This window comes from Festucalex cinctus, chromosome 10, assembly GCF_051991245.1.
Source record: "Festucalex cinctus isolate MCC-2025b chromosome 10, RoL_Fcin_1.0, whole genome shotgun sequence".
Classification (NCBI taxonomy): Eukaryota; Metazoa; Chordata; class Actinopteri; order Syngnathiformes; family Syngnathidae; genus Festucalex; species Festucalex cinctus.
The window spans coordinates 8,130,483-8,369,560 of record NC_135420.1 but is presented as its reverse complement, the minus strand read 5'-3'; the positions used below and the strand labels follow the sequence as shown (position 1 = coordinate 8,369,560).

The 239,078-nt window shown below is 39.0% G+C and overlaps 1 protein-coding gene and 1 long non-coding RNA gene across 4 annotated transcripts; both read right to left on the bottom strand.

The window, feature by feature from the left end:
• Nucleotides 1-13,767: 13,767 nt before the first annotated feature.
• On the bottom strand, nt 13,768-218,183 carry lrp8 (low density lipoprotein receptor-related protein 8, apolipoprotein e receptor). 3 transcript variants are annotated; one of them, XM_077533259.1, is made up of 19 exons: nt 217,989-218,183; nt 217,225-217,350; nt 122,531-122,653; nt 99,108-99,236; nt 85,787-86,161; nt 79,410-79,532; nt 79,137-79,259; nt 75,004-75,123; nt 73,754-73,879; nt 64,824-64,995; nt 58,097-58,321; nt 56,730-56,848; nt 54,235-54,374; nt 35,738-35,879; nt 32,878-33,030; nt 29,975-30,340; nt 26,364-26,432; nt 20,890-21,080; nt 13,768-18,856 (listed from the first exon to the last, which is right to left on the bottom strand). In XM_077533259.1, exons 1-19 carry the CDS (start codon nt 218,053-218,055, stop codon nt 18,818-18,820), a joined length of 2,928 nt encoding a protein of 975 aa, XP_077389385.1. In that variant the 5' UTR covers nt 218,056-218,183; the 3' UTR covers nt 13,768-18,817. The 3 variants fall into 3 exon arrangements, with proteins under 3 accessions (XP_077389385.1, XP_077389387.1, XP_077389384.1); XM_077533261.1 differs by having other exon boundaries at nt 20,890-21,062; XM_077533258.1 differs by lacking the exon at nt 13,768-18,856 and having other exon boundaries at nt 20,334-21,080.
• LOC144026553 (uncharacterized) lies at nt 133,919-138,944 on the bottom strand. The gene is made up of 8 exons (XR_013285214.1): nt 137,454-138,944; nt 136,717-136,858; nt 136,518-136,595; nt 136,374-136,444; nt 136,208-136,259; nt 136,031-136,093; nt 135,404-135,583; nt 133,919-134,220 (listed from the first exon to the last, which is right to left on the bottom strand). It is a non-coding gene; the product is annotated as an uncharacterized LOC144026553 (long non-coding RNA).
• Nucleotides 218,184-239,078: the final 20,895 nt, after the last annotated feature.

Here is a 239,078-nt window from a genome sequence, read left to right as displayed (position 1 = left end):
TTTCAAGTTTGTATTAGCACAACAAAGGCCAGCAAATCAATGTTAATGTAAATGTAGTAATTTTAATTGAATAATCCAGGCTTCCCCAATGCTGGTCCTCAAGGGCCAGTGTCCTGTAGGTTTTGGAGGTTTCCGTTCTGCAAACATACCTCAACAGCAAGCTCTGCAGAAGTCTGATAACATTTGTAATCTTTAGAATCAGGTGTGTTGGAAGACAGAAACATCTAAAACGCCCTCGTGGACCAGGATTGGGGGAGCCTGGATAGTCAATCACAAAACTTGTTTTTATGAATGACAAAAAAAAAAGAACCAGCAGATGGCAGTGTTACTACGTGATAAGAATGTAGCTAAACGATGCAGTTGGACCAATATACTGCAAAGATTTATACAGTTAAGTTAAAGTATATACTCAATCCATCCATCCATTTTCTTGACCGCTTATTCCTCACAAGGGTCAGCCTATTTCAGATGACTTTGGGCAGTAGGCAGGGTACACCCTGGACTGGTCGCCAGCCAATTGCAGGGCACACAGAGACGAACAACCATCCACACTCACAAGCACACCTACGGACAATTCGGAGCACCCAATTAACCTGCCATGCATGTCTTTGGAATGTGGGGGGAGACCGGAGTACCCGGAGAAGACCCACACAGGCACGGGGAGAACATGCAAACTCCACCCAGGAAGGCCGGAGCCTGGACTCAAACGCGAGTCCTCAGAACTGGGAGGCGCGCATGCTAACCAGTCTCCACCATGCCACGGTCTCAACAGGTTATTTCATTCCGCTTTTGATTGCTTGTATGATGATCAATATGAATCTGAAGATGCCTTCGTTGCTGTCAAACTTTATATTGTAAAGATTAGAGTATTTCGCGAGCAGAAATGTACTGTAATTTCCCCCAGTATGTTACTGCATCTCTACATCTGCAACTTGTATTTAGATTTTTTTTAATGAAAGTCACCCCCCCAAAAAATAAAATTCAAAATAAAATCCTGTAAGTAAGATTTTTTCCCCCGTTCTTTTCTCTTATTTCTAGAAAGAAAAAAAAATAATATATATATATATATATATATATATACATTTTTTTTGACAGATTGAAATGGTGCCGACTTTAAACTGTTAGCTCATCGTTAGCACAAAACAATATCAAAATAGGATCCAAAATTCCCTTAATGATCTCTAACTTCCACTTTTTTGAACAATTCAAAGTAATCAAGCCATAACTTTGTGTGACAATTTACGGTAACTAACGTTCCAAGTACCTCCCCTGCTCTGTGACCAATGAGCTGACAACACAATTCAATCAAATTTCATAACACTGATCTTACAAAACTGGATAGCTGATTGGCCAAGACATTTGACGCCGAGAAGCCTCTGCCACTCCAAACATTTATCTTTTTGAACATCTGTTTTGAAAATGTATTTATGCTCGCAAGCTATGTCAAGAAATTTGCACATTTATTTAGGACACTATCTTTTGTAATTTTGAGCTTTCCTTACTGAATGTTTTTTATTATTATTTTATTTTTGAACTATGACAATTCATTTGAAAAATAATTTTATTTGATTGATCTTTTAATTTGTCTTGTTAAGTTTTATATTCATACATGAAAATGTGTAATGTTGAAACCTTTTTTTCTGTTTTTGAAAGAGATGTATATTTACAGTCCATCTCTTCCAACAATAAGAGTTCCAAAAATAAGAAGGCTGTCAAGACCTTAAGAGATACTTTACTTATTTAGCCGTTTGTGGCAGTCAAAAATTAATACTTTTCCTATAATAAATTTGATATTTTCATTATTTTTCATGTACAATTAGTACCCTGAAAAACACATTTTGCAACTTGCTGTTGACTGAAAATGACATCACAGGGGTTCAGGTAACCAATCACAGCTCAGCTTGTGAATGTCACATGACCAAACCTAGAAAATAGGTGAGCTGTGATTGGTTACCTGAGCCCTTGTGATGTCATTTTCAGTCAACAGCAAGTTGAAAAATGTTTTTAAGCTTACATGAAGTAAGCTTGTGTGTGATTGAGTGAGTGGTTACAAAAAAAAAAAAAAAAATGTGTTTTTAAAGGTACTAATTGTACGTGAAAAATAATGAAAGTATCTAATTATCGACAAAATATTAACCTTTTATTGATATAATGGGCTAAATAAGTGAAGTATCCCTTTTTAATTTTGTGTTCTCATTTTGGTGTTTTTTAATATTTCTTAGTTTAAGACCCCTGGCATTTTTTCTCTCCTCCCTTTTCCTTTACTGTGTTATTGTGAGATTGTTGTGTACTGTGATGATGATTATTGTTTGCCACGTTTGGCTTTTGATTTCAATTTGTTCAATAAAGCAATTTAAAAAAAAAAAAACTTTTTGAACTGTACCGTTTCATATATTCCATCATCGAATCCGTCCTTACATTTGCAACATTACCAGCCGTAGTCATGTGTGTTTCGCTCCGTTTTTTCTTATACCCGTTTGAATAATGTTTTTATATTTAATCAAGTTTTTTTATATTTCATTTTAAGTCAAGTGCGCTTCTCCCCCGCAGGATTGCACCTAAATCAAATAAATTAATGAGCTACCATTCAACAGGTTTCCCCTTTAATATTATTGTGATTGCAAATTAAGGACTACATTTAAATTTACGCATTGACCCGAGCAGCAACATTCTCCCATGCCGCTTTTCTTTTTCTAAAAACATGTTCAAATTCGCCATATGATCGCATTAAGATTTCCAAATCGAGAGTGGTTAAAAAACGCGAAAGCACCCGTTGCCATGGTGACTCATCAAATCAGGGCTCCATTGATGCGGTCGTTTTAAGTGTGGTGGTAACTCCAGGTGAATCTACTCTAGTCTGCGTTAATAAAACGCACTTAAATCAGCTGTCCTAGACTGAAAATGCAGTTTCCTATCTCCGGTTATAGGTCAACTCGCTGTTCAGTGTTTGTTGAACCTGCTTTGTGAAATGAACTCCAGGTGTTTTTGAGGATAGAAACATCTAAAACCTACAGGACTCACTCCTTCGAGGACCAGGATTGGGGAAGCCTGGTCGTGGTATAGTCAATCACATATATATATATATATATATTTTTTAATTAATGACAAAAAAGAACCAACAGATGGCAGTGTTACTCCGTGATAAGTATATAGCTAAACGATGCAGTTGGACCAATATACTGCAAAGATTTATACAGTTAAGTTAAAGTATATACTGTATATCAAAAATAATATGAAGTGTACTTCATACCATTTAGTCTGTCATCCCTGTGTAACAAAATGCTAGACAAGAAATGTATGCAACATGTAAGGATTGTAGAAATGTATTGTATGCTAATTTATGTTATATTATTTCCCAACTGTCATACTCATCTCTTTAACATTGACTTGTTAACCACCCGAGTGCTTGAGGGACGACATGCTTGAAGCCAACTTTACATTCTTAATTTACTCAAATCATACATAGCACTTAGACATTCTTTTCAAGGTCATGGGAAACTTGAAGAGTATACCAGCTGTCTTAGTGCAAGAGGTGGGATTGAGACCCTGTGATGACTTGTCAATTACAAGACTGACACATATTCACAATCATTTTCACACCACCTGGCAATTGAACATTCAATAAATATACTGTACTGTGCTATTAGTTATTAGTTATTAGTCAGTTATTCTTTTAGTTTTGTCCATCCATCCATTTTCTTGACCGCTTATTCCTCACAAGGGTAGCGGGGGGTGCTGGCGCCTATCTCAGCTGGCTCTGGGCAGTAGCCGGGGTACACCCTGGACCGGTTGCCAGCCAATCGCAGGGCACTCTTTTAGTTTTGATTCTATTTAATTATTAGGTAAGTTATTATTATTATTATTATTATTATTATTATTATTATTTAGTAGTTAGTTTACTGCTTTCTTTAAAACAGATGGATGAAATTGAAAAATGCATGCTATCATTTTCATGATAAAATAAATATATACTGAGAATTTATGAGTGAAAAATTGTCCATCCCGGTCAGACGATTCCTTCAAATAGAATAAATACTGTATGTCATGCATTGAGTTATGGTCAGTTACAAATGGTAACTATAGCTACAGTGGTGCCTTGAGATAGAAATTTAATTTGGTCTGGCTACTGAAAACACTCTTATCTCAAATAAACTTTTACTATTGAAATAAACCGAAATGTCATTTTCGTAAAGTTTGACGAAATGGTGTGTTATATTGCGTCTGATATCCAGAACCAACACATGGGGCTCCGGTTGGCATCGGCTGGCGTGGCTCAAAGGCCGTGATGTTGCTCTGGTCAGTGTTGCCACAGTTACCTTGAAAAAGTAACTTAGTTACTTTACTGATTACTTGGTTTTAAAAGTAACTAAATTGCGTTACTGATTACTTCATTTTAAAACTAAGTTAGATTAAAAGTTACTTTTTTAGTTACTTTCAGCAGCTGCCGATAACACCATCTCAACATAAAAATAATGCGGTAGAAACGGAGTTCCAAATACTTTATTGAAAGTGCATTTTTAACATGAAAATAAAGGTTGTTTTTTTTTTATGAAAAACAAAATAGGCAGTCTCTCTTGACTTCTTGTAAATACTTTTTATAAAACAAAAAATAAAAATCTATCCAGGTTGAAAATGAAAATCCCCTTAATTCCTCTATTGTTTGTTCCGCTATTCCAGTGTGTACACTTGAGTCGACTCATGCATGCTGAACGTGACTTGTCTGACGTTATTCTGTCCTCAATGTGTGTGTCAAAGTGGAAAAATTAAGTGGCTGGAGTAAAGTTTTCGTTTTTACTGTTGTCTTCAATCTTTCTACTTTATCTTCTGTAAAACTGAAACAATATGAACATACAATACAATGTTATGTCACTCAAATATACATGCATAAACATGATAATACAAATAGCTGTGCATAAACTGCAACATAACTGGTATTAGTTATGCAAACAAACAATCAAATGCCTTTTATAAATGAAAGCAACATTAAAGGAAAAGGAAACTAACAAGCGATGGTTTTCTGTGGCACAAGCAACATAGGAAGTTAGCTAGCGAGTGATTTGCACACGGCCCACTATTAACTAAAGATGTCATGTGATCACCTACCGGAACGCGGCTGAAATCAACTGAAAAACAATTACGCGAAAACGCCTGTAGAGGGCGCCAAAGCAACACAAACTAGGCAGGTCCAACAGGTCATGACAGACGTCACTCCCCCTGGCGACAGGGCGGAGACGACCTCATCCCATAATGCTTCACGGACCAGTTGAGGATGGAAATAATTATTTTATTTTTTTTACCACTTTTATGGTCCATAATGTACACTTTTTTTTTGTTGCGTTGTGTGCCTGTTGGTTAATAAAACTAGTAGTAAAAGTATCATCACTTTTGTTTTGAATGTGCAAACCATTCACGACCAGACCATGGCTGAATTCAGTGTGGTGATCAATGACTTCCGCCTCATCGTCGTAGTTGAGTAGTTAGCGGCAGTTGTTTGTGACTGTTATAGCAGTGCGATATTTTGCCTGCTTCATGAAAATGTGGAGTAACGCATTGAATCTCTGGACAGTACCTTTAATCAGACTACTTTGTAGAATATAGTACGCGTTACCGGCAACACTGGCTCTGGTGTATGTGTGGTTTAGAAAATTGGTGGTAGAGGCGTCCGCATGGAGCCTTTATACACAGGGGCAAATGACAAATGTTCGTTTTTGACGGCTATAGGCTGTTGTATGTTGCTCAACGTATGCTTTGGCAACTGTTCAACGGACTCGGCCTGTCTCGTCCGGTTGGAGAGCAAGACCAGTAAGGCATTTTTCTTTGCTTGTTTACTCGAGAGAGCAAATAAATCATGAACTAGAAAATTGGACCATTCTTTTCTGTGTGTATGGTTCTCATCACGGACGCAGCAGCTGCTTGTTTCTAACCTAGCTTGTAAGCAAACTTAACTTGTGTGACGTCATGCATGTTGCGATCACGTCTCTGATCAGCTGCTGAAAGGAGACTCATTCTCTGCGGTTTCATCTAAACCTGCTTCAAACATCAAAGTGTATGTAGTAGGAAGGAAAAAAAATTGGTTTGTTGTGATTGTATTGAATTGCTGTTAATGTTTTAGGTTATGTTTGCTTTATGTTGTGTTTCTGTAAAGTGTTTTGTGACAGCAGTTTGAAAGCGCACTATAAGATGATTTGACTTGACATAATGGCCACCAGACATCAGTTTGTTATTGTCTAAAACAGGCTACAGTGTTCCCCACATGATTAGAACTCAGCTACCGGACTTAAAAGCTAAGTTATGTGGTTGTTTTAAATACACAACATTTAACTTTTTCTTTGTTCTGTTTAGTTTGACATTAGACTGTGAGTGGCAATAAACAGTTTGAAGACTCTTTTTTTTGAATATTTTTTTTGCTTGCTGTGAGGTGACTTGAACTCACTGCACCGTACAACACTACAACACTCATGTCTCAAATTTTGCCCATAAGTCAAAGCAAGAAATTGGCTGAATGTTAGCTCATATCTCAAATGAATCGATTTCAGGGTATAAGATATAGTATCATCAACTACTAGGGATGTCATGATAAGGGCAATATCGTGATATTAAAACTGCCACAATATCATCGTCGTCATGTTCACAATATTTAAAAGGAACACATCTGTGAAAAAAAAGTCAGGTTGATTTCCATTTGTGCAGTTCTAGCACCCTCTAGTGGCTAGTTTATGAGTGCAATTTAATTTTCTTTAGGGATGTTTTGGCCTGATGTTTTCGCTAATTGTCAGATGAATGGGAACCTAATTTGCTTGTGAAGCCATCAAGGTGTGCTTGCATTATTGTGCTTTTTTAGTATCTTTTTTTTTTTTTTTTTTTTTAAACAATATTGTGATCTTTTTTATATATCGCAAACGTCCCCACAATATCATGATAATTATCGTATCGTGACCTTCATATTGTGATAATATCGTATCGTGATGTTTGGATATCGTTGCATCCCTATCAACTACAGCATATTACTTCATTCTTTTTGAGTAACTGAATTTCTACACTTATTATTATTATTATTATTATTATTATTATTATTATTATTATTATTATTTCTTACATATTTGTTCTCTAAAGTAAGAAGGATACATAATGGCATTGATTTAAGCAGGAATTTATTTGCATAGTACAAATCTCACTGAGAGGCGAGTAATCTGCTTTTGACTAAAGTGGATGTTAGTGCCGCTAGTTGAAAAGCTCGTCTGATTTATAAAAGAGAAATACAAAAGAGACTGATGACTCAACATCGCAACATGGTGTAGATGTTTCCGCCTGTGCTTCATTCACTTCATGATGCTTTACTGCTGAAGAGGAAATGAATTTAGTAGTAATAATTTGATGTAATTGCAAATTACAAAAGGTGGCGATAACTGATACGTTATGAGGACGCCTACAAGGCCTTTTCAATCTGGGCTCTGGTGTCAAAAAAAATTACAGTGTTCATGTTTGATTCTTCTACGATTGATTCTAATTATGTACCCTGCTTTTCGTTCTCGCACCTGATCAGCTCAAACTGTATAGAAGAGGGATGGGTGGATGCAAGACAAACAAAACGAGAGGTGGGGAAATCAAATGTGTGAGTACAAATAGAAAAGTCACAAGTGGTCATAATCTGAATTGCAGATGTCGTCTTCGTGTTTCTCCATCTGCCAGCATCATGATGAGCCACTCTTGTCAAAGTGAAGAATTTTTGGTAATTATCCGCTAATAGCACTTGGCCTGTCAACTCCATCGCAAGTGCCTTTCAGTGCATATAAACATTTGCACACACGGCAACATGCCAGAGTACATCTCAAGAGGAGCAGGAAACAAACATGCAACAGTCACAAGGCAAGGCAAGGTTATTTGTATAGCACATTTCATACACAAGGCAACTCAATGTGCTTTACACAAGGAAAGACGACACATAAGCATCAAGAAACAGTAGTTAACATTCAGAGGAAGAAAAATAAATGAAAATAGGTTACAAAATTTACTAAAAAGAACATACAATAACAATCTTAAAACATTATTCAACAAACTTTAAAACATTTAACATAAGGAAGTTTAAAATAATAATAAAAAAAACACTTAATTAAAGCTGTTTAAAAGTCCCTAATCAAAGGTATCTGAAAAAAGCAAAGTTTTTAACCTGGATTTAAAAGCATTTACACTCGGGGCTGACTTCACTTCTGTTGGTAGCCTATTCCATCTGTGTGCAGCATAATAGCTAAATGCAGCTTCACCATGTTTGCTTCGAACTCTGGGTTCCACTAGTTGGCCCAAGTCTGTAGATCTCAGAGCCCTGCTGGGTTTGTACTCAATCAGCATTTCTTGGATATATTCAGGACCCAAACCATTTAGTGATTTATAGACGAGTAGCAGAATTTTGAAATCTATTCTACAGCTGACTGGGAGCCAGTGTAAATCCTTAAGTACTGGAGTAATATGTTCTCATCCCTTTGTTTTGGTCAGAATTCGAGCTGCAGCGTTCTGAATAAGCTGCAATTGTCTCATGTTCTTTTGAGAGAGTCCAGTCAGAAGACCGTTACAGTAATCTAGTCTGCTGGAGATAAAAGCATGGATAAGCTTCTCTTGGTCTGCCTGAAGCATGCAGTCCTTCAGTCTGGATATGTTTTTCAGCTGTTAAAAGGCTGTTTTAGTGATGAATTTAATATGATTGCTGAAGGTCAGGTCTGAGTCTATTAGTACCCCAAGATTTCGAACTTGGTCTTTAGTTTCTAAAGACAGTGACTCAAGCTGTTTTTTAACAGCAATCGTCTTTTCTTTATTGCCGAAAACAATGAGCTCCGTTTTGTTTTCGTTCAGCTGAAGGAAATTTTGGTTCATCCAGTTGTTAACTTGCTCTAGAGAATGACACAATGCGTTAATAGAACTGCTGTCATTTGGGGACATAGATAAATACAGTTGTGTGTCATCTGCATAACTATGATAGTCAACATCGGTGTTCTGAAGCATTTGACCCAAAGGTAACATATACAGACTGAACAACAGGGGTCCAAGGACTGACCCTTGAGGGACCCCACATGTCATGGCCTTTCGATCAGATTCAAAATTTCCAATGGTCACAAAGTAACTCCTTTCCTCCAAATAGGACCTGAACCATTTAAGGACTGTTCCATTTAACCCCACCCAAGTTTCCAGCCTGTCTAACAGTATATTATGATCAATCGTGTCAAATGCTGCACTGAGGTCCAACAAGACGAGCACTGATACCTTCTCTGCATCAGTGCTCAATCTTATATCATTCAGTACTTTAATCAGAGCTGTTTCTGTACTGTGATGAGGTCGGAAACCTGACTGGAATTTATCCAAAAGTCCGTTTAAGCTCAAAAAATTGCTGAGTTGATTAAAAACCACTTTTTCAACTATTTTAGTTACGAAGGGAAGGTTTGCGATTGGTCTATAATTTGCTAGCAGGGAGACATCCAGTGTTCTCTTTTTTAGAATGGGCTTGATGGCGGCTACTTTCAGACATTTAGGAAGTTCACCTGATTGAAGTGAGCAATTAATTATTTGTTGTAAATCGATCTGAACAGATTTCACAATGGTTTTGAAAAAGCCAGATGGTATTGAGTCAAGACAGCTCGTGGAAAGTTTCAATTGCTGAACCAAGTCTACTACAGTATTTTGATCCACTGAGTCAAATTCTGTCATGGTAATTAAATTATTCCGAGGTGATTTTAAGTGCAGCATCGTTTTGTTATTTTGCTGGTTTGTAACAATGTTTGACCTGATGGCTTGTACTTTTTCACAAAAGTAGCAGGCAAATTCATTGCATTTATCTGTTGAGAGGAGTTCTGGCGCAGTTTGACAAATAGACCAAGCACACATTGTTGCAAGACTTATCTATCAATACCGCACTGACAAACATATACAGGAAGACAAATCAGTTTCACATAGGTAAACAACAAGGAAAGCTGGTGACACACCATTATGCACAGAGAAGCACGTAAACACACACGGACAGGCAGCAACGCGTCTCTGCCACTCTGCCTGCTCCTGTGGCTAATCTGTGAAACTTATTATCCAGGAGATAATGGAAGTGTCATCCATGAGGTAGAGGAGGGTGGGTTGGGGGGCTGCGAATTAGAGACCCAGTCATGTGCTAACTGCATTTTAAAGCAGTGACTTTATTACAGAATTTTTTTATGAGACTACAAGAGGCGTAATAACAGCGTCACCTGAGCTGTGCAGCAAAGTGTCAAAGCAAGGCGTGTTACGAAAGAATAAAATGGTTCAGAAGACACTGTGAGCTAGAGAGAGATGAGGTGGAGGTTTAAATGAAAGGTGAAGGCAGGCTGAATGCGAAGTAAATATAGATAACATCAACGAAAAGATAAACAGACACGTTTGTTTTTTTTTTTTTTCATCTATCCATACACTTTGGTTTATCAGGGGTCGAGTCATTTGGGCAGCATTGGCGCAATCATGATGTAGTCAGTATTGAGTGGAGCCACTTCGAAATCCTCCTTGATGCACAATGTTCAGTCATGGCCTACCCTGCTCTGCCTCTAATTGGCTGGTACCCTCTGCCTACTCTGATCAGATTGACCAACTTTTGGCATGAGGACTGATGAACCAATCAGAGGTAGAGTAGGGTGGGTCATGTCGAAGAAAATAATCCTTGAAATAGCTCAGGTGAACTGATTTGCCTTCAGACATGGGATACTTGATTGTGATGTGGGTTTGATTCCCGGGGTGGACGTTGCTGGTTACACATAACTACATGCTCTAGTTAAGTTTTATAGGACCTATAGGCTGGTGCTTGATTTTTAAGTATTAGTAAGTTAAAACACAAGAATGGGAACAAATAGTTGAAGATTCAGCATAAAAGAATACTGAAGTCCAACCAGACTATTTTGCACTATTTAGTTCATGTTCACTAAATATTGTAATTTGTTTTTATAACATATACTTTGTTTGCCTCATGATAAATAATACATTATACATTATTTCAGGTAGTTTGTGAGCTTGTGTTTTTTTATTTTATTTTTTTCCTCTGAATGTTAACTATTGTTTCTTGATGCTTATGTGTCGTCTTTCCTTGTGCAAAGCACATTGATTTGCCTTGTGTATGAAATGTGCTATACAAATAAACTTGCCTTGCCTTGCCTTGTGTTATCGAACTGTTAACAAGTCATGATAATATTATTGTGAGCAAGTATAAATTTAATTTATTTTATTTTATTAATTTATTTATTTATTAACCCCCAAAATTAATAACCAAACTTTTTGGGTTATTTATTCCACACAAAAATAACCTAACATTTTGGGTTATTAAATACAAAATTAACCCAAAGTTTTTTGGGTTATGTGACCCAAATGAAATAACCCAACTTTTTAGGTTATTTATTTAACTCAAAAACTTGCTTTAAATGATGAAATCACACAACCCGATTTTTTGTGTTGGAAAAAAAGGGGGGAAAGGTCAAGTCATTTGTGTTGGGTGTGCAAAACAACCAGGGCAAGTTTCATGCGTTTTTCATTTGACCCAACTTTCTGAGTTAACTGAATAACCCAAAAAGTTGTGTCAGTCCATTTTTGACCCAATCTGGGTTATTTTTGACCTAACTGTTTTTAGAGTGTAACTTTATGATCAGAGCATGATTCCCCTTGAACGTACCTCTTACTTGATGATTGGTACTGTGGATGGCCAGTGTCACCACCCCCATTGTTCTGACCCTCTGCATGCCCCTGTGCCACGTCCGCCCTGGGCTGATGTCCGCTGTGCTGTTGGTCGGTCAAATTGAGCGTCATAGCGCTATTGAGCGTGTGCATGGCCACCACGCCCCCCCCCCCCCCCCCCCCCAAAGGGTTATCACAGGTCAAATGCCAATTGGTACACTTTGATTTGCAACCTTGCACGTGGTCATTTTTAATAATTTGGCAGTATTTAAAAAAAAAAAAAAAAAAAAAAAAAAAAGAATTTTTTTACATTTTACATTTTCATCCCCCCAAAAAAAAAAGATTTTTTTTTTTTTTTTTTGATGAAAATGTAAACTATCCAGTCGGTAGTTTTATTTTATTTTGAAAGTGGTGCATTTATGTGCACGTGTGTTGGCAGTACAAGACTAGTGTTGCCAAGTAAGCAACTGTGTTGCCATATGTCTGGAAAATGAATCGCACACCACTGATGCAGTGAGTAAGCGTTTACCCATCTATCCATTTTCTATACTGGTCCCTGTGAGGGCCAAGTGCAACCTGAAGTTTATCCCAGCTGACTTTGGGCGTGCCTTCAGGTTCACCCAGGGGGAAGGCAGACATAGCTATCATTTCAGAAATGGAAAATGTTCATTAGTAAGCCGGTGTTGTGTTGATTTGAGCTTCCCCTTGAAGTAAACTCCCCGTTGTTGACAGTAGCATAACTCGACGGCAGAGACTATTAATTCATGCTGCCTGTCAAACAATCCAAATCTAAATTCCAACTTGAATAATCAAAACACCATGAAAACCCAGGTGACCAACGTGAGTCATGCTTATGTCATACAATGTTAACCTCCTTATGCTATGATCTTGCTATTTGGTCAAAATTCTAATTCAATCTTTCGTGCACACGTTATTGCTTCCATGCTTTGTGGTCAAAAGCCACTATAATAATAAATATACTTTAAAATATTACTTACTTCCAGCAACAACAATGTTGGAGTCAAAATGGTAGCTCATATCGATGGGCATTTGACCTCTGGTAATTCTTGGGGGGTTTGGTGGCCATGCGTTTGCTCAATAGCATTTGGAAGCTCAATTCGACAGAACGGCACACTGGAGATTTGTCCAGTATGCCTGATTCCCACTCTAGCATGATAAAACAGTCTCATTTTTAAAAATTGTATAGTTTCTGTCTTGCCTAACTTTCCAGTCTTTGCAGTGAAATGTACAACTGACATGATGCCTAGTTCATGTTTTGAACAGCTACCAGTGAGATAAATAGTGAAGTTAAAGTGGCTTACCTGTCTTTGTTGGTTTTACAATGATGGAAGAAGTCAAATGTCAGAGTTCCAACCTTGTACATTGCCATTTTTATTTTTTATTATTATTTTTTTTACAAATTTTAATTAAAAAAAAGAAGTAAATAATATAATAATCTTGGCCATCAACCGCCATGATACTTTTTTCATGAGGTGGTGTCAGCACTCTGCGTCATGTACAGCGCACATAAAATAAAATATTTTATTTCAAAAAGGCACACTAGGTTGAAAATTCATATTTTCAAATGTAAACAGGATGATATGTTGAAATCAAATGGAATCTCATTAGTACAGACTCAGAGATATGACTACTGCAGTGTACATGATATATTGATGGTGAATTAAGTTGTCAGAGGCGAGATCCAAACTTCCGCTTGGCAAGCGGATCATGCTCATTATTGCTCAGAAATGAATTCCAACATTTTCATTTTTGGAACTCATGAAGAAACACTTGTTAAATATTTAGTATGCCATGATTATTTTCATCCATGAAATTCACTGCAAAATGTAGTTTAATCTAATCTCATCATCCTGCTCATTGAGGTTATAATGTCTAGTATTGATTTTGTGCTAAAATTGCTTCACAGAAACAACACTACACATTGGACAGTTTTTACGAATTTAATATATCAATATATAGAGATATTTATGAACAGCTTGATTTCATAGAAACGTGAGTGAGACCATTTTGGCGTACAGAACAGATAGTCAATGTAAGTACAGAAGTTGCTAAGGTTTAAACTCCCCCCCCCCCCCCCCCCCCCACCATCCCACCAGTTAATCCCCGTCTGTCCTCCTAGACACAGAACACAGAAAGACAGAGGGTAAAAGTATACAGGAGCACAAAACAAGGCACCAATAAATTAAAAATAACCCCCTTTCAAATATATACCCACACAACAACAAAATCTATTTAACAGAATTAAATACAGTATGAACATAAACACTGCAGTCCTGTTAAAAAGCAAACATATGGAACAGACAACAGGGAAAAGTCAAATAAAACAACTTTGGCAGATTATTAATTTTAGTTACAATCAAGTAGTAAAGAAATCCAGTGTTCTTGTGTACAAATAAATTCATATATTCTGCACTCGTCCCCCCAGAGGTTTATGTACATTTTTTTTTTACAGATACATTTAAAACACTATCAAAAAGTTGTATGAAAAATATTTACAAGTCATAATTCAAAACCATTGTACTGTATGTCTGGATTGCCTCACTTCCCGCCCCTCCCCTCCTAAGATCTTTTTACACAGTGCAGAAGGCTTTTTGAAAAGTTTTTTTGTGCAACAAACAGCATAAAAAATGTCCACTGTATGGCTGTGGAATGGATGGAGGCCCCTTTTTTTTCTGTAGACAATGAAATACTATTTCTCAACACAGCTGGAAGAGCTAGATGATTCATTAAGAATAATATCAATTACAACCATCCCATCAGTAACCCCCAATATTGTAATGTTGAAATCTATTAGTTATTTTCTATCGCGGTACCCCTTAGAAATGTACTTAATTCTGAGCAGCAACTTAGCTGAAAAAATGTCAAACAGGAACAATGACATCAGTGTCTGAAATGATGATAAAAACTAATACAACAGGAGTTAGAAGCTGACTGAGAAAAGTTAGCAAAGGAAAAGTAGAGAACATTTCCTGGTCCAAAATGCAGGCGAATGGTCAGCTTCTCTTGAAGTATCTTTGTGACACCTCTGGGTGGTTCTTGTAGTTTGGGAGGTCTTGTTTTTATCCAGCGTTTGTATTAGATTTTTTTCTAGTGTGCATCTATTTGATGGTAGTGATAGCCCTTGCAAAGAAAAGATGTTGATGCTAGGATGAAGATGGGATGGCAAGAGAGATTGGAGGACATTAAAAAACAGGAGCATCACAAGCACAGAAACTAGATATAGAAAAATATGTTACAACCTTGTAAATGGTGTTAATGATATGGAGCATGCAGTGAAGACGTGGAGAGATCTTTGTTTATGGAGAGATTTGGAAGACCCTGTTTAGACTAGAGAGATTACTTTTTAGTGCAAAGACAGGACAAACAACTGATCTATTTTGGACAGGCAGCAAAAATTAAGAGGAAAAAAAACAAAAACAAAAGTAGTTTCAGAGCCATGAAACTAGTTATTAACGAATAAGAAATAATATGGGAGTAGAATTCCTTCCTATCAGTTAATTGCGTCAGAGACTGATAACTAGCAGTGGCTAAAACAAACCCAAATTCACGTGCCAAGTGCACAACTATATGCATATAGTTCAGTCTGAATGCTAGTCCATGTCCAACATGTCCCCGTCTTATTTTGTTTGAATCCTTCCAACAAGTGGGTAACCAACCAAGAAAACCAAAAAAAAGTCATGGAAGTTACAACTGGAGCTACAGTTCTATGAGTTCCGAATGACCGCCAGAGCATCATCCTGTAACTCGGCATCCGGAAGATTCAGTAGGAAACAAACCTCTGGTGACACGAGAACTTATAATCGTCTCGGGTCCGTTAGCAATCCAGTGCAGTTTATAACTTGGTACGCTTCGTAGTCCGGAAAATAAGGTACTTAACATTGGCCAGCCATAACACTTGCACAATATAATTATATGGGATACAAGCGCTGCACCAATTAGTCTCCCTTTACAATGATAATATTACATTAGACTTCATTAGATTGTGCAAATTGTATGTTTTAGAGCACACATGCCGAGCCTACAATGAGGTAAGTCTTACAAGCGACTTTTGTTTCCGGACGAGGCCTATGTCACGCAAAAGACATCTTTGTGGCATACAACTGAAATTCAAACAATAACAATATTCTTCAGACCAATTCAGCAGTAGTTATTGTTGAATGCTCATTCATTCTGTGTAAATAAATGACATGATACATATACTTCAATGTGTCAACTCTGGTAGATATCCAGTAGATCCAGTTAGAAGAGTTAATTAGGCATACCAACAGCTATCATGTTTACTTGCTGGAGCAGCTTAAACTGAATGACCATTAGAAAGTCATCATCTGGGCAATTACAGAAATATTCACTGGGTAGTTCAACCGATCCAGTGGGTGTGAAATTTGATTTCTGCAGCAAGCAACAGGGAGAGATGTTATTGCCACATGTTCTTCCTTCTCACTTCTTCCTAGTATAAATCAAATAATTGCCCCTCTATGTCCATGAGGGCTAAATCACCTTTTCCAACAATAGTTTTTTTACACTCTCTGGGAGTAAATATCTGGCTATGAATTGATTTATACCTATCCAATAATAGTCTGATTTCTCTCATAGGATGCACAAAGAGGATCGGAGGGTGTGTTTGTGGTGTGGATCACACACCTCAGCCTCTCTGCGAGGTCTATTCGGGGGTGCTAGAGAGGAGGGTCCTTCAGGAAGTCGAAAATGAGACATCAGGAGGAACAGTGTGGTTTTCAGCCTTGAAACGTGGAATAGTGGACCAGCTCTCCACCCTCGGCAGGGTCCTCGAGGGTACATGGGAGTTCGCCCAACCAGTCTACATGTGCTTTGTAGCCTTGGAGGAGTTTGACTGTGTACCCTGGGGGAACCTTTTTGACAGAATTTCAAGGTGAAGCCAAGGGGTTGAGAGGGTCCAGTTGGCTGACCACACGATTGCATATTTGGATTTAGCAGGTGATGTGGTTCTGTTAGCTTTATCAAGTCACAATCTGAATCTCATGAAGTGGTTAGGATGAGAACCCATCCATCCATCCATCCATCCATCCATCCATCCATTCATCCATCCATCCATCCATTTTCTTGACCGCTTATTCCTCACAAGGGTCATGGGGGTTGCTGGAGCCTATCTCAGCTGGCTCTGAGCAGTAGGCAGGGTACACCCTGGACTGGTTGCCAGCCAATCACAGAGGATGAGAACCACCACCTCCAAATCTGGCACTGGAAAAGGATGGACTGTCCCCTCTGGTTTGGGAATGAGATCCTAGTTCAAGTATCTTGGGATCTTGTTCACAAGTGACACAAGAATAGATCCGGAGATCACCCTCACCTATGGTCACGACCTGTGGGTCGTGATCGAAAGAGCAAGATCCCAGATACAAGATGCTGAAATGAGTTTCCTCCGCAGGGAGTCCGGACTCTCCAAATGTGATAGGCTGAGAAGCGCAGTCATCCTGGAACGGCTCAGGGGCTGCTCCTCCATATTGCAAGAAGCAAGATGAGGTGGCTCAGACATCTTGTTAGAATGTCAACTAGACGCCTCTCTGATGAGGTGTTAAGTGCATGTCCAGTGCGGTATGACGAGGCCCCGGGGACAACCCAGGACACGCTGGAGATAGTATGTCACCCAGCTGGCTTGGGAACACATAGGAGGAGCTGGACGAAATGGCTCGGGAAGAGAGGGAAGATTTCCCTGCTAAAGCTGCTGCCCTCGTGACTCGATGTGGCATCATAAAGCAAATGGATCTTAAAATGACGAAGTTTAAAATGCTAAACATTTTTCTACATCATGCATGCTTCACCAATGCCCAGTTGAGTCAAGTCAAGTGAAGTCATCTTTATTTACGGTATATAGTTGAGCACAAAGAGCTCTGACTTTTTAACTGTGACTGCACCTATCAGCTTGTATCTTCCCTTTAGTGATGCGTTTTCTGGGCTAATACTCCAAAGTTTCTTGGCAGAGGGGAGGGAGGGGCGGAGTCGTGGAGGGTGATGTCATACTCTTCAGGACATGTAAGTGTTAGCATATGACACAATTGGGATGGAAACGATAAAAAACAAGAGGACTACTTCAAGCAGAGCCCACACTCCATCCCAGATTCTAATAATACTGAAAAAAAAAATGCGAACCATGCACAAGATTGACACAGAGGCTGCAGTTACGCTTGAGGCCAGAGGTGGCAGTCAAGTGTGTGGAAAAAAAAGTGACCTCTTTAAGGTTAACTTGTATACAGCTACTGAGCTAGATGCATCTTGAGGCTTTATAAAATACAGCATCTTTAACCCAACATTCATTTTAATAGAATGCTCTTCATTTATTCATTCTAGTTGTCATATTTGAAACTATGTGACCCCATGATATCAGAATTTCACATTATAATGTTTAGCCAAAATTGGCTCACACTATTGTCTGCCCTCAGGCTCTAACCACACATCTACAATAGAAGCAGCAGAGAGAAGCAAACAAAACATACTGAGAAGAAACAAACAACCTCAAGTTCATTGTAATCAGTGTACATTTCTCTGATGCCAACACAGAGGATTACTCATAATGCTCTTTTCTGCCTTGCTGCTTTTTGCCTTGAGGCTCAAACATCTGGTGGCACAAATCCTCGTAGTCACATTAAAAAAAAAGAAGCTAATTTCCTACTCTTTCACCCTCAAATCACTTCCAAGTGATCCCCAACTCCCACCTGAAGACCCCCCAACCAAACACAGACACACTCTCATCGTTCACGTTCATACACTAATTTTTCTGACTAAATTTAGATTTGCTTCCTCAGTGCAGCACACGAAGGGGCAGGTGTTGAGATTAGTTTCACAATCACAACAAATGAAAATAGCAGCATGTAAAGGGTCATTATAGGACTACCTGGAGGTGGTGAGAGAGAAGAAATGGGTAGAGCATAGACTACTACGCACTAAGAATTAGAAGTAGTATCAACTAATAGTGGTAGTATTGTTACTACAGTGAGAGCACTACAGTATTAGAGAAAGTAGGGATATACTGGTCGTATGAATCATCCCTGCTCTTTAAAAGAGAGGCAAAAGGAGTGTCTCCTCTGCGCTGAGTCAGGCCTCACTGTGGAGGTTTGGATGTGGAGGAAGGAATGAAGGGAGAGGCTGCATCCCTCCTTCAGGGATAGCCATCGTCCTCCAGACTGAGTGCCACTCGCTGAAAACAGCAGATACAAAATGTTACCAAAGCAAAACAACAACAGTAGAATGATGAACAAACACAACAACCCGAAATATGTAGTAAAAAAAATAATTTGTTTATAATCGTCACCTCCCCCCACTACACTTGACCTCCTTGTCTTTTCCCTTTTCTGGCTCTTTGAGGAATGCAGTCTGCTGCTCCTTTGGCTGCAAACATTTGGCCCACAAAACGCCATCCTGATCTCTCTCTGGCTCTCTGTGATGCCACATGAGAGTAGAACAATATCTGGCTGGACAACAAAAATATTACACACTGTTCCGCTTCCTCGCCAAAAAAGATTTTTAGCACATAAAAAAACAAAAATAAAAAACAAAAATAAAAAACAAAAAAAAACCTCATCTACACACTTATTTGTCATCATGACAGTATATTCCAAATGATCTGCCTCCTTTCTTTACTGGACCGACACAAAGAAATCAGCGTTGCCATGCCAACTGGTCAAAGCGCTTACCTCCCATCCCCCATATTCCTTTTTGGCTGCCCCTCACTGCTTGCTCTGCTGCTCTGACAACAACACATGATATAGAAGGAATGTCCTTACAGCGACTTGTGTCTCCACCTTTTAAGGGGTTTGAATGCAACTCACAGCTGCCCTGGACTCGTTCAGTTTAAGTCTGGCCTCAAGCCATAACATTGCACCTGCACCAATGACATCATTTAACTCCAAGGTGGATTAGTTTACAATTTGTGCTCCCATTTCATTAAATTACAAGCGATCACGTTCATATGAACGTAAATTAAAAATGTGAAATCCTGTGCCGTCCTGTCAGATGTCTTGGAAAACTAATTCAAATATTCTTACCAATAAATTCCAAAATGGACGCACTGCGTGGCAAAGGGGTCTTTAGTGACAATTGTCACCCAGTGCCGTATGATGGGGATCCCAATTTTCTCCTGAATAGGGTGACCAGACTTTCAAAGATAGAAACCGTCAGTCTACAATTTCGCTGAAAATCAAATATACAATCAATTCTCACCAGGTATTATTTAGCGATAATAAATTTAATCTCAAATCAATCTGTTTGTGTTATTACTTTTGCTAATGCTAAATGCTACCTTGGTTGAAAGTTCAATATTTGGAACAAGTCAATACACTCAACATTAATATCATTATTTATTCAGTCCCGCCAACTTGTGGAAGCTGGCTGTGCCTCTCACATTGTAACATTGGAAAAATGCCGCCATGAAAGCTTAGCTTGTGTTGGGTCTGACCGGCGACCACAGCATTAGGTTAGTAGGACTGCATTTATTTTCCATGATTCTTGGACTTGTAAACAGGAAGTAGTTCTAGTTCTGGTATGATCAAAACATGCCAGATATCATGCCGATTTAACAGTTAAATTCTTTTTTAATTGGTTTACCATCTGAATTTTATGGAAGTCCATTCCCGCCAGTAAAAAAAAAAAAAAAAAAAAAAAAAAAAGATGGGACACCAAGACAGGACCTGCATAAAAGTGAGGCTCAAAACCGGGACTGTCAAAGTAAAACCGTGACATCTGGTCACCCTACTATTGAATTAAATCTTAAAACAGGTGATATGTCAGTGTATGGTATTTTTAGGATAATGTAGGGCCTTGAAAAAAGCAGATAATGCTTTCTGAAAAGACACAAACAACTAGAAAAATCACAAAGTACAATAGTTGGAATACAGTATGATGTCAAATGATGCGTGGTTCATAAAATGTGAATATTATATGATCATGGTCACATGGTAGGGCTTCAAGTGTTTGGCGTTTTCAGTGACTACTGCAAAAATGTGTGCGTATGTTGGTATCAGTGTGTTATGTGCACGCCTGCTTTGTTTTCACCAACAAGTAGGCTTTTCCGACTCTCGCCTCTTTGAAAGAAAAAAAATCCCTCCTCTGAAGGTTCATTTCTCATTTGCCACTGGACAGCATCGGCGCCCCCGAGTACCAGTGAGAGTTGGTGTCGCTGACGCCGCTCCCGAGAGGAAGCGCTATGAATGGCTGACTGTGGCTGCCACTCACTGCTGGGTAGACGTGTCCGACGGACTCGCTGTGCCGGCCGATGTGGATTTCGTCGTCGTCGTCCTCGGTGGTCTTGCGGTAGACGGGGTTGTCGAAGTTCATGCTCTTGGTGTTCCTGCGTCGCCAGTTGCGCCACACCAGGTAGGCGCCGGTGCAAATTAGCCCGATGACCACTGTGGCAAGGATAGGGACTGCATGTGTTTAACACACACACAACAACAACACACAGCGGGAGCGTTAACACAGCCCAGGGGACACAGAGCGGCACTGTAAGCACTTACACATAAACACACTTTCTTGTACTGAGGGCTCATTATTTTCTTTCTCTTTTTAAGACCCAACTCATCTCTTTCCCTGAGAGAAGAAATTTTGATTTGGTTTTGAAATAAATATTTTATGACAATCAAAAAGTTTTTTGTTTTTCAATTTTTCAATGTAATATAGTACATCAATTTTAAAATGACAACACTATTCTTAATGGTTAAGAATATTCTCAAACTCCGAAAGCAACTGATTTGTATTATACACAAGTACGGAAGCATGCAGCTGCCAATGTGGAATAAACACGTTTGACTGGCAAATATGTTCGAACGTATTTGTAAGTGCACTGAAAATATATTTGCAAATATGTTTGAAGGTATTTGGAAAAATACGTTTAAATATATTTGTAAATACGTTTGAACACGTTTGCAAATATGTTTAAAGGGATAGTTTGGATTTTTGGACATGAAACTCTATTTCATCCTCACCTCCAGTGGTGTGCGATCAGTACTGACTTACCCCTGACAGCGTTCCGTGATACGAGTTCTGGTCCGGTTTTGGTCGAGAGGAAAGTAGTCCGGCAAGTTGGCTGGGATCACGGAAATAAAGCGTTTTTCTACTAAAAACAATTTGTGTTCAAAAGAGTGATACATTTGGATCACAAAACTTCACCCTAGAAAAAATGTCCGACTCCATTCACACCGGGCACTAATTTTCTGTTTGTTCGTATCACTACGCAGCGTACTGCATACAGCTGGTAGACGTGCTGCATACAGCCATAATTATAACTTTGAAAAAGACAACTTGTAGATTAGTGTGCGCCTATCAGCTGTATGCAGTGCAGGGCGCAGTGATACCAACGAACAGAAGAATAGTGCCTGGAGGTAATGGAGTCTGACTTTTTACTAGGGTGAAGTTTTGTGATGCAAATATATCACACTTTTGAACACATTGTTTTTAGAAGAAAAACGCTTTATTTCCGTGACCTCAGCCAACTTGCTGGACTATTTTCCTCTCGTCCAAAACCGGACCAGAACTCGTCACGGAACGCTGTCAGGGGTAAGTCAGTGCTGATCGCACACACTGGAGGTGAGGATGAAACAGAGATTCACGTCCAAAAATCCGAACTATCCCTTTAAGCATATTTTATTATGTACAAGTAGGTTTGGCTAAATGCTACAAACAGCAAATTTTTCCCATAATGCCACTCGGCATCGACTCATACCCATACCCACTGAAATTATGTTCAAACATATTTGCCAGCCAAAAATGTTGACTCCACATTGGCAATTTCACGCTTCCATACCAAAGCAATATACTTTAGAGCAGGGGGTCACCAACTCCGGTCCTCGAAGGCACCTATCCAGCATATTTTGGATGATTCCCTCCACCAATGCACCTGATTCAAAAGATCAGGATCTTTATCAGGCTTCAGCAGAGATTGTTGATGAGATGACAATATGAATCTGGCGTGGTCCATGACCAGAGTTGGTGACCCATGCTATAGAGAGAGGCTAGTTAGGATAGTCTTGGTTTTGTTTGAAAAAGTCTGTAAACAAATGAATAAGCTGACTAAACGTATGTTGAAAAGAAAACAATGAGCCGTCATTTTACATAACATTACATTCATCCTCAGGCTAAAGTTCAAATTAAAAACACAGACTTCGAGCATGAATGCACTTGCACCATTTGTAATAATGAGCACCTGCATGCATCACTATACAGGTATATACGATGCAGTGTCTCTCCGACATACACACACAAACAGCATGCATGCATACATGGGACTGAAAACCATCTTGGCTTTCTATTATTTTGAAAAGAATCTGTCTGAGCGTAAATTCAAGGATTGCACAACCCCCGCCCCACACCCAAAAAAACAATCAATGTAACCGTGCTACCTCTTTGTGGTTTACATTTGTCCGATAATAGTGTTTGGAAGTGTATTGGAAGCAGAGTGAATGGATGTTAGCTCTTTGAGGGGTTGCTGAGACTTTTCCCTAATTTTTACAATGACCCTACGGTACCTGCTAATGCATAAGTAAATCTCATATTGGTCAAAAAGGTGTTTCAAAGAGGGGGGGACAAAAAGCTAAGATGTGTTCAAAGATGAAAATGCACTTGACATCCCTCTTTGACTGAGCTGAAACTCCACACCCCTCATTGGGTTAAAAACATCCGCTTTTGTCTGAAGCAGAATATTTCATCCCAATTACAGAACACCATAAATGACAGAATTTAGCTAAGTACTGATTATAACAGTCGAGCTGATTCCCCTTGAGGAGATGTGGGTGGGCGTGGTTCATTAGTGAATGGAAGCACAGAATCTGGCCCTTGTAGACCTGTGACAATAATTAATGTTTCAAATCTGCCAAAAATGCAAAATGAGGGGATTTGCTGCCTCAATGAATACCATGAGGGGGAAATGAGCAACGGATGAGCAGGGGTTAATAATCTTGGGGGTTGTTATAATGAGCTGAGCTGATATCTCAATTGGAGACGGGGTGGGGGGAAATGGCAGTAGAGTACAATGTTTGAGTGCTGCCATTTGTGCTCAATATTAGAGATGAAAGAGATCTCAGGCATATTCTCATCCTTTAAGGCCATTTTGCACATTCAGCTGAAATTTCAGTTTGCCTTATTAAGTTAGATTTTCCTTTTAATCTCATTTTGTAGAATTGGGCTCATCCCTGGCTATTACTATCTATTAATAGTTTACTTAAAATCAACAAAATGCTTATTAAGATTTATTTTTATGTGATAGATTGTTGTCTTCCTTCAAACAAGGCAGTTTTCAGTTTCGAAAGAAACATATGCAAACATAAATAAACAGAAATGCAGATTCAGTATTGGTTAAATTGTATTCAAGACTTGAAGTCCAGAGGAACAGTGATTTTCAATTATTTTGTACATACAACGGAAGTAACAAAAAAAAAAAAAATCTTTACAACTACTTTTTTTTTTTATAATATGCTGTATGCAGGGTGGGGGATACCAGGTCCAGAAAGTAAAAACCCTGAAACAGTTTTGCTTTAGCCACAGGTGCTTCTACTTAACAGGTGGAGACGAGCTCGAAAACCTGCCAGTTTGAGTAGAAGCACCTGGGGCTAAAGCCAATCTGTTTCAGGGTTTTTATTTTCTGGACTTGGATGCCTCAACCCTGGTTGTATGCACCTCCACTAGTCTAAAAACTTTATTCTGATTCATGTTGCGTTTGTGGAATATCAATCAAGCAGAAAAATCATGGGGGCTTTGGGGATGGGGCATTTCAATCACAGCTCAGCTTGCAAATGTCACATGACAAAACTCAGATAACAGGTGAGCCGTAATTGGTCTACATTAAAAAAACAAAACAAAAACAAAACTATTACTCAATTCATTGTATAAAATTTTGGGAATTCTGTCCTGTTAGGATTCTTTTCAGCCCCAATGAACTCCTTTCCACCCTGTTAAGTATGTTTTTGGAGAACTTAAAAATATATTTAAAAAAAAAATAAAATAAAAAAAAATGCATGTTTTATTTATCAATCTGCAGAATTTGGAAAGGATTAAAAACATTTTTATGTTGTCTGTTATGTAATGTTTTGGTTTAATTGGCCAAAAACTTGGTATTTGCAATTGAGAACAGAACATAGTCTTGCATTTTGTGTCTGATATATGGTCAAATAATGTTACAATTTTCTGACGGACATTGGCTGTTTATTTCTAATAGCATCACGTTGCCCTGAATTTCATTAAGGCCATCACTTTCTTCTCTATTTTTCCCCTGCAGTCCTGCTCCTCAGTGAAATTACTTTTTCTGTATTTTACCTTTGGACAGAGAATTACTTTCTTAGGTGATCTGATGTTTTTTCCATTGATGCAACTTCTGTTTTTACACGAGTACGCCTTGACAATGATCATCATCCGAGACAAATTTCATGCTTTCAAATTCTGAACTTTTTACAGAGGAAGATTCTGTTACAGCGTTTGCCATCCCCACACACTATACAAGTGTCATCACCTTTGATTACTGTCGTAGATGTCTCTTTTGTTTTCGTTTCATTTTTCTGAGGATTCAAAACACATTTGACTAACCAACAAAAGTTTGAACTTTCATCTCTCGAAAACATGCCTGACAAAAGATGAGCTTGCAGCGGTTTGCTTTTGTGACATTTTTTGGCATTGCAAAGAACAGACTTACTGTGCACATGGATGGAGTTCTTTTTTTTTTGTTTTTTTTTTTATTTTGCTTAACTCGCGCAAATACAATAGTTTGTTTTGGCTTGTTGTGCGCTGTTGTGGGATGGAACGCACAAAAATAAATATAGCCTATTGTGCCTTTTTAATTTTTATTTTTTTTCATGTTGTGGCCCAATAGTATATTTTCACACCATAATGATAATGTGATTTACTCAATCAGAACCCTCTTCTAGCTCAGGGTTTCTCCACCCTGGTCCTCGGGGCCCACTATCCAGCCTGTTTTCCATGGCCAACCCAGATGATTCCAATGATAGCTCATCAGCAACCTCTGGAGAAGCATGATAATGATCCTCACCTGCGTTGGAATTGGGAGATATGGCAAACAGGCTGGATAGTGTGCCCCGAGGACCAGAGTTGAGAAACACTACTCTAGCTAGACACTTTACCCAACCAGTTTTTTGTCAGCCTTTTGCTGTTTTATGTACTGTACTTCCACAATTGCTTCAGGAAAATATGTATCATGGGTTTCAATGGATGATGGCAGTTAGATTGCAGTGGGAGCACACTGCATGCTTAAAGTGGACACTTAATGCTATTTTGCAGCTAAACGTGATGGCAAAACATGGACAGAATTCCCCACTTGCTCTTAATACTGCCAGGCTGTAATGTGCACATTACAAAGGCCACCGCTGACTAATGAGCTTACTGTCTCATAATGGCTTCCTCTAGCCATGGAGTCAGGAGACTGTGGTTGACTAATAGCCAAGAATTTTATAAAATGACGAAACCATTGGGTATTTTCTGCAGGAGCACCACTGGGCCAGCCAAAGTTGTTGACTGTTTAAACCCGCAAATTAAGTCAGTTAAATTAGGCAGGTGGGAGAAAAACACTTTATTCATGCATCCACGTACACACGGGCACACGCACACACGCATGTGGTGCCTAAACACAATCACAGAGGGAAAAGCCAGGAGGGAAAAGCGAGCGAGCAAAAAAGCCAAAACACAGCTAGAAAGTCAAGAGAACTCACCGATAGGAATGACTATCCCCAAGACAGCTACTGTGATGTTGTTGCCAATGAGGTAGTGATCACCCGCGGCTGAGATGAAAGGAGGAGAGAGAGAGAGAGAGAAAGAGAGAGAGAGAGAGAGAGAGAGAGAGAGAGAGAGAGAGAGAGAGAGAGAGAGAGAGAAAGAGAGAGATACAACAGTCCAAAGTTATTTTCAAAACCTTCCCCAAATACCTTGCTAGAGGGGGAAAAAGTTTGCTGCAGCAAGGAAGCATCATGTTTGAAATGTATTTGCAAAACATTGGAAAAGAGTACACATTCATTCTTATTTTACCATATACTCTCGTATACATTAGATTTATATATATTTCTTTAACAAATAGCATAAAATAGCAGTACAGTATGATGCCGTAACTTGTGAAAAACAGGAACAAGGAAAAACTGAGGAATACAACAGTCTAAATAATCAATGTCACATAGGTACTGTAAAATCATGTGTACAATAGCCCCACCCACCCAAGTCACACTTAGGAAGCATTTTTGTTTTTCTCTCTACTTGTGTATAATACGGTCCCCGGATTTGATGGCATCCTTTTATTACACTGGCCAACATTTTTTTTTTTTTCCGAGTGCCAAGGACATTCTAATGATTTGAGTAATTATGGGCTGCTGAGTCCTAAAAATGACATCCATTTCTTTGAATTGGCTCTAGTTTTAGAGAGATTAATATTTTTGACAATTAACTGATCCTTTGGTGATATCAAATAAGCTTGTCATTTATTCTGTAATAAAAGTGAAACAAGCTTGTTGTTTACTGCTAATATTGCCTAATTTTCAGATTTTATTTCCCGAGATTTTAGATAAATCTTTCCCCACACATTTTGATTGATTTTGACGCTCCTCAGGCCTGGTGGACTGGGGGTCCATTCACCCTGAGTGGGACCAACCATGGTCAATCTGGGCCTGCCCGGGGGTCTCTGGGAAGGCACCTCTTCCTGTGCCCTTGGGTGCTTTTCCTCACATGGTTTCTCTGTGCCATGTTTTTTTTATTTTTGTTTTTGTTTTTTTTAATATAGTTCATAGTTGTGTTTGTGAGTGTGGGCGTGCTTATGGGGATGTTGGGGGGGGGGGGGGGGTCTTTTTATATTGTACTATGGATGTTGTTAATTACTCAGCATGTTGCGTTGCATTTAACGTATGAAAGGTGCTATATAAATAAAGTTTGATTTGATGTAAACTTTTATTTTCCTCATAATGGTAAACTATTCATAAAGTATTTGTGATTACTGATTAGCAATATTGGAACCTTATCTAACTTCACAAAAAACGTTTGGACCAAATGTACCATACTGCCAGCCTCAGTTGGAATGAATACAAATGAAACTGTATTTGAATGAATCTGCTCTGTTACAAGAGCAATTAACTGGTGTCCCAAACCAAAATGTCTCCTATAGAAAATCTATCTCATAACATTTACGGGCATATTCACTAAAGGTTTGCGTCGCCTTTGCACGGCTCTAACCGGAAAAAATGGAGCAACTGGGAGCGCATAATCTACTAAACACGCGCAGATGGGGAAATCCGTGCTGCCAACCAGATTGCGTCACGGTGCGCTGGTGTTATTTGAGGGCATGTAAAGTGTCAGTGTGTCAGTGTCAGTGTCTAATTCACGAACGCCAGCGTAAATAGCCACAGTTTGTGTGACGCAAATAACGTTTATGGAAAGCATGTATTAACCTGCCACAACCTCGATCCCGGGATCATGACAGCAGTGCATGCCATTTGCGGCACAACATGATCACGCAGAGGGAAGAGAGAGAGAGAGAGAGAGTGAGAGAGAGCAAGAGCGAGAGAGAGAGAGAGAGAGAGAGAGAGAGAGAGCAAGAGCGAGAGAGAGAGAGAGAGAGAGAGAGAGAGAGAGGGACTTATCTTTGTTGGTTTAGGACACATAACCTCTGAAAATATATATTTTTAAAAACGATCGCACCAATAATTTGTACTTTATGAATGAATGACGTTGTTGTCGTTCTTTCTGCTCTGTACAGCTTAATGGCGCTATAAACTCTTGCTTTTTCTTTTCTTTCTCGCAACTGTTACTATAACAACCATGTTCTTGGCGCAAATCCATTGCCATGTGTGGTAAATCAGGTGCAAATTTGCACCAAGCTCTCTGTGTTTGTGCCGGTATATGATTAGAGCAATATCCTTGTTGAATAGGTGGGTAACTGGGCGCAGACTGCGGGTGCAGTTGTGGTGCAATATTTCGCGCTATTACCAGACGCAGCGCATTCTTCGTGAATATACCCCTTAGAGTGTAAAAACTAGGACTTTTTGTCAGTTTTGAAGTGCATTCGAGCTGTGTGTAACAGCTGCTGTTTACCCCCACTCTTTCTCTCACCCCCAACAGTCCCTTGGCTTTATCCTCCAACAAAACGCCTGCCGCTGCTCAGCACATGTGTAGCAGCTGACTTGACAGTGCATGCCGAGTTAAAAATTAAAATACACGGCCCGTGGGTATGGAGACATGCCTTGTTCATGCTCCATGTTCTACTCTGTCTGCTTGAGCTCATCTAGTGCTTTTGGTGTGGTGAGGAGGCGACAGCCTTTGAGACGAGAGGAATTACGATTTTTGCTTAAAAAAAAAAAAACACAGGCCCCAAAAGTGATGAGGCAAGCCTTTCTCTGTAATCCTCCCTCGCCACCCTCAAACAACTTTGCACTTTTGCCTTATTTACCATACCTCTTAGTCATCACTGCTTTACCTTCCAATACTGTGGTTTTTGTTTGCATGTAGTTCCCTTTTTGGTTCACATGCACATTTTGATTGTCTTCCCAGTGTCCCAATTTTGCCTTTTCTTCAACCAGTCACACAAGCAACACTTTTCAGTGATGTTCTACAATTTCTATTATCTATCCATCTTGGTCTGTATTAAACATTTGTTCATCTATTGACTTATTGTTGTTGGCTTTTTGTTGTATGAAATTTTCTTTGCAGTGCGCTTTATCAATTTGTGATGCTATCAAGGATTGTTCGCCTCCTTTCAGGCACAAAAACGCTGAGTCCTTTGTCAAGCATTGTTTAAGCTATTATTAAACGCTGTTATTGTTTGACTAGGAAACAAACAAACTACAGAGCAGTATTGTTTTTTTTTACAGAAAGTAGTGGTAAAATTTGCAATTTGCATTTGAACCAGTTGTAGAGAGTGTGAGTGAGGGGTGGATGAGAGGATTGGGGCAGGGAGAGAAAGAGATGCTGTCAAAAACGTGAGTGAGGACAAAGTGGTGGGAGGTGAACGGAGGCAGCAGTGGGGACTGTCGTTCGTTAGTTCTGACAGCTCTGTTAGCTCTCGTGAGGGACCCACTGCAAGCAGACCGAGCAACAGCCTTGTGACTGTGTGTGTGATACAAAGAAAAACAACTGGTGAAAGAAAATAGCGATAACGACAACACTAAAGGGAAAGAATTTCTAGACAGAGAATGAAAGACTTTTTTTTTCTTAAGGAGGCAGTTCAGCTTCCTGCTGTGATGACAGCAGGGAACAGTCGCAGCACTAGTGGCTGCAGAGCATCTCACACATCACACAACACAACACACATCCGCATTGCATTGACCCTGCTTAGGGTGATCCTTACCTCTGTGCGACAGGTTGCCGTTGCTCCCTTTATGAATGCTGCTGGGGGCCACTGGGCCCAGGAGGGGTGTGTGACTGGATGTCGATGTCTGGCTGGTGCTGGCGGAACTGGTCCGTGTACTCGTGGAAGCAAGGGTTCGAGGGTGCTCGGTGGAGGCCGCCTTGGGGTTCTGGTGGGGTTTGGCTGTTGCCAGATGTCTGGTTGTGGTTATGAGTGTGGTAGACACAGCAGTAGTAGTAGTGGTTGTGGCTGGTACTGTTGTGGTGGGAACAGGTGTGGCTTTTGTAGTTGTGCTTGTAGTAGATGTTGTAGTGGTGGTTGTGGTGGTGGTGGTAGGAACTGCTGTTGTGGTCGTTCTTGCTCGCACTGTGCAGTAGAATCAGAAAAATAAAGATAGATAAGAAAGATAGGGATGTAACGATATCCAAACATCACGATACGATATCACGATATGAAGGTCACGATACTATTTTTTCCCCTCAACCTGAAAAAGCTGTTCTGCCATTGGTTCAGAGCATTCAAGGGCCAATAGGATATCTTAGATCAGCATGCAGTGAACATGTCTCATATGCCACTAAACTGATTACTTCCTTCAATAATGAGCAATCTAACACGTTTATTTTTTCCAAACCAGTAATCTGATTAAAGTTACTTTCCTAAGTGACTATACGTTACTATTTTTTGTATTACCTCCTAATGTATGTAGAATGCAGAATTTTGTTGACCATTTCATAGATAATTTCGAGGAGAATTGCATTTGTGAGTGACGTCACATTGCATGTCATGTTTTTTCAGCGGAAGACGCGACACTGGTCACGTGTAGCAACATGTGTGAGCGGCTAGGCTAGCGATAGACTCTAGCAGTCTGGCCAAAACAATAGACACTGCCTACCTCGTCATAACGTAAATCATGGAAGAAGCAGGAGGACCTTCACAAACGGGTGCATTTGCCCATTGGAAATACAGCCATTACTTCGCATTTTGGTCCAGTAAAACCAAAACCCTGTCAAACTTTGCGGATAAAAACTCCACATCCAATTTGAGGAATTACAGCACAGCGCGATACAACTCGAAGCAAAGTTGACAGGTAAGGAGAAAGCCAGAAGTTCTACATTTCCTTCCTCCGCTCGCAAATATCTTTCATCTAATAACGCCACAAATATACAGAGCAGTATTTCAGCACGTTGGAATTTCATGTTGTCCTCTATTTCCTGGTTTCGTTATGAGTTCAGCCCTCGTCATTTTTGAGTACTGTTGACTCGCCCCTTTCCGTGCAGTAATAGAAAAGATCCCTACCAGCAAAAATGCTGAGCTGCCCCAAATAGTGTCTCGTCATACTTCGAGATATGCCAGAGCAAAAAAAAAAAAATCTTATATGTTGAGGCAGTAAAGGGCGGAAATTGGAAATAAAAAGTAACTGATAAGTTACTTTTTGAGTAACTTGTTACTTTGACAATAAAGTAATCAGTAAAGTAACTAGATTACTTTTTAAGGAGTAATCAGTAATCAGATTACTTTTTGAAGTAATCTGTGACAACACAGGTCACGAGGTTTCACTTTCTCCTACCACGCCCAGTGCAATAAAGCCCAAATTGAAACTAACCCTACCTGGTTAATTGAAAGTCAAGGCAAACATTTTACAATATGTTCTATGCGTTCCCACAAGTCTGACCATGGTATTGATTACTGTTGACTGTGGAATATAATTGAAGCTTTATCCATTTCAGAAGGCGGCCATTTTGCCACTTGCTGTCGTTTGAAAATTACATCACAGTTGCTCAGGGCTCAGGTAACACATCAGAGCTCACCTGTTTTCTGGGTTTAGTAAGCTGAGCCCTTTGACAATGATGTCATTTTCAGTCAGCAGCAAGTGGCAAAATGGCCGCCCCCTGAGATGGATCAAAAACGGTGGATATATCTGCTTCAATCATATTTCCTGTTTAGAATACTGTTTAGTAATATTGTCATGATTCGATCAACATTATCAAAAAACGGGGCCAATCACATGATTTTCAGTTGGTCAGTATAGGCTGAAAAAGATCAGATTTGTAAGTTTCTTAATTTCTAAAGTCAAGAATAACATATTTTAGTTGTTCAATTGATTTGAAAGAGTCCTGATTTACAGCCATATAAAAAGGCATCTTGACATACCTTCATTCAAAGATGAATTAAAAAAAATAAATACATAAATCACAACAATTTGTGGTCTTTTTCTTCTTCACTGCATTGCATTGCCTTGCACAGGTTTTGGATCGTGACTCGGTATCAGCAGATACACAAAATCAAGTGACTTGGACTCGGGACATCCCTCGTGTTTCGACTCATGTTGATGCAGAGACCATATCAGAATTTTTTTTCACATGGCTTCCCTTTTAAAGTGAATTGTGAATGTTTTTTTCTGGGTGGAAATGAAATTTGAAAGTTGCAGAACAATAAAAAGCTGAACTGGAGATGTTAATTCAAAATATTCACATTGCTTGTCCTATATACAGTAAAACTATTATTACAAAGAAATGAATTACTGGCGTATTGGGTAATTTTTTAAGACGTAATATTTTGCATGCGGAACGGTGTCATCGTGGATAGCATACCAGCCTCACAGTGGTTTTGGGTTTGAATAATGGCTTAGCACCACCTTGTTTAACTTTTCTGCAGGCACTCTGGCTGCCTTCCACATTCCAAAAACATTCATGTTATTTTAACTTAAGACTCTAAATTATCCATTGGACTGAATGTGACTACTAATTTTTTTTGGTCTATATTTGCCCTGTGATTGACTGGTGACTGGTCTACCCTACTATAAAAAAATGGACGAATAACCTTTTGCACTGTGCTAAATGATAGCATGGTACAGCAGGGTGTCTCTAAAAGTATCCATTTTGTTTGATCATGTCTAGACTTACCTGTGACACATCGCCTCATATCTGGTCCCAGCTCCATTCCATCAGGACAGGCACATGTATATTTGGGGGAGTGGTCTGTAATCTGGGGTGCCTTTAAACAAAGGTACTCACAGCCACCGTTGGGAAGACTGCCAATATTACAGGTGTCAGGTGCTTGAAAAAACACATACAATAGGTTTGCTTTTAAATATGTTCAATATACATATACATATAATTCCAGTAAAAAAAAAAAAAAAAGACTGGCTAAATGTTGTTTTTAAATACATTGCATTTCAAAAGTGGATCCCTGTGTTTGATAAAGGAAGACATGACTGTAAAAACCCAGTAGAGCAGAACTGCTATGTACAAGTATGAAGAAAAAAGGAAACACGTATGAAAAATTGATGAGCAGCCCTACTTTTGAGTTTAGGTCAGTCAGTGCCATCAGCATTAAAGCACAAGTGGAATCAACAATAACTTAAAGTGCGTGAAGGAATGTGAAGGAAACTTTCGCATGTGGTCATTGAAAGCATACTGTTGATGATTAACCATAAATATTAGAAACTGATGAAAGATCAAATGAGAACACCGTCTAAATCAATCAACATGCAATTTGCACATATAACGTAATCACTTCATAACCTGAACTTCAGTGGTGTCATTTAAATAGCTACTGTAATAGAGATCATGATCTATGCTCAAGCTCTGCTTAGGTATCCAATCCATGCTGATGAATATGAGTCACATTTACATTTCCTGATTGCGGTCGGCAATTTTCATTTAACAAACTATACGGATCAGTGGATTAATGTTAATGAATAGCTGCTGTTGTGTTGACAATTTTTTTGATGATTTGATGTCAGTCGAGCTAAAAGAGTTTGCATGGATGAGACTGTCAGTACTTGACAGTTTCCAGCTGTGTGTTCTATGACTTTACTCCTAATAACAGTGAGCTGAATAAACAGTTGATATAAATAGTAGGGATGTCACGTTAATGGCAATATCGTGATATTGTGATATTAAAACTGCCACAATATCGTCGTCGTCATGTTCACAATATTTAAAAGGAACACATCTGTTAAAAAAAAAGTCAGGCTGATTTCCATTTGTGCAGTTCTAGCACCCTCTAGTGGCTATTTTATTAGTGCAATTTAATTTTTATTAGGGATGTTTTGGCCTTCTATGTTTAAAATCTATGCTAATTGTCAGATGAAGGGGAACCTAATTTGCTTGTGAAGCGATCACTGTGTGCTTGCATTAGCAAGTAAGAGCCTCACTGTTGTTATATTGTTATTAGAGATTGTAGGTGGTTTATATGCATTGCTGTTATGTACAAAAGCACAATATTGTGCTTTTTTTTTTTTTAGTATGAGCTTTTTTTTTTTTTTTTTTTTTTTTTTTTACAATATTGTGATCTTTTTTTAAATATCGCCAACGTCCCCACAATATCGTGATAATTATCGTATCGTGATCTTCATATCGTGATAATATCGTATCGTGATGTTTGGATATCGTTACATCCCTAATAAATAGCCTACATATGCCTGTTCAAATGTCAGTTTTTTTTTTCACTTCAAAACTTTTTTTTTTCTTTTCACCATTGATGTAATCTGTAACCTGATAACTCAACTGAAACCAAAAAATAAATATTATTGAGAGGGGTAGTGAAAATGAAAGACTGATATAATAGAGTTTCCAAAATATTGAAAATGCACAACCTGGAATTTGAAAAAATGAACAAAGTTGAGATCCAGTCCCTCAGTCTTAGTTTGGCTGACGAATGCAAAATGGGAAGAACTCAATGGGCCAGTGTAAAGTTGAAAGTAGGCTATTAAAACTTTTTACACTCAAATCTTGAAATATTCACATTGCCAACCCAAGACTCAAAGTAAAGTTCCTCATGCCATGTGGAGAGACACCAGAAATAGGTCAGGTTGTGGTCGTTGCTGCCTCTTACGTGTTGTTTTAGGAAGTGGTACATCAGAGAATTCATGTGAAGTCCTGGGAGGAAGTAACATCAGTCACGCAAGAATAAAGCTTTGCGCACATCCCATGTACACTATTTCAGCAATGCGGTCATTCACATTTTTGAGACATGCCCAACAAACTCTGCATGTATGATGTGCAGGAAAATGTTGAGATGGAGCTTAGTAAAATATTCAAATAATATTGCCACAAGGAAAGCTGTGATGGCTTCCGTGTCCTTACACCTCTCCTTGTTGACTCCTAAAATGTTAAAGCCAAGTTGGATGGAGAAAAACAAAACAAAACAAAACTACATACATTTTTAAAAAGTCATAAAGAGCACATTGAAAGCTGAAGCCAAATGACTTATCTTTATGTGCATATGGAGAGTAAAAACAGTATGTGGTGCTGTTTTAACTGTGATTTTTGCAAATGATAGAATGAATTAGTGATATACAGTAAGTGGAAAAAATGAAGGGATTGGGTTGATGTAGAAATATTGTATCTTCACAGCAATTCAGCAGCTCAGTCAGACTTGTTGAACAAAATCGTTGTTTCTCAGGCTTTTGTTGTCATGTCTGAGCAGAAATGTCTGACTTATAACAAGACAATGCAATTAATTGCCTACTGACAAGGGTAGGAAATGAGGCATGAAAATATAAACTTGTCTTGACTTGCCCAAATGCAAAGGACCATGTTGATGCTCAAACACAAGGATTCACAGTGCATTAGCATAACAGTAACATTAGCCAAAGAATAAATTATTCAATGCTGTTTACATCATTTAATGTTAAGCAATGCTGTAATGCCATCATAAAATAAGTAACTTAATACATGGCAAGTTATACTTGCTGGGTAAAGGTAAAGACACCACATCAAATATTCATTAATTGTATTAATGTGTGCAGTGGCCTACCTTTTGGCTGCCTCTGCTCATGGAACACGACCAAATCCAGTGGATTGTTGAGGTGCTCCGCTATCTTGGCTACATCATTCCCCGTCAGGCGGTTGGCGCTGTATATTGCTTCATCCTCCAAATCGGTCCAATATATGCGGTCCTGGACACAACAATTCCCAAATTCAACCAAACAATTATGTATCTCCAAACAAAGAGGCATGCGAAGCTTTCTGATATTTGACTGCAATATTTTGCACTTCATTGTCATAGAAACCACAGATACACGACACACCTCAAGTAACAACAGACTCCCAACTGTGGAGTTTCAATGCATTTTCCCAAATGCCTGCAGTGAAGATTTTCAAAACAGTGACTCAGACTTCCATGCGGTACGTTGCGCCTTCCATTGGCGAGCAAAGTTGAAAAAGTTAAGAAGACCACGTCACACTCAACGAGCATCTAAAAGTCGACTTTATTAAATTATTGTACATGTGTACTTGGCAACATGTATTATAATGATGTGATTTGTGTTGTTATAGACCTATATGCGATAATAGCCCATCACGTTGAAGCAAGGTTGCACAAACTGGACGGGTGACCAACGGTTTCTTCAGATTGCCATTACGCTCATTTTGGTTGATGCGCCTGCATCGGCAGCAGGTAAAAATGGCCTGAAATTTGAATCCGCGCATGGTTGAATCCGATGGAGGGCTTAATTGCACTTGCCGCATGGTATGGAAACCCATTCCCGCTTTAATAAAGACGATTTTTAGATTCTCGTTGAGTGTGACTTGGTCTTCATTACTGTTTCAAACTTTGCTCGCCACTGGAGAGCGTAACGTGCAGCATGGAAGTCTGATAGATTTATTTTTTATTCCCCCCCCCCCCACTGCCGGATTCTCGTTCGAACATGTTTAAAAAAAAATCAAATAATAATCAACTGGCGGTTTCTGACGGTGTAAATAAAAAAAATAAAATTAAATTTAAAAAAAAAAAAAAAAAAAGATCCCCCCCCCCCACTGGCGGATTCTCGTTCTAACGTGTAAAAATAAATAAATAAATAAAATAATCCACTGGCGGTTTTTCCGTAGTTTCTGACGGTGAAAAACAAAACAACAACAAAAACACACACACAAAAAAAAAACATCTCCCTTTTTTTTTTTTTTTTTTTTTTTTTTACTGGCGGGAATGGGCTTCCATAGTATATTCAATCATAATTATGAGAAGAAAATCAATGTTTAAAAGCCTTGTGATGATGAAATACTGTTTGGTATTGGTACTGTCAATGAAATTTAAAGGTTAGTGTCTGGCTAACTTTTATTTGCATTGCACCAGCCATATCACATAAATCTCTCCCTCTGTATTTAATCTTTTACTATATAACCCCCAGCAAACAAATGGTTTGTGTATCAAATGGTATGCTAGCAGAGTACATCACAGAGGGATGCTCATGGCTCTGTTTGCTCTAGATATTGGTGGACTTAACCTTTCTGAGTTGCATCTAAATTCTACCCTTTTCAGATAACCTTTACTCACATGACAGCAGTGCTGACACACAAAGAAATAAATATCAGCCATGTTGTTATGAAGACTCAGATTTATTCAATCAATGGTTTTGTCTCTCAGGACAACTTTCTTTGCCTGGCAGCTGGATGTTCTCCTCTTTCTCATTTATCAATAGGAGCAACTGTCACAATCCCTTACCTTGAAAGTGGCATGCGTCAATACAACACTGTGCAGGTCAAAGCATCTCACCAGATCAAATACAACATTTCATGCGTTAAACGGCAGGTCATGTGTTTTACACATGAACGAGCACCGATTCATCTGAGACAGCATCCTATCAGTTAAGCTCTGTTTGCACTTGAGGCAGGGATGAGAGTTCAACTGGATAATGCGAACATTCCAAACAACCTGAATGATTGTCCTGGATGTGAGGTTTTCCACGTATTTGAAATATTGGGATCAACCAGTACATTAAAATTATTCTTTTGATTTAAGTGATTTTAAACAAACAAACAAACAAACAAACAAACAAAACTAGAATGTTGAGCTGATCCACCACTATCTGAATGTTTGAATGTATGGCTTAATATCTTTTATCCAATTATCTAACAAGTGATTTAAACCTACCCTAATTATATTTAGAATCCCTTTCACTTTGAAATGATTTACATTTCTCAGGTGCAAAAAATATTTGGTACAGCTTGTTAAGGGGCTTTTAAGCAAATATTAGTCGGGTAATGTATGTACTGTACATATGTGAGATTGCAAGTACACTATGTTGACCCTGTGTGCACTTCTTTTAAACACATAACCCACCCTGGAAAAATGTTATAAATCATAAATTTAAAAAAATCACAAAACATTCCAAATTAATGTAACCTTCTTGCCCATGATTGTATGTAAACTTCTGACTGAAACTGTACTGACTCCCCAACATGCTGATTTGAGCATATACCCTAATTTATATATTAAACACAGTTTGTATGACACAAGGACGCTGTTCAGATTTTTGATGTTACTTAATGGATAGGAGAGTTCGCCATCCCTGCTGCACATATCCCCAAACCTCCTCTTTCCATCACATGACCCACATCTGCCAGGCACTTCACTGGCTCTTGGTCAAACAGAAGATTCAATTCAAACTCCCTCTTTACTCCTCCAGGGCCATTCACACAGCATCACGCCACCATACTCATATTTCATATTCTGACTTTACCCCACATCGTCACTCTAGTCCACATTTCAAGTCCACCACATACATGTACGTACACCTGATTGTTCCCCCAGCCAGCCTCAGCACCATGGACAGCAACTGTGGAATCCTCTGCCAGCTGACGAGTGGAATTTAGACTCTCTAAAACATAAATGGTCAGTATCACTTACTTTCAGTTCACTGTCTTGTGTGGTTGTTTGTTTTCTTTGTAAATGCTGTTATCATTTGATTAATGTACAGTGTCCTTTATAGCCTTTGATAGGTGCTTGCAAACTGTATTATTCTTCATTTTTCACCTTTTCAGAATTTGGAAATTGCTATTTATCATTTATTTAAAGGGAGCGCAACATGAAAAATTAACTTTTGGGAGCTTTTAGCCATATTAAAATGCTAATTCCTCACCAAAAACAGTTTCCGCTCGATGAGAAATGAGGGTAGATGCCACAAGTTCCGACTTCCGGGTTTCAACTGCTGGCGAGTTCCAATAGTTGCGCCCCAACACCTGCGGCCCCAACTGCATGAGGGCGCAGGGGTCTCTGAAGTGCTTCAGACAACTGAGATAGACACACTACTACTTGCACATGTCGACGGGAACGCGTAACCGAGGGACACAAAATCGGAAAGTATTGGGACGTGGCCCACACGTCGCAAACCGGAACCGGACTCAAAGTTGATGTGCAAAAACCCTTCCTCTGTGGCATATACCCCATTCTGCTCTCCAAGCACCAACCCCTCCCAACCTGAGAAAACGAGCTAGTGCTCACTTTATGACATCATAAGGTGCGGACACACCTCCACACCGCCTCTGCGGACTAAACGCACGCCCACTTTCTCTGAGACCTCCATGAGAGAGTGACAAAAGTAGCCTTTAACAATAAACATTCTGTCCAAATGAATTCAAAGCAATCAATTATCCTTTTACATTTGTATAGTGTATAGTATAGTGGTTACTGTGCTTGCGCTGTGAGCAGTGAGTCACTGGTTTGAAACCAGCCAAGGTTTTTTCCCCCCTCCTCCTTTCCTCTTTCTTCTTCTCTCCCCTCCCCTCCTCCTCCACGATTTCTTGCGGAAAGGAGCCGATTTGTTTCAAAGAATTGGCTTGCATTAAGTTGCGTGGCGTACTCAGAGGAGTGCTCAAACGCAGAGCTACAACAACAGATTTTAGTCGGCTTGCTGGCGGCACGGCAATCATATGGAGAGAGGCGGGGTCTTACTGAACCAGGCATTTTAATTCCGCGTTACAAAAATAACCAGTAAAACACCTAATATTTCATTAAAGAAAATACTTCACCATGGTGTCAAAGGTAAGATTTCATCATTATATGCCTATAGTTAACTTTTGGGAAGGCTTAAAATACCGTGCCGTAAAAATGAGGTCTGCAAAGTATTGCAGATTCTAAATCTAGTGATCTTTGCTAATCGTACACGTTTTCCTGCACTGGACATATTAATAAATTAATCTTAACAGTCAAAAATTGATTGATGAATCCACCCATCCATTTTTTTAACTGCTTACTCCTCACAAGGGTCGCGGGGGGTGCTGGAGCCTATCCCAGCTGGCTCTGGGCAGTAGGCGGGGTACACCCTGAACTGGTTGCCAGCCAATTAAGGGTCACACAAAGACAAATAACCATCCACACTCACAATCACACCTATAGGGACAATTCAATTCAGTGTTCAATTAACCAAGCATGTCTTTGGAGTGTGGGAGTACCCGGAGAAGACCCACACAGACACGCCGAGAACATGCAAACTCCATGCCGAAGCCCTGACTCGATCTTGCGTCCTCAGTACTGGGAGGCGGACGTGCTAGCCAGTCATCCACCTTGCCGCCCTGAACTGATTAAATTAAATTAATTGTTTAATAAAAACAAACTTTCGCTAAATGAATAGAAAACAAAATTGATGTGCTTTGGATTTAAGAAGGTACGTACCAATGACATTAAATGAAGTTGAAACTGAACAATTGTCTAAAATTAGGTTCTTGGGGTTGAACACCATGAGCTTTGTTGGAAGCCACAAAGAGAATACATAAAAAAAAAATATATGTATATATATATATACACTAGTATTGCCTGCTTGTAAAGCTTTTAGATCAATCAACTAAACTGCAAAAGGGGGCAATAACAATAATGCATATTGTGAGATTGTTGGACCCCACAAATCTAAATAAAAAAAATACAACTGTTAGAGTTAAAAAATGTTAGAAATAGCCAACTATTTTGTGCAAAGAACAAGAACAGTCCTTTGAAAATAAAATTCAGTCCTCTCTCTCTCTCTCTCTCTCTCTCTCTCTCTCTCTCTCTCTCTCTCTCTCTCTCTCTCTCTCTCTGTCTCTCTCTCTCTCTCTCTCTCTCTCTCTCAAAACTAAGAGAGGTAAGTATAATTTCACAGGAGTTATTATTTTGGGACTTAATAAGTTGTCTGTCAATATTTAAAAAGTCTTCAAGACAGAAAGTCATTTGCAAGGGCGCTCAAACAGGGGCATCGCCATGGAGGTGAATTAAAAAAAAAAATAGAGTAAGACTGAAAACCAGCTGTGGACCGGGGCTCTGGTGTCACCATGGAGGCGGACTCAGAAAAAGAGGAGGATAATTTTGCTCCAGGGGTAACGGGGTGTCATGCTACCGTGGATGCCTCAGAGCACGCCGTGGTCGGCCACATTTCCACCGATGCCACGTGAATTTCAACAGAGCCATTACAATAATGAAGGGACATGGCGGCCACCCAACAGTCAGAGGAAAGCTGGTTTCCATATCAAATTAAGGAACAGTGATCCAATCAGAGCAAAGCTCATTTACATACTGAATATTAATGAGAAATTCAACTCTCGTACATGCCAGGTGTTTAAGAACAACATCAAATAGCTTGAAAATGGTATTGTGGGCATTTCCAGCTAATCTATCTTAATTAAATAAATAAATAATAATAATAATCATGAAAAACAGCAGCCTGCAAAGGTGTGGCATGGGATCTTTAAAATCATTCCTTTGCAGACTACGACTAAATTAGTGCCTTTATTTCCCCCACTTTTTTAGTGTTTATTTCTTTTATCTACTCTCCCCCTGTTCTCCTTCCATTTCCCCCCTCTCTTCTTTGCCTGTACCCCCTTTAGTATACTAGACTGAAAGTAATTCAAAGACATTAAAGATGACACGGGAAACAGGACATTATGGCCTGCTACCATCTGTATTTCCTTAGGGTTTGGTGTGGTGGAAGGAGGTGGACACAAAGGCTTAATATCATTGTGCCCTTGTGTGTTTTTAAAGGAATGGCAAATGTATGAATGCACTGTATTCTTTGTATAGTCAGTACAATAAATACAGTACCGATGACATGTTTCGAGATGTTTGTCTCATGAGGAATGAGGAACATTTAGTGGCGTGTAGTCAATATTAGGGATGTAACAATATCCAAATATCATGATACGATATTATCACGATATGAAGCTCACGATACGATAATTATCACGATATTGTGGGGAGGTTGGCAATATTTAAAAAAGGTCACAATACTGTAAAAAAAAAAAAAAAAAGAGCTCATACTAAAAAAAAAAAAAAAAAAACCCACTATTGTGCTTTTGTACATAACAGCAATACAAATAAACAACCTCCAATCTCTAATAACACTTAATATTGAGGCACTTACTTGCTAATGCAAGCCCACATTGAGTTCCTCCACGTATTGACTGGCTTCACAAGCATATTACAATCTCCTTAATATGACAATTAGTGTAATTTAAACATAGAAGGGCCAAAACATACCTAATGAAAATTAATCTGCAATAAAAAACGAGCCACCAGAGAGAAATCAACCTGACATTTTTAACAGATGTGTTGCATTTAAATATTGCGAACATGACGACGATGATATTGTGGCAGTTTTAATATCGCGATATCACGATATTGCGGGTATCGTTACATCCCTAGTCAATATGTTCATATGCTCATAACTATATCAAGGTTATGCAAAAGCTGTACACTGTATATAATGCCAGCAACATTTGTAAAATACTCGAAAACATTGCTGCACTATTGTATCTATACATTGTTCGTATCTGGTACTGTATGTAAAACGGCTTTTCCACTTTAACATTGTTTAGTTTCAGTGATAGCAGTAACACGTTACCACTCCAAAATGTACACATTTTGTGTTACCAATTTCAGGTAAATAATCAGACTATCGCTACTCTTTTGATATCAATTTACTATTATGAATAGATTTGCTTCTGTATGCAAGAAGCATCAGTATTTGAGAGACTGGCACCTTTCAGTAACACATTTATTAACTTAGACACCTGCAAAAGGCACCAGTAAGAAAGCATTGACAAGACCTTCTTCAATAAACTCCACACTCTTCTCATCCATGGTGCAATGTGCAAATGATACATAATAAAATACAGAAAAAAAAGAACCTAATTCCTAACACTAGTACTCACTAACATCACTCAACAAATAACGATAAATTATACAACACCTAAGAAAGGGATTTGTGGGAGTATTCAAATTAACATTAACGTCTGATGGAGTGACATCATTTCTTCCAGCATATTGAGACTCACGTGTCCATAAACAGTCGTGAAATGAGAGCGATTCACCTCAGCTAAAACCAAAAATATTAAGGTTTGTTCCACAGTTAACAGATAACCATTGAAGTAACTTTTAATCTAACTAGTTACTTTGAAGTAATCAGTACAGTAACTAAGTTACTTTTAAAAGCAAGTAATCAATATTACTTTTTCAAGGTAACTGTGGGGCACCACTGTTTATTTCTCCAATAATCATTCTTTATTGTAAATTATATTAAAGAAGTAGGCAACATGAGACAAACATTGCTGAATTTACAATACAAATAAGACCATGAAATAATGGATTCATATACCGTATTCATAGACAAGAGTGGGTGTCAACATGGGTTTTTCTCCACACACCTTTGGAAAATGCCATTCTGCAATCAAACAGATGAGACTTTACAGATGTACTTTAAAAAAAAAAAGGTCCACAAGTTGAACCAATATCTAGAATCTGAATAAAACCAATTCTTTCCCGACTGCGTACCTGTTATCTGAGACGGCCAAAACCGTATTGTGTGCAGAGACATAAACATCTGACGCTGCCTCATATCTATCGTAACACTCCTTTCACAACGTCTATCACATGACAAGCACATCTTTCATCTTGTTCCTGTCTCACAGCGAGAGGGACGACAAACGTTTTAGAGTCACAATGGCTGATTCTTCTCATGATTTTGCTTCTTTTATCTGAGACGGACATAATTCACAAGAATGAAGCAGCTGACTTGGATTCCAGCTTCCACTGCAACCCAGAATATGCTAAGCGGCAGAAAAAATGGATGCTTAAGATCTTTGCAGTAAATAAATTTAACATTCCATGTGCTATTCTTAGAAATTAGCATAATTCACAACCTTTTTTTTTTTCTTTACCTCAAGGTAAAATGTTTAAAAACTCAGACGAGGGAAAAAGGCCCAACAAAACAGGCCACTTCTGGCTTCGGTCTATTGGAACAGGAAATGCTTGCTGTGTGAACTTAAATTTAGTTTATATGTTAAGCAGAACGGATGACAGGGGGAAAAACAGGCACTGAGGGTGATCAATCTTCAGACATGAACTTGCTTGCCTGCAACAAACCCGTACCCGCACACTGGCACCGACAAACACGCCCACACACACAGCTGGACATGATGAATGCCACCTCTTTTCTTCTCATCTTCACAGTGTGCGCAGCAAAACGAGGAATGAAGAAAGTGCTTCCCACTGATCACATTACACCCCTTCCATCTTCACTCTGCTCTCCTCTGGATCTCGTCCACACTTCCCAAGTATAATACTTGATTGGCTCTTTTAGAACGACTCATTGCTGCCTAATAAATTATTCCAAATTAGTTTCATTGATTCCTCTGCTAAGGCTCTCCTCTTGTCAAGGCTTAAAGAGTTTTTTTTTCTTTTTTTTTTTGTCAGATTTTATCTTGGACTATCAAAGGTCCCCATCAGTACTATACTGACTCATCATCCCGACTTCTTGAGGAGATAGAATCATTCAATTTTCCATTTCATTTACAGGTTAGCCTGATATCAAAACATGCTGTATACTACTACTTCCACTACTACTATTACTACTGTATATTTGTGGAGACTGGGGTCAAGTTGTATTGTACAATTTAAAAAATGTGCAGAATTTCACAAATTACTTCATGTTAAAGATTAGATAGCTCTTAATATGAAAAGAAAAATGCACTGAGTTGTCATCAACTTCTTACAAATTTAATTATGCCATCTAGTGGCAGCAAAATTACCTCAACACGAATCAATATTACACTCTTTACTTATTTTATTTTATTTTTTTAACCGTTCGGTACATCTTTTCAATTTTAACTCAATTTTATGAACTATTATGAAATAACTGTATCAATAATTAAAAGAGGCAGTCATATTTCTATTAATCTAACATTTTTTCCACTTTTATGTTAACAAGAGTATGAAAATTTAGGAAAAAATATTTTATTGTACATTTTATTATTTATTATTATTTATCTTTAATATCCAATGTGTTTATTGGTGCGGTCATTGATAAGCCAGTGCTTTGTATAACCAGGAATTAACCTCACATTCCTTATCTGTGTCTAAGGTATGAAAATGTGTGCAAATCACTGTGTGTAATATTTTGCAAAAAGTGTGAAGCTGAGTCTGTGCTTATTGTTGTGCAACTCTGGTTTGCTCCTTGTGTGTAAACATCGGCAAATGTGTGAAAATGTTCATTTTAGTATGTAAACGACAAACTGTAATACAAGTATGAAAAGAAAAATGCACTGAGCTGTTACCGTCTTACAAATGCAATTATGCCATCTAGTGGCAGAAAAAATGAATGACTGAATAAATATCACTCGTTTTTACAATACAGCACATATTTTTAATTTTAACTCAATTTTATGAATTATTATAAAATTAGTGTATCAATGATGCAGCCATATAGATATACTAGCTGTAGACATTGGAATAGGGGGCACATTTCCCATCGCGAGATGCTGTGACTATCGCGTGACCGGTAGCGAGACTGGGAAAATCTAACATGGCGGCGCTCTGCTGCTAAAATAGAATTAGCTTTATATTTCTAATTAAACCCGAATTTAATGATTAGATAAATTCGATTTTTTTCTTTTCTAAGAAAGATCGGAAATATTATCCAGTGTGGACGACCTCGAACGTTTTATTGACGATTATTTTTATAGCTGCGCGATGGATGATCTGGCGGCTAGTCGGGATAATCCTTCGAAAAAAAAAAGGAAAAATGACTCGTCAACAGACACGGACGATTTAGCAACCGCCGACGTATCGGTGAGTATGCTGGATTCCATAAATAAAAAACTTGACGTCCTCTGTCTTATCCGCGAGGACGTCAAAGAATTAAAGGCAAGTTTGGAATTCGTTAGCCAACAGGTAAGCGATCTCCAATGCGATAACTCCGAGCTACGCTCCTCTCTCGTCGCTGTCACAGCCGAGTTGGAGACGATTAAAAAGGAAAATAAAATGCTAAAGGAAACGGTCTTAGATGTTCAATCCCGTAGTATGCGGGAAAATCTAATATTCTCAGGTATATCCGAAAATTCTCCAGATAATCCAGAGGGTGAGATAAAAAAATTCATGACATCATCGCTAAAGATCCCACAGGAGACGGTAAATAATATCTCTTTTCACCGTGTACACCGGCTCGGAGCTCGTAAGGGCAATAAGCCCCGTCCTATTATTGCTAAGTTCGAACATTTTAAACATAAAGAATTGGTAAAAAGTAAAGGACGGGAGCTCAAAGGGACATCTTTCGGGATGAATGATCAATTCCCAAGAGAGATAAACGAGCGGCGAAAAGTACTGTTTCCTATAATGAAACAAAATAGACAGGAGGGTAAACGGACTTCGATGGTCGTTGATAAATTATATATCGACGGCCAGCTATTCCGAAACCCAACCTCGACCCCTTGGCTGTTCTAACTGACAATTGGTAGAGCCGAGCATTGTGTGATTATTTGACGTATGTATATGTATATGTATATGTATGTGTATGTATATGTGTATATATGTATATATATGTATATGTATATGTATGTATATGTATATGTATGGATAATGGGTTACGAAATAGAATATGAATTTATATTATGCATAGGCTATATAGTAATAATAATAATAATAATATAAAAATATATTCTTAAAAAAAATAAATTAATAATAATAATAATAATCTCGCTTAGGTCACCATTTACTGGTGTATTGTTATGTTGAATCCCCCACAGATTTCCTTCACACTCACTTCCCCCCACGTTTCTTCACTATTATACTTATCTACTTGCTATCTCTCTCTTTATATAAATTATATAAATTGCCTAATTACTCTTTTGCTATCCTACAATATGTTAATATTAATAAGCAGCTTATATAGATGTATACATAAGACTGAGTCTATATTGCTTGTATGCAGAAATTAGTTCTGGTCTCCTGGAATGTGTGTGGCGCTCGCTCCCAGGCAAAAAGAATAAAAATTTTAGACCATCTCTCAAAATTTAAGGCAGATATTTGTCTCCTACAAGAAACCCACTTACAAAAATCAGAAGAAAAATTATTTATAGATAAAAATTTTAGTCAAGTTTACTCTGCCTCCTATAATAGTAGACAAAGAGGTGTCTCTATACTTATACATAAGAATTTATTCTTTACTCTAAATAATATAGTAACAGATTTAGAGGGCCGATATATTATTATCCAGGTAACTATATTTAATAAAGTATATACAATTGGTAATTTATATGCCCCAAATAATGATGACCCTGATTTTTTCCATGAATTTTTTTCTCGGTTACTCGATTTAGCAACAAATTCTACTATTATTATTGGAGGTGATTTTAACACGGTCTTGAACCCGTTAATAGATCGTTCTAATAATACGATATATACAAGGCGATTACGATCCGCTAAAGTAATAGATGAATATATGGAGGATTTTGGCCTCAGCGATGGCTGGAGACTTCAAAACCCAACTAAGAAGGAATTTACTTTCTTCTCTGCTGTGCACCGATCATTCTCAAGAATTGATTTTTTCCTTACAAATAATTCTATTGTTGATAAAACTGCTATAAAAATACATTCTATAATTATAAGTGATCATGCACCAGTCTCCCTCACTCTACAAATTGACTCTACCTTTAAACCTCCCCCGATATGGCGTTTTAACATCTCATTACTGAAAGACGTAGAGTTTGATAAAATTATTAGAAGGGAGTGGGCAGATTTTTTGGAAATAAATGACTCTCCAAATATATCTCCATCTCTTCTCTGGGAAGCAGGGAAAGCGGTAATTAGAGGGAAAATTATATCATATTCAACTTATAAAAAGAAACAGGATCAAAAATTAGAAAAATACCTGGAAGACAAAATTAAACAACTAACTGATGAATATGTATTAAACCCAAATAATCAAATATGGATAGAACTACAGAATATAAAAATACAGTTAGATAACATGTTATCTAAAAAGACAGAGTTTATAATACAACAGTTGAGATATAATAATTTTGAACATAATAATAAATCAGGTAAATTCCTGGCAAATCAACTTCAACGGAATCGGGAAAAATCTCTTATAACGGCTATTAAAGATATAAATGGTGAATGCACACAATCACCAGAAGAAATTAACCATATTTTTTATAACTATTATCGAAATCTATACACAGAAATTAATAGACCTAACCCTGAATATATTGAGGAATTCCTAAACAGCTTAAATATACCTCAGTTATCTATTGAACATAAAGATATTCTTGATACCCCGCTTACTATAGATGAGTTGTATCGTGCTTTAGACAGTATGCCTAATGGCAGAGCACCTGGTCCAGACGGCTTTCCGGCTATATTTTTTAAACATTTCTGGTTAATGTTTGCTCCATTATTTCTAAGAGTAGTAACTGAAATTAAAAGTAAAGGTGATATACGTCAAGATATGAATATAGCAGCAATTAAACTTTTATTAAAGCCAGAAAAAGACCCTACCCTCCCGTCAAGTTACCGACCGATATCACTAATTAATACCGATATTAAAATTATCGCTAAGGCCTTGGCATCTCGATTAGAGACGGTAATCTCGACAATTATTCATAGTGATCAAACAGGTTTTATTAAAGGTCGTCATTCTACTAATAATATTAGGAGACTCTTTAACTTGATTAGTATGTCACAGCGGTATGATAAAAAGGCAGTTGTTATTTCGCTGGATGCAGAAAAAGCATTCGATAAAGTTAACTGGTCCTTCCTCTTTGCTGTCTTAAATAAATTCGGCTTCGGGGAGTCATTCATTCAATGGGTCTCAATATTATATGATTCTCCGAAAGCTACAGTTACTACTAATGGGATTACATCACAGAGTTTTACTTTACAAAGGGGAACAAGACAAGGGTGCCCAATTTCTCCTTTATTATTTGCTATATTTATTGAGCCGCTTGCATTAGCTATACGTCAGGATGGACGGATCCAAGGAATCCACTCCGGGACAATAGAACATAAAATTAATCTATATGCCGATGATATATTACTCTATTTAGAAGAACCTGCTATCTCACTAGGGGAAGCATTTAAATTAATAACTAAATTCTCTCACTTATCAGATTACTCTATTAACTGGACAAAATCAACATTATTACCTATTACAGAAAATTCATGGAATCCTACAAGTCAGGATCCACACTACTCCTTTCCTACAGGTAATTTAAAATACTTAGGTGTTAAAATTTCACCTAAGTTAACTGAATTAACTTCTTTAAATTTTTCACCATTATTGGATAGTATCCGTAGTGACCTGGAGCGCTGGAATAATCTTCCGATCTCTTTAATAGGACGGATAGCTACTATAAAAATGAAAGTTTTACCAAAGATTAATTATTTATTTTCAATGATTCCATTTAAACCTACGTCTAACTGGTTCCAATCGCTGGACTCTGCTATCATAAAATTCTATTGGAATAAAAAAAAAGCCAAAATTAGTCTATCTACTCTTCAGAAAAGTAAATCTAAAGGAGGTTTAGAGGCACCAAACTTTATGTACTATTATTTAGCTAATCAACTACAATATCTTGTGCTATGGACACAACCCAACAGAGATACTAACTGTTGGTTGGAATTGGAGCAGAAGGATTGTAATAATCTTAGACTGTCAGATTTACTCTTTATTACAAAATCAATAAGACGACATAATTGTTTTAAAAACCCAATGATAGCCGCCACCCTGACTGCCTGGTGGAAGGCATTAGAAATTACAAACTCCCAATTGGCGCCCTGTGGGCTCTCTCCCATTTGGCATAACCCCGACTTTCAACTTAATAATCAGTCGTTCCATTTAAGCCTATGGGAGCAGAAAGGAATTACACACCTTCATCATCTTTTCTCAGATAATAAGTTTATATCGTATACAAACTTGGTCCAGAAATATGAAATAAAAAAGGGAAATTTCTTACATTATCTGCAAGTTAAAAATATGGTTAAGAAACAAATCCCAACACTTCAGGATACGCTCCAACTGCCTGTCTTAGCTAAAGATATTATAAAGCTTTCTCCAACAACAATAAAGAAAATATCAAAAATATATAAGTTATTTTTATACACAAATAAAACGTATTTACCGACTTTAAAATGGGAAAAAGACTTGTCTATAGTTCCGGAACCAGACTTTTGGACCCAAATCTGTGAAAATGTATTTAAAATGACCAAACAGACAAATTTGCAACTTATCCAATATAAGATACTTCATAGAACATATATTACACAATATATGATGAAAAAAATGGGACTCTCTGACTCCGACATTTGTCTCCAGTGCTCACAAAACACTGCCGATACTTATCTTCATGCTTTATGGTCATGTACTCCAGTGCTGCATTTCTGGACTAAAATCTTGGAAAAGCTCGCTGATATATTAAACTGTAGGCTTCCTGTATCTCCAAGATTGTGTTTACTAGGTGACTTAACAATAACTGAGCTACCATGTAAACAATCTCAATCTATATTTATAGCCCTTACTATTGCTAAAAAAATAATCCTTGTCAATTGGAAAAATAAACAATCTCTAAATATCGACCACTGGTTAAACTTACTAATAAATTATATCTCAATGGAAAAAATCTCTGCCTTAAATAAAAATCAAGTATCAAGATTTAAACAAATATGGTCTATGTACATAGAATATTTTAATCTCAATTTGGCAATTTAATCCTGCCAAGATTCTGCCTGTTAACGAGAGCCACCACATCGTTACAACTTCTGTTTTCGCTGCTTCTGTATTTGGTATTTTGTATCTGATTGTTTTTATTTTTATATAGTCAGGAACCTAGTTGCTGCTAGTGGGCTCGAGCATACCACACTATACGACACTATACTCAATAACTCCTTAAGATCTATTTCTAGTGGGCACTAAGCATCAACACTTGGTTAATTAGTTTGCTAATTATTATTATTGCTAATTAGTCAACTTTCTTGACGCCGTCCCCTGTGGTCGGGCGGGGGTGGTTCTGCCCCCCCCCGTTGTCTGCTCGGTGGCGGTTGCGTCTTGGCCGCTCCCTGGGCCCCCTGTGGGGTGCGGTGTTGGGGTGCTTCCCCTGGTGCCCGGGGCGGTGCCGTCCCGGCGCGGTCCGCTGCTCCGTGCCCGGCGGCGCGGTTCGGGGTGGGTGGGCCTCCGGTGTGCCCCGTGGTTCCCTCTCCCCTCCCCCTTCCTCCCCCCCATCGCCTCTCCCTCCTCGCCTCCTCCCGCCCATCCTCCTCTGCCTCCCGGTCCCTTTTCCCTTGTCGCCCTCCCTCCTCCCCCCCCCCCCCCCTTCCCTGTCTGCCCTGCGGCCCCTCCCCCTCCCTCTCCCTGGGCCTGGGGCTCCCTCCCCGGCCCGGGCGTCGGGCTCCGGGCGTCGGGCTCCGGGGGCCGGGCGAGGGTTTGGGGCCTGCCCCACTCCGGTATAACTCCTGGCGCCCCGGGCGGGCTCCGGTGGCCGGTGGGCTGTCCGGTAGCCCTGCTGCGCTGGCTGTCCGCCCATTGGGGGCCGGGTGGATGAGGTGGGGGGCGGGTGGGGGTGGGGGTGCTGGGGGGCGGGCGTGCCACCTACACCCGCCGGGTTGGGTGAGGCCCCGCTGGTCGCTCCTCTTACTCACTTCACTAGCTTGCACTATACACTTTGTAAATATACACATAGGGCACACAACACATTTCTTGGTGGGGTGGGGAAGGGTGGAAACACCGTCTTCACCCTTCAACTCCCCTCCAATTTTAATGCACCTCACGTCCAAGGGGAGGGGTGAGTTGGGGCGGGGAGCCATCAGAGGGGATGGACTGCAGTGCCTGGCAGCGCTGTGGTCCCCCCCATTTGTGTCCCTGCCCCACCACTTTGTCCCTCCATTCCCTTTTTTAATGCACCACACATATACATATTCATTTTTTTGGGGGAGATACGGGTGTGTCGGAGAAGGGCAAATTTTTTTCCCTCTGCTCCGACTCACCTGCTCCCAATTTTAATGCACCACACGCACACACTTGTATATACACTGGGTGGGGCCACATTCACGGTGTAAGGGTAGAGCTCGCCAGTCGGCGAGCTGGCGGACTCAGTAACAGGGTTAGGTGTCACTAGTACTCTGGCGTGACGACCGGGGCCTCTCCCCACCGGGCTCGGTGTTCTGGTGTTCCGCCTTCTCCCCTGGTGCTTCCTCCTCTGCTTCCCCCCTCCCGCCGCTGTGCAAATCTCGCGCGGCTGGAGGTGGGGTGGGCACATCTTCCCTCTCTGCGCTGCTGCCCGGTGCCGGTTTCCGGGGGGGGGGTTCTCGCGGGGGGCCGGGTTCGCGGGGGGGGGTGGCGGCCGTCGGGGGGGGGGGCGGCTTGTTTGGGGGGGGGTGGAGGTATGGGTGGGTGGGGGGTTGGGTGCTGGGGGTCGGGGTGTGTTCGGGGGTTTGGGGGTCGGGGGTGGTGGGGCCTGGGTCGTGGTGGATGGCGGGTTTGGGTGGGGTGCGGGGGGGTCGTGGGGGGATGGGGGCTGGGGACCGGTGGGGCGCTGTGGGGGCCCGCTGGGCCTCGTTCTGCGGCCTTGGGCTCGGGGGTGTGGGCCGGGGCTGGGGCGGGGGTGTTCCGGGTGTCTGGGTCGGCTCGCTGACCGGTGTCCGCTCGGGTGGCTTGGGGGTGGCCTTGGTGCTGCCGCGGCCTGGGGATTCCGGGGGGGGGGGCTCGCTTTGCTGGACCGCGGTTGACGGCTTCTTTCTTTGGTGGTGGTCCTTATGCATGCCAGATCCGTCGCACCAGCATCTACTGAAACTCAACAGAAGTACCCTCTCCCTCCCACAGCCCCTTGAATCAGTTGGTGCTGGTGTCTGTGGTTCTCACTTTGCTTTATCTATCCTTCCCTCCTTCCTCTCTTTAGTTTTTCCTCTGGTCACTTGAGATCTTAATTTATTAGAAGTATGAGGTTTCTGGGGTTGGCATAAGACTCTGGTTTTGTAACCACGCAGGAGGGGTCTTGTTGGTGCTGGACTTCACCTTGATGGATTGGATGTACTGGCTTCTATGGATCTCACTCTGCCTTATCGATCCTTCCCTCCTTCCTCTCTTTAGTTTTTCCTCTGGGCTCTTGAGATCTCGCTAAATTTGCTGGAATTTAGAGGCTTCCGGGGTTGGCGTAAGACTTTGATTTTGTAATCATGGGGAAGGCAGGAAGTGTTTGGTCGGTGCTGGATTTCACTTTGATTTACCTTTCTTTTCTCTTTATTTCTTTTTTTTTCTGACCTTTTCTCTGGTCTCCTGACCACTTAAACCTCACGACTCTGGCAAGATTCTGAAGTACCTGGTTAAGGCGAAGGGTAATGGGATATTTATAAGGTTTTAGGTGAATGAATGAGTATAAATTTATACGTATTTGCACGCACGCACACGCACGCACGCGCACGCACGCAAACGCACACACGCAAACGCACGCACGCACGCAAACGCACGCACGCAAACGCACGCACGCAAACGCACGCACACATACACACAAAAAAAAAAAAAAAAAAAAAAAAAAAAAGAGCAATGATGACAAGACGTTGAATCGGTAAGACTACCGAATGAACAATTCTGAGCTCTTAAAAAAAAAAAAAAAAAAAAAAAATGATGCAGCCATATTTGTATTAAACATTTTTTCCACTTTTATGTTAACTCATTCACTCGCGGTGACAAGTATACTTGTCAATTATAATTTTTCAGAGTGGGGATAGATGGGGAAGAATCTGATTATGCTGCACTGTAAATGTCAAACTTGGAAACAACTTTACTGATGCCCAACCACCGGTAGATGACATCATTGCCCCATTTTATACAAAATAAACACAGTTTCAGAGTCCATGGGAGAAATGGCTGTATTTTGGCAAACCTACCTTTTTCTACTGTCAATTATAAAAGAACAGGACGTGGCAAAAACGATTTATTCTATTCTGTCATTTGGTACATTCGGCTTATATATAATTATTGAACGTAATATCGCGTGGGTATTGAAAATGTTTACATTTTCTAAAATGGCTGGTAGTGAAAGAGTTAACAAGAGTATGAAATCTTGTAAATATTTTATAGTACATTTTATTGTACATTTAGAACGGATACAATTTGTGATTAATCGTGAGTTAACTATTGAAGTGTGATTAATTACAATTAAAAATTTTAATCGCCTGACACCCCTCATGGAATCTGTATTTATTTTTTTTACAATTTAATACGTATATTTGTGATTGTCTTGTACCTGAAAAACAGTGAGGGCAAATGGGTGTCCCAAGTGGTGATGGGAGGACAGCAACACTCTGCGGTTGTCTCCATTAAAGTCCACACTGGACAGCAGGTGCAGCTTCGAATCCACCCAGTAGAGACGCCTATTGGACAAGTCTGGACATGGAACAAGGGGGGGAAAATGGAGCGGTTATCCAAGGAGAAAAGGACAAAGCGGAACAGTGAGAAAGGGGAGAGGTCATTCCCAAAGAAAAAAAAAGAGGTTTATGAATGCTGAGGCCAAGTAGCTGCACCATCAATCTTGTGTGACTTGAGAGCTGAGGGCCGTGCGCTGAGAAAACACTGATGTGATCGTAATAATGCAGCTTCACCTCTCTACGAGGGGGGATATACGTGCACTATACAAGCAAACTGATTAGGTCTGCTGCATTTATGTTTACCCTTCACTTTTCAATTTTCAGACCTGTTTACTTTGGGAGCAATTTCTATGTGGACACTGTAGGGCTTTGGTAAACTTGATATTTAAGAGAATTGTTTCTACTTGACAGAATAATCTCAGTGGCTGCACTTGTTCAACAGGATTTAAGAGGCAATTTACGCGCCCATATTTGCCACATACTTCAGGTGACGTAGACAAACATTTTCTCAAACAAAATATTGCTACCACTTGCATTTCTCTGTAACAGTGCAAGGCAGGCAATCAGTACATCAGTTTAAAATGAATGGCTATTATGTTTCTTAAAATTATAATAACAAAAATAAATAAATAAATAAACCTTAATGGAATGGAACATCAATTTGATGTCAGTGGATGCCATTATGGAACATCAATTCTTCTTAAATATCAAAGACATGATCAAAATTCCACAAACATTAAATTCCAAATAAAATTTTGCGGAGGCAGTGACTGGTTAAACGAGTTAGTTTATTAATGAAAATAACATGTTATAATCACTTAAGTGTTACACTAACATTAAAATCAGCAAGGATGAGATGAAAATATTTTCATAATTCTAATTCAATGGTTGTAAATATAAATTAAAGAGATTCTGAATTGTCTTAAATAAGTCAGGTCTGTTATAAATATAAGAAAATACTTTAAAATTCAGGTGAACACTACATTTCAAGAAAACAGTAGGTAATACAAAAAAATGGCCTTTACAATTCTATTTTCTTATACATTTATGGGAAAAAAGACATAATTCACTAGATGATATTGATATTTATGAAATAATCTTTATACAAACTTAATATTTTTCATTTGTAAACAATATCAACATAAATGTGAAAATATTGACTAACTTTAAAAAAAAAATCACTCTATTAATTGTAGATTTTAGTACACAGGGATGGTATAGTGGAGTACTGCCAATCCAAAGATTGTAGGTTTGATCCCAGCTCAGTACCCTCGATCACATACTTCTAAATTGTTGCTGCGTTTATTTATTTATTTCGAGGAAGGTAAAACATTTCAAACACTTTTCAGTTTGGGATGGGCGAGTACCGAAACCAGGTACTTGCGACGGTGGCCCATACTAGTATCGGCCGCCCACTTTACGATCAGGAACTATAAATTAGAAATTAGAAGAATTTAAAATTGTCATTAATTTCATACAATTTTAAGGAGAAATGACATATTGGGATATACTAGTATAAGTTTTTTCTTTAAAATGATCTGCCATTGATTGTTTTTGTGTACTGTATTTTGCATATCAAAAGTACAAGTCATATCATGGTACTGGTATGTGTGACCACTCAAGAAATGAGTACTCATACTGGTATCAGTCTGAAAATAAATGGTACCAAATCACTACTTGTCAATATGATGGACTTCATGACACTGTAAAATTACCATAGCAATATATGTTTAAATTAATATCTAATTGAGAGTATTGAACAAAAGTGAGCATTATTATCATTATCAAGGCAGAATTTTTAACAGACTTACTCTTATTGGCATTTGTGTAAGTGTACCTAATGTTGTGGGTGGGAATGCGCTGGACGTTAACCTGATGTGTTCACCGAGTGTAAAAAAATCTAAACATCTCCCTTCCCCGAGCTGCATAGTACACATCACCAACTCTTCTGTTCTGGTCCGAAAAATAATTACTTTTTATCCGTGACCTTACAATTCCACAGAGTGTGGCAACCTTATGTCTCTGTTTCTCCACAGGCAAGAGCAGCGGCAAAAAATTGGCTGCTGTTGCAAAGGGAGTTGAAAGCGATAATGGGAGGTATCGACAGAACAGAGCGCATGGCTTATTAATTCAACAGCCCATATTTGTCGGCTTGATAGATGAGAGGCAGACACAAAGTGAGCTACAGCAATAACAGTGGCTCAGGGGTTGCAGCGCCGCTATTGTTTTCTTCTCCTGCTTCCACTGAACCCTCTCGTGGTGCTGACAGCACTTCAACTATTTTAACTCTGCTTCCTGAGCTGATTGATTATCATTCCCTGATCCCAATTTTCAAACCTCTCCGATGAGCTTTCCTGTTCACATTTTCTGTTACCTAGAGTTATTCCGTTGGGCCATTCGATATGCTCAGATACTAGAACCTGTCGATCCACTCCATTCATTCCAGCTTTCTCAATCTTGGCCTGATCTCCCCAGTCTGACCAGTACATAAACCTGTGAAAAGAAACAAAAATGCATTCAATATTTGTTTTATGGGAGCTCACCAAATATAGATGGTGTCCCTTGTAAACTTTCATTGTGTACAGAAAGAACCATGATATTCAAAAACATTTTTTAAAGGGGAAGTAGTCCCATTTTTTTAATTTTTTTTTTTGGGGGGGGTGGGGGGGGGGATTCATTCTATGCAGCCCCACGAGTCTAAATATGGTATAATATTGCATTAGTGGAATATGAGTTAAGCAGCTAAATTAAGCCCTTTTTATCCATTTCAGGGGCGGCCATTTTGCCACTTGCTGTTGACTGAAGATGACATCAATGTTGCTCAGGTCACAGGTAACAACCAATCATAGCGCAGCTTCAGAAAAGAGGTGAACTGTGATTGGTCGTTGCCTGAGACCTGAGCAACTGTGATATCATCTTCAGTCGACAGCAAGTAGCAAAATGGCCGCCTCCAGAGATGGATTAAAAACTGCTGGATTTTGCTGCATAACTCATATTCCACAAATGTAACATTAATCAGAATGTCATGTTTAGACTAGTGAGGTCACACATAACATATTACTGTCAAGAAATGTTTAAGGTTGACTTCCACTTTAAGATGGCTTTTCATGCCACGCACAAAATATATCCATATTAGCATTGTTGTTCACTGAACTAACTAACTAACTAACTAACTGACTAACTAACTAACTAATGATATATCCACTAACTCAATAAGTCATGGAGTAAAAGAGTGCCATGTTCAGTTCCATGGAAATGGGGTCGCCGAGGTGGCAAAATAGCAAGTGACCAGCATTGATGCACAATTGTATATCATGAGGACCTTCCCTTTACATTTATGCTTGTAATGAAGAAGTATAAAACTTTCAGGTAAAGAGTAAACTTGAAAGCACTGATTTATTACTTTTATTTGTCTGAATCGATTGCTCCCTTCAGTGAATGTTGCTGTGTGTGCCACTAAGAGAACAGAACTTGTTTTCATTTCATGGTAGTGTAGGGAAAGAGTAAAATCTATTTTTGCAAGCATTTTGTGAAATAGTCAATGCAAGTAAATTGTGGTTATTAAGCGAGAGAATGTAAGTACTTTTGTTTTCAGGTAGTATGAACTAGTATGCTTTCTTCGAATGAATAATTGTAGTACTGTAAAGATAACCCCTTCTCATAAAAAGTGAAATACAGTTCTTACTTATTTCACATCATTTCTCCAGCCCCTTCAATGCACTCCACCTCCACCTTCCTTACCCTTGGTGTGGGTCAACTGCGATAGCCCGTGGCTCGCTCAGCTCTGTGACTATGAGCATTTTTCTCTTGCTGCCATCCCCCGTGGCCACGGAGATGCTCTTGTTGCCAGAGTCGGTCCAGTAGATGTTTTTGTGAACCCAGTCAACAGCCAGACCCTCGGGGGAATGGAGCGCCTCGATGAGCGTGAGCTGCTGCGAAGAGTCATTGGCTTTGTTGATGTAAGCACTGGTGGAAGAGAAATGGAGGTGCTGGTAAGTCTCTAGCAAGTGCGACTGTAATTAACTTGGCGGAAAAAAAAAAAAAAAACAACACACTAAATCCTAAAACTTGACTGGCAAGACTTGTTAAGATGGTCTTTCAGTAGAACATAACTCAGTGTGGGTAACAGATGACAGGGAATGTGTATTCTTTGCAGATAGTGTCAAGGGCACCCAAACCTGACACTTCTATCACAACCTCATTCTACCCACCAAACAGTCGCTCAGAGAGAGAGAATGAATGTGTCTACTTCCATCCGCACCTGACAAATCAACCAGACTCCTCCTCTGTTATTTTCACTCTCCGCTTTGCGTCTTTTCAATTTATTTTAATCTTGCTTCTTGCCTTCTACCTGGTCTACGCCTAATACTTTTGCCTTGCCTTCTCTAGCCTTTCACTCCCGACAAGTCATCAGACAACATGTGTTATTTTCCTCTCCGCGTCTGGGCTATCAAACAAGACAATACAAGACATCCTAGCAAATGCAACATTAACATCTTCTATTTGCAGGCACATCCTCAATGTGCCTGCCTGCAAAGAGAAGAATTAAAAAGCACGCATGTGTGGTTAAATTTAATGGAAATATATATATATATATATATATATATATATATATATATATATATATATATATATATATATATATATATATATATATATATATATATATATATATTAGGGCTGTCAAAATTAAAGCGTTACCTCTGGAGATTAATTTAAATTCATTAAAGCGTTATTTTTTTTTTTAACTCAGTGTGCAACTAGACTTGGAAGAGTCAGTGATGGGAAGATGAAAGATGAATAAACATGGACTATATATAGTTTTACTTTCTGATTTACATGCTTGGTGCTTGTTAGAGAACTCCAAAGTGATTTGCACACTTGACAGAGCCAAATTCAGATAGTCTATTCGCAGGGTTGTGGAATCCAGGTCCCGAAAGTAAAAATCCTGCCACATAGTGGCTTTAGCCACAGGTGCATCTACTTAACTGGCAGGTAAACGAATTCATCGAAGCACCTGTGACTAAAGTCAAACTGTTTCAGGGTTTGTTATCTCAGGACCTGAATTCCCCAACACTGCTTATTAGTTGTATGCCTTTGGCGTATCTTCTCTGAGCACAATTCCCTGCTCGAGTTACCTCTACGGGGCCACACCAATGCTCATGAGCAGAACTAAACCTGTAAGCGAGAAGTTCTGAGAATTGGTTGAGTCCATTTTGACTTTACAAAAGTAAATATCTGTTATAAGCTTTGAAGGAAAAAGTAGAAGCAGAAGTAGAAAATTAATAGCGATTAATCGTGATTAATTACCGAAAAATGTGTGATTAGTTAGTTAAAATATTTTAATCGTTTGACAGTACTAATGTGTATATATATATATATATATATATATATATATATATATAATGCTCGAGCAGAAAAGGTAAGAGACAGGTGGAATATATGTTTTGAGGAAGACGCAAGTTTAATGTGACTTGGCGCTTTGTGTATGAATAAAATGAGCATGAACAGACCCTCATCATGGAAAATACAAGAAGTCTCAGTGACTTTTAGCGGTATGTTATTTTTAACCAGCCCTGTTAGTTACTACCGTATTGCTGCTGTGTTACTGCCGCATCAGACACTGTTTGGAAAGGAAAGCTAAGGTATATTATTAAACCTTTGAAAACTCTTTCTGTGTACCGTCGTTCTTTGTAAATATCTCATGTTTCAATGTGGACATATCCGGCTTATAGTCAGGTGCGGCTTATGTATGGACAAAATGCTTTTTCCTTTAGAAATGTACTGAGTGCGGCTTATAATCAGGTGCATTACTGGTACTAAACAGGTCTGTATCTTTGTCAATTTCCAATGGTCTGCTGATGCATAAACAGTCTGACCTCACTCTTTAGCACACCAAAAAAAAAAAAAAAAGTAGGTTAATCTAACGTTATAAACAAAGCTTTTTTTATTTTATTTTTTATTTTTTTTATGTTTTAGATTCTAAGTAATATAAACCAGATAGCGCTTACATTAATGAATCACGTTTTTGCCCTTATTTTCATTGCTGCTTCATTTTGGCTATTGTGTATTTTAAGTGTGTGCCACTGTGTGGTGTGGAACCATGCACGTGCATGCGTGCAAGTATATGTGTGAGAAGCCGGGTGAAAGTAATGGGAAGGGCCTCTAAGCGTCGCAAATGAACCATATGGTCTTCCTCTAATTTTACTGCCTCAATAATCATGATCATTATTCATAGGCATGCACACAGGAACGCTCAGGCACACGCACACACAGACAACAGAGTACAGTAAAAATACTCATTTGCAAGTGTGTGCGTGTGTGTGAAGGACAAACAGCTCCACCTTGACGTGTCATTAGGTGACAAAATCCCCCAGGTGTGAGTACACACACCAAAGCATACCGGTACACGCAGGTGAAGACAGTCAGTACTCATGGGAGTAGAAATAAATGAACAGCATACAGTATAAATAAAAACAGCATTGACACTGTTAAGGTTGCCAAACAGAGAGCAACGTGACCAAATGCACCTGACTTTGTCGTACAGTGTAACTAGTTTACATGATTGTGAAGGTGAAAGGCAATGTGACATCGCATATGTAATAGCCGATTATATAAGTTAAGGCACGGGGCTTCGTTCTGCTGATTTTTTGCTGTGATTGAGGGAAAAAAAACAAAAAAAAACCTTGATACGATAGGGGCAAGTGCAGTCAGTCACAACAAGCAGCAGCTTGGCATGATGAACAAATATTAAAAATAGCGGCTTCAAGATGTTTAATGCCAATTCCACTTAAAGTTTACTGTCAAACTACACATAAAACAAAAGATTTATAGATGGTGTATTTAAAACAATCACTGAATTTTGCTTTGACATTATGTAGTTAGAATCATGCCTACGTACACAAAACGTGATCTATGTACACAAAACCTGATCTACGTACACAAAGAACAAAAAATGTTTTGTGTACGTAAAAAGCAATTCTAGAACTACAAATACAACTCACGTGACTTTTGGCAGTGATATTCTGCCGAGCAGTTCTATGTGCTTAAAACCCAAGATCCACACGCGCAAAGCCAGTAAATTTTACATCAGGGGGCCTTGTCGAGTCAGCGCCGTATTGAGAGAGTGTTTGGCCAACTCGTTGAAGAACTACTACGCTGTGATTGCTGGTCACATAACATATGGACGCCTTGTCGTTACCATGGTGCTGGTACAATTGCCGTTTCCAGAGCCATGTGTGTTTCTATTGTTGTTATCACTTACATATTGCAATTATGCCGTGTTGCTCAGCATGGCGTTGTTCACAATTACGACCAGGCATTGGCGTTATGATGCAGGATTAGATTTAGGGTTAAATAAAGTAAGTAAAATACCACAATTTGATGTAGGTGAGACTGGACTCTTCAGCTTTCTACCTCATCAAATGAGCGGTGTGCCCTGTTGCATTTTTTTTTTTTTTTTTTAAGAATTTAGAATAATGAAGTGTTTGTGATTGTGAATGCCATGGGTCTGGAAACGCCTATTGCAATACATTACGTAATCGCAGCACCATGGTAACGACAAGGCGTCCATATGTCATGTGACCAGCAGTTGACCAATCACAGTGTAGTAGTTCTTCAACGAGTTGGCTGAACGCTCTCTCAATACGGCGCAAATTTAACAGCGCCCCCTGCTGTAAAGTTTACTGGCTTTGCGCGTGTGGATCATGGCTTTTCTGCACGTAGAACTGCTCGGCAGAATATCACTGCCAAAAGTCACGTGACTTGTATCCGTAGTTGTAGAATTGCTTTTTACGTACACAAAATTTTTTTTTGTTCTTTGTGTACGTAGTTCAAGTTTTGTGGACGTAGATCAGGTTTTGTATACGTAGAACACAGGTTTTGTGTACGTAGAACACAGGTTTTGTGTATGTAGAACACACATTTTGTGTATGTAGAACACACATTTTGTGTATGTAGATCAGGTTTTGTGTACGTAGATCAGGTTTTGTGTATGTAGAACACAGGTTTTGTGTCCGTAGATCAGGTTTTGTGTATGTAGAACACAGGTTTCGTGTACGTAGATCAGGTTTTGTGTACGGAGAACACAGGTTTTGTGTACGTAGATCAGGTTTTGTGTACGTAGATCAGGTTTTGTGTACATTTGTGTACATTTTTTGTGTTTACGGGGTTTTGGCATGATTCTAACTCCATGTGATATCCACTTAATGTTAAATACTATGACATGTTTGTTATGTGGTGGTGTTATAACACTCACAGGAAAAAAAATAAAAAATCATTCCGTCTACATTTCACCTACAAACTGATGAGTACTTCCTACTTCAATAGGTGTGTGAACAGATGCAATGCTGCCGCCTAAAATGGCTCCTACATTGTTGTTTCCTGATAACAAGGAGTCACAATTCTTTCATGTGAACTGTGCGGAGTCACTGACTGTAATTGGTTTGCAAATGTTTGGTTCAGTCGCCTTCAGTTGCATTGCTCGTTGTGACAGCCTTACACATCTCTACAGGAGACCAAAGTGATTTATTTGTTTTGTACTGCTTCTTGGAACAATTATGATGGGATATCAAGTCAAGTCATTTGCAATTTTTTGGCAACCAAGTCCTAAAAACTAGAGTCTTTCTTGTTTCTCATCTCTGTCAATTGGTATTATTTTCTTACTGTGTTACGCTCCACCTCTTGGTCAAATTCATTAGGAAAGTTATACTACTTCACTCTGCCATCACACCCCACAGTGCAAACTCATGGCAGAGTCGGGTTTATTGAACTTTATCACTTGATGGCTTAAAGTTCTAAAAAGTAATGCTCTGCATCATTAAATTCAGCTGTTGTGCTGCATCCAATTGTATTTATTTATTTATTTTACAAACTTCACAAAGTGTGCTCATTATTCTCATTCTGAGAAAGAACCAATTAGTTTTTTTGCACATTTTATAAGCTAACTATGTGTCGAACAAATCCCACTATTTTACTTACTTTACGAATCGGAAAAAAACAAAACAAAAAACAAACAAACAAAGAGAAGCACTTGAAGAAGAGAAAGCAGATATATAGTTTCAGAAAGCTGAAGGCATGTTGACTTTTAATACCCCACGTTGTACCACCCCAAGAAGTGTAAGATCCGTTCGAGTCAGTTTGTATTACATAGTGCAACACAGCCAAGTGAAATTTGTTTTCATTAGAAATACAAACCCCATTTTCAATGACGTTGGGACGTAGTTTAAAACAAAAACAGATCACATTAATTTGCAAATCCATGTTAACCTATATTCAAGTGAACACACTACAAATAATAAATATGTAATGTTCAAACTGATGAACATACTGGTAATTGTGTTCTTGAAAAAAAGAATGTCTCATTTTGAATTTGATTCATGCAAAACGTTTAAAAAAGAATATCTGTGACCGGTGAGGAAAATTCTGAGACAATAGAGTAATGCTCAAAAAACATCTGTTTGGAAAATTCTACAGTTGAGCAGGTTAATTGGAAACAGGTATGTATCATAAATGGTTGGAAAAGGAGCATTCCATAAGGCTCAGTTGTTAAAACTCGACCATGCAAAGTGAAGGTCATACGCATATCAACAACACGCAAAAATATGATAGGGTTCGTGGGCTGATGAGTCCACAATTCGAATGGTTTTTAGAAATCATGGATATTGCGTATTGGTTGGCAAGCAGCTCAGGGTTTACTGTCCGAAGCCGACTGGGATAGGCTTCAGCACCCCCACGACCCTTGTGAGGAATAAGTGGTAAAGGAAATGAATGGATGGATGGATGGATGGATGGATGGATGGATGGATGGATGGAAGGAAGGATGGATGGATGGATGGATGGATGGATGGATGCATGGATGGATGGATGCATGGATGGATGGATGGATGGTTGGATGCATGGATGGATGGATGGATGGTTGGAAGGATGGATGGATGGATGCATGGAAGGATGGATGGATGGATGGATGGATGCATGGATGGATGCATGGATGGATGCATGGATGGATGGATGGATGGATGGATGAATGGATGGATGGATGGATGGATGCATGGACGGATGGATGAATGCATGGATATTGTGTCGTACACGTCAAACAGGAAAATGACCATCCAGATTGTTATCAGTGCAAAATTCAAACGCCAACATCTGAATTAATTCATTCTGAAAGGTACATAGAGGTGTTACAGAAATCTATGCTGCCTTCCAAGCAACATCATTTTAGGAACGTCCCTACTTATTTCAGCAAGACAATGGCAAACATCATTCTGCATGTGTTACAAGTTTGTGGCTTTATCGTCAAAGAGTGCAAATACTAGACGAGCCTGCCAGCAGTCCAGTCCTGTCTCCCAATGAAAATGTGTGGCACATTATGAAGCACAAAATACGACAACAGAGATCCAGGACTGTTGAGCAACTGGATGTATGTGATGTACAAGCATGATGAGATTATATGAGTGAGCGCGTATACCTGTATATTTTGTGATGATATAAATCACTCCAGAACATCTTATTGGTGGCCACATCGACATCTAGTGCCACAGCATTCTTCAGTGTAGGAACTACTTGAGTGTATTCACTTTTCAGCAGATCAATACGACGGATCTCATGCCGGTTGGTGAACATCAAGTAGGGACTCTTTCCTGACAAAATACAAAGAGGATGAACAGACAGTCATTGACTTTGTAAATGAGGAGAGACCTGTGATAGCAACATAAAGCAAAATTGAAGACAAAAATGTATACTACCAGACACCCGTATTTCTAATTGTTGTATTAGCAGTGATTTATAGAGGCACATGGTAAACAATTTCATCAACATGACCACAAATAGGAAAAAAATGTCATATGAACATTTCTCCTCCCATTTTCACTGTATTAAATACACAAATATGCATAATTTTCAAATGTTCTGCACACATACGAAAAGTCTTCAGACAAGAAATGGGCAGTACTATGAGCAATCCTCAGTATTGTTTCAATTTCATTCAGTTTATGCTGATGCTCTCATTACAGACCTTGATCATAAAATATTAATTCAATCAAATCTAACATCTTTAGTTACTTAAAAGAAAAGAAAGAAACAGTCTTTAAGTAACGTTCTATGTTTTCAAAATGATTTCTTCAAACCTGTACTAGCGAGTTTTGTTGCTATATTTAGACCTTAAACAACATACAACATGTAAATTTAATGTCGTGACTATCAATAAATAATCTTAATATACTTTTAAAAGATTTATTTTTTGCTTGAGGCTTTTGGCACCACCAAAAGCTACACACTTAATTATTAATGCAATTACAATGTGCTTGAGTAAATACATATATATATATATATATATATATATATATATATATATATATATATATATATATATATATATATATATATATATATATATATATATATATATATATATATGTATATATAATGTTAATTAAAGCACAGACGTTATGAAAATATATATATTAAGTGAGAGTTTCATATTCATGTACCGAAATACATTGAGTTGGGAGATAAAAGCCAACATAACATAACCGTGTTCTATTTTTAGTGTGTAAAAAGTGGGCTCCTGAGTTGCTCTCCTCTAGTTCATACATCATGTGTTGGCCACGAGCACATTAGTTACCTGGGGGATTTTGGTCAGCAGCGTAAAGCTCAGCAGGATTCAAGCCAAGAATAATTTCCATGCAATGTGCAAGGTCAAGAGTCGAAACACAGCTCTTATTAGATTGTGTAAGCGTACCTAGTGATTCAGCTGGTGAGTGTTACTCTTCAATACGATACATGTTACAACTAAGAGACAAATGGGTCCTGAATATCAACAGAAAATCGTGAGCTACATTAGATGCCAATGACGCTCCCATGCTTAAAGCCTCAATACTGTTCTTTTGTGAGGAGGATTCAAATAAAATGTAGCATGCATTTAGCAATGCATTGACTGAAAAGATAACTTACAATAAAATGTGTACTACGTATTTTAGTGACTTTTTTCCGACCGATACCAGTACGACTACTAAACTCTTGAGTAATCACCGTTACCAAGTACAGTAACCACTTGTACTTTTGATTCATACAATCAGCCCCCCCCACAAAAAAAAAAAAAAGACAGATAATTTTAAAAGTAAACCCTATCTACCCCAATATAGCATTTGTCAAGTCAAGTCAAGTCAAGTCAAGTCATCCTTAAAACGGCATACAATTCAAGGCAACTCTCTATTCTTCTTAATTCAAATTTCTTGTTCCTGATCGTAAAATAGCCACAAGATGGCAGCTTGAAATAAGGTGTGGTATCGGCTCAATACAATACCTGATATTGGCACTTGTCCATAGGAGTGAAATAGAATTGAAAAATTGCAAATGAGAAAGTCTGACTGTGTGTCATTATGTAACTGATATGCATATTTTCAACACACCTGGCTGACATAAACCATGTATACTCATTGGGGCATATTCACTAAGAATGCGCTGCGTCCAGTAATAGCACGAAATATTGAACCACAACTGCACCCGCAGTCTGCACCCAGTTACCCACCTATTCACTAAGGATATTGCTCTAATCATATACCGGCGCAAACACGCCACAAAACGGACAGCTTGGAGCAAATTTGCACCTGATTTACCACACATGGCAATGGATTTGCGCCAAGAACATGGTTGTTATAGTAACAGTTGTGAGAAAGATGACATTACCAGAAAGCGAGGTTGGACCGAGAGTAAGCGTTTAGAGCGCCATTAAGCTGTACAGAGCAGAGAGGACGACAACGACGTCATTCATTCATAAAGTACAAATTATTGGTGCGATCGTGCTTCAAAAATATATTTTCAGAGGTTGCCGTGGCCGTACAGTATGCATCTGGCATGTAAAAATGATCGTAAAATGCCTCCCCGCTATTGCCGATCAGCCCGGGTTACGCGATGTGTCTTAAACTAACACGGAAATATTTCCCCCTCGCTCTCTCTTTCTCTCTCTCTTTCTCTCCTCTCTGCTTGATCAGCCGCGCATGTTGTGCAGCAAATGGCATGCACTGCCGGAGATCGAGGTGCGTCAGGTTAATACATGCTTTCCAAAAACGTTATTTGCGTCACACAAACGCGGTGTTGCTATTTGCGCTGGCGTTAGTGAATTAGACGCTGCATATCAATGAGTCTCATTTGCATTGGGGTGGGCATATTTTGCGTCAAATGTATGCAAATTACCTCATTTACATACACGCAAATAACACCGGCGCACCGTGACGCAATCTGTTCGGCAGAGCACTTAGTGACGGATTTCTCCATCTGCACGTGTTTAGTGAATTTGGTGCTCCCTAAATGCTCCATTTTTGCCGGTTAGCGCGGTGCAAAGGCGACGCAAACCTTTAGTGAATAGGCCCCTGTGTGTCTAATTGCAGTAGTATTGGAGGATTCATACCAATTCAGATTTAGATTGTTACTAATACTTGAGAGTATGCAAGCCAATGTGTTTTCTCTTTAGGTTGCAATGACACATTTAGAACTGGCTGACATGGAAACCAGATGACCACCAATGGAGAAAATATTTTAATCTTACCAATATTTATAAACTCACCTAACGTCTGAGTTTAAGGGATACTTGACTCATTGAGACCCATTTTCAGCAACAAGAAGAAGATATTCTGTCTATAAGTAATTTATCAACCAATCACGGCTAACGGCTGTTTTCTGGGTTTGGTCAGTAAACTATCAAATCAATCTATCGTTAGCGTCGCAAATGTTTGCGCCTCAGTGGGATACGGGCTACATTGTATAAACCTACAAGTTGCCTTGGTCAGTTTTTGCAAGTGGATGTTAGGCAAAATTATTTATTGTGTGGCCATAGGCTGTTCCGCTCATCATACACAAAATGTGTGGACGCACCATTTCCCCCGCTTAAAAACCCACAAAGATGACACCTGCCTGGCGGTCGCTGTCCTGACTTTCCTCTATTCAACTGGATTGATTACCAGCCAATCGCAGAGCACATATAGCCAAATTAGCATTCACATCCATGGCCTGTAGAACTCTTGGAATTCCTTATCAGTGACTCAAGTTTGAAAGTGTCATTGTATTTCCGCTCAGGCAGATGAAATTAAAAATGAAAAGTTACAAGTAAAAACTTGTGGATGTTAGGATATTCATGACCACTTATTTGAAACCACTTTTTGGAAAGTGTGCACTCAAACTGTCAATACTGTGCCACAGATTGCTCTTGGCATTGTGGTTCTGCCTGGAGCTCTGAGTAGATGAGAGAGTGAAAACAAGGCACATGGGAGAGAAAAAGGGGGGGGAAAATCTGGTCTATGCTGAGTTTTTAAACTTCCTATGTATTATTTTGACAGCATGCCCTGCTTGTGTCAAAAATGAAATCCTGCCATTCTTTACAGAAAGTGATACAGGTGCAAAAAACAAAAATGGATGCAGGGCTTCATTTACAACCAGCATACACTTGGACCAACACTAATCTGATCTGATCAAAAAGAGAAGCTCAGGCTCTCAACTGTGAGGGAGATGTGTTAACGACGAGTCTACTGTTCTGCTTCTTATCAATGAATTTATCTTAAAAAAAAAAAAAAACTCAAATGGGTAACTGTCACAGAGACATTACTTTTGATTAGATTTGCCTGTGTAACAGCTTAACAGTACTAAAGCTCATCTGCAGAGCTGGGGATGCTGCCCTTTAATGAGCATGTAATGTACTAAACATAATTGAAAAACTGGTATTACTTTTAAGGACTAAAACAACAGCCTCATTAGCTCAAGCAAAATGCTGATCATGATTACGTTCAGTCCTAACTGAAAGCTTTATGCTTTTTGCGAAAGTAAAAAAAAAAAAAGTTTCCATTCATTTGTGCAATGGCATGCATCTTGTCACACAACAAAGATGCAGTGTAAGAAGAAATTCCACCTGCAGAAATGTTTTAATTGAATGTTAAACACGAAGACATATTCTTATATTTAAACTAGTATTGTTCCGATACCGATACTCGTATCGGGAGAGGCCCAGATACTGCATTAAAACAGTGGTATTGGTATCGGCAAGTATTAACAAGTAACATGCTGATACTAATGTTGTTCCGATACTGATACTGGTATCGGCAGAGGCGCAGATACTGCTTTCAAACAGTGGTATCGGTATCGTTGACTACTCACAAGTAACATGGCATTACCATTAATTCCAATGCTAATATAGGACTTTGGATGGAGCATCTTGTGTCTTGCTCGTGCACTCCATTCACTGATATGTGACATGCTCACTGCATGCCGATCTATTATATCCTATTGGCCCTTGAATGCTCTGAACCAATGACAGGACAGCTTTTTCATTTTGAGGAAAAAAAACCTTAGGTATCGGTATGGTCTCGGTAGCATCCGATACTGCAAAGCTGGGTATCGGAATCAGTATCGGGGGCCAAAAAACGGTATCGGAACAACACTAGCCGATACCATTATTTCCAACACTAATGTAGGACTTTTTGATGCAGCATCTTGTGCCTTGCTGTGCACGACATTCACTGATGTGTGACATGTTCATTGCCTGCCGAGCCAAGATATCCTATTGGCCCTTGAATGCTCTGAACCAAAGGCAGGGCAGCGTTTTCATGTTGAGAACCCCCCCCCCCCAAAAAAAAAAAACATAGGTATCGGTACGGTATCGGCATCGGCCGATACTGCAAAACTGGGTATTGGAATCGGTATCGGGGACCAAAAAACGGTATCGGAACAACACTAATTTCAACTACTGTAAAGTTGTACAAAGTACATACAGTCTATGGGCAGGAATTCATCCATCACCACATAACACAGACTGACAATAGTTTTTTTTCATTTGTCTTTGTTTTCTTTTTTCTTTCTTATTACTTTTTTTGTTGCTCAGAGTGCCTTTTACTGTCAATTTCCTTTATTTCTCAATGAATAAAATGCATGAGCAACTGATCAAGATGTTAATATTCATATTCCTAGTTTGCATCCTCTATGCTGACTGATGTCTGCTTTGCGAGCAGGGACAAAATCTTACTGTTATCATATGTGAGTTCTCATATCTATAACGAATTAACGCTTACATAAACATTGCGATCTTGCTGTCATCTTTACAAGACGACCACTTCCAGGGAGATGAGCAACACTATTTTCTCCTTTTACTGACAAACTGTTTTAACTTGGACTGGTGAACGCCAAAGCTTTTAGAGATACTTGTGAATATTCCTCATTCATCCAGGTCATTTCATTCTCTGGGAATGAATTGGCCTCTTCTGTTTGTGTTAGAAGTTTTGTCCCTCATCTGATAGTAGGTTTCATCAGTTTATGCAACAAGTTTTGGTTAGGACAGCATCAGCTTCAAGAGACAGTAGTGTAGAATTTCGTGAACTAGTATATGTCATTTCTCCCCGATATCTTAGAAGGACCATTATTGTGCCTCATACTTCACAGACATTTGGCAATCAATGTTGTTTGTATGCCTCTTAAAACAAGAGCGAGAGATTGCTTTTGCTGTTAAGCTTTTTCATTACCACAGCACTTCATTCAGTAATGACTTAGCCTTTGACCCATGGCCACCTTAATCAGCGCTAACACAATTGGTTTCTCTTTGCACAAAGTTGAATTTGTAACTAAACTAGTTAAAGAATCCAATCCCAGAATAAGATTAAGAGGTCATCGCAAACATTGCCAGAATGTGGATGCCTATGTGGAGCGCAAAAGAAGATAGATGTTTACCAACAAAAAGCCTACCAAGGCCAAAGGGGCTGCACTATTGATGAAGAGGTTAGTCAGTGTAAGGGCACCATTCTTGAGTGCCGGGCTCCGTTAATATAAATCACACGCTAAACTACAATGACCTCAGCCACAACAATGTCAAAGCAATTTGGAGAAGAGGAATGTTTTGAGCCCACATACTGGAGACACATCCTGAATTAGTATGGTCAAGATACTAAATTTTTGAGATTGATATGAAACTTGCATACAATATATTGATACTGGCACCGAAACGTTACCATTAACAAAAACTTTCAACATACAGAAAAAGCATTTGAATAATAATTGACAGCTATATAACTTTAAAATTGTTTTATTTGTGGTAATTTCAACAAATATTATAAAGATACTAATTAGAATAATTTTGATTTAAAAAAGAACATTTTTAAACACTTTAGAACAAAACATTCGAAACCTCATAAGTCATAATTTGAAAAATTTCCTATTTTTCTATTGGTCCATTTACCATTCACCAGTGTACTCATCTGGGTGTTATTTTTAGAAATTATTGACCAATCTTTAGAGTTGCAATTGGCTTTCTCTCTCTGATGATGCAATGTTAATAGTTCAACAAACATGATGTTTTGCAGGTCTCCTGAAAAATGACTATTTTGGAGGTACTGTACAAGGTTTCGGCCCAACACTAGCGATATCCAGGACTGTGCAAAAATCTTAAGACAGCAAAAGATTTGGCCGTATATAATTTATTTGAATAGTAAACGTTTGGAAGCCTAGTTATTTGATTACTTATTGTACCATTGATTGTAATTAAGTACAATTGCAAAGTGATTTCACCTCCACGGATTAAGTTGTGCATGTAGATGACGGACTGTGATGTGAAACATTACCGCTCAATCAGGTAACTGTGCGGAAATGCAAGCATATTTACGCGGTCTGATAACATTCTCGTGAAGAATATTTAAATCCCTGCGCAATATTGCGGCACCTTCATCAATAGGTTCATTGTCAAAATGACATGCCATGTTCGTGGCAAAAGTGGACTTTACGCTATAAACTACAGGCGTATTTATACAAAAAGTCGCCACAGTACACTGAATGAATGAGGAAATGAATTGTTGTGTGTGGCTGAAAGGAGGCGGGTACGAGGAAAAACCTGAGGTTCATTGTGATAACCGACCAGGTTAGGTTCATGGACCATGTTTAGTACGGAAACTGAGCGAGACCTTAAATGACCTCTTTTCATGAAACAGGCAGTTCCCTCTTATCCTCTGGTTTCAGTTACCTCCCTTTCTGAAATGAGCTTCCCACTTTTCAGGGTTTCTTTACTCAGGATTCTCACTAAACCTGCTTTGTGAAATACACCCCCTGAACTGGAAAAGAAATTGACAAAAAGGCGTTGCTTTTGTGAACATTAGTTTGTCCAATGACTGAGTATTTCTTGTTAAATGTTTTGTTTAATGCCTGTTTAAAGGGGACTCCTATTTTTTGATAGTAAATATAAGAATTAGATACATATAAAACAGCAGGTTTAATCTTTATTTTGATTCATTGATGGAAGCCGATAGTAGATGATTAGGTATTGTAAACAGAAATCACTAGTTGATTGACAGATTGATTGATTGTAAAAAAAACAAAACAAAAAACAAAAATGATTTCACACCGATTATTCTTCTTAATGCATGCCCGCTTTTATAGATTCATAGAAAGCCTACATTGTTCATATAATTGTAATTATTAACGGTTAATACATTGACATACTTTTTTCTGTCTGAGTTTGACAATACATGTTCTCGAAAGAAGCTGCAGTTCGGGTTGCCGAACGCTGTCAATGTTTAAGCTCCCTTTCCTTTAGTGGCTAGTTGCTAACACTGGAGACTTGTGCCAATCATACAGTGACAGACTAATTAACAGACTAATTCAATTTCTTAGCGTCCTTAACTCATTCACTCCCAGTCGTTTTCACTGAAGCAACCCCATTAGTTCCCGGCTGTTTTACTGGATTTTGACTGATTTTGCAAGGCCCACAGAATATTGTGTTCTATTGCTATAAAAACATCGAACCTACCAAAAGAACAGTTGGTGCAACAGTATCCTGAGTACGCCTGAATTCTGTCATCAATGCATGTACTGTGTGAAAAACATCAGTTCACTCTTTATTTCCAAATTTTCTTTTGTTGCAAATGTGGGGTTGAAAAAAAAAAAAAAAGCTCAGTTAGTGTTAGTCGCAGTAAGAAGGCAACAATGTCGTTGTTACTTCAGGAATCACACTCCTCTTTAATTACAGTGTGCAAAGAGTGTTTACCCAGGCCAATAGAGGTGACAAACCCAGCCTGTGCCCTTTAGCAAACAGGCATTGGCCTCCACCAACATCCTACGCTTCACACCCCAGGGAGAGCCTGGCTGCTGGCTGAAAACCTTTCATTTGTAAGGACAGTATTAAAAAAAAGGCAAATATTTATCTCTGCACAGACTGCTGAGGATGGCCTGCATACAAAGCAACACTCTCTTTCCAGGGGATCCCACAGAGAGATAACAGCGAAGGATATAAGCGAGCAGTAGTCAAGATTGCCGGAAGGGTAAATGCCATCTGTAAAAGCCCAGGCTTCAATGTGATTGCGTTTGTACGTGTGACCATTCATGTGTGTATTCTGCTCATGAACTTCCATTCAATATGTGTGATGAATGACTGACCCACAGCTTTGCAGGTCTTGGAGGCAGGATCCATCTCGAAACCTTCATAGCATTCACACTTGTAATCCCCTTTGTAGTTTATGCAGATCTGACTGCAGGCATCTGGGTTCTCACATTCATCTATGTCTGCAGACAGAAAAAAAGAGAACAGAGCGAAATTCACATTTTGGAGTGTGCATTTTAAGGCGCACTCACACTAGGGCCCCCTTCCCCTCTCCCCCTCCGGCCCGCACTCACATTATTCTAACCAAACTGTGCCCGGTCCCAGTTGCCTCCGAAATATACGCCATCAGGTTCTGGCTAACACTTGCTGAACCTAACTTAATGGTGGATTCAAGGATTTTTTTTTTTTTTTGTTGCTACGTCTTCCGGGTGGATCATCTTAATGATTGTTTCTCAATCCTATCAATCAATCTGCGTAACGCCGTGTGTGCTCGTTCCTAGCTGCGCATGAGCACTTCGAGTGTTTGTAGCATGTAGACGCTGAGCTTCGGATTCTGCTGTTCATCGTTGTAGCTCCACCGAGCTGACAGCATACTTTGAAAATAGCTGAGAGCCGCAAGAGGACATCCGTATGAAGCGAGGCTGGCTGCAGACTGATGAAGATGATGATGAAGATGAGCTCGCACGTTAGCAACATTTGAGAGGCGTTTCCCCCGGGCGAACAGGAGACAGGAGAGCTGGTAGGATGGTCTTTCCCATGTGCAGTTTTTGTATGCGTGACAGATGTTTGGCTTCCACTTTTCGAGAAAATCCTTGAATCCAACTTTAACGAATAGGATAGTGGTTAGTGTACTCGCTCTATAAGCAGCAAGTCCCCGGTTCGAGACCTGCTCACGTTCTTCTTTTTCCTCCTTCTTTCCTCTCTTCTTCACTCTCCTCCCCTCCTCCATGGGTTTCTTGCGGCATGGAGCCATTTAGTTTCAAATGTTTATTGAAGAATTGGCTTGCGTCAAGTTGCGTGGCCATTCAAAGGAGCGCTCAAACGCAGAGCTACAACAGCCGACTGCAGTCGGCTCGTCGGGGGCGTGGCAATCACATTGGGAGTTTTACTGAACCGGGCGTTTTACTTCTACATTAGAAAGGTAACCAGCAAAACACCTAATATTTCATAACAAAAAATTACATCGCCAGGGTGTCCAAGGTAAGATTTAATTCATGTAAAATGCTGTATGTTCCAATAAAGCAAGCAAGCAGCATGAATGTGACAGATTGTGAAAAAAGCCCGTAAATTGTTTTTGTTTCTTTACCGCCACAAGTCTTTTTGTCCAGAAGTTTGAACCCAGAAGGGCAGTCGCACGTAAAGCCGATCCTCTGGTCCCTGCATATGTGGGAGCAGCCACCATTGTTGTCTGAGCACTCATTCAGGCCTGCACAGATAATAGTCAAAGGAATTTGTCAGATATAATTGACACAAAAGGAATGATGAATAAAACAACAGCCATTCCACTTGTGTGTGTTTGTCACATGTATTTGTGTGTATACTTGTAGATCGTCTAGCATTGTTTTGGAGGACAGAAACCATGGAGAGCTTTTTATTTATTTTATGTGGGTATTTATTATCCTGGAAACCAGACTCATTGCTGTACCAGTGAGTGAGTCTGGACACAGTCACCATCAAGCACATTTCTAAGGTGGGGCAAACGAAGGAACCAATCAGTGAGGAGTGGAAGCGTTGGGATTTCCGATGTATTTTAATCAAGTGTTGTTTTGTATTTGGCAAAAAAATAATAAAATATATATATGTATATATATATATATATATATATATATATATATATACATATATATATATATATATATATATATATATATATATATATATATATATAATCGACACGTAATCACATTCTTCCCGATGAAATGTGCATGTAGCGCTTAATTCTCCCAGCATTATTGGTGGCATTTGCATCATAGACAGAAACTAACGTGAAAACTCCATGGAGAAATGAATGTATTCAAATTATGTGGCGTGAGTGAGTGGCAACATAAAATGGCCGCCATTAGCTTCACTTCTCGTGACAGCGAGTAAGCGTCATTCTTCTTTCAACTGAGTTTAGTGTTCAAGGAAACACACTATCGTCTCTCTGATGCGCCATTTTGAAATGTTTGCACTGCTGAAGATTGACGTTGCTCATGAAGAATATGCCACAGCAAATAAACCAATTTGATCACACGGTTCGTTTTGAACCGGGACAACAGTGGTCAATGGAAGCCTTCCAGACCCTCGTTCTGTCTTTTAAGAAAGTGGGTGTGGCTAACCAGGCTAGGTATTTGTGTTCATGTTCGTGATCCACGCCTTGATCCAATAACTCCTTCAAAATGAAATTGAGACACATGCATGAAGTACTCGCCCATAAATTTTACACATTCTGCTCTCTCCATGTGCTCCTCTTCATCCTCCCATTTAATTCTTACCGCCTTCCTCCTCTGCATCCCCTTTCTCTATTGTATCAGTTTTAAAGTCAGCGTTTATCCCCTTGTCTTTCTGCCCCCTGGGAGTGTGGAGAGATCACTTCAGAAAGCTAAAGCTGGCGCTTCATTACCGGTTTACATTAAAGATTTAAGCTTCAAGGCTACAGGTACTGCAGAGAGACACTTGGGCTGGGAGAGGCTGCACCAACAGAAATAGAAATGAGAAAATTAAGATTTGTAGATATTTGAATGTGCTAGAATTTTATAGGATATTACAGTACAGCAATATGACGAGATATATTAAAAACAAGCAAAAATATTATGCACATGTTGTGGTACTTTGAGACCTCCTTGTTATATTGCATGTCAAAATGTACCAGAGATAGGTACAAGTCTCGAAGGTCAAGTTCAAGTCAATTTGCAAGTCTTTGACCCACAAGTCCAAGCCAAGTCTTTCGGTTCCAAGTACAAGTCAAGAATCAAGTCTCTGGCCATGAGTCAGACTCGCTGAATAAAGTCTTTAAAAGCTAAAAAAAAGAACAAAAATAACAAAAACAAAACAACATTTGTCTACTCTACGTCATTATCATTGGACGTTGGTCGGGCGCATAGAAAAGAAAGGAGAAAGAGAGACAATTCTCAAGCAGGCACATTAGCCGCATGCGCACACAGAGGAAGGAACGAAAATGAGAGCAAGTCGAGTTGCAAGTCTCAAAAAATAGCGACACGAGTCTGAGTTGCAAATCCCATTCCTGAAATGTACTGCTATAAAGTTTAAAAATTGAGAAAAAAATATCAAAAAGGTAAATAACTAAAATACATACATACATACATACATACATACCGTATTTTCTGCACTATAAGGCACACCGAAAAGCAGCATTTCATCACTTTTTGTGCCAGATTTGCTCAAGGTTTGCAATTGCAAAAACGGGCGCAAAATTGATTGCTCATGCAAACAGATGTGGAAGCTGATCTTATCGCCAGCACGCCCCGAATTGTGTCTGCCAAATGCACCACAGTAGAGTGCACTACACAGAGTTCAATTTGTATGCTGTGGTAGGACTGCATGAAAATAGATTAAATTAGCACCCACAATGTTACTTATCACAAGTGAGATGAATTGCAGTTGACTGATTTTGAATCTTTGAATAACATGTCTGAGAGGCAGGCAATGTAACGTAGGCAAAATCAAAGGTGGCTGTGAGAACGTTTGCACTCAAGTAAACATTTCCTCTCCTGTCTACTCAAAATCAGGTGTGATGTAAAATCTCAAGTGATGCTATCTACTGATGTCAGTTTGGCATCACAGTTGTTTACAAGTGTGAAATTCACAAAGGAGCAGTGCCAGACCGCTCTCCCATGCCACCCCATTGAATAATGTATTTGATGAATAGATCGCTGGTGTCAGACGGAATCCTTGTACTACACTTTTTAGGAGACCCCAAAAACATTTGTTCTAATTAGCATTGCATCATCAAAAAGAGCAAGCAATTTTAAGATTTTATATTGGTTAATAATGTTCCAAAAGCCACATATTTGTGAGAAAAAATAAGAAATTTACCAAATTTTGACATAGGAGTTTCGGCAATCAAGTTTAAAGTTAGGGTTTTGGAGCTTCTGAATGACCTAAGGTCTAACTTAAAGCTAGTCGCCAGCTCGAGTTATGGCACAAACATGTCAACACTATATTTCCAATGGTCATTTCAGTGCATAGTGATAATTGGTGTTTGGCCTTTCCCCGGTGTGCTGCCCAAAGATTTAAACACAATATTACACAAGATAAATCCACCCAGTTGCCATGAACTGCGGATGATTAAATTAAACAAAACATGGCTTTCACATGGTTGCTGGCCTCTCTAAAATTATATGAGTGATGATTTTATTGTCTGTTTCTCAGTAATACATTTGTTGGTTCTGTTCCACGGAAACTTCAAATATAATCAATTCTATTGCTTTAAAGTTTATTTTGCGCTTTGTGGTGCTCTCCCAAATGTTCCAAGGTAAAAAACAAAAAACAAACATGAAGGTACAAATCCCGCTTTTAAATAAAGGGGTCTTGAAATTGTTACCAACAGTGTGCACAGTCTGCTCGAGTTAGTCAACACACAAATTAGCATGCCCTATTTGTTATCTTACCAAAAGATTGCAATCTTAGAAGATCATATAAAATATGCCCACCAACCGTGTGCACAATCTGATAGCGTGAACATGGTATTTAGTGCCCACAATTTTGGTTCTGAGTAAATCAGGCCCTTTATATTGTAAATAATAGCAGATGTAACCCAGAATATTGTATTGGAAGTAATTATATGATTTCAGGACACATTTTTATTTTGGCATAGTCTCAAGATGTGAGGTGAGAGAAGAAATGGACTGTATGATGTCGTAATATACAACTCACTCATGACTAGCATAAAATAATACGGTACAAATGTATGCACAAAGTACAGTTTGTAATTTTTACTCAAAACACGCACAAATTTGCACATGAAATTAGCCGAAAAAGAACGCCGCTCATCCTTAATAAATATCAACAACCTGTTTGCTTTATCTCAACTGCAACATTCTGTTTACTTTGCGATGAGAGTCAAGTGAAATCTGTGACTGAAGCTAGCTAAGGGGTAATTATCTGTGGTGTGCGGATAATCTGTGTGGTTCCTAATGGGCAATGTAGTCTGATCACATTTTCCTGTCTAAGATAGCACTAGAGGGCAGAGGCGCCGGGGTCTTTGATCATAACAAGGCAGTTGAGAAATGTCCTGATTTAGTTTGCCTTGATCAAATTAAGCTCCTCTCTTATCAGGGAGAGTGACCGCCCACATTAGACGATGAACTGTACTGGAGTTGACGATGTCTAGAAATGAATGTGTAAAGCAGTAGCAGTAGTTATGATGCACTGGATGTCGTGATGCTTTCACTAAAATGAGTATTTGTATGTGTGTGATACAGGGAGACATGACCTTACCACATTCTTTCACAGGTTCATCAGACCAGTCTTTGCAGTCTTTTACGTTGTCACACACCTTGCTGCTGTCAATGCATTCTCCATTCTTACAGCGGAAATGTCGAGCCCCGTCACACTTTGTAACTGTGAACACAGACACATAATTGCATTTTCAAAAATAACGTACATATACTGTACTAATGCAGATGTACATAAGAATGATTTACAGAATTTATGGAAATGATGCTTCACTTCTCGCTGTTCGTTTCATTATTATCTGCAAATGCTTCTTACCATTTACACAACCAGCTTCATCACTGTAGTCTGGGCAGTCATGGACTTTATTACACTGTTTGGTGCCGTGGATACAGGAGCCATCGCCACACTGGAACTCATCTGGTCGACATGTAAGCAGGGCTGGGGAACATAATACAGGCAAGTGAAGGTTACAATCTGTAACACATTGAATATTTTTTTAAACAAGTAAAAATACAAAGTACTGTATAAGATTCCCTGGTTTGAGAACAATTTATTCCATCCAGAATTTACCCTCACTGGGTACCACAAATTCACAGATCAAGAGTGCCATCTAGAAGAGTCAACAAATATCGCAAGTGCTTCAAGAAGCCTCATTTGTCCATCACTACTTGAAATCAGTGTGCATTTATAACTATAGAATTAATATCATTGTATGACGCCATTCTCACAATCAACCCATATGTAGTGAAGTTATTCAAGTTCACTGACCGAGATTAAAAAGAAAATCCAATTTCATGGAGAAAAAGTGAGAATTCAGCAGAATGTGCAAATGGCCTTAAAGGATCAGCATGTGCCTGAGATCTCTTTCATCTAATATTGACCACAATGGCAGCGTTCAGACATTGTAGGCTAAAGCTATTTTATCCCTCTCTAAAATGGAGATATCAGCTCAGCTCATTATATCAACTCCAAAGATTATTAACTCTTGCTCATGTTCCTCATTCTACCTTTCTCGTATTCATAGATCTGTCATGTGGCAGCTTTCAATTCATTTTATCTTTATTTGAATAGGGACAGACGTCACAACATAGATTAATGATAAACAATCACTATGCACAGCATCACCACATTTGTAGCTAATGCTAACTTCCCATGCCTGTCCCTAGAATTCAGCTGCACGTGTGCTGATGGGGACCGGAACGCTGCATTGGCTCTCCGTGCACTTCAGGATTGATTTTAAGGTAGTTTTCTTAGTTTTTAAAATCTCTTAATGGTCTTGGCCCATCTTATTTATCTGACTTGTGTATTACCCCTCGCGGCTCCTGAGGTCTTCTGGCAGTGGCCTTTTAACTGTTCCTAAGGTGAGAACCAAGACACATGGTGAAGCTGCCTTGAGCCACTATGGTCCTCACCTATGGAATAGCCTGCCGGAGGGCATCATGTCTGCAGAGAATATTGGTGTTTTTAAGAGGAGGCTCAAGACTCACATTTTTAGTTTGGCATTTGATTGATCTCTTTTCTTTTTATCCCCTTTGATTTATTTAACTATTTTAATCTATATTGTTTTGTAGTTTTTATTTATTTTTATTGTGTTTAACTGTTTTATTTTAGCGTTTAAATGTTTTTATTTGGTAGTTAAGTTTTTAGCTCCAGTGTTTCCTCATGGGGGAGCCTCCACACTGGGAGGGATGGCTGGTCTTCTCCTGCAGGTGGGCAGTTGTCCCAGGGGCCCCTTGGCCCCGAGGAGCTGTGGCTCGCTTCAGCCTGCATGGAGCGGGCTGCGGTCACTGTGGGCCGGCGGTCTCTGGTATGGCATTTCTCCCTGTGGTGATTGATCGTCAGCCCTCTCAGTGTGGATGGACTCCTCCTGGGTGCCTTTCCTAACAGGGTACTTCTGTGCCCCTGCATGTTGTGGTTTCCGTGTGTCTGTTGTGTTTTGGGTGTGTCTGTGGGTATGATCTTGGGGATGTGGTGGGGAGGGGTGACTTTCTCTTTTTATTGTATTATGGATGTTCAGCACTTTGAGTTGCATTTGAATGTATGAAAGGTGCTATATAAATAAAGTTTGATTGATTGATTGATAGAAGGGCTTTTAGACACACACACAAATAAAATCATTGAAACCCTGATTATTGTTACAGGTTTGGAATGGATTTGCCCATTGTATCAGTGTTGTTGGAATGTGCTGTTTGCTTATTCAGAGTGCCCCAATCAAGGGGTGCACGGCGGGTGCTCTGGACATTCTGACTGGGACGCAGAGCATCAGAAGATAAGGCTACGGCATGGAAGGTATACAAGTAAGACGTGCGGGTTGTGGGCTGGTGGGAATTTTACAACAACATGTTCATGAATTCAAAGAAAGGAAGCCTACCCTGCCTCTCGGAACACACACACTCTCAGAGTAGAGTCAGCGCATCTGGATTTCGAATGCACCCAAATCAATTAATGAAAAAAAGTGCATTTGTCACATCCATCCATCCATCCATCCATCCATCCATCCATCCATCCATCCATTTTCTTCCACTTATCAAAGTTCGGGTCACAGTGGCAGCAACTTTAGCAGTGAAGTCCAGACTTCCACCTTCCCTGCCACTTCGTCCAGCTCTTCAAGGGAAATCCCAGGCCATCAAGGCGATATAGCATCTCCAGCGTGTCCTGGTTCGTTTCCATGGCATCCTCCTGGTCAGACGTGCCTGGAATACCTCACCAAGGAGGCGTCCAGGAGGCATCCTGATCAGATGCCCGAGCCACCTCACCTGACTGTTCAATCCAAGTGTTCTATCTCCATTGTACACAGTGTTAATGGTGCAATGCTTCCACCTCCCAAGACGTCGGGTGGTCGACCAAAATTTCCTCAAAGCCGTCCAGAAGTTGTTTTCCATGGCCTCACAAAACTCCTCCCACACCCAAGTTTTTGCAAAAGATGCGTTTTCTGCTTGGTCAGCTCATACCCATGAGTTCCCTCCGGAGTCCAACAGGCCAAATAGGCATAGCAGGACTCCTTTAGCGTCACTCTATTCTGATGTTCAAGTAAAGTTCAAGTATGCTTTATGAGATTTTCTCTTTCAGATCTTCATTAAAAAAATAGGTATGTGATTTTTTTGTAAATCACTCGTAAGTTATGAACAAAACACACAACACATTTACATTGCTAAAGGTGTATTCAAGGATCTTTTGTCGCTGCGTCTTCCAGATATATCATCTCAACGATTGGTTCCCGATCCCGTCAATCAATCTGCCGTAACGTCGTCGTCGTGCTTGTTCTTAGATGCGCATGCACATTTCGAGTGTTTGTAGCATGTAGTTGCTGACCTTCGGATTCAGCCATTCATCAACAAAAAAAAGTATTGTATTCAATCCAAATTGTCTCTTATTGCTAATCAGCAATCACGGGTAAAATATGCTGCCCCTATACTAGGATAGTCACTGTTTACTCTTGTGAATGTTTATAAACATAAATAAACTAATTAACGCTCTACTCACATTTAATGTTAGTCGACAAGTGAATCGAGCCAAAATCCTTGAGTTATGAAATAAAGTGAACAAGTGCATCAATACTTTTGTCCCTGTACAGAAAATAAACATAGCACAAAAAGAAAGGACATTTGTATTTGGTAGATCATTTCTTTGTTGTAACAATGCTTGTTGGCAATAAATACTGTTGTGAATGCCTGTTTTTACAAATGCAGACATATTTTCAGAAATGGGCAGCGAATAAAATGTTTACTTGGTTGTTTAATTTCACACTTCATGGGTGGGAAGGCACACCAAAGACCCAACTAAACTTGAACAAGCTATTTAAAAAGTCCTTTTAAAATGAGCCCTTTAAGTGAAGGAGGCATTTCAAGTAGTAGATAAAACACTGAATCTGTTTTATGACTCGACTTTGCTCCTGCATGGTGCGAGTATGTATTGTACAAAGCCTCTTTTGATTGCGTAATTAGTGTGCCACACGGATGCCAGCGACCAAGCAAGCGCAGGCAATAGGCATGTTTGCCACATTTATTAGATATGACACTCAGATATCACACAAAGCCCCTGCGTCAGCCTTAGTCTTTGGAAAATGTGTTTGTGTGTGTGGCTGTGTAGTGTGCATCTTTCACGTTGCAAGCGCGAGTCTGCTGTCATGTCCCCGAGTGGTGTGAAGAGCAGACCAGATGGGCTTTACGCTTCATGAAGGACCTTCACCTCCCACACATGCACATGCAACAAACACACACAGCCACACAAGCGCAATCAGCGTCTCCTGCTCTTACAGATCCCACAGTTGCGTGGCAACCCATTCTTGGATCATTATGACAAAGTTAGTATTGATCAGCCTTCAGTCATTTTGAAACTCATTCATTAAAAGGATACAACATGTACTGTAATCATTTACAATTTCAGCACCAAGGAAAACATGATCCGTAGTGACCAAAATAATGCATTCATCAGTCTCAACAGTCATTTTAAGTGAGATAATTGTGTGAATGCTGTGTTTTTGTAATTAATTAGTAACTGTTTTAATTGAAGACCTTACTATCATTCTTAGCTCTCAATAACTGGAATGGAATGACAAACTGTCATACTCATTTCAAGATGGTGAAATCGTGGATTGAAAACCAATGTTGGAATTGTCAGAAATATCACACTTAATAATTATCCAATTAGATTCATCTCATGTCATTCCATTTAAAATTCAAAGCATGGGGCTGCGAGTCTCGGCACGATTTGCATCGGCCGTGGAGTAGCTGTGATAAAACCAGTGCTGTAGTCATCAATGGATGACTTTGTAATTATAGCATACGTCTAAGAGTAATATTGTAATTGAACAAATAGCCACTAGTTTAGACAGAACACTATTAATCATTCAATCTGATTGGAAATGTTGGGTAAGGCTGCCATGGCATCACCTGGGGTGGGGGTGGGGGTGGGGGGTGGTGGGGGTCAGTGTTGGAACCTAAGCTTTTCATTTTATTAAAAAAAAAAAGTTTGACATAAATGAACTCTTTTAAAGTTGCCCTCATATGAAATGTACACTTTTTGGGGGTGTTTGCACATAAATATGCCTTAATACAGCCTGACAAAGTCCCCAAGTTGTAAGATAAACGACGCATGTTTCCCTTTCCAATGGGCGTTTGTATCACATTAGCTCAAACAGCACTCTCAAATGGGCTGTTTTAGCAGGTCGGTTTTACACGTCACTAACCCCACCTTTTTCGGTTTTACACGTCACTAGCTCAACGCGAACTCCACCCTCACAATTTTCAACCCCTCCCGCCGCTCGAGATTTCCAACCCACGAACAAACAGCAGCAGCAGCAGAAGGACAACATGGCAGCAAAACAACCCCATAGGAATTGCTCTGAACAAAATTGTACAGAGGACAACAAAAATATTTTTCTTCTGCCAAGGAAAGGCTTGTGGTTGGACTGTATTTATACATTAAATATGCCCAAGCAACTCCCAAAACGTGTTAGTTCCCGCAAGTGGGGTGGCCGATTTCGCGGTCCTGTATCTCCGGCCCGGAGGGTCGTGGAGGGCCGGCACCGATACCAATGAAAAGTCGAAGTCGACCCGGTTCCGGGGATGTGTTCATTTCCCCGTAGAACTTATGGTTCGACCGGTACGGGGGTGTCAATCCCAGTAGCTGTACCCGGAAAATGTGCCAACCCCCTCCCAACCCCACACATATGTAAATAAAACTATAAGAAAGAGAGGAGGATAAGCTAAAATGCTTCTTTCTTTCAGTTTCAATTTTACTGGTGAACTTATTTTAATGACCTGTACGTTCACAACTGTATGTCACGCCGCCACCGGCGTGACGGCCCATGCTTTTATTTTGTTATCCATGTTTCCTGTCATGCTTTGAAAATCCTAACTCTCCTCTCACCCCAGGTCACTTACCCTTCCTGCCGCTCCATTATTACCGGTCCCCGCCCATGATTACAAACACCTGCCATCAATCAAGACTCTCAATAAAAGCCAGCTGCATTCTACACTCAGTGCCGAAGTGTCACAGTCAGTGCATGGAAGCGTCCCACAGTCCTCATGACCTCGTTCACGGTGCCTTGTATTTTTGCCTTGTATTTTTGCCTTGTATTTTTGCCTTGTATTTTTGCCTTGTATTTTTGCCTTGTATTTTTGCCTTGTATTTTTGCCTTGTATTTTTGCCTTGTATTTTTGCCTTGTTTTTGTGCCTTTTCCTCCCCAGTGGAGCGCCTTTAGTTACCCCTTTTGCCTTGTGCCCTTTTTCCTCCCTAGCGGAGCGCTTTCTGTTGTCCCCAGTACCTTTTGCCTGTTTTTTCCTCCCTAGTGGAGCGCTTTTTGTTGTCCCCAGTACCTTTTGCCTGTTTTTTCCTCCCTAGTGGAGCGCTTTTTGTTCTCCACTTTTTTGATTCCCCGTTCTCCTCTCAGTTTGAGAGGAGACAGCTGTTGGCCGGTAATAAACCTGTTGCCTTGGTGGCCCCCCTTACTCCTGCGTCTGAGTCCTACCTTACCTCGTCTTGTCACTGTACATTATTTTGAGCTTGAGATGAATAATAAATCAATCAAACAAACACATAATGGATATTTTTCATCTCCCTTGTCCAAAATAAAACGTTAAAAATACACTCCAATTCTAATCCATATCAACTACATGGGAAAAAAAAAAGTGTAACTAATGATGTGTCCAATGAGTGTGCATGAATTGATGAACGATAGTTTACTCACGACAATTTGTCTCATCGGATTTGTCCTTGCAGTCGGCATCTCCATCACATTTCCAATTGATGCGGACACACTCTCCACTCCCACACTGGAACTCGCTCACCATGCATCGTGGTTTCTGGGGCTCAGTCCTCCTACTGCAGCGCTCCATAGATTCATCGGACTTATCTTTGCAGTCAGGGTCGCCGTCACAGCTCCACAATGCCGGGATGCACTCAGAGTCATTGCAGCGGAACTCGTGTTGGCCGCAGGTGGGATTCGAGCACTTCTCTTCATCACTGGCATCGCCACAGTCGTCGTCACCGTCACACACGAATATGGGTGCTATGCACTTGCCGTTATGGCAATGAAAATCCTTGGATGGGCAGGCGTTGGCATCTGCAGGTGATATGGAGCATGCAAGTAGCGATTATTACATTAAGTTTTGTTATTCATGAAATACAAAGTGCAAATGAACAAACGTGCCCTGCGATTGTCTGGCAACCAGTTCAGGGTGTCCCCCGCCTGCTGCCCATAGCCAGCTGGGATAGGCTCCAGCACCCCCCGCGACCCTTGTGAGGAGCAAGTGGTTCAGAAGATGGATGGATGGATGGATGGAAATGAACAAACATTCTCCACTTAATTCTGAACTACACAGACAGTTCACGACATACGGGACATTGTAGAATTTGATATCCCTGATCCAAAACCCATCAAAAACCTTTGGGAAAACGCAATTTCTTGAATTTTGGCCAAACTTTGACTGAAAAAATATTTAAAAATTGGATCAAAATTTGCATAGGCACAAAAGGTAGGCAAAGCTCCTTGAGGTGTCATAGCCATGTGTCCTAATACTTCTGACCATAAAATAACTCTCAAGATTTTTTTTTTAAACTTTATCCAACTGAACTTAAATTAAGTTTGCACTCATTCTCCTCTTAAAGCATGTAGATAAGAGAAAATGTGAGGATAGATAGTTAACTTATCAGAGAATACATTAGAAGTGAAGGGGGAGTTCAGAATTTAACGAGTTTAACGCTTCCTTTATATCTTTGGGTTAGGAGCCTATCTCAGTTGGCTCTGGGCAGTAGGCGGGGTACACCCTGGACTGGTTGCCAGCCAATCACAGGCTTTTTAATATTCTTTTGTACAATTACAATGGCGTATACAGCCAGTCTGTGTTTTTCTTTACCTAGCTACAGTGTGCCAAAGGGACTCATTATGATAATGGCTATTGAATTTCCTGTTTGCTATTACAGTGGCTCTCAGCATTTGCATTACACCATTTGCAAATTCACCTACTCACAGATTTTTTTTTTTTTTTTTTTTTAACCAATGCTCCATTATTGGCAGAAAAACTGGCCTGCTGTTAGATTTGTGATCGGATGAGCGAGTTGGCAGGAGAGGATGAGTTTCGCCAAACTAGGACTAAACAAGGCATAAAAATCTAGTTGAATCTGCAACAACAGCTCAGCAGGACATCGCTCAACCTATCTATAATCACCAGTTCATCCTGTCACCCTGTTGAGTCAGCAGGTACAGAATAGTTTTCATGTTTGCCATATAGATATGTTCAATTTTTTTGACACGTACTGTATTTGTTATTGTATTCCAGCAATTAAAACAACCTACATTTGAAATTCAGGGCTGATCTTTGAAAATAAAACAGATTGCCAAACAATTTAAAAATATATCTATACTTTATGCTGCCATATTCATTGACACATGAACTGATAATCTGGATAGAGATGTCACGTGCATAACACACCCAATTTGTATTGAAAATGCCGATGCTAATGCTCCCAGCGTTGATCCTGAAAAGATTATGACACATTGTTTGGCAACAACACAACTAAATAGGCCTTGTGAGAGATACAGTATCATCCTTCAGATGAAATTGCAGTGCTGTATAGCTTTTTCAGGTATGATATAAACCAAAGGTAAGCTGTCCAGCAGGACAATCATTCGCAAAACACAACCAGTAATAACATGTATATCAATGGTTTGTTATGCTTTTATTTTGAAGTTGACCTTGCAGCGTGTCACCAAAATACACTGGATGAAATTTCGCTGTAGCGGAAAGCTTGACTCCCGGCTTTTTGAGTTAAATTGCTTAATCAAATACTATATATTAGGGGTGTCAGGTGATTACATTTTTTAAACGGAATTAATCGGATGATTTCAAATTTAACTCACGATTAGTCGCAAATTTTAAATCTGTTCTAAATGTACCCTAAAATGTACAATAACATATTTTTCCAAAGTTTTCATACACTTGTTAACATAAAAGGGGAAAAATGATAAACTAATAGAAATAGTGATATATTAGTTCCATAACAATTCATAAAATTTAGTTAAAATTAAAATTTAGTGCAAATTAAATTGTAAAATACTTGACTCCAGTCTCCACAGATATATGCATTTCTATTAACTTTATTACTGTAAAATTTTGATCTGAATGTGTCTGCTGCGTTGTGACTGGAATTCCCCCAGAACAGGCTTTCTGAGGAGCGGTCATTAGTCGTGCGTTAAAAATAATTAGTGTTGATAATTAACTCAAAATTGATGCACTAATTTTGACACCCCTCTTCTAATCCTAACACTAACCCTTCTTCATTTTGCTATCGTCAACAAATGCTTGGAATAAAATGTCAGTGCTAAAATCTTTTTGTGCAAGGTGACAACTTGGAATGTCACCTTTGTGATTAGTGGGCAATATGGATGTCTGCATTTGAAAATTTTGCCATAGAAGTAAAATAAATTAATATAGAGGTATATTATTCAGCTTTGAGGGGCTTTTCCCAGCTAAACTAATTATTTTTTATCTTATCTTATCTTATGTTATCAAGCCATACATGTTATTTTAGCCAGGATTTCTTTCAGATGTGAAGCTGAAACTCACGTCCTAAAACTCATTTTGGTGCATTTTTGCATTAATACTGTCTGAATTTGAATTGCATTTAAGTATATAAGGTATAGCGTCAAAGACTGTTTTATAACTAGCACCCCCCCTCCAGAAACTGTGAAATTTTGTGATCACCATCTTCTTCATCTCAGATAATGAATATGCAAGAAAACATATTAGTTTTGCTTCCTCCAAAGTGATCTTCAAGGCACTAAAAGTGTTAGTGAGCCCTTATCACGTACACTGGCTCATATATGTCTCACTTCGTCTGCAGATCAAAAACTATCCTCGATGCAAGCATGTGCGGGGGAGCACTCGAGAAGACAGGTTCTCAGAGGAGCACATGCAGGTTGATCCACTTAGTGGTCCTCAGTAGAACACGCACCATCTCCCAAAAATGACACCCAGGCAGCAAGCATGTAGGTTTAGCAGATTAAAAAAAACAGTCATGATAAGTGATCAGATGGACAAAGGATTAGTTACAGTATAAAGGGATTGCAATGATTACTGAAATTGTGTGTATGTGGGGAGAAACGTATTAGTGTCCTGAAAATAAATCATATAAGATGCCTGATATGTCCTCCATCTACCTATCAATGAAGCTATCAAATCAGATATACATAGGCAAAATGATTTACAATTGGAAAAGTTTGGCTTTTATTTATTTATTTATTTTAAATGATTTAACAAATGTGTGAATTCTCACGAAAAACGTAATCATCTCCTAGCGAAGAGTGAAATCAAACTGGGACTGGCTGGGGTACTTTAAATTCCATCTGCTCACCTGGTTCCTCAGGCGGAATACAATTAGTTATGTGAGGTTGTAAGCACCCTGCCCAACATGGAGGTTATATAACTTTCCATACATCCCATGTCGACCGAACAATGGAGAGCGAGATGAATCAAGAGGATCGGGCTAAAGCTCATTAACCTTTCTTTCAAGGACAGCTGACGCGACCACTGGCGTAAAATGTATATTCAGCAGGTCCGTGTGGGACACGCGTTTGAAAGGACAACATCTCTGTAACAACACACTTGAACAGAGACTAATACAGGACTCAAAACATGTTCTATTATTTTCGCACTCATGCAGGTGTGCATGCATGCACATGTTGTTTCATGTTTTTGGAGCATAAAATTCATCAAACCGTTTAACATGTTGTTAAATGAACCACGCACTGGTCCTGTGTTTTCCTTCAGTTATCATCTGTGCTTGCAGAAAATCAAACAAACAGATGAGCTCCACCACAAAATCAGTTTCATGCATACAATTCATCTATATAAGTAAAACGCAAAAACAAAATGAACAGCACCTGGGGTTGTTTTAGTGGCTTAATGGCCCATGCACTAGACTAGACAAGCATGAAGTTCAACTGTTTGATTCAATATGTATGCCTTTTCCTGCATACAAATTCATCCATAGAAGGAACGGCCTGTTTCATTGTGGCTTCCTACGCATCAGAGGCAGACTAGAATGAATGGATGTGGCAACTTCAAGTCAAGTCAAGTCATCTTTATTTATATAGCGCTTTCAAACTGCCTTAGCTGTCACACTTCAGTGTGACTTACTTTTTACACAAAGGGCATGGCATGGACATTTCACGTCTGATACTACCACGGAAGATGGCAAATTTGTGGGGGGACTGCTTTGAAGTTACACATGGCCAGTCGTGGAAAAAGTACAGTGGTACCTCTACTTACGAGCGTCCCTTCATACGAAATTTTCAAGTTACGAAACTCCTCAACAGGAAAATATTGCCCCTTGTTACGAAAGAAGTTTCAGGATACGAAAGGTAAAACTACAGTATGGGCTGCTACTCGCAGCTCCCAGAGTTGCCTGAACGCAACATACTTACAGCTGCTCTGCCATTGGCTATTACTTGCATCTTCCTGGCATCCCATTGGCTAAGACGGATCTCTACCATAGATACATAATAGAAATGTGTCTACGTAGCGTCCTCGTCATTCGCCGCTCGGGACATGAGGTGTTTCGATTATTAACTAACGGCCGACAAATTTCTGCAAAAATTCAAACAATTGGTGATTGATAAAGGCTACGTTGCACGGTAAGTTTTTAATAATTGCGACGAGACGGGCCTTTTTTGGAAAAAGATGCCTCGCTGTACCTGAAGTTTCCATCAAGTTTCAGAATTTATTGAAAAGAATCACCCAGAAAAGGTGTTCACCATTCGGGCGATTGCTCACTATGATGATGTTTGCCTTGGACATTTTCGAAGGATTGTTAAAAAAAAAAAAAAAAGGGCTCAGGTGGAGGAGTGGAACCGTCACTTGCCTTCTATGCCGGATGGCGTGGGTTCATTTCGCCTGAGAAATCATGTGTGGCTTACATGATGTTAGCGTGAGTGAGTGAGTGAGTGAGTGAGTGAGTGAGTGAGTTAAAAAAAGAAAAAGATTGTTAAAAAAAAAAACATCCTTGGATCATTTCTTTACAAAACACCAGGGAAAAACACTTCTGAGAGAGAACATGAACCAAAGAGGGCAAAAAACGAAGGACAGCAGTTAAAAAGGTAAATGACCATCATTTTTATCTTTACTCTGTTCTTTGTTTCCTACATTATGCACAACTCTCATTTATTGTGCAATAACCCAATTGTAACATGTATTTGTTACATGTTTTGATGCATTTTTATGCTTTATAAAACATTTATGTCTAAATTTTGGGAGGCTTGGAACAGATTAGGGCATTTACATGGAAAATGCGTCTTGACTTACAAAATTTTCTACTTAACTTTCTTCCAGAACCAATTAATTTTGTAAGTAGAGGTACCATTGTACATAACTCCTTGAGTCAAAATATAGTTCCTCAGGGTCAAATGCTAAGTTGACAAAAGCAAAATTATGACTTGAATAGAAGAACACATGCCCTTGCTTTTAATTAAATTATTGAATAAGAAGCCAATTTGTATAACAAACTGACAAAGGGCCAACAATAATTTTCTCGTTGGTGTTGCTTTTTCATTAATTAAAGAAATCCCACTGTCCAATATAAAATAATTAATAAAGCAAGTTCATTATAAATAAGGCTTTTAGTTCAGTGATATAACTTTTGTAAAATTTAAAGAACTTCAATTGGAAGGCAGAAAGTTTGAGGTGAACAGACCAAAAGTGCAATTGTCCCATGGGTCCTCTTCTCCTTCTTCTCCTCGCCATTCCCATCTATCCTCCACTCATTTCACTCTCCTCTCCCAGTATTTTGGTCAAGCTTATTGCTGCATTTTCATGTCCTTCCATTGTGTTCATGATTGTCCATGGTAATGTTGTTTATCCTGATTAATTTATGCATTAATTGTCAATTTACGTGATTATTCTCATGATTGTTTGCTGACTTTTGCACATTTTCTTGATACCTATTTTTCATTTTGTTTATTTTCTTTTTGGTTTTTGTAGATTTTCTACATTGCTATTTTCTACATTGCTCCAGTGACACCAAAGAAAGAAAAAAAAATACAGTAACATTTCCAAACAACAACTTGGATATTGATTTGGCTCAAAGTCTCAAACGCTTAATTAAACTAATATTACAACAGATCAGCTATGTGGCTTTCCACAAAAACAAAAGAAAAAATAAACCAAATTATTTGAAGTTGAAAATGTGTGCGCTGTAAACAGAGCACTTATTTAAAACTGTATGAATCATTGTTTTGATCTGTGGGTTCAAACACTGAGTTTTAGGTATGACCACAACAGATGATGAGGGAGAGCAGAGCAGCCTCAGCTTCAATGTCTGCCTGCCAAATCCATGAATGGCGCTTTCACAGCTACTGCACATCCCCTTTCCTTTTTGACTTCTAACTGACCCGTGAAATCACTGTGTAACCTGACGGCCGGATGCTACGACAACACCACTTAAACACAAGAGTTGTGTACAAACAGATTGTGGAACTCGCCAACGCAAATGTAAAACATACTTTAGAAATGTATTGAAATTGAAAGTGCAATATTTAGTTTTTATGTAGCGGAGTAAATCAATCAATCAATCAATAACTATAGTGGAGTACACATCTTCAAAAACTGCAGTACAGCACTAAAGTAAACTTACTCTGTCTCCCACTGTACATGAAACTTGTGTTATCAATCATATGGGTCATCTGAATAGGGCAACTATGCCCGTCACGCTAAGAAATTTTGCTTGGCGATGAATTGCCCCAGAAATGATTGCGATAAATGATCATATTTCGGCTTTTATATAATTTTTCAACTGATATAATAATAATGGTATAATAAATAGATCCAAAGGCTTCCCACACATAAGCAGTTGTGTTCGGCTTTGATACCAGCTCCATTTGTCTGCAATATTTCCAAATAATGGCTGTCCCTACTGGTCAGGGGCTCTCACACTGAATCTGATGCACCAAATGCGCAAAGTCGTTACCCCCGAAAAAAATGGTATCCCCTGCCGCAGGATCTTATTACTTTTACCACATAAAAGTGGCAATTTTTCAAAAAATTTTCTTGTTCCTAACCCTAATCATAACCTTAACTTCAAGCATATAGAAGAAACTGAAAAAACATCAGTCGTTTGAGCTTTTTCTATGTATGCTGAGATTTCCTACTACGTGCGTGGTCATTGAACGCACGAGTCCATTTTCTTTTGTTTATCTGTGATAAATATTTTTCTTGTTACAAAACCTTGTTTCTAAAACTCTAAAACACACGTGTCTTCTTCATGTATTTATTGAAAAACATGGCCGCGGAAGGGGAATTTTTTCAGGGGTAACTACTTAGACACAACACCGCCACCCAGAGTGTGTGGCAAGATGATTCACTCCTCAATATGCTAAGCACGGATTACGTTAGTTAGCTGTGACAGTTATCTTCAACCCAGTGTCAAGCCCATCTCTCACTGAGCAGCACAGGATTGCGACGGTTTGTGCACGTAATGTGTGTTGCTTTTTCGGCAGGCTTCGAAGCACAAGCAATAAATAAAAACAACACCGATAGCTGTGGTGAGCTGCTAGCAATAATGCTACATGGCTATTAGCAGCGCTACTGCTGCGGCTCACAAATGAGAGAGAGAATTTCGTGTGCTTATGAAGATCCGATGGGACACATGCGAACCAGAATGTTTAAACTGGTTTTAAAAGCCGCTTTACAGGTTCCAGGTGTCGGAGTGGTGCCGTCGGTGCAGGCGGTGTGAGTTCGCTTCCCCGCACAGGAGACCATGTTTGTGTGTGAGCCTGCGTGAGTAAATAGAAAGAAAAAAAAGCCGCTTTACTAATGACCAGTTAAATGTTGACGACGTATGTAAACAAGCACGAACGTACATAGCTGAGAATTATCACGCCCGTCAAACTTATCGAGCTCATTTTTTATTATCGTGCAATTAATTGATTTATTGCTTATCGCGGCAGCACTAAGGGCACCACATATTTGGTCTTAGACTATCTGTCAAGGAAATAATCCACCTGTCCATTTTCAAACACTTCGCTTTGCATGACCACCAAACAGACAACCAATCAGACTCACATTCACAACTAATAACCATGAGTGGTAAGTTAAGCTAGCGCCCATGTTTTTGTAATGTGGAAGAAATCCCGAGCAACCCAAGAAAAGTCAAGCACAGGAAGACCATTCTCCACATAGGAAAGTTTGGAGATGTAAACCCTGAACCGTTGAAGCCCTTTTCACACTGCACTTTCTCAGTGTGAATGAGGTGTGGCAACCAGCATGCTCATATTTGGAAGTGCTGACATAGCACAGAAGTAAAAACTGAAGTAAAGGATTTTGGTTAGGCCACACATGGACAAGATTTATATTTCATTGTTGCAAACGAAAACCCTGATTTTTTCATTTTAAGGAGGAGGATTACACGAGCAGTACAGACAAATGAATGGCTCAGCGGAAACTTGGATAGTTTAATCATGCTGTTATTTGCAAATAAATCTGACAAAATAACATTATATCACAACTCCTCTCCAATTGGAGGTGCTTGTCTGACATCACAACGCTGCCAATCTTGAATAGATTTTGTTTTTCAATTTGAGGCAGATTCGGTGCTCCCAGCCCCTCACCACATTCAAAATGAATGGGGTTACTAATGGCATGCTTTTCTTTGCTAAATGTAGTGTGAAAAGGGCTTAACTGTGAGGCAGACATAGTCTGTGTCGCTCTGTCAGGAAAACAGCAAAGATAATGCTTGTCCTATATTTTATATCTTCTATTTTGCCTTACCTAGAAGGAGCAAATGTTATGTCATCCCGACTTTCATCTCCAGGTGAAACAGACTAATGTATATGAAACTATTGATTTGCCATCATCGGGCAGATTGACGCTGTTTGAACCTAAAACAAAAGTGCATGTGCCTTTGGGTGCATATGAGCTTGCTTGTGATCCCTGCCGCATTACATTCCACCTACGCACACAGTGAGAGCAGTCAAAGGATTGGAAATGAAGGAGGGTGTAATAGGAAAAAACACATCAACATAAGAGGCTACAGACACCTCTGAAGAATAAAGAAGCTAAATCCTGCACCAGTAATTTTTCACGTGGGTGGACTCTTCTTGCTTCTCTTTGGTCTGCTATTAAATGATAGAGTAGGGGATTCATTTATTGTGCACCAAGGGGCATTATTTTCATGTGAGTATAGTTTGCATCATTTTATTCTCTGCCCACCCGGTGCTTATTCCTAGAATGACACACACACACACACACACACCCCTACACATACAGAGTTCTTCACTACCCAGCCATAAAACACCAACATATCCCCAGTGGGCATTGATCCTGCTGTAGCGGCTTGCTGTATGTAACATCGCAACACAAGTGATGTTAAAAGAGCAACAGGTCCCCAGGGCCCACGGGAGTTTCTCACATTACAGTCTTCTCTCTCCGTCTGGCTGTCTCTACGTTTCTGTTTAGCCCACTTTCTCACAGAGCCAAACCTACTTCCAAGCACATAGTCACTGCAGACAAATACATAATTCAAAGTGAAGCAAACAAAAAAAACCGTGGACATACAGCAAAAAAAATTCAAAGAAAAAACAGTCCATCTCTATCTTAAACTGATGTTTGTTTGAATGTGGTTTGTTAGCATGCAGTTGATCAAACATCCATCATCCATTTAAAAAAATATATATAAATAAGATAGGGAGACATTTTCAGTCATGATACTATCTAATCAGCACACAGATCTCGAACCTTCACATCACCATGGTGCAAAAATAACAAGAAAAAAAGATATTGGAAGTCATGCATCAGTAAAGTAGATGTGCCTTTGAGCATGGTACTGAAAATAAGTGCTTTTGCAACTTTCAAAACTTTCCCCACTTCTAATCACCGATTAATGAGACACATAACAGACGTTTTCTCCATAAAATAAAGAGAGTGTGAAATGCGGATAAACAAATAGTGATTACAAAAGACTCAACTGACAATTATCAGTTTCTTTCACAGTGGAAGAACACAAAGCACACACAAACAATTAACATTTAGGGCAATTCACTGCCAAGCCTGTGGACAAATGCAATTAAATTAACTTCTTAATTGAATCGCTGGTTTGGATTTGGAGACAATTAGAAATCGTTTAATCCCGCAACAGTCTGTTTTTATTTAAGAACGCTTGATTTTATAAGGTTAAATTTGACTTAACGTTCAGAATAACCAACAACCAAAAAAGAAAAAAAGCCAAAAGCATTCCCATTAGCCAAAATACTAGTAGATTTTATCAACACTCGCACTGAAGCAGAATGAATGAAAGCAAATCAATATGAACATACATTAAAAGGGTACAACATTTTGTTTATGAATATAAAGTGATGTGATGTGAAGTAGTTTTATTTTATTTATAACGGAATGCTTGTAATCTGGAACATGGAAGAACATTAATGTAGGAATAATTGTACATTATATTATACATGTACTGCAAAAAAGAACTGCTTCTGCTTGCAATGAAGAATGCTTTGCTCTGTTCCCACTCACATTCACATAGCCTGGCTGTTTTGAAGATGACGCAAAAAGCTGAAAAACCACAACATACTGGTTCGAGCCAGTCTGCTGAGGTCGCCTTTTCTCTGTTAAGAAATGATTGCAAACTTGACCACACGTACACAGCAATCTTCCACTCACATTCACAACACATAGACAAACAAGTACACTGTGTTCCAACTATGCCTTGCATTTGCATTATTAGGGTTGGAACACCTCCATGTAACTAGGGGCGTGGAAAGGGCGTGGAAAACCAAATAAATAGAGAGGGTGAGGAGAGGAATCTTCAGAGAGTGCAGGAGTGAATTGTATCAGTCAGTTCCTCTCCTCTCTCCTCACAAGCCCTGAGCTGAGTGTCTTCTCTCCTTTTTGTGTCGTGTTTAATACATGTCAAACAGGTAACCCTGACAATGGGGTATATGCCACGGAAGAGGCGGGACTGTTTTTTGTACAACAGTTTGTTTCCGGTTCGGTTTGCGACGTGTGGGGTGTGTCAAAAATGCCTGTGCTTCCGACTTTGTGCCCCTGGGTTGCGTGTTCGCAACCCGGACCGGAAATAAACTGATGTGCAAAATCATGTCCTGCCTCTTTCGTGGCATATACCCCATTAAGAACCATGACTTTTACATACTGTGTAGTGCAGCGTATTGTAGTAGGAATGTGGAACATGACGGAAATGCATCAATGTGCAACTTGAATATTAAGCAATTTTGGACATGCCACTTTTTGTTTAAATGTATATAAAAGCTAAGAAGTATTTTTTCCCACAGTGATGGCATTTGTACAGACACCATTTCCAATCCAGGAAAATATGAGATGTTCTCTGAGGGCACCTTACACATGACTTGCTTATGTAGCTTCATTGATGATTGATTGATGATGCCTTTTTTTTATTTTTTTTATTAAAATAAAGCTAATATTCTGTGATACGTGAAAGATTAAAATTTCAAATACAATGTTATTATGTAAAACTTTATTTACTAAATTTAAAACTTGAGGGCACTATTTATATTTTGTTATCATTAACTGTATAAGGCATGCTGCTGAGCCTGCAACCTGCACTTGTTAAAATTTTTAAACAAAGATGTCTATTTTTTTTCAGATTGAAAAATGAAAAAATAAAATAAAACTGAATAAATGAATGAATGAATTAATTAATTAATTAATTATTAAATAATAAAAATAACATGGTGCAAATTTGAAAAGCTTGTTAATAAACGTCCTTTAAAAACGAAATAAATAAATAAATAAATACATAAATAAATTACATGTTGCAAATCTGAAAATAAAGATGCCCTTTTGACCAAATAACGGCTCGGGAGTTTGTATTATTACTCAAAAACTATACACTCATTTTTTCACTTTTACCACAAACAAATATCGATCAGTTTTCAGCCTCATTAACTGCTAATAATCAGTATTGGCTCTGAAAAAAAAAATTAAAAATACATAATCATTCATACAAATACATATTTTTTTTTACATGTTGTGGCTGCACTGGGCTTTGCTCAACATACAATATACTCCATAAAACAACTTCCCTTCTTTTAAAAGTTGCATTGTGTTAGAACTGTCAATTCTCTGTAGTTTTGATATGACAAAAACTTTAACATGAAAGAAATAATTATACTTTCTGACTTTTATGTGTGAGCGTTGAGGTACTGTCCCCTAAATGTTAAATTGCCTTTCATCACTTTTTCCTTTAAATGATAGATGAAACGATCATCCTCTCAGGTTTTTAGTCACTCACGTACACATTCAAAACTGGGCAAAAAAAAAAAAAAAATCAATCATCATCCAGACATTCATGAATTATTTTACAGCTTGATTTTCTCCTATTCACACAGGTCATGTAGAAGAGCGGCAATAAAATGATCATATCATCTCCCATTACCCTTTGTGGCTACAGATGAGGGTAAATGGAAAATAAAAAGGGGTTTTAAAATAGGAATATGTCTGTGATGGGAAGAGTTGCAGGAAAAACAAAATGTTCTATTCAGTTTTTCTTAGTGAAGATAAGTAATTTGATGCATGTGCTAACCAGTTAACATTGTGCACCGTGGCCCACTATGTTGTATTTATTTTAATTCTTTGCACTTTCCTACATTCCTTGAAAAGTGGTGAAACTGCCAGGTATTTTCAATTGTATTTATTTAGCCACTGGATATTTGTGTTTTATTTCTATTAACTCATTCACTGCCATTGACGGAAAAAAGACGTCAAATGATGCATTTTTGCTGGGCTGGCAGTGAATGTGCTAATCTTATAATAATGTTATTGTGTGGTCTATAAAAAATGTCTTTTATAAATCACTGTGAAAAGATCACTGAAAATTGCCATTCATGTAATGTAATTTTAATGAAAAATACTACATCAGAATTAACTATCGGGAAATACATTTGTGTCCACTGCCATATCATACATCTCTATGAACGACTACCTTCCTCTCTGGCTGGTTGCACTACCAGCAGCCATTGCTTATTTGTACAAACTCACCTGCGGCACAGTGCTCTTCATCTGCCCCATTCTCACAGTCTCGTTCGCCATCACATCGCCATGACAATGAGACACACTTGGTGGCTGTCCCACCGCAGTCAAATTTCTCTGGTGGACAGTTCTGCCGGCCTGTTGTAAGAGAGGAGGAGGGAGAAGGAAAGGAGAGAGCAAGTGAGTCAATCAAATGGTTGGGTAAATCGGTTAACTTGCCGCTGAAATTGATTCCACTCAAATGTATCTGCGACACGCACCAATCAGCACACTGACAAGTGTAATCCGATGGTTTGATGACAAAATGTGAAAACGCCTCTTGATTTGATGTGAATACAGCTTTCCACTTGGATGCAAGTGATCACACTACATTGCTTAATTAACCTATCAGTACTAATGACAATTTGGTTTTTCGACTTGTGGCTGTTGTGATGGTACATCGTGTGATTTCTTTATAATTGCAATCCGTTCGTACTATGTTGAGGAAAAAGATATGGTTGACGAATATGTTCAATATGAATTCACATGTATAGCGGAACGTCAGGTGTTCCACAGGGTTCAATTCTTGGGACTCTGCTGTTTTCATTGTATCTGCTGCCCCTGGGTTCCATGTTAAAATATAACTATATAGTTGGGTTAAGTGATGAGAGTCAGTGTCCTAACTACATGATTTGCAATGCCATGTCCAGTCCAGCACAGCTAGCTACCTCGCGGAACTGAATGGACACTTGGTTAAACTGCATGGAGAAGGGGAATACAAGAACACGACACTTTCTTAATTCAAGGTGAAGAGAGCCAGATTTGATGAAAAGGTCACTTTCTCTAATTATTTTGTTCACTAATAAACCCTTTACCGACGTTTTGAATTAAAAAGAAAAAGGAAAAAAGGGAAGTCATAGTTTATTTTTCAATGAAAAGGGTTCAGTGAATATGCATCGGAAACTGGTGGGGTTCAGTATACCTCCAACAAGGTTAAAAACCACTGCACTATACATTTAAATAAAAATTCACAACGTAAAATTTAAATCACGACATTGGTGTAAAACAGAGAAAGCCAATACCCCACACATAAAAAATAATGACATAAACAATAGAGGCAAGGCAACATAGGCGATGCAGTTTGATGTCACTCTAAGATACTGTAATATTGCACAGCAATAACTGAATCACTTAAAAGGGTTTCAGGGTGTGGGGGATTTTTGAATTGGACCAATCTATCAATCTCTCTGCTGGATGCTCCTTCATATTGTTTGATGCCGATCGTTGACAGGTGGGGGGTGGAATGTGTTTCCTCAATAGTGACATGTGACATTTGGTCGATGCACATTCAAGACATTTGAGATGCTGATATATATATATATATATATATATATATATATATATATATATATATATATATATATATATATATATATATATATATATATATATATATATATATAATTTATTTATTTATATAATTTACCGTACTTTATAGGCATCGAAGCACTACAAATTTTGTGTAATAATTGCTCCTCTTTTTGAGATGTCTCCCCCTGACTACAGCTTCTTATTCTCTGCAAGGCAAGACACAATGGGAGGCGGTGTTGCAGTCATTTATTCCAACTTATATTCATGCACAGTGTGTTCACTAGGTACTTTTCACATCTTTTGAATACCTGGACCTCCAAGACATAACCCTGTTTTTCTCTCTGAGTTCTCTGAATTTCAATCGATTGCTCTGATTAAATAGGAAAAATAATCCTGCTGGGTGATATAAACTTCCATATTAATATCGCAGATTCCAAAGCAAAGGAATTCTTAGATTTCCTTTCTCGTCTTGATTTTATCCAACATGTCAACGTTGCCACTTACTCACATGGCAACACATTGGAGCTTGTTTTCACAAAAGGTATCAATGGTGGCAATGCTCTCATCCATCCCACAGGTCCATGTGTACGACCACTTTTATGTTTTTTTTTTAATCTATCCACGGACAAAGACAAATCTCACTGTTATCATTATATTGATGTCCCTTTTTGCTGACCATCTGCTTGATAAACTTGACTCCATCACCACTGTGGATATGTCTCCAAACACACTTACTGATAACTTAATGCATTGTCAGGCACGCTCAAGTCTCTCACCCCTCTTAAAACCAGTAATGGTACAACGACTAAATTGGTGCCCTGGTTTTGTAAACATGTTTGCTTAATAAAAGAATCTGGAGTCAACTTGATAACAGGTGGCGGGCCACAAAATTAGACTCTCTTTGCTTTGCCTGGAATCAAGGTTTTAAACGGTATAAGCATGCACTTTCTGCCGCCAATACTGCATAATTGTGGGAATGCTTCAGCTATGTTATTGTGATTTTTATTCTCCACACTTTTTTGCCGCGTAACAACTCCGACATAATACTTGCGATTTAGTTTCAACTTGCTTATAAAATTCACACCTCCTGGGGTATTTATTGTCTGAATCCATATTACTGACAGTATTTGCTAAATTTAATGTTTAATATCAACTTGTTCCCATTCATTTTCAATTGGACAGACATTGAACTTTTTTTAAGTATCACTTTCCACTCCCATTTCCATACATATAACTTATCATCATTACCAGGTGTCTGATACTGCTCTGTGACACAGTTGGTAAAGTGCATTGTCCAGTGACCAGGAGGTTATAATTTCATAATCTATCTTAATTTAATTCATAAGCATTCCACATGCATTCAAATCTTAGCATTCAGGTATTAGCATTCAGCTTTCAGCATTCCCATGCAATTTCGCCAAGAAATTGCACTTTTCTAATATGATTGAATCCAATAAGAATTTGATACTGTGACCGAACTTACCCAGACCACTCCTGTTCCTATTTTTTTCCTATTAAACTGATGATTTTCTTCAGGTTTACAAGATCTCTCAAACTAGATTTAAAGAATTATTAACCAGCAGTTCTCTAGCAATATGACAGATCAGGGATCAGCATCCTTGTCCACCAGTTCCCTCTCAAAGTGTGAAACCAATCTCATCTGAGGATTTGGCCTCTTTGGTAGCTGCTTCAACGCCTACAACGTGCGCATTATCCACCTATGCCATCTGACCTCTAAGGATTTTTTTTCTCATAGTGAATGGCATAACACAGCATTTGCAACACTTCTCTCGCTGAAGGGTCTGTGCCCTTAATCACGTCAGTCTGCAATTACTAAACCCCTGCTAAACAAACAAACATTTATTTATTTATTTATTTTTTTTTTTAAATCAAATAGTCACCCACTGGTCTTTCCAACTACCGTCTTGTTTCTATCCTGCCTTCTTTGTCTTATCTAAAACACTTAAGAGAATTGTCGCTGATCAATTGACTGTCCATCTATATACCAATAATCTCTTTAACAACTTTCAATTTGGCTCCCACTCCTTTCATTCCACTGAAAATACCCCAATTAGAGTTGTCAATGACTTGCTGATGACTGCAGACTCTGGATCAGCATCCTTCGTCCTACTTCTTGATTTTAGTGCAGCTTTTGATACTGTGGATCACAGTATGATTTGAGACTGTTTAGTAAAATGTGTTATGGTTCATGGCCAGGCACTCTCTTAGTCTTATCTTTCTAACAGAACCCAGCATGTTGGTTTTAATAATTGCCGAAATATTCTGCATTCATCTCGGGTGTGCCACAGGGATTGGTTCATAGCCCCGTGTTGTTTTGCATTTACATGCTCCCTTTGCGTAAGATTATTTCTCATACAGTTTTAATGTTATGCTGATGATATGCAGCTTTGCATGCCTCTGCATTTTTATTAGTAGCCCCAAATCCATCTAACCAGTGTGTGTCCAGATTGCAACAATGACCCTAAAATAAAAAAGGCATTAAAGCTTTACAGCAATAATTGTGTTTTGAGTGTTTACTACATTTATTTGTTCCTCTACAGTCAGGTAGAAGACAATGATTGCAATTTTGCAATCTTTGGGTGTGATATGGTATCCACACAGCAGATTTTAAATAAGTTTTGTTGGTCCTGAGGTCAAAAAAGTAATTTAGCACTTCAAGGCCAATGCAGTCTATTTTACTCCAACAAATTCCCAATGAAAAGTGATTGGGATTTGTTATTACCCTCACAAGGTCTGCCTAAGTGAGTATAATGTGCAGGGTGTCGGGGTGGACTGAGCTTGGCGCTGTATGCTAATGAACTTTTGATTAACTACCTTCTTAATTTCCCTTCACAAGGAAGGAGGGAATTGGAGCATTTCAGCATGACACCGCAACTGCTCCACTGCAGCCACCCTGGCATCTGAGCTAACCTCACTCTTGATTGATTTAGACAGTCCATAGCCTCACAGGCTAATGCAGAGATAATTTATTTAACATGAGGCGTGTGTTTGAGGCTGGCAGGTGATATACGTTGCCCTTGACTCACTGTCACAGTAAGACACATTGTCAAAACAATGGCACATGGGAGGAATATACTGTGCTAATTTAACACATGATACATAAGCAAGGTTTACATTTACTTGACTCTAGTGCTATCAACAGCAACAATTCTACTATTGCTTGATTTAGCTATTTTACCATCTCAAATTATTGAGAAGGATATGGAAACCTACAGAATTATATCAAAGATATGAACTACAACAAACATTTATGCAGCGGTGGGCATTCCATCAAGATTGACGGAAAGGTCCGTCAATCTGTATTGATGGATGCCCATTTTGTTGACGATTGCTGATTGATAGGGAACTTAAAAAAAAACAAAAAAACATGACGAACCAAGCATTGCCAGAATTCGTCCGTGAATGTAATCGTCAATCAGTCAATAAATTCATCGGATTGACGAATGACGGAGCATTAACGGATGCTCGCTTCGAATGACGGAAAAATTGACGGATGCTCATTTTGCTGAGCAATGACGAATGACGGATTGATGATTAGAATGCAGTTCAGTTTGAAGACGGATTGACAATCATTGAAGGGTTTCTCAATTGTTAGTGATTGATCAATGACGGATGCTCAAAATTCATTGATGCACCCACCTCTGCATTTATGTAATGAAGTGTGAGTATTTATTGTACATACTTTAAAAGAACATTAACAAGTGTTGTTGTTTTTTTACTCTGGTCATCGGTCTTAAATACAATATTAAGAATTATTCAGAGGTGGGTGCGTCAATGCGTTTTGAGCAATCATCAACAGACATCGTCTTCTGTCATGCTAGATTACATTTTGTCACCATTATTTTACACTTGACATTGTTACTATACTTCACAAATATTGCCAAATATATTATGTGCACAAGGTCATATCTGATGGGGTATTCAATACCCTGCCTGATGTAAAATGGGGGCACTGAAGCACCCCTTAGCTGTCTAGCAAAGTGCCTGACATAAAATAAACAGAGCACTACACTAATGCTTGCATAAATGTAGCAATAACAAGAAAGTTACAACAGGAGGAAAACATTCTCATCAGCTCTATCAGTTTGGGACTAAGCCAGAAGAGAAAAGGTTTGGAGAATAGTGTATGAGGATGTTAGCATACATGGTAAGTGTATATTTACTTGTTTATTGCAGGACAAAAAGAGTGCCTTGACCGCAGTACCAGGAAAGAAGTGTAAGTACTCTGCGGTACGCCAGCAAAATGGGCATCCGTCATTGATGGATTGAGAAGATCCGATGGCACTGACCCGGTTATTAGTGATTACATTGATGGACAAAAACCTACTCCCGACAATGCTTAGTCTGCCAAGTTTTTTAAGTTTCTTGTTATTTGTTGATTGTCAACAAAACGGGCATCCTCAATTGACGGGTTGATGGAGCTTCCATCAATATTGACAAAATGCCCACCGCTGGAATTATTCATACTGTGAAAAGAGGATTAATGTTGTTGCAGCCATAAAATTCTAATGTGAAAAATATTAATAGTAGTATCCAAGGAAGAATGAGCTCCACTCCAATTTGCAGCGGAAAAGGGAAAGAAACACTTCATGTGGGCACTTTGTTGACGTTGCTTGTTAATATAGCACATGGATCAGAAATTGATTTTATGGTCATTAAAATGCAGATATTATTCATAAGAGGTTGTTGAATATTAGTTAAGCATTTGAAAATATGATGGTTGCAAGAGTTGTTTGGTTGATGGAAGTGGGGTTTGCTATCAAATGGCATTTAGGTGTTTTATCAAATAGGTCCAACACTTTTTGGTAAACATTTTAAGGTATGGTTGTTCAATTTTACATTGGTTTTGGCAGCCTAAAAGTGAATACATTTCACAACAGTTCGCAGACAGCAACGTGTTTATCATATCCAATATAAAGAATATAGGACTACGGACAAGCGCTTCAAACTAAAGTTGCTGTCTTCTTTGCATAATAGGAAGCTCAGATTTCTTTTCTCCAGGAATTGCTGTGAATGCAGTTTGAACAAAGATTTTCATTTTGAGAGTCATCTTTACGAAGAAGAAAGAAAACAAAAAACAGAAGACGGGCCATGGGATCTTGGGGCTTGCAGAGTGCCAGCGAGTGAGCATCAATGATTCATGCAAGACTACAGATGTATGGATCAGCCAATTATTCACCTGCTAAAGACTCAGCAAGTCGAAGGATTTGATGTGCTGGAGTGGGTCGTATTGTCAGGTGGATGCATGTTAACCTCTTTATGAGCTGTGGTCTTGCTTTCAAAGTCTTGTTAAGGTGGGTTGAGTGTTATAAATTTAGCTATTTGTTACAACTGTGAACCTTTCAGTAAATGTCACTTTTCATTTCAACTGTGTGGCCTCTTCTTATATTGTACAGATACACTTCACTTTCTAATCAGTCATCCATCTATTTCTACCTCGTGTTTCATTTAAAGTCACCGGTGAGATTGAGCGACTCCCAACTGACTTTGGGAAAAATGCGGCAAATACACGTGTTTGGTCAACAGGCATTTTAAAGCCTCCCATCAACCTACCATGCACGTTTTTCGATGTGGGAGGAAACAAGAGCACCTAAAGCCACTCAAGCAAAGCAAACATGCCTTTTCAAAACAAAAAGGCCAGAGTATATTTTAATCCAGAACAAAACTGTGACTGAAAGTATGGTCTTGAATGTTGATATTTCACAAGCTTCATCCTCCCTTTGTCCTTCAAATGTGAAATCCAATTTACCGAAAGCGCATATAGCTAATATCAGATTACATTTTAAATTAAGGTTAGTGTTGATTAGTGGCTTTCATCGGAACACTGATCTGCAATTATTACTGCTCTGTTTTGAGGAGATGGAGAGTGTGTGCCTGAGTGTGCCATGATCAAAGTCACGGGAAATGAGAGAAAAGAAAAATGGCTCAAGTAGACGTACATGGAAGAAAAAGGATGGAGGAAAACTGACAAGTAGAGGTTATCAGTAGGGAGAAAAAAAAAACACCGTCATGAATCACAAGTAGCCATGACAATAGGCAAAATAGTATATGTCACTATAGCCATGTTTCCACCATAAGCCCTGTTTGTAGCTCAAGGCTGTGGTGATGAAGGCAAGGTGGAGTTGGGTAATTTGTAGTGTTTACACCATGGGCCAGGGGGGAGTCGGGGTGAGAACAAGACAGCAGTGCCACAGTTTCATAGAAAATGTTGCTGCTTCTCAACTAATTACAGAGGACAAGAGCAACTTGCCAGGCGAAATCTAAGCGTATTTCCTCTGTGGATTCTTTTCAAAGGAAGCATTGTAAGTCATGAATCACAAGACAAATTACATTGAATACAGAAACAAAACAATACCTCTGGCTCAAACAGTCCCGTCTTCAATTGAGCTTTCTAAAATTTGAAGCAAACAAGCAACTATACCGTACATACACAGACCTTTTTTTGTGCAAAAGATCATGAGGTGGCATGGCATTTTTGATTGGATATCACATTTGCCTGCCCTGCGATTGGCTGGCAACCAGTCCAGGGTGTACCCCGCCTACTGCCCAAAGCCAGCTGAGATAGGCTCCAGCACCTCCCGCGACCCTTGTGAGGAATAAGCGGTCAAGAAGATGGATGGATGTCATTGTGATAACATTCGCTTGCCGCTCAAATTTAGGATCATGACAAAGAGGTTGCTCGCTTTGGTGTGCAGCAGCCAGTACAGTGACTACAAATATTGATAATTAACAATGAATAATTAATTGACTTTTTTTTTGTAAGATTGAGGATAAGTGGTTCAGAATGGATGGATAACAGGACGAGGGGGTGCTTTTCAATAATCTCTAATCAGAATTACCAACAATTGACAGTTCCTATATTGGATTTAAGCAGAACACAAACGCACGGCTCTGCATGGTGGGAATTTGTGATGTTTGCAAATAATTATGACCCGCGTTGTGTACGGTGGAGTAATTCCGCAGTCTCCTTCTGCTTCGATAATGTGGGCTCAAAAATGGTTCCGAAACCTGCTTGAGCCTGTCTTTTTTCCTCTTTCTCACCAGTTTCTTTGCACATTCAGAAGTAGACCACGATTCAATCAAATTAAGTCGACCAAGTTCATTCAGTGCAAACATCTGCTGCGGCAAGTAGCAAAGACATTTGATTAGCCAGGCTCTAAACTTCATGGTGGGGTATTTGATTTGTCTTTACAACCAATAATCAGTGGATAAAACTGTTCGAACATCAGACTTTAGTATTCCTGAAGCACCTGTAAATGGGTTTCACCGTGTGAGATTGCAATACTGCAAACCTATGAAGGACAGGACAGCAGGCAGATTCAAATACTGAAAAAAATGAATACGGCTTTTTAACTGCTGCTCTCTTAAAGGCACAGTGTGTTATAAGTAACCACTAGATGTCGATATAGCATAGAATGCAGCCGAAGCGCGTGCATTTTGAAACACGCACACTACAGTGGCTCAGAGAGACCCTAGTCCGCAAGCCAGTTCCTATTTACGTGAGTGAACGAGCATCTCGGCGAGTGATGGCGACTTGGCAGCCGGTGTGAAGCCCAGCGAGCAACGCCGAAAGACCGAACAAGCTGGATTGAGCTGTAGTGGCTAACAAGAGCAGCTAGCGAGTTAGTCGACGCCATTTGCTGGAGTGGCTTACAAGAGAGACTAGTGGGAGAATCTAGTAAAAGTGTTAGTGTGTGTAGTGTAGTAAAAGTGTAGTGCTCCTGCTCGCACCCCTATCCACAGCCGCGCGCTGGATAAGTCATAGGCCGAGAGTTTTGAAGCCGTGGTGCGCCGTCTTGGTACTCCCAAGAAAGCTTATCTGAGCATTTGGCTGCATGTGTAGCGGTAAACTGCACAAATCGCCAGTTTAAAGGCTTTAAGACGAACATTTCACCTGTAAGTATGATTGAAATGAAAAGAAACTGACAAATTTTTTTTTTCACTTATGTAATGTTGTTAAAAATACAAATTTGCTGATGCAATTTTTTTTATGTCTATAAAAAAATAACAGCAAAACCGTGTTTTTTTGTTTTGTTTTGTTTTTGTTTTGTTTTTTTTGCTCAGACTATAATCGTACACCAAAATCTGAAACTGTTGCAACCCTCATGCCAGGTGGTTGGAATTACATCCATGAGCAACCACAACATACGTCAACAGTCTAGCAACCTTTAATATCCACTTGTGCTTCATGATTCTATGCATTACTTGATGTTTGGAGGGCGAGTCATGCAGTAAAGTGGATAAATCAGTCCTATGACAGAGCAGATGCTGAAATTTAAAAAAAATAAAAATAAAATAAAAAACTGCAGACAAACTCACTTGAGCTACTGTAAAATTACTAATAAGTGACCATGACAATTACATTTCTGTTTAAGTAATTGATTACTATGACTGGTGAATATTTTTTATATTACAAATAGTTTAACTGTAATAATCATTCTGCTGATTCTTAGTAAGTACTTTATGACGAAATACAAAATCGCATTGGGCATATGCACTGCAAATGATCCCTATTACCCAAGAGAGGAATCTGATAAATGCAGAAAAGTGTAGATGAAAGCTTGAAATTATGAGTTCACAAGATTGCATGAGAGCTCGAGAAGGAGAGTGAGAGAATGAGAGAGAGAGGGGCAAGGAGAGAGACCTTTATTGTCTGTCTTGATAGTGACAAAAATCATTACTGTATCATCCATAATTTATGAGTTGGATATCACATGCGCAGGCACGTCCAAATGCAATAACTGTCAGGAATCACTCACTTTAAATGAGAATGATCACTCACAGTTGCTGGCCCAAGTTTAAGTGGAGAGTCTTAATAACTGTGTACATTTGGTATATTGCCCTGCAAACCAAGACATCTCATTAAATTGTGGATGTTTATTCGTTTTTCACTCAATGTAAAACTATAGTTTGATTCTGCAATTTTGCTTTGTCGGTGATCTTGGGAGTCATGACAATGCTGAGACAGATCGAGTGAGGGAGGGAGTGAGTGAGTGTGAGAGAGAGAAAGGCCACCTGGGAAATTATACTTGCCACGGTCTCATGCATGAAATTGAAACCATCAGACAATACAACTTACTGGTTCCTTCCCATTTATATTTAAAAAATAATTAAGCAGCACAACCTTGTGCCTCCATGCTTTAAAGGCTGACCATCTTATTGTTTCTGTCATGTGGACAAGAGGAACCTTTAAGCAGATTAGGGTTGAGTAAAAAAGTGTGTTCAATTAATTTTTTACCAAACACCAGCTATACCAGTGTTTCTCAACCCTGGTCCTCGGGGCACATTATCCAGCCTGTTTTCCATGTCTCCCTATTCAAACGCAGGTGAGGATCGTTATCAGGCTTCTCCAGAGCTTGCTGACGAGGTGTCATTGGAATCAGGTGCGCTGGAATAGGAATATACAACAAATCTCATTTGGTATGTTGAAATTGGAGAGCATCTAGATCAGGGGTGTCAAACTCATGTTAGCTCATGGGCCGCATGGAGGAAAATATATTATCAAGTGGGCCACATCGGGAAAATAACGGTATATAACTTAAAAACAATTGCTGTCATTTATACGCAGATTTTCGTGGACTAGCCCGAAATTACGGAACTCAACTGTAATCATATTGTTCCGAAAAATAACACGAATGCAAATGGATGCGGCAACACTTTGCCGTTATACGTTCCGGACGCGTTAAATCGACCTGTTTTGCATATATATTGTTCCCAGAATGCATTGCGTGGCGCAGTTAATGTTGTTATAGGGATGTTAATCCTTGTCATATATATTTGTGTTACCAGTAATAGAATTTGTTTCGTACTTAAAACACGTTTATGTCAGTGTATGATTACAAAAAAATAATAATAATTAAACAAGCCGTAGTTTTAGTTGTGTGTAAAATAATGACATCCAGGACGACGATTCCCCGTACAAGTTGCATTACTTATCTGAGGACTGCTTGTGAAATTACAAATTTATATGTTTTGATTGTGGCCGGCTGATTAATCAGACTGACATTACATTTTTATTTTTATTTTTTTTTTAACTTCACAAAATCATCTCGCGGGCCCACAGGCTGTATGTTTGATACACCTGATCTAGATGATTCTGTTCTTGAATTCATTTAATATGCATATAATTGTGGAAAATACATATATGCATTACCCTGCCAGTGAACCTACAGAATGTGACTGCAGCAAACAGCTTCTAACTATGAACACATGCATTGAGTTACTCATGTTTTAATTATGGGATTGCAACACTGTGAAAGGTCTTTAGAAAGACATTACCAATTTAGCAAATAAGCAAATGATCAAAAGAAGAAGTTTAATAAATCTAAAGCCCTCACATGATAGGAATGGAGTCATAATCAATTTAATTATTTTATTATAATTATTTATTTATTATAAATTATATTTTCTAAAGGAGGTCTACAAATCGGGGTGTTATGATTAACATCAGATGGATTCTGAATTGAAAAATGAAGATAATATTGTGTTATTGTGTTTTAGGTAATTAGCAATGCATGCAACAATGTAAAATTGATTTTTAAAATGCTGATATGTGCTGCTTTAAACACACACATGGTGCATAACTACATTTTTACCTAGTGGGCGTTGCAGTTCAGTTCTACAACATTTTATTGTCAATACATATTAAAGAAGGTTGTTCAGTGGTGGAGAACTTCACTCCACTGTCATGTAGCTAAATAAGATATGTAACATATCAAAGTAACGTTGCAGTGTAGTTCTACAACACTGTGGACAACAACAACCATAACACCGTGTTATTTTTTTGCTGTACATCTTTGACAGTGTCAATTTGGAGTAATTTGGACGCTGACAAGGTCATCAAATTGTAACGAACATATGCAAGTTTTAACCTAACGGATGCAAGACATAATTGATTTTATGAAGACTCAACAGAATCCAAAACCAAATAGTAAACTGTGAGCATAAAACCGATCCGAACCTTGGATTTTGTGAACTGTTCGACCCTGAGCATCTATGGATGAAGCTTGTGGTAAAAAAAATTTGTGAACCCGGTTCACGTCAATATAGACCCTGTCCCAATACTCGCTCTGCCATCTTTGTTAATGGGTGCCATTGTGGAGTCTCAGTTCTCAGAAACACTGAGACACATTCGGAGAACTGAGACTCCCGCCACACACGCACCCATTAACAGGAAAACGCAATTGAGGGGCACAAGGACGGCAGTGTGAGTATTGAGACACGGCCTATATGTCGCAACAGTAACCGGAAACATTGTTAAATGTGTGACTTACGAAAGTAGGAAGTCCCGCCTCCTGCACTTACCCCATTGTGACACAGCGCCAGTAAACAATAGCAGCCAAGAGACATTGACAACTACTGCATGAAAGGGTGTTTTGATTGGACACTATTTTCTGTACATCCGGATTCCGTTCAAGGCTCCACTACAGCTATGCCCATTTCCTAAAAAGTTCCAAAACATTCTGAAAATCACAATGTCAGAAGAAGTCAACAGTTTTCATCCATCCATCCATCCATCTTCTTGACCGCTTATTCCTCACAAGGGTCGCGGGGGCTGCTGGCGCCTATCTCAGCTGGCTCTGGGCAGTAGGCGGGGGACACCCTGGACTGGTTGCCGACCAATCGCAGGGCACACAGAGACGAACAACCATCCACACTCGCACGCACACCTAGGGACAATTCGGAGCGCCCAATTAACCTGCCATGCATGTCTTTGGAATGTGGGAGGAGACCGGAGTACCCTGAGAAGACCCACGCGGGCACGGGGAGAACATGCAAACTCCTCAACAGTTTTCAGTCCACAACAAAAGTTTCGAACAGTAATTGGAAAATCTCAAGGGTGTGTTGTACCAGCTCAATCTGTAGGTGAAGGTCAGCTGAGTGTATGGTGGTGCAATTCAATAATCTTGAACCTGTTTATCGAGACACTTGCTTGGCAAGAAGAGCTCAGGTTAATCCCCTTGTAGAGTCGAACAGAGCCAAATGTGGGTGTTTGTGTGTGTGCACGCATGCACACACACAAGTTTGGCTGAGTACCACTCCAATCAGCGCTGATTGTCACAATACAGATTCTTGCTAATGCCACTGAGATAGAACGGAAGCTGACTTAACATTTGTTGTTTTGTTTTGTGAACAACAGAACACAGTGGTACATTGAGATATGACTTTAATTCATTCCTTGACTACACTCGCAACTCAAAACAATTTGAAATCATCTTTCCCTATTAAAATGAAGTGTTTTTTTGTTTTGTTTTTTAATGAGAAACATAACTTTCAATAATATTATATGTAATAAAAATATTAAGTCCTGTAATGGCATATTGAAATAGAAATTATTAAGCAATTTTGTCATACAATGCAATGTAAATTGTGCAACTTGGCCACCAAGGGACATTATAAGACAGGCAGATGGAATAGTATTTGTCATTCTTCGCAGAGGATAAAGATTATATGCATGAGACCATTTCTATATTGACTTCCCATTGCTTAAGTGTACCAACACCACCAGTTAGATGCTAATTTTTATCCTGTGTGGCTATGGTGTTTCCCATTGTATGCTTGATGGAGGCAATGTGGTCATTTCAAATAAACAACTGTATCTTTGTTTATGTTTAGTTTGACAGTAACCCTCAGCTGAGCATGACAATAAACAGTTCAAAGATTTAAAAAAACAAAAAACAAAAAACAAAAAAAACAAAAAAAATTGCAGTGTTTGTTCCTGTAAGTTTGGCAGTGTTTGTGTCTACGTTGTTTTCAAAGGCATCACTGGAGGTCCAGAGTTAATCAGTAGTCACCAGATGTTGCAAGGATCAGCACATCGACCCCTTCGCTGGCAAATCAATTCGATAAAATGCCTTACTTAAGCTGAACTCAAATCACCAAGTGTTGATCCAACAGTGATACAGAGAGGACCAAGAGGAGAGATGCTTAAATACTACCGTACATGCTGAGGTGATGAAGGGATGTTTACCTGTCCCTGTGTTAAAGATAAGAACGATTCAAGAAATGGAATAATACAATAGGACTGACTATGGTATTTTAGCCCAAACTATTTATAGGTCAAATTGGTCAATTATGCTAGATAAATGAGTACAGAATTAAACTTGAAAGATACATTCATCCATTCATCCATCCATCCATTTTATTGACTGCTTATTCCTCACGTGTTGCGGGGGGTGCTGGAGCCTATCCCAGCTGACTCTGGGCAGTAGGCGGGGTACACCCCAAACAGGTTGCCTGCCAATCGCAGGGCACACAACCATTCACACTCACAAGATACATATGCACATTTGGATGGTGAACAAAAGGATGGACTCTGATCAAACATGCAGCCATATCAATGTGATATGTTTTTAAAGTTAAAATATGATTAAATTATTTACTATATAAAATTCAGGGATGCAAACACATTTAATTAATTTGTCATAATTTCATCACACTTTAAGTTTGATGGATAATAATGACTAAATTACTCATAAATGAGTAAAATTACAATCATGTGAATTGCAGTGAAATTGTAAGGTCAAATGTGTCTTCGTATAAGACCCATTTTCAGCGTCAAACCTTGAGAAGACAGAATGGGACGCAAGTCAACTAATTTAATGAAATGACATGGAAAAATATCAAATACAAGTGATAAGCGCTTGTCAATCAATCTAAATGTAATCGTGATATCAATATTGGCTCTTATGATCATATTGGCATTAAAACTGTAGATATACGATTAATGTGGTAAATGATGTGCCATGTATGTGATTATGCACTCACGGAGCGTGCGTTGAGCTTTTGACTAACACCCTAGTTAGATTTTACATCCATCCATCCATCCATTTTCTTGACCGCTTATTCCTCACAAGGGTCGCGGGGGCTGCTGGCGCCTATCTCAGCTGGCTCTGGGCAGTAGGCAGGGGACACCCTGGACTGGTTGCCAGCCAATCGCAGGGCACACAGAGACAAACAACCATCCACACTCACACGCACACCTAGGGACAATTCGGAGCGCCCAATTAACCTGCCATGCATGTCTTTGGAATGTGGGAGGAGACCGGAGTACCCGGAGAAGACCCTCGCGGGCACGGGGAGAACATGCAAACTCCACCCAGGAAGGTCCGAGCCTGGACTCGAACCGGAGACCTCAGAACTGGGAAGCGGACGTGCTAACCACTCGACTACCGTGCCGCCCTTAGATTTTACAATAAAACTAAAATACAATAAAAACAATTACACATATTGTATATTTAAATATAAGCTTCATTTAAAAAAAAATGCTAAATCAATGTAAAATCCTATTAACATGCTAACAGAAAATTAGCATTGACTTAGGGAGTTAAAGGCTAATGCTACGCTCCGGGCGTCTCGTGTGTGTATGATTGCTGGGGCAGAAACATATGCCAACTTGTTTGCTCCCTATTATTATCACGCCCTTTTTCATTTAGTTTTTTTTATTGAGGTCTCGGACAATAAAGAAGCTGTATTGTATAGATAGTTTTTGTCTATACAGTTTTAATTTCATTCTATTTAATTTGATGCAACTCAACTTACAAAGAATTCGACTTATGAACAGCCTCCATTGTTTTCGGAAGTTGACGACTATCTGTATTCTTCATAATCCGTGAAAAATGGGTCATATTAAGTGAACTCAGTCTTCGTTACCTCTTATCTCATTGTGTGTACACTCCATGCATGCACCGTACCACACTGCCCTTAAGACCACAGCACGCACACAGTAGGAACAGCCAGTATTTTTAATAGTAGTTATTCATTTTTTCTTGCCATTATTTTAGTATACTTTTTCTACTTTTCCTTTTTCGTTTGTTATTTCAAGTTCTGTTTAAAGTTGACTTTTCAAGGATTCAAGGAATTTTTATTGTCGGACCAACACACATTTCCACATGATAGGGCACAAAATGTGATAACCGACGTTCCATGTTAGCCAAGTAAGTCCAAAGACTTTGTTTAAAAAAGAACAAAAACAAAAAAAAACAATAGAACAATAAAATAATATATAATAAATATGATATGGAGATACTTGATAATTATTCACAGTTAAAATGTGTGCAAATATGCAAAGCCATAACGGTGTGGTTGCAGCAAAATGAAAATGCAAGAGGCTTGTATTTCAAATGATATTTACAAGGTCATTTTGTACTTGACAAAAAGAATAGTGTTCAAGAAGAATTAAGTGTTTAATGTGCAGAAATTAATAGCCACATGGTTATGATATTAGTTTTACAGTAGTTGAATAGATACACTGCAAATTTAAGCTATCTAACCTAGACTTAAACACTTATATCAAGCCATAAAGTCTTATTGATCTTGTTATGAGAATTATTTACTATACAAGAGCAGAAAGAATTTCTAAGATTATTAATCTTATTTTAAGATTATATGTCTTTTATTTCTTACTTCGTTTGTAAATCCTAAAATTAGTTAATTTTCACGTATAATAAGAGTCTATGTTCACTAAAAAAAAAAAAATCAGCCATCTAACCTAGACTTAAACACTTATATCAAGCCATAGTTTTCTTTGTCTTGTTTTGAGAATTATATACTTTGAAAGAGCAGAATTTCCAAGATTATTAATCTTGTTTTAAGATTATTTGTCTCATTTCTCAGTTTGTAAATCTTAAAATTGGTTAATTTTTATGCATAATAAGCTAAAACAACCCTACAACATACTGTTGCATTTTGTTGTAAGCAAAATCCTGGTCATATTTACTAAACTCATTTGCCCTCTTTCCAGTGAACAGGTAAACAGCTCCGTGGTCTAGTGGTAGAGTGTCTACCCTCAGATGTGGAGGTTGTGGATTCGATCCCAGGCTGAGTCAAACCAAATGCATTTAAAAATGGTCCAATCTCCCTGCTTGACAGTCAATTTGAAGTACAAATAAAGAGTGACACTTGATACTCAGTTGTGATTCACAATTTTAAAAACAAAAAGGATTAAGTGTTTATGGCTTATTTTAAGATTTAATTGCTTGTTTTGTTACTTAGAATAAGTGCAGCCAGCTTATTTTAAGATTTAATTTCCTTGATTTGTTGCTTAGAATAAGTGTTTTAAGTACATTTTAAGATTAATATAGAGCTACACATTTTTATCGATCCTTCCCTCCTTCCTCTCTTTAGTTTTTCCTCTGGTCTCTTGAGATCTCGCTAAATGTGCTGGAATTTAGAGGCTTCCGGGGTTGGCGTAAGACTTTGATTTTGTAATCATGGGGAAGGCAGGAAGTGTTTGGTCGGTGCTGGATTTCACTTTGATTTATCTTTCTTTTCTCTTTATTTTTTTCTGACCTTTTCTCTGGTCTCCTGACCATTTAAACTTCACGACTCTGGCAAGATTCTGAAGTACCTGGTTAAGGCGAAGGGTAATGGGATATTTATAAGGCTTTAGGTGAATTAATGAGTATAAATTTATACGTATTTGCACGCACACGCACGCACGCACGCACGCAAACGCACGCACGCAAACGCACACACGCAAACGCACGCACACACACGCACACACACACACAAAAAAAAAAAGAGCAATGATGATAAGACGTTGAATCGGTAAGACTACCGAATGAACAATTCTGAGCTCTTAAAAAAAATAAAAAAAATAAAAAATAAAAAACATAAAAAAAAAATTAAAAAAAAGAGCTACACATTTTTCTTATTTCAAGAAATCTAAGTAAGTTAAATTATCTTACTGCAATAATTTCACTTGTTTCTAGTAAATTTACACTAAGAACAAGTGTATTTTATCTCATATTAAGCAGACGTGTCTTTGCAGTGTAAAATGTTTTGAAATCAATGAATTGTTTTTCTTAATCATGATTTCAATATCAATCGAAATAATGGTGTTTATGTTTTTCTATCATCACTAGTGTTGTTCCGATATCAATACTGGTATCGGCAGAGGTGCCGATACTGCATTAAAACAGTGGTATCAGTATCGGTGACTACTCACAAGTAACATGCCGATACCATTAATTCCAACGCTAATATAGGCTTTTGGATGCAGCATCTTGTGTCTTGCTCGTGCACGACATTCACTGATATTTGACATGCTCACTGCATGCTGATCTAAGATATCCTATTGGCCCTTGAATGCTCTGAACCAATAGCAGGACAGCTTTTTCATGTTGAGGAAAAAAAAAAACTTAGGTATCGGTATGGTATCGGTATCGGCCGATACTGCAAAGCTGGGTATCGGAATCGGTATCGGGGGCCAAAAAACGGTATCGGAACACTAATCATCACCCAGGCCTACAAGTGACGACTGTATCCGTCACACGCATGCACTCAGACAGACAACCCACACCCCACATGCACTTGCACGTACACAGTCTTTGATCCCCATTTTGAGAGTCACGCTAATAAAAAGTGAAAATAAGAGAGATGGCTTGGGGGTCACAGCAGCATGAAGTTCTGTGATAAGACTGACACGTTCAGCTCAGTTCGAGGCTTATCGTTGGAGAAAACACTTGTTATTGTTGATTAACATGAGCAAGATAGAAATGCCAACGGAATGTTTGTCCAACTTCCATCACCCCTTAAACATATACTCAACAAAAATGTTTGAGTATAGATCCACAGCCAACATTCAAACGAAATAAATGCCATTAGTTTGTCTTAATTGAATCATCTATTAATACGAACCAGCCATTGCATATTTGACATTGCACTCACTGTATTAAAGGCAACATATTACGGAAAACTGACTTTGTGCCTATTTCTGAAAATACAGTCATTGCGCACTACCACCCCATTGTTATAGAAACACTCACAGGTGAGATTCAGCCCTGCTTTAATGCACACACTTGCTGGCAAGATGAGTGGCAGTCCAACAAGCCTCTGAGTTGCAAAGCGCAAGCTCAGCCCCCTGGTTGTCATGGTAACGAAAGACTGACTCTCCATTGGCCCAGCAGTATATAGAGTGGGTTGAGGGCTGGCACTTGTGGATGTATCAGCGCCCCGCGAGGAACGGGCTGATTTCAGCAAGACAAAAATAGGGTGTGTAAAGTGGAACACAATTCTTGATCCTTGTAGTATTTTGATGAAGGCGTGTCAAGTAAGACACCTGGCATCTGTTTGAACTTGAGAAAAAACTGAATATTATTCTCATGCTTTACAAAAAAGGGGCTGATTTTTCTACATAAATATGACAGAGTGGGGAAAAAGGCCATTAGCAATCGACCATTACAACACACGTGGTCAGAATGTAGTCTTTTGTATCACAGTGGTTTTACTGCCCTTTAATGTGCCATCTATAAAATGTAACGGCTGACAATGCAGTGCAAACACACACTATAACCTAATTGTTCTCACACTCTGCACACTGCTTTGTTATTAATGCTGACTAACCTCTGACCAACGCTGAGGGGACGGTTTAAATTCACAGAGACCGACCTTCATTTTTTTTAATTGCAGCACTGAGCGGCTACCTTTTCAATGAGACCATAAGGGGTGGAATGTGCTTGAAGACCTTTAATTACATTAACGCCCTATTACAAAGGCCATCATCACTGGCTACAATTGACTTAGAACAGAACAAAGACAGACACGCTTTATGAGCTGCAGTTATTTATACTGAGAAATCCCCAGACTACAACCATGATTCTTTCTCATCTCCTACCATTATCTTCCCTGCTTGCTGACTTGGTCTTGTCTTTTGTCTAATCCTAATAGGATTACCAATAGGACTATTGACGGCAGTCATGGACTGACGGACGGTCCGTCAATACTGACGGAACCCCATTGTTGTTCGTTCCTAAAATAATGATAAAGTGACGAAGGAAGCGTCTGTAAAAAAACCAGCGGACCGACAATTACAGGTTGGTTCGGCTTGAAAAAAAATGGCGGACTGACGATTTCGTAAGGGACTGGGCCCTTCCGAAAGATGAATGACGGAGCAGCAACATATGTAAAATGCACGCTTCAGGGAAGATGCACACCTTATTTGAATTCTGATAACAAGTGTTCTGCTGTTTGGAGCTGGTAGTTTCCTTATTTATCGCAAAGTTCAGAAGAAGCGGGCAACTTGATTGGATATGGGCTCACTGCCGGTAATGTTTCATAGGTTGTGGTGGCGGGTGGTCAACTCTCAGGCGATGAGTGAACTCATCAGCAGGTTGAATGTGATTTCTGAGACATTCTTTCAATTGGATACCAACGTGGAGAAGTTGACAGTTTGCCTCGAAGAACTGATCACCAATTCAGCCATTGAGAACTCTTGTGAAAGACTCAAGGCTGATGAAAATTAATGCTCCCAAAACAACCGTTATATTGGACTCTTACCTCTAATATCCTGGATTTTGATACTACTGAACACTGGAACACCCTTTTCTCCCTTACCCTCTCATTCTCTTGTGCTTCATTGCATTCCTGCCCAGCGAGGTTCTCTCCAAGGCAACAAGACAATGTCCTTTGGCTTGTCGGCTGAGACCGAGGACACAGACTTATGCACACGCACTCATGATCACACAACATAATACACAACTTTATCATCAACGTCTTTAGTAATACTGTGGTCACTGGCCACTAAACCAGACACCCTTCAAGACCTTTCCGTGCCTAGAAATTCTGTCCATAAATGTTATGAACAGGATCGGTGACATATAGTGGTCTTGGTAGAGCCAAAGTCTCACTGGAAAGAAATTTGACTTACTGCCGGCAATGCAGACCAAAGCCTGAGACTGGTCGTAAAGGGATTGAACAGCCCGTCCAAGGGCATCCGGTACCCAGTGCTCTGCCTTCTGCTTTGTGATACAACCAGAGCAAATAAATCGTTTCGTAATCATTGTGTTAACTTGGTGAGATTGGAGCCAACATTTCTTTCACTCACTGTTGTCATGAGCAAACCGTGTGTGGTGGTTGAGCAACAAGCACAACATACAGTAATGTTCTAAAGTAGTATGAACGGTGTATGGATGATATGATTGTAGGAAAATGGTCCACAAACCCCAAACTGTTGTGTGCTGAAGGTTTGGATCCCAATGCGAGACACAAATAAGGTTTTAACTATTTATTCACATAACTTGACTAAACAAAAAACAACGAGAATGCATCGAGAATCACGAGACGCCAAGCCCCCTTGGGCTGCAGAGAAGCACAGAGAACAGCGAGAAATAATCTGGCGACCACACACATTTCTCAGACCCGTATCTAGACAGTCAATCAATCTCATTGGTTGTGGCTAGACGTGTAGTACTGACATGGAATTCTCTGATGAGATGTTGACCCAGCAACGCGATTAAATTCCTGACATCACAAAGTACTAACAGATAGTTCCTGACATCACCAAACATCATATAGCATTAAAGATCCCTGACATCACATAGCCTAAAACTAACTGAAACTAGATGATTGTTACATCAGTACAAAACGGACACTTGACCTCAACTTAACAGGTCATGAACTCAAACCTATCCCAGGTGTGACCCCAGACATGAGACAAGACCCAAACATTACTCCTGCATGACTCGAGACAAAACCCAAACATACCTCCTGCATGACTCGAGTCATGACACAACCAACCATCTCGAGGTGTCGGAGGGACAGCATCTGTGTCTGTGTGGACACATTTCTGCCCATTGAAACTCACAATGCAGTAAAATCACAGATGACACAGAGAAAGTAACTTAATTGGAATGGGTGTTGTGAGAAGTAAATTATTATTGTTCCTCTACAACAATAATGCTCAGTTTGAATCGACTCAGAGAGGTATTAGGTTTTATTGTATTACCATTGTAGTTTGTAAAGAAGATGCCTTGATCCATCCCTTATATTAGATGTAATTGAATTGTGTAGATTTGCCCAATTGTGTTTCTTTGTTCAATATTCATTTAAATCCCTCCAAAAACCTCCACATCCGAGACGATGGTCCTCAGTCGGAAAAGGGTGGCGTGTCCTCTCCGGGTCGTGGATGAGATCCTGCCCCAAGTGGAGGAGTTCAAGTATCTTGGGGTCTTGTTCATGAGTGAGGGTAGGATGGAGCGGGAGATCAACAGGCGGGTCGGTGCAGCGTCTGCAGTGTTTCCGACTCTGTATCGGTCAATTGTGGTGAAGAAAGAGCTGAGCCAAAAGGCAAAGCTCTCGATTTACCGGTCGATTTTCCAACCCTCACCTATGGTCACGAGCTGTGGGTCGTGACCGAAAGAACGAGATCCCGGATACAAGCGGCTGAAATGAGTTTCCTCCGCAGGCTGTCCGGGCTCTCCCTTAGAGATAGGGTGAGAAGGTCGGTCATCCGGGAGGGACTCAGGGTCGAGCCGCTGCTCCTCCACGTTGAGAGGAGCCAGCTGAGGTGGCTCGGGCATCTGGTTCAGATGCCTCCTGGACGCCTCCCTGGAGAGGTGTTCCGGACATGTCCCACCGGCGGGAGGCCCCGGGGACGACCCAGGACACGCTGGAGAGACTATGTCTCTTGGCTGGCCTGGGAACGCCTTGGAATCCCGCCGGAGGAGCTGGTTGAAGTGGCTGGGGAGAGGGACGTCTGGGTTTCCCTCCTAAAGCTGCTGCCCCCGCGACCCGACCTCAGATAAGCGCTAGAAGATGGATGGCTGGATGAATGGATGGATGTTCCTTTAAAATATTCTACATACAAGGTGTAGGGAGATTCCGATGGTGCCAAAATATGTTTTGAGGTTACGAATGCCAAACAATAACCTATCTTGCACAGCACTGTTGGCACATGCTGTCATGTGACATGACACAGGGAGGCATGCTCAGCAACTACTCACCGCATTTCATTTGACTGTATTATATTTATGGCTTAGAAGTGTTTTACATTTAAATATTTACTTTAAATATAACTTTACTGCTGTGTTAGCATTGGTCAGTGATAAACTATATTGCACATTCTGACTACATAATAATAAATGTGGAGAAAACACAATATGTAAACACTTCTTAATGACACATTAAGTCATGACAATCATCATGCGTGTCTGAGTAGGGCTACTTGCAGCTCGAGCCCAGTGTTTGTGTGTGTGACATGACCACTCAGATCATGTGCCTGGCCACATGCCATCTATGTAGAATTGTTCTTTTACAGGCGTTGGTTCTGGTCAGCTACTTACTGCAGATTGCATCAGCCTCATCCGAACCATCTGCACACTCCTGCTCCCCATCACAGCGCCACCTAGCAGGAACACACTGTCCATTCTTGCAGGCAAAATCTGTGGTTGCACATGTCTTCTTTGCTGTAGAGAGGAATCAAACATACAGTAATTAAAATTAGTTCATTGTACTCTGAATATATTTATGAATTTACAGCAACTGTAAAATCAGTTGAAGCCAATAATAGCACATGCTATAAACGAACCTTGTGCAAATGTTGGGTACATCAACTTTAGAGCTGGGTATTGCCAACAACCTCACGATACAATGCATATCACGAAACAGGTGTCACGATACGCATCGTGATGCACTTGTATTCCAATGCTTGGCTTTCAAGGCGATACATACCCCGATGTTTTAAATTACTTGACATACATTTTTTATAAATGTGCATACACAAATGACATTTTTGATATGCTAGATGTTAAAAATGTTTGTTTCTTCTAATGTTAGCAATGTCTCCAGTTTTAGCCAGCAGTGACAAGCGACAGCGAATTACGTATCACGTCGCCTCCCATGTCAAACTGGACACACGGGAGGTGAGGAGGTACTTGTCGCCACACACGGGAAGCGACAAGCAGTTGCGATGGCGGCAGCAACTGACGTCACCCTCTAGCGCAGCTTGTTGACAATGGATCTGATTGGTTATTAAATTGGAGGGAATCATAGTAAACAGACGGTCCACTACATAGTTCGACGAAGATTCACAATATATTACTGGACTTAACTGAACTATTGTTGCTAAGTGTCCTGTCCACGTCACGGAAATCATTGCGTGAAGTATCATATAAAACTGGATGGTCGGACACTGCCAAAATTAGATCCTCCCATTTTGCCGTGTATCGCACTGTTTAGCATGCCCTGCGTTCATTGGCTCACGAATGAAACCTTCGCTGATTGGTTGACGCTTCGGTGACAGCCTCAGTGATGCAACAAAAGTTGAACATGTTTCAACTTTCTAGTATCGCGTCACGGACCTACGCGTGCACGTCTACGTGTATGCGCACGATTTTTCACATGCGCAAATGTCGCGTGTCGCCGAGGGGGAGGGGGGGAAGGCGTTTTTCGCCTTGCTTCCTTAGGAAATGAATGGAGAGCCAGTGATGTCATCTCCCATGTGGCGAGCCCCTAAGACAAAATGGTGCATAAGAAATTTGGGCTGGAATGGATTTAACAATTTGGAGGACCTAACACAACACAATGTGAAAGTATTTTGAATTATTGTCAGCAGATAAACAAATGAACCTTTTTCCGACATAAAAGCCAATCAGTACCTCTAATTTCCTGATTTAACTATTGTATTTGACAGGAATGTTGCAATCTGACAAAAACTTGGCTGCATAAATGTTGTGTTTCTGTTACAATTAAGCAATGACTAAAAATGTAGTTAGTGATAAAAATGCATTCCATGCTTAAAGTTGCCAAAAAGCAAGATACAATACAAAGTGTTTTACTTTTTCCACATTTTATGTTGCCATATTCTGAAATGAAATAATTGCATTTCCCTCCTCAAAATTCAACATGCAGCATCTCATAAAGATGACATAAAAAAAAATATAAATAATTTGTCTTTATATTTCTTGGAATAAGAAAGGCTGTAAGGTTGTGAAAGCTTGGCAACCAGTCCATTGTAGAGCCTCCTGCCCAAAGTCATCTGGGATAGGTTCCAGCTTTCCCACGACTCTAATACAGACAAGTGCTATAGAAAATGGATAGATGTTCTGTAATGCAAAGTGCGTCACAGCTGGACAAAACCTTGAAGCAAAGCAATGCCTGCTTGAGTGACACAACAGAAGACTGTGTTGGTTCTTTGTTGACATTAATGTGCCGACTTGTGAACGATAACCTTTTTTTTCCACACTTACACTCATCCATGCAAACAGCAAGTGCTCACCACATTTTTATGATTTAGGAGTAGGACACTGCTTTGTGACCATTAAGTCCAGGTGAAGGTCAGTGCTTTCATCCATGTCATTAAATTTACTCACTCTGTCACACACACAAAGTGAAAGTGAAAAGGAAATAAAATATGTGGCCTAATAATAATAGCTAAAGGAAAACCATCACTTTTGATTAAGATATCTCTATTGACTTTAGGTCCTTTATACCTTTTAAAAGCAGTGATAAAATTTCCTGTCTACTAACCAGAACTAGAACAGCACTATAATAAAGACCTCTGCCCGTTGAACTGTTAACAAAAAAATTGCAGAGTGGCAGTTTGTGCAGTCATCACGATGTTCTCTGACAAGGAGGAAAGCAATGAAGGGCCATTTTTGCAAAGCCAAACACCATCATAAAAGACAGTCGTCACCTTCCTAAGAAAAATGGTTAACTCCTGGTTCAACATAAAATATTGTAATCAAAACAAAGCATAAGTTAACATTAAAGCTAGACTCAGTTAATATCAAAGCTTTATGGACAATGACTTTCCTCTAGCAAAAGTGTATTAGTCTTGTTACAAAGCAGTCTGCTTTCTAGCTGAAGGAGAATGATGCAAGGTGATGCAAATATTTGACCATTTGCATTTTGCAAAAAACGGGACCATTTGCATTCTGGACAGCAAATTGAGAAGAAAAAAAAAAAAGATTTGTCCCAATATAATAAAAATGTGATTTTGCGAAAACATTGTGAGTTTTTGTTCATCACCATCTCCGGAAAGGTTAAACCTGTTGATTAAGAAACACACTTTTGACCAGTCACTTTAGTTTTTGATAGCTGCAATAAAAATACAGGTGAATATCTAATAGTTGGGGCTGATGTTAATGGTGCACTCTCCATTTGGGAACAAGCATTAGATACACCATTCCTGTACCAGAGCTTCAATGGGCTCTTTACACTTCATGTGAATGATGAAATATCGCTTGGGCTTTTCCGGTTTTGAAAAATTGGATTATTCTAGACGACGTGTTTACAGGAGCTGCCCAAACTAACCATCACATACATAAGTCCTCCTTCAAAGCACCAAGCAGCTAATTTGAGAAGGGCTTTAAAATATATGCCTCTTCTTACATCCACGGATGTGAAGGTGTAAGGCAATATTCATCGTAAATAGTGGCGTGCACAGACAGTTTGGGGGGCAAGTACTCCCGTGCTTTTGCGCAGATGGAATAACTTATTGACAATTCGAGATGACCCAAGTCAAGATGGCGGTCAATTTGGTGAACGAAATCTATCCGCTAATTGGAAAAGCATTGGACTTTAGATCGTTGTAATTTGATTTGTGAGGATTATTGTGGTTTCAAAATGTCATGAGAGGCGCCGTGGGGGCCTGCCGGGTCTCGTTCTGCGGCGTTGGGCTCAGGGTGCGGGCCGGGTTGGGAGCGCTCTGGACGTCTGGGTTGGCTCGCCGGCCGGTATCTGCCCGGGGGGCGTTGGAGGTTGTGCCTCGGTGCTGCCGCGGCTTAGGGGATTCTGGGGGGGGGTTAGGGGGGTCGTGCTCGCTTTGCTGGGCCACGCTCCCCTCTTTGGTGGCGGTCCTTATACATGCCAGATCCATCACACCAGCATCTACTGAAATTCAAACAGAATTCGCCTCTCCCTCCCATTGCTCGTTGAATCAGTGGGTGCTGGTGTATGTGGATCTCACTCTGCTTCATCTATCCTTCCCTCATTCCTCTCTTTAGTTTTTCCTCTGGTCTCTTGAGATTTCCTTAATTTGTTGGAATTTAGATGTTTCTGGGGTTGGCGTACAACTCTGGTTTTGTAACCATGTGGATGTCAGGAGGTGTTTAGTTGGTGCTGGATTTCACTTTGATTTATCTTTCTTTTCTTTGACCTTTCCTCTGGTCTCCTGACCTTCTGAACTTCACGACTCTGCCGAGACTCTGAAGTATCCGGTTAAGGTGAAGGGTAATGGGATTTTTATTAGGGTTTAGGTGAATTAATGAGTACAAATTTCCACGTATTCATACACGCACACATGCACATACGCGCACACACGCACACATACGCACACACAAAAAAAGAGAGCAATGATGATAAGATGTTGAATCGGTAAGACTGCCGAATGAACAATTCTGAGCTCTCTCTTAAAAAAAATGAAAAATCTTTTAAATCCAAACATGGTGGGAAAGGGTCTGAGACAGAACACCAAATCATGAGCGAGCTCAACGTTGCTGGGAAATCCGTCGTTGCTTGAACTGTAGTTGATCTTGGGTGGCAATGTGCACATTAGAACATAACGTCCATGCTATTCGTTGGATTGCTATGGTAAAAAATATTCTCTTACTCGGCCATTTCTCAAGACTATAAATACATGGCTGATAAAGTAAAATGTGCAAAATTGGAAAAGTGTAAACTGTATTACCCGCAGCGGATATGTCACTTAGTGCAAAGATCCCATGTATGGATAGCAAAGTTTAATTTATTTCTAAATGTATGAATTTGGTATCTGTACTGAATACAGTACTACTACAGTCTTGAAACTTGACGGTAAATAGCAGGAATGACCAGTACATTTCCTTTTGAATAGGATATGACATCCAAGGTAGCCCAATTAAAACAATATACCAAACAAAATGTGTTAGAACAGTCAAAACACAAGAACACACTTCTGAATCATCAGCCATTACAAATTCAATTCCGATCTGACTTCAGTTTCCAAAGACAGCAAAGATAGAATCATAACTGACCAAACAATTTCAGGGCAAACGGTTGACTAAGAAAATGATCTTTAGTTCAATCATTTCAGATAAAGACTTTATGAATGCATAGGCCTGATAGGTCTGCTACACTTATAGGACCTATTATTTTTCAGGGGGTGTGAACACGCACACACATCATTCTCTAATTTCAATCAGCAGAGAGGACCACGTAAGAACACATCGACAGGATATACCAAAAAGACAGAGAAAAATGATAAACTGGAAGAATTGAGGAGATAGAACAAATGTAGGCGAAATAAGACAGGAAACAGATTACCCTCTGCATTGTTGTGATCCGCTAAAAAGCTAAAGAACGCTACATGTCAGTTGAGGGACAGAGACCGTTAATCATTGAGCTGAGGTTGTACAACAGCCATGAGTGAGTGGAGAATACTTCAAATTATGTGTGTGTGTGTGTGTGTGTGTGTGTGAGAGAGAGAGAGAGAGCGAGAGAGAGAGAGAGAGAGATCCAATATTGGTCCTGTGAAGAGATTAAAAGCCCATCGAGTTTCTCAATAGTCAGTAGAAATTGTGGGGAGAGAAGACCAGAATACAACAGAATCTACTCAATATGGAGCTACTAGTTGGGGACTGTTAGATGCAAAGGGATACCAGTTTGATACACACTTAGGGAATAGCACATTTGCTCAAATGAATTGTAATATGTTATCGTTAATAAGTAATGATATTTATTTATGCAAATATTTAATGATTTCTCACAACAACGATTAAACAATGTAGGACACAGATCAATATGAATATGCAACACTTTCTTTCAATATGTCTCTGTCTTGTGTAGGTTAACGTTTGTTTTCCTTGCTAGTTTTGTATCTTCTTCCTGTGGCTGTCCTTCCACCTTGCTAAAAGTACCTTTTGTTATTTTGTTTCTCACGTCAACCTTCTGTCGTGTTGCTTTTCGTTAATGTTTTCTCTTTCACGTTAGTGTGCTCCTTTTACATTGTTAATGCGTGCATTTAACCCAGCCTTGACAATTGTTCCTGTATGAGAGCTGATGTCAACAACATGCTAGTTAAAGAATCGTCTGTACAGTTAATGTAGTTTGAATGATGGTGACAGTTAAAAAAAAATATTAAGAAACAAATTAGGGCTCTCGCCACTTGACTGTGATTGAATTATGGCTCAGATCTGTGATTTGTTCTGACTAATTACTGATGCATTTCAAATTGATGAATTTGAAATGATTCAAGGCAATATTTATTTTTACTTGATGTGTTACAGAAGTATTTACTTCCCTCCTATTTTATTAAAAACAAATGCCAAAAAAGTGATTTTTCAATTTATGTTCATGTTACTCACAAAAAATACATAATTTCTTTGTAGGGGTGTGAACTGCCTCGTACCTGGCGATTCGATCCGAATCACTATTCATAGGTCACGATTCGATTTGATACTGATTAATCCCAATACGAATCTAAGTCGATTATTGCAATTTTTTTAAACTCAAATTTAGAAAATACTAATCAGTAAACTTGTACATGTACAATGTAAGATTTGTATGATAATGTATGATAAGGTATGTAACTGAAACTTCAACACTGTATTTAACAAACAGGTTACAATCTGTTTATGTTTGAACAACAATAAAATAAAAATGTTACGGCTTAATGTGCCATTAATATAACATTGTTCCATGCTTAACCCTAACCCTAAGTAAGATTTCCATCACAAATTGATATTTAAATATTGATTCGGCCATATATTGAATCGGTCGCATACAGTGCACTGTAATATCTCAATATATTGCAGAACCCCTAATGCTTTCATTTATTTTATTTTTTTCTGACATGGCATAATTTGGATACCTAATATTGAACACAAACAGGACCACATAAAAAATCTCCCAAATCCATAATATGGTTTATACTTTACTAACTTTTGTATCATCCAGGCAAAAAAGAAAGCAATTTATCACTGATGAAATCTATTTTCTCAGCTCTTGAGAGAAAAATAGCAGTAAGCTTTTGCAGTATTTCAGAGAAATGCTTCCTGTCATTCTGACAAAAAAGGATAGGCTAAAAACAAAACAGAGCACAAAACAAAAGGATCCTACAGACTTGATAGTGGCCCTTGAAAAATATTGTGGTTCAAAGTGTAAATAAAACTGATTTTGGTATGCAACGCTTGGCAGCCCATACTTATTGCATATATAACATGTGGGGTTTCAGTCACCCTTATGTGCATATGTACGTGCTCATGAATCTGTTTACACCTAACCTTTTTAGAAAACAGACTCGTGTCTTTTTTTCTGATTTGTAATCCCTCAGTCTTTATTTTACTCACTTTAATTTGCCAGTGATGAATGTTAAGAATTGATGAAAGCATATGAGGTATAGAAACATGAACCATTTTGCAGTGAATTTAAGAAAGTACAATGAAAACAACGTTACACAGAGGGTCCTCCCTCAGTTTACAATAACAACCTACAATCGTTAATGGTGATGAACAGTGTGCAATGAACCAGTTCACCAAGGCTGCAAACTTGGAACAAGAGTGAAGGTCAGGATTTTTTTTTTTTTTTTTTTTTACTCATTTTTTGTTCCTGTTTTTTTTTTTTTCATTTCACTATTCTATATTTATGGCCTGTAAGCAAATCTTTACTATATTGTTTACTGCAACGTCAGAGTTAGGGTTGTGTACAAACTATGGAATGGAACACCATTATAAAGTTTGTACCCCTGTAAATGTTGATGATTATCTCTTTCACTCCCAGCCATTTTCACAGAAACAATCCCGTTCGCTCCCGGCTGTTTTACTGGATTTTGACTGATTTTGCAAGGCCCACAGAATATTGTGTTCTATTGCTATAAAACATGGAACCTATCAAAAGAAACATTAAAGTCTCTTCTTTCATCAGTAAAAAAATAGTATGTTTATATGTTTGCAATGTTTCTGTTTTATTATTATCATTATTATTATTATTATTATTATTATTATTATTATTATTATTATTTATTTATTCTGTTTTATTTTTTCTCTTCTGTTTTATGTTTATCTGTTTCCGTTTTGCAGCAATTAGCATTAGAAGAGAGCTAAGTCATCAGTTTTCACAAATCTATTCAAAATTGTAAGTAATTTTGCTTTTTTTTTCTACATAGCTCTGGTTGATCTCATTTGCTCTGCTGCCACCTGCTGGCCGTTTGTGTAATAACTACCATTTCTGCAACCGTTGTTTGCAGTTGAGAGGCTGTATCAAAGCCTTCTGTATGCTCTAGCATTAAAAATAATAATAATAAATAAATAAATAAATAAATACATAAATAAATAAAATAAACAGAAATACATCTTTGGGACACTTAAAACAAAAAAAACAACATATTTACACGTTATTGGGAGCAAATGAGTTAAATGCATTCAATGTTCAAAGAATAGACTATTTATTTATGTTTGATTATTTAGGCTAGTTAAACAAATGATTTTAGACATTGTGGGAAGAAAGAAGGAAAAGTAGTAAAGTAAAAGAAGTAAGTTAGACTTTATTATTTCCACAGTTGAGTTCTAAAGCAAGTAATAATTTTCAAATAAGTGCCAGAGGTCCAGCAATACATTTTAATAGCTATATTCTTATGACCACCCAACCACTCCTATGTCTCAGAAAAGAAAAAAAAAAAACACTGTTTGAAGAATGTCACATACTGCACATACACGCATACAGTACACTGTAAGCACATACCCATACACCCCTCCCCTCACTTCAATCTTTAATCAGACACTTACATCTGGACTGGGTGATCACGTCAATGATGACCCATACCCATACATGGGAATGAATCCACAGCGCGTCTGCACATTGACTGCAAAGCTGCACATTATTGAGAGGATATGCAGGGAGTCATTCTCTCCACAATTCTCCCAGTGTTATAGTAATAAATATGCTATGACCGGGATTCAGTGGAGAACGTGCACAACCGCAAAAAATGTGTCAGATGTAAATAATGAAAATTACTAACAGTTGCAAGGATATGAATTCATTAATGCCCCCAAATCCACACTTGATATACGCTTGTTTTATTGAAAATGAAAAATGTCTTAGTCAGGGACTTCTGTTGCCATTGTACAATTTATGATTCAAATAACATCAAAAGCTTTTAGACCGGCGAGGTCATAAGACCCTTGTCATTGTAGTGTGAACTCCACTCTCATTGGCTTACAAGTACAGGTTCTCCTACATCCTCTTAACAGCAAAATATCATGTACGCAACACAAATGTCCCACTGGTGCCATAGAATCAAGGACTCATAAGGAGGGCAGGTGTTCCGAGTGCTTCCATGTCTCACAATGCAGAAAAGGTTTTCCGACCGTTTCAGAGCACGTTTTATGGAGATGGCATTTCAAGTACGCCCGTCAATATACCGTAATTGCTGGACTATAAGGCACAGCTGATTATTAGCCGCACCCACTACATTTCTAAAGGAAAAAGCATTTTGTCCATACATAAGCCGCACCTGAATATAAGCTGCATGTGCCCACATTGAAAATGATATATTTACAAAGAAAGACGGTACTATGTAAGTGAGGACCAGTGACCACTTTCATTATTGTAAGCAGAAGCTCTCGCTTACCCACTTTCAACTCGCAGAATGCAGGCAAGTCATTCTTCCCCATGTCATGTACAATCACGGACGGTGTCACGGCAAAATTAAATCATCATGTAGCAACAAACTAGAAAGCACTACCAAAACCAATACAACAACTAGACCACTAACTAGCAGAATAATTAACACAGACCATGCATTTTAAACACCCTTTCGATCGCCAGTGCCACAAAGCATGCTGGGAGCCTCCAAGCTCCCAGAGACGCTACACATGGTAGCATGCCATTAGCAGTATGCTAAAACATACGCTAACTTAACATGTTAATGCTAATGCTAAGTTATCATGCTAATGCTAGGCTAGCATGCTAATGCTAAGTTATCATGATAATGCTACGTTAGCTTAGCATGCTAATGCTAGATTGCTGACTAATTGAAAGTACACCAACATTTGGCAAACAGTTCAGTGCATTCGGCTTTCCACCTTGCAAGAGTCAGCAGTCACATCCAAAATTTCCGCGGAAATTTTTCTAGTTAATTTTATGACTACAAATGCTTGCTACGGTTCAGGATGAAAAATTCATATATTAGCCGCATCATTGTATAAGCCGCAGGATTGAAAGCGTGTGAAAAAAGTCGCGGCTTATAGTCAAGCAATTACGGTACTCATTTGAGAACAATTAGCCAAGTGCATTTTATGAAAGATTCATAAGAAAATGTTAGATAACCATGATGAGAGCAATTTTATTTTCACATCCAAAACCAAGGGGCAGTTACATATATTAAACCATCTACGCTTGACGATGTGTTCTTGCTGCTCTCAGAGTAAATCAAAAATTCAATAATCACGTATTCTCAATTCATTCTTTGTGCAACAAATGAGGTTTTAGCACACCCAGCCGGAAACACAAAGAAGACATCTCTTTTAACAAGCAAACAAATGTTCCTGCTGGATGTATGAATCGACACTCGCTGTGAGCTTTGCAAGTCCTCTTTTCTGTCCCGCCGCCATTCATGTCCCAAACTGCACACATGCAGCGCACTGCTGGTCAACCCACATGACAAATTACCACTGGGCTTATTATCAAAATTCATGCACCCGCTGAATTCAGTTATTGAAAATGTGGAGGTGGGGGGTGCACAGGGTTTTAATGAGTTGGGGCATTTGGACCCTGCTGAGCATCCGAAGACAAAAAAACAGAAGGAATTCTCTTCCTACTGACCAGGAAAAAATAAAATAAAATTCAAAATGGCTGCCATTTGAAGGCAACAACCCAGATAGCAAAATGTGGTTGAATCAACGTTGAAATATAGTTCGGCTTAAGTGTTGAATCTACGTTGAGATCTAAAGTTTAAATTATACAGAAAGCGCAAGGTTGATAAAATGTTGAGTCAACGTTTGCTTTCCAACCATATATCACTCAATATTAATGTCGTTTCAACCATAATCTAAATGAGAATCTACATGCATCTTTGGTTGATTTTACATTGAATTCTAACGTTTAAATTAAACAGAAAGCGCAGGGTTGATAAAATGTTGAGTCAACGTTTGCTTTTCAACCATAAAACACACAATATCAATGTCGTTTCAACCATCATCTAAATCAGAATCTACATGTATCTTTGGTTGATTTTACATTGAATTCTAACATTTAAATTATACAGAAAGTGCAAGGTTGATAAAATGTTGAGTCAACGTTTGCTTTGTAACCATATATCACACAATATCAATGTCGTTTCAACTATCATCTAAATCAGAACCTACATGCATTTTTATAGTGAATTAATGTGAGGAATAAATGTTTTAAGTTAATCATCATTTACATTGGAATTTACATCTAAATGTACATTATTATTATTACTATTATCATGCACATTAATATAGAACTACTTTTTTAAACTAACAAAAAATATTGGGCTAGTCCACTAGAAGAAAAAAAGTTACCGTATGTTTTTCACCTAGTGTTTCTGCAGATGTCTTACAACTTACTTGGATGTATTATTAGCTTGTTGATTTCCTTAACCATACTTCCCCATATGTATGAAAATCTTAGGACAGAAAATACGTTTAATATTCAAACATTTATTAGAAATCAAAACACAGTACTTTGTAACTGAATTCTGGGGAGAATGGAGGCAAAGAAAATAACAGCCGTTTGGTTTCTGCCTCAAATAATGTTTGTTTTTATTGTATTATTCTTTTTCTTGACAAAGGAATGAAATAAACATGAAATGAACTGTAGGAACATCAGTGTATAAAGCGGTAACCATTTCACTTTGACTGTACGTCAGTCCATAAAAAGACACACTAAATTTGACTTGCGTTCGCAGTTGCGTCCAAGGCACTAGCATTGCTTGGGATGCCACCGTTACGCTCATGAGCAAAACGCAGCCAATGCTTGACAGTAACACCAAAGTCCTGCTGAGTCAGTGTACGGTCAAGCTGTCGAGCAGCAACTGAAAGACAAGATTACAAAAGAGAAGAGAGTTAGTATCCAATACAATTTATTGTTTTAGAAAAAAAGCTGTTCTGTTGTTACAGTAACTATCAGTAAGTATTAAGTAACACTTTTTTGTTGAATTTGACAATGTTGGTAAATACATGCGATGTCAATATAAAAACCACTGTAGATTTATTTTAGTTAATTAGGACAATTACAGAATGTTGAATGTGCAATGTAACTAGCTACTAGCATGAAAGTGTGTCGTGTATAGTTAGGTACATTGTTTATTTTATTTTCTAGTTTTACGACGACTTAAAGAGGGTAATGGTCAGAGGCCATTGTTCAAATTAATAGCACAAAAGGAAAATGAAGTCTGGTTATTTGGAACGTCGTTAACTCGCTGTCTAGCTGGTGAAATTTAGAAGCTTCGGAGCGAGGACAGCATAAAGATGAAAAGGTAAGGGGAGTAGCGGTGAAGAAAAAAAAATACTGATTTTTACTGAGCTAAAGAAAATAATGTTGACATAATTTATTAGAAATGATTGACTTGTTTTGATAGCCACTGCTGTTGCAGGCAAACCTCGTGTTCCAATAAAATATTTTGCAAATATATCGAGTTGCGTATGCCTAAGCCAGGTCATGCTGCACCTCCACAAATAATGGTGCGACTAAATCCTGTGCTGTGCGAGCAACCAAAAATGTTACTCGCACCAGTGCTAGTAGTGGAAAAGTTAGTGTAGAGCCCTGGCCTGATGGAGTGTATCTTGACTGCAATATATTAATGAAAAGACAAAGATACATATACTAATTGCTGTTTTTGTGAAGTATCAATGATGTTTTTTTTGTGTTTTTTTTCATTGATTTCGGAATTGACCATTCTCTAATTAATAGATAAATAATGTCTATGTGGAGCCGCACTTTTAAAATGTGTCTTTTCTTAGTGTTTTTTTTTAAAGCTTTTTCTGGGAATTTTCAGTCATTCAAAAATATTTTTGGACAATTCAAAACAATTTTTCAGTTATACAAAAATGTTTTCGGAGAGTCAAACCCTTATTACGAGGTTTCGGGTATTGGAAGGATTCTGACTCCATACCCCAGGTGGAGTGATTTTACACAACAAAAGAAAGCAGCTCAGAACATTCTGCTCAAAAACAACTCTGTGTTGTAATAAGTAGTTTACATAGACGATAACTCACCAAACATACAGTCTTGCATCACTGTCTCCTTGAATGCCTTCTTGCCAATGCAACACTTGTCTTGCTTCCCTGCCCAGTTGTATTCATTTAACAGCCCAGGGCATTTGTCATCACAGTTGCCATCATCCGTCTGATTAGGTTGTCCGAATTGGTGCCTTCAACGACAGCCAGGTGATTAATCTATGAGAGACGACATTATTATTATTATTAATTTAATTTTTGCACTCAACTTTTGTTGATAGAATTCTCCCGATGCCTGAAGATTTTACTTTTAAGTAAATTACATAACCTTTACTAAATTTTGCAATATTCATATACATCACCCCCTCTCCACCCCCCAGATGACTAACTAAATAACTAAATGACTAAAACTGAAAATAAAAATAATACATTTGTATTTCATTTTTGAATTGTATATTTTTCATCCGTTTTTACTTTCACTTTTAGTAATTTACTTATTTATTTAGTCATTTATTTATTTAGGCATTTATTTATTTTGAATTTTGGCAGTTTTGGTCCTCCATAATTATGCCTTACAAATTGGTAAAAAAATAAAAATAAAATAAAAAAAGTGTGCTAAGATTTATGATGATTTGATTCTACAACAGTGACCTTTGAAAAACTTACCAACTACGAATACAGTATTTCCCTTTCTTCCGGTTGGTCCCCAAGCACCGCAAAAAGGGTTGCCTGAAACAAACAGAAGACCCTGTTCAAGATTTTTTTTCACAATGTGATTGTGTTCTTTCATAATCATAGTAGTTATTATTACTCACAAGTTAAATTAACAATGGGTCTAGGTACCTGTTGTAGAGCTGTAATTGTGTTTGTAGTCTTGAAAAAGTGAGTTGTGCACCTAAACAATATCAACAACACAGCATGTAAGTTTCAAACTTACTGTACAAGTCAGCAATGTGTTACCGCAATAATATCATCACAATCATGTAGTACAGTGCGCAGAATCATTTACCTGTCTTGCGCTACTCCTCAGAATGGATTTTGTGGACAGAACATTTTGAAGAAACACTCAGAGCCTGAAACCTGAGCACAACCGATATTCTATTAATTATTATGTTATCTTATATTATGAATTCTGAAAACATACCAACATTACCTTAAAAAAATTTGCACTTTGCCCTCTTCCTCCTTATAGGTAAGACAGACCTCTGCATGTTCTCCTTCCCCATTAAACCTGTGCCAAGTTATATTCTCTGTCACTAATTTCAACATTTGGATGTGGTGAAAGGTAGTTCACCTAAGCTTTCTTCAGATTCTTAGAAATGAATATTTTGAGTGTTCACTTGTTTACTTACCAAAGAGGTTCACCAAGCTCTGGCCAAGGTACAACATGCCTTCTTAGTTTGAATAAGTAGTAAATTACTAATTAGCCATCTGGTTTCGAAGACGCTGGCACCACCTGTACGCCATGTGACTCGTCAAAACAGCACAAGTAACCTGTACATCAACAGACAACAAATGATATTAAAAGCAACAAAGTACAACATTTACACCTTTGTTTTATTACAGTGTGAAAAAAATGTGTTCATTATAGGCTCAATAATTAGTAATTACTAAAAAATACTTTTACTTCCCTCAACAAATAAATATCCTGAAGCATGATTCGACTAGATTTCGTGATGAATTAAGTTATATACAGAAGTTAAACAAATTACAGATAAACCTTACATTACTATACAAGTGGACTTAATTTACTTTAAAAACTAAACCTAAAAGAAAACGCTATTCAATGTTCTATCTTCAACTGTTAAACCAGCCTGTTAAAAACGACTGAAAAAAGATACATTCTTCATGTAAACGCTCCTGTAGCGCTTCAGTGCAGTTCGTTAGCTTACTAGCATATCAGCAACATAGCACACAGTAACTCATTGTTAAGAGGCCGTCGGAATTAGCAACTTAGCTTCAACGTTTAGGATCATTCGAAACAATTTCTTCACTAAAACCACCTCTAAAGACCAAATATGCTTAGCGACCCAACTGACAATAGACATGGTGATACATATTTGTTTTATTTAATGTAACTTTTACCGACCTGAAACACAGAACGTCGACGTTTGGATTCCCGCTCTTAGCACGGCTGTCGGCAATTTGAAATTCTTCTTCTTCTACGCTGTGTATGACTGTGTGTGTCAGTCTGGTTAGTAGCATGTCCCGCCATCTAGTGGCGTACTGTGGAACAGCGATCCAATAACGTTAGAAAGTACAGTAGATATTTAAATCAACTCGATGAAATAAAAATTGTATGAGATATATAATAGATTTTTAAAACATAACCTGGGAAATGTGTGTAACGCATAAGTCATTCCTCTTTTGTATTTTTTTAATATAATATTATGCACACAATGTACATATCACACAGCACTATAAAAAATACATAATTCAAGCTCTGCATATTTTACAATACAAGCTGAATATTATCCCAGAACAATGTAATATTTGGTGCTAGTGATAATTTGGTACCTTTTTATATGATTATACTCGCAGAGTTGCGTCTCAATAAAATAGCTTCATTACAATATTGCCCCCTAAAAGCTTTACCTCTGAATCAGATTTCCACTAAATGTAAATAATTATCTCTTTCATATGAATATTCATAGTTGTTTTTATTTTAGAATTGTTAGACTTAAAGTTTATGCGTTGCAGGTTGAAACAAAACTGGTCAGATAAAATGAGATTTTCTCTGATCAGCCAGTGAGTGCACCTAACTAAATATTATGGCATTGAAACTATTAACGGGAAAATTTAGATAACCACAAACGCACGCACGCACACACCAATGTCTGTGAAGTCAATTCAGTAGTTGTGTCAATATGAAGCCATAAAATATCAAATGTAAAACATAGGAAAATTAAATACTTACCCTTGAATCGCTACAAAGAAATGGTGAACGTACGTTCGAAGAACTTCTCTCTGGAAGCTTCATGAAAGTTCGTTCACAGAATTCACACACAAACTTTGATTGTTTGACCAGAAACATATTGAAATGTCTGTGTGATGATGTATTAAAATTCTTCTTAACATCTGTTATGCAAATAAGTATGTGTAAAAAAATGTGTGTAGAAAAAATAAATAAATCTGAAACTGCATTTAAGAGTGGGACAAGACTGGCTATACATATGTGGCCCAGAGTTGTAAATTGATAGCTGGGCCAGATGCGTCACACAGCAACTGGCCCACATCCTGTTTGCCAGAGTCAAGCCAGTGCCACCTTTGCTGCTCCTGGGCCATGTTCGGCCCACATGCCTTATGCCAGTGTCGACTGAATGCCACCTGTGCCGGACTTATGCCGGATGTGGGCACATATTTTTGATGACTGGGCTGAAATGCACAAACTAGAAACTCTAAAGTGTACAGTTTATTTGGTGGAAATGCCAGGTGTTTCGAGTACATTCAAATAATTTACAAGTTTTGCAAATACAGTGTTCCCTCGTTTTCCGCTGGGGTTAGGTACCAAAAAATACCCGCAATAAATGAAATCCGCAAAGTAGTTAGCTTTATGTTTTATATTTATTATAAATGTTTAAAGACTCTAACACCCCCCACCCACACACCTGTCCCCAGAATACTTCCCCTCCCCCTCTCCTAGTCAATTTCTCAGCTGAAGGAAAAAAAAAACGAGAAGGGCAAACATAGATTCAACGTTAATTAAACATTGACCTTTCAAACGTTTTAATTCAACCAAAATACAACGTTGATTCAATGTTATCTTTTAAACACAAACTTCAATGTTAACATAATGCTGTTGAATCAATGTTGATTGACCAATCAATCTTCAACCGTAACCAAAAATCATCCATTTTAACCCTAATTCAACGTTGAATAAACATCTTTTGCTATCTGGGAAAGAACCTTAAAAAGGTCACAAGCTGTTAATCAGAGCATTTGTGAATTTGTATTTCCCAGAGACCAACTGCATCCCTTGTGCATTCCTGTTTGATATCGGTTCAAAGGATGATCGAGGATTGAAGATGTTTTTTTTTAGTCAAGGTGAAAAACACAAAGGAAATCCCAAAGTGCTACTTTGCATAACAGATTTGCCAGAGGTGAATGTGGACGTGGAATTGGTGTTTGTGGGAAAAACTGTAGACACATCTGTCTTTGCTCTCAGCTCAACTAAGCACTTTGTACTCAGACTCCTTATGTTCCTTATCATCTCCTCTTCTCATGTTGTACTCCTTGGCACACTCACTTTTTCTCACTACTTGTCTCCCTCCCTCTCCTTCTTTCTTTGGCAAAAAGCCAGGTGACCTTCTACGTTCTCATTGTGATTATCGTGATTTTATAAATATAGACCCTTTCATGACCTACGTAACGATAACATCACGGTGTTTACTGGAGGCAAAAACAACTAGCCACTGGAAGCAAGGGAAGTGCAGCTAAAAGTAAACAACGCTGGTTGTCTGTAAAAAAAAATGTCATCTTGTTGTGTTTTTGGTTGCCAGAACCGTAAAAGCACCAACAAAAAAAAAAAATTCTATCGCATCCCAGCCTCTGCCAGTAATCGCAGACGACTGTGGTTAAACGTGATTCGGCGAAAGGACTGGACTGAGGCTATCATCAACAATGCTCGTGTTTGAAGCGCACACTTCATATCAGGTAACTCAACTCAACTCAACATTATTTATAAAGTGCTTTAAGAACAGGCGTTGCTGTATACAAAGTGCTGTACATAAACATCAGTTTGCAGTAAACAAGAACAAAGAAAACATTTTGAAGTGTGAATACAGTTTTGTTTTTTGTTTTTTTTAACAAGTAAATACATTTTACATCAGTGAATAAATAAGAAGTAGTGAATAAAGAGATAAATAAGTACATAAATAAGTAGACTAAACATCAAACTCACACACCACAAAACACCAAGAACATGTCTAATGGTGCGCCAAAAGCCAAAGAATACAGATGGTAAGATTAAACTGATACTCAGATTCAGCCTGGACAATAATATGGGCTAGACTTAGTTGTGATTGAAATTACTTAAATTAGTCATTATTTGTGGGATTATTTTTACATGCACGGACTTACAAAAAGTCCGTGTTTACATGCTACATGCGCAAATGCTAACCGCTAGCTAACCAAACGATAGCTGTATGTTTCAGTTTGGTCGAGGCAAAAGCCCCCACAATGGTTCCGATAACTTCTTGTAAAATTTTTGTTGGAGAGGTACATGCCTCGTATATCCTCGTCTTCTGTCCCTGTCGTTGACTGAGCAGCACTTGCGACCGCACGACACAAAAGTCCTCGCTCAAGGTGTTATATTCTAAATTCTGAACATGTCCATTCAAGATGTAGTTATAGACATGTAATGATTTATAGGCCTTCAGATTATCTTTAGTAGAAACGTTCAGTTTTTCTATAAGGTAGATTTAAATGTCCTTCCATTGCACGGTGGGTAGTCCCGTTAAATCATCTATCCAGTCCCTGAGTGCGTAGGGGTCAGTAAATTTCATCCCATCAGTCAGTTAACTTTTTAAAGTAACATTCACGGTCGTGGTGAGTCAGTTTACTCACATATTAACTCAAATGGCCGTTTTCCACGTCCTTTCCGTCCATATGCTGACCGGTGTTAGAACCACACGCCACTGAGGTGTTTTTGCCTCCAGTTCAGCCTCACCCTATAAATTGCGTCAAATTGTTTACAAACTCTAAAGGGCTCTATATTACAGCCATTAGTTGAGTTTAGCGTTAATGTGTTAAAAAAATACAAATAAATCCAGTCCACTCAGAATATACTCAGCATAACAAAACATCAATGTTACTCACACTCCCATTACCTTTCGTTATTTTATTTTTATTTTTTCAGGACTTCATAACTAATTGTTGAAAACAATGGATTCGATGACATTACACCTTTCAGACTCATCAAAGAAGGCTGCTGTATTTTTGGAACATAAGGCACATTTAAAATTCTTTCATTTGATCAAAAATCAATAGGGCGCCTTGTAATCCTAAGCGCCTTGTGTGTATGGATGGGTGTCGGTGTTTTAGTTCGTCGACTTCAATTCAAATTCATTTCTATTATCTTTGTGTTCTCATTCTCAACTCAACTCAACTTTATTTATAAAGCGCTTTAAGAACAGGCATTGCTCTATACAAAGTGCTGTACATAAACACAAATATTGCTTGTGCAGTAAAGAATAAGGTAACAAAACAAGAATAAAGCAAACATTTTGAAGTGCGTATACAAGTTTGATAGGAGGTATCTGTTGTCATCATTCCAGAACTAGAACTACTTCCTGTTTTTGTGTCTAAGAATCATGGCAAATGTAGTCCTACTAGCTTAATGCTGCGGCCGCCGGTTAGACCCAACGCAAACTGAAGTTTTCTGGCGACATATTTCAAATGTTACAATGTGGGACTGGACCAGTGAGAGTGAACAACATCCTAACTAAATTGAATTAATGTTGCATGATGTTATGAGCAATTTGTAGAAAAGCATGCCCGCTATTAAATTGGATTAGTTTCCCAAACCATGAGTACAACTCTGATGCTTGTGGCAGCACACCACATGCTTTGAAGCAATTTAAATTCATCAGAAACCAGAATTTTCAATATTTTTATGGAAATTCAAGTCATCTTTATATATCATTGTGCACCAGTTGCTTCTGATATCCTTTAAAGTTAACTAAAGTTTCTGATATCCTTTTTATCGGTTGAGTGACAAACTGATTACAAAGATTGCACAAACAAAACCACGTAGCTGTCATAAAAAAATAAATATAAAAAAATGTGCATTTCAAAAAGTATGTGTTCTGATTGTTTTGTTTTGTTTTCCCTCACACATTTACAAAACCGAGCCCATTGCTTTCCTCCATCTGTCATAAATAAATAAATAGATAGATAAATAAATAAATAAATAAATAAATAAATAAATAAAGGAAGAATACTCAAATAAATAATAAAACAGAATTAATGTACTGTATTCTGCTTGACAATTTGAGTTAACCGGGTAACTGGTTTCTGCTGTTCAAGCTCGGCTGGAGAAGCTTCATAAAGCTCATTATCTTTACGACACATATAGCATCCATCAGACCTGTCTCCCGCTATTCATAAAGGAAAGTGCCACACTTTTGCATGCACATATTTAGCGTTTTGAAGAAATACATTTCAGTGTTGAGACAGTACTAATAATACTCTAGCGTTGTGGGTTTCCAAAACACCATTGTCGTGTAAACAAGCAGCCACAATAACAGAGTCTCCAGTTAAACATGAACCAAAGCAAATTTCCTTAAAAGTTGTTTGCTTTTTCTCTGTCAGCAGAAGTAACTGTGGTATTTAAAATTGTAATTAATCCAAGGTTTGTTTAACATTTTCTGTTGTATTATGTAAAGAATAACCACACTGAAGTCAAGCAATCAATCATCTACAGACGTTAATCAAAAAGTGACTTGTAAGTAGCTATAGATGAGCGTTTTGGTCCCGAATGACCTGAAGTTACCTCTCAATGTGTAGCTCCTTTTAATGATTGTGGCTATCAAGGGCACGTTTGTGATATAACCACTCTCCCACTTCTTCCCTTGCATGTTTCCCAGTCACCTAGGTGTATCCACGGTTACCCTGGACCACTGGAATACAAATACACACACACGCACCAACTACCCTGTCTTCTCTCCTGATCCAGTGTCACACACCATCACCCTTCATTAACAGATTCTCTGTTTTTACCCATCACAGGACTTGTTTTGTTTATTTTTAATCAGGAAGACCATTCTGCACATTCAGAATGAAGGCTGCTAACAGGACAAGCCTAACCTTACAAGCTCTGTACATTTTTTAAGAATGTGTGCATGTGTGTTGCTTGTGGGTGTCCAGATATTGTGTCAAGAAAAAGCCCATGTAGGGAGTGTCAATGACAGGACTCCCAGCAGGTACTTTTGGCTGCACAACACAATGGTGCAATAAGCTGTTGGCAGAGGCAAGCAAAAGTGACGCCAGGAGGGTGGAGGGTGAAGGGCAGAGGGTGGCTGCCGGTCGGTGATGAGGTTGGCAGGTTTTTGAAGACGGCAGCTTTTTTTTTGGGTGGCAAGCGACAAAGCCGACCTCTTCATAGCCATCCAGAGATGCAAATCGCTCTTCATCAAAGTTTCACACTCGGCTTGCAGTGAACAAAATGCGAATGGCTGCTACTTGGCCAGCTCTCTCTGCACATCCTCATCCTCTCTTCACTTCGACTGTTGTAACTGGCAGCAAGGTGAGCACACTCATTCACTTGCATAATAGTCAAATTTTCACACATATTTGGCATGTGCTTCCACAGAAGCACTCTCTCATTTACTCCCTCAGGCCTATCTTTTATTTGGAAAAAAAGGATAAGTGGTATAGAGGATGGGTGGATGTGGGGGAAAAGCATCCAGTGTCCCACAGTGGAGGCAACATTGAGCCCAGCTTTCCGAATCAGACATCACTGCCAGAGGGGCATTTCGGCTTGATCAGCTTCATCCCAAAGGACAATATTCTGTTGCACAGCGGTTTGCGCTCATGTTGATGCACAAAAATGTGGACAACGGCAAGTAATAGTTTTACAAAGTGTGCATAATAGGGATGTAACGAAAAGGGCAATATCCTGATATCGTGATATTAAAACTGCCACAATATCGTCGTCGTCATGTTCACAGTATTTGAAAGGAACACATCTGTTGAAAAAGTCAGGTTGATTTCCATTTTGCAGTTCTAGCACCCTCTGGTGGCTAATTTTTTAGTGCAATTTAATTTTCATTAGGGATGTTCTGGCCCTTCTATGTTTAAAATCTACGCTAATTGTCAGATGAAGGGGAACGTAGTATGCTTTGAAACGAGTCAATATGTGGAGGAACTCAATGTATGCGTGCATTAACAAGTAAGCGCCTCAATATTGTTATTAGAAATTGTAGGTGGTTTATATGCATTGCTGTTATGTACAAAAGCACAATGTTGTGCTTTTTATGGTACAAGTTTTTTTTTTTAACAATATTGTGACCGTTGTTAAATATTGCCAACCTCCCCACAATATCGTGATAATTATCGTATCGTGAGCTTCTTATCGTTATGATATCATATCGGGATGTTTGGATATCGTTACATCCCTAGTGCATAATGATGTTACATGGAATGCATCTAATCTTGGTTTTTATAAAATAAATTTCCCACTCGGGAGTGACCTATAATCCAAAAAGTATGGTAACTTATTTTTTCCCTTTCTTTCCATTCCATCATCTCCTTTACTTTGCTGCAAGCACAAAAGAGGAGACGGACTGAATGCTCTGGCTTAGCGTGATAACAGTTTGGCTTTAACCTTACTCAAGATTCTCTGAATATTCTGAGGAGGTCTGTGCATTTTTAACGCTGAGCCAACAGGTCAAACAGCCTACACCACATTTGCATTTCTGGAGAGCATCCCTGGTTGGAGAAGTTTTTTTTTTTTTTTTTCCTCCGTTCCTTTGAGTCTTTGTGAGATTACGGGAGTGCTTTTTGTGCAAAATTGGACACCTTTGAAAAGCAAAAGTCCTGGGTAACTTTAACTTGAAATTACTACATTTGATTCTATTTATCCTGCTTAACATATCTTTTGCCCATGAGCAAAATTTGACGATTTTACTACCAGCACAACTCATAACATATCTGACAGTGCAGGTGTGTCAGTTCAAATGTGAAAAACAACTTCTCTTCTGAAAAGTAAAAAATGTGGTGTACAAAGGAGCAAGCTTCTTAGGGGCCTGCAAAAAAAAAAAAAAAAAAGCCTCATGTCTATTGGCAGGTCACGTGTGTGTAACTAATAGATCCTTTGAACCAAAAGGATCCCGGAACTTCGGGCCCCTCAGTGGAAAAAAATGGAAGTCAAAGTTCCTCTTTTTGATTTTGTGTTTCAGCTATTTTGCAAAAACTATAAGGATTATTCAAATTAGGAAGATAAGTGCCATTTGGCCTTGTAATCGGACATAAACACATGCTTTCGATTAAGAAGGCTAACACAACAGCAAATGGGGATTGTTTTGTTTATTTGGGGTCACTTTTTGGTACTTAGCAGATACAAATCTCCCTGACTGCTTATCAGAGCAAATACAATCTTTTTTGTGTTGTGTTGATTAAATATTACTCGACTTGCTTATAATCTGCACAAATCATGTAAAATAATAGACATGTTTTCAAACAGCTTTTTGTTTGGGTGGTTTGGATAGAAAAAAAAAAAAAAAGAGCTATTGGTTACATTCCAAATGACTATAGTCATTATGAGGCATGGCAACTTGCAGGTGAACCCATCTAGATGGTTTTTACTGAAGGAACACTAATCTTCAATTAAAATCAATTAAGAGTTTACAAACTCTTAATTGATTTAAAAGTTACATTTTAGAGGGGAATGTTGCAGTCCGGTTGACTAATCAGGAGAAACATTTTTGGTGGTGTTTATGTAGCTACCTGAATTGTGGCTTCAGCTCTGATACTCACTTCTACTCTTCTACTCTTTCTATCACCAGATAATTACTAAGAGCAATATGGGACTAGTCATTTATCATGTGCCCCTACTTACTGTCTGCCATCCGTGACTGAATGGAGTCTGAATGAGGCAAAGGCCTTGATGATTAGTATTCTTTAGAGACGGGCCCGCTATCAAAATGCAAGGAAGTCCTCATTCAGGCAGTGAGGGTGTGTGGGTGAGGGATGAGACAGCAGAGATCTGTCTAACATGCAAACAAAGTTTTAAAGATCACACTTATAATGCTGCACTGTCTTGTATGCCCTGTATTGGAGGGTTGATTATTGTATGAATGTCTTTTTTGATATAACTAGTTTTGTGAGGAAGAAAAAATTCGGATAATGATGGATGGATGTTTTACTGATGACTGCAATAAACCTGGTTCAACACAAGGACGAGCACCCAATAATTTCACAATTGCAAGCTGACTTTGTTTTAGCCGCAAACATATTCAACAGATTATCTCTAATATCCCCGCAGGATGCCCATTAATTTAATTAATGGGCATCCTGTGGCATAATTAGCAAGTAAAAATCAATTAATTAATACCCCTCCAGCTTCTATTTTTGTCTTTTTCTCTAGCCTTTCTATCCCTTTTTGTGGTTCATGTCATTGGTAATGCTTGGCTATGGTTTTTGATGTTCGATACCACCTTTAACAGACTGATGCCAGTATGAGTGCTCAGGTCTTGAGTAATCACCAATACCGATACCAAGTACCGATACAACTAATACATTTGATACATAATATTTCCCCACCATAAAATGACCACCAGTGCTTTTGAGTGTGGATGGTTGTTCGTCTCTGTGTGCCCTGAGATTGGCTGGCAACCGGTCCAGGGTGTCCCCCGCCTACAAAACCAGCTGAGATAGGCTCCAGCACCCCCCGCGATCCTTGTGAGGAATAAGCGGTCAAGAAAATGGATGGATGGATGGAAAATGACCACCATAATTTTAAACAAAGACCTGTATATACAACATAAAATTGTATGAAATTAATAGCAATTTTCTATTCTTTTAATTCCTAAGTTCTAATTCATGATGGGAAAACGGCCACACATATCAGCCACTGTCATGAGTACTGATACCTTGAAATAAAGCCTAGTATCGGGAAAGTACCAATACCTGGTATCAGTACTCGCCCATCCATATTTAAAATAAAATAATCAAACAAATATTAACTGCTGTTTGGTGATTATGAGTGACATCTCAAATGCTTTTTTTTGCTGATGTTGAGCAATCAAATCTCATTAGATACAATGAATCACTAACCATTAGAAATTAAGTGAATTGGTACAGATATTTTTTTTTTCATTTTTTTTAATGCCCCGTACAGCTTTCAACTGTCAACAGGTAAACAATCAGTTCAACATACATGGTCGCTTTTCTTCATATAAAACTTGAAACACAACTGAAATTTGGATTTTTAGAATCCATCCTGATTTTCCCCAACCACACATAATGAACACTGAAATGCCCAGAATTTTCTGACACCCTCAGCCCTTTAGATCAGTGCTAAGCCAAAATGGCTGCTTGGTTTGAAAGGGTAAACAATAGAGGACAATATTGGACTTGGATTTAGTATAACATTAACTAATATATAACAAGTACTTAACACATTCACTGCCAGCCCAGCAAAAATGCATTATTTGACGTTTTTTTTCCGTCAATGGCAGTCAATGACTTAAGATGAGATGTAACCAAAATTGATGGATTTTTAAACATTTGCCTTAAAAAAAAAAAAAAAAAAAAAAGGAAAAAAGGATGCTGCAATATAATCACAAAATATATTGGCACATTGTGTTTAACACATTCACTGCCAGCCCAGCAAAAATGCATTATTTGACGTCTTTTTCCGTCAATGGCAGTCAATGAGTTAAATGCTGCTTAACTTGAAATAAATAACATTTTATTAAGAAAGTCATGACAAAAATAATATTGGGGCATTGTATTTCTTGAAAGTAGCATTTTGATCCAATTAAATGAGTTATCAATGCTTTACCTTCTAAGACCATTGACCATGTGACCATTGGAAATTTTGAATCTGATCGAAAGGCCATGACATGTGGGGTCCCTCAAGGGTCAGTGCTTGGACCCCTGTTGTTCAGTCTGTATATGTTACCTTTGGGTCAAATGCTTCAGAACACCGATGTTGACTATCATAGTTATGCAGATGACACACAACTGTATTTATCAATGTCCCCAAATGACAGCAGTTCTATTAACGCATTGTGTCATTCTCTAGAGCAAATTAACAACTGGATGAACCAAAATTTCCTTCAGCTGAACGAAAACAAAACGGAGCTCATTGTTTTCGGCAATAAAGAAAAGAGGATTGCTGTTAAAAAACAGCTTGAGTCACTGTCTTTAGAAACTAAAGACCAAGCTCGAAATCTTGGGGTACTAATAGACTCAGATCTGACCTTCAGCAATCATATTAAATTCATCACTAAAACAGCCTTTTAACAGCTGAAAAACATATCCAGACTGAAGGACTGCATGCTTCAAGCAGACCAAGAGAAGCTTATCCATGCTTTTATCTCCAGCAGACTAGATTACTGTAACGGTCTTCTGACTGGACTCTCTCAAAAGAACATGAGACAATTGCAGCTCATTCAGAACGCTGCAGCTCGAGTTCTGACCAAAACAAAAAGATCAGAACATATTACTCCAGTACTTAAGGATTTATACTGGCTCCCTGTCAGCTGTAGAATCGATTTTAAAGTTCTGCTACTCGTCTATAAATCACTAAATGGTTTGGGTCCTGAATATATCCAAGAAATGCTGATTGAGTACAAACCCAGCAGGGCTCTGAGATCTACAGACTTGGGCCAACTAGTGGAACCCAGAGTTCGAAGCAAACATGGTGAAGCTGCATTTAGCTATTATGCTGCACACAGATGGAATAGGCTACCAACAGAAGTGAAGTCAGCCCCGAGTGTAAATGCTTTTAAATCCAGGTTAAAAACTTTGCTTTTTTCTTATACCTTTGATTAGGGACTTTTAAACAGCTTTAATTAAGTGTTTTGTTTTTTTTTTAGTAAATTTTGTAACCTATTTTTATTTATTTATTTTTCTTCCTCTGAATGTTAACTACTGTTTCTTGATGCTTATGTGTTGTCTTTCCTCGTGTAAAGCACATTGAGTTGCCTTGTGTATGAAATGTGCTATACAAATAAACTTGCCTTGCCTTGCCTAAGAATAGGATATTTTCCAATTTTTTTGTTGTTTTTCCTTAAGATTTCTTTGATTTCAATGATGTGACAAAAAACAGCTATGCCATACAGACACATGCACAAATACACACACATGCACTTAAGTACACGCACGTGCACGGCAAGACTTTTTAAGAAGAGATTGGCTATGACTCCCTCAGTGTGCAATGTCCTAAACCTCATTTGTATGGAGGCTAATGTCAGCCTAACCTTTACACTGTACACCTTGGTTCGATAGCATCAGCATAAAACAGTTTCAGTGAAAAGCCAATTATCCCCTCAAATACACAACACTGACTTGTACTCTCCTCAAACAGCAATGCGGCGTAAAACTTCCACAGCTGAAAAACTTATTTCTGCCACTTTGATGCTGCTATGGGTTTAGCGTATTGTTGCTTTGCCTTAAAGGTGCACTCAAACTTGAGTGTTAAAATAACCATATTTTTCACCCGCACATGTTTTAAGAATTGTATAATGGACAGGAGGCAAGACTGTGGCACAATGACTGTTGGCCCTATTTTTCTGTAAAAGGAAAAAATGTTGGAGCGTTCAGGCCGGAATCTTTAACTGTGGCTCTGAGCATGATGTCATGCGCGTGCACGCTATTGTCCCTGTTAGCTCTCGCGATTGTTCACCCAACTTCACGGACGGGACAGCTAATTCAAACTGGATTTAAAGAGACCTGCACCCGATACGTCTCAATCCCTTATGGAGACTCCACGGAAGACAAAGAGAAGTAAAAAAAAAAACTTTCAGACCAGCGTCACGGGAGGACGCGGATAAATATAGGAGCAGCATTCGTCAGGTGGAGAGAGCTAAGAGCTATCCTGGGGATGAAACGGGACTTACTAATGCTTACTAATGTCTCCGCACTTGGGCATATATGATATTAGCAACATATTTCTATCCTCAATATCATCGGATTCACGGGATGCACTATTTACGTTTGGAAGGTTGTAATTACGTAAGCTTTTGTCACTCAAAATTAGTTTAACATACAAAGTAACTTGAAGATTAATACATTTCTTACCTCTGTAGACATGATTAAGCCTATGAAAAAGAAGTTGTGCTCCGTGTTTACGTTTCTTCGATTAACTTGGAGGTTTGCTCGTGCCCGAAAAGTCGCACACGCTCCTGGCCGTGTGCACGTCGCTTTCCACGTTTCGCCAGAGGGGTTGCAAATGTGCAAAAACTCGGAATTTTGCATCGTGCCCCTTTAAGAATTACGATTAATTTATTCAATTTTACAATCACATTACATCATAAGCACATTAAAAGTATAACAGTTCATTTTCCCACCCAAAACTTTATTTGCTTCTATGATTAGTGTTAAACTCAAACATGATAGAAATATGACACAATTATCGGATTGTCAGACTGAAAGTAATAAGAGGTTTCCTTTCAAGTTTGGTGATGCCGTTTGGCGGTACAACTCAGATTAACACTTCAGTTTAAAAAAACAATAAGGTGAAGAAATGTGACGTGGATGTGAACGTCCTTTGCTCCACCTAACTCAATTGCTCGCATGCATATAGACACACTTTCCCCAGCTTCATTGAAGCATGGAACAATCCCTCTTTCAGCCATTGTGCTCATGAGAAAAGATTCTGGAATCTAATTGCATTACCGGGAGGCGTCAGGAAGCAGAGTGAGAAGCAAACCTGGTGAGCGAACACCAGAAATGGGATTCTGATCTGACAGACGAGAGAATAATCCCTCGCTGACACTGAAGCTGATCCGTCTTTCCTCCCCCATATCTTTCACATGTCTCTTCTCATTCACACACACAATTTCCATCACAGTACCAGCATGGAGAATTGTCCACATTAGAGCAGTTAGATTCAAACAGTAAATTTGATGACACTGTTTCCACGCTGACATGTTTGCATTGGTGAAGTAGAAATTCCTCAGTTGCTGTGATAATTGTGTAATAAACAGAAGTCAGTCATGCACCTGATGAATTACTCATGAGGGGAATAGTGCATGTCGCCCGAACATTAAATTTGTTTAAGGCGGTTAAACACAATGTGAAATTGCAGTCTCAAATGTTGACTAGACTTTGTATCGAATAATGTGTATAAGGTGAAGTGTTTGAATTATTTCATTTATATTTCAGCAAAAAAAAAAAAAAAAAAAAAAAAAAAAAAAAAAAAACTGAACCTACCAGAACACTGCTTAGTTTCAATAAGCAATTGATTGCGCAACATGTACTTTTTTTTTCACACAAACTCAATTAATTATCCTGTGCAGTTGCTTATAATACAGTAATACATAAAACACTACACATTCAAATATTTTTCTTAATGCTGAATACTAGGGATGGGCTAGTACTGATACCAGGTATTGATATTGAGTCGATGCTCAGCCGTATTTCAGTGTATCGGTACTCACAACAGCAGCTGATACCAGTATCGGCAAGTCTCTCTGACAATCAGGAATTATACAGTAAAAAAAACAGAAGAAATGAAAATGTCCATTACGTGCATGCAATTTTAAGGGAAATGCTATATTGGGATATATAAGTCGTTCTTGAAAATGATCTGACATTGTTTTTTGGGGGGAAATGTTATGTATCAAAAGTACTAGAGGCATCTGTACTTTTTTTTATCAGCATCAGTTACTACTAGCTTGAATCGAGGACTCGTATCGGTCTTAAAAAAAGGGTATTGAACATCCCTACTGATTACAATGCCATCTGCTGAGATAATTTTTTAAGATTTTTGCTGTAAAAGCACCAAACCTCATATGTTTGCATGTTTTATATATGTTGTCAAAGGTAATAGCGAATTTTAAGAGAAAACATCTCATACTGCACAATCAAAAGAGCATTACTACCAGGAGTATGAAAGAGCCACGTTGAGCTGATGGTCATATGTGAGTGAAGGGGCAATACATCTTCAGACACCCTCAAACATCTTCAAAAGTAGACACAAATGAATACAATATTAGGAGAAAAAATTTGAATAAATAGAGTAAAGCACAACTTGTGCCTTTTCTTTTTGTAAAGAAAAGAGCAATTGGTTTCATTTGCCAAGGGCACCATTCTAACATTCTACTTTCCACTTAGATTCTCTGAAACTTATACCCAAGCATTGAAACGAGAAAAAAAAACGGAGTCAGTTCAAAAAAGACAAAATAAATAGGGCACAATGAGAAAGGCGTGAGAGAAATGTTTCAGAGGGTTCAGCTGTGAACTCTGTGCCTTTCTCCCCAAAACAACAAAACAAAGGGCAACCATTGTTCTGACCAAAGGCCTTTAAGTCAGTGTCAGGCCCCTTACCCTCCCCATCCCAAACAGGGTGACAACTATAGGATTGAACTCTTAGATTAATGTTGGTGCTCTTTCTGTCCCTAACACTGGCCCGAGACTTTATAAATGCCTCCTCCCCATCACTTAGAGAAGAAACACACACACCAAGTGCTTGTGTGCAAGCAGGCACAAACAAGGGGTAAAGGATGGAACTTCACATGCTAGACAAGTCATGGAATACAAATAAAAAGGAAGATGACAAACAATATAAAGAAAAAGGTCTTTGAAGTGAAAATTGTAAAACCTCTCATTTAAAGAGTCAACAAACTATACCCTATTTTGATAATATACAGTATTGAAAAGCACATTACCAGCAATGTCGTTAGATACGCTAGCACAAACGCAATCCAATACAGCATTGAGCAGTTGTTCCAATATCAAGTCATTTCTCTCAATTTTGTTTTTGAGTAAGTTTTACTATAAACTGAATCAATTTGGTCTCTCTCCAAATTGAGTAAAATTTATACTTGGAAGAGAGTTTAAAAAAAAAAAAAAGTCACTCAAGGGTTGAGGAACAAACCCACAACTTCAGGTTGGGAGACAGTGTGTGTTAGTATATCTCGTAACTCCAAGAGACCAAAAACAATGGTCTCTTTTTGGATATAGGTGGTAGTGTGGCAGTCTCACAATCTGAATGGTCAAAGTTTTTTTTCTCAACCCTATAGTGACTTTTATTTATTTACTTTCATTTTTTATTTTACCCTCATCCAAGTGTAAATTTTACTCTAAGACTGAGTCCATTTGGTCCCACTCTAAATAGAATAAAAAATTACTTTACAGAATTTACTGTGTTGAGTAAAACACAAATTAAAATGTAATAATAGAATATAAATATTTAAAAAAATGTATGTGGTATCTATTCATTTATAAATTTACAGTTGAAGCTGAATAAAGTTGTTTCTGTCACAGTGGGTGGTATGAGTGGTTGACTTGACTTGACTTGACTTGACTTGACTTGACTTGACTTGACTTGACTTGACTTGACTTGACTTGACTACAGCAATGCTCCCCCATCGCGTGAACAAACACCACTGACTAAATACACCAACACTAACAAGACACACCTGGGAAACGAAATAGGGTGAGGGCACTGATTGGTCACATATACTGGGAAGGGAAGACACACACAGGTGGACGAGGTTAACCATGATGAGAACAGGGGAGAACTCAGAACAAAACACTACAAAAACACCCAAAACTTAGAAAACCCAACTACACACCAAAAACATGACAGTTTCACTTCTGTGTTGCCTCGTAATTAGTGACGCATTTCCAGTCTTTATCCATTATGCCTCTTTGGAGAAGTACTAATTCTGGTTTAGAAAGGTGCTACAATGCAAATTCTTTCCCAAATTTAGCATAATATACTACTGACCAACCTTTGCAATGGAAAATAAGATACTATACGTTAGCCATAATCCCTTACAGCAGTAATATATAAAACAACAGGCCAGTGACAAAGTGTACCGCAGTTTTATGCGAGAGACCTATTTCAGTAATACATTGCGTTATTTTTAAAAGTTGAATTGAATTCATTTTAAGCAATGCTGCCTTATCATATGAAAGAAAGGAAGCACAGTTCATGAAGTGCATAACACCTACTGCAGGTATAACGTTAATAGAAGTGCAAAGGAATTCTTTTGAAATCCGGAATAAAATATTGAAGGCCTTCTCACTGAACTGAAGACATTAAAAATGAAAAAGAAGATGAGAGTAAAAGAACAAAAAAATATATATCAGGGTATGATACTGTGCCCTTTGATCATCCTGACTTACAATTCATTGGCAAGTGCAGTCAGGGAGTAGAGAGCCATTCGTTAAAACTTTATATAGTTGTGTGACAGGTAATAATGAAAGTGGGCAATATGCTACTCTAATGGTAAAAGGAGATAAACGCGTTTCTTACGCAGCACTGTGAGACAAATGGTCTCATTACTTCTGATTGAAACTGAGAAAGTTTATTACTGAGAAAAGCCAGCAAGATCCATCCTGAAAAGTGTCTCAGTCAACATCTCCGCAGCTGGCATTTTCTAATTTGGTTTCTCTGATACAAATAATTCATCATTCATGCAGACTCACTGTACATATTCCATTGCTGTCTTTTGCAGTGAAGGATACAGTATTTCCAGCAAAAAAAAAAAAAAATTGTATTGTATTGCTTAAAACTCCTTAAAATTCCATAATAGTATACTATATAAATTAAGTTCTTATAAAAAGTCAAATCTTGTAGTACTGTCATGTCGCAGCTTGATCTTGAAAAACCTCCAGAATCGCCAACATGGCTTCTGGTGACTTTAAGGCATCTCATGGCTGCCTTTCAAGAAAAAAATCAATTCAACAATATGGTCTATATCATTGAAATTAGATGAAACAAGCCTGATTGTAAAAGTGTGAAGTCCCAGGAGACTCATGATAATTACCATGTAAGGCATTTTCTTGCATCTCCCTCCAGCATGTTTCTCTTTAAATGCATTCAAATTACGGGTGCATGTTTACAAAGAAGCTTGTGGCTCGAGGTTGAAACAGTACATATTTGTGTAATTGCTAGTTGTTTTAAGGCAACAATTAAATTCATTTGGGGAGACAACAAGCACTGCCATCAGTATACAGCAGCAGTTTCCAACCATGACTTACCAGAAGATATTATTAACAAATTGAAGAGTAGCACGATAACTGTATGCTCAAAAATGACAACTGAAATATTTCAAGCCTTTGTGTATTTTTGTACATGAGAAATTTCCATTTGGTTTATTTTTTTTTCGATAATTTCAACACAAACCTACCAAATATATCTGATATGGTGCATATTCATTACTCTAACAAAGCCTATTTATTTGAAATGCATAATCCTCAGGTTTATGTATTTAGTATTAATTATAATTACTCTAAATTAATAATAATGAGATTATTTATTTAAAATACATAAAGTTTATGTGCCCTGCGATTGGTTGGCAACCAGTCCAGGGTGTCCCCCGCCTACTGCCCAGAGCCAGCTGAGATAGGCGCCAGCAGCCCCCGCGACCCTTGTGAGGAATAAGCGGTCAAGAAAATGGATGGATGGATGGACATAAAGTTTATTTTTGAATTGCATAATAATCAAGTTACCTATACATGATAAATGTACTGCTATGTGAAAAGCACTTATGTCTTTTTTTTTTTTTTTTTTTTTTTCATGTTTATGTTTTGGGGATGAAACAGAATGCAGGCATACGAAAAGTGTAAAAAAAAAAAAAAAAAAAAAAAAAAGACAGAAATGTTAATAGAGGGCAGAGTATGGCATATGCTGGCTGGCATGGCACCATGATGTGATCTTCAGAAAAAGCAGCAGGCAGCATCTGGCACAGCATGCAAACGCTATCCACATCTCACAAAGATGAAAACTATTAAAATGCAAACATCTTGAGAGAGTAAAGTTTTTAAAAAATATTTGCAGAAGTACACACAGTGCCAGACTCCTGAAATATGTTTGAGTCAATGTTTGTTTTGAATTCACATGTATAAACAATAAGAAACAATAAAAGAACAATAAAGGACGTACAATCTTTTAAAGGGCATAACCGAGCAAACTTTGATAGCATGTCCCAAATTGTCTACAATTGTTAGTCAACCTTTGTTCCAGTTTTGGACATCAGTCCCACTTGCAGTTATTTGCCATCACTATAAAACCGCCTCAAGGCAAAAAGCAGAAACTTTCATGTCAAATAACGCCCTTTGGAGAAAGAAAAAAAAGGGGGATGGGGAGGAATCATTGGTCAAAAAAATTGTTTTTTTTCTTTCATGCCCTTTCATCCTAAAAAATAAAAAAAGAAGGTGGGGAAAGCTACAAAATGAGAATCATATGTGCAAAGATGTCATGTTCTAATGTGAGATTGATCGGGATTTGGCTTCAAAAGACTTTCTACCCCAAGCAAAAACTTCTTTAAAATCGTTTCATGTGGGATCCAACGGAATTGTTTATAAAGATTTCAAAGATGCGTGTCGAGCAAACTTTGACCGCCATGGCACCCGGCGCTCACTAACTGGGGTTCAAATCTCCCCCCCCCCAAAAAAAAAAACAACAGGAACGATAGCGTTGCATGCTGTTAATTGATTTAGTTGTTCAATTGAAGGAGGGTTGTTTGAGAGCAAAGTATCAATGACATGGCAAGGAAAAAAGTAGGCCTACGATCAATATTTTACAGGTGTCAAATCAGTAGAAAATTCATTTTAAAAGGACATTTCACAGAAGTGAAAGACTCTGAAACAACTCCCCATAAAAAAAGCTTTTTTTTCCCTCCATTTTTATTTACTTTCCACTACCTAGCTAATACTCTTTAACTGCTTAATATCACAGCAGCCTTATCACAGCACACAACATTTCCTGTATTGACAGCAGGCAGCTTACAGAGATCGGCTCCATCGATCCATTTTAGTGATGCTTAGGCATGACTGCGCTGAGGTTGGAGGGTAAAACGCGGCGAGGCGTTCACTCTGAGTGAGATGTGACTTTCTTAGCTGGCAATGTAGCGACAGCAGCAAAATCTCATTTCATGACTCGATGCCATGCAGGCTCAAGCACTTGGCTGAGAGCACATCGCCGGCAAAGCTCGAAGAGACTGCGCTGCTAAATTCGACTTGTCTGGATTGAGGGTGCTGGAGGTGAGAGAGTTAACAAAATGAAAACCTGTAGAGTGGCGTTAAGGTCGAGGGGATGGGGGCAAATATCTGACAGCGTCAGCTTCAGCGGTCACTAATGGCTTATTGATTGAAAAAAAAAAAGCTTTATCCTTTTTTATATCCTGAGCATGTGTGAAAATAAAATTTCAGTTTTAAGCCCATTGGTTATTAGGAGATGTTTTTTTTGTTTTTTTTTAAAACGACTCCAATATCTGGTTCATAAAGGGGCCGATCGGAACTGGGGTCAATTTAACCCTACAGTTTCTGGGTTGTTGTGTACAAAATTAACTTTTTTTGCACACAACCCAGAAAGTTGGGCAAACTTTTTTTTTCCCTTTTTTCCCCTCTGACTCAACTGAACACTAAATACACAATGTTTTGTGTATGTTCATGTTGTATTACAATTGAGTAGATCTTATGTTGATGTGCAAAAGACAAAAAAAAAGTTTCAGTTGTTTGCTTAAAATACCAGACATGAGCTTGTAAAGTAAATAGGAATAATGCTGATAGGGATGGGAGAGTACCGATTCCAGGTATCGAGGGTGTGACAATACCCGGCCTTCATTCGTGGTATTGGTACTTGTGACGGCTGTTATACAATAGGCATTAGAAATTAGAAGAGTAGAAAATGTAAATGTACATTTATTTCATGCAATTTCAAGGGATAAATGGTACATATAGGTCTTTCTTTAAAAAATAAATGAATGAATAAATAAATAAAAAAATCATTGTTTTTTTTTGGGGGGGGGGGCGGATTTTTTTTTTTTTTTTTTTTAATCCCAACTCAACTTAAGTTTATTTATATGGCGCCTTCAAACAGCCTGAGCTGTCATAAAGAGCTTTACAGAAACACACACACACAAAAAAAGCCATAACATAAAACATTAACACCAATACAATACAATCACAACAAAACAACATTCTTCCATTCCTACATACGCTTTGATGTTTGAAGCAGTTATAGTTATCATCAAAAGTACTAGAGGAATCGAACTTGGTATCGGTATCGTACTGGTATCGGTTTGAAAAAAAAAAAGGTATCAAATAGGGGTGGGGAAAATAATCGATATCGCAATATATTGTTGTGCTCTCTGTTGCAATAAATTATCGATACACTGACAGTAGATATCGATGTCATGTGTCCAGTTGTGCAGTGTTATGTTATAAATGTTTATGCACTTTAATTTGTCTCACTTTACAATGTTTATAGTTAAAAGTCTAAGAGGCAGTGAGGCACAATGCAGAACTTTGTACATTGTAAAAAACAATGGCAGTCAGGTTGAGCATAGCAGTGGTTATCTTTAACATTGGGCTTCATTTATGATATCATGCTATATGTACTTGCTTGATGTAGATTCAATCCTTTTATCTAAAAAAAAAAAAAAACTAAAGGGATTCCCTGATAATATTGTGGAATTGCAAAATCCACATTTAAATAAACAAATGAATAAAAAAAGCAGCAACAACAGTTTCCTGTTTCCTTACGTATTGGGCACTAGAGGCTGAACCCTTGAGGTACAGCTCATTATCATTTAAATTCAATTTATAATGAGCACTCAGTATGTGCCTGAACCTGTGCAGACACCAGGACACTCCAGCGGCATCTCTACACAGCAGCAACACCCTTCCCTTCCCCTGCGGAGGCTTAATAGCTTCTGCTAAGTGCCCTGTGCTTGCTTGCTTGGTGTGCCATGCAGCCAAATTTAATGTGCTCATGGCGGATTTGTTGAGATGTATCTTAATGTGAAACATAACATCTTCATATCCATATCTAACAGTTTGGACTGCTTCACACACTCACATACAGTATTGAGTAACAATAACTATAGGCATGAATCTTTTCCCATTCAGTTTTCATCCTCTTTAATAATATGCACACGTTTTGAAAATGAAGCAATTGCCTCTACCTGATAAAGCAAAATAAAACAAAAATACACTTAATTTTTGTTTCATTTTGCTTTGTCAGCGACTAAGATGCTTTGATATCACTTCCAGTCTGCAGCTAATATCGCCTAAAATTGAATATTTATTCTGTTTCATTCTTATTCCATCAGTACAATCACATTGTTGTATTTTGACTAGTGCTAGCATACATAATAGGGATGTAACCATATCCAAATATCACTATACAATATTATCACGATATGAAGCTCACAATACGATAATTATCACTATATCGCCCGAACATTTAAAAAAGGTCACAATATTGAGGGGAAAAAAATGAGCTCATACTAAAAAAGCACAATATTGTGCTTTTGTACTTAACAGCAATACATATAAACTACCTTCAGTCTCTAATAACACTTAATATTAAGGCACTTAACTCATTTGCTCCCAATAACGTGTAAATACGTTTTTTTTAATGTTGTAAGTGTCCCAAAGACGTATTTATACGTTTTTTTTGTTTGTTTGTTTGTTTTATGCTAGAGCATACAGAAGGCTTTGATGCAGCCTCTCAACTGCAAAGAACGGTTGCAGAAATGGTAGTTATTACACAAACGGCCAGCAGGTGGCAGCAGAGCAAAGGAGATCAACCAGGGCCCGCTAGACAAAAAGCTAAATTACTGAGAATTTTAAATAGATTTGTGAAAACTGATGAAACTTAGCTCTCTTCTAATGCTAATTGCTGCAAAACGGAAACAGATAGAAACATACTTTTTTTTTTCTCCTGATGAAAGAAGAGACTCTAATCTTTCTTTTGGTAGGTTCCATGCTTTTATAGCAATTGAACACAATATTCTGTGGGTCTTGCAAAATCAGTCAAAATCCAGTAAAACAGCCGGGAGCAAACGGGATTGCTTCTGTCAAAATGGCTGGGAGTGAATGAGGTTGCTAATTCAAGTCCACATTGAGTTCCTCCACATATTGACTCGCTTCAAAGTAGTGATGTGCTTCTCGGGTCGAATCCCTGAAGCGTGTGCCAAGTAATGTAGATGAGTGGTTCATGAACGGCGTGTCAGTGTGTGTGTTGATGACGTACATGGTGACGTTTGAAGCCCCACGAAGCAGGTGTACCACGTGACTGATTCAGGAAATGATTCGCTAGGTTTGAGTGTAGTTCGAAATAAAAGCGGCAAAGAAACGCTATGGGTTCCCCTTCACTTTCTCTGTTTTCCGGTCCCTTATTGCGCTACTTTTTTTGCTTTTGGCATTCGATTTGACGAGCTTATTTTTGCGATGGAACCAGCAAGAAAGAGATTTTCCCTTGTTTGGGACTGGAGCACTTTGAGGAGATCTCACCTCAGAAGGTAATGCACTGCAATTACGGTACTATTTTAACAGATTCCAATAATAATATAAAATAAAATGTGACAACACAAAAAATTCACATGTTTCTGTTCACAGTTGAAAGTCCCCTTCAGTACTGGGAATCACAGAAATATACGCGTCCAATTCTATACAAACTTGCTATCTCATATCGATGCACCCCTGCTTCATCAGTAACATGTGAAAGAGTTTTTTTTTTCCAAACAGGTGAAATTCTCTGCAAAAACAAACAAACCGCCTGAGTCCAAAAACTTCGGAAAAAATATTGTTTTTAAATAAAAATGAATAAGCACTTTATTTTACCTCCTTATTTCACATTTTCACTTGTTGCATAAGCACAAACATAGACAAAGTAACACAGAACAATTCATGCCAAAACACTCTTCAAATATATATTCTTTTGTATTTAGAGCATGATTTACACCCCACCATTTTATTGCATGCACCAAGCATGTTATACATTTTTCTGTCCACATGATGGCGTAGTCGAGGAAATGAATCATCTTGAAGCCCCTACGTGTGTGTGAAGCATTTCACTGCAGGGCTTCATTGCTTTACGGGGCTTCATTTTGCCATCACTACTTCAAAGCATTTTACAATCCCCTTCATCTGACAATTAGTGTATTTTAAACATAGAAGGGCCAAAACATACCTAATGAAAATTAAACTGCACTAAAAACTAGCCACCAGAGGGTGCTATAACTGCACAAATGCAAATCAACCTGACTTTTTTTAACAGATGTGTAGCTTTTAAATATCGTGAACACGACGACGACGATATTGTGGCAGTTTTAATATCACAACATCACGATATTGCCAGTACCCTTACATCCCTAATATATAATGTATTCTTGCTTTAAAAAAAAAAAAAAAAAAAAGGTTTAATTCCCGGTTAATGCAGGACTGAGTTAAAGTTAGCCTTCTTCCAAATGTTGATTCACTGATGAATTCTGCATCTCAGTACACACTTAACTTCAGGATTAAATATACCAAACAACCTTTAAAAAAAAGAGCATCTTTCAAATCACAAAAGAAAGACAGTATAAATTGATACTTGTTTTTGCCCACGGCAGCGCGTATCAAGAGGCTGTATAAAAAGCATTCAGGAGTGAAACACATCACCCTTTTATAGACACGAACAATCAAACCTCATCATGATGTGGAATGCTTTAATGTCTTTTTCAGTCCCCATATATTTTTACTAACTTCTGTCTGAAAGGTTAAAAAGTCATTCTACAACAACTTGCTGTTGTTTTTCTCCTTTAAAACTTTCGGACTGAAATATATTTTGTGTTGACGTTTGGATGACAAATGCAGATATTTTACAGCGCTGGTGAGTGTTTTGAGTGAGATGTTAAAAGGGAAAAAAAAACAAGATGATCTCTGCAGCTGAGGACATATATTGTTCACCAATGTGCACTACCTTCTTGAAGAAATGCGCTGTTGTTTCAGTCCCTCACTTACCTTTCATGGCTCCAGTTATATCCTCTAACATTGTTGATGGTATGCACTCAATGTGGAAGTCTACGTTTTTTCAGAGTGCAAAAGATTACATATATTAAGAAAATTCCCTTAGCATTCCTACACCAACTAATTTAATGTTGTGGTTTGGGGAAGTTTTTAGAAGTGTGACATGTAGCCTATTTAAAATACACAAAAATAAATTCATTTAAACAAGTTTTTTTTTTTTTTTGTATAAATCATGATTGATGAAAAACAAATTGTATAAAATTGTGTTTTGTGTATACAAAAATAGGTATGACACACTTGCATATTAAGGTCAGTGCATCTGTACGAGAGAGATTATTTCTTCACGACTGTTCTTGGATATGAAACATTTAAATGTGTGTATGGGTGTGCTTATGTGAGGGGTGGGTAAATATTTTAAATTGTAGGTTGCAATAATCCCCCTCACAATTCAATAATGATTCAGCAAATCCTCTGAATCGATTCACCATACTGGCCAGTGGGGGACACTTTGCACATCATTCGCTTATATGAACAGAAGATTCTGAAACAAGCGCCTTCTACTTTTCAATCTGAAGTTTGGGGTAATTTTTGGATTTCCCATTAAGTTTGCCTGTAGTGCAAACAGCCAACAACCTCTGTTCTCACACAGAAGATAACGGAGTCTCTAGCTCCATTCATATGCTAGGACCTTCAAATGTACATTGTTGTGGAAAATCAGCAGTTTAACTCTTTGACCGCCAAAAGCGTTTAATAACAATTAATAAATTCGCAAGGTATGCTGCCATGAATGTTAAATGACGTGTCGTCAACTACATGTTTTTTAATCAGTGGCCATTGCAATATCTAAGTGCAGCGTTGCCGGGTCAATGAGTTGTTAAAACAAAAACACCCACTAACTATGGCCAGCAGATGGCAGCATTGTATCTCTTTTCTGTGGGCTGCCGGTATATGGAATTAAAATGAAACATGATGGACTCTGATGAAATCTAATGAAATAGAACGTTTTCAAGGATGTCGTGAATGATCAAAGCCTTTGTCACATTAAACCTAATTCACAGAGAGTCACTAAACAAAAAATATTAGTGTCAAAGTCACTGTTGTTTATCTTTTCGCAAAAAGCTTGTTTTCTCCTTATCTTTTCAATTTCCGCTCAATGTCACTCAAATTACCTATTTTCAAACGGTGATTACTAAAGAATGGAATAAAATAGAGACATACTTTTTTTTTCTACTGAAAGAATGGAGTGTAATCTTTCATGCGGTACCCACCTTGAATATGTTGTAAAAGCACACAATATTCTGTTTGCCTTGTAAGATGAGTTAAAATGCTCGAAATTGGTACAGGCACCAGAGCTAATCTACACTACACCAACATGAAAACGCATGTACGAAGTTACCATACCGAAGCTGTACACAGAGTTGATGTCAGCACTTTTGGAGTCATTTGGTTGGACTTGCAGCACGAGTGACCCCCCTATATCATTTCTCATTTCACTGAGAGGAAAGAAATAATAGGGTTTATGCATTCTGGCCTGTGAGGTGCAGATCTTAGGACTCGCACGCAGACACGAATTGGAGTCAGGAAATAGAGAGTCTTTATATGGAAAAATACAAAGTAAGCGAGTAGGGCTGGATTCAGATGGCCTCAAAGAAAACGATGGAGAAACCATGACCCAGAACTTTGAGTGGGCTGGATGCAGTACTCAAAAGTACAAAGAGGCATGGAAAAATTGACCTGTTGAGAGCACCTCGGCTGAGAGAACTCACAGTCGACATACACTGACATAAGTGTCACTCAGAAACTAAAGCCTATATGACAAAACATGAGTGCCAAGACAAAATGAGATGTGACTAATAGCATAGCAACTGACAACATTATCATCATTTGCATAAGACTAGTCAAACTATGAGTGGCTAACACATCTAAAATTATCATAATAAAGGACAGCAAATATATAGCAACTAGGGGTAGGCGATATGTCGATCTTAAATAGTGTGGTAATATGCTGGGCTGACGATCTGTCATTTCTGTGAAAGCGTCTGAGCGCGACTGATAGTCGATAGAGGACCGATAGTCAACGTCGCCGATGACGTAAATATACGTCGATGACGTAATCTCGTAGACACGTACAAATTGTCAATTGTAAAGAAGTCAATTTGTAAAGGCGGAGACGGCAGACCACAATGTTCCCGACAAGGAAGAGGAGAGCGGCACCATTAAACAGTTGAAAAAGCGACAAAGAAAGTCCAAAGTATGGATATATTTCAACTTCGACAAAAAGTAAAATGAGTTGGTCGTCTGCAGCCTTTGCAAAGCTCAGTTGGCGTATCACAGCAGCACAGTCGGCGATGAATGAGCACCTGAAGCGGCGTAACCCGGGTGTATTGCCGGAAGACAAAAGAAAATAAAATGCTGGAGGATCGTAAGTCCATTTAACTAACTAACTAACTAAATGAGTCTGACACGGTTTTACCTAAGTTGCTGTTATGTGCGAGTTTTTAACGTGCATCGTTGCGTTTAATTTCTCGAAGTAGTGGGTTGCAGTCAGTTAAACAGTATTGTGTTTGTTGCTTTGTGCATTATGTAGTTAAAATTAGTGGAGCTATTTCAATCCAGTCAAATTGTGTTGGTGCTTGTAGGTAATGATACTGGGTCCGCTGTCTATAAACAGTAACACGTGACATCTGTTTATATATCTACTCTGGCTGCTGCTTCGGAAAACTCTCGGTCTTTAGAACACTGTCTCTTTGCAGACCTCGGGAAGCATGCAGATTGCAGATATTATTACGACAATACAATACGATACAACTTTATTTATATAGTGCATTTCGAAACAGCCGGAGCAGTAACAAAGCGCTTTACATTTGACGTAAATGATAAAAACAATAGTATAACAGCAAAGACAGCAAAGAAGTATAATGTGTGCCTTTTCAAAATGGTTGTGATAATCTTTCAGTATGCACACTGCTTTATCTGTCTATTTTTTCAGGTTAAAGCAAACTGATGTTGCACAGTTTTCCCCTCCATAAAAAAGAGGAATGCACACCAGAAAGAGCATCTGAACTCACACAAAGTATCATTAAAATGATTGTCCAGGACATGAGGACCATTGCAATTGTGGAGAGTGCTGGATTCAGGGAGATGATTAAAACCTTTCACCTAGGGCACCTGTCACCTTCCAGACACTACTTGACCGATTTTAATGAAGGAGAAGTATAAGGCTACTCTTGAAAAAGTAAGAGCTGAAATAAAAAAAAACGCAAAATCAAAAATCACACCACTGACTGCTTGACAAGTGTCGCCACAGAGGCATACTTGGGCATAACTTGCCAATTTCTTCATGAGAAATGGACATTTACTTCATACATCCTTACCATCATGCCACTGGAGAAGCGCCACAAGGCCGAAAACATTGCTGCTTGGTTAGAAAAGGTAGTGGAAAAGATGGGCATCTTCCTATATCCTAGCTGTTGTTAATGACAATGCTGCCAATCCTGTGGTAGCTCTGAGGATCCTCAAATGAGAGGTATGGAGTTTCCTCACACTGGCAACACACTTCAGTTGGTGATAGGACATTACCGAAAGAAAGATCCCAAATAAACAAGACAATTTTGGCTGCAAGGTCACTTGTAGAGGACTTCAAGAAGAGTGAGCTGGCGAGCAGCAAACTAAAAAGCAAAAAAAAAGTCCATGGGTGTTGATGAAACAAATTAATTCAGGATCCACCCGCTGGAACAGTACGTACTACATGGTGAGTCGCCTTCTGGAGCCGCGGTGGCCAGTGACTGCAGTCCTGTCAGACCCAGACATCACAAAAATGGGAAAGCACGACCTGGATTTGAAAATTGGCCAGTGGGCCCTATAGAGGAACTTGAGGTAGGTCTCAAACCGTTTGAAGAAGCCACAATCTTCCTAAGTGCAGAGAACTGTGTCACAGTCTGCACACGACCTCGCCTGGTAAAGGGTCTACAAAAATCATCAACACAGAACTGTGCCTCTATCAGTTCAAAATCATGATTTTATTATTAAAAAATCGGGATATTGAATTTTTTGCAAGATCGCCCACCCCTAATAGCAACTACAAAATAACTTGCCCTCTCATGGCAAACAAATTACCCCATGACCCAACCCAAAACACCCTTAGTAACAAAGTCAGGCAGTCAGTGCTATATAACGGCCTGTAAGGATGTTTGGAGTTACAGTTGATTGACAATGAGACAATCAACATAAGATGATGTGAAAACTCTTTATTCATGGGATGATTATGTGTGGGCTGCTGCTTGCGCAAATTTGAAACGTGTGGGCTCCAATTCGCGGGCCCCTATAGGACGGCCCATCAGGAATTGTCCCGCCCCTCCAGATGGCCCAGTCCGGGCCTGTACCTGGGCAAGACACAAGTGGCAGAAGGTGCTGATTGGTTGACACATGAAGAAGGGCATGATGCTTGACAAGACTAGGGAGGCACTCAAGGACAACATAACAAAACACAGATCATGAATGAAACTAAAGTAACATAAATTCAAACAAAACCCAAAACATGACAGAAAAGTAATAAAACCAACCCTAACCCATGACACATGGCAGGCTTAGATATGGCAAAATTGTCAACATTTACTGCTATTTGTGTATTTTTACTTCCTACTGAATCAACATTGCCACATTTAAATCCACACAAAATCGAATCACAACCTGAAGAATCAAAATAGAATTGAATCGCAATTGCATCAAAATTGAAGAGGTTCTTAAAAATGCCCTAGTATGTGTATGTAGGTGACTTTAAAAAGACTACCTGGAAAAAGATTGAGAAGAACAAGCAACTGCCATATGTTTGTGATGCGGCTTAATCAGTGCGAATCATTAACTTGCTTTTCTGCTGCAGGCTGTTACAGAGCCAGCACGGAATCACAAAAGCATCACTTGCTTTCAAATTGATACACGGAAGCAATGTATTAAATATTAAAAACAAGCTTCATACGGATTGGGAGAGACGGAAAGTTAAGCCAATCAAAGGGAAACTGGCAAGTGTGGAAGTCTTTCAACTCTGCATGCCCACCAGGCTCATGACAGCAGGGAAGACTGCCGTGACCTTGTCTGAGCATGATGGTGCCCATCAGCAGAGATCAGTGTTAGTTTATTTATGTAGAGGCATCCTGTTCTAAAGCTTCCCAACACAGTAAAATTCTCACACTTGGATCAATGTGATATAAATGTGTCAAGCTGCTGTGACAGCAATCACCTATTTGCAATTTTAGTGGGACTTATATGCAGTGATATATTTGGGATCATGTTTCATAGTAGTTTTAGTCGTAAAAGTATTCTCTCTAGTTCATGGGTCAGATCATAGGCGGGCTCCATATCCACACACAGACGTATCATTACATTATTATTTATGAATGCATGGTGTACTTATTTTAACCTGTACAGTCATTGAGTGTGAGGCAAGTAGCGAAGCACAGCCAAACAGTGACAACAGAGACAAAAGTCAAATGAAGCAGGGTCAAAGTAAAATGATAATGATATGTTTAAATACGAATGAAAGCAGCAGGAAAAGAGGATGTTGCAGTAAAGAAAAATGACCATTAAAATGGCTGGCATCATCACCAATACGCATTGCTTTCTAGAATTAATAAAAGAAGTGAACATGAATGCCATTCTCAATGGAAAATAGTGTCAACAAGGCTAGTTTATTAGTGCAATTTAATTTTTATTAGGGATGTTTTGGCCTTCTTTGTTTAAAATCTGTGCTAATTGTCAGATGAAGGGGAACCGAATTTGCTTGTGAAGCGATCAATGTGTGCTTGCATTAACACGTAAGTGCCTCAATATTGTTATTAGAGATTGTAGGTGGTTTATATGCATTGCTGTTATGTACAAAAGAACAATATTGTGCTTTTTTAGTATGAGCTTTTTTTTTTTTTTTACAACATTGTGATCTTTTTTAAATATCGCCAACCCCCCCACAATATCGTGATAATTATCGTATCGTGACCTTCATATCGTGATATCGTATCGTGATGTCTGGAGATCGTTACATCCCTAATTGCTATGAGATGGTCTGTCTACAAATTAAAGTATAAAGTACCAACGGCAAAAATGTAAATTTGAATTTTGTCTGCTCTTCCGCAATCAGTCTTCCAAACTTACAATTTCGAATGGAAACTTTCAAATCAAAACTTTAGCCACTGTTTTCGTCAAAACACACCTGTGTGAAGTACACTGTTACAATGATAACATGACTGTCTGGACACACACAAATTAACCAAAAAAATAAATAAAAAAATAAATAAATTAAAAAAACAGACGAACTACATCTATTGCTTTGCAAATGTGGACGGTGAAACCAGAAATGTAACACAGCAACTGAGAACAATTGAGAAGTGTGAACTGGTTTTAACTACCTGAACTGGTGTTCAACTACCATTTAACATGTCCACATTTGACTGAACACACAATGCACTTTTGTTTTTATGTGTTATTGAATTTAATATTGACCAGGGTTCGGGTACTTTTAGTTTGATTAAATTGAATTCAGAGAAAATATTAAATAACAATAAAAGCCAGCGGAGGCTCCACGTTCAGTTGGTTAGAATTGTACGACCTCTGCCTCAATTTGGGCCAGAAAAAAAATATTCAATGAGAACATATTGCTAATTAATATTGTCATATAGACAAGGTGACCTAGAATCCACAGAGAATTATCACCCGATTCTTTTGGTTAGCTTGTTCAGTTGAAATAGCATTTTAGTACTTTCCGCTCATTTTACTATCACTCTTGCGCTGGGTCTGAACAAAACATCTATCCACATTTTTATGATAACTGCCTTCATCACCTCATTTATAACGTCAATGTGAAATGATTTCGCAAATCTAGTAAGAGGGGAAAAAGAAAGCCTAATATACATGTCTCTATCACAGGTGGAAATGAACAGAGACAGCATTATCTGACAGCAAAACAGATGAGCCGTCAGCAACCTTTATGAGTGTGTGAAGAAATGAGCGCAGACAGCGATGGATGCTGGCTGTTTATGCGTCTCTGAGGAGAAGGGGGTGCAAGAGAAAGACATGAGGAGAGAGAGAAATGATTAGAGTCACAACACAAAAGGGAGGGAATTACGGGGGGGGGGGGGGTGGGGGGGGGGATGGTAGAGAGGTAACGTGGTGCAGGTATCCTTGCAAAGCCAATTTGTTGTTCATCAAGATTAGCGAGTGAGAACGTCTCTCATTTCCCTTCAGCCAAATTTCAACTGGAGACGTCACTCTCTCATCTTCTACAAAGCATCCAATGTAAACAAACAAAACAACAAAATTGAGTGGCGCCTTGCACGAGGTTGCTTTAGGCCACAGAGGTGGCAGTCACGAGTAAAACGTTATTTCTATTACAGGTTACAATATTTACAGGTGTAAACTTCCTAAATACTGCATGTCAAAGTATTTTGTCTTGTAAGCGTTCACCACGACAACAAAACTGCCACACCAAGTCAACCATACAAATACATAATAGTATATGACTATATTAAGTCATACTAAAAAATGCATCACAAAGAAGAAAAAATATGTCAGTCCGGCGTATACGTTGCTTGTTTAGGGAAATGTATTTTACAGAAAATGAGACCAAGACCTGTAGAACGTGGATACGCTTCCAAAATCCCAGTTCCCTAATTGTTGGTGTGTTTGGAAATATTGTCCACGAGTGTACTGCTTCACTCTGAAACAAAGTTTTGGTCAAATTTATCATTAAGTAATTCAGAGTGCCCCAAAAAAGAAGTGCCGGAGCCCATTACGTCAGGCAGTACAAGGAAAGGGAACAGTTCAAGCACGAGATGCTGATTGCTTTATAACAACGCTAATGCATGACCACTTCTGCTCCAATTTCTCCCTCTACTGTCTTTTGGAAGTTGTAAATACTTTTGGGACATTACCGCCTGAGTAAAGAAAGTTGCGGAAATGTACAGAAAGTCAATATGATTACGGAACAGGGATTTTGGGTGCCAGTCCAAGTTCTAATTTTATTATAGAAATGTGGCACCTGAATATAAGTCACAGGACCAGCAAAACTCCGGAAAAAAAAGAAAAAGTGTGACTTAGAGAGTCCAAAAAATATGTTATTGTATTGTAAATAAGGAACCATGCAGACTTAAGTGCAGATTTCAACAATAATTCCAACAAATCTTTCAATTTACCACTTCAACTATTCATCATTTCATGTTTCCTGAAACATGATATATGTTATGTACATATGTGGATACTGAACTTCTTTAACATTGTTTGAACATAATATCTATCTCCAGACAGAAACATCACAATAAAGTGTAAGATGAAATAGCAAGTAAGATTATACTTGCTTAGAACTTCTTTTGATTTCAAAAATTGACATATGGAGGTGTAACAAGTGGTGGTGGCAGTGGCCCATAATTCCCCTGGGCATTATCTTATTTTGAAATGACTTGGTCAGAACCATCAAAAAGCCGAAAACGGTCACAATAACGCCAAAGGGTTTTAAATGTCAGGCACCCCACACCCAGAAAAAGCATATAAACATATTCCACATTACAATGGGACCCACAAATCACAATTGCACGCAGGGGGTGCTGAATGCATGGAAAATTACTTGCACATGCTAATTTGAAATTATTAAACGTCATCAATAATGCAATGACCTAGTGTTGGAATTGCAAAGTTTCATAAATCTGTTGTGTGCACAAATCATGAATAATGCATCATGCATGGACTGTTGTAATAACCTCTCACTGAGACACTGGGACAAAATGTAACACAAATACAGACCAACTTGGAAGGAAAAATACGGTAAAACAAAAATTTTTTAAGAACGATTGGCTCTTATGGGTTCTTATGAAGATAATGTTTTCATGGCATGACTTCCCTGTGTGATGTAATAGTTCTCCGAGGGAGCAATTTCTGTTTGCCATTGTGACAATTAAAGGCAAACTGTATATGTAAATTCAGCTGCAGGGGTTTTCTACAAAACATACTTTTTGAAGTTAATATGGTAAATACATAGGCGGCACGGTGGGTGAGTGGTTAGCACGTCCGCCTCCCAGTTCTGAGGACTCAGGTTCGAGTCCAGGCTCCGGCCTTCCTGGGTGGAGTTTGCATGTTCTCCCCGTGCCCGCGTGGGTCTTCTCCGGGTACTCCGGTCTCCTCCCACATTTCAAAGACATGCATGGCAGGTTAATTGGGTGTTCTGAATTGTCCTTAGGTGTGCGTGTGGATGGTTGTTCGTCTCTGTGTGCCCTGCGATTGGCTGGCAACCAGTCCAGGGTGTCCCCGCCTACTGCCCAGAGCCAGCTGAGATAGGCGCCAGCACCCCCCGCAACCCTTGTGAGGAATAAGCGGTCAAGAAAATGGATGGATGGATGGATATGGTAAATACGACATACTGCAAATATCTAAACCCAGTATGGATACCTAATTAAAACGATGGATGGGGGAGGGGTACCATTTTTAAGTAGCACTTCCTAACCAAATATAGGACTAAAAAATGTTATTTTACATATGAACAAAATATGTGAACATGTGTGTTTTTTTTTTTGTTTTTTTGTTTTTTTTTAATTGGACCAATATACATCAAGTATTTAATATATTCCATGCTCAAAAGCAAGTCTAAAAGATCCATTCTTCAATAACCACAATAACAGTTTGAAGGGAACAACCACAAGTAAATAACCACATAATGTGATACCCCAGTGCAAAGGGCTCGGGTTAATAAAAATGATTAAAATTACCATTAAAAAATGGTTCAAAACTGTTAAACAACAAACTGGGCAAGTGAAAGGGCTTTTTTTTTTTTTTTTTTTTTTTAATACGAATTTTAAAGCACTCAAATATTTTATATGATACTACGCATGCCCTGCATGTCATTCAAAATCCCCAATGAATAGGCAGACTCAATCACCCGTATGGTACAGTACAGGATTGGGCAGTTCACTCTGCTTTGTAAAGGACCAGAACAAAACCAGCGTGTTTCCACTCTCCTACATGGTGAGTCAACCATCCGTCACAACAGCCACTTGTCCAAATCAACATACCCGTAAGCTACGCTTATGACAACCTAAGGCCATAGCACAAGGGCATACAGGCATTGATCATTTCAGTCATTTTTTTTATGGATCGGAGCTTACACAGAATACAACAATTCTCCAGGCAACAGCAGACCATTATTTTTAATGAATTATACACTCAAGTGTCAAAAGAGGATGTGGACTTGGAATACAATGGAAAACTGATGTACCCGCTGCACTGTAAAACACGATTTTGGAAAGAGATAAATATAATCAACAAAAATCATCTAAAATTTACCTGATTACTTTAGACAGCAAAGAGAGTATCAAAATGCAGGGTACATTTAACTTGCACTATCTATTATGCAACAGTAAAAAGTAGGGATGTTCGATACCACTTTTTTTAGACCGATACCGATACCGATACTCAGACACTCAGTACTCACCGATACCGATACCAACTGCCGATACCAGTAGTACATTTTGACAAATAAAAAAAAAATCACTAAAAGATATTTTTAAACAAATATATTTCCTTTAATTTTGACAAAAAAAACAGCACAGTCACTCTTCAATAGTCCTAACGCTCAAAATAAAACACAAAAATGCTCTTTTAGTTTAAAGCTACTCTATGGAGGATTTCCCAAAAAATATCTTAACAATAGCCTTTTTATTTGACCATTTATGACTGAAACATATTCTAATTAGTAGATCTACATCTTAGCTGTTCACAATGGGTACTCCTACAAGCCTCTGGCCAATATTATTTAGGAAGTGTCCGGTCCGAATCCTTCGAATTTCCCGCCCTCTGTGTGCGGGATGTGACGTCATGCACGTTCTCGTCAGTTGTTTCCTGTCGCGCGAAGACGGAACTAGCACAGATTTTCGCTGCCCCAGACACCCGCTGTTACTCCGCGGAAGGCTGCTTAAAAAAAAAAAAAAATGAAAACAATGTCAAGTGCCACGAAAAAAAAATAAAAAATCAAAACTTGATAGTGACCGACGGCGGGCAAGAACGACAGTGAACATTGGTTTGACATTTCAGCGGTGGAGAGTTGAGATCGGACTTGGATTAGAAAAGTGATTCACAGCTGGCTTTCTTTCTACTCCAAACGGTAAGAAGCGAGTATCTTGACATTTAGAAGAAAATGTGTTGTTTTCAAATAGCAGTAACCTCAAGATCGATCACTTCTCGGTCGTAACTATTGGGGTGAAAGTGAGGTGGACGGCAACATTTAGTGTGAAAGGGGCGGGAAAGTTGAATGAAATAGAACAGAATGACTTTATGAAGAACAGACGTTCCATTCCGCGGCGTTTCAATCAGGCTAAATGTTGCCTTATTTTCCTCTGTGAAAACAGCCTATTGTAGCTACATTATGCTAACGGAATGTGAACGGTACTACTGAATGGCGATAACATTCACGGCCGTATCACACTAAGTAGTGAATGGGTCTATATGTTTTTCACAATCGTCAATTTCCATAAATGACAGCCCACCTTTCGGCTCATGCACAATGACGCTAGCCTGGGGGCGACATACACTAATAATGACTAGAATCAGGTTGACGTCCGTCGAGCGGGGTGACTACAATATGTAACTGCATATTAACATGAGGTCCAATTAATTGACGTAATTTGCACATCGTTTTGGAGTACAGCACAGGACTGGACTTCGACCGACTAAAGCAATATGATCTGTACGTCCCGTGGACATCAATTGTTTAGTGGGGATCGAGAGTCTCATTCTGTGAAGTGGCCAGCTTTGTATAACATTATAAAACTTCTTACCTCTGAAAACATAGTTTAATTGGATATGAAGAGCCCAGTCTTCAGTATTGAGGTCGTGCACGTACGAGTGCGCGCAGCGTGTACGAGCGTGCAGTTTGTTTTCGGCCACAGGTGGCAGTAGAGATTTGAAATTTTAAATCTTCCATATAGCTGCTTTAAGATTCACAATTTTGAAGTATTTCCAAACCGGTGAAGTTTTGGTGAAAAACTGCTGCAAGCTAGCGCCAGTTACAGGCAAGGAGGACTCACTTAACGTCTTCCACCTCTACCATTGGTGGCTTGTACTCGTCTGCGTCACGAGTACTCGAGTACTTGAAAAAAGGCTGGTATCGGTACTCGCCCATCCCTAGTAAAAAGTGTTACCAACAAATAAAACAGAGAAATACGGTACAATACAATAATACAGAGAAAAATGTATTAAAATATACCCAACAGCCACCAGTCTGCACTGTAATATGCACATGCGTCATCACTCTAAGACAAGCACATCAAACTGGTGCCTGTAAGAGGGAGCACAAAACCCCTATCCTGGCCTCTCTTCACTGGCTGCCCGTAAAATTTACTGTCCACTTTAATATTCTTTTATTTTTATTTTAAATCTCAAAATGGTCTTGCCCCACCTTACCTCGCTGGGCTCTTGCACCCCTACGCACCTGCCCGGTGCCTCAGGTCAGCAGAAAAGGCACAATTGGAAGTACAGAGGACAAAGCGGAGGCTTAGAGGAGGTCGAGCCTTTGCAGTTGCCGGTCCCTCCCTTTGGAACGACGTTCCACAAAATATTGGGCAATCCCCCTCTCGATCTACTTTTAAAACCCGTCTTAAAACACATCTGTACTCTTCGGCTCTTGGTTCACCGTGAGACAGCATCGTTTCAGTGCTTTGGGATGTTTTCTGTATTTTGTGTTATGAATTTGTTTATTTATTTATTTATTCCCTTACCTACTTGTTGTTATTAATTTATTGATGTACATTTTATTTACTTGTATACTTACTTACAATGTGTTTTTTTCTTGTTTTATTTATCTTTACCGCATGACCGATTTCTGTTCCATGTACAACACTTTGCATACAGCAATGCTTGTTTTAAAGTGCTTTATAAATAAAGTTGAGTTGAGCCAGCTTCACAATTGCATCAACCAAAACCCAACCTATTGTATTTGTGTTAATCACTTTACAATCTGATTCTCTGATGTTAAAGGTAAAGATGTACTCTCCATCTTGTTAAATGTATGAAAATGTGCAAAATGAAATGTGCAAAATGAAATTGAAAATTTACAATACAACTTTTAGGTCAATTTGTCATAACTAAGCATACAGTCAGAGATTTCATTTCAATTTGTCTGCAGTCCTTCAGTGAACAAATATATGTCTTTTTTTTTTCATAAACAATTGTGAAAGCAGTTTGCCAATAAATAACAGCAATCTAGTAGAGACAAGACAATTCTCCATTGTGGCATTGGATGCTATATGCTAATTATATTTAAAGGTCTTCAAAAGTCTTCAAAGCGCTGTCTTTGCTGTCATTATTTAACCTGGAATTTTGTAGAAGTCAACTCCATCTGTACATAACAGCCGTGTGAATTGCCTCGTACCTGACGATTCGATCCGTATCACGATTCATAGGTCACGATTCGATTCGATACCGATTAATCCCGATATGAATTTACAGGTCGATTGTTGCGACTTTTTCTCAAATTTAGAAAACACCATTCAGTAAACTTGTACATGCACACTGTAAGATTTCTATGAAAATGCATTATTTATTGATCTGAAACTTCAGTCAGTGATCCACTGTATTTAACAAACAGGCTGTAACGCATTGAAATAAAATATTACGGCTTAATGTTCCATTAATATAAAATTCTTCCCTGCTTAAGGTGTGAAAGTGAGACGTTTTGTTGAATATTTTTCCATCAAAAAAGGATGTTAAAAAATCGATTCAGCTGCCTATTGAATCGATTCAAGAATTGCGTGATGTAGTATCGCGATATATTGCCGAATCGATTTTTTTTAACACCCCTAGTACATAACATTATATAAGTGATAAAACACATAATATGACTATATAGTTGGATTTATCAAGGAATAACGTGGAAATTTTTCACAATGAAGAACATTTTTTGAAAAGTAATAAAATAAGGGAATGAACAAGGTCCATTCAGAACCCAAAGCCAAGAGGGCAAAGATGGAAACTGGGATCACGCAATGCCTGGAGGAATGTGCTTTCACATTCGATCTGCAGATCGGTGATGTCAGCTCTTACGATTCGACTAATAGTGTATATGTTTCGTTTCAAGGAACAAATACAAGCCTGGAGCAGTGCATATATCCTTTTTTCTTTCATTGAGTTTATGGCTAGAGAAAGAAGAGAGAAATTTAACAAGGCGCAAGTATCAAGATCACTTACGCCTCATCACCCACACAGACGTCGCTTCATTCACTCACTTACACTTTACCAATACGCTCCCAACACAAAACACCCCAGAAAATTGGATCAAATAATTTAAAGTAAATATGAGACTCAATAAATACCAATTAAGAAAAAACAACAGTATTTAAATCTGCTACAAATACGAATGCATTTTTCATTTTGTAAATTAATGAAGCATTCTGAAAAACTTATGTAAAGAGACAACTGTATTCCCCATAATGGCCAAAATATTGCTTATGGGTGTAATTTAATTTTCATTAATACATTCAAATATCACTTTCAAATTTGTGAGCCGTATTACCCATTTATGGCACATTTTGCGTGATGGAGTTTTCTCACATATAATTAATGGAGATTTATTGCACATGCAGGCATGCCAACATGCACACACACTCTTTGGGGAATAGAAGCGCTTAAAACATGATCTCTCACTCTACCCATCTATTTCTGCGCTCATACATCAGAAGGCTTTAAATCCCAGTTTATTCAAATTTCTTAGTTATATTAGCAGATGCAGTCATTTATATTGAGACATTTCTATTCAATAAGCGAATATGTTGAGCTGTTAAATCAAAACTGAAACTATAATACTTATTTATTTAATACATATTTATTATTACTAATAACTGCTTTTTGTTTTTTTTCATATTACTGAGTTTTTGTGGTGGTCTGACATTAGGGAAATAATTCACTTTAAGTAACACTTCTTCTAACAAGGATAGCAAAAAGCAGATTTAAAGTGGGCCTTACCATTGAAATCAATATTCTGATGAAAGGTCATTTATACTGACATTAGATCACTGGTAAATACGAGATTATTACTGTGTTACTTACAAAACAAAATGAGGTTACTGTGGGAGTTTTCCCCTGATATTATTCCGTTGTGTAAGAGCGGCCAAAAGCTAACCCAACTGTAATCTCATTTTTAATGTTTCTCAATTTGGTTTTGTAATTTGATGATAATTTGAATTGTAGTGGTATAAGGATCAGTTCCCAAAATGTCTGTTCCACATTTCAGACTCCTCACAATTGATTTAAGATGCATGACAGTGGTACTGCTGCAGTAATGTTTACATGGACAACTTTGCATTGCAGGGTTTCCGCCACATCATGATTGATCATTTTTGTGTTTGACTCGTGACTACTACACCTGTCTCTCATTTCAAGCTTAATTTCTGTCCACTGATGCAAGCACATACTTTGTGATTACATATTCCCACTGCCAAGGAAATACTAATCACTACCAGTGCCAGAGAAAATGAGGGGCATTGTGAGCCAAACTGGTGCCAATGAACAATACAGCAGCTGCAGAGCCATTGTCACTGCAAGTGGCTGGTTCTCGGGGTGAGCCGAGACGTGGAGTACAAACAAAAAAAAATCTTGCAAAATTTAGTATTGAACATCAATCACTGACATTAAATTGATCAGCACATTGTCCAGATGATTTTCACTTCCCATACAAAGGCATCTTCTCTTTGTGTTGAACACACAAACCAGCTTGTCCTTTCCTAACGTTCTGTTGTCTTTTATTGTTATTTGCAGTTTGTAATGATAATAAAGACCTAAAATTGAACAAACAACCTCTTGCTGTTCCATATGAAACAACTTGTGTTCTTCTGACAGAATTAAAAATATTTCAACAAATCCAGTTTTTGTTTGTATTATGCAAACATTTTTGTCGATTGCCATTTTATTTATTGATGTATTTATTTATGAATTTATTTATTGGGGGTGCTACCATTTTGTTATTGTGTAATTCAAACAAAATTGCAATGGTTAATATATTAGCTTGTAGACAGATCGTGTGAACTATTCATATCACTAGGGCTGGGTTTAAAATATCGATATATCGGTATCGTATCGATACACCTTTTCATATCCCAATATCAATACATAAAACCGTGTATCGATATATCGACCCCCCCCCCCCCCATTTTTGTCAATTTAAGTACACAGCCTGTACTGTGGTTGTAATTGATTTAAATGATTATTTATTTATTTTTTTATTTTTCATAAGGCCATGTTAAATAAAACAGATTCATTTAACTGCAATTGATTCAATTCCTAATGTAAATATTTATATTTTTACTAATGCATTAAATTAGAGCAAGAAGTTTCTACTCTTTGCAGCATTGGTACTTTTGATTGTCTAAAATATGTGCTGCATGAATTCCTCAACTGAATCGAAATTGTTGTGAATCGAATCGAATCGGGCCCTTGTGAATCGAATCGAATCGATTCTGGAAATTTGAATCGATACACAGCCCTACACATCACAGCATCAGTCTCTAAGCCGTTCAGTTTTTTTTTACACAGAACACAGCAAAGTTTAATACTGCTGCAACAAATGTGTATTTATACAATGCAATAATATACCACAAACAGCTCATTAGATGTGACAACTTGCGTGCCAGTGTACACAATAGCACCGATTCACCTAAAATTAAACGGTGTCATGTTTCGGTTCTGAAGCAGGTCTTTCTAAGTTGTGACTGTGCGGAGTAGAAGAGTTGACAATTTTCCATGGCGCACTTGAATGTAACATTTACGTACACCAGCGTACTGACATCACCCACTCGTGCAGGATTTCACATGCTAAGAATACATTTTCGGGTTTGCAAAAGAACAAGATTTTTTTGGCACCAAGCCAAACAAATACAGTTTATGAAGTGTGACAGCCTCCGCGCTGGCGAGGTTGGCAATGTCCAGTTCCCAGCAATCAGTGCACGGCTAAGAGGGAAGTGTCGCCCCTCGTCGCACCCATTGAGAGGTCCGTCTTCCAGACCGAATTTGTTTTTTGTTTTTTTGCTATATTTGTGTCCAACATGGGTTCAAACTCAGGCTTTACGTTCTTGACAAACTACTGCACAAGAAACCAAGATAACATAAATTATTCATTTCTATATTTACTGTTTAACTTTGTTCCTTGTGTTGTTCATTGTACAGAACTTTGCTTCATACTTTGTTTTTCTAATGTTAATTTATGTGTATTACTATTAATTATACATGAGTAATTGTAAAATGTTATACCTTTATTTTTGCCTATTCCTCTCTGGGTCATTTGTTTTAAATTTAAAATCTTTGTTATTTGTTAGGTTTTATATATATAGAAAAGTAATTAACTTAATTTTTAATTAAAAAGACTTTACTATTAACTAAGCAATGAACATTCATTACCACTTAAATAATAAAAATAAATGAATAAATAAATAAATACATAAATAAACAAATAAATTAAATAAATGAGAGAGAGAGAGAGAGAGACTGACAAAAATGACAAAGAAATCCTGTAATGCATGGAAATGCAAATGCAAAAATTTGCCGCAATTCTGTCGTACAATTTTAAAGCTCGACCAAATATCATACCTGAAAATGATGTGCATTGCAATGATTTATGCTTTCAAATATTAACATGTTGCCTCTTATAAGATAATGTTCTTGACAAATGTGACCAAGCAATCTAATGTTAACGCACTAAAATCAGCAGCATATTGACACTGAACACCAATGCTCACACCTTATGTTGAGCTATAGACTTTATCTCATGTGTGTTTGTCGAATATCCTATAATGAAGTCAATAAAAGATAACGACGTACATATATTCACCTTATTAGTCTAAGTCATTTTTAATTGAAATGTATTATACAAGAGTAGTAAAATGAGAATATAGAAGCATTCGATTGCTCTTCAAGGCACCAAAACGCGTGCGTGTGTGCGTTCATGCGTGCGTGTGTGTTAGATAGATATGGATACACACTTGTGCCTCCGGATATATCTTCATTAAGTTACAACATCCAGGAAGTGTAGGGAAGAGGAATGAGACATTTGTATGTAACTCTTCCACTATATCTATAATAAGAAGCATCATGGATTGCAAACTGCTGCACTATAATAGATAGGGTAAAACAAATGATGCAGAGCAAGTAAAACAAACAAAAATGAGCATGGCCTACATCTTGAGGTTAAAGGAGTGCTGTGTCGGGCGTTCAGAGAGGTCACAATGTATTAACTGCATGACTGGATCTTCAAAAGTTATGGGGCAGGAGAGTGCTGTGAAATTGAGGTGCAAAGAGCAATGAACCACATAGAGGAACATCACTTTTAATATGATCACTAAATTTCTCACTTGGGATTTTTTTTTTTTAAATTCTGAACAGAAACTGGCAAACGCAGCCAAATGTTCCTAATTAAATATTTTCTATACTACAAGGATTTTACATCCTTGCCCCTCTTAACCAGCCATGGACTGTTTTTTTGAATCAATCCTATAAAATGTCACAAATGACCTTGGCATTTAAGCTTATTACAGGTTTTGTAATACCTTGCTTTAGCGGTGCTTGAACATTAAATTGTACTTTTTTTTACTTACAGAAATAAAAAAAATAACAAATAGAAAATTTTAGAGGGTTTCTAAAAACATGTTGAAAGTAACGGCCCACCCTGCATCAGCAGACCCATTACATGGGGTTATTTTCACATCAACAGCTACAGAATATTTTAAAACTGCATATCCAAAAATCTGCTCAGATCCCAAACCCAAGGATTAATGACAGGACACAAATTGACATGAGATTGTAGTATGATAATCCCTTCAAAAGGATAAACAATGATCAACCATGTTGGTGTGGATGCGGCATTCCGTTGAAGATAAACAGCCATTGTTGCGTTACATAGCCAATAATCCTCAACATCAACGTAAGCTGACTTGAACATTTTTCTCAACCCACAGATTTTAATTCAAATTTTAGATGGCATATTGACTTGATTGGAATGGTGAGTCAATCATGATTTACTATCTGTCAAAGCATTCTTCAAATAGGAATAACAACTTAACCAGTATAAAACATGATTAAAAACCAATACATTTACTGTTGTGCGCTGAGAGGTTGGATCCCAGAGCGCAGACACAAATAAAATTTTAACTCTTTATTCACATAACTTGCCTAAACGAAAAACAGCGAGAATGCAACGTGAATCATGAGACACCAAGCCCCCTTGGGCTGCGGGAACGCACAGAGGAACAGCTTGCAATAATCCGGCGAAACACACACAATTCTCAGACTGCACCTACAGGCAGTGAATCGATCTGATTGGTTGTAGCAAGTAAAAGACTAAAGAACGACATGACAAAGGTCCAGACATCAACTTAAGGATTAAAGATCGACATCACATAGCCTAAAACTAGTTGAAACTAGATGATAGTTACATCAGTACAAAACATCAGTACAAAACAAACACTTGACCTCACACCCAACAGTTCATGAACTCAACTCAAACTTAACCCAGGCATGAACCCAGACATGAGACACAACCCCAAACAAACCTCCTGCATGACTCGAGTCATGACATTTACAAAAAAAGGTGCCTAATTAGTGTTTGATTCTTGTGTGGGGAAAATCTGGTCTTTTATTAATTTACAATGCTCATTGCTCTTGAATATTGACATATGTTCTAAAGCTGAGTACAGTACATTAAACTTTGGAAGAGATGAAAGGTATGCCTCTAGATTTTTGAGTTGCTGAACTGATTGGCTGGCAACCAGTCCAGGGTGTCCCCTGCCTACTGCCCAGAGCCAGCTGAGATAGGCGCCAGCACCCCCCGCGACCCTTGTGAGGAATAAGCGGTCAAGAAAATGGATGGATGGATGGATGGATGAACTGACTATATATAGAGATGACCGCTTAGCTAGTGTGTGGTTATCGGCATCGGCCAGTCAATGCAGGAAATTATCATATCAGTTGGAATTTTTTATATCGTCGATCACTACTTCTAACAATTCCTTTAAAAAAAGGAAACATGGAAACAAAAACATTAAAGGGACACTTTACTTATTCATCCATTTTCAGCAGCAAAAAGTTGCTACTTTTTCAATAATTAATTTGGTAACGTGATTATTTTTTAATGTACATTTAATAACTTTTAAACCGATGTTAAAATGAATCGAACGCCGGCATGATTGTTACACGTGACTAGATAACCCGGATGTCTACGTCACTAGTGTGTAAACGACGCTACACTATGAAACGCAGCCGTGCATCTAGCGTCAAACCCGGAAGGATTAAACCTTATCGCTTCGAGCCAACACGACAAAATAACCCTACCGAAGGACAGTCTGCCTTGGATGTGAAAGTTGTGGCGCCAGATGGTCTTTTCGGGCACAAAATAAACTATTGACCCATTTTTAATAATACTGTTATGATAAATTGAGTATTATGACGTGACTGGCGTCCATAATAAATACATAACAAATCGTACTGTATGATGCACACAGCACTGGTGCAGTTGCAGTTATTTCAGGAAAAAGAAAAAATAATATTATATATACTGTATCGTCGTTACAGCGGCCAACTTCCCCGAGCTGTTTTTTTTCCTTTTCTTTTTTTGCGTGGAGTCCCGCCGATGATGTAAACGAAAGCTTGTAAGAAGGTTGTGTATTAACTGTGTTTATTTATAGACAGAATGAATTAAGGAAATGCGAGACACCGTTACCTAGGCTGGTTATCAATGGTTTGGATGCGAACGAAATTAATAGAAACGCAAATGAAACTGGAATGCACCACAGGAAGAACAGCGGGACAGAACACAACATAACGTCCTCATCCCCGTACTTGACGATGTTTACACTCAAATGAATTATGAAATAAAACAGTCCGTGCAGTATAATAACGAATGCACCCCCCCCCCCCACCCCCTAAACATGCCTACCTTTCGCTTTAAATTTGCTACGCTTCTCCGAGATCTTGCAGTGGCCGTAGGTAGACCTCGATTTGTGCCGGCTGTTGGTGAGAGTGAAGGCTCCGTGTTGCTAGCAGTTGCGGAAGTAGCCGCCAGAGATCCTCCATCGGCTTGATTATTTTCCACGTCTGGTTCTTTAAAGATACTCGGTACTGCGTTGGGCTTTAGTATTAGGCGTGTGGCGTACCCCATCTCAAATTGTAACATATTTTCGAAGTCCTCATGCCTGAAATGTTCGCTGCGCACACACCTACTTGTCCTTGCCGGGAGGTTGACAGCACTTAGCAAACCATTGTCTACTCAAGTAGCTTCTATTTTTTTTTTTTTTTTTGGGGGGGGGGGGGTCTCGCGGGTTTTTCCTTGCCGACGCCTTGCAAAATTTTGCAATACACAAAGGCATAAGTGACGTTTGTGTCCTCCTCGTTGTTATGTCTGCGTGAACTACTGTTCGCCAAGCGAGTATACACACTTGTTACGTCACCACTTGGGGGCGTTCCAACACGGAAATACTTCTATGTAGAAGAAAAGTTAAATAAATCAATATAAGGGTGTATTCTTCAGCTCTTATGCATTTTTCGTAGCTAAACTAACTATTTAAGCCATACATGTAAAATTAAAGGAGCCTTCCTTTAAATAAATCAATATAAGGGTGTATTCTTCAGCTCTTATGCATTTTTCGTAGCTAAACTAACTATTTACTGCCGATCAAGCCATACATGTAAAATTAAAGGAGCCTTCCTTTAAATGTAACACGTAACAGAGCACAGCCAGGGAAGTGGAGGACCTCTGGGCGGAGCCTTCTCTGTGTTGCGCTATGATTGGACAATCTGTATTTCAGAGTGAGACTTTGCAAAGTTGTCAAGTTAAATTTTCCTTTCAGACATCACACTTAACTTACCGCAGGTTATCTTGCACATCTGTCATGTAAAATGTTTTTTCACTTTTCTTTTTTATGTGATAACTACTTACACTAAGTAACTGACAAACACAAACACTCCTTTCTTGCCAGTAAACACACCTTTCTCTACAGGTGCTAGTGCCTCATTGAGATGGATGGCAGACAATGAGCCTAATTCCAATAGGGTTGAATTAGCATGGATAGAGGGGCAACCTTCATTAAGGCCCTGTGGTTTGTTGGGACTGATAAGGGCCACGGAGGAGACAAGCAAAGCATCGATCTACACAATGAGCACACTGTGACACGCTGAAGCCTAGACGTAGATCAACATTTAATGAAAGCAAAATCAGACGAGGAAGCTGCACGTTCAGATAGAGACAAAATAGCGGAGATAAGCAAAGGATGACGAGGACAGTCACTCTGAAGGAGAGATGCTTGACATGAGAAGCACGGGAGGAAAGGGGGGTGGGATCAAAAGGGTGTGTAGAGAGCAGACATCATCAAAGGCTGAATAATTCAAATGTACTGTATTTTTCCTAATATTATGTAATGTTCTTATTGTGCCAATGCCACAACTTTCAACAATCCTACAAAAAATAAAAGCACAACCACATTGGTCTATGGTACATCTGAGCCAGAGAGGGAGCTGTACCCATCATAAAGTATGAAGAAGCAAACTAATGTGTGTCAACATGTGTACGACATTTCCAAGAAGTGCTAATCAGTAACCCTTCTTTAATAACGTGACAAACACAGTGAACTCATTTAGGTAAGGGTGGAGGCTATCAGGCTTTTAATAATGAGCAACATGACTGGGCGATTTGCATTGTAGTGTTTTTACTTTTTACTGTACATGGAAAATTACACAGTGGCGATGGATATATTAACACCAACACCAGTGCAGCTATATTGTTTTCAGATGTGTTCAAGATAGAACTATTGTATATTATTTTTAAAAAAAAACTAAAAAAAAAAACTGAAAAGTTAAAAGTATTTGAGACTCTCTCAAAAAAAAAAAAGTATTTGAGACTGCATTTGAATACAAAAATGTTTAGAGCAAAACTAATTTTGAGAGAGCAACGGCATTTGTGGCAATAGGAATTAAGGATGGTGGCACACAAAGGAAAAAAAAAACCATCACAAAACCTCCCCGCTCACACATGCACACAGGGTAATCATCCATTTCCCTTTCATCTCTCTTAGCATGACAGTGAGTGCATTTGAAATTTTGTGTACGTGTGTGTTGGGGGTTGGCAATCCCTGCCCATGTGACAGATGGGTTTCACATAGTAGAAGCGCATATTAGGGTAGCAGAGAGAGACTTTTGGATATGATAACCTTCACATTTCCCATTAATTTTTAGTTTTGGGGACCTCCTGTTGAACTGAACACGCACAAGATTTATGCTAATATATTGGCAGGAAACACAGGGGCGAGAGCCCAACCAAGCCAAGTACAGCTGAAGCGGGTCAAAACAAAGCCAAGGCTAACACCACAAGCTTGAGAAACTGCTTTTTATTTTCATTAAATTACCAGACCAACAAAGTCCAGATTTAACTGCAATTTATTTAAGAATTGTGAAGAGAAGACAGATGGTAAGCACATAAGTTAGGGGCAATACAAATGGACACGATCAGCTGTGGGGCTTCTGCTCGCCTTTGATTTTGTCCGTATTTTGGATTTAGTAAAACAAATCAATATTTAGCATAATCTATAATCAGAAAAGTGTCCACGTTGCGAAAATAGGAATCTGTATCAGGAACTTGATAAAATAATAATAATAATAATAATAATAATAATAATAATAATAATAATAATAATAATAATAATAATAATAATAATAATAATAATATGGAGCCCCTAAGATGACATGGTAGAAAAAAAAAACAACTTTGCGTTCTCTCGCAAAGATTGCGTTCCCTCGCAAAACAACTTTGCGTTTCCTCCCAAAGATTGCGAGGGAACGCAAAGTTGTTGTTTTTTCGCCTACCATGTCACCTTAGGTGCGCCGTAAACACTTCCGGGTCATCTTCCATGTGACCAAAAGTGACGAGGATGGAACGTTTGTAAACGTGAAACAAAGCAGAGGGAAAGCTTTCCCAAAGCGACTAGGATGGAGCATGTATTTTCCCACTGCTTTGTTTACACGTCGCTTTTGGTCACATGGAAGATGACCCGGAAGTAGTAGTAGTAATAATAATAATAATAATAATAATAATAATAATAATAATAATAATAATAATAATAATAATAAATACACCTCTCAAATATTCAGGAATATGTTCCTTTGTTCGTTTTTACTTCATTGTCACTAGGCGGCATTAAAAGCCTTTGCCTGACCATGTAGCATGAACACAATTATATTACATCAGCTCAAATGAAATAGGTGGCTCACAGTTACAGTTTTCAATTAACCTGTCAGGTTCCAATGGTGGGTAGAAGGGCATTTCATGGTCACAGACTCTAAATGTGGAGTGCAAAAACGGCACTCAACAGCTAGGCCACCTCCATGTTGTGTGTTCTGAAGCTACCATGTCTAATGTAACAATGTGACAAAACAGTAACAAAGGACACTGGGTTCTGTTTACATGATCTACAGTTGTATGTGATCAATGTGACCTAAGAAAAGAGGTACAGGCTTGAACAGGTGAGCCTAAGCACATGACTCACCTACTTGACTTGTCTCATTTACTTGCTGGCCAACAACAAAAAAAACACATACGTGGGATGACCAGTAGTGGTCCATTGAACTACATATAATGTGACCAGTTATCCACCCAGGAAACCTTGTTTGGACAACAAGTTTGAGATAGGGTGCGGTCTCTTTCTCCCAGCATCAAAAATAAAATCTGTAAAGTAATCCATATTTTTAATAAATGTAGGCTACCTGTACTCTGATTATATGTTTTGTTTGTTTGTTTGTTTGTTTGTTTGTTTGTTTGTTTCTGTAACTGTACCGGAATACTGTGCAGTTATATTTATGAATATACAATGGTGGTACATGTATTCCTTTACTCCCCTAGATTGGTTGTGGATCTGACAGACAGTAATGCATGATTATACAAATCATAAACACTGAAGTATCCAATTAACTGAAAAGTAACATCAAAGACAATTCGTCACCTCTCAACTGTAGATTGTAGACTTCTTTCCCATTACCTCACTGCACATATCCTTTCTTTCCCCATACTCATAATGTAATGTAAAACAATTACACTTTTCCATTATTAAGTCTATTTTCTATGTGCAATTGTGCAAAACTTTTTTTCTGTAGTATGCATCAGTTTCAATCTCTCCATATGCAGGTATCCTCAAACTGTCCTTACAATAACCCCATACCTCAATTACATGCTGAGTCTTCCCTTTTTTTCCATCAGCTACGATCCAACACGCTCTCGTTGCCCTTCTTTCGTTCATTCTTTCTATTCTCCCTCTCTTTCATCTTTCCCTCGGTGTCTCTCCAGTCTTCTGAAGTTATGCCACTGTGCCAATGAGGAAGACGGAGAATGAAGGGATGAATCTGGGTCACAGGAGGCCATGCATTTCAAAGCTCTACTCGACAAGTAAAAAGGAAATTGATCTGTGGCTGGCATCCTCTCCTATTCACTTTAGGACCAGCTTGGACCGACTGACTCTCCCCACACAAACGCATACACACAAGGCTGAGTCCATGGAAACAGGGTTCATCTGCCTCTTGGATCTAGAATTTTCCAAAGCAGCAGGTGCACCCACGCTGAGAGCCCAAATAAACAGCGGGTTTCATCCCTTTGCAGCAGTGCCATCCCCTGTTTATATGTGACAACATTTCCATGCTCCATTATCACTGTGCCGGGATAAACTAAAAGCCGTTTCTTTCACTTACATGTTCACATCTTTAGTGTATAGAAAAGCACAAATGTTGCATTGTGATGTTTATACAAAAACTTTCTTGTGGGAAGAGGCAATATACCACGGTAACAGTAAAGATATTTGAGGAAATGGACATGACAACCAACATGACATGAATGAAATATAGCAGCAGTAAATATTAGAATTCAAATATCCATACAATATTTTTGTTTGACAGTTTGGTTAATTTATCCAAATTAATTTTTATTATGTTTTGTGATTCAACATCTATTGAACCCTGCATGCCCAAAATAATATTTTGGATTACAACCATTGTCCCCTGCTCAGCAGTGTTTTGGTTTGATTTACAAGCTGCAGGACTTCAGTTAATTTACCTGTCACCCGCAAAGACCCATGTTGTCAAAATCGCAAAATATCCCTCCCTCGTGGTGGAAGTTGATTACAAAGTGCACTGTGCAGTCGAGAAAAATGTAGGCAGTTTGTCAATATGAACATCTCACCAGAGACATAAGAGACATAAGAGCTGCTTCCCCACACGCTGTGCAGAATAAAAACAGTGTCTCAATGAGTCTGTGCACACTTATTTATTTCATCATATCCTGTCCTAGTCTGTATGTACAAAGTATAAAAAAATCTCTTATCAATATCAATGGCTTTTTAAACAAACCTATGTCCATTTAAAAAACACATTTGCAGGCTGTGAACCCTTTGCTTCACCATTGTGATGACTGCAAGGGCAACAGCAGTGTTGCAGTGTCCATTCCTTAATAGGCATGAGAGCATAATGTACATGCACGTGCTAAAATGTCAAACAGTAATTGTGTTTTACAAGAAACACTTATTGTATGTCTGAGATCGCAGTAATTCACAGTTTGCAGAAAATAAAAATTATGGCATATTTTTTGGCAAAAGTACAACAATCAGTAACCAATTTGAGTTAACCCAAAGAGCATTACTTAGTAGTAAATAGGAGTGTGATGATTTATTTATATATATCGCGATAAATCGCTATTCTTTGTCTCCTGATAGATTATCGATAGGCCGAAGCAAGTATCGCGATATTTGTAGTGATTATACAACCACTATAACGGCTCCATTGTTCATGACTTATTGAGCAATTACTTGGCGGACCACTAGGGGGAGCGCCTCATAAGAGTGGCGGGTAAATGGATGGAAGTCTTCAGGTGAAGAAGACTCATGAGCTTAGTTTTCATTATTATTTTTATTATTATTATTACTATTATTATTATTATTATATATCATTTATTTTTTTATTTATATTATATATTGATATATTAAATTACATATTTACATTATATTTATATTTATATTGTTATAATATTATGAACTCTTATTTTTTTATTTTTTTATTTTTATTATTTATTCATTGTATTATTATTATTATTATTATTATTATTATTATTATTATTATTATTATTATTATCATTATTATTATTGTTATTATTATTGTTATTATTATCATTATTATTATTTTATGATTAGTTTTACCATGGATTTATTACCTGAGCAATATATCGATAATCGTGGTATTGTCATAGTGCGAGATAATCGTTATCGTGAGCCTTGTTTCGCATATCGTATCGTATCGTGAGGTAGCCAGAGGTTCCCACCCCTAGTAGTAAACAGTGAATGTGGATTTCATTGATTGATTGATTGATTGATTGATTCCTGACTTTAGGCTTCTCACATTCCATAAGCATAAACTAGTGATGTTTGATACCACATTTTTTCAAGATGGATACCGACACAACTCTTGAATAGTCACTGACACTGATACCAAATACTGATACCACTAATTTTTAAGAAAGTCATATACATCCCAACAAAACATTTTTCTTAAAAAAAAAAAAAAAAATGCATGAAATTAATTGCAATTTTCTATTCCTCTAATGTCTAGTTCCTGACCCTAAAACGGCCACAAGAGGGTAGCCAATACTGGCCACCAATGTAAGTACCGATACCTTAAAATACGGCTGGTATCGGCACAGATACCGATACCTGGTATCGGTACTTACCCATCCCGAGCATAAACCAAAACTAACAGCAAACAAACATAGAAAGAAGAGGCCACAAATGGTCGAAGAAACACGTAATTCAGGATTGTGGAGAAAAAGACATTAATCACAGATATTATAATGCTACAAAAAGCAGTAGGCGGTCCAGTTATTCAGCACAGGCAATGATGAATGACTGTCAATATTTACTTGCTTTCTTGTGTGTGTGTTTTACTATGCTTGCTATTAGTGTGATCCCTGATCCCATCCTATATGCACATCTGCACTTTATTGATATATTATGCCAGTATTCGTTGCTCATAACGATATCTCGTTGTTGTTTATAACCATGTTATTTGCACAATGACAAATGAATAAATATTGATATTGAGTTAATGGGAGTGAGGGGTTACGTAAGCTAATAGGTTTTTAAAACTGTACATCAAAAATAAATCCAAGTTATTTTTAATTACAAACGTGCAAACAAAATAAGTTGTCATGATTTTCAGGGACATCTCAAATCTTTTGACTCATCTCAGTGATCACCACCCGATACAAGGTAGGTTTGCTGTTATTTAAGCGCTGTACATATGTAGAAACTTTTCAATTGGGTGAAATGTGATTTTTATTTCCAAGATGGGCATGTATCTGACGGGTTTTTTACTTGTTGTTCTTTAATATCTTTTAGCACATGTCACAACCTTGCTGATAACTATGATTATTTTGGTCAGTATGTGATATTCATAGCTATTTATTATTTTTAAACACAAAAAATACAATAAAGAAGGGAAAATGTATTGCTGGGGCGTTACACTTTTGAATGTGTGCGTCTCATCAAGGTGTTTTCTTAGAAAACAGTGGTCTACAGAGGAAGCAGGGAATGGTCCGGCACTCCGGCTAATCTATTTCCAACTCTAGAGTCACTGGCTTAACAGTCACTTACAGCTAATGACCATCTTTGGTACACTATTTAGTCCCTCTCTCTGTAATGTTTCACACAGGACACCTGTGAAGCATTTTGTAGGCACACACACTCAGAGATTAATTAACCAAAAACCCAATCTAGAGGTTGTTCATCACAGTGACAGCAACCGCAGGGCACCATCTCTCCCATACAGACACACACTTCCACAGAAATTGTCTTTTGCTACTGTTAACCTCGCAAACATTTGCCAATAGCTAACAGTATTTCTGTCCTTAAAATTGAGTAACATCATGCATAGCTGTTCAAAGGTCTCAACGGTTGACACATGGTCATGCTGTACAACATGACCAGGGTGTCCAAACTACGGCCCGGGGGCCATTTGCGGCCCGCCATACATTTTTTGACGGCCAGCGACAAATACTAAAATTAATTTTTCAATGCTGTTTTAAAAAAAAAGAACAAAAACAAAAAAAAGTGGGTGGATTAAACATTTCTAGCTACGCAAAGACACAAATTTGCAGCTAATAATTCAGTTTCAGAAATCAAAATAGTTTCATTCACTTGTTGCTTCGTGTCAAGGTCCAATTTGTGAAAACATCACATTAAATTAATGGTTCTTAAGTGTGGTCGGTTGACGACCGATTGTTCTTGTTGTGGTTCAAAATGTCAAGTTGGGATTCGGCTGCTGCTCAGTGGAGAAGCGTATCTATTATAGTGGCACACAGGGGTCACTATTTGTCTTGTGACTGTTAGCAGTTTTCAACAAGTAACTGTACATTATATCAACAATTTATAATTGCTTCATTGATTTTTACCATGTTTAATTCATTCACTGCCATTGACGGAAAAAGACGTCAAATGATGCTTTTTTTTTTTTTTTTTTTTTTTTTTGCTGGTCTGGCAATGAATGTGTTAATAAATTGCTTAATTTTTTTTTTTTTAAAACTCAAAGTGGCCCTTGCAGCTTTCTATTTTTCTGTATGTGGCCCTCAGAGAAAAAAGTTTGGACACCACTGTTGTACAGCGTGAGGAGCAGGTTTGCGAACTCCACAATCATTTTTATGTTTTTGAGTGTGTTCAACTCCAGATTGCGTTGGCCGCACCGAAGCACCAGTTGCTTCACTTCCTGTCGATATACAGATTTGCCAGTGTTGTTGATGAAGCCGATGGCTGTTGTTGTCTGCAAGCTTCAGGAGTTTTGACAGCTGGCTGTGCTGGTGCAGATGTTTGTGTAGAGGGGAGAAGAACAATGGAGAGAGGACATATCCTTGGGGCTCCCCCGGTGCTGATGGTGCATGTTGATGATGTTGTCTCCCCTAGCCTCACCTGCTGTGCCCTGCCAGTCAGGAAGCTGTCGATCTCATGGCAGATGGCAGGAGAGATGTTGAGCTGGAGGAGCTTGGAGGAGAGGAGTTCAGGGATGATGGTGTTGAACATGCATGTGTTCTTGGTTTTATGTTGTGTTTTGCCTGCTGGTCATATTTTTTCCCTCTGTCTTCAGTGTTGTTGGGATTAATTAGGGGCGGAGACCCCAAGCTGCACCTACTTGCAATCAGCCTACTGCACCGGTCGGCTTGTCACTCGTGCTTTGGTTTCATGTATAATTTTTATAAGTCCTATTGTCAGCACAAAAAAAGTAGTTAAGGGTGGTTATTCCTTCCTGCATTTCCAGAAGTACTAGATATTTTCTTTCTGCTCTTTGTTTTTGTTTTGTGCTACCTGTACTATCTTTCCATTGTAGCTCTGTCAATCACCTTTAATTGGTTTTAGTATACACAGTTAGTTTTTGTTGTGTCCGTCTTATTTGTGTTCCTGCTTTTGAATAAAAACTCTTCTTGTTCCAAATTTGGACATCTGTGTGCTGGTCCATTCCTGGGCCGTGACCAACCATTACATATGATAGGTTAGGTCCATATTCCAGAGAAAATAGAGGCATTTCCAGAATAGTGAAATATTGTCTGCTTTTTCCAAAATAAATTGATAAAATTGAAAATGTAAGCTAGTTTCATTAACCTGATCAAAATATACATAAAGACTGTTTTTCAGGGGAAAATGGGGCATTGTGGAAATGTGGTCACGTTAACGTCTGTAAACTTGTTTTATGGGTTCCCTCGTGTGTTAAAAAGCCAGTAATGGGTGGGGAAAAAAAATAAATGTGTACTCTATAATGAAACATAATCACACAATCTCTAATGACATAACAGATCTTTATAGTGAAAGTAGAGTAAAGTAGAGCAGAGTAGATTGTTGTAAGCTTTATACATTATTTGTGCTATTTTAAACTCAACTAAGTCATAAAATGGCATTGTGTTTAATTTAATAAATAGTGAATGTGTTGGTTCTGTATATTTTGATCGATTAATAATTCTTATGGCTCGTTTTTGCAACTTGAAAACAGGGTTAGGATATAGACATAAGTGCAAAATATGTCCTCTTACTATATTTCATTTTTAATAGGGGTGTTAAAAAAAAAATCGATTCGGCGATATATCGCGATACTACATCGCGTGATTCTCGAATCGATTCAATAAAAAAAAATCTTTTTTTTTTTTTTTTTTTTTTTTTTTCTTAAGAGCTCAGAATTGTTCATTCGGTAGTCTTACCGATTCAACGTCTTATCATCATTTTTTGTGTGTGTGTGTGTGTGTGTGTGTGTGTGAATCGATTTTTAAACTTCCATTTTTAATGGAAAAATATTCAACAAAACGTCTGACTTCGGGTTAGGATTCACACCTTGAGCATGGACGAATGTTATATGAACGGAACATTAAGCCTTAATATTTTATTTTAATGCTGTTCAAACATGAAACAGATTACAACATCTATAAGACTGAAATTTCAGATAAATAAATAATACATTTTCATATAAATCTTACACTCTACAAGCTTACTGATTAGTATTTTCTAAATTTGAATGAAAAAAAATCGCAACAATCGACTTATAAATTCGTATCGGGATTAATCGGTATCGAATCGAATCGTGACCTGTGAATCGTGATACGAATCGAATCGTCAGGTACTAGGAAATTCACACCCCTAATTTTTAATATTACATTTCTCAATGCATGTATAAACGATACTGTTGAAGTTCTTGAGATTGGTATCGAGAGCGCATGTTAAGTGTCTCATCTCGTCTTCGGAATGGAAGGCATTTTTACTTTGTCTTATCTCGGTCTCCGACAGGGTGGACTCTGGATTTTTGATCAAGACTGGTCGATAAACAGGCCAGTACTGTGATCAAGAAAAAAATATAAGTGCTTGCATGCTGTCATCTCGGTGGTGCCACAAGTGCCACACGCCCTGCACCCAGAGAGTGGATCAAGATAGGAGACGCATCGCCGGTGAAAATGACAAAATGTCAGCAAACTCTTTCATTAGTTTGGTTTCCAAAACCATAAGCAGTTTGGAAGCATATAAGCGAAAAATAGTGGGTTGGGCAGTAGGAGATGACAGCGGACCTTTACTAGCAAGATGCGAAGGTTGTGGCTTGATGGGAGGATAGAAACGTTGTAATTCACCATTCGTCTTCTGTGGATAATTCTCACGTTGACAAGTTCTGAATGTTTTTTTGTTTGTTTGTTTTCGTGGCACTTGTTCGGGCTTTTCTTTAGGTGGTGACTAATGTTGACGTTAGCAAGGTGTATGGGCTAGCGAGTTGATTACTACCGAGTTGTAAACAAAATGCACAACACATCGGTGACTTTGGAAATTAACGTGAGTGGAGCGCACGTTGCCTCTCCGAACATTCGTACTGTGTAGCCCACGAATTTCAGAGCGTATTTACAAATGTGCCCCATATTACAGATACAATTAGCTTGCATAGCATTGTCAAAAGCACAGTAACAGAAAAACACGTCAGGTATTAGTCGAGCCCCTAAAGGTGTTACTTGGGAGGTTCTTATGCACTGGAAATATCTATGGTTGCAAAGTCAGAATCTCAATGGCAAATATTTGGGCAAACTTGCCAGACATTTAGGTTTTCAGTCGATATTACAGTATATAAAATTAATGTGCCATTACAGATGAAATCCTCCTTCTGAAGGCCATCTTCTACTGCTGTGACCATCTGTGTCCTAAGTGCGCACTGATCTGATTAAACTCGAACAGCCCCTCAACACAAAGAATTAAATAACATACACTACCACAATGCATTCTGGTGTAATTCACTAAGTGAAGTATAAATGTGCTATTTAAATTCATTAGCAGGGGGGAATGCGGAACACATCCCGAAAGACCCTCTGGAGACTTAGTGCTGATGTAATGCAATCATTAGCGCTTACACACACCAAATGTTTTGTTACATCTTGAGGCATTAACCCCCTTGATGTTTTTTTTTCCTTGGCATCTTTCCAAAGGTGGTCTGTGCCTTTTAACTTTTTTTTTTTTTTTTTTACTTTGATATTAATGACTAAAAATCTAGAATGCAATTAATGGAAGAAAAGGGGACTCTTGACTAACAACATTTCGATTGGAATTAAACACAATGAAAACTCTTCATACATATGACTTATGAAAAAGACTGGATTTTTGTCATTACTTAGCAGCCAGTATGTCTTCAATGTTGCGCTCAGTCTTTTGGTAGCCTCCCTGACGAGTTGTCATCCCTTCTTGACATTGACATTTTCACTTTTGCGCCACATTTTCTCCACTGGATGATGACTGTCTTCACCGTGTTAGATCATGTATTTAATGTCTTTGATTTTTTTTTTTGATACCTTTGAACAATGAGATCCATCTGATGATGTGGAAGCACTCTGTGGACCGTGGCTTGTGCTGGAAAAACGTGACTACAAAAATGTCATTAAACGCTGTAATGTGGTTCCAACGAGATTTATGTGACTACATGTGCACTATCACACAAACACTTATTTGGGGGTTTTACGGCTACATTTAAAAAACTTTGCAATTAGCATGGCTTCCCCATTTTCTTTGAGCATCTTTCCTTTGTCTTTGTCATTTAACGCTATTTACACAAGTCTAGATTTATTTTTCAGAGCCATAACAGCAACGATGAGTGACTTATATAGACAACGGATGCAAAGTGAAATAGTGCCATGTTTATCCACGCCAACAATCCAGCCACAGCTCGTAAGTAACTTTCCCCAATACAAACAGAGATGATGAGGGTGTACTATTTGGGCATTTCTGACATACTGAGCAGTGAATGCACAGAAGAGGATACATTGAAAGACATAATCCACATGCATTACTGAGATTGGACGTTAGGGTCTAACTCTAGTTTCAGCCAAATTCACACCATACTGAATATACATATACATCCTACAATATACATACAGACCGTATTTTCCTCACTACAAGGCGCACCACATTATAAGGCGCATCTTCAATGAATGACATACAGTATTTCTAAAGTTTTCCATATATAAGGCGCTACAGTAGAGGCTGGGGTTATGTTATGTCTCCATTAGATGGTTCTGCGCTAAAGGGAACGTCAACAAAACGGTCAGATATGTCAGTCAAGCTTACAAAATTACAAACCAGCTTTCTGACAACTCCATTCACTCCCAAAATGAATAAACATCCATCCATCCATCCATTTTCTTGACCGCTTATTCCTCACAAGGGTCGCGGGGGCTGCTGGCGCCTATCTCAGCTGGCTCTGGGCAGTAGGCGGGGGACACCCTGGACTGGTTGCCAACCAATCGCAGGGCATGAATAAACATCTGTTTTATTATTTTCTCTGAGGTAAAGTATTAGTATTAGCCAGCGATCCAAGATGGCGGGATCTTCTGCGCATGCGCGTCACCGATCGTTCAGGGTCACCGATAGCGTCTTGACAGCGAGACCTGTTGCGGCTCAGTATTGATCCATATATAAGGCGCACCGGATTATAAGGCGCATGGTCAGCTTTTGCCTAAATCGAAGGCTTTTAGGTGTGCCTTATAGTCGTGAAAATACAGTACATATAATATATAAATATATATATATATATATATATATATATTTAATGTAAAAGTCGTTGTAAACAAGTGACGCTTGGCCTGGCGGTGTAACGTGCGGGGTGTGGATGGACCCAAAATGGGAGGAAACAGGCGGGAAGTCAGACTGGTAAGATGATGTAAGGAACTTTATTAACTATGACGGGGAAGGACGAGACGAGACGGAAGGGGAGTAGACCGGGCTGTACGTGGACACGGATCATGGCGGAGACGTGGCGTGGCGTGATGCAGAGACGTGGCGTGGCGTGATGCAGAGACTTGGCGTGGCGTGAGGCAGAGACTTGGCGTGGCTGACTTTGACGACTTGGCGTGGCTGACTTTGACGACTTGGCGTGGCTGACTTTGACGACTTGGCGTGGCTGACTTTGACGACTTGGCGTGGCTGACTTTGACGACTTGGCGTGGCTGACTTTGACGACTTGGCGTGGCTGACTTTGACGACTTGGCGTGGCTGACTTTGACGACTTGGCGTGGCTGACTTTGACGACTTGGCGTGGCTGACTTTGACGACTTGGCGTGGCAGACTTTGACGACTTGGCGTGGCAGACTTTGACGACTTGGCGTGGCAGACTTTGACGACTAGGCATGGAAGACTTAGCAGACTTGGCGTAGAAGACTTGGCGTAGAAGACTTGGCGTAGAAGACTTGGCGTAGAAGACTTGGCGTAGAAGACTTAGCAGACTAGGCATGGAAGACTTGGTGTAGAAGACTTGGTGTAGAAGACTTGGCGTAGAAGACTTGGCGTAGAAGACTTGACGTAGAAGACTTGGCGATAAAAACTTGGTAGACTTGGCAATAAAGACTTGGTAGACTTGGCAATAAGACACCACTGTGACCAGACATACAGACATTCAAACAGCAAACAACAAACAACAAACATCAACCATCCAAACAACAATGCTCCCACACCCGCGTGAGACCAACACCACTCCCTTATACCAACACTAATGACAATAACAGGACACACCTGGGAGACACAGCAGGGAGGGGTAACCAATCAGCAATACACATCAGGAAGGGAAGACACAAGCAGGTGGACAAGGTTAACCATAACGAGACTGGGGAAACAGACAGGAACACCAGACAACCAACACTCACCAAAATAAAACAAAACCCCAAACAAACTGAAACGTGACAGTACCCCCCCACCAAGGGACGGCTCCCAGACGTCCCTAAAACAAAAACAAGCCAAAACGGGGAGGGCGGGGACGGGAAGGGAGCTATGGACTTTGGCTGGGGCAGAGACGAGGAAGCTGTGGACTTTGGCTGGGGCAGAGACGAGGAAGCTGGGGACTCTGGCTGGGGCAGAGACGAGGAGACTTGAGACTTTGACTGGGGCAGAGACGAGGAAACTTGAGACTTGGACTGGGGCAGAGACGAGGAAACTTGAGACTTGGACTGGGGCAGAGACGAGGAAACTTGAGACTTGGGCTGGGGCAGCGACGAGGAAACTTGAGACTTGACTTGGGGGCAGAGACGAGGAAGCGGGAGAAGGCGGCAACTCCGCCGTGACGAGGGGACCCGAGACGCCAGGGGCCTAGGCGGCACAGGCGTTGCGGCCAGGGGCTGCGGAGGCAGCGGTACAGGCGTTGCGGCCAGGGGCTGCGGCGGCAGCGGCACAGGCGAAGCGGCCAGGGGCTGCGGCGGCAGCGGCACAGGCGAAGCGGCCTGGGGCTGCGGCGGCACAGGCGAAGCGGCCAGGGGCTGCGGCGGCAGCGGCACAGGCGAAGCGGCCAGGGGCTGCGGCGGCAGCGGCACAGGCGAAGCGGCCAGGGGCTGCGGCGGCAGCGGCACAGGCAAAGCGGCCAGGGGCTGCGGCGGCAGCTGCACAGGCGAAGCGGCCAGGGGCTGCGGCGGCAGCGGCACAGGCGAAGCGGCCTGGGGCTGCGGCGGCAGCGGCACAGGCGTTGCATCCGGGACCAGCAGCGACGAAGTGGCCAGGGGCTGAAGCGGCAGCAGCGGCACGGGCAAAGATGCCAGGGGCTGAAGCGGCAGCAGCGGCACAGGCAACGAGGCCAGGGGCTGAAGCGGCAGCAGCGGCACAGGCAAAGAGGCCAGGGGCTGAAGCGGCAGCAGCGGCACAGGCAAAGAGGCCAGGGACTGAAGCGGCAGCAGCGGCACAGGCAAAGAGGCCAGGGGCTGAAGCGGCAGCAGCGGCACAAGCAACGAGGCCAGGGGCTGAAGCGGCAGCAGCGGCACAGGCGTGGCATTCATGGGCTGCCGAGGTGCCGGGATGAGGGCCTGGAGCCGGCGGGGCGCCGGGACGGGGTCCTGAGGCCGGCGCGGAGCCGGAACGGGGTTCTGAGGCCGGCGCGGAGCCGGAACGGGAACTTGAATCCGGCGCGGAGCCGGAACGGGGTTCTGAGGCCGGCGCGGAGCCGGAACGGGGACTTGAATCCGGCGCGGAGCCAGAACGGGGACTTGAATCCGGCGCGGAGCCGGAACGGGGTCTTGGAACCTCCGCTGAGTCCGGGTAGGTGGGAGCATTCTGTAACGTGCGGGGTGTGGATGGACCCAAAATGGGAGGAAACAGGCGGGAAGACAGACTGGTAAGATGATGTAAGGAACTTTATTAACTATGACGGGGAAGGACGAGACGAGACGGAAGGGGAGTAGACCGGGCTGTACGTGGACACGGATCATGGCGGAGACGTGGCGTGGCGTGATGCAGAGACTTGGCGTGGCGTGAGGCAGAGACTTGGCGTGGCTGACTTTGACAACTTGGCGTGGCTGACTTTGACGACTTGGCGTGGCTGACTTTGACGACTTGGCGTGGCTGACTTTGACGACTTGGCGTGGCTGACTTTGACGACTTGGCGTGCCTGACTTTGACGACTTGGCGTGGCTGACTTTGACGACTTGGCGTGGCTGACTTTGACGACTTGGCGTGGCAGACTTTGACGACTTGGCGTGGCAGACTTTGACGACTTGGCGTGGCAGACTTTGACGACTTGGCGTGGCAGACTTTGACGACTTGGCGTGGCAGACTTTGACGACTTGGCGTGGCAGACTTTGACGACTTGGCGTGGCAGACTTTGACGACTAGGCATGGAAGACTTAGCAGACTTGGCGTAGAAGACTTGGCGTAGAAGACTTGGCGTAGAAGACTTGGCGTAGAAGACTTGGCGTAGAAGACTTGGCGTAGAAGACTTGGCGTAGAAGACTTAGCAGACTAGGCATGGAAGACTTAGCAGACTTGGCGTGGAAGACTTAGCACAGAAGACTTGGCGTAGACAACTTGGCGTAGAAGACTTAGCAGACTAGGCATGGAAGATTTAGCAGACTTGGCGTGGAAGACTTGGTGTAGAAGACTTGGCGTAGAAGACTTGGCGATAAAAACTTGGTAGACTTGGCAATAAAGACTTGGTAGACTTGGCAATAAGACACCACTGTGACCAGACATACAGACATTCAAACAGCAAACAACAAACAACAAACAACAAACAACAAACAACAAACAACAAACAACAAACAACAAACAACAAACATCCAAACAACAAACATCCAAACAACAAACATCCAAACAACAATGCTCCCACACCCGCGTGAGACCAACACCACTCCCTTATACCAACACTAATGACAATAACAGGACACACCTGGGAGACACAGCAGGGAGGGGTAACCAATCAGCAATACACATCAGGAAGGGAAGACACAAGCAGGTGGACAAGGTTAACCATAACGAGACTGGGGAAACAGACAGGAACACCAGACAACCAACACTCACCAAAATAAAACAAAACCCCAAACAAACTGAAACGTGACAGGCGGAGGGTGCAAGAAATGCCTGGCAATCCGCCATGGCTTATAGCGCTGGGGAAACCATGACAAATACTTTTTTTTTAAATTATTATTATTAAAACAAACAAAAAAAGTACAACAAAATAATGTAATAATGGAAAAGAAACTACATTATGAAGGGCCAAAAGTCAAGATTCAAGTAATAAAAAGTACTATTGTTTCTGACAGTGAATTATCTTTTTTCTCTAAGAAAAATTATGAAACTATTTTAGAATAAATATATTTGTACGTTTGCATATCTAGACAAGTTAGCAGTAGTAGTCATGGTAGTCTTACTACACTCACTTTTTCAACAGTTACACTTCTACCACTACCCACCCTAACTTAACCTTTTTTTTTCTTTTTTTTTTTTTAAATTGGTATTGTTATTTTTGGTAATGGTAAATGGACAGCAAGACACAAATAGCCCCAAGGCTGTAGTTTGGACACCACCATTGGTCTCGATCAGGGGTCTCCAAGTTCGGTCCTCGAGAGCCCCTATCCAGACTGTTTTCCATGTTTCTCTCCATTAACACACCTGATTCATGATCGGGATCGTTATCAGGCTTCTGCAAAGCTTGCTGATTAGCTGATCATTAGATCCAGCTGTGCTGAAGGATGGAGACATGGAAAACAGCCTGGATAGGGGCTCTCGAGGACTGAACTATGAGACCCCTGGTCTAGATGTTTTCCTTTTTAGATAATGTCAAGTGAAAACAGGCAGGTTGTATAACTGATTGTTCCTGCATTGTATTAAACTATCAAAATACAGTACAGTACTTCCATCCATCCATCCATCCATCCATCCATCCATTTTCTTGACCGCTTATTCCTCACAAGGGTCGCGGGGGGTGCTGGCGCCTATCTCAGCTGGCTTTGGGCAGTAGGCGGGGTACACCCAGAACTGGTTGCCAGCCAATCGCAGGGCACACAGAGACGAACAACCATCCACACTCACAAGCACACCTAGGAACAATTCGGAGCACCCAATTAACCTGCCATGCATGTCTTTGGAATGTGGGAGGAGACCGGAGTACCCGGAGAAGACCCACGCGGACACGGGGAGAACATGCAAACTCCCCTCAGGAAGGCCGGAGGCTGGACCCGAACCCAATTCCTCAGAACTGGGAGGCGGACGTGCTAACCAGTCATCCACCGCCCCGTACAGTACTTCTACAGAAGAAAAAAAAAAAAAAACCTACACTGCAATCTGGCAGAAAAAAAAAAAAAAAAAAAAAATCTTTTCTAGGTCATTAAGACATGTAATGAAGCTAGATAGTAGATGGACGAATAGATCATAGTAACAACACCAAGGGCCAATTACACTTGCACCTTGTGTAACAACTGGGTCACTGGGTCCTGTCGATGCAAAGTGTGCATCGGAATGTCTTCGCTCTGCTTTTCACATGTGCTCTAATTTAATGAAACAGTTTTTCTTTCTGCAGGAATAGGTTTTGCAATCTCTCTCTCCTTACCTCATTGAAGTCATATAAATCTTATATTACAGTGCCATGATGTATTAACTAAAAAATAAGGCTCAATAAATACACAATGATTTAATGATTGTCTTTTTCAGCTGAGAGGGGGGCTAAAAGTGGGTGCATAGCAATCTGGAAATTAATGGGCAACAAGGCATAAAAGATGGCAGATGGGCCATGGCAGACGGAACTACACTGGCCCATCCGGTAGACAAAAAAAAATAAAATCTTTTCTCATTATTCTGGTTGCTTTGAGATAGGGCTGAGCAATTAATTGAAATTTTAATTGAAATTGATTTTGGCTTCTCATAATCATAAAAACATCATAATTGAAGAAAAACGATGAATGTGTAGAACAGAGCGGTGTGTTTTCCAAGTTCCTACGTTGTGAAAGCACCATGAATGCATCGCGTTGTGTGAGAAAACAAGGCTTTTTTTTTTTTTTCCTGGAAGCACAGTAGCCCCTATTTTTAGGATTGCTGGATGAAAATTTAAGCTTGCACATTTTAAATTGACCTGCAAAGTAAATATTCACATTCTGCTCCATTTTCACTGTATTACTGATAAATACTTGCAAGAACTTGTTTAAAATCCAAATTTTATGTGTTTAGACACAAGATAAAGTATAAATTAGACATCTTAAATATCATACAAACAATTTAAAGTTAATGTTTGGCTTGGTAGTGCAAGTATTATCAGCAAATTTCTCATTGCATGTTTGCAGCTAACAACAACAGAATTTGCAGTTAAATTGAATTTTCTCGCTTGACTAAGGCGCAGGCATTGTCTGTTCAGTGAACAGGTTTTAGTCTATATATGTGCTCTGCGACTGACTGGCGACCTGTCCAGAATTTGTCCCTTCTGTCACACGAAGGTTTATGAGGGAGAAAGTAGGCACTGATTGTCCTCCTGGCTATTGTTCCTTGTTCGAGTTATGTTGGGGTCCAAAAAACTCTTTTTGGGTGGTGGCCCTGTCAGAAGCGGTACTGGCCCATACATTCACAAAATAATACTTTCAAGTTTGTCATGTTGGGATAGATTTGTTAAAATAAAAAATAAAAAATACTAATAAGACAATTTGGATGATTTTCTTTTTTTATTTCTTTTTTTTTTTTTTTTTGGCCATAATACACTGCCGAGGTATCTAATTGGGACCGGCAGATCCTCAGAATCAGACTTGGACTGACAAAAAAAAAAAATGTGATCGAGACATCCCTAATATGCAATACTGTAATATTCTTGATGTTATTCAGATGTGCATAGAGTTCAACAGTATTGGCAAGGCTTCAGTGGCAACATTGATAGGCACGATTCACATTTTCTGAAGATAATCATAAATGAGGGGCTAAAGTTGGGAAGCTGAGTTGTCACATCTTTAAAAAAAATACAAATAAAAAAAAAGTAGTGAACAGTACTTATAATGTATGTTTTAGTGGGCTTCTCAACTCTCAAAACAAGTAGTTTCTCACACACACGCACGGACTCACGCACATACACGCGCACCCACGCACGCGCACACGCACGTGCACACAGAAGGGCCTCCCATTGAGGTGTCACTGCTTCCAACCATTCAGCCTATGCCTCCAATGACACATTATAGTGCATGAGGTGAAGGGCAAAGCTAATCGGAGAGCACAAAAAGGGACTACTTGCCAGTAAAAACTACTGAAAACATCTTAGGAAGTGACATAGAGGTTGAAGAGAGAGGGCCAAGAAAACATCCAGCAAATCAGTTATGGTTGTTTAAATGATTGTCATCCACCAAAAATATACTGTAAAAATGTATACATGCATATTCAGGGAAGAACGACTCCTCGAGTTATTTGAGTAACTTGATCAATTAAAAAAAAAAATGTAATGCCTTGCTACCTGTTTATTTGGTGTGCATGGTTGGGAAGACAGTCATGACAGTAACAGCCACCAATGTGGTGAGAATCAATGTCAAAATAAAATCTTCCCAAATACCGTAATACACCAGTGCCTTTTAATGCTCTTATTTTGAAGTTTTTCCTGGCAGTGCAGGGTGGCGTGATGGCTTCCTGACTCCAACTTGGATACATGGAGTCCAGTTTCAGTTTAAATTGCCATCATAATCAGTTGCAAGTATCAATCAGTTGCCAACATCAACACAATGTTATCTTGAAATCATGTTCAATCTCTAATGTGGACACGAAAAAACCTCTTCAATTACAATTACATTGTAAAATGTGCCACCTGTTAAGTACTAGCGGCTAGTGGCTAGCAGCTAGCCGCTATAGTCATGAAGCAAGTGCCCCAGGATATTCTTATTCTACTTTCTTATTTTAATTTCTCAGTCCTTTTAAGTCATATTTGAAATTGAGTTTTTAATGATTCAAGAAATGTTCCATTCCTCAAAATTAAAGTACACAATTAATTAATTAAAATTAATAATAATTTTATTAATCGAAATTTCAATAGCGATGAAAATAACCATGATTCTTATTATTTCCATAATTGCCTAGCCCTACTTCTTACTTCTTTTCAAAGGCTGTAGTCGAAATGACTCGACTCACTTAGATGCTGACAGACTGCTGACACAGTTGCAGTTCCTACTGATCCATTTTTAACAAACCAGCCCTACTGAAATGTGCTGTTTTGGTAGGCAAAGTGTGGTCCTGTGGTTCTGACGTCACTTTGTCTCATAACCTAAAATCTCACTAATGTTTCTTGAGAAGAAAATACCGTTTGCTGCTATGCACAGTTTCAATTTGGAAAAATTAAAACAAATAGATCATTTTTAAGTGAAATGTGTTTTCTCCTGCGTAATCATAATCGTTCTTTAATCGAGCAATATATATATATATATATATATATATATATATATATATATATATATATATATATATATATATATATATATATATACATATATATATATATATATATATATATATATATATATATATATATATATATATATATATATACATATATATCAATTCCTATTATTTTTTTCTATTTTTTTTTTTGGCATCAAGATTACACCAAAGCAATACTTTTTATATTAAGGCTTCAGCCTTAACATAAAAACAACGAATAGGTGAATTTTTAGCCATAAATGGCTAAACATTGCTTAGTTTAGTTTTTTAATGAATAGGTGATTCCAGTCGCTCTAACGGTAACAAAAAAAAATATTTTAAACTTAAACCAACTGATGTACTCCAGTTAGAGCTATTAACTCATTTGCTCCCAATAACATGTAAATACGTTTTTTTTATGTTTTAAGTGTCCCAAAGACGTATTTATATGTTTGTTCTTTTTTTGTTTTTTATGCCAGAGCATACAGAAGGCTTTGATGCAGCCACTCAACTGAAAAGAACGGTTGCAGAAATGGTAGTTATTACACAAACGGCCAGCAGGTGGCAGCAGAGCAAAGGAGATCAACCAGGGCCATGTAGAAAAATAGCTAAATTACTTACAAATTTAAGTAGATTTGTGAAAACTGATTAAACTTAGCTCTCTTCTAATGCTAATTGCTGCAAATTGGAAACAGATAGAAACATACTTTTTTTTTCCTGATGAAAGAAGAGACTTTAATCTTTCTTTTGATAGGTTCCATGCTTTTATAGCAATAGAACACAATATTCTGTGGGCCTTGCAAAATCAGTCAAAATCCAGTAAAACAGAAGCAATCCCGTTCGCTCCCGTCAAAATGGCTGGGAGTGAATGAGTTAATCATAACCTCATATTATTTGTGTGAGTATTTGTTCAAACGTATTTGTTCTGTCCATAGATGATGAGATGTTGGATTAATATACAAGTGTCCTCCATTTCTTTCTAAACCCTTAAAGCTTCTCTCCATCTGCTTCTCAGCAGGTGTCCTGTTTAAAAAACGTAGTTGCATAAATCTATGAACAAACAAAACTGCTAACCTTTGTTAAAACCTGCATGCACACCAAACACTAGGTTCTGCCTAAAACATTTTATTTTTAAGATCATGGTGTTGGTAAATAGTTTTATTTAAGAATTACATAAAAACGAAAAGAATCCAAGTATTATGGTAACAGCTATGTTTAATTCAACAGCATTCGGAGCTGATTTCACAGCTGCTTTTGCCGAACAGAACAGAGAACGCTTAAAAAACAAGATTAGAGCAAATGTAAATAATACAACTGAGGCACATGAGTATATTTGGTTAATCTGGGCTGCAGATTAATGCCATGATACTGTGTCAGACAGACAGCTGGGGTGGGCAACAGCACTTCACACTCAAAGGCATAAAAAAATAAATAAATACGGTAGCTACATTTAAACGCATGCAATTTAACTGAAGCCTGTTCTACATTGTACAATTTGTGTCGTCTTCTAAGTTTAAAAGGGGCAGATTATGTGAAATTGACTTTTCATTGCTTGTATACACAGTTTGGTCTCTGGAGTTCCTGCTCACCCATCAAGTGTGAAATTAAACACCAAATAAATTTGCGCTGCCACATACACAAGTCTGCACAGTAATTTGACGAGTGTAATTTGGCGGCCTGGTTCAAGCTTCACGAGGAAAAATAGAATCCCTGCTGTCTTGTAAGGGGCTCGTATGTGATTTGCTGATCACAGTCGCTTGTTTAGGTACGGGGTGCTGCATGTTGCATTCTTAGTTCCACCCCTAGTTGTCATGGTGACAAAATGTGTACTTGCCATGGCCCCAGCAGTAGGCTATTTGAGGTGGGATCCTCGAGGGCTGGATCACTTAGATTGAGGCTGAAATGCCCTCTAAAAGTGGCTGATTTGAGTAAGGTAGAATTCCGTTTAAAATTGTGATCCCCTTTATTAATATATGCCTCACATGTGTGACAAGAGTAGGTCATTAATTTATTGAACGCATGATGGCTATGATGAGTGAATTAACCGGTGTGCGCCCCCTTCAGATCACGCTTATGAAATATTAGCACTTGCTGAAAAGAAAAGAAACACAAAGAGGATGATAAAAGGCAGGTGCTCACGTTCTTGACCCATATGGAAATGTTCTGTCTCTGTTTCTCCATATTAGGGATAGACCGATTATCGGCCGGGACGATATTTGTCAACATGCCAAATATCGGCATCGGCCTTTTTACGAATCTGTAGGCCGATAAAGCTGGAATCGCACCTAGCAGTGAATGCTTGCGAACTTAGCAAATGTTGTGTTTTCATCAGGATTTGCAAGATGTTCACCCAGACACTTTTTACTTGTTGCAAATACATTTCAAACATATTCAGACAATTGGTCACTGTCCGCGAAGATCTTTTGAACCCTGACGAAAACCCCAAATTAGATACATTTAATTTTACATACATTTGTCACTGCTGACACTGGGAACACTTTTTAATTTATAAGAAATAATAATAATAAAAAAAATAATAAAATTATGTTGAAATTTTGGAAAACAACATTTACACTAGAAAACTTTAGAAAACTATTTATTTATTTATTTATTTATTTATTTATTTATTCACTGCAAACACTGGAAAGTCCCAATACTTCTTAATTAATAAAAATAATAATAATAAAAAATACATTTAGAAATTATTTTGATTTTTTTTTTTTTTTTTTTTTTATTTACAGTAGACAATTATTTATATATTTTATTTATTTACTTGCTTAGTTTTGAATTTAGCTTAACACATGCTGGTTACCCTAGAGGTTCCCTATAATTTCTACAATTTCTGTTACAAAATTTTATTGAACAAAGCTGTATATTGTTTATGTTTAAAATGAAAAGAAAATGTAATTTATTTATTTATTTATTTATCTTTTTTATGCTATTATTTTCTCTTTTACTGCAAATGAATATCGGCTCCAAATATCGGTTATCGGCCTCCTTGACGACTAATAATCGGTATCAGCATCAGCCCTGAAAAAAAAAACATATCAGTCTATCACTACTCCATATCCATTTTGTTTGACCCTAATGACAACGGCTGTGACTGTGTGGACCAACCAGAGGTTCCGACTGCTTGTTTTGCACAGAGCGACGATGGCATCGGCAAAAAGCAGACACAGGCAAGATCATTTGTCATCTATCTTGATATCTGTCACAGCCCATCTTTGGTCGTATGAACATTACATCTTTCATCTTTGTTCCTGCATCACTATGAGATGTTCACCCACTGTTTTTGAGCTACAATGACAGATTTGACCCTCAAATGCTCAGCTTTCAAAAATCAGACATTTCACAATATAAAAAGCCTTTAAGAATTCAAGGTAATCATCAAATTGCACTTGAACATATTCCATTACAATAGCACACACGGAGGTCATAGAATTGCTGCACCACATACTGTATATCCACAACACCAAGGCAGGACAGAGATGTGTAACAGATGCAGTGATCGGGGCAAAAGCTACAAATTGGGCCTAAAATGAGCACGAGAGCAGCCAATACACAGAGAGACAGAATCGCCCTAGGCCAGCACTGACCTCAGCTAAAATTACCTCACTGCTGCTTTGCACTGCTGCACCCAACACCTATTCAGCACACTGAATACTGTTGTTTGATAGTATGTGATACTAGGTTTGACAAAGGTGATGCTCCCAGACATTGTGGGCTCCTCATCTGACAAAATGCTTCCAGTATGCGGCAAACAAATGAGTATAGTAAATATTCTGACATTTTGAGTAAAAAGCAAAAATAATTTAGTCATTATGGAAATGCAAAAATACTGTATTATTATGTAGAATACTAGAGTCACGATACAACCAGATACAGCTAAACTGATTTTTTTCTTATACTGTACAGAGGTGCATTGACATACTGTATGAGTTTCATTTGTCCCTTGACCACGCTCATAACACATGGCATTAACCTGCTATCAATTTCACACCTCCAAAAAAAAACAAGGAAAAAAATAACGTGTTTTTTAAAGAAACCTATACATCTAGTATTGCTTTTAATGAAAATATACAGTGAAATTATAATGAAATATTAAATACAATTTAAAGTAGGGCCCGTTGATTATAATCAGCCAATTATTGGCATTCAAACATTGGCCAATACAATCGGCCAATTGGGCCAAATAAGCAATCATTTTATGCACTATAAAATTTTTTCAATAATTAGTATTTTAATCGGTAATCTGTATTTGTTTCTGCCCGAAAACGGTATCAGCATCGGCCTAAAAAAAACAAAAAACAAACATTTTTCTGCAGAGAACAAAGAAAATTGTTCAAATATCTGTTGCTTGAAGATCTACAACTAGTGCTGGCGATACAGAAAAAAACATTTCTATCACGGTATATCATGATAATGATATACCACGATATATTTTCAGTTATTCTATATAAAAAATATACAATACACTATTACTCTTAACCTTTTGTCATTTTATTTTGAATTCACAGATCTGTATCAAATGAGAAATGTGTCCAGTAGTGCTGCTATATAAAAGTAGCAAATGTTAACAGAAGAGGCACAGTAACTGACATATTTTTTCACAAATTTATTTATGAATCTATATTAAAAAGGATGAAAAATAATGTTTCAGACATCAATGGATTAAAAATAAAAAATGATGAGCTCTCGGCCAACTATAATGTCATTTTGAAAATATTTATTGTGCAGAGTTCAAAAGTCAAAATCAAAACTCACAACTGCATTGTGAAATCGAATAACACTTACTAATGTTAAATGTATTCACTTTAGTATATCCATCCATTTTCTGAATCGGTTATCCACACATGTAATCTTCCTCCTCCGAGCTGATGTACGGGACACCATCACAATCACAACACTTCCTGTTTACCTAAGTGTGTAGAATAAGTTTGCTAAGTGTGTAGCATTAATTTTTCTCTCTAAAGACTCATTAAAATACCTACTATTATGCTATTCAATGTTGGACACGCTCCGCTTTAACTCGGTTCCAAAGCGAGAACATTGTAAAAAGTGTAATCGATCACAATAAAGTTAGCCGGTTAGCATAGAAATTAGCAAGGCTTCTCCATCTTTTTCTTGTTAATCACGCCTTGAATCTGTTCATGGGACCTTTGATACATTAGCCAGCTGAAGCTAACTGCTGTGACGTAGTACAAACTGATCTCTTCTCAACTTGAGTACCCGCTTGTATGTAACGCAAGCATCCCAGTGAACTTTTTGGGGGCATTCTCCGCCGTTCAATTTTTGGAAAAACTTTAAAATCCGTGTTTTGATGAGGACAAAAATGCACACTTATGCTGCATTCGAGGATGGTCGGATATTTAAAAAAGGTCACAATATTGTTAAAAAAAAAAAGAAAAGAAAAAAAGAACTCATATTAAAAAAAAGCACAATATTGTGCTTTTGTACAAAACATCAATGTATATAAACCACCGACAATCTCTAATAACAATATTGAGGTGCTTACTTGTTAATGCACGCACACATTGAGTTCCTCCACATGTTGACTCGCTTCACAAGCATATTATGTTCCCCTTCACCTGACAATTATTGTAGATATTAAACAGAAGGGCCAAAACATTCCTAATGAAAATTAAATTGCATTAATACACTAGTGCACAAATGGAAATCAACTTGACTTTTTTAACAGATGTGTTCCCTTTAAATATTGTGAACATGACGACGACGATATTGTTGCAGTTTTAATATCACGATATCACGATATTGCCCTTACTGTTACATCCCTATTGTATGCGCTCATTAGTTTCACAGCATTGAGTTAGTGGACATTCCTGAGAGAAAGTTTTGTGGTTGCTTTAAATACAAAATTTCTCTTTGTTTTAGCTTTTATTTGATAGTAAACGTATACTGTGTGTGGCAATAAACAACTTGAGGCTTCAAACTGGTGTTTGTTGTGAAGTGATTTGACTTGAATCCAGTGCCATCTTATACAGTAGGTCTCATATCTCAAATAGTCGCAAGTCAAAGCAAAATAAATAAAGAAATCAGCCAAGCAACCGCTTATATCTCAAAAAGTCAGATCACTAAAAGTCAGTTTCCTTATTTGAGTGTTCTTGAAGTGCTTAATCACCACAAAGACAGACAAATGTGTTGCTCAATGGTGAAATAAACACAGCACTGAGTATGACTTTCTAGATATCACTACATTGCAGCTGCAAACACTTCAGAGTTCACGCAGATTCAAAAACATGGGCGCGTACCCACACAATATCTGCAAACATGATGAGTGCTCACCTCTCATTTAAGTATCTGTGTTTAATATTTCAGTTTTTGTCTAATTCAGCGCTAACACTCCTTGCTTTCCATTTTCAGTATGTGTGCTTCTCTGTAATTAATTTAGCCACCGCCACTGTTCACTTTGACCTCACACTTTTAAGTCTGACCTCAGCTGTGTTACAGAGAATGGTGTGTGCGCGCGCGTGCGTGTGTGTGTCAGCATGACACTGACCCCCCTATCTTACACACTTACATGTAGAGCGGCAGCGTGAAATGTGTTGTGATGTCCCCTCCATGGGAAGCTAGTGTATGACGCTGCCCCCCTTTGACCTGCCCGGGCTCATTGTCATGCGGTTCCACACATTGACATAACCACTAATCAGGGTACACGTATGGTGGCTACACACAATTCATCCTGTTCAGCTTGCATACTACTTCTCTGTTACAAAACATCCATCCATCCATCTTCTTAACCTCTTGCTCCTCACAAGGGGGTGCTGGAGCCTATCCCAGCTGGCTTCGGGCAGTAGGCGGGGTACTGTTACAAAACTGACTTATAAAATAAAATAAAAAGTTTTATATTATATATTATTATTATTATATATATTAGCAATTATATATATTATTATATATTATATTATATATATATATATAGCTTTTATATTTTAAGTTGTTCTTGGAAGCACGTAGTGGGGTGGTGGCTGACTGGTCTTCCTGACTGGTGGCAGTTAGAGCTCAAGTTTACATTGCTTGAGCTGGGCACTTCCGTTATTCATTAATTCCCATTGATGACTATGCTCACCTTTCGGCGTGTGCTTTCGCATATTTGCCGAATACTTTACAGTCTTCCCTCGCTATAACGCGGTTCACTTTTCGCGCTCTTGCTGTATCGCGGATTTTTTTTTAAGTGCAATTTTGCATATTTTTTTACAGTAATATACCCATTTTATAAAATTTATGAAGGTTTGAACATTGTCAATGTTTGAACAAGAGAGAAATGTGAGAACATGTAAATGCCTCAATGAGAAAAGTGTATAAATTGTGCGGTCGGGGATTTTAGAGCCTTAAAACATTTATAAGAGTTGTAAAACATAAAGCTAACTATTTCACGGATTTCATTTATTGCGGGTATTTTTTGGAACCTAACCCCAGCGGAAAACGAGGGAACACTGTATAACGCAAAGGCTTGCGAAACTATTTGGAATGAAAGGAACCGTATCTGTACTCACTCTGATCGACGGATGTAAACGTGCTTCAGTTGGGGCTCAGTCCATGTATTTATCAGAGGTTTTGTGTCATTGTGCATTTGCCGCAAGGTGGGCATTGTCAGAGATGGGAATTGCCGATTAACGGAAGTGTCCAGCTCTGTGTATTGTCATCCCAAACTGTTTCCATCATCATCATCAGCATTTCAGCCTGAAATCATGTTCGGGGGGAGTCAGAAAGTCAGAATTCTGAGAATAAAGTGAAAATTCTGACTTTAAAGTCAGAATCCTGATTCATGCCAACCTTTTTTCCCCTTCTCTTTACTGGCCCTAAACCGCTTCTGTACCCCCAAGACAAATCCCTGAGGAACTCCACATTTTGCCACAAGGGGAGAAGGATGTACTCGTTTGAATGCAACAAACTGGATTTAGACTGCAAAATAGTTATGTGTAAACTAAAGCACCTCTGTGTATCGTGCACTCAATTCTGCCTTACTTGTTTCAAAATGTGTTTCATCAACAATCAAATCCCCCACAATTATCAGAATTATACATAAAAATAAAAAAAATCTACAATGTCCATCATTATTAGGGGTGTTAAAAAAAAATCGATTCGGCGATATATCGCGATACTACATCGCGCGATTCTCGAATCGATTCAATGAAAAAAAATTGTGTTTTTTTTTTTTAAGAGCTCAGAATTGTTCATTCGGTAGCCTTACCGATTCAACGTCTTATCATCATTGCCTTTTTTTTTTTTTTTTTTTTGTGTGTGTGTGAATCGATTTTTAAACTTCCATTTTTAATGGAAAAATATTCAACAAAACGTCTGACTTCGGGTTAGGATTCACACCTTGAGCATGGAAGAATGTTATATGAACGGAACATTAAGCCTTAATATTTTATTTTAATGCTGTTCAAACATGAAACAGATTACAACCTCTATAAGACTGAAATTTCAGATAAATAAATAATAAATTTTCATATAAATCTTACACTACAAGCTTATTGATTAGTATTTTCTAAATTTGAATGGAAAAAAATCGCAACAATCGACTTATAAATTCGTATCGGGATTAATCGGTATCGAATCGAATTGTGACCTGTGAATCGTGATACGAATCGAATCGTCAGGTACTAGGCAATTCACACCCCTTATCATTATTGTTGGCAAAGTGCAATATATTGCGGTAAATTACTTTTCATAAAAAGAGTCAACTACCACAATAATTTCTGTAGATGTTTTTTGTTTCTATTACTTTACTAAAATGACCATCCTATATTCAGTTCTATTATCATTAAATTACTGGTGGTGATCAGAAATCATTGATGTTCAACAGTTTTTTACAGTTATGCGGGGAGCAAGGAAAATGAAAGCTATCACCAGGTTCAGATAGATGATTTTGACTGTGGCACGTAGGATTAGGCATGTTTAAATCCACTTAAATCTGCTGTCAAAATGATAAGGCCTCTTTTTTTCCTCTGTATTCCCCATTTGAAATATAGGTCACCGTCATACATAGCGATACAGAGGAGGAGACTTGCCATGTGTTCACAAATGTTGAGCAGTGCTGCATTCACAACAAAGAAAGCACACACATACTCAAAAAGCCCCACTACCATCAACAGCGCTTTGCCGTCTCCCTGGGCAACAAGAGCGGAATCTACCAAGAGGCATGTTGAGAATGGAGCTGGAGGAAAAAGAGGAGAGCATGATCGAAAGCACAAAAGACATCCCAGGCTCCAGCAAGTATCTGTGCGAGACTTGTCAGATGCTGCAGTTGCTACAGTACTACTGTAACATACAGTACATGCTGTATCTGCACTGACTGGTCATGTCAATTAGGTACACCTGCAAAATTTTGTTAGATCAATCCAAGAGTTAAATCAAACATTTCGGCTTTTAATCAAGTGAGAATGCTCAATTTGAATTCATTTTAATGTCTCAGGTGTAAGGTGTAAATGTACTGAAATGTAGTGTTTCTTTTTAACCATTCTTACTTAATCTAACTTACCAAATAAGTGGTGCAAAGTACATTACTACCTCATATATTTGTCTGAAACGTGTTTAATAGGGATGTAACGATATCCAAACATCACGATACGATATTATCACTATATGAAGGTCACGATGCGATAATTATCACGATATTGTGTTGGCGATATTTAAAAAAGATCACAATATGTAAAAAAAGAGCTCATACTAAAAAATAAATAAATAAATAAATAAATAAATTAAAAAAGCACAGTATTGTGCTTTTGTACATAACAGCAATGCATATAAACCACCTACAATCTCTAAATAACAATATTGTCATGTTTTGGTTCTGTTTAGGGTGGGTTTTGCTTTGTTTTTGTTGGGTTTTTAGTTTGTCATGTTTTGATTTCCTGGTTTTCCCTAGTATCGTTAAGCCTTTCCATGTCCACCTGTGTTTACCTGCCCATCCTCATGTGCCATCCAATCAGCAACCCCTTCCACTTGTGTCTTGCCCAGCTGTGTCTCGTCGTGTGTAATTAGTGTGTGTATTTAGTTATCGGTTTTCGTGTCAGTGTTTGTCGGTTCATTATTCTTGTTTCCCCACATTCATGTTGCCAGTGTTTTCATCTGCTCCTGTATAGTTTTCCCTCTGGTATTTTTGTATTCGTTGTCACCAAGCCCTGTTTGCTACTTTGGTTTTGTTGGATTAAATTTTACTTCTTTTTTCGCACCTCTGCCTCCCTGACTCGTCCGCCTCCTGCATTTGGGTCCACCACCACACTTCCGCGTTCATGACAAATATTGAGGCACTTACTTGCTAATGCAAGCACACATTGATCGCTTCACAAGCAAATTAGGTTCCCCTTCATCTGACAATTAGCATATATTTTAAACATGGAAGGCCAAAACATCCCTATTGAAAGTTAAATTGTACTAATAAATTAGCCACTAGAGGGTGATAGAACTGCAAAAATGTAAATCAGCCTGACTTTTTTTAACAGATGTGTTCCTTTTAAATATTGTGAACATGACGACGACGATATTGTTGCAGTTTTAATATCACGATATCACGATATTTCCCTGATCGTGACATCCCTAGTGTTTAAAAAGATGAATGACATGTTTATTAGGGCTGGGTATTGCCGCCAACCTCACGATACGATACGTATCACGATACAGGGGCCACGATACGATACGTATCGCGATACATATGTATCCCAAATAAGAAACATTTTATTTTATTTTATTTTATTTAAACAAAATATAGGAAAATTGGTACACTGAGACACGTGCCATGTTAAATTTATCAATAAATAAATGTTGACATTCTTCCTCTGCTTTCATTTTTCTTTGCAAGACACAGTGTCCAATCACCGGTGAGCTATTTTTGCATTAATTGAAGGCAATTAACTTCAAAGACGCTGCTGGTTTTTATTTTTTAGGTACAATGCAAGCCCCAAAGGCAAACGTGAACTGCCGATTTAAAGTTAACGAGCAATATCGATTCTGATGCCTGTGTATCGATACGTGTATTGTGATGAGGCCCGCAACGATATATTGTCGTATCGATTTTTTGAGCACACCCCTAATGTTTATCTTCAGTGAAGCCCAGTTCAAAATTGTTAAATTCCACACAAAAGTGAAGCCACAACTACAAAAAAAGAATCATTATAATATTGTACATAAAGGGTCATCCAAACAACTCAATTTGAGTCAGTATATCCCAAATGTACAACTTGATCACCCAATAAGAGCTCTGGGAGGCACTGCATTGTACATTTTAATTTTCAAACAAAATTCTCTTTTCAATTTGCCACCAGGATCATTCTCCAAAATGACTCTGCCCTTTCATTCAGATGAGCTCTGCTTGACATCATCCCGTTCCTTCTGATCTAAACTTATTCAATCATTTCCCAGATCCTCCTCCTTTTCACTCAGCTTTGCCAGTGATATTAGGTTGCAGGGAGGGTGCACAGTGGTGGCATCTGTTGGAAGAGCTGGCATAGCGCCAGCCACTAAGCATCGCTCTGGCAACCGGGCTCATGCTACTGGATTTATCCTTGACCAACCTATCAGCTGATGCTCATTCTGTGCATAGTCTCTCTTGGCACTTTGGCACGGCATTTTTGCTCACAGGAAATTCAGAAATGGTGGGTGTTATAATGCTGAAGGAGTGAGGTGTTTAGTGCGCAAGGGACTAAAAGAGAGCAAAGTGCCAAGTGGGAGCAAGTATAGTATAAATATATAAAAATGAGTTATACAACACAGCTAAGCGATACAAAGGTAAAATGTAAATTCAGACCTGAAGACACTGAGAGGAGCACAAAAGCAAAATATAACCACATGCAGCAAATATTTGTTACAATTTCAGTAATCACTCCTATCAGACTCATAAATCTAACAACACTTCCTTTCAGCTATTGCCCACAAGACGCTGAATAATCCCAATCAGCGTGTGAGTGAAAATGTCACAGCAATCATTTCGGAAAGTCTTGCAACATTCAAGGCCAGCGAGCATTGTGGCTATGCAAAGTGAGAGAACGGTTGCGGTGGTGCACAAGACAAGTGATGAATCAATTGGCCACTAATATAACCATTCAAGCAATTAGAGCCTTGACACATTCATAAGCGATAATTACTTGTCGGGTTGTCCATGCAATTTGATAAAGGCATTCAGAGGAAGTAAGAGGGGAAATAATGTGCTTTGGTCGGCTTCCCACTTTTTCTTGAGGACATTTGATTGATCGATGACAATATGTTTTTCTGTATTTTGCACACTGATTATTGTCAGACAACACACAAAAGTGACCTTGAAACCAGACAGTTATAGTACATCCAAAATCTATAGCAGTAATATTTGCATGAAACGGAATTACTCACTAGACTATGGCATAATACATAGTTGTCCTGATGTGACCCAACAGGGGCAAAACCCAAATTTGCACAGGAGAAAATATCATAAGAATTAAGCAAATTCCTGAGGCCATATGACCTTTTGTCTTAGGTTTTGCAAGTCCTGCACATTGATGTGTGCATGAGATTCCAAAGGGGCCCAGCAAGAAAAGTAGCTTATTTTCAGCATAACTTATTTAACATCTGCAAGGTACCACTTGATATCTGAGGGAAAAGTGCTTCATGCAAGAACATTTTTGTAGGAAGTATGAGGGAGTGCCATTTGAAATTGTTTGGAAGGTCATTTCCAGACAATAATGAATACACAGAAAACAATAGCATAGATTTATTTTTGCAGCCGTGCACTAGGCTACTTACGACAGTTCTCCTCGTCGCTGTTGTCCGAGCAGTCATCATCATCATCACATCTCCAAAGGGTCGGGATGCACCTTCCATTGTTGCACTTAAACTGCCCGGCTTCACACTGCGATTCCGAATGAATTCCTGTGTTTTAACAAAACAAGGTGTCAGTAAGCTTTCATTTCATCACTGTGATAAATGAAAAGTAAAAATGTCATTTTATATAATCAAATTGCAGTGGTTTAATGTAATGTAAAGGTGTTTTCACATTATATTTACTAGGACTGTAAAATGTAATTTCATTCAGATTTAAATACCTTGCCTGAAGTGTGGTCTAAAGTTTTAATTTCCGTTTGGTTTACACAGTATGTCACATCTATTATAGACGTATTATTTAACTGCATTAATATTTCTGAGTGCTTTGCTTTTTTCTTTTGTTAAGTTGTGTCAGTGGACTACTTTTGCAGTACGTATTTGAAAGACTTATTTTTGTCACATCTTACTACCACACATTTTGTTCCTGTGCAAAAAGACAAAACAGATTGCAGCCCATAATGATACACATCCTCCACACACGCTGCATGTATAACACGTGCGATCTGTGCCCACTCGCCAGTGTAGGCTACATCTGCCCTCCAGCACATTGTCACCTCCTGTCACTATTGTGGTTCTCATTTGCGTGTGCTGGCAAGTTTTTTTCCCCCCAAAACATGAGAATCGCACGTCCTGGTAGTCTTGCGATGCGAGATGCCACTCGCTCCCAATGAGGCACAGCGTCTTACCTTTCGCGCATCGGAGCTCCATAAGCAGCAAATGAAACAGCACGAGCTTGCCGACTTCTTTCCACATCTTTAAGTCCTCCGGACTCTCATGCAATAGAAACCCAACCGAGTGATCCCCGAGATGTTGTTTTGTTTGGTGTTAAAGCTCGCTCTCCCTTGTTCCTCAGCCTGCGTAAATCTGTGTGACCCGCTCGGCTCCCTCCTTTCTCTTTCACTCTCTCTCTCTGCCTCTGCCTCGGCTGCAGTTTGAATCCGTGACGTTTATGGGCGGGATAGCTGAAGCTGAGGGTGGTGTGGTAATTGGCAGTTGGTTTAAAAACCAGCTTGGGAGGTCGTACCTGCTGGCACTGCTGAGTCACGATGAGAGCGACGCATCCTGATTCCCGACAGTCACTAACTTTGAATGGCCCGTCTCGCTCTGTTAGAGGATTGGACCTGCTCGAAGTATCCTACAGTCAAATTCATCTTGCAGGATTTGTAGAGGTAACAACACAGTGAACTTTTATTCCCAAATTATTGACATAAGCAGTGGTGGGAGTAAGTCCGTTTATGTTATAAAATGTTCCCACAGTTACAAAAGACAGCAATGAAAGAAATAATATAAACAGTGAGATAAATTTAAAATTCATTTTTAATTTGGTCAATAGAAGGGGTGGGACAAGAGAAAAATGGCAATTTAGGGCGTATTCCAGACTAATTTGGTCAGAGTTTCCCCCAGCGTTTTATCAGACTGGCGGCCCGCCAGGCTTTTTCTTGCCCTTAACTCACCCCGTCAACGAACGACGAATAGTAATCACCACAGAATAAGGACTAAGCAGATCGGTCATCACAACAGCATGCTACTTAACACAAAGTGATGGGCTAACCTAATGTTGTTTTACTTTTGGAAGAAAAAAAATACAGTGTATAATATGTGTGCGAAATCGTGATGGGATTTTCGGCTCTTTTCGGTGATCCGGTTCATTTGGATCGGCTCAGTGAAAAGAGTCGTCTCTTTTTGGCTCTCAAACGGCTCTTTTAACTTTAGTTTTGCACTCATTCCACCCCCACGAGACACTCTTCCTCACCCATTTCATGGCAGGTGCCTGGTCCTTGTAACCATACCGGAGCTGGCCGAATAAAATGGATGGATGGACTTTGGGTAGGTGATATTAACTCATTCACTCCCAGCCATTTTCACTATGAAGCAAGCCCCTTAGGTTCCGGCTGTTTTACTGGATTGTGACTGATTTTGCAAGGCCCATAGACTATTGTGTTCTATTGCTATAAAAACATGAAACCTACCAAAAGAAATATTAGAGTCAGGAAAAAAAAAAGGATATTTCTATTTTTTCCATTTTGCAGCAATTAGCATTAGAATATAGCTAAGTTTCATCAATATTCACAAATCTGTTTAAAACAGTGGGGAAAAGAGCTTTTTGCAACATGGCCCTGGTTGATCTCTTATACTCTGCTGCCACCTGATGTCCGTTTTTGTAATTACTACCATTGCTTCAAGCATTCTCTTCCGTATGCTGCATCAAAGCCTTCTGTATGCTCTAGCATAAAAAAAAAAAAAAACATAAAAATACATTTTGGGAGCAAATGAGTTCATTTGTTTTCTGTATGGACGCTCATTTGTTATGTCAGAGAGCTTCCTTTATTGGCTACATTCCATTCACATCACAGTCTGCGGAGTTAGCTGCCTTTGGAGAACCTCGGCTTCCCAATATTTTCGGTGTAAATATTGAACACATTCATTATTTAAGCTTGTCAGCCCTGACTGGTTTTGGACCCAATTATCGAGACAAATCCATTCTTAACACAGCTCACATAAAGATAATCTTATAAGACAATCTTATAAGACATAAGATTGTCAGGCGGTTGACATCGTTGGTATATGCTATATAAATAAAGTTTGATTTGATTTGGTCGGGAAGGGGGGAAATTATGACAAAAACAGCCTAATTTTCTTTGTGTACCAGGCTTTACATTAACCTGGCAATAGCCAGACTGATATTGTGATTCACTCAAGGGAGCTCTCCACAATATCAATCTGGGACTGCTCCACATCTTCTTTCTTGTCGAGGTGGGGCGGGCATGGACATCTTACCAGCTAAAAATGCACGAAGCGCCTCTCGCTGTTCAACATTCAACAAGGAAACGGTGAGTAATTCTGCGAGAACAGAATTAATTGCAGCGTCCATTCATCCATGTTAGGTTTGTTTGTTTGCCCTGGCGTTGGTGCTGGCTTCCTGGTTTCATCACAGCAGCAGATCCCGCCCCAAACACAATGTCGCTCTGTGATTGGTCCGAACCACCAGTGGTTCGGATCGGTGGAAATCAACGGACTCCGTAAAAGATGTATTCTCTAGAGTTTGTTAACTCAGAAATACTGCAAGAATTTATCTTGCAGAGCAAGGTTAAGCACATGTCAATGTACATAAAAACTGTGAATGAGCATCGCAAAGCAGAGCTCGCCTTATTCTGTGTCGTGAACACAGTACAACGCACCAACAAATAGTCATCAAGAAATCCGGGCGTGGACAGAGAACCAGCACATAATTCACAAAGTTGATACTTTTCCATTCCCTTAAGTTCTGACCTTACAACATTTCCAGAGATATACAAACAAACATTATTTTGGATCTCATCAAGACGAAACTTTGAATTGATGTTGATGGTAATCAGCAGATTTCACACCGTAACGCCTAAATGAATTTTGACATTCATTAATCGTACGTAATAGAGCAACTTGGACAATTGATAATGCTGCAGTAATTTCCGTACCACTTTTTGTCGTTTTTTTTGGCGGATCCATCATTCATTGCACGTTTGTCAAAATCAATCGCATATGAACTTAATATGAACACGGAAGCGAATCTTCTCTCAACAAAACTATATGATTGGCCATCACAGAAATTGCTGAGGTTTGCCAGACTCACCCGAAGGCGCCTATTGACACTTCTGCTCATTCCTTCCTCTGTGGTAATCACTAGATGTCGGTTGCTCGGTTGACATTGAGTTGATGTTTGAAATATATAACAGTGCATGTAGTTGTCTTACAGGTTTTAAGAGGAAACTTGATGTGACAGAGCACATACCTTTACATTTATAACTGACAATATTCCTGCAGGCAGTGAAAATCACTTATTTAGATGTTCAGTGAATGAAAAGTAGGATGTGAACTAAATTATGCCTGTACTGCAGCACTAAGCAGTTGGGCTTACTGCAGCTCAACTGCAGCTCAACATGGCTCATGTTTGAAAATGACTTCATCATGTCAATAATACATGTAGGTCTAACTATTGTGCAAATGTACATTTAACACCATGATATTTCCCCTGTAGGAGGCCAGGGACAGTTGTAACACATGTCGCTTGTAACACTTGCAATTACTCCAATCAGGAACAAGTTCAGAACCACCTAATCACTTAGCACAGTGATGAGCAAACTCGGTCCCAGAGGGCCAAAGTCCTGCAGGTTTTGGATGTTTCCCTTCTCCAACACAGCTGGCATATGATGAGCTCATCAGCAAGCTCTGCATAAGCCTGGACGATCCTGTTCATTGGAATCAGCTTGTGTTGGAAGAGGGAAACCTCCCTAGTTGAGTCCAGGCCATCCCAATCCTGGTCCTCAGTGGTCAGAGTCCTGCAGGTTTTAGATATTTCTGTCCTCCAACACACCTGATTCTGAAGATCAGGAGCGTTATCAGGCTTCTGCAGAGCTTTCTGATGAGCTGATTATATGAAGACGTGAACGTATCGGTGAGTGAACGAGTCAGTGAGTGAACATGCTACATCCTTTTCCCATTCACGTACGATTCATTGAGTGCACCTACTGCCACACCAGTTTGGTGAAAAAATCTTTTAAATGGTTCGTGTTAATGAACTGATTCTGATAATTCAGTTCACTTAAAAAAAAAAAAACTGCCATGTCTATCACTGAAGCAGAGGTAGAAAAAAATGTGTGAGGACAAACTATTTTTTTAACTCTTTTTTTATTTTATTTTTATTTTTTATTTTTTTATTTTTTGTGATTACATAGCCTGCTTTGTAGTTGAACCCATTAAACGTCCACCCATTCATACAGCCATCCATTATATAAACCATATCATGTTAATTATGTGTCTGTTTAGCTATATTTCATTGAGATTGATTGAGACAATGTTTTAGCTGTTAGCGCTACGCCAAGCTAGCTCATTGCCAATGGACCCAGGAACAGTTGTTACTTACTTGCCAGGGGTAAGTTGTAACATTTACTAAATTAGACAATTTACTACAAGCTTAATTTGGCTTGAATTGCATCAGTACAAATCTGAATTTTTTTGGAAACACAAGTTTGCACCTTCCCAATTAAGTAACAGATCATCCAGGTCCAAAGCCCCCCCCCCCCCCCCCCCCCCCAAAAAAAAAAAAAGAAAAAAAGAAACTGTGCCTTTTGAAGAGCACTGTCTGCTGAAAAACTGCCTTATCTTAAGCCCAACTGTTGTTCGACCCTTTCCAATAGCTACAGCAATAACTGATATACCTGTCAATATGACACTGGAAAAGATGTGCTCTGGTAAGGTGAAAAAGAAAATAAGCTTATAAACAAACAAACAAACAAACAAACAAACTTTGTTGTGGCAAATGTACAGTGGCACCTTCTGTACAATTTTAATCTCATGAAGATTTGTGTTTTGTGTATTTTGAATCGTACTCTGCAAAACCACAACAATTTTGTTTAAAATGTTTTGAAAAAATAATTTACAACTGACCTGAACCATCGGGTCAATTGTAACATTTCACTCCTTGTATTTGCGATTAAGTCATGCATTTTCTGATTGTGTTGCCCAGGCATTTTCCATGCCATTTATTAATTTGAACACCCAAGGTCAAGAGAGCTCAAAGTTAGAGACATAAAAGTCATAAATGTTACAATTGCCGTCGGTCTCCCCTACATAATTATTAAAAAACTAAAAAGTGTGAAACAAAAGGTGCACATTAAAAAGGCATAGCCTATGTCTCATGTACATTTAAATGTTAAGTTATGAGTGTTGTTACAGTTTGAGGGGAAATATAGAGCTATTGTTGCATGATAAACATTTTTAAATCAGTTTACACAACAATGAAATGTTTTATTAACTAAGTGTTGTGGGAGGGATGTGATTGTTATTGGTATGGAAATAGATCATGGACATTTAGAAAATGTTGCTATAATCATCCACAAAATGATAGCATTTCCGTCCAGTGATGATTGTTTATTCTGTGGGATGAACCAGAAACAATATGTGCACAGCTGGTATTGGCCTACATCCTCTCTGTTTTGAGTTGAGTGCAATATGATTCATGCAGGCAAAAGTACCACACATGTATATTGTGTCATCTCTCATCCATCAAGCCCAGAGGAATACACCATTTGTGCTGCACCTTCAGTGCTGCCCCGCAGTAGCAATGAGCTCCAAATCAGAAGGTGAACTAGAGCAGAAGAGCAAGTTCGCTGTGCAGACTCAGTTGACAACTGCCAAATGTTGAAAGAAAGTCTACAGGTTTGTAGTCCAAGGAATAAAATCTTGTAAATTATTAGATAACAAATATTTAGATCTTTTACATCTCAAGAGTCTGAATTCATCCCAGTATCAGACAGACACAATAACATGAATAACTGGCGGGGATTTTTTTAATTATAAGTCTTCAGAATTGGCTCCAGCCTGGATCCACATTTCCAGATCATTGCATTCAGTAGCTGAGGCTCATGGGCATCAGTATTGAGAGCACATCTGCTACCCCAACGCTACCATTCACGTTTTGTGAGGATATACGGTACAGAACGCCAGCCTTTCAATATATTGTAGCTTTTTTTGTTTTTTGTTTCTTGTGTAGAAAATGTGAAAAGTGTAATTGTCGCAGCTAAGTTAAGCTTTGACCTTTGGCATACAAAAGCCATAACCATCTTGTGAAAGCATGTGACTTCATCACTGTGACCTTTCACTTGTATCAATCATGCCATTCTTTTAAGTAGATGTTTGAACTAACGTTACAGAACAGCGTCAATGAGTGGCATCCTTTGTATGTATGACTGTAAACAATTTAGAAGATTAATCTGAAACAACTGATAATCTTATCTAGCTAACAGTGACGTGAAATTCAACAGCAGAGCAGTACGAATGCAGCTGCAAACAGTGAACATATTTCCACACTCAACTGTTTCAGATTTTCTCCCCCACCCTTGAGGTCAGTGCTGAAATTGTGTTCATCGGTCATCCCTGCATATTGCATTCATCTTGGCTGCAGGAAAGTGAGCGAGTCAGACTGATACCTTCAGACCTTTAAGTGATTACTTTTCACTCTGTGTCTTTATCTGCCTCTATTTGTCTCTGTTCTCCTCTTAATCTGTTTCTCCCGCATCTACTCCATCCACTCCTTACTCTTTCCTCTGAGGCGTGTGACTTACTGTGTAGTGTTGTTGGGGAAAGGCAACACATCTGGTGGTCAGCAAATTATCTATCTTTTCTGCAGTGTTGCTCCGTGTAAATAGTGTATTGGCACAGCGCTTATGTGTGTGGACTGTACACTTCTCTGCCATTACAGCTTGTGACCCAAAAACCATGATTGCGGTCTTGCTGATAGCTGGCCACGTGCCTGGTGCAGTTAAATTGCACTGTATGAAATGTGTACATCATTATTAACATTCCACGACAAAATATTAACCAATAAATAATAATAATAATAATAAACCATCTCCCAACGTTTCACCTGCATTTTGCAATGCTGTGATGGCGGCCTCAGTTCTGATGATGTCGTCCATTATGCTCTCTTCGTCTCCCTTCTGAAGTGAAGTAAGCATAGTGTACAGACTGATTGTGTGAGGTTTACCTTTCCCGGCATAATTCTTATTTCTCATTCAATTAATTTTTATTGAGTTTTGCATCTGAGAAAATGCAATGTCGTCATATATTTACAGTATTAAACATGCTTAACAAATGGCATTTACCAGTCAAAACCTTTCCTTAGTAAATTAGGTGTTGTACACAAATGGAATAAGTTGCTAAAACAACTAGCCTAGAGAGTAGGGAGAGAGAGAGAGAGAGAGAGAGAGAGAGAGAGAGAGAGAGAGAGAGAGAGAGAGAGAGAGAGAGAGAGAGAGAGAGAGAGAGAGAGAGAGAGAGAGAGAGAGAGGGGGGGGGGGGGGGTCGAGGTCTGGGTCAGTGCAGGTAGAAGCATGTGAAGTGTTTGAAAAAATGCTAATAACTCTTGAGTGCTTTACGGGTGGCACGGTTGATGAGTGTTTAGCACATACGCCTCCCAATACTGAGGACTCGGGTTCGGTGCAGGCTCCAGCCTTCCTGGGTGGAGTTTGTTCTCCCCGTGCCTGCATGGGTCTTCTCCGGGTACTCCGGTCTCCTCCCACATTCCAAAGACATGCATGGCAGGTTGATTGGGTGCTCCGAATTGTCTCTAGGTATGCTTGTGTGTGTGGATGGTTGTTTGTATTTGTGTGCCCTGCGACTGGCTGGCAACCAGTTCAGGGTGTACCCTGCCTACTGCCCAAAGCCAGGTGGGATAGGCTCCAGCAACCCCCCATGAACCTTGTGAGGAGCAAGCGGTTCATAAAATGGATGAATGGATGAGTGCTTTACATTGATTTTCGATTTCAACACAGTAACGTCAATGATTTCATCTTTAAGATGAATCAAATAGCTGAATTTGTGCATTTCCTGCTCAAATCTGGTCAAATGCGTGAGCGAGAAAGGATCATTGCACTTTGAGTCCCTCCAGCTCACACAAGAGACATAGCTTGTATGCCTTTATATTGCCAAATACGTGTTTAATCACACGTACATGCTGATGTTCAACAGTCTGTCGAATAATTTAATGAATACGTGTGACAAATTTAGTCTTTCTGTCGGCCAGAAAAGCAACTCAAAGAGCTTAGAAAGTACCGTGCCACTGTCAGTGCTGCAATATGTAGACGAAACGCAGCACTCTTCACAAACACAGCCACAAGATTCAACCTCGGCTGGTTTTGAGGATGTGCAGACCTGGAGCCATCATCTTGAAAAGAGAGTCCCTGGTGGTCATCATAATTCTTTACAGTTTGACACAAATTGGTTTGTTAGAAACATCAGACATACAGTTACGATAACAGACATCTGGGTTTTAATCAGGATTTCATAAGTTCTTCATATCATTTTAATTTATAAAGGAGAAATCGGGGGGGACGGCAACAGTAACTAACTTGACCTTACATTAAATATGTGTTCGTTTTTCTGGCTGTCAGATTGTTGAACAGCATGGCCTGACCAGGAATGAACCTCACCGCACGTCACTGTTCCGAATGACCTCTTTAACCCTCAGGACGGGCATGACTATATTCTTGCACTTAGTGCTCTACGGTTTAGGCAACACATCATCAAACAATGCATGCTAATTTTAGTATGTACAAAGTAGTAATGAATAGCGAAGATGGTCAGCGGAATGTATCCAATTGAAGGAATACATTTGATTTGTGAAATGTAGTGTAGCAAAGGTAGAGAATGTAGCCTTACAGGGGCACTGCTGCTCTCAAATTTGTCCTGTACTATTCTATCATACATGTCTTCCACTTTACACTCCCTCGTGCAAAACTATAGTTTCACTCTGGGTATCCTATCATAGGCTTTCTCTAGATCTACAAAGACACAAGGCCGCAAATGTGCATTTAATGATTATTTATTTATTTATTTATTTATTTCAAAGATAAGTTGCAATCCCTTGAGCTCCATTTTCAGTCAGCAATATTCCCTTTGATTTTGTTTACAGCGCTCATGTCAGGCTCAGCAAATCCATATCCTCAAAAGTGTTATTGATAACATTATTTTGTATGGGAATTGAAATCAAACATGGCTGAAATGTAGTCATTTGCTGACAGATGACTGGTCACCTCCTACTGAAGGATAGGTTTTCAGCTTTAAGGAGACATAATCACACATACACTTGAAATTATATCTCAGCACATAAACCCCATACATAATTCAAAAGTCAAATATTCCTCATGCTCTAGTAATCTGGTTAAATAATTTGGGATTACATAGCCTTAGCTGCACACCAGTTAAGGGGATCAGATCCCTGCCCATGAAATGTCCTCTGTTGTGTGGTACAAAGGACATCTCAGACCTCCATGTATTTGCAGACGGATAATCTCTAACTGGCTTCAGCCATGAACACAAGCATGGTTCCATATCTGGGATTTTTTGTTAACAGCTAATAGGAATGTTTATTCCGCCCCCCAGGCCAAGATACGACATTGACTCAGACAGTTTAATGAGGAACCACACTGGGGTGCGGCCCATGATTGGTTATTGAAAGGGAAAGCCTGTGTTTTCTAATTTGCCATGTTAAACAAATGTCACATAAATAACATTTATTTACCACGGTTATTGAATGAAACACAACTATAAAACCTGCCAGAATATCTGTTTTTCCTCTTCTATCTACATCAAGTCTAAATTGGAACTAATTTCATACAGATGTGTTTGTCTGTTTGGAAAAGGCTTTGTGTCTTTTTCCAATAGTTTCCCCATTAGAGAGACAAATGTCTCCATAGTTTCGCCATTTCTTTTCACCAATATCACTATTCTTCCACCATCAGGGTAAAGAGAGAAGCACTGCTTATCCACATTGGTCCTTTTGGGGGATTTATAGTCAAGAGGTAACTCGGAGACAGATAAAGCTTATAGAAGGAAAATAAGGAGAAGTCAGAAAAGAGAGAGAGGGCATTGGAAGAAAGCTGACAAAGGTGGAGTTGAACAGATACAAAGCAGCCAGAAAGGGCACTCCTCCTTCAGAGTCCTCAACCTTGTGATCCCCTGGGAAACTAGGCTGTGGTACTGAAGGGAGATATAGAGGCAAGTCAGATCATTACGCAGAAAAGGGTGAAAGGTCGCAGCAAGGAGCAGTCTGGAGATGGAGAGGAGAATAATATTTTATTGGTTGCATTTTCTATGAAAGCAAGGCTCTTGGAAAAACACAAAAACAAGCCAGGAAGAGAAACTTTATTTAAATAAGGACGCTACTAACCCTACTAAGCCTTTTTTTTGTTTTTTTCTGAGCAGTATTATCTCACAACATTCAAATTCTGTGGGTTCATGATGACTATATGAATTTGAATGAACAATGCGTGTGTTACACTGAACCATGCTCAGTCAGCACTGCTCACTCTCTCACACCTCCAGTATTCCCCACAGGGCAGATCATAACATTATCCAGCGCAAAATGAAAATATCCTCATCTAAATGCAAATCATAAACGGCATTTCCAATTATTTTCTCACTGTGTCTAATTTCCATTTACTCACTGGCATCTTTGTGGCTTTTCACTTGCTTATGCTGAACTTTCAACTGGCTTTCAATAATTTTGGAACCGAAGAATACAAACAACTTGTCAGATTCCGAAATATGGTAACTTTAAGCCTATATGGTAACTTTAATTTGACTCAGTGGATCAAAATACTGTAGTAGACTTGGTTCAGCAATTGAAACCTTCCACGAGCTGTCTTGACACAATTCCATCTGGCTTTTTCAAAACCATTGTGAAATCTGTTCAGATCGATTTACAACAAATAATTAATTGCTCACTTCAATCAGGTGAACTTCCTAAATGTCTGAAAGTAGCCGCCGTCAAGCCCATTCTAAAAAAGAGAACACTGGATGTCTCCCTGCTAGCAAATTATAGACCAATCGCAAACCTTCCCTTCATAACTAAAATAGTTGAAAAAGTGGTTTTTAATCAACTCAGCAATTTTTTTAGCTTAAACGGACTTTTGGATAAATTCCAGTCAGGTTTCCGACCTCATCACAGTACAGAAACAGCTCTGATTAAAGTACTGAATGATATAAGATTGAGCACTGATGCAGGGAAGGTATCAGTGCTCGTCTTGTTGGACCTCAGTGCAGCATTTGACACGATTGATCATAATATACTGTTAGACAGGCTGGAAACTTGGGTGGGGTTAAATGGAACAGTCCTTAAATGGTTCAGGTCCTATTTGGAGGAAAGGAGTTACTTTGTGACCATTGGAAATTTTGAATCTGATCGAAAGGCCATGACATGTGGGGTCCCTCAAAGGTCAGTCCTTGGACCCCTGTTGTTCAGTCTGTATATGTTACCTTTGGGTCAAATGCTTCAGAACACTGATGTTGACTATCATAGTTATGCAGATGACACACAACTGTATTTATCAATGTCCCCAAATGACAGCAGTTCTATTAACGTATTGTGTCATTCTCTAGAGCAAGTTAACAACTGGATGAACCAAAATTTCCTTCAGCTGAACGAAAACAAAACGGAGCTCATTGTTTTCGGCAATAAAGAAAAGAGGATTGCTGTTAAAAAACAGCTTGAGTCACTGTCTTTAGAAACTAAAGACCAAGTTCGAAATCTTGGGGTACTAATAGACTCAGATCTGACCTTCAGCAATCATATTAAATTCATCACTAAAACAGCCTTTTACCAGCTGAAAAACATATCCAGACTGAAGGACTGCATGCTTCAAGCAGACCAAGAGAAGCTTATCCATGCTTTTATCTCCAGCAGACTAGATTACTGTAACGGTCTTCTGACTGGACTCTCTCAAAAGAACATGAGACAATTGCAGCTCATTCAGAACGCTGCAGCTTGAGTTCTGACCAAAACAAAAATACACTGGCTCCCTGTCAGCTGGAGAATCGATTTTAAAGTTCTGCTACTCGTCTATAAATCACTAAATGGTTTGGGTCCTGAATATATCCAAGAAATGCTGATTGAGTACAAGCCCAGCAGGGCTCTGAGATCTACAGACTTGGGCCAACTAGTGGAACCCAGAGTTCGAAGCAAACATGGAGAAGCTGCATTTAGCTATTATGCTGCACACAGATGGAATAGGCTACCAACAGAAGTGAAGTCAGCCCCGAGTGTAAATGCTTTCAAATCCAGGTTAAAAACTTTGCTTTTTTCTTATACCTTTGATTAGGGACTTTTAAACAGCTTTAATTAAGTGGGGTTTTTTTTATTATTATTTTTATTTTTATCATTTTAAACTTCCTTATGTTAAATTTTTTAAAGTTTGTTGAATAATGTTTTAAGATTGTTAGTTTGTAACCTATTTTTATTTTTTTTTTTTCCTCTGAATGTTAACTACTGTTTTTTGATGCTTATGTGTTGTCTTTTCTCGTGTAAAGCACATTGAGTTGCCTTGTGTATGAAATGTGCTATACAAATAAACTTGCCTTGCCTTGCCTTGCCTTTAGTGTTTACACTCAGTGGACAATATGGTTGCACAATGTGGATGTGATGTATGATTTCCTAAATCTTTTTATGTAGATACTATCAGAGCATTGTAGTTGTCAATGCCATATAACAAATGAACTGCTTTCAATCATACAGTTTTTTCCCCTTGTATCATATATATACTAAAGTACCAACTCTCATTTTACTACTTATAGCATGCAGTGTAGAATAAGCTAAGTGTAGCTACAAAGGGGCCAGATATCATGACACCAAAAATGTCCAATGTTTTTTAACTCCACACAGAGGATGACCAATTGTCTCTCAGTGGGGATTAAAGTGGAAAGCAGCAACATGTTAATGAAGTGAGATGCAAAGTAGGCTATAGGGGCGACCTGCCTTGTATTCAGACAAGCGTTTAAATGGAATTAAAAACAAGAGGATGAAGACTGAAAATTAAGATCAGTTCTAATCCTTAAGTCAAAGCAGTAAACAGCGCACCAGCAAGACAAACTTGTTTATTTAGGAGAAATTAATCCTTCCTCATTTTCAAATACCCGTATTGGATGTTTTCAAAAGAATAATTCAATGCATGGTGGAGCCTATACGGAATATATATTGCAGATTCTTCAAATGTTTGGAGAAGAGATGCTGACTAAAAAAATAAATAAATTAAAAAAAAAAAATATCAAGAATCCCGCGTCCATGTTCTGCAGCATCATGAATTTCAATCTCACTAATTGATGTATGTTGTTCGTCTGTATACGTTGAATGTGAGCTTCAGAAGATGTTAAAGGACAAGAGCAAACACAGCGGTTGGTGTTCTCCACAGGGGTTAAGATGACATTGCTCTCAAAAAAAAAAAAAAATAAAAAATCTCCCCTGGGGATTTGGTGTAAAGATTTAGACAGCAATAATGAGGTTCTGGTTTATTCTTCTGTTGAATCTATCATTTGCTATCTGATAGGGGTCGGCATTAACCACCACATGTTGCCACTATGGAGACCAACAAGGGGTGATTAAAATAGGTCAAGTGCAGCTTTGGCGAGATAGCCTTTGTCATCTCTTAAACCCTTTGGATGCCTTGAAGAAGAGAGCTTGGTGGAGAAAGAAACAGAAAGATGTCTCCTGTTTACCCATCTTGTTGCCATGTTCTTTTAAAGTAGACGTTCTTGAATAACAACCACGATCTAGCCAGTCTTAGCAAAACATCACATGACCATACAATTCTAGTCATGTGCATGGTGTGAGTCAGTGTCATGCTCGTGTTGACACTGGAACTGATCATTTCTGTTTTCTTCATTATGATTTTGTCACGATTTCTTCTTGTGTTATCTGGAGTTTTGTTTTTTCATGTGTCTGCTCTTCTTAAAACTTCCATGCCTATCGTTCAATGTCGTTGTACCTGCTGCTTCCCTTGTGTCAACAAACCAGCTCTCTCTAGTCCAGGCTTCCTCATTCCTGCTCCGCGAGGTCCAGAATTCTGCAGGTTTTTGATGTTTCTGTCCTCCAACACAGCTAATTCTAAAGATCAGTATTGTTACCAGGCTTCTGCAGAGTTTGCTGATGAGCTATTTATATGAATCAGCTGTGTTGGAGGACGGAACCATCTGAAACTTGCAGAATTTCTGGCCCTAGAGGACCAGGAGTGAGAAAGCCTGCTCTAGCCACTCGTGTGAGTTTGTCATTTGTCTTCTGTTCCTTCTTTCATTTCACTCGGGCTGTTTGGAATCACGCCCTATTCAATCCCATATAGTGAGTTTGCCATTTTGTAGTGCTATTTAATTCAAATATATAATTAGTATAAGTCGGCCCTTATATAGTGCCTTCAACATATTCACACAGCGTCTTGAAAAGTAGAGAACAACAATGGTCACTAGAAAATCAGATCTATCCCATGATGAATTGTGTCGATACAGAAAAATTATTTTCTGTTTCAGGGGTATTGTTTGGTTCATGAGTTGTGGCGCAACAATATATTTAATATATGTATGTCGAGGCGGCACGGTGGTTGAGTGGTTAGCACGTCCGCCACCCAGTGCTCCGGCCTTCCTGGGTGGAGTTTGCATGTTCTCCCCGTGCCTGCGTGGGTCTTCTCCGGGTACTCCAGTCTCCTCACACATTCCAAAGACATGCATGGCAGGTTAATTGGGCGCTCCGAATTGTCCTTAGTTGTGCTTGTTGTGTGTGGATGGTTGTTTGTCTCTGTGGGCCCTGTAATTGGCTGGCAACCAGTTCCAGATGTAACCCGCCTACTGCCCGAAGCCAGCTGGGATAGGCTCCAGCACGCCCGCGACTCTTGTGAAGAGCAAGCGGTTCGGAAAATGGATGGATGGATATGTATGTAGAGAAGTACATCACATCACAGATGGACCTAAAGTGATTTGTTTGCATTAATTTTGTAAAATATGCTCAGTTAACAAGATGATTTTATTGTAATTTATTTATGTGTTTAATATTCATCACGGACATGAACCAGCTGACGTTGATCCAGTGTGTTGTAATTATGCGACAGCAATAACATAATTAACGGTGTGCCAGAGTTGTGTTCAAAAACAACTTTTCATTTCACTGGGGAAATATTCATCACGGACATGCGCCGAATCCTGTTCTGCCGGCGGTGGGGGGAGTCCAGCTGACGTTCATCCTTCAGCCATTTCTTTGCCTTGGTTAGGGAGCGTGTTGGTGACATGTGACGATTCATATTTATGGTCAGTGGGGTAGGGCGACAACCGAAAATGGTTTGGGAAACTCACGATGGCCAGTCTGCCCCTCCTGATGAGTCCAATAATAAAAATTCCGAGAGAATGGTTAGGGAGTAGATGAATTCTGAACACAGCCTACCTGGGTGATGTACTAGGTTATGTCGCTTGTTTTATGTTCTGTGTTGGTATGGTGGATCGTGTGTTGTTCCTGCTCATTTTGGTTTATGTTACTCCAGCTGGGGCTCATATTATGCCAGAAAAATCCCTTCACTGAAAAAGTACGATTGAGAATCCCAAGATTAAGTCCTACCATAAATCCACCAACACCTCTTCTTGTCTATGTGGTATGGACTCCGCATTTTTGGTTGAAGTGAAGTGACTTCATTGAGTTGGATATGAAGACAAAACTACAGTATATGCTGTAGTAGCCAGGCTGAGCACCATCTATTCCAAAACTCATCTATCTGTAAACAAATTTATTTAGCCCAAAAGACCAATTTTACAGCTTGAACAGCGAATTCGTCCTGCGTATATTTTCAACAACATATGTTCCTGTTTCTTGAATGGTTTGTTGCCAAAACTGGGTCAGAGGCATGTTCCTCATGGATTGCTCACATGACAGAGGAACCATTTGTTTCATTAAATAAAGTCCCCGGATGACTGATTATTTTGAGTTGAAAAACGATGGCCATATGGTGTTTGGAAAGTGGAGAGAATCCCCAAAACACAAAGCATGGCAAGGTGGAGGGCAAGATTGACTAGTTGATAAAACAAAAAACGATGCTGTTACATGCAGGAACACATTTACAAGAGATGTCAGCCATATGTTCGAAATGTCTATTAGGGGTGGGTGATATGGCCTAAAAATAATATCACGATATTTGCGATGACGATATTTTTGACAATATTGGTAATAATTATTGGACAATTGATTTGAGATTGGTGCTAAGCACTTTAGTGTTACAATATTCATTACAATATTTTTCCACTATTGAAATGTAAACAAATTGCAAATATAGCGACCGTAATGGAATAAAATAGAAATAAAATAAAATAAAAAAACAGGCCAGGTTGTTCTTACCTTGCAAGGTCTAATTGTAACATACATTAACTGCTTAAAGCACTTGAAGCATATTTACTTAGCAGATACAAAGAAAACACAAATGCACAAACCTCAGAACCTTCAGAAGTCAGTGGCAAATTGCATGAGTCAAGAAAGACCATTATTTTTCTCCTGTGTGATTTAGCACTCGTCTTGTTGAGGCAAAAAAAACAACAAAAAAACAATCACCAATGATACGGTAGCAGCCAGCTTGTGGTGTCATCCTTTGTACATCTCAGGCACTGTTGAAAACGTAACAACCCCCCCCCACGAGCACATTGGTTTGGGGCCAGGCAGTGGTTATTTTGCTGTAACTGGCAACCCTCCTGCGAGCGTTATTTTGCCGTGAATGTCTCTGATTGGTCAATCAGAGGATTGAGAACATGCCGTGATTGCTTGTTAGACATTACGAGCGAGTGTGAATAACACAAATGTACACTCTTAGGGCGCTGCGCGATAGCAACGTGCACGCCTTCTTCAAGCGCACATTAGCTTAGTGTCCGATTAGCATTACAAAGTCACGTCAACTAGGCGACGACTGACCAGTCACGGTAAAATAACCACCGCGAATTGTTTATCTTGGACAAGTAAATACGCGACCGCTTCAGTATTATCCAACCACCATATGTTTTTTGTTTTTTTGTTTTTTTCATAAGGAGTGCGTCTGATCAAGAACTTTTGCTCACGGCCACACGCTCCGGCATTGTTTTTATGCAGCAGCAAACGAAGCATGTACGGCCAAATGGACAGCATAACTTATGATGTTATGCATTACATCACCACGTCAATTTCATGATATTTCAAATTCTTATCACCCAAAAAAATACACCGGTAATGTCGTAGAAGGTATCATATGGAACACCCCTACTGTCTATATGACCTGACAGCAAAAATTTATATTTGTAAAATGTGTTTATGTGTGGAAAGTACAACAGTTACAAACAGTAAGTCCTGGAACAGAACACTACTTCTTTTTGTTGTAAGTTCTTTGGTGGCTGTAAAGTCTGAGATGCACACTGTCTTCCGCAAACAGTGCACACAAAAGCAGATGCGTGTTTCAATAGCTCCAGATATGAGCCACGATCCTGCCAGTTTACTTTCAGTGTGCGTTGTAACTATTTTATGTGAAAGGCTTCAAGTCGTTTGAGATGGAGACTGTAAAGTGTTTCACGTGTAGCCGTACAAAAGTGTGGATATGCACACTGCTTGATAGACTGCACACTTTGTTCTGAGGTGCAAGCTGCTTTTTTAAGTTTACCAAAATATATTGTGACCTTCACAAACTTAACATGCAATTAATTTAATATTCACACTGCACTTCAATTCCGACTTTTTTCCCACCATATGCGAACAGTTCATTTTCCGTTTATTTATTTATTTATTTCAAATCCGACCTGGGCCTCTTTCATATGTGGTATAAATATATGTCTAGGATTCATCTGCTCTGTGAAGACTCATCCGTACGAATCCGACCTATAAGTCATCAAAAGCCCGCTATCCGCACTACACGGGTGGGGGAGAGTGCTTGGAAGGGAGGCTATACTGACATTTGTCTGTGAATCTGCAAAGCTGTTCTGGTTTGTCTTTAATTTAATCACACTTGAAACATGAAGTTGACGTTTGTGGCGATAGTAGAAATTCAACCCTGCCGACGGTTCATCACGATAATGACGCAATATCATTTTCTGTCGACATCTAAATGAAATGAGGAGATTGAGGAGTGTCTCATTTCCCCAAAATATTTCTACTTCTTCCAAGCTCTTTATGCTGACAATATGACATGAAAAAATGAGCCCTTTACACACGGGACCATATTTACTTCCGTAAACACTGCCACGTGACTTTTTTTTCCAATGTATGCAAGTCATTTGTGTGCTATTTGCGCATGCGTGTCACATCACGGGCGCGTTGCGTTCACATTAGAATTTGTTTTGTAATGTGAACGGGTACATAAAAAGAACGGATTTAACCAAAAAAATCTCAATTGGGCATCACGCCCTGCAGTGTGAACGTAGCCTAATAGGCCTTCAGTAGGTGCGTTTCCATTACCCTCAGTTTTGCACAAAAGGCAAGTTGCGCAAAATTGAGGGTAATGGAAACACAGGATATTCGAAAACACTCAAATAACGCAAAAACGTTTTACGCTCTCATGAGGTGGTTTTTGAGACGTGTGAAAATAGATGTATTTTGCAAGTAAAAAGGAAAACGTTTTTGTGGATTCCCTGTAACCATGTGACCCCCGTTCTTATTGTTGTTCTTTTGGAGCACATACTGTAAAGTAGGTAGTGGTAATAGCAAATAATGTTGTTGATATAACACTATGGGTGTTTCACAAAGCAGATTTGGTGAGAAACCTGGGTAAAGAAACCCTGAAAAGTGGGAAAGTCGTTTCAGAAAGGGAGATAACTGATTCATAAAAAGAGGTCATTTAAAGCAGCTATATGGAAGTTTTAAAATTTCAAATCGCTACTGCCACCTGTGGCCGAAAACAAACTGCACGCTCGTACACGCTGCGCGCACTCGTACGTGCACGACCTCAATACTGAATACTGGGCTCTTCATATCCAATTAAACTATGTTTTCAGAGGTAAGAAGTTTTATAATGTTATACAAAGCTGGCCACTTCACAGAATGAGACTCTCGATCCCCACTAAACAATTGATGTCCACGGGACGTGCAGATCATATTGCTTTAGTCGGTCGAAGTCCAGTCCTGTGCTGTACTCCAAAACGATGTGCAAATTACGTCAATTAATTTGACCTCATTCCGATGTTAATATGCAGTTACATATTGTAGTCACCCCGCTTGACGGACGTCAACCTGATTCTAGTCATTATTAGTGTATGTCGCCCCCAGCCTAGCGTCATTGTGCATGAGCCGAAAGGTGGGCTGTCATTTATGGAAATTGACGATTGTGAAAAACATATAGACCCATTCACTGCTTAGTGTGATATGGCCGTGAATGTTATCGCCATTCAGTAGTACCGTTCACATTCCGTTAGCATAATGTAGCTACAATAGGCTGTTTTCACGGAGGAAAATAAGGCAACATTTAGCCTTATTGAAATGCCGCGAAATGGAACGTCTGTTCTTCATAAAGTCATTCTGTTCTATTTCATTCAACTTTGCCGCCCCTTTCACGCTAAATGTTGCCGTCCACCTCACTTTCACCCCAATAGTTACGACCGAGAAGTGATCAATCTTGAGGTTACTGCTATTTGAAAACAACACATTTTCTTCTAAATGTCAAGATACTCGCTTCTTACCTTTTGGAGTAGAAAGAAAGCCAGCTGTGAATCACTTTTCTAATCCAAGTGCGATCTCAACTCTCTCCACCGCTGAAATGTCAAACCAATGTTCACTCTCGTTCTTGCCCGGCGTCGGTCACTATCAAGTTTAGATTTTTTTTTTTTTCGTAGCACTTGACATTGTTTTCATTTTTTTTTTTTTAAGCAGCCTTCCGCGGAGTAACAGCGGGTGTCTGGGGCAGCGAAAATCTGTGCTAGTTCCGTCATCGCGACTACAGGAAACAACTGACGAGAACGTGCATGACGTCACATCCCGCACACAGAGGGCGGGAAATTCGAAGGATTCGGACCGGACGCTTCCTAAATAATATTGGCCAGAGGCTTGTAGAAGTACCCATTGTGAACAGCTAAATGTTGATCTACTAATTAGAATATGTTTCAGTCATAAATGGTCAAATAAAAAAGTTGTTAAGATATTTTTTGGGGAAATCCTCCATATAGTAGCTTTAAGCTCTCGGTCAGTTACTGTAGTGTAAACATGGTACCTAACTTGGTACCAGTAGCAGGTTTGTCACAATGAACCTCTAGTTTTTCCCTGCACCCACCTCCTTTCAGCCACACACGACAATGAATTTCCTCAGTCATTCAGTCCGCTGCGACGACTTTTTGCGTAAATACGCCTGTAGTCTATAGCGTAAAGTCCACATTTGTCACGAACATGGCATGTCATTTTGACAATGAACCTATTGATGAAGGTGCCGCATAATTGCGCAGGGAATTGCGAGAATGTTATCAGACCGCGTATATCTGGCATTGCCGCAGTTACCTTATTGAGCGGTACCGTGTTTCACATCACAGTCCATCATCTTACATGCACAACTTAATCTAATTTGCAACGTTACCAGACATAGTCATATGCGCTCACATTGGAGCAGTATTGCGCTCCATTTTTTTCTTATACCGTTTGAATAATGTTTTTATATTTCATCTTAAATCAAGTGTGCTTCTCCCTCGCAGGATTGCACCTAAATGAAATGAATTAATGAGCAATCATTCAACAGATTTCCCCTGTAATATTGTGATTGCAAAGGACTATACATTTAAATTTACGCATTGACCGGAGCAGTAATGTTCTTCCACACCGCCTTCCTCTATGGCAATGTTTCTCAATTCCGGTCCTCAGGCCCCCCTAGCCAGCCTGTTTTCCATGTCTCCCAATTCCCAATGCAGCTGATTCCAATGACAGCTAATCAGCCAGCTCTGGAGAAGCCTGATAACGATCCTCACCTGCGTTGCAATTGGGAGACATGGAAAACAGGCTGGATAGGGGGGCCTGAGGACCGGAATTGAGAAACACTGCTCTATGGGGAGCCGCTGCAGTGTTGCACTTTTTTTTTTTTTTTTTTTTAATAAAGACATGTTCAAATTCGACATCGCTGCGGTGTTGCACTTTTCTTTTCTTCTTCTTCTTTTTTTTCAATAAAGACGTTCAAATTCGACATATGCTTGCATTAGGATTTTCGGTTGAAAGGGGCAAAACAAATATTTTTTTAAAAAGCAATACAGAAGCAGATGGCGGCTACGGGTTCGGCTTCCCCGTTGCTACGGTGGCTCGACGAATCGGGGCTCCATTGAGGCGGTCTATGGACCCCTTCATGGCCTACGTCACGATGACGTCACGGTGTTTACTGGACGGCAAAAACAACCGCTGGAGGCAACGAAGTGCAGCTAGAAGTAAACATCGCTGGTTGTCTGTTTATTCTATTCTATTTTTATCAGTTTACTCGCATATTAACTCAAATGGCCGTTTTCCGCATGTATTCCGACATGAA

Excerpts from the sequence above, each read along its gene's own strand:
- lrp8 (XM_077533258.1), bottom strand. The coding sequence starts at position 218,055 with ATGTGGAAAGAAGTCGGCAAGCTCGTGCTGTTTCATTTGCTGCTTATG. Across the intron at positions 86,162-99,107 it reads TGAAGAGCACTGTGCCGCAG|ATGCCAACGCCTGCCCATCC; the intron begins GTGAGTTTGTAC and ends TATCACCTGCAG. Across the intron at positions 33,031-35,737 it reads TGAGCAGAGGCAGCCAAAAG|CACCTGACACCTGTAATATT; the intron begins GTAGGCCACTGC and ends TGTTTTTTCAAG.